We start from the raw sequence: 288,358 nt of genomic DNA, 5'->3' as shown, positions 1-288,358 counted from the left end.
TATTTCCAGGTCCAGCACTAGTGGATCTCGTGGGGGTGCCAGGCCACAGTCTATTTGATATTCAGGATGGTCTCGGAGGGTGAAAAACATGTCTGCATAGGAGACTTCATCCCACTTCCCTTCCCTCCTTAAAAACAGCATAAGTTGTAGCAGGGTGTTGTAATTCAAAGTCCTGTTTAGGGGCCATTTGTCCCCTTCATCCAATTTATATAGGGGCCACCACTGGTTGCAATATTTTATCAGGGTCTTTTTGTTCACGCTTCCACTTGGAGGTCCCCCTATCTTTTTCCATTGTGTTAGAATACAGTCTAGGAGACTCTTTTTAACTATTCCCCCACTCTGGCCACTTCCCATCTCATCTATCTTACCAAAGAAACACTTAAAATAATATCTCGCTCAGGCAAATGGTACAAAGGTACGCTCTTACCACAGTGTATGCACTCTAACTCCAAACAATGGACATAGAATTACTGCCTCCTCGTTAAAGGAGATACTGAGCAAACATACGAGCAAGCAGCACCGATGACACAGCGGGTGGGCACTAGGATGTGCTCTGTACTAAGGAATGTTAAGTTGTCCTGTCCATACAGTCTCAGACCTCCATTAAAGAATTCTTTTACTGATTTTTTACACTATCTAAATTTCCACAAATTACTTGTATGAGCTCTCCCAAGCGCTCTATTCTGTCCCAATCTGACCACTTCTTACAATTTTCACAATAAAAATCGTTCCCAAACCCAACCCAAATGTAATTGTCACAAGTAAAACACTCAATAACAAAGACTGGGTTACATGAAAAATCCCAACACCCATGTATAGGACAACAGTAGTTGACAATAGGTTCAGTTTACACCATTACAGAGTCTGCCCTGCGCTTCGTTCATCTCCGACTGCTTCACTCGCGGGATAACGGAACTGCGGGTCAGAACTCCGCACTCGCTTCGCAGCTGGGCTGCATCTCACACACGCAAAACAATCACACAATCACACGAAGAGGCCTCTTACACATATTACTCACACAACATAAAATAACGAATACTACAAGCATCAAAACACTAATTATAACAATTGCCAAGGTCGTGTTTCCCAGCATAAATCGTAAACCGTGAGCCGTTTGCCATTTATCATTCACCACAGATCCACACCTAATAGATATCGACTAAATTATTATAAACAGTACCACATTTTATATTTGATGGTAACACGGCAATGCCACACCACTCACACAACTCACACCACTCCCGTAACCCCGTACTGGGAGTACCCAAGTCGACCTTGGATACCAATGTGGTCAGAGTGTCGAAACCACCCTGCCACCCACGGGCCCGCCACCACTTGGGGACTCGAACCCCAACCCCAGGGGCAAGCACTAAGGCTCTTTACCTCATGTAGGACGTCTCCTCACGACTTACAGGTCCCCCCCTTTTTCAACATACCTGGTCTGCTGATGGATGGTCCTTGTCTGCCTCTGCCGAGATCGGGAGAGCGAGGGAGTTTCTCCGAGAAAGGAACCTCGGGGCATGCCTAGAACATCCCCCTCTCAACCGGTCTCACAGCCGGACAGAGAGGGTCCCATCTGGGTCGCCAAAATTGACGCACGGAAACAAACTCTACAACTCGGAGAGAGAGTTATAAAGCAGGTATGTTTACTCCGGCCGAGGTGCAAGGGGATTTCTCCACAAAGCTTGCACCCTGTCTCTGGCAAGTAGCGAAATATTTATTACACCAAAGCATACATATTCATTAGGAAAGGCCGGATTATTACCATTAGTTTGGGGGATAGGCGTGATTATTATAATTATTTCTTTGATGGTCAAGGGGAGAAGTACGTGGTCCTCCTCACGGTGTCCGCTCTTTCCAGGGCATGCGCTGTGAAGCAAAGTCCAGGTGTCTTCTTCCTAAATCGGCGAGATCATCCTCCCTAGATAGCATCTCTGAGTCCTTTTGTTCAAGTTTGCCTAAGTGCCCATTGAGGGCTTTGAGTCTGCTATCAGTGAGTTGTCTTTTTAATTCATACCCTGGTGCTACCTGCTACTTTTTATCATAGCCAATCCCCAAACTATCTGGGTAAGCTACACTGAATCCACAAAACAGTCTGGGCAAGCAGGATTCTTAGGCAACGTTCAGAAATCATCATATGTTGTCATAAGTAAATAATTTGCAAGGAAAGTGAACATTTCTCTGTATCAGTAGACAGAAAAATAAGACTACCGGGATAACATATGAGCAAATGTGTTTCTTGTTAGTTATTCACTGATTCGCGGAAAAAGACTCTACAACTCCAAATAGAGTTATAAAGCAGGTATGTTTACTCCGGCGCCGGGGTGCAAGGGGATTTCTCCACAAAGCTTGCACACCCACAGCACATTTTACCAAAAACTTATAGAGTGTGGATATACATATTCATTGGATTACATAACACAAACATACATATGCATGAGTAAGGCTGGGTTAGTTCTAGAGGCTGGTGTCAGCAGTTTATGTTCTCTTTGCACCTGCGCATTGCCTCCTGGGGGGCATCTTCGGGGGGCTTTGGGAGGAAGGTTCATAGTCTTTCTCACCTTGGTTTTTTCCCCGGACCATGCGCAGATTCTCTTGGCCAATTTCTTGAACAACAAAAATGTTTTTCAGCCGGTTTACTCATCCTATCTTATTTAAGGGAACCAATGAAACTTCTACAATCCGTATATGGCTATCTTTACTCATTACCGAGGCCCAACTAGTTAGAGCACACCTGTTCCTCAAGGACAAAACCATGATGTTTTGCTGAACACTGCAGTTCTTGGTAGATTTTCACAGTAAACTGCTTTGTTTTGATGGACACAGTAGTCCTTGGTAAAATTCCACAGAACAGTCTGGGCAAGTAGGATTCTTAGCAATATTAAAAAATACTCTAAGTAATACTATAACTTGTTAGAAGTAAGTAAATAAGTTGCTAAGCGGTTTTCTATAAGTAAATAAGTAAATAAGTCTTAAAACAATTAATCATTTCTCTGTATCATCACCAAAATATATAGCTCAGACCTGGAAGTCTCTTCTGCTAACTGAAAATCCTTAAAATTTAAGAACTAAGTTTCACAAACCAGAGTTGATGGAAATGCATCAGTGATTTGGCAAAGAATGCTCTGAAGCCAGCAAAGGGAAGACATGTAGCACTGATCAGTCATCCCCATCTCTTCTCCCATCGTCACGCCAAGGCCAGCATTGCAGCCAGGTCACATGAAGGCATAAGTCAGGAGATACGAGTGGTATTTTCATTTGAGCTCTAAGTGCCAGACCGTTTGCAAGAAAAGGTACAACATTTGGTCATGGAAGACACTTCTGCCACCCAAAGAGATGTTCTCAGTCTTCCCAATGGAAGCACAGTGAATTGTTGGGAAGCCTGTTGGAGGACACATCTGGTACATAAGTCGATATCTGGACCATACCAGTTTAAGCAATACAAACTAAATAACACATTCCCATTCCTGAAGCATTTTCCTGAGTACCACCAAAAAAGCTGAAAGTTGTCTATTTTGGGGCTTAATTCCCATCTTTGTAATTCAAAGAATGTACTGGTCTCCTGAGAAATTTCCCTGAATTAAGACCTCTTCTCTTGACAGACATCTCTTGGCTGGGCTTTACTGCACTTTACCACCAAAGAATTATCACATTTGAGCCTTAGCTAAGCTCCTGGGCACACACACAAATTCCTACATTGCCTTAAGTGATGAAATAAGCTGGAGCCATCAAGCACACCAAAGAAAACAACCTGGAGTTGGTAATATAATAGAGATGCAGCAGTTTGTGTCAGCAAAACTGGGCCACTGCAATCCAGTCATGACCCTCCCTCCAGGTATGCCCCATGCTCATTCTCACTCCAGTGAGATGGGAAAGCCCACCTAGCTCGGCTGGAGCAGTTTACATGCTCTAATTCAACCAAACTGCTGTAGTGAAAAATCAGGGCTTTGAAAAAGTAACTTGAAACAGATCGGGAGAGAAAAGGAGGAAAAAATAGTTTTATGCTTAGGAATCTGTTATCGCTACTTAAAAAGAAAAAGGTTTTGCTGACAGATCTATTCTTTACAGGTAGTGTCTATGGGCTAACAAGTCAGTCCTACTGACATCTCACTAGAGGTCTCCATAAAAAAAAAAAAAAAAAATCCAGATAGCATAAGAGACAAAGGAAATACTCATACCTTACAAAAACCAATAGTTTCTGAAGCAGTTTTGGAGATTGCATGGGTCAAATATGGCAGATGACATTTGTTAAATTAAGAATAATATGTCTGAAAGTCAAGATTTCTAGGATGGTGAGAAATGTTTCCCATTTCAGTTGAAAATGTTTTCACATTATGCCAAGAGCCACTCATTGATCACAGCTGGAAGGACCCCAAATACCACTTACTCAGAAAGTGCATGACTCCAGAAAATAAAGGCAGATGGAAGGAGTTTTAAGAGCAAAGAAAAAGCTAGGAAAAGCAAGAAAATCAGGAACAGTGGCAAATCAACTGCCAATGTAGAAAATGGATTTTAAACATGTGCATTCACATTGACACACCTTATTCTAGAAGATTAAACAAAAACATCTTCTCACAACTTTTCAGCAAAAAATTATTTCCTAAAAAGATCCTAAAAGAGAAACACTGATGAGTGGGAAGACATCTGTGTTCTCTGGATTGCTAGTGATAATTTTTCTATTAAAAAGAGTAATTCAAGATGGAACCACTTGAGATAAAGAGTAATTTAAATCCCTCTTCTCCAAAGTATTTTCTCAATTATGTAACTGTGATAATGCAGTCAGATACAGATGTTGCAAACAGACCAGTCTGTAAGAACAGCCAGTTTGACCTGCACAAGCCACTGAATTTAAAACCACAAAGTATATTACTTTGAGATAACACAGCATTTCCTACTTTTTTTTTTTTTTCCAAGATCATGAAAGGTCATATATAACAGGAGGAAAACTCAAGGAAACACTTTTTCTTACTGCATCTGCAGAAACTGAAGTTATCCCACTGCATTGTTGCATAGATATTGTTTTGATTTGACTCAAAAGGGAGTAGATGCTATGACTTACTCCTACTCTGGTAGGGGAAAAAAATTCTGAAATGCTTTTACAAGCACTTTTTATAGTACTTCCATGTTTCAACAGTACATCTCTTTGCTGTGCAGTAACTTTTTATCATGCATTCCATAGATTTTATTCCTGTAGCCATTTACAGAAATGTGGGTAAGATACTTTTATCTATCATTTTCAACTGCTATGAGGGAAAACATAAAAAAAAGCATATCCAAGTATAGGCTAATGTAGACAAACAGAGTTTGAGAGATCATTATGGATAAAAGGTAATCCTTCATTTCCGTCTAGTGTGCAACAATCTCTTATGATTTGTCTAACATGAAACTTTCCTTATAAAATAATGAAATTGAATTAATTATTGAATGGAAAAAGCATATCAGTGTATTCAGTGGTCAATAATCAGGACACAAGAAGAAGCATGATAAAAAGTTCACACTGTGTTGTAAAAGCAAGCTTCTTTCAAGGACATAACTATAATATATTTTCTATCTGTTTAGTGATGTGCGGAAACAGACTCTACAACTCGAATAGAGTTATACAGCAGGCATATTTACTCCGGCGCCGGGGTGCAAGGGGATTTCTCCACAAAGCTTGCACACCCACAGCACATTTTATCAAAAACTTATAGAGTGTGGATATACATATCCATTGGATTACATAACACAAACATACATATGCATGAGTAAGGCTGGGTTAGTTCTAGAGGCTGGTGTCAGCAGTTTATGTTCTCTTTGCACCCGCGCATTGCCTCCTGGGGGGCGTCTTCAGGGGTCTTTTGGAGGAAGGCTCACAGTCTTTCTCATCTTGTACTTTTCCTCGGACCATGCGCAGATTCTCTTGGCCAATTTCTTGAACAACAGGAGTGGTTTCAGCCAGTTTACCCATTCTATCTTATCTAAAAGCACCAGTATATCCATTTCTACCGTCCATATATGGCTATCTATCCATTACAAAGACTAAACTAGTTAGAACACATCTGCTTTCCAAGGACATGTTTCTTATTTTTGCTGAACACTGCAGTTCTTGGTAGGTTTCCACAGTAAACTGCTTTGTTTTGATGAACACAGTAGTCCTTGGTAAAATTCCACAGAACAGTCTGGGCAAGCAGGATTATTAATCAATATTAGCAATATTCAAAAATACTATAAATAATACTATAAGTTGCTATAAGTAAATAAGTTGCAAAGCAGTTTGCTATAAGTAAATAAGTCTCAAAGCAAGTAATCATTTCTCTGTATCATTAGCCAGAAGACAACTGGCATAATTTGTTATCTTATTTATCTACTTTGCTGTTTAGAACATCAGCAGCTTTCAGTATTTAGTACAGCTATGGAGAAAATAATGAGGAAGCTACAGGCCATTAGTGTGAAGAGATCAAGATTTTAGCTAGGAAAAAGCTGGAATGTTCATGAATCAAAACTATGTAATACACAGAACCAATCTGCCAGTAAATATTTCCTCTCATATGTTTTATACCTACCTTTAATACAAGCTTATGCAAAACAGATTATTAACTTTAGAATCCATCTGCTCACTTATTTACACTGCTTTAATAAAATTTCTCTTTTGATAAGCCCCTGTATTGGGTTTGCATGGCAAGTTTTTGTTAGCAGGGGTGGCTTCTGTGAGAAGATGCCAAAAGCTTCCCCCATGTCTGATATAGTCAATGCCAGACGGCTCCAAGATGGGCCCACTGCTGGCCAAATCTGAGCCAATCAGCAATGGTGGTAGCACCTCTGTGATAACATATTTAAGAAGGGGAAAAAACTGCTGCACAACAGCAGATGGGAGAGAGGAGTGAAAATATGAGAGAAATAACTCTGCAGATGCCAAGGTCAGTGAAGAAGGAGGGGAAGGAGGTGCTCCAGATATCGGAGCAGAGACTCCCCTGCAGCACATGTTGAGAGGGCAGGCTGTCCCCCTGCAGCCCATGGAGGTTAACAGTGGAGCAGATATCCACCTGCAGCCCATGGAGGACACCACACTGGGGCATGTGGATGTGCCCAAAGGAGGCTGTAACCCTGTGGAGACCCCACACTGGAGCAGGCTCCTGGCAGGACTTCTGACCCCGTGGGGGACCCATGCTGTAGAAGTCTGTTCTTGAAGGACTGCACCCCATGGAAAGGACACGTGGAAAAGACCCACGCTAGAGGAATTTGTGAAGAACTGTAGCCCGTGGGAAGGACCCACATTGGAGAAGTTTGTGGAAGACTGTCTCCTGTGGGAGGGACCCCACGCTGGAGCAGAGGAAGAGTGTGAGAAGGAAGAAGCGGCAGAGACTAAGTGTTATGAACTGACCACAACCCCCATTCCCCTTCTCCCTGATGTCCCAAAACGGGGGTTTGTCACCCAGTGTGTATGTTGTCTCAAAATGGGGGTTCATCACCTGGTGTGCAGACACTCAGTTCAACCACAGGATGGAGGTATTTTCCTTTATTACATGAATGTGCATGCACGGGTGTCTGTCCCAAGACAGCACACCATGGTCCCAAAAACTATGAATATTTATACACACAATTTTACATATTCAATACACTGATACATATGTATTAATATTCTACTAAGTGATTGGTCATAATTTCTATGCTTAGCATGTAAATTAGCATACATGCCTAATTTTCCCTTTCCGCCTTCTTCTTTTGAGTGTGGGGTGTAATTAGACTCGGTGGTCAACGGGTCGGTGGTTGCAGTCTCCCCCTGCCAGAATTACCTTTTACCTAGTCTCCTCCTAATTTGGCAGACCTAATAGCTACTCATTTGGTTCTACAGTGGTCATAACAAAGCTGATCTCTGACCTTTTAACATTCCTTTTAATAAGCCGACATCACTCCTGCACCGCTCGGGGGGAGGAGGTAGAGAAGTCAGGAGTGAAGTTGAGCCTGTGAAGAAGGGATGGGTGGGGGGAAGGTGTTTTTAAGATTTGGTTTTATTTCTCGTTATCATACTCTGACTTGATTGGCAATAAATTAAATTAATTTCCCCGAGTCAAGTCTATTTTGCCCGTGACAGTAATTGGTGAGTGATCTCTCCCTGTCCTTATCTCCACCCGTGAGCCTTTTATCGTGTTTTTCTCCCCCTGTCCAGTTGAGGAGGTGGAGTGATAGGGGGAGTTGGTGGGCACCTGGCATTCAGGCAAGGTCAACCCACCACAGTTCCACCCTCGTTGCTTAAAATAAAATGTACGTGAAGGAAAAGCCATACTTCTACTTGAAAAAATAATTTATCCAGAAAACCAAATAATAAAAAACAGGGAGGGAAATATTTATCTTCTTTGGGGTGGGGGATTGCTGAAAGTGGCGGGAGGTATTTGCCATTAAAAATCTTGACTTTGAGTATTCAAATAAAAAATACAAACACACTTCCCACAGCATAAATAAGTTCTTAGTTTCATGGATTGCTCATTTGCAAGGACTGTTGTTCAGACAGACTCAATTTTTTCTTTCTTGAGATTTGGATCTAATAAATCCTTCACTTGCAAAATTATAACATTTGGATTTTCAAAGGAGCCACCGTGAGTTTGTTTTCTAGTATGGGCTTTTCAAAATCATAAGTATCTCAAAACTCTGGACAGTTATGATCCTCAATTGATTGTATGGTTTGAGAAATTAACTTAATTTTAAAGGGAATCAGACATCAAACTCCTTTCGAGCCTTCTGAAAATCTTATCTGGAAAATTACTAAATTTTTAGAAATGTAAGAAATAGATGGACATAATAGAGGGAAACAAAATTAATCTAAGAATTATATTTTTCTTTCAAAGGTGAACTGAAAAAAACATACTTACAATTTTAAAATGCCCAACACAAAACAATTCTCATCATTACTATGGTCTAGCTTCAGGGCACACTGTACCTCTAGCCACTGACATAACCCAAGACACAAATACATAGTGGTGATCAGTTTACTGATCAGCAGGTACCTACACAATAGTTCAGCATTCTGCCGCCTAGATTATTATAAAGTCATTTTACTCAAAAGCACTAACATAAGATTTCAGATCAGATCCTGTAAAAAACTGCAATTATGTCACTTCCACATTAAAAGGACAGTGATTCACCAACCTTTTATTCTAAAGATTTTCTGTAGCAGAGTTTTAAAAACTATGCAGTAAAATGCAAATTAGCTGGTTAGTCCATTCACCCTAAATAACCCAGAGGACAGTTCCTGCTTAATATGTTATTTTTCAGCTATGGAGGAGGCGTTTTACTTAGAAACTATGGGCACAATTTGTAATGCAATACAAATATCAACTATAATATTATACCAATCAAGTAGCAGGTATTCTGCAGAGATCAGGACTGTATATTACAGACTTAGTGCATTTCTTATCTGAAGTGAAGAATAAGAGACATTCTCAAACAAAGCGGGGGCAAAGCAGACTGGAGGAGCAGAGAAGCACACAAGGAAGCAAAGGAAAACTATTCTCTCTTGGCTACCTCTGCAGTCAAAGTGGGATGATTTTCAGCAGGAGGTTAACATTAGGGGCTTTGAATCAATTCCTGGAGAAGCATTACCTCCCTTCTCCACTACAGAAGTAACCTTGGCCTACCCAGGAGAAATTTAAGCCTGTGATTATCCTTATGGTCACCTCTAGCCACACTCCAAGATGTTCTCTAATGATTTTCACTTAGACCTCCCCAAAATGCTAAATATTTTCTTCCCTAGAAACCTTCATGCTCTTTACGTGCCCTCTGTTACTGTACCCCCACCACAAGAAGGTGGTGTAGTACTGGACTGCAACACCAGTCATATTTCAAATGGCACAACTTAACAGTATCAGACTTTCCACACAATAATTTTGTTTCCTTGCCATTTTTGCTCTTTCCAGAACCACCTTTCAGACCCTCACCACATAAGCAGACATACCTCATTTGTGTACTTGCATTCAATTCTTGTTGAGAAATTTTGTTTCAGGTTAACTTCCCTACATAAAGCATTCATAGGACCCTCCTACTTATGAAAGCTTAGAAGACAGCAGTTAGACTAAGCTGCAAGAAACCAATACTGGTATTTATTATCTACCTTATGTGACTTTCTACAGTATAGGCTGCAGATCACACAGATACGCTGGCAGTGTTCAGATATATTTATACATCTAATGTTACAAATTCTGTAAGCGATGTGGGCCCTGCCCTGCAACCACCAGATTATCTAGGACAGGACACTGTGAGAAGTCCTGAAAATGTTCCAGATGTGATAAAACTTTCTCTTTGTTAAGCCTTGTTAAAGTCTCTCAGATGTGCATCTTATTGCTACGATGGCCAAAAAAGCCATGGAAATCACTAGATAAGATAACAGCTATGTCAAACAGTATTTTCTATTGCAACATCCACAATATTTCTTCACATTTTGCCCATGCAAAATAAGCTTCACCAGTCCTCCCAAATCATGTTAACAGTTAACTACTTCCTCTACCCATCTTTCTCTTTAAAATGTATTTTCAGCATCCTATTATGTATCCAGTTACATTTGATCAATCTAATTATATTAGTTACCACAGTCAGCTTGACCCTAAACCTAGTATCAACTGGTCAGCAGTTTTCCAAATCTGATGGAAAGAGATTTTCGAGGAAATAGTGATATATAACAGTACCACTATTTAACTTTCCTGGACTCTCAGCAAGAAAAAAACAAACCAAACTAAACAAACAGAACCTCTTATATTACTTTGATGAACTGAGCTGACTTAGCCCATCAGGGCTTAAAGGATGATTTGGGCAAGGGAAGCCAAACACTGTGGATAGCTTTAAAAAATTCATGTGAAGTCCCCAAGTCAAGAAAACTTGGGAATGTCACATAAGATACAAGTGCTCTCATTTATGTCCCTAGTATTTTTGCACAATATGAAAGATGACTACTTTTAGCTGAGTAGTCAGGGTAAAATCTTAAAAAAATCAGTCAAATCTAGTCAAGATAGTAATGCAGCAACAGAAGAAAATACTTCATCCCAAGATTGGAACAAATAGTGTTGGTTTATTATTAAATATCAACATCAATCAATATCCCTTTATCAAATGTAATTTCAGTAAGCAGGCCCCAAGCACCCCCATGTCTGTGTCTTGAACACAGCTGAGAGTTGAGGAACAACTCTCTGCTGCCATAATAAACTTTACTGTCACAACCCGGACTGGGAGCCCAGAGAGTTGCAACAGTTCTGTGATCCCCTCAGGTTAAATTAAGGTGAAATGACACCAAACAACTAGTTAGAATGTTTTACTTGCAGTAGAAACAACTTAAACTTGGAAAAGGATAATAAGCAATGTGGTCTCTTATAAATCTATAAGAAAAAAAAAGAAAGGAAAGAAAAGAAAAAGAAAGGGGAGAAAGACAGTCAAAGAAATACGGATCACCACCCAAGGATCCAGTGTTGTCTCAGGTCTGGTAATCATGGGTGGTGGGTATACACACAGAAAAGCTTTCTGTCGCCTTTTAAATTCATCTTATCAGCTGATTAGCATACTAGACAAAGAGAGGCAGGTATTCCACAAACTCATTTCCATGAGAGATGGGCAAAAGGTGGAGCATGGGTTCTGTGCATGTGTTGGGGGGGAATGGGGTACATTAACCCTTTTGTCCAATTGAGTCGGTGGTCACGATCTCCCCCTACCACCTTTACCTTTTCCTCAGTTTTTGTTTCTTGGGCAATTATCCAGTCATTAGCTTCATCTGGTGTTGTTTGTTTATCTTTCTTATCAGTCTTTTAGCTCTTCTTCCAGGCTATAGTCATAAATTAAAGTGCAGGCCTTAACCCAAACATATGGTTTTACTCAGTCTATGTCTCCTCCCTTCAAGACTTATCTAAGGAATGTGGCTATACAGCTGCAAGGGAGCAGAACCATGCACCCTTTCATACACCCCGTGCTTCCCTAGGCAGATAATTCATTCCTTAGACTAATCACAAAGGCCACAATTTGTCCTTGAGGTTTTCCATGTCGATGAATGTTTGAGGCATTAATTCCTCAGTTCCTTACATCAACTAACACTGCTCAGGCATATAATTATATATACACGTGTTGCTACATCCTTAAGGCAGAATGAGAAAATAGTGCACTACAATAAAAAATTATATTACAAAATTTCTCTTTGTAGCTAGGCAGATGGTACACTGCAACTACAGGTTATTGCAACAGTCATAATTGTCTCCATTACCTTGTGTTTCCCCATCTGTCTTTTGTGTCCACCTGTTTTCTCACCTTAAACTGTCAACTCTGGCCCAGCATATAGACAGTATGTTAAGTGCCTAGTGTGATGAAGTCCCAGCCTCTGCTTAGAGATTTTATAACCTACTACAACAAAATATAGATTTAATTTACTCAGGATATGTGAATTATTTAAAATGTACATTATTAACATTCACAAATCATGTGTTATATTTTTAGAATAGAACATTTTCAGTTGTAAGGGACCTACAATGATCATCTAGTCCAACTGCCTGACCACTTCAGGGCTGACCAAAAGTGAAAGCATGTTATTAAGGGCATTGTCCAAAGACCTCTTAAACACTGACAGGCATGGGGCATTGACCACCTCTTTAGGAAGTCTGTTCCAGTGTTTGACCACCCTCTCGGTAAAGAAATGCTTCCTAATGTCCAGTCTGAACCTCCCCTGATGCAGATTTGAGCCATTCCCATGCGTTCTGTCACTGGATCCCTGGGAGAAGAGATCAGCACCTCCCTCTCCACTTCCCCTCCTCAGGAAGCTGTAGAGAGCAATGAGATCACTCCTCAGCCTCCTTTTCTCCAAACTAGACAAATCCAGAGTCCTCAGCCGCTCCTCCTAGGACATGCCTTCCAGCCCCTTCCACCAGCTTTGTTGCCCTCCTCTGAATGCATTCAAGGGTGTTCACATCCTTCTTAAATTTTTGGTGTGGCCTCACCTTGAGTATTGCATGCACTTCTGGGCTGCACCAACACTAAATACAGTGGGATAATCACATCTTTTGACTGGCAAAGAACCACCACTCCCATCTGGGGTTCCTGGAGAAAGGTGTTCCAAGGTGCAAGGGGCACATTTAGGGTACACTGCCTCCATGAGGACAGTGAAGCCACATGATCCCCAAAATACTTTTAGTGGATGCAAGGGCTGGGTCCTGAGACATGGTAAGGAGTAAAGGACTGAACAGGAATGCCTGTAGATGCTGACTTTCAGGCAAGTTTTCCTCTGGACAAGCATCCACCTTGCTAGAAGCAAATGGCCAAGAGACACACCATGACAGTGGGGAAACAGCAGGATAAAGATAAACTCCTTGTATTTCACTGTGCCTTTCATTATTGTAGCAATGGAGATTTTTTGTGTCTTATGAGCAATGGGAATCTTCTGTCTGTGGATACTTTGGGCTGAGTCCAGTAGAATTCTAGTGAAGCATTTCAATTCCAAAATGCATCTAAGTTGCTGGTTCCTGAGTTTTGGCTGTAGACCAACACTAATCCTTGAGGTTTATGGAATGAGGCAAGATGAACACTAAGCGTTGGAGGAAGCTGTGAGGCAGGATAAAAAGGAGAATGTCTATCTTGAATTCTGTAGATTAGAAGTTCCTCTTCTACAATTTAATATAAAAATCTTGCATTTGAAGGCAGGGGAACACTAAAAATGTTTCCTTTGTGTTGGAGTCACCATTAGCCGGGGTCCTTATTTCTCCGTGCGGGAACAGAAACGACGCAACACCAATGTGATGATCAGGTCATCCATCTTTTTATTATATATTATTGTTCTCTTCTATTCCTTTTCTGGTTACATTTATACTCTACTAAGTTCCGTACACGCACTCATCTATCTTCTAATAGGCTACAGGTCATCTACACGCGCTGTTCACGTGCCTCTACAAGCATTTGCATTGGTTAATTGCAATTAGCACGTAAAGCCCAAAACTTGCCAAAACTCCCTTATCTCATACCTTGTTCTGATCAGACTTGTGTGCTTTTGCTGACCACAGGTGTTTCTCACTTATCTGCTGTCTTGTGTGTTTTTGCCAGCCTTATTTTGCTGGCCTTGTCTTCGTCCTTGCATTCTTCTGCCTGCACTAACTTTCTCCCAGCGCGGCCCAGACTCCTACACCTTTGCTAACTAATCAAGAGACCAGCTGGAGGACTGATCAGCTTCATTAGGAAAGAGGTTTTGCCAAAAGTGTGAAATTCTTAAGAATATATATCCAAGCAAAAATAAACTTGTAGGATTATAGAGTTTCTTGAATAAATAATCATTACAAGACAATATAATGGGAACCCTACAAGGAGCAGAAATAGGGATCCATGTGAAAAAGATAAATCATACAAGTCAGCTAATAGGACTGAAGTCAAATTGATTCCTAGGACTGTACATAAAGACAGAGTAAGATCAATACTAGTGGAGCTGTTATGCAATAAGAATAAAGGATTAAAGATTATCTGAATGTGCTTTCAGAACAATATGGTATAGTAACAAATGGAGCCTAAGGAAAGTAGAGCAACTATCATCAGATGACTCAGTGGGATGAAAGGATCTGGAACAACATTTGGTCGAAAAATAACAGAAGACATAAGAATATAATATAGGACAAGATTTAGCAGGGGTTGACCAAAGATGCCAGACTAAACCAGTATTCTACAGTTATCAAAGAAATGGTTTTAAGAAAAGAAATGCAGAAAGCCTGTTCTTCAATAAAGTTTTTGATACAGTGCCAAATTACTAGTGGAGTCAAAGAAGAGACACTGGTACAATTTAGCTACGAGTCATCTAGCTACACTGAAGATAGCACAAAGGTGTTACTGAAAGTTTAAGTGCAGGACTGCAGAGGAGGTTACAAGTCCCTTAAGCAACAGCCTAAATGGCCTGTGGGTGGCACAAGCAACAGATAGTGTAAGTAGCCTATGAATGAACCTCCCAAAATAACAGAGCAGCTGCCACTGTGTGATTTGAGACTCCCTAACCATAACAGGAGAGAAAGGAAAAAGCCAAAGAAATTGTCTGTGGAAAAGTAAATGAATATGCAACAGTTGGAGGAAGGAACTACTGAGATGATAAACTGAAGTCCTATCAGCTTGTTTGTATTAACAAAGAACAAAAAAAGTGGAAAAAATTTAAAAGGCGATGAGAGCAAAGGAACTGCAAACACACCTAAAGGAGCTGAATCTGACTAGCCTGTCATTGGCCATTTCCAGGCCCTCAACTGTTCTCTGGATTATCTGCCTCCAGCTCAGCAAGCTCCTGCAAACAGGCACTGTGCAGCACTGCTTCTGCTCGCACAGCTGAGTACCTCTCCTGCAGCTGCTCCATTAAGAGAAGTAACTGTCTGCATCCTGCTTGCTCACTGCTTAGATGATCACTACCCACATTTATCACTCTAGCAACAGAAAACAACAAACTTATTGAGAAAGATCACAGTAATATTGAGTAACTTGACAATAAAATGATGTACTGAATTACAGAAAATGCAAAATAACACAGAAAAATTGCTATACAGCACTATCTACACAGCTATGAGTTCTACATTAGCTATATCACCCACTGAAAGGTCTTAAAATCACTGTGCATAATTTTTCAAACATGAGCTAACCACCTAAGTGCAATCAAAAAGGCAAATAAATCAAGACCAAACCAGAAAATTAAACATTATTATATTCATGATACACCCTTCATACTGATAGCTACATCTGCTCTGATCATCTTGCCTCAAAGATATAGACCCTTTGCAAGAGATACAGAATAAAGCAGCATAGATAATCAGAGGTATGGATCAACTTCAGTACAGACCAACTACAAGTGAGTCCTATGTGTTAAATGGACCGTGGGGATGAGTGTGTGTAATATCATAAAGGTCTAGAAAACCCTCATTCACACAACAATACCAAATGATATGCCTCTAAAATATTGAGAGTAAATACAAAATTTAAGTTATTTAGATTTAAAAATAAAGCCTTCACAGGAAAATGTAGATATAAACTGAATCTAAAAAAAAAATTAATCTGTAAACCAGAAGACATTTTTAATCATTAGAGAAGTAAAGCTTCCCAAACGATAATTCAGGCAATAAGCCTAAGCCTGTCCTGAGATGGAACTGGGAGACAATAAGAGATGATGGTACTTCTACATGCATGTGGTGGTTTGACCTTGGCTAAATGCCAGGTACCCACCAAGTCGCTCTATCACTTCCCCCCCCCTTCCCCTTTTTTTTCTCAACAGGGCAAAGAGGAGAAAGAAAATAAGATAGGAAAAAAAACACAACCCTTGTGGGTAAAACAACAGCACTTTTAATATAAGCAAAGCGAAGCAAAGGTCCGCGTGCAGAAGCAAAAAAAAGAAAACAGATTTCTTCTCTACTTCCCATGAACAGGCGATGTCGGGCCTTCTCAGGAAGCAGGGCTCCAATACGCGTAGTGGTTGCCTCGGAGGACCAAGGGTGACCCCACCCCCTTCCTCCTTTCTCCCAGCTTTATACTGAGCAGACGTCATATGGTCTGGAATATCCCTTTGGTCAGTTCGGGTCAGCTGTCCTGGTTGTGTCCCCTCCCAAGATCTTGCCCACCCCGTCCCACTGTGGGGGGGAAATGTCAGAAAGAGCCTTGGTGCTGTGTAAGCACTACTCAGCAGTAGCCACACCACCAGTGTGCTATCAACACCCTGCCAGCTCCCAACATAAAACACAGCACCATGAGGGCTGCTACAGGGGAAAACCAATTCCGGCTCAGCCAGACCCGGTACAATGCAATTGTAGGAATCTGAACTCCAAAACCCAAGAGTCCATTCCAAGACTTTGTGTTCCTAAAAACAAATTTCCAAGATGATAAAACTGTCTTTTAAATTTCATCAGTTTGTGAAGAAAATGCTACAAAACCTTGAATTTCAACCAAATACAAGGAAGGAGTTAAAAGAAAAATTTAGACAAAGGAGAAAATTTTGAAGAAATGTATAGTGATAAATATCCTGGTGGCCTACAAGGTTCAGTGTAACCTTGAAGAGTAGAAATAATAATTACGGTCAGGAAGAGAAATAAGGATATGAAGACTTGACAAACCCACTATTCTTTCAGCATAGATCTGATACTAGAATCTTCTTGCCTTCTAGCTGTATACTAGAAATATACTTTTTTGTACAGTAAACTTCATCTGTAGAACTATTAAAATCAAACTATGCTATTTTATAAACTGCATCAGATAGCTAATAATGTTTAAAATTTTGTCTCTCTGTCCAGAACCAGAGGTTTAATTTCTCCCTTCCCTCCAGTGTCATACCTATACTTCAAGAAGAAATAGAGAAGTGACATCTTCTGCCTTATCTTTCCTGTAGAAACTGGCACATTTTAGTCTTAGAGAAGATCTTAAAGAGTTCTCCTAATTCTTAATAGTGCAATTACTTTGCAGTCTGGAGGCATTGGCTACAGAAACTTTCCCTGGTTAGTCCCTATCACCAGCACTGACTGACAAACAGTCCTGAGTAAAAGGCCAAACACTCGACCTAACTTGATAGCTTTACTTGATCTCAACAAACCCTCAAGCAAAATACAGCTTGCAAGTTCATCCAACCTGACTGAAAACCAACTGCTTAGCTCACAGAATCCCTTTACTGGCCCACCTTGCAGAAGATCCCCATTTGGCTGATACTGCCAGACAGCGTCAGCTCCACACTTGGAAAGCCACACGCGCATCTGGAGAAGTAGCAACGTTTCAAATTGGTGTGGAGGCTTAAATTCCATGAAATACACCAGTACAGATTGTTCAAGGTCAACTGGAAATTGTAACCCCCCCACTTTTGTTAACTGATTGGAGTTGGGCATGCTGTGAAACCATTTTTCTCTCCTGATCCCAGTCTTCTGTTTTAAGAGCTTACCATTTTTTATGTCACCAATGGAAGCACAGAATTTCAACTGAATATCTAATAGGAGCTTTGGGTATTCACATTTTACATCTGAAGCTTTCATAAGCAAATTAGAGCAAAAAATTATAAATCCTTGTCTCCTTTAAGTTAGAAGTTGCATTACAGTAACATCTCAAGATCAAAAATGAGGACTGCATTATGAACTGCATAAACATGCATTGAAAAAACACTGACCCTGTAAGAGAGAACAGTATGTTTAGAAGTCACTATGTCCTACCACTTGAAGTAATCCCATAAGGCAAGGACTAATGGGAGTAGTAAGTCATGAAAATGTCCCCCAAAGCCTGTCCAAGCATAGTGCACTCTTCTATTTGCAGGGAAAGGAAGACGACCTGGTCCTGGGGAATACAGTTACAACACCAAGCTGAAGAGGATAAGCATCACAGTTGGTTTCTGTGCAAGAAAGACATTAGCAAGAGTATGCTGTTAATCATTAATACTGGAACATCTCTCCATCCTGAATATCTGCCTTAATCACTACTGGGACTATACTGGGTCAGAGGAAACAGAGCATAACACCTATTGACATATAAACTGTCTACCAGAAGTATGCGCATGCACATTTGTGGCTACATGTACACAAGTTTTCATCTAATTTATACTCTTCTAAGAATGGAGGTAAAATTGATCTGGTAGATCACAGAGTTTTTGTGTTGAATAAACGCCAGTGAGAATCAGTAATATGTAAAAAGAAAATTACTCAACAAAAAAATACATACTAAAAAAGGCATAATTTAAACTAAGACACAAAATATACCATCAGTATTAGAGTGTGTGTTAAAGGATTTCACCAGACTGCAGGTACCTCTAGGCTTGCTTTATTAACAACTCAGAGTTGGGCCATCACCTCAGTGAGTGGCAACAGCTAACAAAAAGCACCCTCTATATATATATGATTCTACATAACATACAATACAAAGAGTCTTTGGTGATTTTCTAGGTACTTTCAGTTCTCAATTCATCATCAATTTCAAAAGTCCATTATATTCCACAGTTTTGACTAGTTCTTCTCGTTCCGTTCCAATTCCTCTTCTGATGCCACTGCTCACTGATGCAGTCTTCTGTCATCATGGTTACTTATCTTCTGAACAATCTTAAACTGTCAGTATTGTTCCTAGAGCACCTGTGCATACTGCACTGAACTGTCAGTACTGTTCCTAGAGCACCTGTGCTCTATTAATTAAACCTATAAAACAACATCTATTTATTAATTATTCCTGCTATTAATAATATCCTAAGAGAAAAGAGTTTTTCTAAAGCTTGTTCCTTTTACAGTGTGTCTACATTGATGATTCTATTTGCATGAAAGGATGCTTTTGAAATGATTCTCCTAATTATTCCTACCTACCATGTTTTAGTGGGCACACTAGAACAGTCTCAGAGAACATGAAATGGGTTCCTTTTGGATGAAATGAGACTGGCAGATGCACCCCAGGAGTGCACCTTACATGTTCTGACTGCTCATGGGCAGTCAGTCCACAGGAATAGACTAGATCAACTCCAAAGTAAAACCCTATGTGTGTAGCATAGATGTGGGGTTTGCTGTGCAGATCCACTCTTATGGCATTACACTGCTTGCCTCTGCAGCCACAGACTTAGATAATTCTGTACTTCCACTCTATCAGTAAGAACAGGAGCCAACAGATTTCACAGCTTTTAAGTGTCTTGCTGGTTCATACGTCCCCACTTCTTCCCTCACAGTGCCAGTTTGGTATACAGCGTTTTATACAAGACAGTCTGTCTATGTGCTGTCACATACGGAATAAAGTGTTAATATACTGGCATATATTTTGGTGGAAACAATCATTTAAGGGCTAGAGACCACTAACAGCATCAAGCAGTATTTGCTAGCTGAATTCATGTGCACACCAAAAAAGCCTTGCAACCTGCTTACAAAGATTCTTTTTTCAACTGCAATGTTAGTTTCCATGAAAGTAATCCATAATTACTTGGCTCATCACAAAATTCACCCTATGTACAAGAACTAGGCCTGCTGAAGTCACTAATAGTAGACACTAAGTAAAATAGTATCATGTGGGAGAGAGGCAAGTCGACATTGGCCTGTCAGCTCTGTGCAGCCCCTGAGAAGCAGCAAGGCTTTGATGAAAAAAAGGCCTTGGGAGAAAGATAAGAAACTGCTGAGTTGTGCCAAGGTGGCAGGGAAAAACAACGGACAGCTGCAACACTGAACTGTGGAAAAGTACTGAACTGTGAGAAGTTACCGCTGCGTGAACAGCGCGTGAACAAGGTGATTGGTCTGCACAGGGCGTGTTAGAGTGGTCTTATGCTGATAGGAGAAAAGGTAGATAGCTGTCTAATTGCTCATTTGCTAATTATGAAGTAAGAGCTTTAACCAGAGCATAAGTATGTACTATTGTAAGAAAAAAAGGCCCCTGCCCTGCAGAAAAAAAAAAAAAAGAGAACACTCTGACTCGTTATTTTGGCTGCTACAACTGATGACCCCGACGTGTGAATCTTGACACGATTTGGGACAGAGCGAGAACTGCGGAAGCCGAGCGGTGGTAGCGGAGCCCAGCTGAACTTTATGATCAGCGGAGGTTGAGCCGACTAGTCCAGACGGTAACTGAAGGCACCTGGATAGAAGGTGAGCAGCTGGGGACTAACATGGGGGCACAAATTTCTGCAGAGAAAACGTCTATTTTACATACTTTGATAAGAATTCTGGAGAAGATGGGAATCAAATATGAGGAAAAGGCGATACACACTTTGCTTATTTGGCGTAAAAGGAATAGGGTCCCTGCTGTGGATCCGATTCTCGGATGGATCCTACAGTTGTGGCTGAGACACCCCCAGAAAAGCTGCGAGCCCCTTCCACATGTCCACTACCTGCTGATGAAGACTCTGATGGGGAACCGGGCTGTCAGCCACATTGGGAAGGACTTCATTTTTCTGTTATTAAAGAACTACAGAAAAGCATTAATGAGGACAGACTTAAAAACTCACAACAGGTATACTGGAGGCAATCGCTCATGGCTGTACTCAGCATTTGCACTCCCCCACCTGCAAGTGTGGAGTTGGCAGCGGCAGCCCCAGGCCTCCCCGAGCCCCCCCTGCCACGGAGTGACTGCCTGCGGCCGAGTCTGGCACCGCGCCCCCAGTGTGCGTCTGTCCCGCCCCCCCCGAAACACCAAAAGCGGCAGTTTTTACAGAAGGTGCCGACACTGTGATGCGGCGTCCCTTGTTCATTCTAAAAGGAGTAACTTTAAACCTTTCTGATGGTCAGTACACTAAAGGCCTTGATTTAAAAACAAAGAAGGGGGAATTTTCTGGACACACCACATAATCAACTGGCAATGGCTTTATATACTCTTAATGGTGTTTTGATGTTTGTAGTATTTGTCATTTTACGCTGTGTGAGTAATAAGTGTAAGGGCCCCTTTGTGGGGGTGTGTAATAATTTAGTCGATATCTGTTATGGATTAATTGTAATTTAGTGGGAAATAACCACTTCTCAATTTTTAGTGATCAATAAAATTTTATTAGCAAGCGGCGAGTGAGCAAAACAGTGCTGGGTGTGCCGGGAGTCTCTGCTCTACCAGGACACACACCTTACAGGACAGAACTGAGTCCCTTTATAGTGTAGGCTTCATCCATATTCATGATGGGCGTACCCTGAGGGGTCTGCAAAGGTGTAAACAAGTTTCGCGGGCTTTTCTCCGGTTTTCGCGGGCTTTTCTCAGGTTTCCATCAGAGAAGGGGGGATGACTCAGCACAGGGGTTTTTGTAGTGGCTTGAAGATGGGGGCCATTTTAGCTCCCTTCTACCAACTGATTTTAACAATAGAAACTATACACATATATCTTATTTCTTATTTACATAAGAGAATTACAAAACTGTTCGGCCACAACATAGTTTAGTTACAACGCAATTTGGTATTAACAGAACGTGGTTACAAATATGAGCGGGTTAGAAGGGGGGGGCTCAGCACAGAGCCCCCTCGAGACAGTTTACTGCCACCTGTCTCTGAGCAGAAACCTAAACGCTAATTTGGCATTACGGAGCCTCACTATGTTACTGATTTGATATGTTATTGATCTAATATAGATTAGTATTAATTTGTTTAATTTTAATAGGAATATAGAAGATATTTAGTAAAAATCATATGCTGCATTTGCACTCTATACAGGAACCAAGGCTACTACGAACTCCCTTGTACAGCCCTGTACCAAGGCCGAAAGAATTGGTCAGAATCACCTAGTAGGAACATTTAGAACTAGATAACAGGCTTAAGATTCAAGATGATTTATATATATAACATTTACTTATAAGGTATTTAATAACCTGAAAGAATGCAGAGAGATGTCAGAATCCAAATTAATGGGAAAATGGGGAAATCGGCTGAAGCAACATATAAGTTTAAGCCAAGAAACAGTGTCCTCAAGCAATAGGTAATTCCGACAGGGGGAGATCGCGACCACCGACTCATTAACCACCGACTCACATTACACCCCAGACCCATTTCCAGGTGTTTCTGGACTCTACTGCGCAGAATCGGAAATAGGAGGAGAGTATGATAATGATTTCCAGGAATTGTTATGTTTATGCATGAATACTTAATGAATATGTATGAGTGAGTTCTATATAAGATGTATGATTTTGGTGCATGGTGTGCGTCGTTGGTGAAAGGATTCACCCGCGCACCCGGCCGTCAATAAAGAAGTGTCTGCTTATCTACAGCAAATTGGTGTTGATAAGTTTTATTCCGAGTTTTTCGGTAACAACTAGGGCCGCTCGGTGCCCCCTGCCCCAGCCCCAACCCCCCCGGGGCAGCTGGGTGCTCGGGACAGGCCCTCCCGGCTGGGGAGGGGGCAGCTCTGCCCCCCCTGCCCCACGCTGGGCCAGGCTCCGCGACACTGCTCCAGGGCTCGGCTTGGGCACGCTGCTCGGGTCGGGCCGGTGGCGCCCCGGGAACAAGCCCTGTCCCAGCTGGAGCCAGCAGCGGGAGGAGTTCAGCTGCCCCCACCCCGAAGGCAACGGGGCCCCGGGGGGGGGGAGCTCCCCAGCCCTGGGGAGTTGGGGGGGAGGTGGATGTCCTGACTACAACTTCTTTTTCCCCTTGAGATTTGAATAACAAATACCATATGTGTTTTATTACAATATCGATCAGGTGTTGATCTGTGGTAAATGGCAAATGGCTTATGGTATAGGATTTATGCTTTTGGCTTGGATTTATGACTTTTATGATTTAGCAATTGTTGTAATTTTCTTAAACAGAAATCATTTTGCTTTGATTAGTAAAATCTGTATTGTGTATTCAACTTTCTTTGTTTAGCAATATTAATAATTAAGAACTCAAGTGTTTAACCTTATTAGAAACTCCCTTGTGTTATAAGTAAATTCTCAAATTGATGTGAGACAGGGCCAATAAAAATTCTAATTGTTTATTTAGCAAGCGGCAACAAGCAAAACAGCGCTGGGCGGCCGGGGAGTTCAACTCCACCAAGGGCGCGTACTTTCGAAGTTTTTTCGTCTTGCTTATGTGTTACAAAGTGATGTATATTAATGAAACTCTCATACATATTCATAATCTATCCCCGCCTACCCCCGCTTCATATTTTAATGAGGTTTCCTCCTACTTGCGTCTGCACAGTAAACTTCAACAGTTCTGGGCGGTGGTCGCAGAGTCCTGAGTAGTGGTCGTAGAGATGAAGTATCTCCTCTTCCTCGCCGTTGAACTTTTCACCCCAAGGTTCTGCGCAGCCTCCGTAGTTCTCTGACATGTCTCTGCATGCCTCTTGTCTCTACATGTCTCTGTTAAAGCTCTGATAAGGACACACCACTATGTCTTCTACCTACCCCCTACACAGCCTTGATTTATTATGTTAGTTCAGCTAAGCACTTGCTGTTAGTCGGTTAGTTTTATACAATGTAGCAATATTAGCTTTACATAGCTCATGTGGTGATTTACTTCTCCATTGTTTTAACTGAATTTGATGAATAAATAGTTTACTATCTATCACACCTTGGTTTTCCCCCCTTGAGTGGTGGCCAGGCTCTGGGTGGAACCCAACAGGAGGATGAAATCAGATGTTTCCGCTCAAAGAAAATTGCCAGTTATTTTGGCCTGCTGAATTAGATAGATGAGGCTGGACCTGCTTGCAGCGATGTTGGATGCCTCACCTACGGATGGACGCATCGCGTAGGATTTCCGGTTTGCGAGGAAGGGCACTCTAAATTCTCGCTGCATCCAGGGTTCCCCAGCAATTGCGGATCTGAATGTTAGTACCCCATTAAGTAAGTGTACTATTCTGTATTTTCCTTATTGTTTGTTTTGTAGTATTTAGTCATATGCTTTAGCCTTTTGTAGAAGTATTTTATGTATACTGTGTTTTTTGAAGTTTGTCTAAACCTTAATTGATAAAGCTTTGAAACAAGTCTTGCAGGTGCAGCTGTAAAACAAAGAAGGGGGAGATGTGGGAGAGAGGCAAGTCGACATCGGCCTGTCAGCTCTGCGCAGCCCCTGAGAAGCAGCAAGGCTTTGATGAGAAACAGGACTTGGGAGAAAGATAAGAAACTGCCGAGTTGTGCCAAGGTGGCAGGGAAAAACAACGGACAGCTGCAACACTGAACTGTGGGAAAGTACTGAACTGTGAGAAGTTACCGCTGCGTGAACAGTGCGTGAACAAGAAGGTGATTGGTCTGCACAGGGCGTGTTAGCGTGGTCTTATGCTGATAGGAGAAAAGGTAGATAGCTGTCTAATTGCTCATTTGCTAATTATGAAGTAAGAGCTTTAACCAGAGCATAAGTATGTACTATTGTAAGAAAAAAAGGCCCCTGCCCTGCAGAAAAAAAAAAAAAGAGAACACTCTGACTCGTTATTTTGGCCGCTACAACTGTATCAGAGGATTTTTGGAGAAGCAAAGGCAATACACTAGGGATGGAATTTAATCGTACATGAATGAGACACATCTGTGTTACTAAGGTGCCCTTCCAGAAAGGTTCCTAATGATATATTTAGATATATAACATATATATATAATGATATATTTAGATATATTTAGAATTAAACAAACTAGTTATCAGATCTCAAATAACCAAGTTTCTAACATGGTAAATAATTCCCAAGGAAAATAAAGCACTACTGGAATAGGTAAAAAATAAGCATGAATGCTCCAAAATTTTCTAGGGATTGGGTGCTGTGTGAGCTGGCACAGGTAGGACACAGGAACAACCACAAAACCACGGATGAAATGCAAAGAGCAAATTTATTCTCATTACCTCACGACCCAGGGGATCTCTGCAGCAGCACCCTGGCAGAGGCATGCAAGGGGGGATGCAGGCACTGCAGAGCTCGGTCCTTGCTAGCCAGAAAGAGGCAAAGAAAGAAAAGATCTTGAACCTGCTGCTTTTGCCTGTATATATCAGGGATTTTCGCAGGCGTACTTTTCCACTGTGCTTTGATCTTCCCCACAACAGGGCAGGAATCTCAAGGATGTTTGATAAGGTGCCTCTGAGTCTCTCACAGGCCTATGTTATCTAAACACAGTCAAGCACACAAAGGTAAACAACAATTAGTGAGATATATGTGTTTTTCAGCACCCCAGCTGCAAGTCACTTGAGAGTGTTTACAATCCTCCTCACCGATCTTCCGTTAGTGTATTCCCACAGATGCTTAAAGGTATTACTTTTCCTAATGCAAAAAAGAGAAGAGCATTTCAGATTATTAAAACTCCTGGTGTGTTTTCTATGTGTGCAGTGTGTCTTTGTCAGACTCCTACTCTTCAATTTGCATTTTGTCTATATAAAACGTCATATAGTCAGTCAGAAAAATAATTCAAATTAAATATTTTAAAGATTAATCTGATGACAGCTTCCTGTAATGAGGGACAACAAGGTAAGCACTGACCTCTAGAATCTTCTTGTACAACCAATGACTCACTATCCTATACATTAAACATACTTCTGTTAAAGTTTATAAAATGCATGACAGAACTTTAACCTCTCAGCAGACTTCTTTCCTGGTGAACAAGGCAAGAACATATGCAACAACTGATGCTTCTTGCATAAGGGACACACAAGAGGCCACAGCACTTGGTGACGGCTGAGCCGGCTTCCCACCAGCTCCCACAGTTCTGTGGGGTCATGCCACACTCTCTCTCTCCCTATTCCCTACCACCTCATGGGACTTGCCTGTACACAGTTATAGGGTGACTTAAAAATCACACAGCGCACCCCTGCAGAAGGCATACAAACTTTATCTGCAGGGGGAAATATGAGGTGGAAATCAGCCAGGTAAGTTTCATTCCACGTGCAAAACATGGCAACTTTAACACTTCAATACTGAACCCAATGTTCATTCCTCTTTTTAAGGTGAGAGCACGATCGCTGAATGATTGGTGTAAGGATTCAGAATAATAACTGCAGGTTTTCTGCTGTTGTTGCTAAGAAAGCCAAACACAAAGTATTCAGCCAATCTGCAGAGTAAAATACTTGAGATATGCATCAGGTCTTGACCAACAAAAAGATCCCTTAGATTTTATAATGTATATGTCTACATCAGAACAAACAATTTCCTCTTGACATGAAAATAAATGGCAAGAAAAAGATAAATAATCTATTTTTCTTTTAAACACCTTAAAAACTCTAGGCTGAAGAGGGGAATCTAAGAACATATACCAGAAGGTCCACAGTTTTTCTTTAAGTTTAAAATCTTCTTAAATATCAAGCACTGCTATTCAAATCAATTTTCATTAAATCATCACTTTTTCATCAAATTAAGAAACCATCATAACTAGTTTTCAGTTTAGTTTTGTACAGTTAAACTTCCAACCATTTCATTTAATATCAGCTAAATAATCAATACTTATTAGTGGAAAAGGCCCCAAATTAAATATGTATTATACTACTCAGACAGCAACTTGCTTACAATAACATTGGTACCGGAGATGCAAACTCATATTAGCTTTAATTTACACAAAAGTTTATTATGCTGCTTCTTAAATATACAGATAAAGGCAATTGTAATAAATTGTCTCATCCATATCTCAAGGTTCATTACTGGGGAGGGGAAAGGGGTTAAAAACAAGACCAACAGTTCTTGGTCTGCAATGAAGATTAACTTTTTTTTTAAGAGGAAGGGGAATGTCTCTAAAGGACCCACTCTAGCGCTAACGTTTAAATTTAATTCTATGAAAATAAAGGCATCATTTAAAGGAATAGAGATTATACCGGGTGCTCTGGAAATACGATCAAACCTTTTTGATCTTATGTAGTAGCTCAAAATAACCCTCTAAAACAGTACTTGAAAAAACCCTCAAAACAAGTATAGCAGCACTTAAAAAGCAAAATTTGCCTTCAAAGTTAAGCACAGTTTAAGGCTCTTGACTTGGTTCTTAGATTGCTTACTCAACACAGGGACAGTTAAGTCAATGGCAAGTTGAAGTCTGACTATTCTGCTGAAGCAGCACACTACTGACCTGTAAATCAACACTGATTCACGCAAGTATTTTGTTCTAATTGTTATATGGAATAAAGGAAAGTGAGGCAGAGTAAATTATGCTGTTTAAGACCAACAAAGGGAAGGTTCACCACAGGTAGAATGAAAAATGTCTTCAGTCCCATATTTTAATGACAAACCTTTTTTTTCAAGTAAATGAGTCAGCAATGAGTTTTTCCAGAGGTTTTTCTACAGAGCCATATGTGACACTAGGAAGCTGTATGTGCTATACAGAACAAGCAAAACATTCTGGCTTGGTGCTGAAATCACAGAATCACAGAATCATTCAGGTTGGAAAAGACCCTTGGGATCATCGAGTCCAACCATCAGCCCTACTCTACAAAGTTCTCCCCTACACCATATCCCCCAACATCTCATCCAAACGACCTTTAAACACATCCAGGGATGGTGACTCCACCACCTCCCTGGGCAGCCTATTCCACTGTCTGACCACTCTTTCTGTGAAATTTTTTTTCCTAATGTCCAGTCTGAACCTCCCCTGTTGCAGTTTAAAGCCATTCCCTCTTGTTCTGTCACTAATCACCTGTGAGAAGAGACCAGCACCAACCTCTCTACAATGTCCTTTCAGGTAGTTGTAGAGAGTGATGAGGTCTCCCCTCAGCCTTCTCTTCCTCAAACTAAACAGTCCCAGCTCCTTCAATCGCTCCTTATAGGATTTGTTCTCCAGGCCCTTCACCAGCTTCGTTGCCCTCCTCTGCACTCGCTCCAGCACCTCGATATCTCAGGAAATCCAAAGAAATTCCCTTCTTTTTTTCCTTTTTTTTAACTCATTCTCAAAGGAATATATTCAAGAAGAATAAAGTACATACAGGGATAAAGACTCATTTTAAAAGTTATAAGTTACCTTAAAAAGATCCTTTTACTTAATCAGCTTCAAAACAATTTTGAAACTCAGCTATTCTTAACATTTTTGAAAGAGCAGAAATAAGTTCAGTTGGTGTTTTCATAATGAAAAGCACTAAATGAATGTTTTCAACTCTACTTTAGGGACTGTCCAGTAATTCTGAAGTTTTGGATTACTTTATTTTCCTTTTTTTTTTTTTTTTAATTTTTTTCCCCCCTAAATCTCCTGAAGCCAGCACAGTATCAGACCATATGGGAAAAATGACAGCCTGAAGAAGCAAAACTCTGGTCCTTAACTTTTAAATCTACAGCCTCAACTCCAGCATTTGCACCTGCATCTAAACCAGTATGTACAGTTGTCTGCACCAGTTTCAATTTCCACTTGAAACTGAACACAAAGTCAGGAAAAATAGAGCAACATAGGAATCCTAGAACTCATCCCAGAACACTTCTGAAATCAGAAGCAATATTAGCTTTTTGCCAGCCTCACTGCAATAGAGGAAATGAAAGATTAAGCAACTGTAGAGCAAGCCTGGGTGTCAGGATTGCTCACTTCTTTATATCAGACCCTTAATGACTGAGGACAGTGGTGGCTCAGCTTAGGACAATTTAAGGCTGACTCTGTTGCCTGCCATGATCATGCCACATTAATGTACAAAGCTGTTCAACCATCAGATCTGGAATTTTTGCAGAATGTTTTTGGCTTATCAAAGTGTGTAACTTCACCCTAAAATGGTAAACTAGAAAAGGCATGTTCAGGAGCTGATTGCTGAGTGTGTCAGGCATCCAGCAGCACTGCTAACTGGGCTGCAAGTTAAGGTCATTGTACTGAACAGCTGATGCTTGGGAGCCCTGACTATACTTTGGGACCTTCCTGATACTCTTTCTCAGTTTACATACCTGTTCACCATGTATATAACCAATACTATCACATACCACATTAAAATATTTATTTCATTTTTTAAAATGTTCTATCTTGACACTGTGCAGCTCTGAGAATTCCAGTAAGGATGAGAAGTGCTTAAAAGAATGACAGCCCATATCCTAATATCCCATACAGAAGCTTTTAATTTCATGAAGATGATATACTGAACTTTTTCAATGTGCCACTCCAAGAAATACCATAAATCACAAAAGCTTTTTTTCCCCACACAAATTTGAGTGGTCCAAATAAAGATTTGTTGTGAAACAGATTTAATCAAGCCAGTGCAAATAACATATGGCCAATTTCATTGTGATTCATTATGGTTTATTTTAGGCAGAAAAAATAAAAAGTATACTCTTGGGTTAAAATAGATACCCATGTGCAATTTATGCTGAGCTAACTAAATCTCTTTACATCTGCATTGAAATATTTGAAATTACCTTACTTTTCAAATGATAGTACTGGTATAACTTGTTTTTTCCATTCTCTCCAGACAATTTATGAGACTTGGCATTCATTCCTCACAGGAAAACTTGCACTTTCTGCATTTTCCTGACACTGCTGTGTAACAGCCACAAGCCAATCTAGCTTATCCTTTCACTAGAACACATTTGACTATCTAATTTCTAAATGGATCAGCTGTCAGCACTGAAAATGGCATCTGAAATTATTGCTTTTCCCTTGAGAATACCTCTTAATAAGCTTATGCAAATTATGTACCTTTTATTTACTACCATAAACAAATCTAAAGAGAACATGTTGTCAGTAACAGCTCCATTCTGCAGTCCCCAGTCCACTTATTAAGGTGGCTGAGTGGAGCACTTAGATTGCCATTCAATAAATAATGAAAGCATCTCTTGGGACACATCACTGAGACAAGTTTACTCATGGATGTGAGAGATGACTTGTAACTCCCCGAAACAAGGACTGAGAGAAACAGGCCTGAGAGAAACAAGAACTGAGAAAAACAGCCTGAGAAAGAGATAAGGGATGGGGGGGAGTGGAGGCCCTCTGAGCCAAGGAATGTCTCAAACACTCTCAGGTATCGAAACTATAGGCACGGGGTGGATAATGTGGAGGCTGGACCTGATAAGACTGCCTGGATAGCACAGGATGCAGCTGGAGGAGGGAGCCCTGCAAAGGCAGGATGGTTCTGCTCTGGTGCATCTTGTAAAGTTTCAAGGGCCATCTGTCTGGTGAATGACCTTTGCTTCATTATCCACAAAACGCATATTAAAGTTGACACCCCTGCATATGCTAATGAAGATTAAGAAGATCATGCTAATTACATCATCCCATGAAGCACCTTACTCCTTCCCATACATGGGATACGTAGATAGGTAGGTTGACCTAGGGGAGGGACCCAAGGAAAGTGGGTATAAATCAAGGGGGGGGGAAGAAAGGGGGGGCACCTGGAGAGTGCAGTGAAGCGAAGAAGACGGATGCCTCCTGGAACCCTCGCTGGCGGGATCAACACAGAAACCCAAACTGGTGATCTGTATTTCCCTATTCTCTTTAGCTCCCTCTTTTCCTTTTTCCATTAAGAAATGCAAGGCATATTGTATTGCTTGCCACAACTTGCTATATACTTAGCCAATTATCGTGTGTTCAATTAGTACATTGTGGGTAGTTTAATAAATGTTTGGACTTTGAGACTTGTCTCACCATTGTCCACTCTGTTGGGGATTTACGTATCTGAGTCACTTGTCTCCCTCATCTGAGTGGGACGTGACAGTGGCACAGAGGGGCAGGGAATGGCGTTATGGTCAGTCCCTCATACATTGTTAATACTGCTCTTTCCTCTTCAGGGGGAGGACTCCTTACACTCTTCCCCTGCTCCAGTGTGGTGTCCCTCTCACAGGAGACAGTCCTCCACGAACTTTCTCTGACATGAGTCCTTCCCACAGGCTGCAGCTCTTCACAAACTGCTCCAACGTGGGTTCCTCCCATGTGTTGCAAGCCTCCCAGCAATAAACTACAACAGCAGGGGCTTCCCTCAGAGTCCTGGCCTTCTTCAGGCGCAGCCACCTGCTCCAGCATGGGGTCCTCCACAGGCTGCAGGTGGGCATCTGTTCCACTGTGGACCTCCATGGGCTGCAGGGGGACAGCCTGCCCTCTCACCACAGGCTGCAGGGGAATCTCTACTCCAGCAAATCTCCCCCCCCTCCTTTGCAGTGTTTTGCAGTGGTGTCTCCCTCACAACTCCTCTTCACATCTTCACCTCCTCCTAGGTTCCCCTTCTTAAATATGTTATCGCAGAGGCTCAGCCACCATCACTAATTGGCTCGGCCTTGGCCAGAGGCGGGTCTGACTTGGAGCCGGGGGAGCTTCGAGAAGCTTCTCACAGAGGCCACCACTCTAGCCCCTCTCCACCACTACCAAAATCCCCACCACACACACAAACCCAACACAGCTTTTATGTAGAGAAGGGAAGGATTCCAAAGATTTGCATAGATATAGCTACTGTCAAAGTAAATGATCCATTTATAGTTTAAACTGCAGCTCCTCACTCTGTGTGTATGAGGTAACTTTTCTCATTTCTCACAGCTGTGAAGTTATTCAGGGTTTCATGTCACAGATTATGTTCAGTAATGACTTTGCCATGAAAAGTTACAAGCAGTAGTGTACCAAGTCACCTTTATCATGCACTACAACTGTTTTAACGACAAATCTGAGTGCATCCACTAACTACTGAGTTATACAGGTTTTTTGGCACTAAACCTGCTTGCTTTCAGAAGGGGTGTGTCCTGGTTTCGGCCAGGATAGAGTTAACTTTCCTTGGGCTGAGAGGGAGCACAGCTGAAGGGCTGGGTCCTGATCAATCATTGGAGCATTCCATGTCATGTGACGTCAAAGCTCAGCATATAGGCGGGCTCATGCTCTCTCATGGGTGGTGTTTGTTTTGTTTTCGGTTTCTGGATCGGCTGGGCAGGTTTCTCTGGTGCAGTCGAGATCGCTGCTGGGGATGGGCTCTGTACCAGTTGCCGCTTGGTGAGCCACTAGTGCATTTTACCTGTTTTGGACTACTATCATTACTGTTGGTTTTGCTAGTAAATTTTTGTTATTTAACCCACAAATTCTTTTTTTTTTTTTTTTTTTGCCCCTCCCTTATTTCACCAGGGGGAAGGGAAGTAAAGAACTGGACACGTGGCGATTTGCTACCAGCTGAATTCAAACCATAACAGATGAGAGGAACACAAAACATTTCTTTTAAAGCAGCATTTCAAGGGGATATATTAACCATCTTCAGTAGAATTGCAAAGAGTAAGACTAAATTCTAGTAACTCCACTTTCCAGTTCCCTGCTTGCTTCCTCACAACACAAAAACACCAAAGCTCCAGCTATGACTTCATTATCATTTTAATCTACAGCTGTGTAATGAGACTTTTGTATGAATGAAGTGACACCCTTCCACACTCTTGGTATCTCAAGGAGGCAGATGCATGAGACACATGAACAAGCTGCATGTGACCTCAGCTTCATTGCACAACTGCAGTTATTACAGCCTGGCTATATGTCACTTTATTTTTTTTATACTGCTTTCTCATTTAAAAAGAAAATATTACATCCACTCAGACGGTATAATAAGAATGTTTTTGTTGAATGTTGTGTCTACTCTATCTTCTCTGCCAAGAAACTACTCAAATTTAACATCCCACAGTAATACAGATGATGTGCAAGCATGTACCACATCATAATACAAAAAAACTCCAGCTAACACAGGATGTTGGTTCCAAATTCAGAGGACTGCCAGGAAAAATCCTTCCTTTTAAAAAGGAGAAAGCTGCTTAAAATGAAGTAGGGAATAAATGGTGAACATTCAGGGTTGGCAAAAAGATATAGCTCTAGCTAGCATGTAAGTATGGATTTATATAGGAAAGATGCTTCTGGTCTCCATCTAAAAGAAAAGCAAACAAAAATAACTTCTTGTGGTTCACTGGTGTCAAAAAAATTCACATTTATTTCTAGGGCATTTACTGCAAATAAATATGGTCATGTGAACAGTCACTGATGCAATGGAACTTTAATATTTATACTTTTGTTCTAATAAAAAACCTGGTCTTGCTTCATGGCTTTTTGATTCAAATAAATCACTTTCAAATTCTACTACTTATTCTCCTAAATTAAAATGTGAATCTGTGTGGTGGTTTAACCCCAGCCAGCAACTAAGCACCATGCAACTGCTTGCTCACTCCTTCTCCCTCCCGGTGGGATGGGGAAGAGAATTGAAAAAAAAAAAAAAAAAAGTAAAACTCATAGGTTGAGATAAGAACAGTTTAATAATGAAAATAAAGTAAAATATAATAATTAAAATATTATTATTATTATAATAAAGAGGGAGAAAGTAAACCTCAGAAAAGACAAGTGATGCACAATTGAATTGCTCACCACTCACTGACCGATGCCTGAACAGTGATCCACCCCCAGCCAACTCCCCTAGTTTATATACTAAGCATGACATTCTATGGTATGGAATATCCCTTTGGCTAGTTCAGGTCAGCTGTCCTGGCCATGCTCCCTCCCAGCTTCTTGTGCACCTCCCTGCTGGCAGAGCATGGGAAACTGAAAAATCCTTAACTTAGGATAAGCACTACTTAGCAACAATTAAAACATCAGTGTGTTATCAACATTATTCTCACACTAAATCCAAACCATGGCACTGTACCAGCTACCAGGAAGAAAATTAACTCTATCCCAGCCAAAACCAGGACAAGCTGAAAGTTATATCCTAAGGTTGTTTTAGGAAAGCTAAACAATCAGTTAACGATGAGTTGTTAACTAAAAGGAACTTAGAGAGCAGTTTCTTAAAAGAAAGAAAAGCTCATGTGTGCTTTTTTTTCCAAGAGCAAATTCAGACAGTAGTCCTTTCAGTATCAGACTGAAATACATATAGGTTTATTCAGTATAACAGTCCAGATTTTAAGCCTTGACACTTTTCTTCTGGGAAATTCTGTAGATAACATGTGCCAATTTCTTTCATATCTCCAACTGCATGGAAAAGTTCGTCTAGGGTTCTAGTAGATATCTCTAATATATTTTATTCTAGGCTTTGATTTACTAAAAGGTACGATATTACCTTTTGTGTTCTGAATAAAATAACACATGGATATATGCAGAATTATAAACTTAAGAAGGTCCAGAATATTTTAATGCAAACTCAGAGGAATATACCTTGTAAGAATATCCACTGATTTCTGAAGGTGGAGAATGTTGTTCTTGCACAGGAGAAGTATCATTACTTGAGACTTCAATATGTACTTACTGTCCATTTTGTGTTTACTTCTAGTACTTCATTTATAATCACAGTCCAATTATGCAAGTCAAGCATGTGTTTTTTTCCCACTTTCATTCGTTTGTTTGGATGCCTTTGACCATACAGTTTCAGCATGAGAATGGTGCGAAGGGCAATAGCTTTACCATTTATGCAGTACAGTCCTTTATCAGAATGCAAGAAGCATAAATGCTACCAGAACAAATGATTGCACTGTTGAAGGAAAACAATATATTTCTATCTCCATGCTACAAACTTCCCAGAACTCCATGCTTTAAAGCTAATACATTGTAACAACTTTATTTTGATTTCTTGACAAAGTTTTTTGGTCTCTATTGAGAAGCAATTACAGGAAGTTCAGAAAAGACAGACTGGAAGGGTGAAGAGCATTTAAAATAACTCTTATACACAGAGAAAATAAAAAAAATTGAGAATACTTTCTCCTAAAAAGAAAAAATATTTTAAAAATTTAACAATGCATATAATAAGTGAAGAGATGCACTGTTTCATAATACAAGAACAAGACATTATATGAAATCAAGAATTCACAGTTGAACTAGAAGACAGGAAATTCTTTTTCATATAATGCATAATTAGATTGTGAAACTCATGCACAGGAAGTAACAGATATCAAGAATATGGTTTGATCAAAAATGCATTACACTTAACAGAATTTCAGGGTATTTGGGTATAATATGTACAAAGGAAAGAACACTTTGATCAATAATCAAGATTTTAAAGTTTGAATATTTGATATAAACATTAATCTTCTGAATATGTACCTCTATAGATCTTCTATATGAATTTACATTTAATCTGTTTCCTTATAAAAATACTTTAATGTAGTCTTGAGCTTTCCTGTTGCAAAAATGAGAACTAATTTAGTTGGGAATATGTCTTTTAGAAGCACTGCTTTTCTCAGATGAATAACTTCAGGAAATAGCTAAAAATTCTATAGCTGTAAAAGCTTTATTTAGACACTGATACAGAGAAATTATTACTTGTTTTAAGACTTATTTACTTATAGAAAACCGCTTAGCAACTTATTTCCTTACTTATAGCAAGTTATAGTATTACTTATAGTATTTTTGAATATTGCTAAGAATCCTGCTTGCCCAGACTGTTCTGTGGAATTTTACCAAGGACTACTGTGTCCATCAAAACAAAGCAGTTTACTGTGAAAATCTACCAAGAACTGCAGTGTTCAACAAAACATCATGTTTTTGTCCTTGAGGAACAGGTGTGCTCTAACTAGTTGGGCCTCGGTAATGAGTAAAGATAGCCATATACGGATGGTAGAAGTTCCATTGGTTCCCTTAAATAAGATAGGATGAGTAAACCAGCTGAAAAACATTTTTGTTGTTCAAAAATTGGCCAAGAGAATCTGCACATGCTCCGGGGAAAAAAAAAACCAAGGTGAGAAAGACTACAAGCCTTCCTCCCAAAGACCCCCGAAGACGCCCCCCAGGAGGCAATGCGCAGGTGCAAAGAGAACATAAACTGCTGACACCAGCCTCTAGAACTAACCCAGCCTTACTCATGCATATGTATGTTTGTGTTATGTAATCCAATGAATGTGTATATCCACACTCGATAAGTTTAAGGTAAAATGTGCAGTGGGTGTGCAAGCTTTGTGGAGAAATCCCCTTGCACCCTGGCACCGGAATAAACATACCTGCTTTATAACTCTATTCGAGTTGTAGTCTGTTTTCCGCAAATCAACACAGTTATGCATGCATAAAGATTGCTTTTGCTATTTTTTGCAGATTTGACCTAGCTTCCCCCTTACATTCAGACTTGAGGGCTAGAAGCAACAGTACAACTACCTATTCCTCCAGTTTAAAAGCTAAACTCCTTGCCATTAATTCCCCTTTATCTAAGTGGGTGAATATCTTCAGATTTTCCATATAACCCACCAGGAACCATGCAACAAAGTCACTCCTTCAGGAGAAGGGGAATGGTGCAGTATTCTGTTCCTGAAAAAAATTTAAAAAGCAGACAGAGGTGAGACACAAGGAAGCATACATGTCTACAGAATGAAAACCCAGTGTAAGAGAAGCAATCAAGATGAATCACAAGTCTGAAAATTAATATTTATTTATCTGTATGTGTCCTGCTTTCGACCAGGATGGAGTTAATTTTCATTGGAGTATTTCATACCATGTGATGTCATGCCCAGGTGGGCGGGCTCTCTCTCTCTCTTGCATGCCATCTGCTCATCTGGTGGTATTGTTGCTGGGGGGGGGGGGGCGGTCATCGCGCTCAGTAAGCCACTGCTGCATTTTACCCGTTTTCTTTTTGAACTCACTATTGTTACTGTTGTTCTCTTGTTATATTTAGTAAATTCTTTCTTTTTACTCAACCCACGAATTCTCTTCTTTTGTTCCTCCCCTATCTTACCAGAGGGGGGAGGGGGAGGTAAACGGCCGGCCACGTGGTGTCTGGCTGCCATCTGAGTTCAAACCTCCAGTTTTTGGCGCCCAACCTGGGGCTCGAAGGCTTTTCTTTTTGTTTGAGATAACAACAAAACGGGTAAAATGTGGATTGCTTGGCTCCTTAAGATCTTATCACCTCATATGCAATACCTGTTTCCCATGCTGTTGGTCACCTTCTGTGAGAGGTGGGTTAAGGTTTTGTTTCTGTTGTACTATTGTTTTGCTGATTAGGGATATCAATTAAACTCAGACACCAGAGTGAAAAGAGCAGGCGTATTTTACTAGAAATAACTAAATAATATAACAGAATAATACAGAAAACATACAGTAAGAAAAGACAGAACAGTGCACTTAAACAAATAGGAAAATACAGGGTAATGCATCAAATCATTACTACCTGAGAGAGAGAATAGTGATTAAGAAAGATCCATCACCACTTGCATACGTTACCATCATCCAGATCCGCAGTGGCTGGGCAGCCCCGGTTACAGCGAGGATTTGGAGAGCCTGTCCCGGCAAGTGGGAAATCCTACGCGGTGCGTCCACCCGTAGGTGAGGCTTCCAAAGTCGCTGTGAACGGGTCCAGCCTTATATACCTAAAAATCAGTAAGCCAGAATAGCTGGCACCTTTGTTTTAAGCGGAAATATGTGGTTTAAATTTCATATTAGGTTCCCCCCATATCCTGGCCAGGGCTCAAGGAAGAAACTAAGGGAATTTCTCTGCTTATCTGATCGAATTATGCGCAAGGTCTCACATCAGGCCTTGAGGACAGGCACCTGTCTCCATGACTCTGTTAGTCTATTCATATACAAAGGAAGGGAAAGATACATTCATCACATCAGGTCTTGGAGACAGACACCTGCCTCCGTGACTCTGTTATTCTATTCACATCCAAAGGAAGGGAAAGATACATTCAAGATGGCTACATCCTCCATGCATATTTCATTAGTGAGTTAACAGTTTTGGTTCAGGGCCTGTTGCTCAGGCTTCAACACTTCCACCTTTTACATCAGACTAGGTGGCTTGTTATAACTTAGTATAATACCTGTTAGCACAATGGTTATCAGTTATAAAATATACAGGATTCATCTATAGGGCAACTCTAGCTTGGGCCTATTGTCCAAGCCTTAGCACTTCAACTATGTGATGCTAATCTATGATAGCGTGCAGTCATCGGTCCTGGGGCTATTTACAGCTGTGTTTGAGAAATTTGGGGGGTTCAAATATCTGTGGAATGTTGACGTAAACATGGTTACTGTGCTGTTAGGAGTTAGTGTTTTCCTGCATGTGGTTCAGGTTTTGTTTATGGTTAAGCTACTATTTAAGAGTAACCAAGCAACAGAGACTGCAGCCACTACAAGCCCGAGGATGGGCGCTGCAGCTGAACCAGAGAACCAACCCACGACAGTGTCAGTTGCTCCCATACAGAAGAAGAAATACACAAAAAAATCCCCTCGCAGTGTACAGGGTGATGATGAACCAGGCCCATCACGAGAACAGGAGGAGGCAGAGCCAGTGATAGTCACCCAATCCTTGTCCTTGAGTGAGTTGTGAGACATAAGAAAAGATTACAGCCTCCAGCCAGCTGAGCAACTCGTTACCTGGCTGCTGCGGTGCTGGGATAGAGGGCCAGTGGCATGGAACTAGAGGGCAGGGAGGCGAGGCAGCTGGGATCCCTGTCTAAGGAAGGGGGCATTGACAAAGCCATTGGAAAGGAGACACAAAATCTTAGTCTCTGGAAGCAACTTCTGTCAAGTGTGAGGGAGAGGGACCCCTTCAAGGATGACTTGACATGTCGACCAAGTAAGTGGACCACTGTGGAAAGAGGCATTCAATACTCGAGGGAGCTAGCTGTGCAGGAGGTAGTTTACTATGACCCAGATAATGCACAGCTACCCACAGATCCAGATGAAGTCCAATGCACCCGGCCCATGTGGAGGACTTCTGTACGGAACACACCTCATCATATGCCAGTGCATTAGCACTAATGGACTGGACAGACGAAGAGAGACCGACAGTGAATGAACTGGCTCACCGACTACGACAATATGAAGAAAGTGTCTCTTCCCCCATCATCGCGGCTTTGAAACAATTATCTCAAGATGTCCAGCAAATTAAGGAGAACATGTCCTACTCCCCACCTGCACGGACCAGAATCTCGCCTATTAGGAGCAGTCGTTTCTCTACTCGAGAGAACCAGTACACACCATGGGGGAAGCTGTGGCATTGCCTGCGTGACTATGGAGAAGACATGAAGAAACGGAATGGAAAACCTACCTACCTCCTAGAAAAGCGGGTATGTGAGCTGGAAGGAAGAACAAGTACAGAACGTGGTCCTTTCAGGAGAAATGCTGCTCCGGTTTCCAGTAATCAAGTGCCCAAACAGAGCAGAAAGGTCGACTCTGCTCATGATCCTATGAGAAGAACTTCTGACTTGTATTCACAAGAAGTGAGTGATCAAGATGAGGCTGAAACCTGTGCACACCACACTAACCCATTTGTCGTTAGCGAATATTATGATCAACATTAGAGGGGCCCTGCCTCCAGCCAGGCGGAGGACAGGGACAACCGAATTTCCTGGACTGTGTGGATTCGATGGCCTGGCACATCTGATCCCCAGCAGTATAAGGCTCTAGTGGACACTGGTGTGCAATGCACCCTAATGCCATCAAATTTTAAAGGAGCAGAACCTGTTTGTATTTCAGGAGTGACAGGGGGGTCTCAACAGCTGACTGTATTGGAGGCCGAGGTGAGTCTAAGTGGAAAAGAGTGGGAAAAACACCCCATTGTGACTGGCCCAGACGCTCCATGTATTCTTGGTATAGATTATCTCAGAAGAGGGTATTTTAAGGACCCAAAACGGTATCGGTGGGCTTTTGGTATAGGTGCTTTGGAAACAGAAGAAATTAAACAGCTGTCTGTGTTACCTGGTCTATCAGAGGATCCTTCTGTTGTGGGATTGCTGAGGGTTGAAGAACAACAGGTGCCAACTGCCACTACAACAGTGCACCAACGGCAATATCGCACCAATCGAGATGCTGTAATCCCTATCCATGAACTGATTCGTCAGCTAGAGAGCCAAGGAGTCATCAGCAAGACGCACTCCCCTTTTAACAGCCCCATATGGCCAGTGCGAAAGTCTAATGGAGAGTGGAGATTGACAGTGGACTATCGTGGCCTGAATGAAGTCACGCCACCACTGAGTGCTGCCGTGCCAGACATGCTGGAACTGCAATATGAATTAGAGTCGAAGGTGGCCAAGTGGTATGCCACGATTGATATTGCCAACACATTTTTCTCCATCCCTCTGGCAGCAGAATGCAGGCCACAGTTTGCTTTTACCTGGAGGGGTGTCCAACACACCTGGAATCGGCTGCCCCAGGGGTGGAAACACAGCCCCAGCCGTCCGGGAATATTGGAAGTGATCACAAATTGGCCAGAAGGCAAAGAATTTGGAATGGCGCCAGAGGAAGAGGTAGCACGTGCTGAAGAGGCCCCACCATATACTGAGCTACCAGATAATGAGAAGCAATATGCCCTGTTTACCGACGGGTCCTGTCGCATTGTGGGAAAACATCGAAGGTGAAAAGCAGCTGTATGGAGCCCCACACGACGGGTTACTGAAGCTGCTGAAGGAAAAGGTGAATTGAGTCAGTTCACAGAGGTGAAAGCCATCCAGTTGGCCTTGGATATCGCTGAGCGAGAAAAGTGGCTGGTGCTCTACCTCTGTACTGACTCATAGATGGTGGCAAATGCACTGTGGGGGTGGTTACAGCAGTGGAAACAGAGCAACTGGCAGCACAGAGGCAAACCCATCTGGGATGCTGAATTATGGCAAGATATTGCTGCCCGAGTAGAGAATCTGGTTGTGAAAGTACGCCATGTAGACGCTCATGTACCCAAGAGCCAGGCCACTGAAGAACATCAGAACAACCAACAGGCAGATCAGGCTGCCAAGATTAAGGTGTCTCAAGTAGATCTGGACTGGCAACATAAGGGTGAACAATTCATGGCTCGCTGGGCCCATGACTCCTCAGGACCTCAGGGAAGAGATGCAACATATAGATGGGCTCGTGACCGAGGGGTGGACTTAAGTATGGATGTTATTGCACAGGTAATCCATGAATGTGAGACGTGTGCTACGATCAAGCAAGCCAAACGGTTAAAGCCCATTTGGTATGGAGGACGATGGTCAAAGTATAAATATGGGGAGGCCTGTCAGATTGATTATATCACGCTCCCACAAACTCGGCAAGGCAAACACTATGTGCTTACAATGGTAGAAGCAGCCACCAGTTGGTTGGAAACTCATGCCGTGTCCCATGCCACTGCCCGGAACACCATTTTAGGTCTTGAGGAGAAAGTCTTATGGCAGCATGGCATGCCAGAAAGAATTGAGTCAGATAATGGGTCACATTTCCAAAACAACCTCATAGACGCCTGGGCCAAAGAACATGTCATTGAGTGGATATATCACATTCCCTACCATGCACCAGCCTCTGGGAAAATTGAGCGATACAATGGATTGCTGAAAACTACACTGAGAGCAATGGGTGGTGGAACTTTCAAACACTGGGATGTGCATTTAGCAAAAGCCACCTGGTTAGTCAATACCAGAGGATCTGTCAAGCAAGCTGTCCCTGTTCAATCAAACCTCCTACATACCGTGGATGGGGATAAAGCCCCCGTATGCGCATTAGGAATATGTTGGGGAAGGCCGTCTGGGTTACTCCTGCATTGGGTAAAGCTAAACCCATGCGTGGGATTGCTTTTGCCCGAGGACCTGGATGCACTTGGTGGGTAATGCAGGAGGATGGAGAGGTCCGATGTGTGCCTCAGGGAGATTTGATTTTAGGTGAGAATAGCCAATGAACCGGACTGTCAAATAATCCTGTTATTGCAATTAGTGCCTTGCAACATCCCCGTGCCATATCCAAAGCCTCCTGCTCCACCGACTGAGCCAACTCCGCCTCATTCCTCAGCCTTACAGACTGTCATGACAGATGGAACCCGAAGTTAAGGACTAAATGAACTCAGCAAACATTGTGGAAGGATGGCCCACAGACTAAGGGAATGATATCTGTGAGACCTGGGAAAAAGGGGTGGTGATTCCTTAAAATGTATTTGGAAACCTGAGCATGACGTCAATGGTATGGAATAAGGGGTGGAGACTCTCCTGGTTTCGACCAGGATGGAGTTAATTTTCATTGGAGTATTTCATACCATGTGATGTCATGCCCAGGTGGGCGGGCTCTCTCTTGCGCATGCCGTCTGCTCGTCTGGCGGTATTGTTGCTGGGGGGGGGGCGGTCACCGCGCTCGGTAAGCCACTGCTGCATTTTACCCGTTTTCTTTTTGAACTTACTATTGTTACTGTTGTTCTCTTGTTATATTTAGTAAATTCTTTCTTTTTATTCAACCCACGAATTCTCTTCTTTTGTTCCTCCCCTATCTGACCAGAGGGGGGAGGGAGAGGTGAACGGCTGGCCACGTGGCGTCTGGCTGCCGGCTGAGTTCAAACCTCCACAGTATGGTAACAGGCTTTTGCAGAAGATTGATGCGGGAGTTAAACGCATGCAAATCATCACACAGTGATTAAGCAATGCCTACTTTAATATGGTGGACAAGCCTTTTATCATGAAGGTGAGAATCACGAGATACAATCACATGGTACAATTCTTTCTGATTTGACAGGTAGCTTTGCACATGCTCCTTAGGCTCTCTTCTGGTTGGATGAGAACTGCCACATCGACATTGTACAAACTTCTTCTCGGCCCAGGCCATCACCCTGAAGCTGTTTACCTTCCTGGGTTCTTCCTCATTCTTCCAGGGTCAGTCCCTCGTCACATCCTCGCTCATACACAGGATTGCTCACATGTCCATTTTCTTGCAGGGACTTCTTCTGAGTCCCCACAGGCTTTCTTCTCAACATCACAGAAAATAATTCTAGAGGACTATGTTCTTACTGTGGTGCATATTAAATTATGTTTTCTTGATCCATTTTCTGTGCAAAGTCCACATTACAACTAGCTATCACTGATTCTTGGTATAGACTCCCCTGTCATCTCTAATTAGGGAGATTTACTCTTGTCTGTTCCTTCCTGCTTTTATAAGCATGTACATATTTAGGTCATAATATTTCAGTTTATGTGTTCATAAACTGAATATGTTATGTTTGGTGTTTATGTGTCTGAGAAGTGTAAGAAAATATCATTAATATGTAATATTATTGCATTATAAAACAAGCCAACTAGCTCAGACACAATATAGAATAATTTACCTCCATAGCCACAGTATTCAAACAGCGGGCTCTGTGAGAGTCCAGACTAACTCCAAGGAATCTGCAAGTATTATATAAGGCAACCCTCTGTCCATAGGTTACATTTATTACAGTGTTCCAAGGAGCCAGTAAGTACTCCACTGGAAAAGTTTCAGGTGTCCATAAATCAAGATATGGAGAAGCAGGGAGGGAATCACAACAATCTTAAAAACTCAGTAGTTTAATATTCTCTATCCTAAAGAAGAAAATTGAATAGCAGAAGACAAGTCTGATAGTATGCGATATGTCTGACAAGGTGGCTAAAATTAAAGTATAAACAAAACCAAGAAAAAACTACTGTAGGCTTAACCATAGTTCTTAAATAATGCTTGAAGTTTAAGAAGTATAGCCTTTGCATTTTAAAAATGCAACAATCAATTTCATAAAATTAGCATTAAAAACAAAGTAATCAGGGAATATTTATAGTCTTTGCAACATCAATACTGCTAATATTTTTAAATGCACTTTAAATAAATAATTTCCATAATGTTAACACAACAACTAGATAATACTGTGTATCTGCTAATGGTTCTATGCACATAGATGACCTTATTTTTGTATGTAAGAACATTATACTTCTAAATAAGTCCCATGTGTTATATCACCAGCTAAAAATCCTGACATATTTAAGTAAAATTCATAAATAGGACAGCTAGTGAGTACCTCTTAAAAAATGAGCTCAGAAACTCATAATAAAATTGTTATATCTGACAAGGTCTTTCACCTTATCCAAGGTTTCTTTTTTTTATATGAAAGTGCAGAGAGAGCAGATTTTTCTTTATATCTGTTGTCACAAAAACACAGACACAGAGTATGCATGTGGCAAAGGGCCACACTAAGGGAAAAAGAGTGTAATTGGGCTACAAGTCAAGCTATTAATGGAACTAACATTGGATATGTCTTACTTCACACCATGACCTAACTTTTGCTGTTAGGTTGGGTACCATGGACATTCAACAAACCAAAAGTAAGTCACACAAATCCCCTTCTACTCCATCATCAGTTTAAACAACTCCTGCTCCTTTTGCTCAGTTCCTTTTCCTTGTTACAAAGATGGATGAGTCCACCCCACCTATGATTGAAGGGTCAGTGCACCACACTACCACACAGGATACTCGGAGCCAGCGTAACACCTCCTCCTGCTCTTTTTTCCACTGTAGGTGGTAGGGAAGACAAGGATGAAGAAGCAATTGTGTCTCTAAGAACAGCTATTCAAAAATTGAAACTGAATGTAATGTTTCCATTTACAAAAACATACCGAAGCTCAATAATAGCAGTGGGACTGTTTTGCTGTCAACAAGAAGCATAATATAAGAATAGTGGCAAAATATATATTATAATATATATAATATAATAATGGCAAAAAGCATAAATGCAAACTGAATTCAACCTTTGTGAGCATACTCATAATCTCCCAATTAGATGATCACATACTAATGTTTCCACAGGACTCCTACCTTATATAGCACACAGAATAGATGTTAAGAAAAAAATATCTAGCAGAGAGTATACTCTCTGTTCATACTCCTAGACTCTCTGCAGCATTTGATACTATTAATTAATGCATTTCCTCATCCAAGAAATGTGGCAAAGATCCAGTATGCTGTAGTCAAACTGGTTCATGAGTCCTTCTTGGAAGGACACTCTGACATACAGCAACAGGAAAACTGCACTTGAACTGCTCAGTGCCTCACTTCTCACACCCTAGAGGAATCAGTTCTTTCTACTTCTCTACATATGAACTGATCTACGTTAATGCAATAATAATAACTTCAAAACTTTTACCCAGAAAATAAACAAATGGGAAAAAATATAAGAATTATCAATTTGTTTTTCACATCCATAAAATGTGGTGTGAGGTATATACATGAAATAACAAAGATGCACAATACCTGAATATTTCTATGTAATTTCTATCATGTGCATCTGTATACTAAAACATTAAAAGACAATATATGGCTAGTGATATAAACCTTTATTCTCTTATTCTTACTGAAAATAGAAACCTTAAATTTAAAGCATTCCACAGTCTATTAACAATTTTCAGAGTAACATAAGATAAAAACCACTACAGTACCATATGCATCAATCAAGACTAGTTTCCACAGTTGGGCATAGTATGCCCTACATTTCTGCTTTCTAAAAATTACATATTGCACTATCATAGGCATATCTGTAGGAGACTATTTAAATTATAATTAAATTCTTAAGATACAGATCCTGAAACTTTTTACTTTTTGTTCACAGCTGCTTAGAAGAATAACTAAATATTTCATTATTATGCCCTCACGTACAAGAAGCTTCAGGTGATACAAGGTCTTCCACACACTTGCACAACAAGTACAAAACACTAACCCTTACTGCAGTTTATCAACACTGAATCACAGAAAATAATTTCTGACACCTGAGTATAAGCTAACCTGTAAGTGTTTAATGCTGGAAAACTGTTAAAAGGTTACCCAGTGAGGTTCCAAATTACTCTTAAAATCACTGGTATTTTTCATAAAATTTCCTTCATTCATTGCTTTACATCGAAGTTTCCTGAACAGAACTTCCTAAATAATTTTCCAATGTACAAAAGTAACATGAAATTGTCTGTGTATTTCAACATGGAAAATTGTGGGAACGATATGAAAGCTGTGAGAAGAACATTCTTTAACTAAGGCAGAAATCTTTCACTCCAGTTTTTGTTTTTAAAACAGCAATTCCTTTTCTACATGAAACTGAAATTGAAATTTATTAATAATTATAAGCTACTGCCATGTCCACTCAACTCTGCCAAGTACTACTGCTAGCCAGGCACCAGCTGTGCAGGGGCAGGACAGCTCAGGTTTAGAACAGGAACAGAAAGGTAATTCCAGGATGATCCTCATCCATTTACCACACCCATACTCCTCCCAGTCTTCTGGGAAGTGATGGCAAACTGTGGCAGCCTACTCAGTTGAGCAGAGAGAGTGCAGGCGAGGGTTAGGTTACTGAGCAACTGCTCATCTTCAACAAAGTTAGCTGGTAAAACTAGTTTATACACTTTACTAAATACTAAAGGAAAGATGCTGCTAATAAATGCAGCTAGCAGGCTGATTAGCATAAAGTCATGACAAGTGCCCTGTGCTGTTAAATAACAGCACAGAAAAACAAAGATTTAAAATACCAATTGGAAAAATAAACATTTTGCTTAACAGGAGGCTCTCCTTGAATGCATATAAATTCAGAAAAAAATTTTGCTGAACCAGATGGCTATTTCACTTGAATCTCTTTACTACAGAGATATATTTGCTGTATAGGAAAGGACAAACAAAAAATTCACAACAAGCACTTACCAAATCTGCTTTCAAAAAATAGAATAAAAAAATAACCCCACAGGCTTACTATAACATTGTATTTAAAGATTAAATTAAAGCAACATTTCTCAAAATACCGAGCACAGAGAAATCCTGAGTTATAAAGTGTGGTGGGTTGACTTTGGCTGGACTTCAGGTGCTCACCAAGCTGCTCTATCACTCCCCCTCTTCAGCTGGACAGGGGAAAGAAAATATAGCAAAAGGCTTGTGGGTCGAGATAAGGACAGGGAGAGATCACTCACCAATTACTGTCACAGACAAACCAGACTCGACTCAGTGCAAATAATTTATTACCAATCAAAAGTCAGAGTAGGGTAATGAGAAATAAAACCAAAGCTTAAAACACCTTCCCCCATCCCTTCCCTTCTTCCCAGGCTCAACTTCACTCCAAATTTCTCTACCTCCTCCCCCCAAGAGGCACAGGGGGATGGAGAATGGGGGTTGCAGTCAGTTCATCACATGTTGTCTCTGCTGCTCCTTCCTCCTCACACTCTTCTCCTGCTCTAGTGTGGGGTTCCTCCCATGGCAGACACTCCTCCACAATCTTCTCCAATGTGAGTCTTTCCCATGGGCTACAGTTCTTCATGACCTGCTCCAGCATGGGTCCTTTCCCCATGTCCTTTCCATGGGGTGAGGTCCTTCAGGAATGCACTGCTACAGCATGGGTCCACCATGGGGTCACAAGTCCTGCCAGGAGCCTGCTCCAGTGCAGGCTTCCCATGGGGTCACAGCCGCCTTCAGGCACATCCACCTGCTCCGGTGTGGGGTCCTCTACAGGCTGCAGGTGGATATCTGCTCCACTGTGGACCTCCATGGGCTGCAAGGGGACAGCCTGCCTCACCATGGTCTTCACCACGGGCTGCAGGAGAATCTCTGCTCCAGCACTTGGAGCACCTCCTCCCCCTCCTTCTTCACTGACCTTGGCGTCTGCAGAATTGTCTCTCACATATTCTCACTCCTCTCTCCCAGCTGCTGTGTTACAGCTGTTTTTTTCCCTTCTTAAATATGTTATCACAGAGGTGCTATCACCATCACTGACTGGCTGAGCTTTGGCCAGTGGCAGGTCCAGCTGGCATTGGCTGTATCAGACATAGGGGAAGCTTCTGGAATCTTCCCACTGAAGCCACCCCTGCAGCCCCCCCAACTACCAAAGCCTTGCCACGCAAACCCAATACATCAAGCTATTCGCCAAGGAAATTAAAGATCTACATGAATACTTTTAATAAACTTTTATAACCATGCTTTAGAAGAAGTTCTCTCTCTCTCTCTTTCTCTCTGATACTAGCTCAATTCCCAATAGCAAAGGTCCTGTTGAAAGTAAAAATCATAGTTTGAAGGTTATGTTATTGTTAAGATCATTTGTTACGATTTGTATCAGGAAGTGGCTCATGATGTACAGCAATTTGGTTCCCAGTGACATAAACTGTGGTACACCATCAAAATTTTGAGTAAAAGTGGCAGCTATTTTAGGAAGGTACAAGCAAATTAGTTAATTATAAGAATTAAAACTGTCAAAATTACCCAGGTATTCAAGTCATAATTTATTAATAACAATTCATAAATTAAAGCAACTACAAGTGATACAGAGAAATGACCACTTCCCTTGCAAATTATTTACTTATAGCAACATATGATGATTTCTGTTGCTTAAGAATCCTGCTTGCCCAGACTGTTCTGTGGATTCAGTGTAGCCTAGCAGACAGTTAAGGGATTAGCTAGTATGATAAGAAGGTAACAGCTAACCTTGAGTTACAAAGCAAAGAGATAACACGGACATCTTGGAGACTCCGTTATCTTTGGGAGAGCAACTATCTGGTGGAGACTGGCACTGTGAGTTGGGGCCCTGCCAGCTCGGCATTCCATTCAAAAGGTGAAAATTACATGACGAGAAAGACTGTGAGCCTTCCTCCAGAAGACCCCCAAAGACGACCACCAGGAGGCAATGCGCAGGCACAAAGATAACATAAACTGCTGATACTAACTTTTTGAACTAACCCCACCCGACTTATGCATAGGCATGTTTGTATTGTTTAACCCTGTGAATATGTATGTTTTAGTGTAATAAATATCTGGCTACTTGCTGAGACGGTGTGCAAGCTTTGTGGAGAAATCCCCTTGCACCCTGGCCGGAGTAAACATACCTGCTTTATAACTCTCTCCAAGTTGGAGAGTTTGTTTCCGAGCATCAATTTGGCGACCCAGATGGGACTCTCTCTGTCCAGCTGCGAGTTCTAGGTGCGCCCCGAGGTTTCTTTCTCGGAGAACCTCCCTCGCTCTCCCGATCTTGGCAGGGGCAGACAAGGACCATCCATCAGCGGACCAGGTATGTTGGAGAAAGGGGGGAACCTGTAAGTCACGAGGAGACGTCCTACGCGAGGTAAAGAGCCTTGGTGCTCGCCCCTGAGGTTGGGGTTTCAGTCCTCAAGTGGTAGTGGGGCCCGTGGGTGGCAGGGTGGTTTCAACACACTGACCACATTGGAATCTTAGATCTCCTGGTACGGAAGTATGGGAGTGGTGTGGCATTGTCATTATTACCATCAAATGTGAAATCTGGTACCATTTATAATAATTAATCGATATCGATTAGGTGTGGATCTGTGGTGAATGATAAACGGCAAACGGCTCACGGTTTATGATTTATGCTGGGAAACATGAGCTTGGCAATTGTTATAATTGGTGTTTTGATGTTTGGATTATTCGTTATTTTATGTTGTGTGAATAATAAGTGTAAGGGGCCTCTTTGTGTGATTGTGTGATTGTTTTGCGTGTGTGAGATGCAGCCCAATCAGAGTTCTGATCCACAGTTCCGTTATCCCACGAGGGAAGCGGTCGGAGATGAACGAAGCGCAGGGCAGACTGTAACAGTGTTAACTGAACCTATTGTCAACTGATGGTGTCCTATACATGGGTGTTGGGATTTTTCATGTAACCCAGTGTTTGTTATTGAGTGCTTTACTTGTAAGAATTACGTTTAGGTTAGGTTTACGGATGATTTTTGGTGTGAAGATAGTAAGAATTGGTCAGTTTGGGACAGAATAGAGCGCTCGGGAGAGCTCATACAAGTAATTTGTGGAAATTTAGATAGTGTAAGGAATCAGTAAAAGAATTCTTTAATGGAGGTCTGAGACTGTATGGGCAGGACAAGTTAACATTCCTTAGTACAGAGCGCGTTCTAGTGCCCACCCGCTGTGTCATCGGTGCTGCTTGCTTGTTCATTTGCTCGGTATCTCCTTTAACGAGGAGGCAATAATTCTATGTTAATTGTTGTTTGGAGTTAGGGTGCATACATTGTGGTAAGAGTGCACCTTTGTACCATTTGCCAGAGCGAGATATTATATAATTTTTTTTTGGTAAGATAGACGAGATGGGAAGCGGTCAAAGTAGAGGAATTGTCAAAAAGAGTCCCCTAGGCTGTATTCTAACACAATGGAAAAAGATAGGGGGACCTCCAGGTGGGAGTGTGAACAAAAAGACCCTGATAAAATATTGCAACCAGTGGTGGCCCCTATATAAATAGGGACCCTTAATGGGACCTTGAATTATAACCCTGTTAGAACTGATGCTGTTTTTACGGAGGGAAGTGGGATGAAGTCTCCTATGCAGACAGGTTTTTCACCCTCCGATGTAGGAGTCTGGGCCGCGCTGGAGGGAAGTTAGTGCAGGCAGAAGAATGCAAGGACGAAGACAAGGCCAGCAAAATAAGGCTGGCAAAAACACACAAGATAGCAGATAAGTGAGAAACACCTGTGGTCAGCAAAAGCACACAAGTCTGAGCAAAACAGGGTATGAGATAAGGGAGTTTTTGGCAAGTTTTGGGCTTTACGTGCTAATTGCAATTAACCAATGCAAATGCTTGTAGAGGCGCATGAACAGCATGTGCAGATAACCTGTAGCATATTAGAAGATAGATGAGTGCGTGTACGGAACTTAGTAGAATATAAATGTAACCAGGATTGGGAAATAAAGGTGGACGATCTGATCATCATATTGGTGTTGTGTCGTTCCTGTTCCCGCACGGAGAATTAAGGACCACGACACTCCGAGACCATCCTGAATATCAGATAGACTGTTGCCTGGCACGCCCATGAGATCCACTAGTGCTGGCACTGGAAAAAGAAAATAAAAAGGAAGGAAGAAGGAAGTTGCAAAGATGTTGCTCATCACGCAGTATAGGACAGAGATGCACATAACAAAATGGCCACTTTATTGTTCTAACAAGCCTTTTTATAACTTTATTAAGAGTATGTGTCCATATATGATTGGTTTAATTAGAGACTAACAGTTCATGATTGGATGACCTCTTCTCTGTTGCAACCTCGATAACCTTCCTTTCCTTGCGGTCAGGCAGTTCCGGTCTGGTAGTTCCTTACTCTTGTTTACTCAGCTCTTCTCGGGACTTTCAAGCCTCTTAAGGGTACACGGTTATCTGCTCAAGGTCAATATCAAACTTACATTCTGATCCCTCGGACCAGCCGAGGTCTCCCATAATTCCCCCTTTTTGTATTTGTGCTACAAAAATGGCCCGTGCCATCTGCTGCAGGGCCCTTTGCAACAGAGACACAAGACATGGCAACATTAATAACACAACTACAATGACGAACAAAAGCAACAACCCAGTTTTTATCAAAGATAACAACCACCCTGATAGTCCCCATCCTTTAAACAAGTTATTCAATCAGTCCCATCCATCATTTGCCTGTAACTTCTTCACTCTTTCTTTCAGAAGTTGGATACTTTTATGTATTGATTCCAAGTGATCTGACAAATTCATACAACACATTCCCTCAAAGTCTTCACAACCATGTCCTTGGGCTAATAACAAAAAAACTCTTGCGGCTCTATTTTGTAATGTAGCATGCCTAACACTATCAACATCAGTCAACAAGCCATATCAGGCCGAATACAATGGGCAGGGTACCAACGTGGCCCATGTTCTGTGGAGACACAAGCATAACCCTGCCCCAAGTGATTAGGTTATAAGGCTGAGACCATTGCCCCGTCTGTAAATCCTTAACACGCACCAAGGCAGTTCCCTGTACCTCCTGAGTTGAAGAAAAAGAGGCAAAATGTCTCTCAATGGGAGGGACCAACCCTTGCTCGGGCATGGTAAAAAAGTTTAATACATAAATGACCTTTGCCAACCGGGCCTCTGGGGGCTCCCCTTCCATTCCCCCTTTTTGTTTTTGAAGCAGGCATTTTAGGGTACCATGGGCACGTTCAACAATTGCCTGTCCCGTAGGGGAATGTGGGATGCCAGTAATATGTTGAATCCCCCATCTATGTAGAAATTCCCAGACCGGTCTGGAGACATATGCAGGGCCATTGTCAGTTTTTACTGTTTCAGGGACACCCAAAACAGAAAACACCTTTTGCCAGTGTCGAATGGCATCTCTGGCTTTTTCCCCTGCATGTGCGGACGCAAAGATTGCATGTGAAAAAGTATCAATGGAAACATGTACATATTTCTGTGGGAGACATCAGCCTGTCAGCCTTGCACAGCCTCTGAATCAACAGCTAGGCTTTGATGAGAAACAGGCCTTGGGAGAAAGATAAGAAACTGCTCAGTTGTGCCAAGGTGGCAGGGGAAAACAATGGACAGCTGTGGGGACGAAATCCCGTGCAGGCCACAGGAGACAAGACCACAGACAATCAATATGATTGGAAGTCAAGCTCAAACTTTATTAGCAAGCAAGCCCTTATATACTGTTGTGCATTCTAAAAATAGAGCAAGCCCTTATATACTGTTGTGCATTCTAAAAGTAGCTCCCCTCGGTACTTTCCACAAACATTGCTACCCGTACACAGCCAGTAGATAAGTTCCTGCTTTTGCAATTCCAAAAGGTCCCTTCTTTATCAGTTTCTTCCTTAACGAGCACATTCTTTTCTTCTGGCCTTCTTGTAACTATTTCTTGTTTTCAGACATCATTAATCTTCTGCACGAGTGCTGGTTGTACTTTTCCATTGTCAGTGTGGGCAGAAAGTTCAGTAAGCCAGCATGCACACCAGCATCTCCCCCCTTTCTTTTTATTAAAGCCTCCATGCTGTTTTCCACACAAGACAGACAACATCTCATTAAAATAGGAAGACAACATATCAATAATCCCACTATTATTATTGGTCCTGCTAACATTCTCAAAAGCTCTGTAATCCACTTTGGCCACCCTAGACTTCCTAAAACTCATGCAAAGGAGAAGAAATTTGGTGAATCTTATGCATATTATCTTGCAGTTGCTGAAGCTGATTAGATATCAACTGAGAGTGATCAGAAAGGTTCATACAACACATGCCCTCAAATTCTTCACATGCTTGTCCTTGTGCCAGTAACAAAAATCTATAGCCGCTCTATTCTGCAAAACAGCATGCCTTACGCTATCTACATCCATCAACAAATTACTTATTATAGTAGATGTTAAATTAAATTGTTTTATACTCCAACAAGCCATTTTATTCAAGGTGGATAGGGCTTTTGCAACCCCTACTCCTGGGGCCAAGAGAGGGGCAGCAATAATCTCTCCAGGCCCCCATAATTCCACTTGGTCTCGGCAATCTGGGGTGAGTTCATGATGTGTTATGGCCCGTTTTGATCTTTGATGTTTTTTAAGATTTCTTATACTAGGGGCAAATAAAGTCAGCCTTCCCAGGTAGCACGGACCTCCAACTACATTGGCAGGAATCTCTCCCCACGCTCGATCCCCACGTATTAAAAAATTACCCAGGTGGTAACCTTTTAGCCGAACCATTATTCCATATTCCTCCTTCTTCAAGATGTAGGTCCATTTTAGAAGCGTGCTGACCACCACAAAACCAAGTTTCATTTATGGGTATCGTGACAGGAGTCACATTCTGCCAGCCTTCTCATTTCGATCGATTTTCCCAACCCCAGCGAGCCCACAGTGTATCCCTCCCCCCAAATTGTATACACCCCCAGGGCTGATTCTGCGTGTTATTTCCACTTACTGGGGGAAGAGAGCCTCTCAGCTCTAACTCTTGTAACGGAAGAGGGGCTGTCTGGTTGAGATAATTCACAATATGTCCCTGTAGCATAGGCAAGCCTGCTTGTGGGCAACTCTGTTGTTATACAATGCCCAACACATCCCGTTAACGTCCTCTGTTCCCTTATTTATTCTTGCCATATTTTTAACAAACCCTTTAAAGTCCTGAGTGCTAAAATATGGCATACCAATCAAACAGGTCCGAAATGGGTCGGTAGCAGTTGCTAAACCTAGGCAAAATGCCTCCTGTCCTGATTGATTTGCCCAGGTTACCCAGAAATTCTTCCACGGGTCAATTGAACTAATTCCCCATATTCCCTGGCCCATTCTGCCATACAGCGGCGGTAACTTCTCACAGCTTAGTACTTTTCTACAGTTCAGTGTTGCAGCTGTCCGCTGTTTTTCCCTGCCACCTTGGCACAACTCAGCAGTTTCTTATCTATCTTCCAAGGCCTGTTCTTCATCAAAGCCTAGCTATTGCTCAGAGGCTGTGTAAGGCTGACAGGCTGATGCCTCCCAATCCCCTTTCTTTGTTTTGCAGCTGCACCTGCAAGAATTGTTTCAAGGCTTTATCAATTAAGGGTTAGGCAAACTTCAAAAAACACAGCATACTCAAAATAGTTCCACAGAAGGCTAGAAACAATACAGCAGTTACAGTTACTAGTTAAAAAGAGTAGGCAAATTTCACTACCCATAATTAAGGGATATGACTAAATACTACAAAAATAAACAGTAAGGAAAATACAGAATAGCACACTTACTTAATGGGGTACTAACATTCAGATCCGCAATTGCTGGGGAACCCTGGATGCAGCGAGAATTTAGAGTGCCCTTCCTCGCAAACCGGAAATCCTACACGATGCGTCCATCCGTAGGTGAGGCATCCAACATCGCTGCAAGCAGGTCCAGCCTCATCTATCTAAATCAGCAGGCCAAAATAACTGGCAATTTTCTTTGAGCGGAAACATCTGATTTCATCCTCCTGTTGGGTTCCACCCAGAGCCTGGCCACCACTCAAGGGGGAAAACCAAGGGAGTTTCTAATAAGGTTAAACACTTGAGTTCTTAATTCTTAATATTGCTAAACAAAGGAAGTTGAATACACACATTCTTACAGCATTTCATCCTTATTAATAACTACATTTTGTCTAAGCTACATCTTTCACTAGTGACTAGTAAGCCTATATATTTCATCAAGGAGTTGCAATTACTGTTAGCATTTTCTCTTAAAAGAGTTGGCAACTGTAGTGTGATTAAGGACAGAGATAGTGTATTTTGTCCTATTGCAGTAGCAAGCATTACCCATACATTCTGCTTAAATGATCAGTCGAAGAGACCGCAAACTGTTGGCACAGGGGCACCCACAGCACCCACAGCCAGCTCCTGAGTGTCCACCAAAAGCTGCCTCTCACGCCTCAGGTATGGTTGCACACACCTTGCCGGTAACCACCGGGGATCGTGACCTGTGGAGACACAAGCATAACCTCTTCCCCAGGTTATTAAAGGATATGGTCCTTCCCAGTTAGCACTTTCCAGGTTTTTTGCTAACACTTGAGCCTTGCCCTGGACTTCTTGTTGATCTGGTATCTGCGACGAGAAGTGATGCAATATTGGTGGCACCTGTGAGACAGGGGAAATGTTTAAAAAGTTCATGGCATATAATGCCTTATTTAGCCTTTCGTTAGGTGTAGATAGATATCCTCCATCTCTCCCTTTTTGTTGTTGTAATAGATGCTTTAGCTTGCCATGTGTACAGACAGCTGCAACACTAAACTGTGGAAAAGTACTGAACTGTGAGAAGTTACCGCCGCGTGAATATCGCATGAGCAAGAAGTTGATTGGTCTGCACAGCGCGTGTTAGAGTGGTCTTATGCTGATAGGAGAAAGGGTTGATAGCTGTCTAATTGCTGATTTGCTAATTATGAAGTAAGAGCTTTGGCGAGAGCATAAGTATGTACTATCAGAAAAATAAACGGCTTTGCTGGATATAACTCTCATAGAGTTGTGCAGGTCCGATATCCTCCCGCAACAAATGGTGACCCCGATGTCCCAGGACGGAGCGCGGAAGATGCCGCAGGAGGAGCCCCGATTGGAGGTACTGTCCACAGCGGGGTGTGACAGGGAGGATGGAAAACAGTTGATGGACGGAAAATCACCTGGGAGAGGTGATCAATCAGGGGCAGCATGGGGCAGAACATGTCCGCAGAGGAGACGGCCATTGTCAGACTCCTGCTGCATATACTCTCTAAGAGAGGGATAACTTATAATGAAACTTCTGTACAAAGGTTACTTAAATGGTGCAAAAACCATGGCTATCCTGCCGATGCCGTCACAGCCTTTGAACCAGCAAAATGGGCTGAAATAGGTGAACAGTTGTGGGACGCTATTTCCAAGGGGGATCAGCATGCCAGTGAGCTAGTGACCACTTGGAAGCGGGTTTTGAACACTCTTAAAGTGCGGAGTTGGCGGCGGTGGCCCCGGGCATCCCCGAGCCCCGCCGCCGCTGCAGAGCGACTGCCTGCGGCCATCTGGCACCGCGCGATCATCCATCCCGCCTCCCCCGAACACCAAAGGCGGCAGTTTTTACAGAAGGTGCTGACACTGTGATGCGGAGTCCCTTGTCCATTCTAAAAGGAGTAACTTTAAACCTTTCTGATGGTCAGTACACTAAAGGCCTTGATTTAAAAACAAAGAAGGGGGAATTTTCTGGACACACCACATAATCAACTGGCAATGGCTTTATATATTCTTAATGGTGTTTTGATGTCTGTAGTATTTGTCATTTTATGTTGTGTGAGTAATAAGTGTAAGGGCCCCTTTGTGTGGGTGTGTGACTGTTCTGCGGGTGTGAGACGCAGCCCAGCTGCAGCTGCGGAGTGCGGAGTTCTCTGACCCGCAGTTCCGTTATCCCGCGAGGGAAGCGGCCGGAGAGGAACGAAGCGCAGGGCAGACTCTGTACCAGTGGGGGGGTAGTGCAGGACCAGTGAACATTCCTTAGTACAGAGCGCCCTAGTGCCCACCCACTGGGTCACTGGTGCTGCCTGTTTGTTCGGGCTCAGTGTTTGAAGTGTCATAGGTGAAATATCTCCTCTAGCGGGAGGCAGTAACTCTGTGTTAATTGTTGTCTTGAATTTAGGTGCGTACTCTGTGGGGAGAGTGCACCCTTGTACCATCTGCCTGAGGGGGATATTGTCAGCTTACTTGGGTAGCGTTTTAAGGTAAAGTAGACGAGATGGGAAGAGGCCAGAGTGGGGGAATAGTCAAAAAGAGTCCCCTGGGCTGTATTTTAAAACACTGGAAGAAGATAGGAGGACCACCAGGCGGAAGTGTAAATAAAAAGACACTAATCAAATATTGCAATCAGTGGTGGTTTATAATAATTTAGTCGATACCGATCAGGCGTGGACCTAGCAGCCTCCGAGTCAGTAACATTATTAGATACCACGGTATCCTTGGTACCAACAGGAGTATATGGACCGTTGGGAAATGGAAAAAGTGTGTTATTTCTGGGAAGATCATCTACAACCTTACAGGGGTTGTTCATTTTACCAGGGGTCATAGATGCCGATTATGAAGGGGAAATCAGAATTATGGCCTGGACCCCTGGACCCCCGTGTTCAGTAACAAAAGGGTCAAAAATTGCTCAGCTTGTTTATTTTACTGCGGCTCCCCCTAAAAGTATGCCGAGAAGCCGGGGTGACTCACGATTTGGATCAGCAGGTACTCCTCAAATATTTTGGGCTCAGACAGTGACACAAGGTCGACCTCTGGTAAAATGTGCCCTCACCAAAGCAGAAGAATCTGTTGAACTGACAGGCATTTTAGATACTGGTGCAGATGTGACTGTAATATCTGTGAGCAGATTGGCCGTTAGCTCGGGTAACTCGAGTGCTTTTCGGGGTTGGTGGTCATGCTGTAACGTTTCAAAGCAAAGATCTCATTCATGTAAGGGGCCCAGAAAACCGGGTAGCAAATATTCATCCATTTATATTGGAAACCCCTATTACATCATGGGGTCGTGACTGTATGGCTCGATGGGGAACTCAAATTGGATCAAATTTGTCTTAATTGCCACTGCAGCACAGCCCACCCTGAAACCCACCCTGAAACTAACCTGGAAAACAGAATCACCTGTGTGGGTGGGTCAGTGGCCCTTGCCAAGGGAAAAGTTGTGCCACCTTAATGATTTAGTTCAGGAACAATTAAGTGCAGGACATCTCGTACCTACCACCAGTCCTTGGAACTCCCCGGTGTTTGTTATTTTAAAGAAAAGTGGTAAATGGTGACTTTTACATGATCTCCAACACATTAATGATGCCATGGAGGATATGGGTACGTTACAGCCAGGAATGCCTTCCCCAACAATGATTCCACGAAACTGGCATCTTGTAATAATTGATCTAAAGGATTGATTTTTTAACATTCCCTTGCATCCAGATGATGCACCCAAATTTGCCTTTTCTGTTCCCAGTATTAATGTTAGTGAACCTGCAAGACGGTACCACTGGGTTTTACCATAAGGCATAAAAAATAGTCCCACGATGTGTCAGTGGTTTGTTGCAAAGGCTTTGAGCCCTGTTAGAATGCAGGTCCCCCAGGCTGTTATATATCATTATATGGATGACATCCTTAGAGCAGCAGAAACACAGGAGATCATGGAAAAGGCTCTTGCTTTAACCAAAGACTCAGTATCTCAAATGGGGTGACAAATAGCACCTGAAAAGGTACAGAGATCATCACCATGGCAGTACCTGGAGTGGAGAATTTGTGAACAGACCATTGTCCCACAACAGGTTAAACTTAAAACTGATGTTAAGACTTTAAATGATTTACAGAAACTGTTAGGAGCTATAAATTGGATACAGCTGTTGTTGGGCCTAACTAATGATGATCTGCATAGCTTGTTTGATATTTTGTGAGGAGATCCTTCACTGACATCACCCAGAGTACTTACAGAGAAAGTGAAACAAGATCTCCACCGTGTAGCTAACGCCATCTCAGAAACACAAGCATTGTGATGTGTGCCCGGCCATCCGTATCAACTGGTATTATTTAACCCTCCAGGGCAGCCCTATGTTCTGCTGTTCCAGTGGGATGAAACACTTAGTGACCCTCTTGTTATTAATGAATGGATTTTTTTTTTTTTTTGTCACACCAAATGCACAAGATGGTCAACTACTCGTCCAGAAATGTTTGCCAAACTGATCATGAAAGGTAGGCAGCGCCTACTATGACTTGCTGGTCAGGAACTGTGTGTATCATTGTTCCGGTTACTATGCACATGTTACAGTGGCCAATACAAATTCCTTTGAGCAAGCTCGGCTTTCACATGCATTTTTCCACCAAAACGCCAGGGCAATACAAAACCAGTTTTCTTTATCAAGGCGTCAGGCTAAAGACATCATTGCCACTTGCCCTGAATACCAGAAGGACTCCCTCTCTTCAACAGCTAGTGGTGTCAACCCTCGGGGACTCACCTCCTCAGAATTATGGCAACCTGACGTCACTCACTTCATTGCATTTGGAACGTTAAAATATGTACATGTGTCTGTTGATACCTTTTCTGGAGCAGTGTTTGCGTCCTGCCATACAGTGGGGAGTCAAGCATCTGACCGGCATTCCCCACTCACTGACCGGACAGGCCATTGTGGAGCGTACGCATGGCACGCTAAAGTGTCTATTGCAACAACAAAAAGGGGGAGATGGAGGGTATCAATCTACACCTCACAAAAGGCTAAATAAGGCATTATATGTCATGAACTTTTTAAACATTTCCCCTGCCTCACAGGTGCCACCAATATTGCATCACTTCTCGTCGCAGATACCAGATCAACAAGAAGTCCAGGGCAAGGCTCAAGTGTTAGCAAAAAACCTGGAAAGTGCTAACTGGGAAGGACCATATCCTTTAATAACCTGGGGAAGAGGTTATGCTTGTGTCTCCACAGGTCATGGTCCCCGGTGGTTACCGGCAAGGTGTGTGCGACCATACCTGAGGCGTGAGAGGCAGCTTTTGGTGGACACTCAGGCTTTGGGTGCTGTGGATGCCCCTGTGCCAACAGTTTGCGGTCTCTTCGACTGATCATTTAAGCAGAATGTATGGGTAATGCTTGCTGCTGCAATAGGACAAAATACACTATCTCTGTCCTTAATCACACTACAGTTGCCAACTCTTTTAAGAGAAAATGCTGACAGTAATTGCAACTCCTTAATGAAATATATAGGCTTGCTAGTCACTAGTGAAAGATGTAGCTTAGACAAAATGTAGTTATTAATAAGGATGAAATGCTGTAAGAATGTGTGTATTCAACTTTCTTTGTTTAGCAACATTAAGAATTAAGAACTCAAGTGTTTAACCTTATTAGAAACTCCCTTGGTTTTCCCCCTTGAGTGGTGGCCAGGCTCTGGGTGGAACCCAACAGGAGGATGAAATCAGATGTTTCCGCTCAAAGAAAATTGCCAGTTATTTTGGCCTGTTGATTTAGAGGCTGGACCTGCTTGCAGCGATGTTGGATGCCTCACCTACGGATGGACGCATCGCGTAGGATTTCTGGTTTGCGAGGAAGGGCACTCTAAATTCTCGCTGCATCCAGGGTTCCCCAGCAACTGCGGATCTGAATATTAGTACCCCATTAAGTAAGTGTGCTATTCTGTATCTTGCTTATTTTGTAACACTTAGTCATATGCTTTATGGCAGTGATGAGAGTGCTTGTGTGAAGAAGGCGTGTACTGAATCTGATTTTTGTGTGCATCAGTGGTCAGTGTGTGCCTAACAGATGGCAGTGTGATGGGGATCCGGACTGCAGGGATGGGTCTGACGAGAGTGCTGAACTGTGCCATATGAGAACATGCCGGGTAAATGAAATCAGCTGTGGTCCTCAGTCAACCCAGTGTATCCCAGTGTCCTGGAAATGTGATGGTGAAAAAGACTGTCCTACTCTTTTCAACTACTAACTGTAACTGCTGTATTATTTTTAGCCTTTTGTAGAATTATTTTAGGTATACTGTGGTTTTTTAAAGTTTTTCTAAACCTTAATTGATAAAGCTCTGAAACAAGTCTTGCAGGTGCAACTGTAAAACAAAGAAGGGGGAGATGTGGGAGACATCGGCCTGTCAGCCTTGCACAGCCTCTGAGAAGCAGCAAGGCTTTGATGAGAAACAGGCCTCGGGAGAAAGATAAGAAACTGTTGAGTTGTGCCAAGGTGGCAGAGGAAAACAACGGACAGCTGCAACACTGAACTGTGGAAAAGTACTGAACTGCGAGAAGTTACCGCTGCGTGAACAGCGCGTGAACAAGAAGGTGATTGATCTGCACAGCGCGTGTTAGAGTGGTCTTATGCTGATAGGAGAAAAGGTTGATAGCTGTCTAATTGCTGATTTGCTAATTATGAAGTAAGAGATTTGGCAAGAGCATAAGTATGTACTATTGTAAGAAAAAAAGGCTCCTGCCCTGCAGAAAAAAAAAAAGAGAACACTCTGACTCGTTATTTTGGCCGCTACAACTGGTTACCCCCGACGTGCGAATCTCGATGCGATTTGGGACAGAATGAGGACCACGGAAGCCGAGAGGTGGTAGCGGAGCCCAGCTGAACTTTATGATCAGCGGAGGTTGAGCCGACTAGTCCAGACGTTAACTGAAGGCACCTGGATAGAAGGGATTCTCACATTTTTGGATCAATTCCCACAAGAACCGTAACAAATTAAACAATTTTTCATTATCCACCTGTTTGATGATTGCTTTTTCTAACTGCTGAACCAATCCGGCAACATAAGCAAAATCTGTAACCAAATTAAAAGGTTCTGTAAATTTGTGGAAGGCCTCGGTTACCGCTCTAAGTTCTACAATCTGCAGCGACCCTTGGTGTTCTGTGACAATATTGTGCCACTCACCATTCACAAACCACTTACAGCTGTCTTTCCTGTTTTTCCTGATCCATCTGTAGACACAGTTAACCCCTCCACTGGCTTCCTGGAATGTAGCCGTTTGTTCCCAGTCGAAATTTCACGCACCAGTTTCAACATTGGGTGGCTGGGGAGGTGGTATTTTATTTGTCCTTGAAAGTCTGCCAATGCAGATTGCAGTACCATGTTATTTGCTAGGCACCACTCAAAATATTCAGCTTGAATTGTATTGGGGTCACCATTAGCCGGGGTCCTTATTTCTCCGTGCGGGAACAGAAACGACGCAACACCAATGTGATGATCAGGTCGTCCATCTTTTTTTTTTTTCCAATCCTGGTTACATTTATATTCTACTAAGTTCTGTACACGCACTCATCTATCTTCTAATAGGCTACAGGTCATCTACACGCGCTGTTCATGCGTCTCTACAAGCATTTGCATTGGTTAATTGCAATTAGCACGTAAAGCCCAAAACTTGCCAAAACTCCCTTATCTCATACCCTGTTTTGCTCAGACTTGTGTGCTTTTGCTGACCACAGGTGTTTCTCACTTATCTGCTATCTTGTGTGTTTTTGCCAGCCTTATTTTGCTGGCCTTGTCTTCGTCCTTGCATTCTTCTGTCTGCACTAACTTTCTCCCAGCGTGGCCCAGACTCCTACAGAATTGGAATAACAATGGTTGCTGGATCCCGTCCCAAAAGTTCAAGGCAACGGGTCTGTGTTTTAATTATCAAGTGAGCCACCAATTCAAAAATACCAGGTGCTGTCTTTTTGAATCGATAGGGTAAAAACGTCCATTCCAGCACATGTAAAGGATCCGCCCAGGTTTCATTCCATTGACAAAGTAATGCATACGGAATCGTGGGATCTGTTAAAACAAAAACTTGCACAACTTCTGTTAGTTCCAGGCGATAAACATATTTGTTCTGTATTGCTTTTTCTACCTCATCGAGTACCTGATGTGCTTCCTTGGTTAACCGTCTCGGGGCACAAATATCAGAATCCCCTTTCAATAATTCCATTAGGGGTCTCAATTGAGAAGATGTCAATCCTAAACAGGGCCTAACCCAATTAATTGCTCCCAATAGCTTTTGGATGTCATTGAGATTTTTTACTTCCCTATTCAGCGTTACTGGCTGTGGAGCTACAGTCTGATCCAATATTTTTGCACCTAGGTATAACCAAAGACTTGTACGTTGAACCTTTTCTGAAGGTATAACCAACCCATATTGTTTAAGATGACATAATGCTGATCGTTCCATGTCATCCAACTGGGTCGGGTCAGATACTGCAAGAAGAATATCATCCATATAGTGATAACAATAAGAATCAGGGTATTGTTCTTGCAGCCCTGAGAGTGCCTGAGCTACAAACCATTGACAAGTTGTGGGAGAATTTTTCATGCCTTGAGGTAACACTTTCCACTGATAGCGTTTCATGGGCTCTGTGTGGTTGATGACAGGAACCGAAAAAGCAAATTTGTTTTTATCTTGTTCTGCTAATGGAATGGTAAAAAAAAACAAACAGTCTTTCAGATCCACAATTAAGATATTTCACCTTGCTGGGATCATAGTAGGTGACGGCAGTCCTGGTTGCAATGTGCCCATACTAGCCATAACAGCATTGATTTGTCGTAAATCATGTAACAATCGCAATTTTCCTGATTTCTTTTTTATTACAAACACAGGTGTATTCCAGGGACTGTGAGAGGGTTCAATATGACCAGCCTGTAGTTGTTCTTTTACCAAGTCCTGCAGGGCGTCTAACTTCTCTGGGTTGAGGGGCCACTGATTTACCCAAATAGGTGTATCAGCCATGTTAAAGTCAGGGTAGGTTGTTGTACGCCCTCAAGCACGGTGGCCCCTGTTAAAAATCCGTTGTAATCCTCACACCCCGTGCTCCCAGGACATCTCTTCCCCATAAATTCAGAGGGGCAGCAGTAACATATGGCTGTACTGTGGCAACCTGTCCTTCAGGATTCCAAATTGTTACAGGTTTAGCCACCATTAAGCTTTGGGTCACGCCTCCCAGCCCCAATACCCCAGCGTCCATCATAACAATGGGCCAACTCTGAGGCCAATGGAGTTGGGAGACTATGGTAACATCAGCCCCTGTGTCTAATAGCCCAGATACCTTCACCTGTGAGGGGGTGGCACCATCCATTGCGAGGATGCAAGTCATTTGAGGCCGTTTGTCTGAGATGTTTTGTGTCCACATGACTTGAGGGACGCCAGTAGATCCAAATCCACCATCTCCACGCTCTGTTGGATGTGACCTGGGAACACAACTCTTAAAAGGGACAAGCTGAGCAATACGAGTATCTTTTGGAATTGTCAAGGGTGGCGTTGGAGTAGAAACCATAGCACTTATCTGTCCAGTATAATCAGCATCAATAACACCAACATGTATGTGGCAACTGAGGCACGGACTCCCGATGAAATCCAGAAAGAAAGAGAGAGTTTATTGTTACAACGGTACATACTTATGCTCTCAGATGCTGTCGGTAATGGTCTTACTTCATAGTTAACAAATCAGCAATTAGACAGCTATCTACCTTTTCTCCTATCAGCATAAGACCACTCTAACACGCGCTGTGCAGACCAATCACCCTCTCGTTCACGCGCTGTTCTCGTGGTAGCAACTTCTCTCAGTTCAGTACTTTTCCACAGTTCAGTGTTGCAGCTGTCCGTTGTTTTTCCCTGCCACCTTGGCATAACTCAACAGCCTCTTATCTTTCTTCCAAGGCCTGTTTTTCATCAAAGCCTAGCACTTTCTCACAGGCTGTGCAAGGCTGGCAGGCCAATGCCTCCCACACATGTACATTGATACCTTGTAAGGTCGCACTTGAACGTCCTATTAACAATGCACTCAGACCTCTGCCAATTGGTCCATGTGCCGCAAGGGGCACCTTTTGCACAGAATGCGATGATATAGTTACTTGCTCAGCGGTGGATACATCCATTCCTGCTGCCCCCATGGTTTGTCCTGCGAGTCGTTCGCAGAGGATAGGCTTGATGGAAATTGCAGGGCCATTGAAGGGAATACTTGTGTCGGCGCGCGTCCCTTCACACTCAACTTCCCGTTTCCCGACAATAGTTGTCCATTAATATGGTATTTAGATTTACACTGTTTCACAAAATGTCCCACTTTTCCGCATTGGTGACAAGGTATTACTACGGGACTAGGTGTTTTTATCCCTTTCTTCACAGGACAATTGGCTTTAAAATGTCCTGTGTGACCGCAGTGATAACATTTTTGTTCTTTTACTCAGACAGCTGCCATAGCACTGGCTAAGGCTGCCATCTTATATTCCACTGACCCAAACTTAGCACAAGCAGTAACCATGGCTTCCAGAGTTGGATCCCCTGGCAATGCCTCAATTATCTTTCTACAATCTTCATTAGCATTATCCCTAGCTGTGTTGTTAATGTCAATCTTAAATTGGCATCATAGACCTGTTTCTCTATGGCTGAAGTGCTAAGGCTTGGACAATAAGCCCAAGCCAGAGTTGACCTATAGATGAATCCCGTACATTTTATAACTGATAACCATTGTGCTAATAGGTATTATACTAAGTTATAGCAAACCAACTATTCTGATGTAAAAGGTGGGAGTACTGAAGCCTCAGCAACAGGCCCTGAACTGAAACTGCTAACTCTGTATGTAGTCATTAGTGAAATATGCATAGAAGATGTAGCTTAAACATCATAAAACATGTCTATCTTGAATGTATCCTTTTATTTCTTTATGTGTGCGCAAGATAACAAGGCCACAGAAACAGTTGTCTGGCCTTGTGACCTTGCTCATAAATTAACTAGATAAGCAGGGAAACTCCCTTAGCTTCTCCCTTAAGCCCTGGCCAGGCTCTGGGGGGAACCTAACGTGAGATGAAAACCAGATATTTCCACTTAAAACAAAGGTGCCAGCTATTCTGGCTTACTGATTTTTAGGTATATAAGGCTGGACCCGCTCACAGCGACTTTGGAAGCCTCACCTACGGGTGGACGTACCGCGTAGGATTTCCCACTTGCCGGGACAGGCTCTCCAAATCCTCGCTGTAACCGGGGCTCCCCAGCGACTGCAGATCTGGATGATGGTAACGTATGCAAGTGGTGATGGATCTTTCTTAATCACTATTCTCTCTCTCAGGTAGTAATGATTTGATGCATTACCCTGTATTTTCCTATTTGTTTAAGTGCACTGTTCTGTCTTTTCTTACTGTATGTTTTCTGTATTATTCTGTTATATTATTTAGTTATTTCTAGTAAAATACGCCTGCTCTTTTCACTCTGGTGTCTGAGTTTAACTGATATCCCTGATCAGCAAAACAATGGCTGCTTGTAATTTCTCCACAAATGGCAGAAATGGTTCTTTTGGCCCTTGTCTGGTTCCACTGCTAATAATTAAAGCATATGACTAAGTATTACAAAACAAGGAAGAAACAGAATAGCACACTTACTTAATGGGGTACTAACATTCAGATCCACAATTGCTGGGGAACCCTGGTTGCAGCGAGGATTTGGAGTACCTTTCCTTGCAAGGTGGAAACCCTATGTGATGCGTCCATCCATAGGTGAGGCATCCAACATCACTGCAAGCAGGTCCAGCCTCTAAATCAACAGGCCAAAATAACTGGCGGAAACATCTGATCTCATCCTCCTGTTGGGTTCCACCCAGAGCCTGGCCACCACTCAAGGGGGAAACCAAGGGAGTTTCTAATAAGGTTAAACACTTGGGTTCTTAATTCTTAATGTTGCTAAACAAAGAAAGTTGAATACACAATACAGATTTTACTAATCAAAGCAAAATGATTTCTGTTTAGGAAAATTACAACAATTGCTAAATCATAAAAGTCATAAATCCAAGCCAAAAGCATAAATCCTATACCATAAGCCATTTGCCATTTACCACAGATCCACACCTGATCGATATCGACTAAATTACAGAGAACTCCACACTCCACAGCTGCAGCTGGGCTGCGTCTCACACAGGCAAAACAATCATACAAAGGGGCCCCTTACACTTATTACTCACACAACATAAAATGACAAATACTACAAACATCAAAACACCATTACGAGTATATAAAGCCATTGCCAGTTGATTATGCAGTGTATCCAAAATCCCCCTTCTTTGTTTTAAAATCAGGGCTTTTAGTGCACTGACCATCAGAAAGATTTAAAGTGTCTTTTTAGAATGAACAAGGGACACCGCATCACAGTGTCAGCACCTTCTGTAAAAACTGCCGCTTTTGGTGTTCGGGGGGGGGGGACGGGATGGATGGACGCACGCCGGGGGCGCGGTGCTAGACTGGCCGCAGGCAGTCACTCCGCGGCAGGGGGGGCTCGGGGAGGCCTGGGGCTGCCGCCGCCAACCCCGCGCTTGCAGGTAGGGGGGTGTGAATGCTGAGTACAGCCATGAGCGATTGCCTCCAGTATACCTGTTGTGAGTTTTTAAGTCTGTCCTCATTAATGCTTTTCTGTAGTTCTTTAATAACAGAAAAATGAAGTCCTTATCAGCAGGTAGTGGACGTGTGGAAGGGGCTAGCACCTCTTCTGGAGGTGTTTCAGCCACAGCTGTAGGATCCGTCCGAGAATCGGATCCACTAGGTGAGGTGGCATCGGCTGCAGCTGCTGCGGCAGTCTGATCACTTTTTAACTGTTTCAGGGATTGATGTACCAGTTGCCATGTAGTTAAAGATGACGCAGCGATGGTATTCTTCCTTATGGCAGCCTCGAATAAGATGTTCCCTGTGGCATCGCTGGAGAACAACAGACATGTTGTGAGCGATCCAGACCAAGGGGCCTCACTGTAACAACAAGCTGCAGCTGTGTTCAAGGACACAAACAAGGCTGAGACGGCCTGAGAAACTACATTCCTGCCCAAGAGATAAAGATGTTGGAATGTCGAAAACAGGGGGTCTACCTGGGGGGAGAGCAGCGCGTGGACACCACACCGGGACCAATCATAGAGGGCAGAAGGGCGCGTGAACAAGTAGCTTTAGCCTATTAGCAATAAGATAGCGGCACGTGAAGCTTTGTGATAGAGTATAAATTGCTGTGTAACCTTTAATAAAGTGGCATCGACTTGATCACATTGGTCGTCTAAGTTGTGTCCGAGACTTCCGCATCCGCAACTGGCGTCCGAACAGGGAACCGAGGGAGCCTCATCGAAGATATGGGGGACTCAAGCCCTGGGGAATCGGGACCCTCCCGTCAGTGCCCTCCCGAGCAAGAGAAGACGGCCCAGAGGGGGCAGTATCAGCCGTAGCAGGCGCTGCCCCGGCGCCTGGGAAGACGCGCGCGCAATCGTGGGAATCTCGCCCTGATCAGGTGAGCGGCTGGGGAGGAGATGGGGTCCGCGCTGGGTAAAGAAGAAGCGGCAGTGGTTAAGCTCCTCCAACATATACTCTCTGAGAGAGGATTATCTTATCAGGGGAACCTGAGGAGGGTGCTGTTGTGGGCTCGGCAGCACGGACTAATCCCCTCAGTGAGCGCAGCCTTTGAAGCAGCTACTTGGGAAAAGATCGGCGCGGCACTGTGGAACAACATTAGTTCAGGTTCTAAAGACAGTGGGAAACTCTCCACCGTGTGGAGATTGGTCCTAGACACTCTGACAGAACTGAAAGCAGAACGGCAGACCCCCGCCTCCGCTTTCGCTGCCTGGTCAGCAGAGGCCGAACGCGCTGGCGCTCAGGATTCCGCCACTGCTGGGACGTTCGCGGGATCCCTGTTCCCCAAGGCGGCTCCTAAAAGGAGGGACGGGGACGCTGCACGCGCAGCACCCGTGCGGCAGGGAAGGCAAGAGCAAAAATCAACAGGTTTACTACAGCTCGACTCCCCCCCCTCAAGCCCAAAAGATCAATCACCGGAGCTCCCCGCCCCGCCCCGCTCCCGCCGCCCCCCGCCCGACCCCCCCGCCGCCGTCGCCGCTGCTTCCTCCTTAGAGGAATGCCCCGACCCAGCCCTGCCCCCGTCCTCGCCCCCGTCACCCCGGTCGGTGCAGGAACAATCTCGTTATGGTTTACAAGATCCACACTTGCGAGAACTAACGAGAAAATTAGAGCAACTTGAAATCCGAATGCAGCAAGCGGCTCAGCCCACCCCTACGGCACCGCCGCCTCCCCCTCTTCCTTTTAACCCCTTCCTCCGCGACACGGGGGGGGGTGGGGTGGTCAGAGGGAAACGGTGGCTCTCGGGTCGCTGCCATCGTCGGTTCAAATGGGAGGGGGGGCACTGGGAGGCGCGGGTGGTAATGGTAATCCCTCATACAATCCCCTCGCCCTCAACCGCTGTCTACGTTTAGGACGGGCTCCCCCCGCTAGGTCCATATCTTGACCTCTCGCTGCCGAGACCCGGACTGTGGACGCCCCTGGGTTATAAGGGGTTTCCCCTGAGCTTTCTTTCTCCACCTTAAAGTCTCTTTTAACAACCTCCAGGTTGTAAGGAGGTCGGTCGCAGTCTTATTACCCTGAGAAGCACTCTCAAGCAATTTCTGTCCCAATTCTTCCCATTTGCTCACACTAAATGCAGTGGCAGTGCTAGCTTCATATCCTTGCACTTTGCTCCACAGCAACATTTTTCGGAGCACTACGTCATCCACTTTGACTCCCCTCCGCTGAAGCAGCAACTTCCACATTGTCATAATCATACCCTCCTCCTTAGAGAGGCTAGCTCCCATCGCTTTGTTCCCAGCCGCTCACCTACATGGTGTCATATTTCACAAGGTTGTCCGGACTATGCAGCTCTCCCCGCCGCTACGCTTGACTGGGCTCCGTCTCCGCGGCTCTTCCCGCCGCAGTTATTTATTTCCTCGGTGTTGGGATCACGTCGGGGTCACCATTTGTCGCTGTTGAGATGGACACGACAAACACCGAATTGTGCAAAATGGCTACTTTATTGTTCTAACAAGCCTTTTTATAACTTTATTAAGAGTATGTGTCCATATATGATCGGTTTAATTAGAGACTAACAGTTCATGATTGGATGACCTCTTCTCTGTTGCAACCTCGATAACCTTCCTTTCCTTGCGGTCAGGCAGTTCCGGTCTGGTAGTTCCTTACTCTTGTTTACTCAGCTCTTCTCGGGACTTTCAAGCCTCTTAAGGGTACATGGTTATCTGCTCAAGGTCAATATCAAACTTACATTCTGATCCCTCGGACCAGCCGAGGTCTCCCATAGGGCACCAGTTGAAAGAAGTCAAATAAGCCACCTATTGCTCTTCTTATTTGCTGATCGCATTCTGAGATGGCCTCTTGTGGTCTGACATTCAATACTACAAACTTATTTTTAATTTTCTTCCCCTCTCAATCTAAAAAGTTTAATTAAAGTTAAATAATTTCTTTAAATCTATTAAGCAAGAACTCAGAGTAGTTCATATCATTAGTACAAGCATTTGCTGATACATGGGCTTAATCTGATCTCCCAGTAGTGCTGTAAAACAACAGAGGAATACCCATGTGATGATATCAATACAGTGTATTACAGAGACATACAGAGTATTTAAGATATCAAAAGAAAGAATAGACTGTCATTCACTTAGCCACAGCTTAAAAATTTTGACTCATGTATTAGTAGTTCTGTACATTATTCTTTGATACAAATCTATTAAAATATATTCCACTCAGACCCAGATGTTTGTCTTTCCTTTCCATGGCTACATCTCACCATCTAGTAGTAGTAAAAGCTGCAAATTCTTGTAACTAAGTAAAACTGTAAGTAAACAAACTGTAAGTAAACAAACCCCTCTTACAATATCTACAGTTTAAAAACTCTTTGCATGTTTGCTAGTTCTTTTATTTAAATACTGAGTTGTAAATGAAGCATGGGTTGTTTTGGTGTTTGGTGGGTTTTTTTTCAAAAGAAAAAGTTGCTGAAGATTTAGTGAGGGCAAAACAATTTCTAACTCTCTAAAATCTGATGCTGGAACATTTCTGATGCTGTTCTTTTTTAAAAACTGTGTCTCATCTCCCTGCTAGGAATAATCCAGAAAAGTAGAAGAAAAAAAGGAAAAGATAAAATATGTGTTCATAAGTTAATTGAATACTGCATTTTACAACAAACTTAACTTAGAGGAGTCTTGACTAGTGTTAAACCAATAAAAAACCCCATATCAGTAACCTCAAGCTTCTTTTCCCCTGTCATGGGGGAAATGTTATCAACACTTTTCAACACAAATCCAAAACATAGCCCCATACCATCTACTATGAAGGAAATTAACCCTATCCCAGCCAAAACCAGCACATCCCCCAATTTAAAAAGTTTCACATAAAAGCTATTCTCACAGCACATCTGTGCTGGGTTTGTGTGTGTGGCAGGGGTTTTGGTAGCAGAGGAGGGGGGCTACAGCGGTGGCCCCCTGTGAGAAGCTTCTCAAAAGCTCCTCAGCTCCAAGTCAGACCCGCCTCTGGCCAAGGCTGAGCCAATTAGCGATGGTGGCTGCGCCTCTGTGATAACATATTGAAGAAGGGGAACCTGAGAGGAGGGGTGGGGAGTTGTGAGGAGGAGTTGTGAGGAAAACACCTATGCAAGCACCAAGGTCAGTGGAAGAAAGGAGGAGGAAGGAAGGGAGGTGCGCTGGAGTAGAGACCCTACTCTGTATCCCGTGGTGAGACAGCAGGCTGCCCCCCTGCCACCATGGAGGTCTATGGTGGAGTAGATGCTGACCTGAAGTCTGTGGAGGACCCCACATAGGAGCAGACGGCTGCACCCGAAGAAGGATGGGACTCTATGGGAAGAAGAAGACCCTGCTGTTGTAGTTCAGTGCTGGGAGGACTGCAACACATGAGAGGGACCCACGCTGGAGCAGCATGGGAACAGCTTCACCCTGTGGGAAGGACTCACGCCAGAGAAAGTTCATGGAGGGCTGTCTCCCGTGAGAGGGACATCATGCTGGATCAGGGGAGAATGAGAGAAGTCCTCCCCCTGAGGAGGAAGGAGCGGTGGACTGACTGTAACCCCCATTCCCTGCTCCCTGCACCATTGCAGGGCAGTAGAGGTAGAGAAATCAGGAAAAAAACTGTGTGCAAGAAGAAGGGAGGGGTGGGGGGAGGGTGTTTTTAAGATGTGGTAATGCTTCTCACTGTCCTACTCTGTTAAGTGTTGTTGTTGTTAGTGTTTGAACTAAATTGATGTTCTTTTTCTTCCCCTAAGAAGTCTGTCTTTTGCCTGTGACCATAATGGGAGAATCATCCCTCCCTGTCCTTATCTCGATTCCCAAGCCTTTACTTTATTTTCTCCTTCCCATTCCTGAGGGGGAAGGGGTGGGCGAGCGGTTGCGTGGTGCTGTTTCCCTCTGGACTCAAACCACAACAATGTCTATGCAGCAAAAGCAAGCTACCCAAAATAATAGCAACAATACAGCATAAATACTGGTATATTTTAAGTATCAGAAAAGATCCTTTGACTTCTGCCATTTGTAACCTAATTTCTGACACATGCCAAAACTCCTACCACCAAGCTTACACCAGCAAACACTAGTAACAACACTAAATTAAGTTTGTAGGGTTATATTCAAGCACAGACTCATAGAATCATAGAATCATAGAATGGTTTGGGTTGGAAGGGACCTTAAAGATCATCTAGTTCCAACTCCCCTGCCATGGGCAGGGACACCTTCCACTAGAGCAACTTGCTCAAAGCCCTGTCCAACCTGGCCTTGAACACTTCCAGGGAAGGGGCAGCCATAACCTCTCTGGGCAACCTGTTCCACTGTCTCACCACCTTCACAGTAAAGAATTTCTTCCTTATATCTAATCTGAATCTACCCTCTTTCAGTTTAAAACTGTTATCCCTCATACTATTGCTATGCTCCCTGATAAAGAGCCCCTCACCATCTTTCCTGTAGCCCCCTTTAAGTACTGGAAGGCTGCTATAAGGTCTCTCAGGAGCCTTCTCTTCTCTAGGCTGAACAACCCCAACTCTCTCAGCCTGTCCTCATAAGGGAGGTGCTTCAGTCCCCTGATCATCTTCATGGCTCTCCTCTGGACCTGCTCAAGCAGGTCCATATCCTTCTTATGTTGGCGTCCCCAGAGCTGGACACAGTACTCCAGGTGGGGTCTCACAAGAGTGGAGTAGAGGGGGACAATCCCCTCCCTCGACCTGCTGGCTACACTTCTCTTGATGCAGCCCAGGACACAGTTGACTTTCTGGGCTGTGAGTGCACATTGCTGGCTCATAGTCAGTTTTCCATCCACTAATACCCCCAAGTCCTTCTCCACAGGGCTGCTCTCAATCCACTCTTCGCCCAGCCTACATTTGTGCTTGGGATTGCCTCGACCTGTGTGCAGGACCTTGCACTTGGCCTTGTTGAACTTCATGAGTTTTGCATAGGCCCACCTCTCAAGCCTGTCCAGGTCCCTCTGGATGGCATCCCTTCCCTCCAGTGTGTCGACTGCACCACACAGCAAATTTGCTGAAGGTGCACTCAATCCCACTGTCCATGTCGCTGACAAAGATGTTAAACAGATTGTACTGGTTTTGGCTGGGATGGACTTAATTTTCTTCATAGTAGCCAATATGGTGCTGTGTTTTGAATTTGTGGCTACAACAGTGTTGATAATACACTAGTATTTTGGCTATTGTTGAGCAATGTTTGCACAGCATCACGGTTTTCTCTTTTTCCCGCTTTACCCCCCTATCACACCTAAAGAGCCATAGTTGTCTCTGTGGTTCAGATAAGCCAGCTAGCCAAATGACCCTTGAGACAATTAGCTCCTTTAGCAGAAGGATGCCTGTTCAAAACTTTGCACATGGATAGTAGTTGACTGCATCAATCACTTAGACATTTCTATTCATATCCAGATTTCTAAAACCATTTAATAACTATATACAAGATGCTCTTGCAATTTTTTATGTTTAGTAATATGAACGTGCAACAAAATTACTCATGTTGTTCGTTGTCTTTACAAAAAGTAGTAGTTGTCATCCAAATGGAAAGAATGAAGTAGTCCAAACTTTTAGAGGTAGCTTTATTTTATTTAATTGCTAGCCTATAACTAACTTTTTAAAAAAATATCTTTTCTATTTAGGGCCTGCTTTCTCCAAGCACATGGTTTGTGTTAGGTTAGGGAGTTTGCCATGGTTGCAAAATTTAATAATTGAATGTAATATTATTTTAGCCAATGGAATTGAAAGCCCCAAATTATAATGTCAGTTGAAAATCTCCATTAGAAGAAAGCCTTATTTGCCACTGGGTTTAAATAAGCATGAGGGAGTTGAGAATTGACAGTATCCATGAATTTATATCTGTGTTGTAAAGATTTTTTTAAAAAAACACCACTACTGGAAAAGACTAAACTTTAAAGGCTTCAATTAGCTCAGATTTAGTGTCTCAGCCAATTGTACTTTTTAGGTCTTAGCTTATTATTAGGGAGCTTTCATTGCAGCTAGCAGTTGGCTGTTTACCAGTGAGCTCAGGGCTTGATGTTCAGTAATGAATGTTGATTTGCATTTCCCAAAGAGGCATCCTGATAGAGTTCTCACTTTGTTTCTCAACTGAGTCTTTTCTAAACTCTGTGTGGGGAAACTCCTTTGTTGATCACATTGATGTTCAATATTTGAACTTTTCCATCCAAATATCTAGTTATAATATAGATTATCTTTTAAGAAAAAAGGAGAAAGAAACTGCTTTGTATTTCTTAATAGTTCTTTTTAAATTCATAGGTTATATTGACACTGAAATGCAGCTTTCCCTAGCATCCTGTTTAATTAATTTAGCTTGAGAAACTCAACAATTACAAACAGCAACATTCTTTTCTAGATTATTTTTGTTAGATAAGCTACTATTGCTAGAATATTAGTAACACATTTAACCCCATCATAATTTGGAAGAGGTGAGAAAATTAGTACAGTTTTGCCTTGATACCACACCCACCACCACCACAGGAATTTTTTGTGGTATCTTGTAACTTCAAAAAACCTGTGTGTAGTGATCCTGACTGGAAAACCACTGTACATCAAAGAGTTAGTGATCCACATAACAGTTAACCCAAGGCCTGTGCTGCGCTGCACATACAGGAGGGCCTTCAGGCCTGTGTTGTGTTGCACAAATCCCTTGGCTGAAGGATAAACTCAGCCAGATCATTGTAACAGAGGAGCCTTTGGAAAGCTCCTGCTTGGTATTGGCGATTATGCCACCTTCGAGGCTTGCCTTTATCTAGTAGGGCAGCAACAAGTTCTCATGTGAACATCTTTTCTGTTTGACAGTGGAAATGATGAATAGAGTTTTCTTGTAAGAAAAACCTATAATAACTTGAATGACCAAAACTGGAGAATCTCTTCTATGAACAGGGTCTGCCCAGCATACTGCATGTGGATCAGAGTCCCATCCCATTCAATGCTACACCACCTGGTGTTCCCATCATCTAAAGGGACATAAGATCATCTATACTATTATCTCCTTACAGTTTTGTTGTAAAAGGATAAAAGAGCAAAATTTACCAAATGACAAAAAATAATGTTTCTCATACGATCTGCAGCTCAGAACCTAAGTTTTCTTCTGTAACCAGGATCACACTATGTAACCAAATAATTATCTGTTAGAACAATGGTAGAAACAGATTATTAACCTTGAAACAATCTGTTATCATGTATACCTGACAAAAGTAAAAGCCTAGGCAGGATTGATGGGAAATAGAGACAGCAAACTGCAATGAACTGCCTATGTCTGCCAAATTATGAGGAAACTAGGTAGAAGGTAATTCTGGCAGGGGGAGATCACGACCACCAATCCATGGACCACTGACTCTCAATTACACCACAGACTCAAAAGAAGTGTGTGGAGAGGACAAACTAGGCCATGCATGATAATTTACGTGCTAAGTGTAGAGATTATAACCAAAGACTTAGTAGATATGTATCAATGTATTGAATATGCATAAAGTGTGTGTATAAATAATTGTAGGTTTTGGGACCATGGTGTGCTGTCTTGGGACAGGCACCTGTGCATATACATTCACGTAATAAAGGAAAATACCTCCATCCTGTGTGTTAATTGGCTCTTTGCACACCAGGTAAAGAACCCCCATTTTTGGGACAACAGTTTTAGCTCTAATAAATAGCATTTTAAATGATACCTTACAGATTCTGAGTGCCTTTCTTGCTGGGATCATAACAGACAAGCACCTCCTGGTGCAAAACACTGTCTCCATTTTTGTGCTCCATTAAGGGATTCATGCCTACTTATTCTTACAAATTGCAGGTTTGAATCTGTGTACTTAACCACATTTTGCAGAAGCCAAAGAACTGGCACAGGATTAGAAATGATAGTTATGATGCTATATTGAAGTGAGAAACCTTAACAAAATAGATGCAGGCCTCTCAGCAGGATGGGCTCTTGAGATAAGGGAGGAGCTGCAACTACTGAGTCCCAAGATAAGGAAGGGGAATTCAAAGAATGCTAAATTGACATGCTGAAAAGACCTAATTGGGTGAAAAGTCACAAGAGGAAGAAGAGGAATCTTCAATCTTCATCCTGAAGACCCCCGCCCAAGACCATCAGGAGACATTGCGCAGGCGCAACGGGGAGGGACTTGGGGCGGGATTTATGATAATGATTTCTCAAAACTAATTGTAATATCTCTTCCTATTCTCGGGATTATCATGAATATGTAAACACTTACGCTATAGAAAGGAGCTGCTTTTCGCTCCAAGATGTGCACGTTTGTGGAGGAGCGATCCCCCGTGCACCCAGCGCTGAATAAACATACCTTCTTTATAACCTTACTGGTTGTAAAGTCGTGACTCCGCACGTCAATATAAAGACAAAATAGTGAGGATCTTGAGAGTCCTAATTCGAAATTTTGTGGTGCCTGTTGTACAACTACAGTGGTACCTAATGTAATAAAACATATATGGTATTTGTTATTCAAATCTCAAGGGGAAAAAAGTTGTAGTCAGGATGTTGTGGCCGAACAGTTTTGTAATTCTCTTATGTAAATAAGAAATAAGATATATGTATATAGTTTCTATTGTTAAAATCAGTTGTTAGAAGGGAGCTAAAATGGCCCCCATCTTCAAGCCACTACAAAAACCCCTGTGCTGAGTCATCCCCCCTTCTCTGACGGAAACCTGAGAAAAGCCCGCGAAAACCGGAGAAAAGCCCGCGAAACTTGTTTACAACTTTGCAGACCCCTCAGGGTACGCCCATCATGAATATGGATGAAGCCTACACTATAAAGGGACTCAGTTCTGTCCTGTAAGGTGTGTGTCCTGGTAGAGCAGAGACTCCCGGCACACCCAGCACTGTTTTGCTCACTCGCCGCTTGCTAATAAAATTTTATTCATCACTAAAAATTGAGAAGTGGTTATTTCCCACTAAATTACGATTAATCTATAACAAATTTGGTGCCGTGACTCGGATCCAGATCTTTTGGTGCGAAACCCCAGATAGGGGAGGCGCCCTATCTTCGGATAGCCCCAGTCTGAGGATCTCGTGGCCAAAACGCTGGATATCCGAACCCCTTTTAATTCGGACTCGGGAGTGAGCAAAAGAATCTGCAGAACCCCTTAAATTTTGTGCACGAAGACCGATCGAAGACTCCGGGGAGGAGTAAGTATTTGCGTTTGTGCGGTTATCCGTTCGGTTGGGGTTGGTAATCCCAGAGTGCGAATGAGTGAGAGGTCTCGAAGAGATCACCCGAGTGCGGACCCTTTAGTAGTGCAGTTCTCGTAGCCCGCGAGGGAGCGAGTCACGAATAAGGGGAGCGTGTGTGTGTGTGAAAGAAGGCACTCTGGAAGATGGGACAGAGGGAAAGCAAGCCCTCTGGATCCATGGGTGGGGGCAAGGAAGAATTGCTGGATATCCCACTAGATAGTCCTTTAGGAGTTATGTTAGAGAATTGGAAAAATTCCCCAAGAAGTCAGGACATCCACCTCCCCCCCCCCCCCCCCCCCGGGGCCCCGTTGCCTTCGGGGTGGGGGCAGCTGAACTCCTCCCGCTGCTGGCTCCAGCTGGGACAGGGCTTGTTCCCGCGGCGCCACCGGCCCGACCCGAGCAGCGTGCCCAAGCCGAGCCCTGGAGCAGTGTCGCGGAGCCTGGCCCAGCGTGGGGGAGGGGGGCGGGGGAGACCTGCCCCCTCCCCAGCCGGGAGGGCCCATCCCGAGCACCCAGCTGCCCCGGGGGGGTTGGGGCTGGGGCAGGGGGCACCGAGCGGCCCTAGTGAGGCTCCGTAATGCCAAATTAGCGTTTAGGTTTCTGCTCAGAGACAGGCGGCAGTAAACTGTCTCGAGGGGGCTCTGTGCTGAGCCCCCCCCCCCCTTTCTAACCCGCTCCTACTTGTAACCAATGATTCTGACCCCGAATCTCCCGGACCCCCTCAGCGGGTTACCCGAAGCAAAGTTAAGGAAGGGAGATTATACCCCCTTAGAGAAATGCTTGTGCCAGGAGTGGGGGCACAAGGGGAACCGGGAGCGGGGTATGTCGCTGTTCCCCTCAACACTGGAGATGTGAGAGATTTTAAAAAAGAAATGGGGAACCTATTAGAGGACCCGCTTGGCGTAGCCGAACGGGTGGACCAGTTTCTTGGCCCAAATTTATATACCTGGGATGAATTACAATCTATCCTAGGAATTCTATTTACTATGGAGGAACGAGATATGGTCAGGAGGGCAGGTATGAGACTTTGGGACCAGCAACATCAAGTGGGTCCCACAGCAGATCAGAAGTGGCCGTTGGTAAAACCCAACTGGAATAATCAAGACCCAGGCCACCAAACCCACATGGCAGATTTAAGAATGATCATAATTCAAGGAATTAGAGAGTCAGTTCCCCGAGGGCAGAATATTAATAAGGCTCTTAGTGAACAACAGAAGAAGGACGAGAAAAAGTTTACAGTTGTACTCGGGAATAGATCCTGCCACCCCTGTGGGGCAGGCATTATTAAAGACTCCGTTTGTGGCTAAGTCTTGGGCAGATATTAGGAAGAAGCTAGAAAAGATCGAAGATTGGCAAGGGAGAGGAATAGATGAATTGCTGAGAGAAGCTCAGAAAGTTTAGGTGGATTCCTACTTGAAGTGGTGGTATTGTTCTCGTTATCAATTTGGATACCCAGATAATGATCTATTTAAATGTCGTTTCGCTTCTTCCTAACTCGTTTATTATTCAGTATACCTTTGCCTGCTTGACTTGGTGATCAGAAGGTGACAGCTTAGAACTTTCTGTCCTCTTGGTATTTTGAGGACTGTAGACAAGGATCAAAAGATACTGTGATAGATACAAGCCCTTGGCTAGCTTCAGCAGCTTTCTTCTTAGCAGTGATGAATCAATTTAAATAAAGAAAATTGGAGTAAAACATTATCAGAGTGAAAGCAATAGTCCAAGAGGGAAAGAAGTGAGCAGATCTGCAGCTTAATCTGGCTGCCTGTTCTTCAAGCAGGCAGCTCTCTTACATCATTGGCAGGAGTTGAAGGAAAAAAAAAACAAAACAAAAAAACCAACAGAATCAGGGTTCTAGCATACAGGCAGGTATATGGGCTGGGGAGCCAAGTTCAAGCTAATTTGCCCCCAGACCACATTCTTTTGGAGCTGCTAATCTGGTTTGTACTTCTTAGCCAAAAGACGGGGAGCTGACATAATTGTAGCACAGTGACTAGGCAGCTCATAAATGTTGTGTCTTTTCCAAAGGAGGAGGATGCTGCTGTGCCCTTTGCAGACTTTCTCCTCAACAGGCCATGGCCTAGAGCTTGCCAGTTTTGTAATTTGTGATGTGCTATGTAAACACCGCGCACTGCGTGTGTGGTATAGCTGCCCAGATGCTTTATTTGATGGCATCTGGAAGTACATGTGCAACAGTCTCGGTAGATTTAAACTACCCTTGCTCTAAATGTCTAGACCCAGTAGGAGTTTCAGGTTGAGAGGAGGCAATGCAGAGTGTGTAACAGCTCAAACATGCAGCAAACTGCATTATTTTAGCCTGAAAACTGTTCTGTGCATTCCCCAGTGCCTGCATGTAATAAAGCTGTGCAGAACATGGATGTTTTATGTGATGATTACCTGGAGGCCATGGTTTCTTTGGGATCAGAGATTTTCATTCATTGAATGGTTCTGCCTGCTTTAATATGAAGGAAGTGGAATGTTTTTATTGCAAAAGGAAGGGGCATGTGAAGAAGGTTTGCCGGAGGAGAATCCAAGATGAGAAAATGTTTTCTGAAGATTAGTGGGGTCAGGGGCTCTATGTGCTGGGGACCCCAAAGAACAAAGATCCCTTGATAAAACTTAAAGTGGGTCCTCAGCGACAAGAGGTAGAGTTCCTTGTGGACTCAGGAGCCGAAAGATCTACCATTCAGGCTCTGCCTCCAGGCTGTAAAGTATCATCAGAAAAAATCAGTGTAATAGGGGCTAAAGGTGAACCGTTTGAGGCCCCGGTTCTTCATGATGTGATTGTTGAATCAAAATGCAAATATGTGATTAGAACATTTTTATTAATTACCAGAAGCAGATTATAACTTACTTGGACGGGATCTGATTATAGAATTGAGAATTAATCTGAAAGTAGAAGAAAAAGAACTCAAAGTCAGATTATGCCCCCTCACAGTGGCGGATGAAGAAAAGATTAACCCAGAAGTATGGTATACCCCAGAGACAGTGGGTAGATTGGATATCACCCCCTTCGAAGTCACCATTAGGAACCCAGAGATCCCGACTAGAATCAAACAGTATCCCTTGCCGTAAGAAGGCAGGAGAGGCTTAAAGCCTGAAATAGAGAGACTCCTTAATCAGGGGAATACTCCAATATTGCCCGTTAAGAAGGCAGATGGGAATTATAGATTAGTGCAAGAAATCAACAAAAGAACTGTAACCAGATTTCCTGTAGTAACAAACCCCCATACTACTCACTGGGGAGTACAAGCGTTGATAAAATACATGTGCATAGGGATTTATAATGTTGCTAAGGGAATAATAAAAAGCTGTTTAACGTGCCAGAAAACTAATAAACACCAATTAAGAGAAAAGATGCAAGGGGGACGGGATTTGGCATACAGACCATTTGGAAGAATTCAAATCGATTTTACAGAACTACCAAAAGTAGGACGGTACAAATACCTCCTAGTATTGGTAGATCATCTCACTCATTATGTGGAGGCCTTTCCCACCACTCGAGCTACAGCAAATACTGTGGTAAAAATACTCTTGGAAAACATCATCCCTAGGTATGGAAATATGGAAGTAATTGATTCGGACAGGGGTCCCCACTTTGTGTCTAAACTAATCAGAGAGACATTGACTTCCCTGGGGACCAAGTGGGAATTCCACACTCCCTGGCATCCACAAAGCTCAGGAAAAGTAGAAAGAATGAATGGAGAAATCAAGAAACAACTTAACCAAATTGATGTTAGAAACAAAGATGTCTTGGGTTAAGTGTTTACCCCTAGCACTTCTGAATATCCGGACCCAGCCCCGAACTGATACTGGAATATCCCCATTCGAAACGCTATATGGTATGCCCTATGATATGGAATTTCCCACTGATCACCCAGTATTGGAAAAAGACAATTTGCAACCATACTTAATAAACCTCATGAATAGGAGAAAAGAACTACGCAAAAAAGGGATGGTAGTACAGAGACCTCCATTAGAAATTTGTATGCACTCCATAAGACCTGGAGACAAGGTGTTAATAAAAACTTGGAAAGAATCCTCTCTTACCCCTCGTTGGGAGGGACCGTTTCTTGTTATACTCACAACAGAGACTGCTGTCCGGACTGCTGAAAAGGGATGGACTCATGCTACCAGAGTGAAAGGACCCTTAACGCCTGATCACTGGGAAGTAGCTGAAACATCAGGAGATCTGAAGCTAGTGTTGCGAAGGAAGAAGGACTAAATGAATTTTGTAAAACCCCTAACTGTGTTTGTTATCCTTCTGTGTGTTTTAAATGCACTATTTGTGAGGAAAGTTGGTGGGCGCACTGCGTCCACGGCTATTCCCCAAAGGAATACTGTGCCCAGTGCTATATAAGAGAAAGAAAATTAACCAGTCGAACCTTACGAGTGGGGGTATCAACAGGAAAAATTGTAAAGGAGTCCCATGAATGGTGGACTATATTTATAAAAGGGATAAATCCTGAAAAAGGGTATGTGCATACCAATGAACCTAAGCCCCATAACGTGAATATAGTACAAACTCTTTGCAAATTCCAAATACTCTAAGTGCCCTGTACGATCCCACAAGTGAAAGCCCGGAACTGGGAGGCGTTTAGGTGTCGACAACGAGACCCTAACCCCAAAGAATACGACTGCTGCCGAGAAGATGGAAAGCCCTGCTGCTCTAAGGAATGGAGTAGGCGGAGGAGGCAGAGACGTATGGAGAGGGGAAAATAAGAAAGGCCTCGAAGCAACCAGTTCAGGTGATTGTTGTGGCAAGGAGAACTGGAAAGTATGGGGAAGGAAAAGATCTGAGCATGCAAATCCTGTCGCAAGACAGAAAGGGGACACGTTTGTACAATTAGCTAGTAATTGGAAGATGAACCCACCAACTCTCCTCACTATAGTGGTCATTTGGGCTGTGGGAGGAATCGCAATTTTGATGTTAAGTCTCCATTTTATGAGGCCCCTAGTGTTATTATTAATTGGGTTAACTTTCAGACCATGTATATTTAACAAGTTTGTGATGTGTTAAGGAGATTTGAAAAACAAAATTAGTTAAAAGAAAAGGGGGGAATTGTAATAAAACATATATGGTATTTGTTATTCAAATCTCAAGGGGAAAAAAGTTGTAGTCAGGATGTTGTGGCCGAACAGTTTTGTAATTCTCTTATGTAAATAAGAAATAAGATATATGTATATAGTTTCTATTGTTAAAATCAGTTGTTAGAAGGGAGCTAAAATGGCCCCCATCTTCAAGCCACTACAAAAACACTTGTGCTGAGTCATCCCCCCTTCTCTGATGGAAACCTGAGAAAAGCCCGCGAAAACCGGAGAAAAGCCCGCGAAACTTGTTTACAACTTTGCAGACCCCTCAGGGTACGCCCATCATGAATATGGATGAAGCCTACACTATAAAGGGACTCGGTTCTGTCCTGTAAGGTGTGTGTCTTGGTAGAGCAGAGACTCCCGGCGCACCCAGCACTGTTTTGCTCACTCGCCGCTTGCTAATAAAATTTTATTCATCACTAAAAATTGAGAAGTGGTTATTTCCCACTAAATTACGATTAATCAATAACACCTAACAATACAAATTGTTCCATTAAGCTAGACACTGAGCTGATCCAGCATTAAATGACTGCTCCTAATCTAAAGAACACATTGGAAATGTACTGGGAGAAGACCAGAGCAGAGAAGTCATGGTACTGATGGGTGTCTATAGATATCATCCTGAACAAGGTACAATAGCCAGATGTCAACACACACAAAAGAAGCTTTTTCACTCCTGGCAGCTTTGTCCTTAAATGCATCACAATGCAAGAATCACTGTGAACGCAAAATTGGAGGGCTAACCCTTGTAACCCTTTTCTTCCACTCCTTCCAGCACTGTATCATTCAGTTCAGTATTCCTAGTGCTAACCAGAATGCCACACTCAGCCTCCAACTCAGATAGGCTTTGCAGCATGCCCAAAATGCTTTGGATTCAAATTATTTTGGCTGTGGTTGGACCAAATAAAAAAAAGGAGGGGGACAGAGGCGGGAAATGCCCTTCAGGTAATCTGGCATCCTCTTGTTATGACCAACTGGGGTGTAGCTTGAGTTATCTCCTTAGTTTACCTGTGTAGCAGCTTATTAAGGAGAAGTGGCCTGTAAGGAAGGTTGACACCAAACTATTTTGACTTAATTTTGATGAGTTAAGGAGCTATGATTTTTCTATATGGATACTGGAGCTGTGTAGAGGATAATAAAAAATGTTTCTATAAACTCATTAACAGCAAAAGGAGGATTAGGGAAAATCTCCCTCCTTTATTGGATGCAGAGGGAAACATGGTAACTAAGGATGAGGAAAAGGCTGAGGTGCTCAACGCCTACTTTGCCTCAGTCTTTAGCAGTGGAACTGGCTGTTCCCTGGACACCCAGCCTCATGAGCTGGGAGATGGGGAGGGGAATCAGACTGAGGTCAGCACAGTTGAAGAGGAAGTGGTCAGAGACCTGCTACACCACTTGGATGCACACAAGTCTGTGGGACCGGATGGGTTACACCCAAGGGTGCTGAAAGAGTTGGCAGATGTGCTCGCCAAGCCACTTTCCATGATTTACCTGAAGTCATGGCTAACTGGGGAGGTCCCATTGGACTGGAGGGTGGCAAATGGGACACCCATCTACAAGAGAGGCAGAAAGGAGCATCCAGGAAACTATAGACCTGTCAGTCTGACCTTGGTACCAGGGAAGGTCACGGAGCAGGTCATCTCGAGTGCCATTAGAAGTCATATAATGGACAACCAGGGGATCAGGCCTAGTCAGCATGGGTTTATGAAAGGCAGGTCCTGCCTGACAAACCTGATCTCCTTCTATGACAAAATGACCTGACTATTGGATGAGGGAAAAGCTGGGGATGTTATCTACCTGGATTTTCAAAAAGCATTCGACACAGTTCCCCATAGGATTCTCATAGAAAAACTGGCTGCCCATGGCCTGGATGAGCGAACGGTCTGCTGGGTCAAGCACTGGCTGGATGGACAGAGTGGTGGTCAATGGAGCTAAATCCAGCTGGAGGCCAGTCACAAGTGGTGTTCCTCAGGGCTCGGTGTTGGAACCATTTCTGTTCAACATCTTTATTGATGATCTTGATAAGGACATAGAGTGTATCATCAGTAAGTTTGCAGATGACACCAAGTTAAGCGGGAGTGTCGATCTGCATGAGGATAGGGAGGCTCTACAGAGAGACTTGGATAGATTGGATCAGTGGGCCAACGTTAACGGGATGGGCTTCAACATGGCCAAGTGCCAGGTCCTGCACTTGGGCCACAACAACCCCATGCATCGCTACAGGCTTGGGGAGGTGTGGCTGGAGCTGTCTGGAAGAGAAGGATCTGGGGGTTCTAATTGACAAGCAGCTGAACATGAGCCAGCAGTGTGCCCAGGTGGCCAAGAAAGCCAACGGCATCCTGGCTTGTATTAGAAATAGTGTGACCAGCAGAAGTAGGGAGGTGATAGTCCCCCTGTACTCTGCACTGGTGAGGCCACACCTTGAGTATTGTGTCCAGTTTTGGGCACAAAGAGAGATATCTCACAAGAGAGATATCGAGGTGCTGGAGCGAGTGCAGAGGAGGGCAACGAAGCTGGTGAAGGGCCTGGAGAATAAATCCTATGAGGAGAGATTGAGGGAGCTGGGACTGTTTAGTTTGAGGAAGAGGAGGCTGAGGGGAGACCTCATCACTCTCTACAGCTACCTGAAAGGACATTGTAGAGAGGTTGGTGCTGGTCTCTTCTCACAGGTGATTAGTGATAGAACAAGAGGGAATGGCTTTAAACTGCAACAGGGGAGGTTCAGACTGGACATTAGGAAAAAAAATTTCACAGAAAGAGTGGTCAGACAGTGGAATAGGCTGCCCAGGGAGGTGGTGGAGTCACCATCCCTGGATGTGTTTAAAGGTCGTTTGGATGAGATGTTGGGGGATATGGTGTAGGGGAGAACTTTGTAGAGTAGGGCTGATGGTTGGACTCGATGATCCCAAGGGTCTTTTCCAACCTGAATGATTCTGTGGTATGCACAACTAGATCACTATTGTCACATGTGCAAGATAGAAGAAGGAGCTCCCAAGGTACTTCACATACAGGATCCACCAGATAACCAATCTGATCAGGAAACCCCCCCTTCCCTTATAAAGCCAGCTCCTCCTTTTGAACCTCACCTGAGGAATGTGTGGTTTACTGACGCATCCTCAAAAAGAGAAAGGAAGGTATGGAAATACCGGGCAGTAGCCTTACATGTTGACTCAGGGGAGCGGCTTGTAACAGAAGGGGAGGAAAGCGCTCAGGTAGGGGAACTGATTGCAGTTTGGAGTGTGATAAAGAAAGAAGCTGAGAGCAAAGAGCCAGTGTTTATTTATACAGATTCTTACGCTGTATTTAAAGGGTGTACGGAGTGGCTCCCCTTCTGGGAACAAAATCAGTGGGAAGTCAACCGGGTGCCCGTGTGGCAAAAAGAAAAGTGGGAAAAAATCTTAAATGTTGCCAAACAGGGAACTTTCCTGGTGGGATGGGTAGCTGCAGGCCAAAAAGGGAAACACCCAGCCAACATTTGGAATAATCAAGTAGATTCATTAACCCGTTTAGCTACAATGGCAGCAGAAGCTGATGAAGAAAAGTGGGAACATCTGTTAGAGTGGTTACACGTGAAATGTGGTCACTCAGGGGCCAAAGATCTGTTTAGAGAAGCTGGTGGCAGGGGTTGGCCTGTTACTCAAAAACTGTGCAACACAATTATTTCTGCTTGTGGTCAATGTTGCACCCAATTAGAAAGACACCCCTTGCAAGAACCCCCTCTCCACTTGAGGGACGGAAGGGGTCTCTGGGACACTTGGCAAATTGATTATATAGGACCCTTTAAAAAATCAAATGGGAAGCAATACATTCTTGTAGGGGTGGAGGTAGTATCGGGGCTCACCCAGGCTGAGGCTGTTGCATGGGCAACTGGAGAAAATACAGTAAAAGGGTTGAAACTATGGTTTACTCACTTACCAAAACCTCAGTCAGTTCAATCAGACAATGGCAGCCACTTTACTGCTGGGGTGGTACAGGAGTGGGCAAAAGGAGAAGGAATACAATGGGTGTTTCATACTCCCTACTACCCACAAGCTAATGGGATACTAGAGAGGACAAACGGGCTACTGAAACGAGCTCTGAAACCTCATGATGCAGGATGGCCTACTCGGCTCCCTGATGCAGTTGCCAAAGTAAATAGTTGCTGGGGAACAAATGGGTGCCCCAGACTCACTGCATTTTGCCCCAGGCCTCTGTCTCTACTCCTTGGAGAAAAGGACCAGAAAGACTCTTCAAACCTGTTACATTATCCAGGACAACCAGTTTTAGTGGACCTTCCAACAGTGGGGGAGGTACCCCTAACCCCGAAGACACCGCTCAATTTATGTGCCTGGATAGCCACCGATGCCCATGGAAAAGAACACAGAATCAACACCAGGTGGTTTGTTCCATCCTTCTAACATGTTCTTTGATTTTATGTATTTTGCAGATCTGTTGCAGAAACTTCTTTGTCTCCTTATGTATATATTAATACCCTCGTTTTAACTTACATATGCTTTGTATTTGTGTATTGTAGAATTAGAGAAAAACAGAGAAGGACGGTGAGGGATCCATGTTAGCCCTGGCTACATCAATTGTTATTTGCGCTATCGGTCTATTGTTATTTGTAATTGTTGTCTGTTGTTACAGGGAAAGATGTTTTGAGAGCCTTCTCCCTTGTCTTCATCCTTTCCATTGGAGAACGGGGAAAGGATTCTCCAAATTTAGCCTGGAATTTGATTCAAGGTTTCATACACATCTGGGATAATACCAATCAAAGTGTTTGTATAGCATTACCAAAATCTGTTTAAGAATTTCAATTTGGCCTTATTAATCTGACTGGTAATATTTCATGTACACCAAATTGCTCCTGGAACAACACCCCTGGGGGATCTTTCACAGCTCTAAAAACTCCTTCTGATGTTTCAGAAATTTTTTCTCTTCCCTGAGGAGGAAACCTTGAATCTCGTGACTTATGGAAAAGTGAGTGTTGAAAATGGAAAAATGAGTGGAACCTGAGTAGTGCTTGTAATTTCAATGGGGAAAAATGGTCTGAAAATGGATCTTTAAAATATAACACTAGATTACAACTAATGTTGTTTTGTAAATGTGAAGGAAAATGAGATGAAGTACTGTATGTGGATGCTTTTATGACTTTAAAGAATTATTAGAAAAAATGTAACTTGTTCATGAAATGGAATGTATGTATGAGCAGAAAGTGTTAACTGTTGCAAAAATTGTGAAACTGGAAAAAATGTGAAAAGAAATGTGTTGAGGATGGCGAGGACATGGCTCGTAAACACTGGATTTACAATTTTGTCAATGTTTTTTGCTATTATGATAGGTATTGCTATAGTGAAATGTATGATCTCTCATATTGTTTCCTCTCTTTCTCCTTCTGTTCAATATGTACAGGTTACCACCCCTGATGACAATTACACCGAAGTTTCGCCAAATGTTTGAGTCATGGGGTGGTGTAAGGAACTGAAGGAAGTAATGCCTCAAACATTCATTGACACGGAAAACCTCAAGAACAAGCTGTAGCCTTTGTGATTAGTCTAAGGAATGTCACCCAAGCAAGCGGGAATGTACTGAAGGATGCACCCCCAACTCCCTTGAAGTTGTATTGAGAAACTCCTTAGATAAGCCTCAAAGGGGGGGGAACGTGGACTAAGTGAAACCAAAGGACCACTAATCATTGGCTCCATTGTGTAAGCCTGAAGAGGTGACAAGGCCTGATATGAGGTGATCATTTCTGCCCCAGAAGCCGGATGATTGCTCAAGAAGCATGAAGTCAGCAAAAATCTGTGGGAACAGAGGAAAAACCAAAGGTGGGCAGGGTGAGTACGACCACCGACTCAATTGGACAAGGGGTGGTGCACCTCATTTCCCCCTCAATGCATGTGCAGAACCCATGCTCCATCTTTTGCCCGTCTCTCATGGAAATGAGTTCATGGAATACCTGCCCCTCCTCGTCTAGTATGCTAATCAGCTGATAAGATGAACTTAAAAGGCGACAGAAAACTTTGCTGTGTGTGCACTCACCACCCAAGATTACCAGATCTGAGAGAATGCTGGATCCTTGGGTGGTGATCTGGATCCCTTCCCTTCCCTTCCCTTCCCTTCCCTTCCCTTCCCTTCCCTTCCCTTCCCTTCCCCCGCATTGCTTATCATCCTTTTCCAAGTTTAAATTGTTTTCTGCTGCAAGTAAAACATTTTAACTGGTCATTTGGTGTCATTTCACTTTAATTTAACCCGAGGGGATTACAGAACCGTTGCGACTCTCTGGGCTTCCAATCCAGGTCGTGACAGGGGGTTTGATAGCTTACCAGGAGTGTGTTCTACTATCGTCAAGTCTCAAAGGTGAGGCATCCACTTCACCTGAAAGAACTAATATGCCAAGCTTAACAGTCTTTTATTTTCTGCTAATAGGCTCTCTTACTATCTTATGCCTAAGAACAGAACATCAGATTTTGTAAAACAAATTAGTTTGGCTGCAAACTAACTTCACCATGAAAAGTCCCCACAAATAACTATATTATAGCAATTGAATCATGCCTTTTGTATGACAGCTTAATAATTCATAAATGTGGTCATACTATTCTGCATCATATTTAAGTAAGCAAATTTGGCGCTCAGCAAATTGTTGCCAACTCTATCAGCATTCTGCTTTTCTGGGCTTATTTGAAAACTTGCTTGAAGTCTGAAATCATAATTTCTACTAACTTGTATGAAGGCAGAAAGTTATGTCTTGCATAGTGGTGATGGATGGGATCAACAGCAATGGCAGAAATGGGAGAAATGCATTGTCTGAGGTTGATTGACTGTCAGTGATGATCTAGTTGACCATTTGGCAAAGTTGTTCAACATGCTGTGTGCCCCCAAACCAAACAGAATATTTTGGGTAAAGCTGGCGATCCCAGTACATGGGAAAAAGAGCTCCCCAAAAGTTGAAGTAGGTTTTCAATAGAAGTATTCAAAATTCCAACTGTGGCTAAACTTAGGTCAGCAGTGTATTTACTAGGCTGAATGTTTTTTCCTTCAGAAATCTTGATGCTGAGAGTGCAAGCAACATTGTGTTTCCACAGCTAGCTTAAGTCATCAGTGTCCCCAAAAGAGATGATTTCTGATCCCATGCCACTCACAAACATCAAGAAACTGATCCAGATGATTAAAAGTAAACAATTTAAACAAAAAAAACCCTTTACCATAGGTTAGTCCCCAATCCAGTCAAATCAAGGTCAGTGCTGGCACAAAGTGTGAGCATAAATAGATGAGACCAGCCTCATTTGATACTCCTCTGAAATATTTCTACTAATCATTAGCAGATTCAATATGTAATTTCTGATGAGCTTGAATGTCATGTTCACTCTCTATGGAGCTACAGTCATGACTATATTATGCTTGCACATTATAATTACAGATGCTAAATACAATTAAATATTCACCAAATTATTTATTGTATAGTGCACATCTTTAAATAATTTATTCAAGCATCTGTATAGCTGATTTAATAATGTAAGTGACCATGTAAACATGTAGCTGCTGAATGTTTTGCTTCATGCTGTGAATACACTGAAAATTTTTATTGTTCTGAAATATAAGAGCACATGCAATTCTTCCCCGTTACATAGATTTTTTTAAAAAATATATTCACCAGATACTGTTTTAGTATCTGCCAATATTGCATAAGGTAGAACATGGTCAAGAGTGAAAAGAATATTCCACCATGTTTTGTGTGGTCATGCATTTTGTTGGTTTTCAATCAATTTAACCATAGCTATACATTCATAGTAATGATTCAAGAAACACAACTTATACTTAACAGTGGAGTTTGCTCAAGTTTGTGATGATCGCTAGTTACATTGGTTTATTGTGTCTGTGCACAGAGATGTCTCCTTATTGCCTAATAGCAAATGTTGAAAGAACCATCTAAAATTCTCGTATTGTTACTTGAATGTACAGACTGCTATTGGTAAGAAAAAAAATAAAAATTTCATTAAGACTCATTCTGGGGAATCTTTCTCGCTACATGGCAATTCCATCAGTCAGTCATGCTCAGCATTTCTTAGCTTCTCAATGGCACATGTTGCATGTGGTATCAGTCTTGGTCAGGCAGGTGAACTCCAGAACTCCTTCAGAAATAAGGTATTGCTGTGATGATTTTAATTTTTACATCTTAAAGTTACTTAAGAGCATTCTTACCTTTAGTAAAATACTTTGATTGCTAAATTCTAGCCTGTGGCTGCAGCCATGTTTTAATAGACTTCATACAAAGCCTCAAACTCTCATGCTAAAATCTGAGTCTTTAGCCTTTTACTCTGAAAGTGTTTTGTGTTCTGATGTAACTGTCTGTGTTTAGGGAAATTGTATTAAACCACAAAATTGTAAATCTAGACCAGACTTCATCATGTTAAAAGCTGTTTTGGAGGAATAATAAAATGTTAAAGAATAAATTAATTGTGCATAGTCTTCTGCAGTAAGCCATGATGATAGAAAAAGGGATATGGAATTGTCACCGAAACTGGGAATAAAACTCCTTAACGCCAGGTTTCGCATTAACGAGCAGGAATTACTTTATTTCGCTGGGGACATGAGGGAATTGCTCCACCTAACATGTCCACTATCTGTTGACTCAGCCAAAGCTTATATCACTCTGTTACATACATACGCATTAAATTTCCTGGAACTAATTATCATATCTACATAGTCATTACACGTGCTGCTTGGGTCTCTGAGGGGCTTCCATGGGATCTTTGTCAGTCATTAGCAGTCTTTTAGAAAAGGAACTTTTTTGAGCTTTGTTTGAACTTTTTAATTCTTCTTCCTTATACAGTACGGCCTTGGTCATTAGTTCTGTTTGTTACAGTCCCTGATTACTCCTCTAGTTCTGACAAGATTTCTTAAGTACCTTCCAAGATATGGTTGTTTTGCTGAAATGGCGCAAACTGTCCTTGCTGATTAAATTAGTAACTATCTTTCAACAGAATGAGGAGTTGAAATTCTATCATTAAATTTCAAGAACTAGAACCCCACAATCCAGGGACATAATCATTTGTTTGAAATCCTCATGAAAAGCTTTTGATTTGTGGGAATGTATACTACCCAAGCCTTATTCCTTGTCCTACCTCTTCCATCAAATTGTTTTCACAAATATTAAAAACCTAATAAACTTTGGTAAACCTGTACTGCTTTCCACTAGTTTCAGACTGGGACATTGTACTTTAAGGTAGGCAAATATAGAAAATATTGCCAATTTATGACATCCTGTGAGTGGTATGTGTAATAGAGATCTGCACAGAAGATGGAGATCGGGAAAAAGGAGTAAGGCACTAACAGACATATCAAATCCTCATGAAGTTGAAAATTATTACTTTGTATTAGTTTTGTATATATTGTACTTGGTGCGCTTATGTAGACAGGGCAAGGTGTATAGATTTCCTTAACTACTAATTTTCTGAGTCTGGGGAGGGTTGGGTTTTTTTGTATATCATACGATGGCAGAGTACAGTGCTACTTAGGACCAAGACTATGTTCAGAGATTTGGCTGCTAATGCAGCATCTTCTCATATAAAAAAAAAAACAAATGGGATTAACTGGCTCATGCAACTGCTCTAGACAGCTGTTGTTGGGGAATTTTTATGGTACCTCTTGAGACAAATTAAACACATGTTTATGCTTAAATATAAAAGAAAAATTTAATGAACAGTGCATTGGGCAGTGTTACCACAATAAGTGGTTCTACATGAAGTCTGCAAAGATGTGTCACAAGCAGATTCCTTATATACACTTGCACCAGCACCAATCCTGAGAGCGGTTGCACGGGGCACCTCAGCCCTGCCCTGGGTCCATCCCCCAGCCCAGCCCTGCTGCCCAAAGGTGGCCCCTGAGCTTGGGCCCTGAGCATTCCAGGATGGTCTACAAGGCAATGCTGAGAATGTTTCTTATCTCATCACCCAGGGAAACTTCACTCCCTTGCAAGGAGTCTTCTGTCTCTGGCATTCCTACTTCCAGCCAGTTTAATCCCTTCTTGCAGTTAGGCCTTCTTGCCCTCCATGCCAGATCATTCCTCAGTCACAAATTACCACTGCGGAGCAGTTACAATTTGAATTTCCCTTTCACAGCTAAACAGGCTAGACTAAGTGTGAACAGCCTGACTCCCTTTAAGAGGTCAAGTAAAAAATTATTTTTATAGATGGTGTGGGAATACAACAGAAGATCGGTGAGGAGGATTGTAAACACGCTCAAGTGACTTGCAGCTGGGGTGTGGAAAAACACATATATCATACTACTTGTTGTTTACCTTTGTGTGATTGTCTGTGTTTATATAACATAGGCCTGTGAGAGACTCAGAGGCACTTTATGAACATCCTTGAGAATCCTGCCCTGCTGTGGGAAAGATCAAAGCACAGTGGAAAACTACGCCTGCAAAAATCCCTGATATATACATGTAGAAGCAGCAGGTTCAAGATCTTTTCTTTCTTCTCCTTTTTCTGACTAGCAAGGACCGAGCTCCACGGTGCCTGCGTCCCCACTTGTGTGCCTCTGCCTGGGTGCTGCTGCAGAGATCCCTGGGTTGTGAGGTAATGAGAATAAATTTGCTCTTTGCATTTCATCCGTGATTTTGTGGTTGCTCCTGCATCCCACCTGTGCTAGCTCACACAGATGGTTGTATTAAAACATATCCTTTTCAATACAAACCTTTTTACACAGTAAAAATCTTCTATAACCTTAACTATTAAAGGGTCTTCTAGTTGATCCTCATCTCATGGCTTTCTCTTGATCTTTCTTTCCTTTTAGAACTAGCAGATTGTCACATGGTGAATAATTCAGTACCATTCTTAAAAACAGTTTAGCATGAAGTTTTAAGTAATAAAATGGTTCTTAAAGAATTAAATTTGAGAGTGTCAAAATACAGGAGTAGATGATACTGTGTCTTGCACATATATTTAATGGAGTTGTACGTATTGCTATGATGATATATTTAATTGGTCTTCTACTGATCCCCACAGTAAAATAATCTGCATTGCAATCAAGAGTCAGCAAGGAAACACACATACTAGTTGCAGTCAAAAGTGAAGAAATCCTGTAGGAAGGTTTCTAATTTATTTCTTAGTAAGAAACCTCTCTGAGATCCTTGCAGAGGCCCCTGGTAAACATATTAAATCAGTGAAACAAAACTGCTAATAAAATGAAGGTTTAATCCCTTTGGCAACAAAAGGGTCAAGTGGCATGAAAAACTCAAGCCTGAAAATTACTTTCTTCTCACACTAACAGGTTATTCTTCAGAGAATTTTCATCACAAACTTGTCTGTAGGTTGCAAGTTTTATTCTAATGCAAATGTAACTAATGAAAAAGAAAAAGGGTAGGCCACCAACTGAAAGAAAAACATTTATTGAATCAAAGTCAGTACTTTCCTTTTAAAATCTACAAGCCAGCACTGAACTGAATTTATTAAAGAATGAACACAGTGTACAAAAATTATCTTATAAAAATATGTCAATTTTTTCTGGCTATTGATCTGAAGACATTTTGAGGAATACAAGATAGTTTTGGCAAGTAAATTTAAGCTGCAATTACTGATGACAAAGTTCAAATCATTTTGTAATCATAGTATATTTAAGACCCATTGATCAAGTGGCATCAGAAATGCTGACCCCTAAAAATGTCACTGCATTGCTGTGCATTTATGCACCCCAGACAACTGAACATCTGATCTTGTGTCATCAAGAATCAGTACCTTTATCAGTGAAGACTATCCAACCTAACTGGAACTATTCAACCAGATAATTGACACCTACCACTGGAATACAACTTAGGGAAGGCCAGCTACCTCCATGGCCCCTGTATTCTGCATGCTCTTTGTGAACTGAGAAGAGTAGTTAGGTTCATAAATGTTTAAATCAATTGGATAATTATTGCAATGTGAAATCAGGGAAAGCAGAGGAAGAGAATAAAGACTCATTTATGAAGCAATCTTTATTTATAAACAGATGTGTGTTCATGTATAAAAATGGAAACTATTAGGCTCATTTATGCCTTAGTTGTTAGGATAATTTTTTCCCACATAAAAATTTAACTCAGTCAGGTTTCAAATCGTCAACTTGTTTCAAACCACCAACAAGGAGAAAAGGGATAATTTACAGAGATAATTCGAAAACAGTGCAATATCGAAATACAATTTTCATGTGTGAAAGAGAAACATGCTTTGGAACCTGAGCAAAAGGTTTTTTGCTAACTTTGTAAAAAGTCACCCTGTATGTTGTTTTCACTGGCATCTGTTCTGCCAGATTTGTATGTTGCTCTTAGCAACTTCCATAGCCCCTAAATATTTAGTACACAGAAACTGCCAACTACTTAGAGAGGGCTACTAAAATTTTCAGCTAATATTGTAGGCAATCTGACATACTGCTACTGGAAATTACCATACTGCCTAAAATTAAGAAAACCTGTAAAAAGAAAGAAGCAGCCAAACATGATTCTTTTATTTTTAAAATAGTCTAAAGCACTTCCACAATACTTAGATACTACACCAGGTTACAGCTCTTTCAAAATAAATATACTGAACATTTATAACAAAAGCCTTATGAATGCATGTTTTCTCTTTATTATTTCAAGACCAGTTGGATAAAACTTAAAATAAAAAGACCTAAATCTGAATCAGAGAAGATACAAATCCTTTTTCAGAAACAGGCATGACACATGCCACAGTTAAATTTTTCACCAACAACAGTATCATCAGTCTGCAGTAAGCAATTTAATTTTTTTCTGGCACCAAACAGGCCACCATACAAATCAACTCCACAAAGCATGTGGTCATCTATTCTGCTGATTTTGTATGAAATAATAATTTGTGCTTGCAGGGCCCAGGCCCCATGGATATGAACAATGAGAGATTAAAAATATCAATGAAAACTTACTTGTTTCTAAATTACTTGATTAGAGAAAATATTTAAAGAATAAAGAGTAACGAAATGCTGTGCATTAGGTGTTGATGATGGAAGCTAAGGTTGGTGCTTTGATTTGCTTTAACAAACAGCTAAAAACTGATCCTAAACATCTCTACGTCCATGGTACTGGTAGGACACCAATATGTGCATGTCACTGAAAGGCACAGTAGGACCAATCTCATAAATGGCATAATCAGAGCAGAACAGCAACTTTTCACTGGAGTGTGAACAATGAGCCATTGCTTTTCTCATCATGAACACAAAGCAATCACCAAGGCAAAAGAAGAAAGAAGACACAGAAAACACACATTAAACTGAGTTTTGAACATTTTGATAGTGATGATTTTCCTACCATAACATATTTAACACCACACATATTTTGCTTAATTAAATGAAACTGTTGCAAAAATGGTATCCTAATTATATCACAAAATTCTTCTGAAATTTGGTATACAACTAATTTCACTTGCAAAGATTTGCCTACAATAATATCTTGGACATAAAACAGGCTTAAAGACAGATTTGCAGTCAGGACTGAATTATTAACGTCTTGTTCATTACATAATAAAAATCAACATGCTCACACAATGTTGAATGTTCTTCCTCACTCTACCAGTGCCTAAAAAGCAGACAGTAATACTTACTGGAAAGGTTTCCCCAAGGTTATCCTGCCTGAGTGTCTACAAGCTGCATCTGAACGTTTTCAGATATGCCACCTCCATAGCCTCCCTTGGACTGCATTTGGTTCTGAATTGAGCTCACCTGGAGAGAGAAGGGAAAGGGGGTCAGAGAAAACAAGGCAGGCAGGCAGAAGTGAACTATGGCATCTTCTTTCTTTTGGTTTTATTTTTTGTTTTGTTTTTCAAGTGCTCTCTCACTATTAAAGCTACATTACTTTTGCATGAGGACATACACGGAGTAGGCTTTCTGGAATTTTCATTTCTGCAGGCAGCTCATCAGGAGAGATGGAAGAATTGGTGCTGATGCAGAAGTTTTTCCTCTATCCCAAAGAAAACTGGCTGATTCAGGCTTTCATTGAGCTGCTTGATAAATCAAGAAAATTAATCAAATATTATCAGTATCCAACTCTATCTGACAAGCTGTAATTTAGCTTGTTATATGGAAAGCATTCTTTGCCAAGTATGATAAACCAGTGAAGTTAACACCATTACATTAAAAATGCAATAGTCAATTTATAAAATATCTGCATAGTAACTGAACTGTATGGCTAATTTCAGAACATTTAAAATAGGGCTTTCTAAACAAAAAAGGCGCCCTTTTGGTGTGTGGAAGATTTGTTTGGTTTTTGTTTAAGAGCATGAACTTACTTTTCCTTGATTGATACTATTCCTTTAATCAGCATGGCATTTATTTTTAAAACCATACTCAATCTATCAACTTCTCCGAAACTATTTTATTTGAAGGCATTTTTAAGTGATGCAAACAAATACATAAAAAACACCCTACACACACACACACACATGCCCCTCTATGGCTTTCATTGTCTTTATCAATAAAAAGGAAAAGACTCCATGGTTCTTTTGTGCTTGTGCTGCATGAGTCAAAATAATCATCTCTTATTGCCTGCAGGAAGACAGCTCCAATCTTAAAGGTTTGGCCTTTTTCTCTTTACAGCTCAGTGTACATAACAAGTACACAATGAACACAAAGTACTTAAAGCTACAGCTTCTGAAATTGCACTTGTAGTAAGAAGCCTATGTCTGCAGGGCACTAATTGCAATTATTTCATGTATGCTCTTTCATAGAGACCTCAAAACACCACTAGAAAGCTGCATTAAAACAGTGTTGGAGAAATATCTTGCATGATATTTTCCCTGTCTGCAAAGAAAAAAAAAAGTAGTGTCTTCTAAACAGCCATCCACAGCAAAGCAAAGCACACACAAACAATGAATCAGAAAAACTCCTGCACATTGTTTCTCAAACCAATGTGAAAGAAGCCTGTTTTAGGATCTTTGTCTTTGACGGCACAGTATATTGCAGTGCTGTGCGAGAGATCTCTGAGGTTTTTTATATCCTTAAACAGCACAGTATAAAACCATCTTCTACTTTGGTGATTTATTCAAATAAGCAATACAGCTGAAGTAAAGCAATGTTATGTTCAAATTTTTCTTCATGGATAAGTGTTCAGATGCAATGCTCTAGTGGGGTTGGCACCAGAGACTACAAACACAATAAGGAAATGTGGAGGGAGTGTACTACCCCATTCATGGGGTAGGGTTTAAAAACTTTCACATTTCACCAAGCTGATGATCACAGCATCTTCTTTTGGCCTTTGGAACAAAAGACGTTTGAATGTAATCAACATATTTCAGAAAATAATCTACAGGTAAATGCATTTAGAAGAATGACTTAATGACTCTTCTAATTTCATCTGAATGAACCCTACCTCTAATGAAACAGAGATAGAAAGACACATCTCCAGGGCATGTCACCTTGTAGATGACAACTTACCTACATTAGTTGAAAAAGGAACAATATATCAACACAAATTGCAAAGCTAAAGGGTAAATTTTCATGAATACTTCTAAAGTTTAAAAAAATCCTCTGGTACCTGAGTCTCACATATCATAGAATCATAGAATAGTTTGGGTTGGAAGGGACCTTTAAAGGTCATCTAGTCCAACCCACTGCAGTGAGCAGGAACATCTTCAACTAAATCAGGTTGCTCAGAGCCCTGTACAACCTGACTTCGAATGTTTCCAGGAACGGGGCATCTACCACCTCTCTGGGCAACCTGTGCCAGTGTTTCACCACCCTCACCGTAAAAAATTTCTTCTTTATATCTAGACTGAATCTACCATCTTTTAGTTTAAAACCATTACCCCTTGTCCTATCGCAACAGGCCCTACTTAAAAAGTTTGTCCCCATCTTTCTTATCAGCCCCTTTTAAGTATTGAAAGGCCACAATAAGGTCTCCCCAGAGCCTTCTCTTCTCCAGGCTCTCTTGGCCTTTCCTCATAGGAGAGGTGTTCCAGCCCTCTGATCATTTTTGTGGCCCTCCTCTGGACCCACTCCAACAGGTCCATGTCTTTCCTGTGCTGAGGGCTCCAGAGCTGGATGCAGTACTCCAGATGGGGTCTTACAAGAGCTGAATAGAGGAGCAGAATCACTTCCCTCGACCTGTTGGCCACACTTCTCTTGATGCAGCCCAGGATACAGTTGGCACATTACCGGCTCATGTTCACCTTTTCATCCACCAGTACCCCCGAGTCCTCTGCAGGGCTGCTCTCAGTCCCTTCATCCACAGCCTGTATTGATACCAGGGGTTGCCCCGACTCAGGTGCAAGACCCTTGCACTTGGCCTTGTTGAACCTCATGAGATTTGCACAGGCTCACTTCTTGAGCGTCTCAAGGTCCCTCTGGATGGCATCCCATCCCTCTCGTGTGTCAACTGCACCACTCAGCTTGGTGTCATCTGCAAACTTGCTGAGGGTGCACTCAATCCCACTATCTATGTCATTGATGAAGATATTAAACAGTACTGATCCCAATACAGACCCCTGAGGGACACCACTCATCACTGTTCTCTATCCAGAAATTGAGCTGTTGACCACTACCCTCTGGATGCAACCATCCAACCAATTCCTCATCCACTGAACAGTCTATCCATCAAATCCATATCTCTCCAATTTAAAGAGAAGGATGTTGTGGGGGACCATGTCAAAGGCTTTACAGAAGTCCAGATAGATGACATCCATATCTCTTCCCTTGTCCACTGATGTAGTCACTCCATCATAGAAGGCCACTAGGTTGGTCAGGGAAGACTTGCCCTTGGTGAATCCATGCTGGCTGTCTCGAATCCCCTCCCTGTCCTCCATGTGCCTTAGCATACCTTCTAGGAGGATCTGTTTCATGATCTTCCCAGGCACAGAGGTGAGGCTGACAGGTTGGTAGTTCCCAGAGTCCTCCTTTCTACCCTTTTTAAAAATGGGTGCAATGTTTCCCTTTTTCCAGTCACCAGGGACTTCACCTGACTGTCATGACTTGTTGCTGAGAAGAGGGGCTCCAAAGAGGAGGATAGAGGTGGGGGACCCTTCTGAAAGCATCAAAAAACCCACGGCAAAACCAAGGGATGAGAAGGTAGAGGCCCAGGGAAGAGGGAGAGCCTCAAGCCGCCTCCCCCCTGAGCAGGAAGAGTGAGCTTGGAACGAGGGCAGCGGGGACTCAGAGTGGGTAGAGCCTGGAGTGACAATGCCCAACGCCCCTCACGTACAAGAGCAGCCCCCAGGGAGAGCGAGCGACCAGGAGCACGGCGAACAGGATGGGCAAACAGGGCATGGCGCATCAGAAGAGTGTGGTGCGGCAGTTTGCGTGGCAGTTCATGCAGGCAGGGTAAGCAGACAGGGCACAGTCCCTCTCCTGGGTCTAGAGCTCATCTGAACTAGTTGTCATCCATTGTCACGCACCAACGCATTGGCAGTAATGGACTGGAAAGATGAAGAGGCACCAGTGGTGGATGAAACGGCTCGCCGACTCCAGCAATACAAAGAAAGTCTCTCTTCCTCCTTTTTCACGGCTGTGGAGAGATTGCCAGACATACTAGCCGAGAATCTATCCCGAGAGTTCCAGAAATTCAAAGAGGATACGTCCTACTCCCCACCTACACGGGCCCATACCTCGGCTATTAGGAGAAAGCGTGCCCTTGCTCAAGGGAGAGAAGATAGAAGGTACTCACCATGGGGGTAGCTGTGGTTTTGCCTGCATGACAATGGAGAAGACATGAGAAAATAGGATGGAAAACCTACCTCGTTCCTAGAAGAGTGGGCACGTGAGTTGCGAGGAAAAGCAATCACGAAAGGGGATTCTTCCTGGAAAAATGCTGATCAAGTTTTTCAATGGGCAATTCCCCAGAGAGAGTAGAAGGGCTGATCTCACTTCTGATCCTCTTGAAGGGACTTCTGAATCATGTTTACAAGAAGTGAGTAACAATTACTATGACCAGGATTAGAGGGGCACTGCCTCCAGCCAGGTGGAGGAAAGGGACCAACCGGGTTTGTTAGACCGTGTGGATTCGATGACCTGGCACATCTGACCCTCAGGAGTACAAGGCTGTAGTAGACACCAGTGCACAGTGTACCCTAATGCCATCAAGCTATAAAGGGGCAGAACCCACTTGCATTTCTGGAGTGACGGGGGGATCACAACAGCTGGCTGTATTGGAGGCTGAGGTGAGCCTAACTGGGAATGAGTGGCAAAAGCACCCCATTGTGACTGGCCTAAAAGCTCCATGCATCCTTGGCATAGACTACCTCAGGAGAGGGTATTTCAAGGACCCAAAAGGGTACTGGTGGGCCTTTGGTATAGCTGCCTTGGAGACGGAGGAGCGTGGCAAACAGGATGAGCAAACGGGGTGTGGTGCATCAGAAGGGTGCGGCGCGGCAGTTTGCGCGGCAGTTCACGCAAGCAGGGCGTGCAGGTAAGGCATGCAGACAGGGCACAGTCCCTCTCCTGGCTCTAGAGCTTATCTTAGCTAATAGTCATCTCATCATCCTCCACGAGTAGGCTGAGCTATGGTCTCTACTTGGGTCAAAAGAAAGAATGTGGCGACCCAGACAGAGCTGACATGAAAACATGCAGAGGTCCAGGTCCCAGGCTGCAGGGAGTGCCTGAGCCCGTCAATCCTGTCAGAGGGCAGCAGTGACAACACCTGCATGCGCTGCGATCAACTGGATGGCCTGGTGGTGGAACTCAAAGAAGAGGTTGAAAGATTAAGAAGTGTTAGGGAGTGTGAAAGGGAAATTGATTCGTGGAGTAGCACCTTAGCACCCCTGAAGCAAATGGAGGTTCCAAAAGAGGCAGGCGATCCCTCACCCTCTTGCTACCAGGCAGAAGGAGGGGACTGTAGCGGCTGAAATAATGAGTCAGAGTGTTCTCTTTTTTTTTCTCCAGGGCAGGGGCCGTTTATTCTTACAATAGTACATACTTATGCTCTCGTTAAAGCTCTTACGTCATCATTAGTAAATCAGCAATTAGACAGCTATCAACCTTTTCTCCTATCAGCATAAGGCCACTCTAACACGCGCTGTGCAGACCAATCAACTTCTTGTTCACGCGCTGTTCACGCGGCGGTAACTTCTCGCAGTTCAGTACTTTTCCACAGTTCAGTGTTGCAGCTGTCCGTTGTTTTTCCCTGCCACCTTGACACAACCCAGCAGTTTCTTATCTTTCATCCAAGGCCTGTATTTCATCAAAGGCCTGTTTCTCATCAAAGCCCTACTGCTTCTCAGGGGCTGCGCTGACAGGCCGATGTCTCTCCTACAGGGGACCTAAGAGATGAGGGAGGCTGGAAACAGGTCCCTGCTCAGGGAGGCAGGAAAATCCCCTCCCGACCTCCCTCACCTTCCATGGTGTCCCTTCACAACAGATACGGGGCCCTGGAACTTTTTAATGAAGTAGAGAAGGATGAAGAAAATGAGTCAAACAAGGAGGAAGATGAAGGTCCACCAAGGCCGGGTTGCTCTAGACCAGGTATTAAAACCAATTCTAAAAAGAACCCCAGAAGGGTCATTGTAGTGGGTGACTCCATTCTGAGGGGTGCCGAAGGCCCAATATGCAGACCAGACCCACTTCATAGGGAAGTCTGCTGCCTTCCTGGGGCCCGGGTAAAGGACCTCACGGCAAAACTCCCCACTCTAGTGAGACCTAAGGACTACTACCCTCTCTTGATTTTTCAGCTGGGTAGTGACGACATTACCAGGAGAAGTCCTAAATCAATGAAGAGAGATTTCAGGGCCTTGGGGTAACTGGTTAAGGGGTTGGGGGCAGAAATAGTGTTCTCCTCCATCCCTTCAGTTGTGGGGATGGATGAAGAAGATTACAGGAGAACTGAACAGATGAACTTGTGGCTCCAAGACTGGTGTTACCGGCAGGGCTTTGGATTTTTCAGTCACAGGTTAGTATACAGGACGCCAGACCTTTTGGCATCAGATGGGATGCACCTGTCCCAGAGGGGGAAAAGGATATTGGGGCAGGAGTTAGCTGGGCTCATTGAGAGAGCTTTAAACTAGATTTGAAGGGGGAAGGGGGCAAAACTGGAACTCCCAGTCATAAGCCCCAGGGAAGACTACCAGAGTTTGTGGGCTGCTGTGCCAGCAATGACCCTCACCCTGCCATCTCAGTGGAGGCAAGGGATGGAGACATGTAGCACAACAAAGATGCACGGGATATTGATGGATCAGTAACCATGGTAACACCTGTGAAAGGTCAGGCCGGACTTAGGACCTCTAAATGCAAAAAGGTGCTGGGGACATCAGCCCATCTGAAGTGCATGTATACCAATGCACACAGCATGGGTAACAAACAGGAGGAGCTTGAAGCCATGATGAAACAGGAAAATTACGATGTAGTGGCTATCACAGAAACATGGTGGGATGTCTCCCATGACTAGAGTGCGCCAATTGATGGCTACAAGCTCTTTAGAAGGGATAGACAAGGAAGGAGAGGTGGTGGGGTGGCGCTGTATGTTAGGGACTGTTATGATTGCTTTGAGTACAAGTATAGTGAAGACAGGGTGGAGTGTCTTTGCGTTAGAATCAGGGGCCAACAGGGCAGATGTTGTAGTAGGAGTCTACTATAGGCCACCCACCCAGGACAGAGAGGTGGATGAAATATTCTGTAGGCACTTAGGAGAAATCTCACGATCACTTGCCCTTGTTCTTGTGGGAGACTTCAACTTCCCAGACATCTGCTGGAAATACAACACAGCAGAGCGGGACCAGTCCCGGAGATTCCTGGAATGTGTGGGAGAGAACTTCCTAACACAGCTGCTGAGTGAACCGACCAGAGAAGGTGCCCTGCTGGACCTCCTCTTTGTGAACAGAGAAGGACTGGTGGATGATGTGGCGGTCGGAGGCCGACTAGGGCACAGCGATGATGAAATAATAGTTCTCCATTCTTAGAGAGGCCAGGAGAGGGGGCAGCAGAACTGCCATCCTGGACTTCCAAAGGGCTGACTTTGACTTGTTTAGGCACCTGCTTGACAGAATCCCTTGGGAGATGGTCCTGAAGGGTATAGGGGTCCAGGAAGGCTGGACACTCTTTAAGAAGGAAGTCTTAATGGCACAGGAGCAGGCTGTCCCCAGGTGCTGTAAGAGAAGCTGGCACCAGAGAAGACCACCCTGGCTAAACAGGGAGCTTTGGCTGCAACTCAGGGAGAAAAGGAGACTTTACGGCCTTTGGAAGAAGGGGCTAGCCACTCACAGTGATTACAAAGATGCTGTGAGGCTATGCAGGGTGGCAATCAGGAGGTCTAAAGCCCAGCTGGAAATTAATCTGGCTTCAGCAATCAAGGATAACAAGAAATGTTTCTATAAGTATGTCAGTAGCAAAAGAAAGACCAGGGAGAGTCTCCATCCCCTGCTAGATGCAGGAGAAAACATGGTAACGAGTGATGAGGAAAAGGCTGAGGTGCTTAATGCCTTCTTTGCCTCAGTCTTTAATAACAAGACTAGTTGTACTGAGGGAATCCAGCCTCCTCAGCCAGAAGACAGAGACTGGGAGAAGGACCCCCCGCAATCCAGGAGGAGATAGTCAGTGACCTGCTGCATCACATAGACACACAAGTCTATGGGACCGGAGGGGATACACCCGAGGGTGCTGAAGGAGCTGGCTGGGGTGCTTGCCAAGCTGCTTTCCATCATTTACCAGCAGTCCTGGCTGACCGGGGAGGTCCCGAGAGATTGGAAATTGGCCAATGTGATGCCCATATATAAGAAGGGTCGGCAGGCTGATCTGGGAAATTACAGGCCTGTCAGCTTGATGTCGGTGCCCGGGAAGCTGATGGAGCAGATCATCCTTAGTGCCATCACACAACACATGCGGGACAACCAGATGATCAGGCCAAGTCAGCATGGGTTCATGAAAGGCAGGTCCTGCTTGACAAACCTGATCTCCTTCTATGACAGGGCAACCTGCTTATTGGATGAGGGAAAGGCTGTGGATGTTGTCCACCTTGACTTTAGTAAGGCTTTTGACACCATTTCCCACAGCATTTTCCTGGAGAAACTGGCTGCTCGTGGCTTGGATGGGCACACGATTCGCTGGGTAAAAAACTGTCTGGATGGCCGGGCCCAAAGAGTGGTGGTGAATGGAATTAAATCCGGTTGGTGGCCGGTCACGAGTGGTGTCCCCCAGGGCTCGGGTTTGGGGCCACTCCTGTTTAACATCTTTATTGATGATCTAGACGAGGGGATTGAGTGAACCCTCAGTAAGTTTGCAGATGACACCAAGTTGGGTGGGAGTCTTGATCTGCTCGAGAGTAGGGAGGCTCTACAGAGCGATCTGGACAGGCTGGAGCGATGGGCTAAGGCCAACTGGAGGAGTTTCAATAAGGCCAAATGCCGGGTGCTGCACTTGGGCCACAACAACCCCCAGCAGCGCTACAGGCTTGGGGAGGAGTGGCTGGAGAGCTGCCAGTCAGAGAGGGACCTGGGGGTGTTGACTGATAGCCAGCTGAACATGAGCCAGCAGTGTCCCCAGGTGCCCAAGAAGGCCAATGGCATCCTTGCTTGTATCAGAAATAGCGTGGCCAGCAGGGACAGGGAAGTGATCTTACCCCTGTACTCAGCACTGCTGAGGGTGCACCTCGATTCCTGTGTTCAGTTTTGGGCCCCTCACTACAAAAAGGACATTGAATGACTCAAGCGTGTCCAGAGAAGGGCAACGAAGCTGGTGAAGGGTCTGGAGCACATGTCGTACGAGGAGCGGCTGAGGCAACTGGGGTTGTTTAGTCTGGAGAAGAGGAGGCTGAGGGGAGACCTCATCGCCCTCTACATCTACCTGAAAGGAGGTTGCAGAGAGCTGGGGATGAGTCTCTTTAACCAAGTAACAAGAGATAGGACAAGAGGGAATGGCCTCAGGTTGCACCAGGGAAGGTTTAGACTGGATATTAGGAAGTATTTCTTTACAGAAGGGGTTGTTAGGCATTGGAATGGGCTGCCCAGGGAGGTGGTGGAGTCCTGGAGGTGTTTAAGAGTCAGGTTGATATAGCGCTTCGGGATATGGTGTAGTTGGGAACTGTCATTTTTAGGTTAATGGTTGAACTAGATGATCTTCAAGGTCTTTTCCAACCTTGATGATTCTGTGATTCTGTGACTTTTCAAATATCATGGAGAGTGGCTTGGCAATTACATCAGTCAATTCCGTCAGGATCTGGAATGCATCTCATCAGGCCCCATAGACTTATGTATGTTCAGGTTCCTCAGGTGGTATCGAACCTGATTTCCCTTACAGTGGAAGGGACTTTGCTCCCCCAGTCCCCGTCTTGCAATCCATCGACTCAAGAGATGTGGGAAGAGAGATTGCCGGTGAAGACTGAGGCAAAAGGGTTGTTGAGTACCTCAGCCTTCTTCTCTTCTGTTGTTACCAGTTTGCCAGTCATGTTCATCGGGGGGGGTATGCTTTCTCTGACCTTCCTTTTCTGGCTGACATACCTATAGAAGCCCTCATTACTCTTTGCATCCCTTGCCAAGTTCAGCTCCAGCCGTGCCTTGGCCTTCCTGACCCCATCCCTACACCATCGGGCAACGTCCCTATACTTTTCCCAGGATACCTGTCCCTGCTTCCACTGCCTGTGCGTTTCCTTCTTACACTTTACTTTGACCAGCAGGTCTCGACTCATCAATGCTGGTCTCTTGCCTTCCTTTCCTGATTCCTTACACCTGGGGATCAAGAGCTCTTGCTCTCTGGAAAGCATCCTTAAAGATCTGCCAGCTCTGTTCTTCTCCCTTGTCCCTGAGGTCAGTTTCCCAGGGGATCCCATTGACTAACTTCTTGAACAGCTGGAAGTTTACTTTCCTAAAATTCAGGGTCCTGACTTTATTCTTTGTCTGTCCCATATCCCTCAGGACTGCAAACTCCACCAGTGAGTGATCACTGCATCCCAGGCTGCCGCTAATCCTGACGTCACCACTTGTGTTGGTGACCAACACGTTCAGTAATGCATCCCCTCTGGTAGGGCTATTACCTGGCCTAAGAAGTTATCCTCGATGCATTGCAGGAGTCTCCTGGATTGTCTACAGCTCTCTGTGCTACTTTTCCAGGAGATGTTGGGATGGTTGAAGTCCCCCAGCAGGACAAGAGCCTATGAGCTGGAGTAAGAAGGCTTTGTCAATAGGATCCCCTTGATCAGCCTGATATTATCCCCCTCCCCCTTCAAGTCTAGTTTAAAGCTCTGTCAATGAGCCCCACTAGCTCATGAGCAAGGACCCTCTTCCCCCTTTGAGAAAGGTGAATCCCATCTGACACCAGCAGGCCTGGTGCCATGTAGTCCATCCCATTATCGAAAAACCCGAAATTGTGGCGGTGACACAGAGACATGTATTAATAGACTGGTTCCATCTGTTTCTTCCGCAACTGGAAGGATAGAGGAAAAAATAATCTGTGCTCTGGGTTCCCTTATCAACCATCCCAAGGCCCTGAAGTCTCTTTTATTTGCCCTTGGACTACACATTGTGGCTTCATTGCCACCCACATGGAAAAGCAATAATGGGTAATAGTCCAAGGGCCGTACCAGGCTTGGAAGTTTCCTAGTGATGACCTTAACCTGGGCCCCAGGGAGGCAGCAGACTTCCCTAAGAGGAGGGTCTGTCCAGCATATTGGACCCTCTGTTCCCCTCAGAAGGGAGTCACCTGCAACTATAACCTGTCTTGTTTTCCTCATGGAGATGGTTGTGATACGGGGGGGGGTAGGCCTTGGCGTCATGTCTGGTGTAGATGGACCATGATCCACATCATCCATTGACTGGCCTTCCACATCCAGAGCCTCATATCTGTTGTACAGAGGCACCTGGGAAGGTGAGGTGGGCAAGGAGGGGGTTCACCTGCTGCCCCATATGCATGTTTGTGTTAGCAAGTAAAGAAGTATCAGTCTAAAATACGGAGGTTGTTGCACCTAAAATAAAGAAATTCCAGCAAATGTAAACTTGACTGCATTAGCAGTTCAGTGGCCATCTTCTATATGAAAATTTATGTAGTATACATACAGTGTCAAAAACACTGACCAAAAAGCAGGTCTAACAGAATTGTGGGCTGACAAGGTGGCACACTTTATGAAGCACCCTCCTTTTTAGGCAGTCTAAACTACAAGAACAAGCACAATGAAATGCTTTTTTGTTTTTTTCTTCAAAGATACCATTGCCTTCCCTATGATGATACATAATAAGAAAGGTTCTTTTCTGTTTTATGTCTAATTTAGATAGGATAAGGATTCAAGAATTTTGGAAGGGATCACATCAATTAAAAATCATACAAACTGTTGTGTTACATATCTAGCTAATTACTTTCTTCCCTTCCCTTTAAAATCAGGAAATAAGATGGTCCTTGAGAGAGTAAACAAGACAAAACTAAGTAAATAAGATAAAAACTTAAGAAAATAATGGAATACATGAAATCAAAGGATAAATTTAGGATTATGAAGCAGAAGAAGAAAAGTGAGAGACTTCACCATGGAATACAAAGATAAAACAGAAAGAAGGTGATGGGAATGAGAAGGGAACAGCGCTCAGAGGGTTCCTACTGTATAATTTTACCTTTGACAAAATAGCAAGATTCTCTACAGAGAAGGCAAACAAAACCAAAATATTTCAGTAGTCAGAAAACTACTGTACTCAGAAAACTACTGTACTCAGAAGCATGAGGATATATCATAAAGAACAATGCTGATGAAAAAGGTGCAGAGCAGATACCAAATTTATTCCCAAGCTAATGAAATTGCAGAAGGTCTTCCTAAGGTATTAAGAAGAGAGAAGGCAGAAGTAAGTTCACAAAGTAATATAACGTCCATACTATAAAGGAAGTTAAGCAGCAGAAAAACACATGAAGACTGTGATCTTGGAATTTACACTGTTAAGAATTAACAGAGACTGGATGAAATATTACCACAGTTTGTAACCAAGGAAGAGGCGGGAAAATAAGCAAATGTGAAAAAGTAGAGATTTGTGATTCTAAGAAGAGAGAGAAAAGGACAATTTTTTGCATACTGTCTCTTCTTATCTGGGATCAGAAAAAACACTCTAGCCACTGATGCAGCACATTATCCAACAGAAAAAAGAGTAAGAGATACAACCAGTTATGAGTGTTAAAATGAAAGAAAAAGTCCATGTAGAGAGACAATAATTATTATCTACCATCTGCAGATGAGTTGGGTATTATGCAAGGCAAAGGTGAGGGCAAGTAGGGGAAAAAGTCTGAGGTGAAAGAGTAAAGCTTCAGGCAACCAACACAAGCCTCCCATGAGACTGCTCAGCTGTGAGATGAGAAAGGTTCTCACAGGAAGGGCAGCAAACATCTAAAAAGCAAAAAGCCATGCATTTTTAACATTTTATTAAGAACTTCACTGACTCGTTTCATTATTTCAATTTACACATAGTTTTAAATATTAATGTAATATATTGCATTAAATAGATAATTAGCTTTAATTTAATTTTATCAAGCTGAAACTGTGCTTGTCTATTTAACTTCCTTACAGATATTTTAGTACAAATTACTTCCAATTCATAATGTTACTTCAGGGAAAACCTGGTATTTTGTTTGCCATGTCAGATTTCCCAGATTTGCCCTTCCCCAATGACTACTGAGTTATGAAAGATTTTTTCTGATCACAGTAAGATGTAAAAAATCAAACTAGCTTATAGAAAGCAACAAATGATCTCACTTGCCTACATTAAAAACTGACTTTTTTCTTTACAGCTCTGTTCTTTATTCTAATACCCCTGACAGAACTCTGTCTTCCCCTTTGTTAAAATTTGCCATGGAAAAACAATTTCTTTTCCTTTAAAGGGGGTTATTAAGGTCAAGAAGTATTTTTCAACGTTATCTATATGCCACCCTTTTCTTAGATCACATATTACTGACCTTAAAAATATATTGATATTTCACAGAAAATATGAAGTCATACAAAATAAATCTATTCTCATAAGGTCACTTTCAGTATCTATCTTAGTGTATTGCATATATGTGGCAAGCTTTTGGTAGCCAGGGGGGGCTGCAGGGGTGGCATCTGTGAGAAGAGGCCACCCCTGCAGGGTGGGAGTCTGCCTTGTGCCAGATAGAGCCAGTTCCAGCAGGCTCCACAAACAGCCCCACTGCAGGCCAAAAGTGAGCCCATGAGCAAAGTTGGTGATGCCTCTAAAAACATTTAAGAAAGGGCAAAACCGCTGGAGAAACAGGAGGAGGGAACAAAAAGAGTGAGAAACAACAGAGGGAACACCAAGGTCAGAGAAAGAGGAGGTGCTCCAGGCACCAGAGCAGATACTCCCTGTGGCCTGTGAAGGACCCACACCAAACAGAAGGATATTCCTGAAGGGCTGCAGCCTGTGGAGAACTCATGCCGGAACAGAGCTTTAAACTAGACTCAGCAGGGTAAGGGCATGGAGTTTTGAGCAACGGAGAAGACCCAGGGGCTGCTGATGCGTTAGGAAGCAACAGGGGAACACCTGAGAGATGCCTGCCGCAAAGGAACCGAGACTTGATCCTCCGAAAAGGTGACACGGTCGGCAGCCCAGCTGAAGCGCCTCTACGCCGACGCACGCAGCACGGGTAACAAACAGGAGGAGTTGGAAGCCACTGTGCAGAAGGAGCCGGCGGGAGCCGGCAGCTCTTTAAGGACGTTTTTCTTAGAGCACGAGAGCTCTCGATTCCCGTGCGTAAGAAATCGGGCAAGGAGGGCAGGAGACCAGCACGGCTGAGCAAGGACCTTCCGGTCGAGCTGAAGCGCAAGAAGGCAACGCATAGGCGGTGGAAGCAGGGACACGCATCCTGGGAAGAATACGGGGATGCTGCCCGGGTGTGTAGGGATGGGATCAGGAAAGCTAAGGCACAGCTGGAGCTGAATTTGGCAAGGGATGTGAAGAATCGGAAGAAGGGCTTCTACCGGTGCGTTGGTCAGAAAAGGAAGACTAAAGAAAAAGTACACCACCCCCACCCCCGTCCGATAAATAAGACAGGAGATCTAGTGACAACCAACATGGAGAAGGCTGAGGTACTCGACGATTTTTTTCCTCCCTTTTCACCAGCAATCATTGTTCCCACATCTCTCGAGTCCCTGAACCCCAAGGCAGGGACTGGGGGAACAAAGTCCCTCCCATCGTAGGAAACGATCCCGTTCGAGACCACCTGAGGAACCTGAACATACACAAGTCCATGGGACCCAGGGTCCTGAGGGAACTGACAGATGTAGTTGATAAGCTACTCCCCATAATATTTGAAAAGTCATGCCAGTCAATCAAAGTCCCCAGTGACTGGAGAAAAGGGAATATCACACTTGTTTTTAAAAAGGCAATCCTGGGAATGACCGACCAGTCAGCCTCACTTCCGTGCCTGGTAAGATCATGGAGCAGATCCTCCTAGAAGCTATGTTGAAGCATATGGAAGACAGCGAAGTGATTAGGGACAGCCAACATGGTTTCACCAAAGGCAAATCATGCCTGACTAATCTAGTGGCTTTCTACGATGGAGTGACTGCATCTGTGGACAAGGGAAGAGCAACTGATGCCCTCTACCTGGACTTCTGTAAGGTCTTTGACACAGTCCCCCACAAAATTCTTGCCTCTAAATTGGAGAGAGATGAATTTGATGGATGGAATATTAGATGCATAAGGAATTGGCTGGATGGCCACATGCAAAGAGTTACAGTCAATGGCTCACTGTCCAAATGGAAACCAGTAATGAGTGGTGTCCCTCAGGGGTCCGTATTGGAACTGGTACTGTTTAATACCTTCATTAATGACATAGTGTCCTCAGCAAGTTTGCGGACGACACCAAGCTGAGTGGTGCAGTTGATATGCTAGAGGAAAGGGATGCCATCCAGAGGGACTTTGACAGACTGGAGAAGTGGGCCTGTGCAAACCTCATGAAGTTCCACAAGGCCAAGTACAAGGTCCTGCATTTGGGTCAGGGCAATCCCCAATATCAGTACAGACTGGGGGATAAATGGATTGAGAGAAGCTCTGCAGAGAAGGTCTTCCCCTCTACTCTGCTCTTGTGAGACTCCACCTGGAGTACTATATCCAGCTCTGGGGTCCCCAGTACAAGAAGGACATGGACCTGTTAGAGCAGGTCCAGAGGAGGGCCACAAAAATGGTCAGAGGGCTGAAACACCTCTCCTCTGAAGAAAGGCTGAGAAAGCTGGGGTTGTTCAGCCTGGAGAAGAGAAGGCTCCTGGGAGACATTAATATGGCTTTTCAATATATAAAGGGGGCTTGTAAGAAAGATGAAGAGAGACTTATTACCAAAGCCTGTAGTGACAGGACAAGGGGCATTGGTTTTAAATTGAAAGAGAGTAGATTTAGATTAAACATAGGGAAAAAAAATTTACAATAAGGGTGGTGAGACACTGGAACAGGTTGCCCAGAGAAGTTGTGGATGCCCCATCATTGGAAGTGTTCAAGGTCAGGTTGGACCGGGTTTTGAGCAACCTGGTCTAGTGAAAGATGTCCCTGCCCATGGCAGGGGGATTGGTCTAGATGAACTCTGAAGGTTCCTTCCAACCCAAAACACTCTATGATTCTGTGAAAAGGAAGGAGCAGCAGAGACAAACCACTATGCACTGACCGTAACCCCCCTAACACACACACACAGAGCTTGCTGGGGCACGTCAAGGAGGAGTGAAATTGAGCCTGGGAAAGGGGGGAGAAAACTTGTTGGTTTAATGTTTGTCTTCTTTGTTTCTCACTATCTGAATCTATTTTAATTGGCAATAAATTAAATTAATTTTCACCAAGTTGAGTGTGTTTTACCCATGACAGTAATTGGTAAGTGATATCCCATCTTTATGTTGACCCACGAGCTTTCTTATCCTATTTTCTCCCCCTGTCCCACTGAGGAGGGGTAGTGAGTGAGTGGCTAGATGGGAGTTTGGCTTTTGGCAAAGGCTAACCAACCACTCTTAGCCTCTGGTTTTCACTTTCAAAGATATAAAAATACTTATAGTTCTTATCATCTACAGGAAGCCACAAAACCCCATTTGTGACATCAGTGTTGCTCGCTCCAGAAATAATTCACATCGCAAATAGTGAAAACCTCAATAAGTACACACAATAAGAATGTGAACCATAAACTAAGGAAAGTTACAGAGTTTTATATAGACAACATTTTAAAAAAAATAGGAAATCTAATTGGAATTATAAGATACTTTAAAATTATTTTTTCTGAAATACTCTAGTATATTTTAAAATATACCTCTATTTTAGTTCATACATGTTATCAGAATAAATTTAAGAAATAGTCTACATATTCCTTGTACATTTTATAAAAAATGTACTTTTATTGTCAATAAACATGGGAATTTTTAATATGATATTCCATAATCTTGAATGCAGCTGGTTAAGGCTTGGAATTAAGACACTAGCAGGTTGTTTTTCAGCTTTACAGAAACTCTTATAACTCAGTTGAGAAACACTCCTTCAACTAATTGCTTCAGCCACAATAGTCATGTTCCCATATTGCATCAAAGATGAAATATTCTTCATGCTTACCGAGTTCATTCCACTGAATAGGTCTCCTGATCCTACATGAGTTGTGTGAACAAAGTTTGTTGGCTCTCCAATCATGCTTCGGTCAATCTGCCGTCGTCTTTTCTGAAAGGCAGGTAAAGAAACCATCTGATTGAGATTAATTTAAAAAAACAACGTTTGACATACATGTAGAAGTTAACTGTCCATAGATTATTTCATACACCATACGATATTTTCATAGGAGTCAAAAGGCAGAGTCCAATGTTGTTTGTTTTTACTTGGAGGATCTATAGCAGATTGTTAGACCAGCACTGATATCACTCCAAACATTCATAAATAACCTTACTACATTTCACTGTAACAATATGTGGTGGTTTAGCCCCTGCCGGGGTCTGAGACCACGCGGCCACTACCCCTCCCCCACAAAGGGAGTGAAATACAAAGCCCCAAGACTGAAATAAGGAAAGGTTTAATACAACAGTGCGACAGCAACACAACAAACCACAACAATAACAATAACAGTAATAGTGATAGCAATGAACAGAGCAAAATAGCTACCAAATACAGCAGTGGGAAGCACGATGTACAAAACCACGAGTGCACCGCGCTCCCGCGCCAGGAAAAATGTGACCTGCCAGGATGTGACGTCCGCATGGTATCTGAATAACCCGGCTAGAGCTCCCCCCCTCTGCTGGGGAAACTTAACCCTATCCTGGTTAAACCAGGACACAATATCTGTAACATTCCACATGGTGACTTCTGTCTATACATGCATTTAAACATGATAGGTCAAATTTAAGGTTTAATCATTCAAAACAAGAATTAATGGTCAAAGAGCATTAGTAGAGTGTAATAAACAGCTAACTTACAGAGTTTGTGCTGCCTTGCCATAAGAACTTATACCCATTTTTCTAGTAACATACTTCACTGTGTTGTGCAGAATAATGCCTTGAATTTGATCAGGTTTAGTCACAGCCATATCCTTACTGGAGCCTGTATATTCAGATAACTTTCACTCTGCATGGTTTTAGTGTGAGAGCTGCAGAGATGTAGTATGATATTAAGACAGGATGCCAGATTAAATCCTAAGGATACCCTGATTAGTGTGCCATAAGACATAATGTAAGAATAGCTTAACTTCTGTCTCCCCTTTGTCAGAGTCATGGCTTCAGTTTTTACTCATGTAATAGCAGGCAAATGAGAAATTAGAGGCAGTAAGCACTTCCTCTAGTAAAAGTTGCTTTGGTGCTCTGCCTCCAGCTGAGCATTGCATCTAGAGGAATAAACTAAAAAGGGTGAGGCGTGTCAGTTTGCGCGGCAGTTCGCGCAGGCAGGGCGAGCGGACAGGGCGCAGTCCATCTCCGGGGTCTAGATCTTATCTGAGCTAGTTTCATGTTACCGTCCTCCACGAGTAGACGGAACCATGGTCTCCACTCGGGTCAAAACCACCACCAGAAAGAATGTGGTGACCCAGACGGAGCTGCCACACAGACATGCAGCGGTCCAGGTCCCAGGCTGCAGGGAGTGCCTGAGCTTGTCAGTCCCGTCGGAAGGCACCAGTGATAACACCTGTGTGCGCTGCAATCAACTGGATGACCTGCTCAGACTGGTAGCAGAACTCAATGAAGAGGTCAAGAGATTAAGAAGTATTAGGGAGTGTGAAAGGGAAATTGATTGGTGGAGTGACACCCTAGCACCCCTAAAGGAACAGGAACAAATGGAGGCTCCAAACGAGGTAGGTAATCCCTCACCCTCTTGCTACCAGGAAGAAGGAGGGGACCTAAGAGATGGGGGAGGCTGGAAACAGGTCCCCACTCAGGGAGGCAGGAAAATCCTCTCCCGACCTCCCTCACCCTCCATGGTGTCCCTTCACAATAGATTCGGGGCCCTGGAACTTTTGAGTGAAGAAGAGAAGGAGGAAGAAAATGAGACAAACAAGGAGGAAGACCAAGGTCCACCAAGGCCAGGTCATTCTAGAAGAGGTATTAAAACCAATTCTAAAAAGAACGCCAGAAGAGTCATTGTAGTGGGCGACTCCATTCTGAGGGGTGTTGAAGGCCCCATATGCAGACCGGACCCGCTTCAAAGGGAAGTCTGCTGCCTCCCTGGGGGCTGCGTCAAGGACCTCAAGGCAAAACTCCCTGCTCTAGTGAGACCCAAGGACTACTACCCTCTCCTGTTTTTTCAGGTAGGTAGTGAGGACATTACCAGGAGAAGTCCTAAAGCAATGAAGAGAGATTTAAGGTCCTTGGGGAAACTGATTAAGGGGTCGGGGGCACAAATTGTGTTCTCCTCCAGCCCTTCAGTTAGGGGGATGGATGAAGAAGAATACCGGAGAACTCAACAGATGAACTTGTGGCTCCAAGACTGGTGTTACCGTCAGGGCTTTGGATTTTTCAATAATGGGTTGGTATACAGGGCACCAGACCTTTTGGCATTAGATGGAATGCACCTGTCCCAGAGGGGGAAGAGGATCTTGGGGCAGGAGTTAGCTGAGCTCATTGACAGAGATTTAAACTAGATTTGAAGGGGGAAGGGGGCAAAACACCAGCCCATCTGAAGTGCATGTATACCAATGCACACAGCATGGGTAACAAACAGGAGGAGCTTGAAGCCATGATGAAACAGGAAAATTACGATGTAGTGGCTATCACAGAAACATGGTGGGATGTCTCCCATGACTAGAGTGCGCCAATTGATGGCTACAAGCTCTTTAGAAGGGATAGACAAGGAAGGAGAGGTGGTGGAGTGGCGCTGTATGTTAGGGACTGTTATGATTGCTTTGAGTACAAGTATAGTGAAGACAGGGTGGAGTGTCTTTGCGTTAGAATCAGGGGCCAACAGGGCAGATGTTGTAGTAGGAGTCTACTATAGGCCACCCACCCAGGACAGAGAGGTGGATGAAATATTCTGTAGGCACTTAGGAGAAATCTCACGATCACTTGCCCTTGTTCTTGTGGGAGACTTCAACTTCCCAGACATCTGCTGGAAATACAACACAGCAGAGCGGGACCAGTCCCGGAGATTCCTGGAATGTGTGGGAGAGAACTTCCTAACACAGCTGCTGAGTGAACCGACCAGAGAAGGTGCCCTGCTGGACCTCCTCTTTGTGAACAGAGAAGGACTGGTGGATGATGTGGCGGTCGGAGGCCGACTAGGGCACAGCGATGATGAAATAATAGTTCTCCATTCTTAGAGAGGCCAGGAGAGGGGGCAGCAGAACTGCCATCCTGGACTTCCAAAGGGCTGACTTTGACTTGTTTAGGCACCTGCTTGACAGAATCCCTTGGGAGATGGTCCTGAAGGGTATAGGGGTCCAGGAAGGCTGGACACTCTTTAAGAAGGAAGTCTTAATGGCACAGGAGCAGGCTGTCCCCAGGTGCTGTAAGAGAAGCTGGCACCAGAGAAGACCACCCTGGCTAAACAGGGAGCTTTGGCTGCAACTCAGGGAGAAAAGGAGACTTTACGGCCTTTGGAAGAAGGGGCTAGCCACTCACAGTGATTACAAAGATGCTGTGAGGCTATGCAGGGTGGCAATCAGGAGGTCTAAAGCCCAGCTGGAAATTAATCTGGCTTCAGCAATCAAGGATAACAAGAAATGTTTCTATAAGTATGTCAGTAGCAAAAGAAAGACCAGGGAGAGTCTCCATCCCCTGCTAGATGCAGGAGAAAACATGGTAACGAGTGATGAGGAAAAGGCTGAGGTGCTTAATGCCTTCTTTGCCTCAGTCTTTAATAACAAGACTAGTTGTACTGAGGGAATCCAGCCTCCTCAGCCAGAAGACAGAGACTGGGAGAAGGACCCCCCGCAATCCAGGAGGAGATAGTCAGTGACCTGCTGCATCACATAGACACACAAGTCTATGGGACCGGAGGGGATACACCCGAGGGTGCTGAAGGAGCTGGCTGGGGTGCTTGCCAAGCTGCTTTCCATCATTTACCAGCAGTCCTGGCTGACCGGGGAGGTCCCGAGAGATTGGAAATTGGCCAATGTGATGCCCATATATAAGAAGGGTCGGCAGGCTGGAGAAGAGGAGGCTGAGGGGAGGCTTCATTGCCCTCTACAACTACCTGAAAGGAGGTTGCAGAGAGCTGGGGATGAGTCTCTTTAACCAAGTAACAAGAGATAGGACAAGAGGTAATGGCCTCAGGTTGCACCAGGGAAGGTTTAGACTAGATATTAGGAAGTATTTCTTTACAGAATGGGTTGTTAGGCGTTGGAATGGGTTGCCCAGGGCAGTGGTGGAGTCCCCATCCCTGGAGGTGTTTAAGAGTCGGGTTGATATAGCGCTGAGGGATATGGTGTAGTTGAGAATGGTCAGTGTTAGGTTAATGTTTGGACTAGATGATCTTGAAGGTCTATCCAACCTAGATGATTCTGTGATTCTGAAACAGCTGTCTACCTTGCCCAGTCTGTCTTAGGACTGTTCTATTGTGGGGTTGCTGAGGGTCAGCAGAATCACTACTAAAATGGTGCACCGGCAGCAATATCAGACCAACCAAGACTCCGTAATTCCTAACCATAAGCTGATTCATCGACTAGAGTGCCAAGGGGTGATCAACAGGACTCACTCAACCTTTAACAGCCCCATATGGCCAGTGAGAAAGCATAATGGAGATGAAGACTGACAGTAGACTATCGTGGCCTGAATGAAGTCACGCTGTTGTGGTTTGAACTCAGCCAGTAGAAAATCGCCACATGGCCAGTTGTTTACACACCCCCCCCCGGTAAAATAGGGGAGGGACAAAAAAGAAGAAATTTGTAGGTTAAATAAAAAAAAAATTTCTAGCAAAAACAACAGTAATGATAGTAGTCCAAAATGGGTAAAATGAAGTAGTGGCTCACTGAATGGCGACTGGTACAGAGCCCGTTCCCAGCACCAGAGAAACTCCACCCAGCCGATCCAGAAACCGAAAACAAAACAAAACAAACAATATGCGTGAGAGAGCACGTGCCCGCCTATATACGGAGCTTTGACATCACATGACATGGAATGCTCCAATGATCAATCAGGACCCAGCCCTTCAGCTGTGCTCCCTCTCAGCCCAAGGAAAGTTAACTATATCCTGGCCAAAACCAGGACACACGCCACCGCTGAGTACTGCCGTGCCAGACATGCTACAACTTCAATACGAACAGGAGTCAAAGGCAGCCAACTGGTATGCGACAACTGATATCAATAACATGTTCCTCTTCATCCCTTCAGCAGCAGAGTGCAGGCCACAGTTTGCTTTCACCTGGAGGGGCATCCAGTACACCTGGAATCAGCTGCCCCAGGGGTGGAAACACAGCCCCATCATTTGCCATGGGCTGATCCAGACTGCACTGGAACAGGGTGAAGCTCCGGAACACCTGCTATACATTGATGATATCATTGTATAGGGCAACACAGCAGAAGAAATTTTGAGAAAGGGAAGAAAATAATTCCCATCCTTCTGAAGGCCAGGTTTGCCATAAAACAAAATAAGGTCAAGGGAGCTGCACAGGAGATCCATTTTTTAGGAATAAAATGGCAAGATGGACATCATCACATCCCAATGGATGTGATCAACAAAATAGCAGCTATGTCTCCACCGACTAGTACAAAAGAAACACAAGCTATCTTAGGCGTTGCATGTTTCTGAAGAATGCACATTCCAAATTACAGTCAGATTGTAAGCCCCCTCTATCAAGTGACCTGGAAAAAGAATGATTTTATATGGGGCCATGAGCAACATAAGCCTTTGAACAAACTAATCAGGAAATAGTTCATGCAGTAGCCCTTGGGCCAATTTGGGCATGAGCAACATATTAGAAATATGCTCTACACCATGGCCGGGGAGAATGGCTCTACCTGGGTCTCTAGCAGTGAGCACCAGGGGAGACCCGAGGCCAACCCCCGGGGTTTTGGAGTCGGGGATATCAAGGATCTGAAACCCGCTATAGTCCAACTGAAAAAGAGATATTGGCAGCATATGAAGGGGTTCGAGCTGCTTCGGAATTGATTGATACTGAAGCACAGCTCCTCCTGGCACACCGACTGCCAGTGATGGGCTGGATGTTCAAAGGGAGGGGCCCCTCTACACACCATGTAACTGATGCCACGTGGAGTAAATGGGTTACAGTGATCACACAATGGATTTGAATAGGGAGCCCCAGCTGTCCAGGAATACTGGAAGTGATTACAAATTGGCCACAAGGCAAAGATTTTGGAATGTCGACAGGAAGAGGTGACAGGTGCTGAAGACGCCCCACCATATAATAAACATATAATAAACAACCAGATAATGAGAAGCAATATGCCCTGTTTATCGACGGATCCTGTCGCATTGTGGGGAAACTTCGAAGGTAGAAGGCAGCTGTGTGGAGCCCCACATGACAAGTCGCAGAAGCTGCTGAAGGAGAAGGCGAATCAAGTCAGTTCACAGAGGTGAGAGGCATCCAACTGGCCTTAGATATCACTAAGCAAGTAAAGTGGCCAGCGTTATATCTCTACACCGACTCATGCATGGTACCAAATGCCCTGTGGGGGTGGTTACAGCAATGGCAGCACAGAGGCAATCCCATCTGAGCTGCTGAATTATGGCAAGATATTGCTGCTCGGGTAGAGAACTTGGTTGTTAAAGTACATCGGGCCACTTTAGGACATCAAAACAACCAACAGGTGAATCAAGCTGCTAAGATTAACATGGCTCAAGTGGATCTAGACTGGCAACATGAAAAATGGGTGAAAAATTTATGGCTTGCTGGGCCCATGATTCCTCAGGCCATCAAGGAAGGGCTGCAACATACAGATTGGCCTGTGATCAAGGGGTGGACTTAACCATGGACACTACGGCACTGGTTATCCATGAATGTGAAACATGCACTGCACTTAAGCAAGCCAAATGGTTAAAAACTCTTTGGTATGGAGGACAATGGTTAAAATATAGATATGGGGAGGTCTGGCAGATTGATTATATCTCGCTCCCACAAACCCAGTATGGCAAACACTATATGCTCACAATGGTGGAAGCACCCACCGGATGGCTGGAAACATATGCCGTGCCCCATACCACCACCTGGAACACTATCCTGGGCCTTGAAAAGCAAGTCTTATGGCAACATGTCACCCCAGAAAGAATTGAGTCAGATAATGGGACTCATTTCTGAAGTAATCTCATAGACACTTGTGTAAGCTAAAATGTCTTGCTAACATTTTTTTTACTGAGAATAGAGCAGGTCAATGTAACTTCTGGAACGTGCCGACACAGCTGAAGGTTGGAGCTTTCATAAAGAAGAAAGGGGTTTGAAGAGAAGACAGTAATAAATAAGACAGTCGGGGCCTATTCTTGAAGATAACAGGAACAAGGACGGGACAAATTAAAACAAACCAGCTCAAGACACAACACAGCTGCACAACACCTCCTAAACAGACCTTTGTGAGCACGCATGAGCGCTGAGGTCAACCAGCAGGCACGGTGAGGAAGACTGCCAACGACCACCAGGGACCCCTCGAGACCACCACCCAGCAAGAAAGCGCATGCGTAATTAGGATGCAGATATTGTAATTAGTTCCAGGAAATCTAATGCACATGTAACTCATTTCTCTGAAAAGTTATGAATATGCATAATCTCACTGTATATCAGCTGCCGCTTATAGATCTGGGGCGCACACACCTTTGCGAAGCTATTTGCGTGTGCACCCAGCGCTGCAATAAAGAATGCCTGCTTGCTAACACTCCAAAACGAGTCTTAGAGAGTTCCTCTGCCAGTTTTTACAGTAACACTGAGAAATCACATTGTGCATCACTCATTTGTATTTTCTATTATTACTATTATCATTATTACTTTAACAACTCTGTTTTAATTAATATATAGTTATTATAATTATACATTAATTTTATATTATATTATATATTGTATATTATAAATTATAGTTATAAAACTTAAAATAAAATAATTATTTTAACGAGGCTCTCTTCCTTCCTCTTCTTCCCTGCAGACACTGCAACAACTCCAACCCCCGCAACAGACACTGCAGCCACTCCAACCATCATGACAGGCAGTACAGCTGAACCAAAGGACCAACCGGCACCAGAATCAGTTGCTCCGATACAAAAGAAGAAATGGACACGAAAGTCATCACATTTAGAAAGGGATGAAGACACTCCTCCTAAGGAGGAGTAGGAGGAAGAAGATGAGACAGTAACCACCTCCACCCTATCTCTATCCCTGAGTGAGCTGTGGGATATAGGAAAAGATTTCAGCTGTTGTCCAGACAAGCAGCTGTGTGGTGTTTTGCTGCCTGCCCAGTTTAAACCAGGGGCACCTGGGGCAGAGGAATTTGAGGTAAGGATAGTAATTGGGAGAGATAACGAGAAAACATGGATTGGACCCTGTTAGCGGAATGATCATGGGAATTTCTGTTGTAATTATGGTGGAGGGATGAGGGGTGGATTGTGTTTTGGTATTGTGATGACATTTTTATTTTAATGTGGGGAAGTTTTTGATTTGTTTTTTGTTTTGTGTTGATGTGAGTGAAGTTTGTGAAGATTGTCTTGTGTAATGAATGTGGATTTTAATGACAATTCTTAAATATGTGATTTGCAGAGGCGAGGGGTGAAATGTGTTGGGTTTGTGTGTGTGGCAGGGATTTTTGGTAGCGGGGGAGGGGGCTACAGCGGTGGCCCCCTCTGAGAAGCTTCTCGAAGCTCCCCTGGCTCTAAGTCAGACCCACCTCTGGTCAAGGCTGAGCCAATTAGCGATGGTGGCTGTGCCTCTGTGATAACTTATTTAAGAAGGGAACCTGGGAGGAGGAGTGGGAGTTGTGAGGAGGGCACCTATGCAAACACTGAGGTCAGTGGAAGAAGGAGGGAGGGAGGTGCACCGGAGCAGAGACTCCCCTGCAGCCCATGGTGAGAGGGCAGGCTGTGCCCCTGCAGCCCATGGTGGTCCACGGTGGAGCAGATGCCCACTTGCAGCCCGTGGAGGACCCCATGCCAGAGCAGGTGGCTGTGCCTGAAGAAGGCCGGGACCCTGAGGGAAGCCTCCACTGTTGTAGTTCAGCATTGGGAGGACTGCAACACACAGGAGAGACCCACACTGGAGCAGCATGGGAACAGCTGCACCCTGTGGGAAGGACTCACATCAGAGAAAGTTCATGGAGGACTGTCTCCCATGAGAGGGACGCCATGCTGGAGCAGGGGAAGAATGTGAGAAGTCCTCCCCCTGAGGAGGAAGGAGCAGCAGACTGACCGTAACCCCCATTCCCTGCTCTGTGTTCTGCTGGTGGGGGTGGGGGGGAGGAGGTAGAAAAATCAGGAGCAAAGCTGAGCCTAGGAAGAAGGGAGGGGTGGGAGAAGGTGTTTTTAAGATGTGGTTATACTTCTCACTGTCCTACTCTGTCTGTTAAGTGGTGGTGGTGTTAGTGTTTGAATTAAATTGATGTTCTTTTTCTTCCCCTAACGAGTCTGTCTTTTGCCCGTGACCATAATGGGTGAGTCATCCCTCCCTGTCCTTATCACAATTCCAGAGCCTTTTGTTGTATTTGCTCCTTCCCATTCCTGAGGGGGAAGGGGTGAGCAAGCAGCTGTGTGGTGCTCAGTTTTCCTCTGGGCTTAAACCATGACAAATTGTTTTTATCTCAACGTATGAGTCTCCTTACCTTTACTTCTCCAATTCTTTTCCCCATTTCCTGGGGTGGGGGAGGGTGAGCAAGCGGCTGTGTGGTGTTTGGCTGCCAGTCAGGTTTAAATCATGACATCTTAATCTTCTTCTCTGTCTTTCTCCCTGTCTGTCTTTGAGTTTTCCTTCTCTCTCACTATCTTTTGTATCTTTGCTTGCTGTTTCCCTCTCTCACACTATCTCCCTAACACTCCCACTCTCTCGCTGTCTTTCCTCTTCTGTCTCCATCTATGAATTTTGTCTCACTCCCCATCTCCCTCTTTCTTTCTCTCCCTCTGTCTCCATCTGTCTCTCAGTCAGTCTTTTAGTTTCTCTCTAGTTCTTGCTCAATCTGTGGTGCTCTTTCCCTCCATATCAATCTTTATCTGGCTCACTCATGCCATCTCACTGTCTCTCTCATTCTCACTACCTTGCTCACTCACACTTGCTTGCTCTCCTGTCTCATGCTCACTCAGTGTGTCGCTTGCCATCTCATACCTGCTCCCATCATCTTGCACTTGTTCTCACGTGTGCTACTGACACATTGCACTCATTTTCTCACCTACTTGCACTTGCTCACAGTTGCCCTGTCTCACACTTGTGACTGTGTTGCTCTCTTGCTGCCTCGCTCTTGCTCCATCTAGCGATCACTACCTTTCTCTCCATCTCTCATGTTCACTCAAGCATGCACTCTCATCTCACTGCTTTGACCAGTCGCGCTCGGTCCAGCTCACTCCTGCAATCTCACACTTGCTCACTGTCTTTCACTTGTGCTTGCCTCCTCTTGCATGCTGTCTCATGCTTGCTCCCTGTCTCACCCTCTCTCGCTCAGTCTTGCACCTGCCATCTCACTCAATCTCACTCTCTTGCCCTCACTGACTCACACTCACTCACTTTCATGGTCTCACACTCATTCTGTCTCACAATTGCTGTTTCACTTGCTCTTGCTGCCTCACATTCCCTCTTTCTCTTTTGCTAGTGCTCTTTTCCTCCCTCTCTTGCCCGCCTCCTGGTCTCTCACTCTAGCTGCCTTGCTCTCGTTCTTGATAGTCTCTCCCCCTTCCCTCGCTCTCCAGTACATGCTCATCTGCTCCTTCTCTCCTTCCAGATCGTCTTCTCACATTCATCTCCTCTTTCTCTACCTCGTGTTTCACAGAATCACAGAATCATCTAGGTTGGAAAAGACCTTGAAGATCATCCAGTCCAACCATTAACCTAACATTGACAGTTCCCAACTACACCATATCCCTCAGCGCTATGTCAACCCAACTCTTAAACACCTCCAGGGATGGGGACTCAACCACCTCCCTGGGCAGCCCATTCCAATGCCTAACAACCCCTTCTGTAAAGAAATGCTTCCTAATATCTAGTCTAAACCTTCCCTGGCGCAACCTGAGGCCATTACCTCTTGTCCTATCACTTATTACTTGGTTAAAGAGGCTCATCCCCAGCTCTCTGCAACCTCCTTTCAGGTAGTTGTAGAGGGCGATGAGGTCTCCCCTCAGCCTCCTCTTCTCCAGACTAAACAACCCCAGTTCCCTCAGCCGCTCCTCGTACGACATGTGCTCCAGACCCTTCACCAGCTTCGTTGCCCTTCTCTGGACATGCTCGAGTCATTCAATGTCCTTTTTGTAGTGAGGGGCCCAAAACTGAACACAGTAATCGAGGTGCGGCCTCACCAGTGACAAGTACAGGGGCAAGATTCCTGCTGGCCATGCTATTTCTGATGCAAGCCAGGATGCCATTGGCCTTCTTGGCCACCTGGGCACACTGCTGGCTCATGTTTAGCCAGCTGTCAATCAACACCCCCAGTTTGTATCCCCGTGCTCTCCTTTGTGCTCATCTTGTTCCTCTCCCTCGTGTGTTTGTCTCCTCTCTCTCATTGCCTCCCTCTCTTGATTGTGCTTGTCCCCTCCCTGTTGCTAGTCTCCTCACACTCTTGCTCACACTCATATCCTTGTGTTCATCTCCTCAAGTCTCATGCTCACATTCATCTCCTGGTGCTCATCACCTAGCGCTTGCTGCCTCACGCTTGCTGGCCTGTGCTCACCTCCTCATGCTCACTTCCTCCCCCCAGTCCATCTCCTCCTTGTGCTCAACTCTGCCCCCTCACCCCTTGGTCTTGCTTGGCTCATCGCCCCCACTCAGCTTGCCCTCATTGCTCGCCTCCTCGCCCACCTCCTTGCCCCCTTGCTTGGCTCCTCACCTGCCTCCTTGCTCCCACTCACCTCCTCACACACTTGCCCCTGCTTAACCTCTCACCCCCTTGCTCACCTCCTCATCCCCTGCCCCCTCGTGCCACTCTGCCCCCTTGTGATTGCTCACCCCCTAATCCCCACTTCCCCCGCACCTCCTCGCCCCTCTCTCTCATTCTCCCTCTCAGTCTCGCCTGACCTCTCACCCTCCCTCTCCCTCACTCTCTTGCTTGCCTTCACCCTCCTGCTCATTCACGCCTTCTCACTCTCTCACCCACCCTCACCCTCCCACCCACCCTCCTGTCCTCCTTCTCCCTCACTCTCTTGCTCACCCTCCCTCACTCTTTCCTCCTCGCCTGCCCTCACCACCATGCTCACTCACTTGCTCGCCCACCTGCCCCACTCACTGTCGCTCTTGTGCCCCTGCTCTCTTGCCCTCTCGCTCCTGCCCTCCCTCTCTCACCCTTGCTTTTGATCTCTCACTCATGCTTGCTCCCTCCCTTACCCTTGATCTCACTCGACCACACCCTCTCCCGCTGCATGCTCGTTCTCCCACTCACTCTTGCTCTTACTCACTCTTGATCTCTCACCCATGCTCCCCTGCTTGCACACTTGCTCACTCTCCTGCCCACTCTCTCTCGAGCTCTCACTTTTGCTCACGCTCTAGCTCTCTTGTGCCCTTGTATGCTTGCCCTTGCATGCACCTGCGCTCTCTCCCATGCTCCTGCTCCCCCTTGTTTGCACTTGCCCTTGCTCGCTCCCTTGATCTCTCTCCCTCCCTCTCTTGCCCCCTTGCGCTCCCCTGCTCATGCTTGCCTGCACACTCTCGCTCCCACTCTCCCGTGCTCTTGCTCACCCTCTCTTGCTCCCTCCCACTCCTGCTCACTCACTCTCGCCTTCTCTCCCTGGCATGTGCTCCTTCCCTCTCACCCGCCTCCTTGCTCTCTCGCTCTCCCTCTCACCCACCCTCTCTCTGACTTCATTTAAATGAATGCTGAGAAAGGCAGAGAAGGAATGGATTTTACCCTATATTTCTTAACAGCAATATTTCTTAACAGCAACCTTCTTTCACCATTGTCCAGCCACACAGGAAAATAAGCTTTTGTCCTGGTTTCAGATGGAATAGAGTTAATTTTCTTCCTGGTATCTGGTACAGTGCTGTGGTTTGGATTTAGTGTGAGAATAATGTTGATAACACACTGATGTTTTAGTTGTCACTAAGTAGGACTTATCCTAAATTAAGTATTTTTCAGTTTCCCATGCTCTGCCAGCGAGTAGGTGCGCAAAAAGCTGGGAGGGAGCACGGCCAGGACAGCTGACCTGAACTAGCCAAAGGGATATTCCATACCATAGAACGTCACACTCAGTATATGGACTGGGGCAGTTGGCTGGGGGGGGATCGCTGCTCAGGCATTGGTCAGCGGGTGGTGAGCAATTCAATTGTGCATCACTTCTCTTTTCTTGGGTTTTATTTATCTTTTTAAAAATTATATTCCTTTTATTATTATTGATGTTATTATTATATTTTATTTTAGTTATTAAACTGTTCTTATCTCAACCCACGAGTTTTACTTTTTTCCGATTCTCCCCCCATCCCACTAGGAGGGGGGAGGAGAGAGCAAGCAGCTGTATGGTGCTTAGTTGCTGGCTGGGGTTAAACCACGACAGCCTTAAACAGTATCAGACATCATGACATTTCCAGATTTCCACCTGCTTTTTTGGCAGATGTTAGAACAACAGTTTAGGTCCTTCTCACTCTCACCCTCCCCTTCCCCTTCCTTTCTCCCTCTCTACAGCTCAAACATATAAAGGGTCTTTTCAAAGACTTCAGACAGATTTAAGATTAAGGATAGGAAAACATCTCTATGACAGTCTAGATCAGACTCTTTCACAGCTAAACCAAGATGGCAGTTAATTCCTTAATTCTCACTGGGCTTGGTCCAACAGCACTAATTTAAGAAGCTAAAATACAAAAAAAGAAAAATTGAACAATGTATTGAATTATACACAAAACAGTTCCAATACTCATACTTACAGGCTGAGGCTGTTCTGCAATACAGCAGTTGAAACACAACCAGAACTCACTCATTGTTTACAGTCTGAAGCACAAACACAGATGAAAAACAGGATTCAATCTCTGCAAAAGTGTCGCCAGGTAGCAAGTTCTTTAAATAGATTTATTCATAATGGTTCCAGTGTGAAAAGTTTCTCTGTTGAGCTTTTCTCCAAAGAAAAGTCAATCCCAGGATAAACAGGATGAAGGTAATTTACTTTGGAGTCTTCTTTCAGAAGACTGGTCCCAGCACCACACAAGTGTTACATATGCTTCTTTGATCCCTAGCGTTATGTGAACCTGAAAAGAAAGAAGTACATTAAATCAGAATGAAAGAAGACACAGAATCTCATACTCAGAGACACCCATGCCAGTGATTTCTTGATAATATCTTGAACTACAGAGTGGAGAGACACTAGCAAACAAGTCACATGCTTATTCCTTTTTAAGAACCATCTCTTAAGAGCGCAGGAGCAGGCAATTCCAAAGTGTCGGAAGTCAAGCAAGCAGGGCAGAAGGTCAGCTTGGCTGAGCAGGGATCATCTTCTAGAACTCAGATGAAAAAGGAAAGTGTATGGACATTGGAAGCAAGGACAGGCAACACGGGAGGACTACAGAGATGCTGGTCGCCACTGTAGGGAGAAAATTCGTGCGGCCAAAGCTCAATTAGAGTTCAAGCTAGCCAGCACTGTGAAGGACAACAAAAAGGGCTTTTAAAAAATATTTTAATAGCAAAATGAGGATCAGAGACAACATTGGTCTGCTACTTGATGAGGTCAGTCACCTCACAAATAGGGACACAGACAAAGCAGAGAAGTTTAATGCCTTCTTCACCTCTGTCTTTAACACCGATGATGGGCCCTGGGACCCCTGGAGCCCTGTGTTGGAACACCATGAATGGGGGGATGATAAATTCCCATCCGACTCTGAACTTGTTTGAGACTTGCTGCTCCAGCTGGATGCACATAAGTCTATGGGGCCTGATGGGATTCATCCCAGGGTATTGAAAGATCTGGCTGATGTTATCGTGGGACCCCTTTCCATTATTTTTCAATGGTCTTAGGAGACTGGAGAGGTCCCAGTTGACTGGAAGCTGTCAAATGTTGTCCCAGTTTTCAAGAAGGGTAAGAAGGAAGACCCTGGTAATTACAGGCCTGTCAGTCTCACTTCAGTACCTGGTAAAATTAGGGAGAAGGTTATTCTGGGAGTTACTGAAAACCACTTGAGAGACAACACAGTCACTGGTCATAGCCAGCATGAGTTCACGAGGGAAAAGTCCTGCTTAAGTAACTTAATTTCCTTTTATGACAAGGTCACCCATCTAGTTGACCAAGGGAAGCCAGTAGATGTGTATTTTTTTTTATTTTAGCAAAGCTTTTGATACTCTTTCACAGTATCCTTCCAGAAAAAATGTCCAACATACAGCTAGACAAGTCCATAATACGTTGCATGAACAATTGGCTGATGGGTCAGGCTCAAAGAGTTTTAATAAATGGGGTTACATCAGACTAGCAGCCAGTCACTAGTGGGGTTCCTTGGAACTCAATTTTAGGGCCAGTTCTCTTCAATGTTTTTATAAATGGTCTGGACACAGGAATCGAATGTACATTAAGTAAGTTTGCCAATGATACTAAACTAGGAGGAGCTGTGGACTCCCTCGAGGGTAGAGAGGCCTTACAGAAAGATCTGGATAGACTAGAGAGCTGGGCAATCACCAATCGTATGAAATTTAACAAGAGCAAGTGCTGGATTCTGCACCTGGGACAGGGCAATCCTGGTTATACATACAAATTGGGGGACAAGAGGCTTGGAGAGCAGCCATGCAGAAAGAGATCTGGGGGCTTGGGTTGATGGAAAGTTTAATATAAGTCAACAGTGTGCCATGGCAGCCAAAAGGGCCAACTGTGTCCTGGGGTGCACAAAGCACAGCATAGCCAGCCGGTTGAGGGAGATGATTGTCCCACTCTACACTGCACTGGTGCAGCCCCACCTCGAGCACTGTGTGCAGTTTTGGGTGCCTCAATATAAGAAGGACATCAAACTATTAGAGTGTGTCCACAGGAGGGCAACCACGATGGTGAAAGGTCTTGAGGGCAAGACTGAGCAGCTGAGGTCACTCAGCTTGTTCAGCTTGGAGAAGAGAAGGCTGAGAGGTGACCTCATTGCAGTCTACAACTTCCTCAAGGGGGGCAGCAGAGGGGAGGTGTTGATCTCCTCCCTCTGGTGACCAGCAATAGGACACAAGGAAATGGAATGAAGTTGTGTCAGGGGAAGTTCAGATTGGACATTAGGAAAAGGTTCTTCACTGAGAGGGTGGTCGGTCACCAGAACAGGCTCCTCAGGGAAGTGGTCACGGCACCAAGCCTGTCAGAGTTCAAGGAGCATCTGGACGATGCTCTTAGCCATATGGTTTAGTTTTAGGTAGTCCTGCAAGGAGCAGGGAGTTGGACTCAATGATCCTTATGGGTCCCTTCCAACTTGAGATATTCTATGATTCTATGGTGACTAGTGAAAATGGCATATACCAGAAATTCAAGTGAGGATGAAATTCTCTAACTTCTGTTAGGTGAACCAGCATCAAGAACTGGCATCCGATTTTCCAGCAGCCATCTATGTTTGTTCTATTCCTAACTTTCACTGTCTTAATGGAAAATTACAACTGACTATACACCCCTTTAACTTCTTAAGGAATTCTGCTTACTGACACTCCATATTTCTCAATGGAAAAATTGCTCGGTCCATTCACAGAGCAAGATTTAAATACTATTTGACCACAGTCCTGCAGCACAGCTGTCAAGCAAAGATATACTTTTCTAAATCTAGAGAAAAAAGCACTTCTGTATTCTGAAAACTTCACACCTTAACTAGAACTAGGGATTTTCCAGAAATCTTTGTTGGAAGTACCCTGATAGGTATTCTTTGAAATAATATTGACATTTTTGAAAAGTTGAAGGGAGGGGTTCAAACTAGTTAATGAAGCTGCTCTGAAAGCCATGTTTATCTCACCAGGCCAGATGCACTTGCAGAAGCCCTCTTCCTCCCTTCCCCCTAGCAGGGCAGGCACTTCTAGGAACTTTGGCAATGCTTTTAATGCACCAATTCTCTTTTGTACTCTCAGATCCCAAGAAACCTGATTTGCAAGTAACTCTGCCAGACAAAGCACAACATAGGTTGAATAAGGCTGAAAACCCTCCTTCATTTCCTCATAACTTTCCCATAGCTCCCCAAAATGCTCCATGTTTAGTTCCAAGTTAAGAATAAAAACATTGAAGAAACATCTTCAAAGTTTAAGTTACTTCTTTGTGCATTTTTAAACACTAAAAGGTCTTGATTCTGTACAGTGACCCATTTTATTCATGTCCTTTCCTTTATGACAAGGTTTTGAACATTATGACTGAAGTTACTTATAATTAGAGATTTTCTTTTAAGGGTTTTATTTTGTGATCATTGGTCATTTGGAGTAATTTTTTTTCCTCCCTACTTATATTGAAATAGTTTTCATTATTCTCTTAAGTAACTTGAGAATAGACTGTACTTCAAATTAAGCTCAAAACAAATACATAGCCATGAAGGACCATCATATTATGAGAATGTGTTGCTTCTGAATGAAGTTTCAAAGAATACTGTAAATGGTGCAGCAGGATATCCTTTTATACACAAGGAAGGAACAACAAGTTTACCAAATAAAAAATACACATCTCTCTACTATATTTTTAAAAATTATTTTAAAACAAATATTTTGAGGAAAAAAAGACTACTCTGTAACATATATAGAAAAATAGCTAAGCAAACATACAGTTAGGTTAAAATAAAAGGACATGGTACATAAAAGACAGATATCCAATGCCAAAATGCAACTTCAGTGGAGATACCAGTATTATTGACCTAGTTAAGATACAAACTGCTGTGAACATAGGCAGTTTCAAAATGTTCCAGAAACATTATTATAACAAAGTATGCATTTTCAACAGAACAGTTACTACTCTTCTGAAATCTGAATATACAGAAAGTTAAACTGTCTATTCAGAAATGACCTGCTCATCACAGCAAGAAACACCAAATTGTATTCCCTGTGTACCTATGAAAAGTTCAAGGCATTTATTGCTAAAAATGCCCATTTGGAAAATGCCCTATGGGACAGAACTCAATCTTGACTAAGTCATCTAGAGATTTACTGCCAATATCACAATTGTAAACCTGAAATGATTTGGCTTTCCTATGAAATGTCCCATGTATACAGTGGCATATGGCTTACCTACATTGATAGGTATCCAGTGAGGAGAAAAAGCCTAGAAGAGAGGCATCAATTTTAGATGCTGAGTTATTTTTCCAACTAGTTTTAAGACAAATTGTACATACCTGCAAATGCAAACCAGTCTCATTTCAGCTCCTCAAACTGAAAGCTGCTGACAAAACCATAAGCAATTTGCAGTGCTTATCTATTAAATATGAAAGAAGCTTTATACATCTCAATTCTTAGTGACTTGCTATAGGGAAGTACACAGGCCACATGACAATTGTACTCTGACCCCAAATAACCAGTATTTGAACCCAACAATGAACTTCTAGCTAATATTAACTACAGCTATTCAAAATTCTGTTTGCATACAACAGACAGAAAATATCTATATAGCATATAGTTGTGGCAGATGCAGCCACCCAATGAAAATAGGCTTCTTGGCTGCTGAAATGTAGTGGCTATTGATTTCCTTTTTTCCGTGCCCTGGTTCTCAGGGCTTTACGGTACTTGGGGCCCTTGGCCAATGGGAGCTGATATTGACCACAGATCAGATTTGGCTGGGGTATAAATGGAGTCCCCTGGGGGAGTCATTTTGAGCTAGTCCCCACCTGGAGCAGTGTGCTGTGGTTGAGGACTCTCCCCTTGGGTTGGGATGCCACCCAAGGAAACTCCTTGAGGTTCCTATGGGTCGAGACGCTGCCCTAAGAAGTTTCTCGAGGTTGAGAGCCCTCATTTTTTTCAGTGAGTGACAGAGCGGTTTGGGTTGTTGTTAAACCCTAGAATGTTTGTGGTGATAGTTTTGTTCTCCTCTCACGGACATTCAAATCTGCTGTTGTATGTTTGCAGAGTGCTAGTTAATTGTGTTGAAAATAAATTTTTATTTTTGGTTGTTATTTGCTTATTTGAGAGCTTCCACAACAGTAGTTAGAAATTATACTTCCACACATCCTCTTAAAAACGGTACATCACAGATAGGATATGATTTTCAAGATGCAAACTATGTCTTCCAACAATTTAAAGAACTTTCATTAATAAAATGTATAGGTAATCTTGTGTCACTATCTATTCAATATTATCCAAAAGTATGCTAACAAAATGTCTTTAAAAACATTTCACAATGTAAAGTTAATTGTGTTGGTCTTGTAATTTCTGAGAAATCATCTTTGCTTATAACACCATTTCTTAAAACTTAAAAAATGTTCCAGTGGAACGAACTGTGATAAATATTTCTCAAACTAAAGATCCTTCTGTCCTGAACAGGAAATATTTTTGACATATGCATACTATAATTATACTATATTAAATACATTTATATCATGTTTAACATTCTATTACATGTATATACATACACACACCACATACTGTAATACATTGAATAAATTTTAGAATAGAACAGAATAGACTATTTCAGTTGGAAGAGACCTACAACAATCATCTAGTCCAACTGCCTGACCACTTCAGGGCTGACCAAAAGCTAAAGCATGTTATTAAGGGCATTGTCCAAATGCCTCTTAAACATTGACAGGCTTGGGGCATCGACCACCTCTCTAGGAAGCCTGTTCTAATGTTTGATTACCCTCTTGGTAAAGAAATGTTTCCTAATGTCCAGTCTAAACCTCCCCTGGTGCAGCTTTGAGCCATTCCCACAAATCCTATCACTGGTGTGGTGGGTTGACCTTGGCTGGATGCCAGGTGCCCACCAAAGCTGCTCTATTACTCCCCTTCCTCAACTGGACAGGGGAGAGAGAATATAACAAAAGGCTCAGGGGTGGAGATAAGTACAGGGAGAGATCATTCACTAATTACTGTAATGGGCAAAACAGACTCAACTTGGGAAGAGTAACTTAATTTATTGCCAATCAAATCAGAGTAGGGTAATGAGAAATAAAACAAATCTTAAAACACTTTCCCCCCACCCACCCCTTCTTCCCAGGCTTAAGTTTACTCCTGATTTCTCTACCTCCTCCCCTGCAAGTGGTGCAGAGGGATGGGGAATGGGGGTTGTGGTCAGTTCATCACACGTTGTCTCTGCCGCTCCTTCCTCCTCAGGTGGAGGACTCCTCTCGCTCTTCCCCTGCTCCAGCAGGGGGTCTCTCCATGAGAGACAGTCTTTCACAAACTTCTCCAACATAAGTCCTTCCCACGGGCTACAGTTCTTCACAAACTGCTCCAGCATGGGTCCCCCACAGGGTCACAAGTCCTGCCAGCAAACCTGCTCCAGTATGGGCTCCTCTCTTCACGGGTCCATGGGTCCTGCCAGGAGCCTGCGCCAGTGTGGGCTTCCCACGGGGTCACAGCCTCCTTCGGACGTGTTCACCTGCTCTGGCATGGGGTCCTCCACAGGCTGCAGGTGGATATCTGCTCCACCATTAACCTCCATGGGCTGCAGCAGGACAACCTGTGTCACCATGGTCTTCACCACAGGCTGCAGGGGAATCTCTGCTTCAGCACCTGGAGCACCTCCTCCCCCTCCTTCTTCACTGACCTTGGTGTCTGCAGAGTTGTTTCTCTCACATATTCTCACTCCTCTCTCTGGCTGCAATTGCTCTCCCATTAATTTTTTTCCCCTTTTTAAAATATGTTATCACAGAGGTGCTGCCACCATCACTGATTGGCTCGGCCTTAACCAGTGGCAGGTCCATCTTGGAGCCGGCTGGCATTGGCTCTGTTGGACATAGGGGAAGCTTCTAGCAGCTTCTCACAGAAGCCACCTCTGCAGCCCCTGCCACTACCAAAACCTTTGCGTGCAAATCCAATACAACTGGATCCCAGGCAGAAGAGATGAGCACCTCCCTCTCCACTTCCCCTCCTCAGGAAGCTCTAGAGAGCAATGAGGTCACCCCTCAGCCTCCTTTTCTCCAAACTAGACAAGCCCAAAGTCCTCAGCCGCTCCTCATAGGCCATGCCTTCCATCCCTTTCACCAGCTTTGTTGCCCTTATCTGGATGCACTCAAGGACTTTCACATCCTTCTTAAATTGTGGGGCCCAGAACTACACACAGTATTCTAATTGAGGCCGCACCAACGCTGAATACAGAGGGATAATCACCTCTTTTGACTGGTTGGTTAAGCTGTGTTTGATGAGCCCCAGGATATGGTTTGCCCTCTTGGCTGCCAGGGCACTGCTGACTCACTGAACCTACTGTCAACCAGCCTCCCCAGATCCCTTTCTGCAGGGCTGCTCTCCAGCCACTCCTCTCCCAATTTATACTTGTGCCTGGTGTTACTCTGTCCTAGGTGCAGAATCCAGCATTTGTACTTTAATCATTGCCCAAGGCTCCAGTCTATCCAGATCCCTCTGCAAGTCCTCTTATCCTTCAAGAGAGTCACCAGCACCTCCAAGTTTGGTATCATCAGCAAACTTGCCAATGGTGCATTTAACTCCTGCAAATTGAAAATTAATCAGAACTGTATTTTTTCCTTCTAAAAACCATAAGCTTAGGGGGGAAAAAAGTACATCAAAAGGCACTAAGAGTCACATGAAAGGAAACTAACTTTCAAGCTCCAATCTCAATTCACCCAGTGCATCTAACAGCAAAGATGGTACAGACTGTCACTGACATTTCTCACCATGTTGCAGTGCTCAGTGCTACATCTGCTACACTGAGAATTACTTTGCTTAACATACAACTCTGCAGCATAAAAAATAAGCCATTCTAAAGAGAAGAGAGCACACAGTTATAAATCTGCTCTATGTTTTTATGTGGGGCAATAAAGAATATTTGAATAGCATGACATTTTTGTTCAATTTACCTTCACAGTCATTGGTCTAATTGTTAATCTTGCTGGTGGTAGAATTTTTTTCTTGTACTCTAAAACTTAACTCATAGCAAAGCTATCTGCTTCTCAATTTGAAGCAGTCTAAGAAACAATACCTTCTACCTCACTACCAGATGTTGCCAATGCATTATCAACCACAGGCCTTGTGCTATCTTGAGTCTGAACTAGGGTCTTATTTCATTAAACACAAAAATTAACAAGTTCTCTGGCTCTTCTTATCAGGCTTCTTTCACAGGACTGACTGGAGAGTTCAGTTTTTAATTAGATAGTAGCTTCAGAAGACTAAAGAAATGCCTACATCTGAAAGTTTCTGAAACTGTTAGCTCAAAGCCAGATAGCATTTGCTACTCATTTCCTATTAGTTTTTAGTTACAGCTATGTTCCTACACTATGATTTTTGCCTTTGAAAGACTCCCATCTGTGAATTATATTAAGAACAAACTATATTATTAAAGAAATCAGAAAACCTGTTCTGAAAAAAAACAGAAATGTTCTGGATATGAAACTGGATTAGCCCTTTATCACATATAACGTGTCTACACAAAGAGGTTGGTGCAGTGTCATCAGAGATATGATTTCACTGCATAATAGTGACTCTGCACTTAATCCGCCTCCCATGTGGACACTTTCTGAAGTTCTGAGGGTGTCCATGTGCAAGGGAGCTAACTTTCACAAGTAGTATAGGGTACCCAATCCAGAGATGATTTGAGCACAGTACAGAGAATTAGTGTGGACTAGTTATAGCATCTTCCATAGACATGACCCAGATTCACCTAACCTCAGAGCACAATCCTTCACCAGATGTCACCACCTGCCTCTCATGTGCTTTGTACCTCATCCCTCTGCATGGGCATCTTTGTGTAAAGGGGGTTTATGCACTATGACACCAAGAGTTGGAACTATTCTTGTGTCCTGGTTTCGGCTGGGATAGAGTTAATTTTTCTTCTTAGTAGCTAGAATAGTGCTGTGTTTTAGATTTGGTATGAGAAGAGTGTTGATAATACACTGATGTTTTCAGTTGTTGCTAAGAGATCAAGGACTTTTCAGCTCCCCATGTCCTGCCTGTGTGCAGGTGTACAAGAAGCTGGGAGAGAGCATAGACAGAGCAATGGATCCAAATTGGCCAAAGAAATATTCTATATCATATAACATCATGATCAGTATATAGAGGAGGGTCAACCAGGAAGAGGGGGTTCTCTCTTGCTTCCAGGATTGTGGTTTTGGGATCTTGGCTTTTCCAGGATCACTAGCCAGGAACAGGCTGTGTATCAGTCAACAGGTGGTGAGCAATCACATTGTGCATTACCCGTTTGTATTTTCTACTGTTGTTATTATTGGTTTATTTTATTTCAATTATTAAACTGCTTTTCTCTCAACCTACAAGTCTCCCTACCTTTACCCCTTCAATTCCCTTCCCCATCCCCCAGATGGGGGAGGTTGAGCCAGCGGCTGTGTGGTATTTGGCTGTTGGCTGGGTTTAAACCACAACATTAGTTTAAAAATAATAATATTAATAATTTTAAAAAAAACACAGAAAAACACACACACCCCCCAAAAAAATGACACCACAGATGAACAGTCACACCTTGGCAAAAAAATTAACAGATGAATAAGCAGTTGTTTTCCATCCCTGGTTTTCATGATTCCATGGGAAATAAATCAAATAGTCTTTACTGTACATTAAAAAAATATATTAACAAAAAATAAAACTGATTCAATAGCAATTTAAAGACATGGCCAAATTATTTATTGGAGAACCAGTATCAAACAGGGAAAAAGAATCACATCTTTGCTTTCTGATCTTAATGTATTCCTAGTACTAATACAGGCATAACTTTGTCTTGGGCCACAATGACTCACCGATGTTATCTGTGAAGTCAACTATGTGAATGTAATAAACTATGGTGTGAACATAATGCACAGTGGCATTCGATACCATATGATGTCATACCTCAGAAATAAAAGCTCAAGAAAAGGAGGAAGGGGAGACATTCATGGTTATGGCATATGTCTTCCCAAGGAACCGTTATGTGTCCTGAGGCCCTGCTTTCCTGGAAATGGCTAAACATCTGCCCCTTGATGGGAAATAATGAATAAAATCCTTATTTTGTTTTGCTTGCATGTGCAGCTTTTACTTCACTTATTAAACGGTCTTTATCTCGACCCACAAATTTTCTCACTTTTGCTCTTCCAAATTTCTTCCCCATCCCACTGGAGGGGGAGTGAGTGAGTGGCTATGTGGGTGCTTGGCTGCTAGCCAGGGTCAACCCACTGCACCTGGAGGAACAACACCATCCTATTTACTAATGTAAATGTTTTAAAGTATGTCACCATGTCACAAATCTGCATTTCCTTGCAAGATTGCTCTTTGTCAAGCACTGACAAGTTGAAAGTAGCTTATTATTTTTAATCAATCAAAATAATAAATAAAAATATATGCTAGTCATTAATCAATGACCTTACTGAAATGCTTCTACTGTTTCATATTTAGCCAAAATCAGCCTTTCTTTTTTTTTTTTAAACTTCAAGGAAAAAAAATTTGAATTTTGAAAGTTTGTTGTATGGACAAGTGCCAGCAGAATTAAACAAGAACTAGAACTTTTAGATGAAAAACAGCATTTATGATAAGTGGACTGATAGTTTTTCTACTCTGATGAGGCCTCTACAATGTTGTTGTCCAGTATTGTACACGAAAGACAAAGTAAAGTTATAGCAGAATGAAAATGAAGATAGTTAACCTCTAGTCTGATTGGAATCTTTTTCTAAACAGCCATCCAAATGTACCTTGAAGATACTGAATTATAGGGACTCCATTAGTTCCTCTAGAAAGTTGTTCTGTTGATTAATTAATCTCAGTGTTAAAAATATACACCTTTATTTCTGTAATAAATCAGAGCAGGGTTGTATATAAACTTTACCCCCCCAATTAACTTCCCCCCTCCAACAACTTTTTCACAGCTCCCTCACTTTTTCAAAGGCAAGATACAGCAGAAATAGTATCTTCTTTAATCCTTTCAATAGGAGAAAGCATCCAGAGGGGAAAGTCATACATCACCTGCCTTTTACTATTATTTTCATTACAGAATCACAGAATCATCTAGGTTGGAAAAGACCTTGAAGATCATCTAGTCCAACCGTTAACCTAGCACTGACAGTTCCCAACTACACCATGTCCCTAAGCGCTATGTCAACGTGACTCTTAAACACCTCCAGGGATGGGGACTCAACCACCTCCCTGGGCAGCCCATTCCAACACCTAACAACCCCTTCTGTAAAGAAATACTTTCTAATATCTAGTCTAAACCTTCCCTGGTGCAACTTGAGGCCATTACCTCTTGTCCTATCGCTTATTACTTGGTTAAAGAGACTCATCCCCAGCTCTCTGCAACCTCCTTTCAGGTAGTTGTACAGGGCAATGAGGTCTCCCTTCAGCCTCCTCTTCTCCAGACTGAACAACCCCAGTTCCCTCAGCCGCTCCCCATCAGACCTGTGCTCCAGACCCTTCACCAGCTTCGTTGCCCTTCTCTGGACACGCTCGAGTCATTCAATGTCCTTTTTGTAGTGAGGGGCCCAAAACTGAACACAGTCATCGAGGTGCGGCCTCACCAGTGACAAGTACAGGGGCAAGATCCCTGCTGGCCACGCTATTTCTGATGCAAGCCAGGATGCCATTGGCCTTCTTGGCCACCTGGGCACACTGCTGGCTCATGTTCAGCCAGCTGGCAATCAACACCCCCAGGTTCCTCTCTGACTGGCAGCTCTCCAGCCACTCCTCCCCAAGCCTGTAGCGCTGCTGGGGGTTGTTGTGACCCAAGTGCAGCACCTGGCATTTGGCCTTATTGAACCTCATACAGTTGGCCTTAGCCCATCACTCCAGCCTGTCCAGGTCTCTCTGCAGAGCCTCCCTACCCTCGAGCAGATCAACACTCCCACCCAACTTGGTGTCATCTGCAAACTTACTGAGGGTGCACTCGATCCCTTCGTCTAGATCATCAATAAAGATGTTAAACAGGAGTGGCCCCAAAACCGAGCCCTGGGGGACACCACTCGTGACCGGCCACCAACTGGATTTAACTCCATTCACCACAACTCTTTAGGCCCGGCCATCCAGCCAGTTTTTTACCCAGCAAAGCGTGTGCCCATCCAAGCCTCGAGCAGCCAGTTTTGCCAGGAGAATGCTGTGGGAAACGGTGTCAAAGACCTTACTGAAGTCAAGGTAAACTACATCCACAGCCTTTAATTATGTATGGTATTCCAAGATGACAATCAAAATATTCTGTTGTGGGGTTTTTTTTATAAATTAACCAAGGTTTGATAGAAACTTTTCCTACTTTACAGTCTACTTGGACGTTTTTGCCATCCACATATTCTTGTTTCAAATACTTGTTAACAAAAAACCCGTCTTGTCTATGTATCCAGCTTCTGTAGGATAATCTATCTGGTAGAGCTCAACACTTAAGAATGGAATAAATATACTGGGGGAATGGAGGAGTTCGTAATTTGGAAAAAGTGAAGCACAAACCAGTAAACATCTCCCTCCCATTAACTCAAGAAACTTGCGATATTTGCTGTTAAGGCTTAAGTTGATATTAGCTAGAGTTCTGTTCACTTTTCATCTTACTGCCAGTATTTAAAACAAAGAAAGCAATTGCCCTCAAGGTGTGTCAAGCTGACAGATACTCAAGCTCTTGTACTTCTCCTCTTTGTGCCACCTCTGCTCTCCCTGCAATATTGCACTGTGAAGCATGTATGTTGAACTATGGGAGCAATGCAGATAGGAGACAGTGCTTAAAAAAAATTTGAAAGAGGAGGTGACACTGGCAAATCAATTGATTCTGTTCTGCTGAATCCACCTCTTCCATACTGTGAAGGAGGCAAACTATCAGTCCTTTAAAGTGATTTGAACTAAGTGCTTGGCTACTAATATAGTTATTGACCAGCACTAATCTATTGGGTGTCTATGGCAAGGTTTTGATAGCGGGGGAGGTGCAAGGGTGACCTCTGTGAGAAGAAGTAAGGGGCTGTCCTGTGCTGAACACAGCCAGTTCCAGTCAGCTGTGCAACAGACCCACTGCCAAGCTATTGGCACCTCTGTGAAAACATAATTAAGAAAGGGCAAAACACCGCACAGGCAGTGAGGAGTGAGGAAAAAAAAAAAAAAGTATGTGTGAGAAAAAACAGATACCAACGTCAGAGAAGAAGGAGGAGGAGAAGGAGGTGCTCAAGGCATCAGAGCAGATATTCCCCTGCAGCCCGTGGAAGAGACAATGCTGAAGCAGGTGGATATTTCCTAAAGGAATTGTGGCCTGTGGAGAGCCTATGCTGGAGCAGCTTATCCTGAAGGACTGCAGCCTATGGAGAGGACATATGCTGGAGCAGGGGAAAAGTGTGAGGAGGAAGAAGCAGCAGAGAGAAACTGTTATGTACTGACCCATTCCCTCTCCACCCTCCCCAAAAGCCGCTCTCAGGCGGAGGGGGGAGTAGAGGAATGAAGGAGTAAAGTTGAGCCTGGGAAAAATGGGGGAGAGGGAAGGTGTTCTATTAAGTTGTCTTTGTTTCTTACTATCCAAATCTATTTTAAGTGGCAATAAAATAAACTAATAAATAACTTAAATTTTCCCTAAGTCGAGTATGGTTTTTCCTGTGACAGTAACTGGTAAGTGATCTCTCTGTCTTTATCACAATCCATGAGCTTTTCCATCTTATTTTCAACTCCCTGTCCTGTTGAGGAGGGGGAGTAAGAGAGCAGCTGGGTGGGTGTCTGGCAGCTGGCCAAGGTCAACCCACCACAACTAATAAGACAACAGCACAGTTCTTGCTAGAGAGCCCCTTTTCAATCCCATTCCTAGGCATTTTATTGAGAGGGGAGGCCATGCTTCCTGCTCTTGCCCCTGCATTGTCCAGGTCTCTATGCTAGCCTGGCGTACTCTTCAGACACTGCCCCTATCTACCTCTTGCTTTCTCATCCCTTCCTCAAGAATACCTATATTTCTCTCCTCCATGCACATATGGTGAGGAAGAAAGGACTGACTTAATATTGCATTCTCAAATGACTAATGTAGTATTTACTTACAGCAGATGTTAGCAGCGAGAAATAAAATCTTATCACTGTAAACTAACACAGTGTTGGAAGTGTGGGAAAAGCAAAACAGCGAAAAATCTGCAAAACACACATTTCCTTAACACATGGTGCCCAGAACAAACACAGGACGGGATGGAGATTTGTGATTTGTGTTGCATGGCACAAGGAGGAATGCGAAGCAAGGTGGAGGCTGCGCAGTCCCGTTCTTCCACTTTTCTCAAGGAACATTTGACATGACAATGCAGATTTATCTCCTGCTCTTCCCCTTCTCTCAAGGACTGTTTTGTACAACTCTGCAGACCTTATCTCTCATTCTTCCTCTTTTCCCACAAAACCAGCGCACACCTTGCACCAAGGAATGTGCTGTGTCGTTACTCAAGAAACAATGGCTTGACCACAGTCCCACGCACTCACACATACACACTTGGATAAATACACACTTGGGGACCTGGAGTTTTCCTAACTGCCACTCCAGGTGACCACAATTACTCAATAACTACTCGAGCTGCTTATTGGGCTGCAGCAGCAGCCCAGCCACCTAGAAAGCAAATTCACATACCTACATGGAGTGAATTCATTCGGGAATTAGTGAATTACGGGCGCCGCATGGGGTGGATCAGACTGACCTCTGGGAAACCATCTGAAATTCCCCAGTGAGCCCGTCAAATTCAGGCTGACACGCACAGGCCAGAATCTAAAAAAAGTATTTGATCCAGATCAAAATACCTTATGGCGACAAGCTCTAGCCTTAGGAGCATCACGCCACCTTTTGAATGGTGTGACTACAGCCGACCTCCGAGTTTTGGTTCAATTATTAGAACTACGCGTATTGGAGCCCTCCTTCCTGAGAAGGCCCGACATCGCCTGTTCATGGGAAGTAGAGAGTAAATCTGTTTTCTTTTTTTTGCTTCCACGCACAGACCTTTGCTTCGCTTTGCTTATATTAAAACTGCTTTTGTTTTACCCACAAGGGTTGGGTTGGTTTTTTTCTATCTTATTTTCTTTCCCCTCTTTGCCCTGTTGAGAAAAAAAAGGGGAAGGGACAGGAAGTGATAGAGCGACTTGGTGGGTACCTGGCATTTAGCCAAGGTCAAACCACCACAGAAGGTTACTTAAATGGTGCAAAAACCATGGCTATCCTGCCGATGCCGTCACAGCCTTTGAACCAGCAAAATGGGCTGAAATAGATGAACAGTTGTGGGATGCTATTTCCAAGGGGGATCAGCATGCCAGTGAGCTAGCGACCACTTGGAAGTGGGTTTTGGACACTCTTAAAGCGTGGAGTTGGCAGTGGCGGCCCCGGGCCTCCCCAAGCCCCCCCGCCACGGAGCGACTGCCTGCGGCCATCTGGCACCGCGTGATCGTCCATCCCGCCTCCCCCGAACACCAAAAGCAGCAGTTTTTACAGAAGGTGCTGACACTGTGATGCGGAGTCCCTTGTCCATTCTGAAAGGACTAACTTTAAACCTTTCTGATGGTCAGTACACTAAAGGCCTTGATTTAAAAACAAAGAAGGGGGAATTTTCTGGACGCACCACATAATCAACTGGCAATGGCTTTATATATTCTTAATGGTGTTTTGATGTTTGTAGTATTTGTCATTTTATGTTGTGTGAGTGATAAGTGTAAGGGCCCCTTTGTGTGGGTGTGTGACTGTTCTGCGGGTGTGAGACACAGCCCAGCTGCAGCTGCGGAGTGCGGAGTTCTCTGACCCGCAGTTCCATTATCCCACGAGGGAAGCGGCCGGAGAGGAACGAAGCGCAGGGCAGACTCTGTACCAGTGGGGGGGTAGTGCAGGACCAGTGAACATTCCTTAGTACAGAGCGCCCTAGTGCCCACCCACTGGGTCACTGGTGCTGCCTGTTTGTTCGGGCTCAGTGTTTGAAGTGTCATAGGTGAGATATCTCCTCTAGCGGGAGGCAGTAACTCTGTGTTAATTGTTGTCTTGAATTTAGGTGCATACTCTGTGGGGAGAGTGCACCCTTGTACCATCTGCCTGAGGGGGATATTGTCAGCTTACTTGGGTAGCGTTTTAAGGTAAAGTAGACGAGATGGGAAGCGGCCAGAGTGGGGGAATAGTCAAAAAGAGTCCCCTAGGCTGTATTTTAAAACGCTGGAAGAAGATAGGGGGACCTCCAGGCGCAAGTGTAAATAAAAAGACACTAATCAAATATTGCAATCAGTGGTGGTTTATAATAATTTAGTCGATACCGATCAGGCGTGGACCTAGCAGCCTCCGAGTCAGTAACATTATTAGATACCACGGTATCCTTGGTACCAACAGGAGTATATGGACCGTTGGGAAATGGAAAAAGTGTGTTATTACTGGGAAGATCATCTACAACCTTACAGGGGTTGTTCATTTTACCAGGGGTCATAGATGCCGATTATGAAGGGGAAATCAGAATTATGGCCTGGACCCCTGGACCCCCGTGTTCAGTAACAAAAGGGTCAAAAATTGCTCAGCTTGTTTATTTTACTGCGGCTCTCCCTCATAGTATGCCAAGAAGCCGGGGTCACTCAGGATTTGGATCAGCAGGTACTCCTCAAATATTTTGGGCTCAGACAGTGACACAAGGTCGACCTCTGGTAAAATGTGCCCTCACCAAAGCAGAAGAATCTGTTGAACTGACAGGCATTTTAGATACTGGCGCGGATGTGACCATAATATCTGCGAGCAGATTGGCCGTTAGCTCGGGTAACTCAAGCGCTTTTCGGGGTTGGTGGTCATGCTGTAACGTTTCAAAGCAAAGATCTCATTCATGTAAGGGGCCCAGAAAACTGGGTAGCAAATATTCGTCCATTTATATTAGAAACTCCTATTACATTATGGGGTCGTGACTGTATGGCTCGATGGGGAACTCAAATTGGATCAAATTTGTCTTAATTGCCACTGCAGCGCAACCCACCCTGAAACCCACCCTGAAACTAACCTGGAAAACAGAATCACCTGTGTGGGTGGGTCAGTGGCCCTTGCCAAGGGAAAAGTTGTTCCACCGTGATGATTTAATTCAGGAACAATTAAGTGCAGAACATCTTGTACCTACCACCAGTCCTTGGAACTCCCTGGTGTTTGTTATTTTAAAGAAAAGTGGCAAATGGTGACTTTTACATGATCTCCAACACATTAATGATGCCATGGAGGATATGGGTACGTTACAGCCAGGAATGCCCTCCCCAACAATGATTCCACGAAACTGGCATCTTGTAATAATTGATCTAAAGGATTGGGTTTTTTTACCATTCCCTTGCATCCGGATGATGCACCTAAATTTGCCTTTTCTGCTCCCAGTATTAATGTTAGTGAACCTGCAAGACGGTACCACTGGGTTGTTTTACCATAAGGCATAAAAAATAGTCCCACGATGTGTCAGTGGTTTGTTGCAAAGGCTTTGAGCCCTGTTAGAATGCAGGTCCCCCAGGCTGTTATATATCATTATATGGATGACATCCTTATAGCAGCAGAAACACAGGAGATCATGGAAAAGGCTCTTGCTTTAACCAAAGACTCAGTATCTCAAATGGGGTGACAAATAGCACTGAAAAGGTACTGAGATCATCACCGTGGCTGTACCTGGGGTGGAGAATTTGTGAACAGACCATTGTCCCACAACAGGTTAAACTTAAAACTGATGTTAAGACTTTAAATGATTTACAGAAACTGTTAGGAGCCATAAATTGGATACAGCTGTTGTTGGGCCTAACTAATGATGATCTGCATAGCTTGTTTGATATTTTGCGAGGAGATCCTTCACTGACATCACCCAGAGTACTTACAGAGAAAGCGAAACAAGATCTCCACCGGGTAGCTAACGCCATCTCAGAAACACAAGCATCGTGATGTGTGCCCGGCCATCCGTATCAACTGGTATTATTTAACTCTCTAGGGCAGCCCTATGTTCTGCTGTTCCAGTGGGATGAAACACTTAGTGACCCTCTTGTTATTATTGAATGGATTTATTTTTTTTTTGTCGCACCAAATGCACAAGACGGTCACTACTCGTCCAGAAATGTTTGCCAAACTGATCATGAAAGGTAGGCAGCGCCTACTATTACTTGCTGGTCAGGAACTGTGTGTATCATTGTTCCGGTTATTATGCACATGTTACAGTGGCTAATACAAATGTCTTTGAGCAAGCACGGCTTTCACATGCATTTTTCCACCAAAACGCCAGGGCAATACAAAAACAGTTTTCTTTATCAAGGCGTCAGGCTAAAGACATCATTGCCACTTGCCCTGAATACCAGAAGGACTCCCTCTCTTCAACAGCTAGTGGTGTCAACCCTCGGGGACTCACCTCCTCAGAATTATGGCAATCTGACGTCACTCACTTCATTGCATTTGGAACGTTAAAATATGTACATGTGTCTGTTGATACCTTTTCTGGAGCAGTGTTTGCGTCCTGCCATACAGTGGGGAGTCAAGCATCTGACCGGCATTCCCCACTCACCGACCGGACAGGCCATTGTGGAGCGTACGCATGGCACATTAAAGCGTCTATTACAACAACAAAAAGGGGGAGATGGAGGGTATCAATCTACACCTCACGAAAGGCTAAATAAGGCATTATATGTCATGAACTTTTTAAACATTTCCCCTGTCTCACAGGTGCCACCAATATTGCATCACTTCTCGTCGCAGATACCAGATCAACAAGAAGTCCAGGGCAAGGCTCAAGTGTTAGCAAAAATCCTGGAAAGTGCTAACTGGGAAGGACCATATCCTTTAATAACCTGGGGAAGAGGTTATGCTTGTGTCTCCACAGGTCACGGTCCCTGGTGGTTACCGGCAGAATGTGTGCGACCATACCTGAGGCGTGAGAGGCAGCTTTTGGTGGACACTCAGGAACCAGCTGTGGATGCTGTGGGTGCCCCTGTGCCAACAGTTTGCAGCCTCTTCGACTGATCATTTAAGCAGAATGTATGGGTAATGCTTGCTACTGCAATAGGACAAAATACACTATCTCTGTCCTTAATCACACTACGGTTGCCAACTCTTTTAAAGAAAATGCTGACAGTAATTCCAACTCCTTAATGAAATATATAGGCTTGATAGTCACTAATGAAAGATGTAGCTTAGACAAAATGTAGTTATTAATAAGGATGAAATGCTATAAGAATGTGTGTATTCAACTTTCTTTGTTTAGCAACATTAAGAATTAAGAACTCAAGTGTTTAACCTTATTAGAAACTCCCTTGGTTTTCCCCCTTGAGTGGTGGCCAGGCTCTGGGTGGAACCCAACAGGAGGATGAAATCAGATGTTTCCGCTCAAAGAAAATTGCCAGTTATTTTGGCCTGTTGATTTAGAGGCTGGACCTGCTTGCAGCAATGTTGGATGCCTCACCTACGGATGGACGCATCGCGTAGGATTTCTGGTTTGCGAGGAAGGGCACTCTAAATTCTCGCTGCATCCAGGGTTCCCCAGCAACTGCGGATCTGAATATTAGTACCCCATTAAGTAAGTGTGCTATTCTGTATCTTGCTTATTTTGTAACACTTAGTCATATGCTTTATGGCAGTGATGAGAGTGCTTGTGTGAAGAAGGCGTGTACTGAATCTGATTTTTGTGTGCATCAGTGGTCAGTGTGTGCCTAACAGATGGCAGTGTGATGGGGATCCGGACTGCAGGGATGGGTCTGACGAGAGTGCTGAACTGTGCCATATGAGAACATGCCGGGTAAATGAAATCAGCTGTGGTCCTCAGTCAACCCAGTGTATCCCAGTGTCCTGGAAATGTGATGGTGAAAAAGACTGTCCTACTCTTTTCAACTACTAACTGTAACTGCTGTATTATTTTTAGCCTTTTGTAGAATTATTTTAGGTATACTGTGGTTTTTTGAAGTTTTTCTAAACCTTAATTGATAAAGCTCTGAAACAAGTCTTGCAGGTGCAACTGTAAAACAAAGAAGGGGGAGATGTGGGAGACATCGGCCTGTCAGCCTTGCACAGCCTCTGAGAAGCAGCAAGGCTTTGATGAGAAACAGGCCTTGGGAGAAAGATAAGAAACTGCTGAGTTGTGCCAAGGTGGCAGGGAAAAACAACGGACAGCTGCAACACTGAACTGTGGAAAAGTACTGAACTGTGAGAAGTTACCGCTGCGTGAACAGCGCGTGAACAAGAAGTTGATTGGTCTGCACAGCGCGTGTTAGAGTGGTCTTATGCTGATAGGAGAAAAGGTTGATAGCTGTCTAATTGCTGATTTGCTAATTATGAAGTAAGAGATTTGGCAAGAGCATAAGTATGTACTATTAGAAAAATTAACGGCTTTGCTGGATATAACTCTCATAGAATTGTGCAAGTCTGATATTCTCCCGCAACAGACAAGGATGTCAATTGCAAGTTCCACGTTCATGTTTAGTTAGATAATGCTTGTAGTTAGGATTAGCAAACATGACATTTATAACCTGTATTGGGAAGATATGTTTTGGTATAATGTGTTTTTATGTATTACGGAAATGGATGACACCCCACTGGAATCAAGAAAGTGCTCGGAATGAGAATAGGCGAACTTTACCTGTCCAAACCACCCATGGTTTAGATGATAACCTAGTCTTAACCTTGATTTGCAATTGTCCTCAATGAATCTAGTATTACTGCTTGCTTGCCCCTACCCAAATCTGTAGAAGACCCCCTTCCCGTGGGTATTCTTCCCACAGATGTAGCAGGAAGTCTGCTAAGACTGTGGAATACAAGTGGTAACCTCCACATAATAAATGCTTATTCCTCAGATAGAAAGCAAGTTGCTGTGCGACTTGATCAACCATTCAATTTTTCTACCATTGACAAAACAAGTTGTACGTATTACGCAAATGAAAATATAACTCTCCCATGTAATTGGATCATATGGGGTACCACAGATTTGCAACCTTGGGGACGAGCAACCAACATATTACAATATAATGAACCTATAAAAACTTCCTGGTGCATACAGTGGAGTAAAGGGCGAAATTGCTCCAAAAGCAATGGCCGTAGCCATGATTGCTCTTAGTTTGGGTCTGATAACGGCCTCCAAAGTTATATACCATTTGATCAGAAATTCCCTTTTGTCTCAGTATCAAATGATTCATGCTGGTCTCGCCAGCATGTAATAAATTGTTTTAATTGGAAATAACATGATTGGGTTAAATACTATTGGCCAGTTTACATCACCCTAAAAATGGGCTGTCTGTGCCAAAATCGTAGCATAGCTTACAAAGCGGTCAGTGCAGATTTTGCACCTCGTAATGATTGCCGCGTTGCCTCTGGTGACGCTCCAGCTGGTTTGATCTGGGCCTGTAACGATGGCAATATGTACACCTCTTTATGGGGTGGGTTGCCTGAACTCCAATGCACCGTAGGAATCCCGACTTTGTGTCCTACGTGGAAAAAGACTCCTGTCCAACCCCACTGGGTGGCTCGCATGAAGTGGGCAAGAAGGAGATGTAGAGGGATGGCAAGACCCAGGAGCAGCCACTCGCCTAGCCTGGGGACTGGAAGGATTTGGGGCATTTGGATTTGCCACTATGCGAACGCGATTATGACTGTGATAGACAGTAAACTGTTTGTTCATCAAATTCCATTGAAGATACTGGGAACTCATGACATGTTATTCCATAAACTATGTAGACCTAAGCTTAATCTTAACTATTACACTGTGTAACGACTAACTGACCGTAAGTGCTTATCTAAGTTGAAATGCTGAAGCAAGGACTCCTACTAGGCAAAAGACTGAAAAGAGGGAGAAAGGGAAGAAGGACAAAGGGGAGAAAAACAAAGGGGAGAAGAAGAAGAAAAAAAAGGGGGTAGTGTCTATATTCTGTAAGATATAAACAAAGACTTTGTGAGCCACTCTCAGGAAAGTAGGAAATACGAAAAGCTGGTGACGTGAGGAAGACCCGGATGGAGCGACCCCCTAGCTGCAAAGTGCGCAGACGCAGGATACACCTCTTAGAGAGACCCGATACCGGAAGGCGGAGGATATAAAAAAGACGGACCCTCGGGAAGTGAGTGCGCGCCCTTGGTGGAGCAGGGACTCCCCGGCCGCCCAGCGCTGTTTTGCTTATTGCCGCTTGCTAAAATAAATAATTAAAATTTAATTTGTCCTAACTTGCATCATTTTGACAAGATAGTCTATAACAAAATTGGTGCCGTGACTCGGATAGAAGCAATCTGGTGGAAAGCCCCATACGGGGAGGTGCGCCCCGATGAGTTCAGCGACCCCGGCTGAGTGCTATCACATCATGCCCTCTACCGACAAACTCCAAAACTCGGCAACAAGCAAAAAAATACCGGTAACCCCGTAATCTTTGTACACGAAGCCTCGGACGAAGACGCAGGGTTGCGTGAGTATAGGCCGGTTACCGTTCGGTTGGGGTTGGGTTTCCCGGAGCGTGGTGTGTGAGACGCCCAGCAGGGCGAAACGAGTGCGGACCCCTCGGTAATACAGTTCCCATATCCCGCGAGGGACTGGATCACGAAAAGGGGGAAACGAATTGTATAAGTGTGTGAAGGCGCTCCAGAAGATGGGACAGAAGAAGAGCAAACTCTCTGATCCCATGGGTAATTTGGGACCCGAGGTGAGGTACCCCCAAATACCACCAAATAGCCCTTTAGGCTTGATATTAAACCATTGGGAAGATTACCCCTCTAGGCGGGGTAAGGACAAAGCAAAAATAATTTATTATTGTATGGAAGTTTGGGAAGGGAAACAAATCAGAGGCGACCATCTCTATTGACCTGTTTTTGAGTCCTTTAAAGAATGGGTCTGCCAAGCCCTAAACATTTATGTCAACTCAAGGGAACCCTTTAATTTAGAGGAGAGTGAATATGCACAGGTATGGATAGCATCAGATACCCGAATAAATCTATATCCTCTAAAAGAAAAAGTTAAAAAAAAGGTACGTGATGAGGACGAACCTCCCACCTCTCCTCCTCCTTACATACCTCCACCCCCACCTCCGACGCCTTCACCTCCTCCGACTGCGCCGGAGGACCCAGAGAATTCAGACTCCCCACCTGAATCCCCGAAAGAACCGAGACGAATAACCCGTAGTCAAACTAGAATGGGGTGGGGTGATAGTGACTTGTACCCCCTAAGGGAGGTTGCGATGGGAGGACCCCAACCTGGCATGGAATATGTGACTGTCCCTCTTAATTCAGGGGACGTCAGAGAATTTAAAAAAGAGATGGGAAATCTATTGGAGGATCCCTTAGGTGTGACGGAGCGGGTGGATCAGTTTTTAGGACCAAACATCTATACCTGGGATAAAATACAAACCATAATGGCTATACTATTCACTGTTGAAGAAAGGGATATGATCAGGAGAGCAGGAATGAGAATTTGGAATCAACAACATCAGCAAGGTCCAGCAGCAAATGTAAAATGACCTCTAAATCGACCTAATTGGAATAATCAAAATGAAATCGATAGAGGTCATATGCAAGACCTGAGGACGATTGTAATCCAGGGTGTAAGAGAATCAGTCCCTAGAGGACAAAATATAAACAAAGCCTTTAGTGAACATCAGAAAAAGGATGAAACTCCTACCGAGTGGTTAGAGAGACTGAAAAAAAATCTTCAGCTTTACTCAGGACTGGACCCTAATACCCCAGTGGGACAGACATTGTTAAAGACACAATTTGTGACAAAAACATGGATAAATATTAGAAAAAAGCTAGAAAAAATAGAAGATTAGCAGGATTGGGGGTTAGATAAATTACTGAGGGAAACACAGAAAGTCTATGTCCGAAGGAAGAACGAGACTCAAAAAAAACATACCAGAATGATGGTAGCTGCGATAAGGAAAGGACAGAGAGTGAACAGTGCTGGAAGAAAACAAGAAGGTCAAAGAACAGGCTACAGATCAAAGAAACCGGAGAGAGAGAGAAAAAAAGGGAGTATTGTCTACTTTTATTGCAGAAGAAAAAGTCACACAAAGAAGAACTGCAGAAGGAAAATGATGGATGAGAGAATGTTTAAAGAAGATTAGGGGTGTCAGGGACTCTATTTGCTGAGGACCCGAGAACAAACTAAACCCTTGATAAAGTTAAAAATAGGTCCTCGGCAACAGGAGGTAGAATTTTTAGTAGATTCAGGAGCGGAAAGATCTACTGTTCAATCATTACCCCAAGGATGTAAGATTTCATCAGAAAAAATACAAGTAGTTGGGGCAAAAGGAGAACCATTCGGAGTACCGGTAATTAAAGATGTACTCCTTGAAACAGATTCTAAAGTGGAGGTAGGATCCTTATTGTTAATACCTGAGGCAGATTATAACCTACTGGGGAGAGATCTAATGATTGAATTAGAAATTAGTTTGAAAATAACAAAACACAAACTTGAAATCAAACTATACCCCCTACGGGTTGAAGATGAAACTAAAATCAACCCTAAAGCATGATACACTCCAGATACAGTGGGAAAATTGAATGTTGAACTTTTTATGGTAACCATCCGGGATCCTGAAGTACCGGTGAGGATTAAGCAATATCCCATACCTCTGGAGGGAAGACAAGGATTAAAACCAAAAATTCAGAGATTACTAAAGCAGGGATTATTGAAACCCTGCATGTCCCCTTTTAATACTCCCATTTTACCTGTCAAGAAGGCAGATGGGAGGTATAGATTAGTCCATAACCTAAGGGAAATTAACAAAAGGACTGTAACTAGATTCCCTGTAGTAGCTAACCCACACACTCTCTTAAGTCAATTAGACCCAAACGACCGGTGGTACAGTGTAATAAACTTGAAGGACACTTTCTGAACATGTCCCTTAAAAAAGGAATGCAGAAACTATTTTGCTTTTAAGTGAGAGGACCCAGACACCCACAGGAAAACTCAACTCCGGTGGACAGTCCTACCCCAAGGTTTCACTGAATCCCCAAACCTGTTTGGACAAGCTTTAGAACAAATTTTACAGGATTACCAGATAGGAGATACCCTTACCCTAGTCCAGTATGTAGATGATCTTTTAATAACAGGGGAGGATGAAGAAAGGGTTCGAGAAGAAAACATCAAATTGTTAAATTTCCTGAACTTAAAGGGACTGAAGGTGTCAAAATCCAAATTGCAATTTGTTGAAAAGGAAGTTAAATACCTAGGACATCAATTAAGTCAAGAAACTAAGAAATTGGATCCAGAAAGAGTAAAAGGGATACTTTCCCTACCAAGTCCAAAAACTAAAAAACAAGTCCAACAACTATTAAGACTATTTGGATATTATAAACAGTGGATCGAAGGATATAGTGGAAAGGTAAAGTTTTTATACACCAAAATAACTAAAAATGGATTATTAAAATGGACTCAGGAAGATGATCAACAGTTAAAAGAACTAAAAACTGAATTAGTAAATGCTCCTGTTCTGAGCTTGCCCGACCTAAAAAGACCATTTTTCTTATTTGTCAACACAGAGGAAAGAACTACATTTGAAGTATTAGCCCAGGAATGGACAGAAAAAAAGAAACCAGTAACATATATCTCAAAATTACTGGACCCCGTAAGTCGGGGATGACCTACATACTTACAAGTTGTGGTGACAACTACTTTATTAGTTGAAAAAATGCATAAAATAACTTTTGGTAGTGAATTAAGGGTACTATCACCCCATAATATTAGAGGTGTGTTACAACAAAAAACAGAAAAATGGATAACCGATACTAGACTGATAAAATATGAGGCAATCCTCATTACGTCCCCCTACCTAACCCTTAAAACAACATCGTTACAAAATCCAACCCAATTTTTGTATGGAGAACCTAGTCAATATCTTTTTCATTATTACCTCTGTAACATTGAGAAGCAGACTAAAATAAGACCAGATTTGGAAGAAAAGGAATTAGGGAAAGGAAAAAAATTATTTGTAGATGGATCCTCTCGAGTGGTAAAAGGAAAAAAAAAATCAGGGTATACCATAATTAATGGAAAAACTTCTAAGGTGATAGAATCAGGACCCTTGAATCCCAACTGGTCAACACAGGCATGTGAATTATATACAATATTAAAAGCTTTACAATTACTAAATGGAAAAGTGGGAACTATATACACCGATTCTAAATATGCCTTCGGAGTAGTACATACCTTTGGGAAAATATGGGAAGAAAGAGGTTTAATCAATTCTCGAGGGAAAGACCTAATACATCAGGAATTAATATCACAAATTTTACAAACTATACGAGGACCCAGCGAAATTACGATAATACACGTAAAAGGACACCAGAGGAGACTAAATCCTTTAATACGAAGGAATAACCTTACTGATCAAGAAGCAAAAAGAGCAGCGCTATCAGCACTACACTTGAATGATCCGATAGAGAACAGAAAGCGGTGTATTAATTGTGGAAATAATTACCTCCCCTGTTATGGTTGCTGAAAAAAATATGGAGTAGACGGCATAAAATGTGTATGTGAAAGACCAGGGTTTAAGTGGTACTTTTTTCATGGAAAATCCTATGGACTTTTAAGTTTTACTGTTCAAGAACAAACAAAATTAAATCAAATGGAGATTAAATAAAAAACTAATGGAAAATGGGAACTCCCGGACGGCCGAGAAATTCTCCCAAAACCCATAGCTACCAAGATAATGCAACAATTCCATAAAAACACTCATTAGGGAACTCAAACATTAATAAATCAATTTACAACTAAATACATGTACATTGGGATATATGATATAACCAAACGAGTAATAGGAGAATGTCTCATTTGTCAAAAAATAAATAAACATCAAATAAGAAAACAAATATATGGGGGGCGAGAATTGACTCATAGACCTTTTGCAAGAATACAAATAGACTTTACTAAATTACCAAAGGTGGGGAGGTATAAATACTTATTAGTAATTATAGATCATTTAACTCAATTCGTAGAAACCTTTCCCACAACCCGAACCACAACTCACACAGTAACAAGAATATTACTTGAAGAAATTATACCTCGGTATGGAGCAATAGAAGCAATAGACTCAGATAGGGGTCCACACTTTGTATCCAGAGTAGCCAAAGAGACTTTGGCTGCGCTGGATACACAGTGGCAATACCACACTCCGTGACACCCGCAAAACTCAGGGAAAGTTGAACGTATGAACGGAGAAATAAAAAAACAACTTACCAAACTAATGTTAAAAACTAAAATATCATGGGTAAAGTATCTCCCTTTAACCTTGTTAAATATCAAAACTCAACCCCAAACTGATGTAGACATTTCTCCCTTTGAAATACTATATGGGATACCTTATGATTTAGAAATACCACCAAATCACCCCCAACTTGAAGAATTAAAGATAAAATCCTACCTGATACAACTAATGGCAAGGAGAAAACAACTACAGGCTCGGGGGATGGTAGTATAAAGACCTCCATTGGATGTGACCATGCATCAAATCCAACCAAGAGATAAAATACTAATCAAATCATGAAAAGAATCTTCTCTGACCCCCCGTTGGGAAGGACCCTATGTTACTCTTATCACTACAGAAACTGCTGTTCGGACTGCTGAGAAGGGGTGGACACACACAAGCCGAGTAAAGGGACCTATACAGGATCCGACCTGGAAAGTGACCAACCCTCCTGGGGATCTACGAGTCACCCTTCGGAAAACCTGAAAGAACTCTCTACACATTGTGAGATAAGAACCTACGAAGGACTCGATGAGTAAGACCCTGATATTTTGTCCAATTAAAACTTGTATTTGTTTTCCTTTTATATACATAAAGTATAATGTATGTAAAGAAGGCTGGGGGATTCATAATACACATGGAATAAATCTCCGGTCTAGTTGTAATCAATGTTATTAACGAGAACGGAGATTAGCTAATCAGACCTTAAAAACTGGAGTAAAAACGGAAAAATAATTGAAGATTCTAAAACTTGATGAAAAATATTTACTAAAGGGATAAATCCTGAAAGAGAGTACACTCACTCTAATTGACCTACTGAATAGCACCCTCAGATCCTAAGGGTGATCTGTAAAAAACACATCCCCTGGGTCCCCTGTCGTGAACCCGAGGTCAAAGATAAAAACTGGGAAACCTATGTGTCCCGGAGTAGAGGCAAACGTACCCCTGAAGAATACGGCTGCTGCCGAAAAGATGGAACACCCTACTGCTCTAAACAACAGAATAGACAGAGGAGACAGAGACGTATCAAAGTGGGAAAAACTTTACTACCCTACTCTGAAGAAAAAAAGACCTTTGAGGAAGAAAGACCAGACGAAAGTGTCAGACACCCCGATACAAAAGAGACTAAGAAAAAATATGCAAATCTATAGAATCCCATCAACCTTCTATTGGAACTATTGGATAATCTGACTAGGTGTATTAGCTACAATGAATACACTACCAGAATGAACTAGAACGACTAACTAATCCCACCAACCTTTTGAACATACCCTAACTAATCAAATTATATAACCTTGGACAGATGCTTATTATGGACATACAGAAAATATGGATACAGATTTATATGAGACAAAGTTAACAACTACCATACTAAACAATAACCTAACACTCCAAACATATAAATGAAAGAATTCATCCCATACCTGGACAGCTAAAAAAGAAAATGAGATACAGATAGGCTACAAAATATTCAATGTAAATGTGATAATAAGTCGACACCCTTTAATTCAAACCGTCCGTCAGCCCCCTTTTACTCAAATCGTTATCAAAGACAAAACGGAATCTAAAATAACTCAAACCCATTGTAAGTCAAAGACCTGTTAGTATGCATTTACTGCAACCCAACCAGTGTCCATAGTTTGTTTGGGAGAGACCAGGTCAGGAGATCAAACTATATCTTTCCGATTTCCATTGAATATACAGGAGGAAACTACAACAACCACAACCCACGCTCCCAAAGAGACTACTCAGACTACTCATACTGTTCCAACACAACCAACAGTCGTACTTAACCCAAGAATTTTTGAAATTGGACCATATACAATTAGAAATACAGGTCAACAACAAATGCTGTTTAACCCAACGTGGTCTCTCAAACAAGTTAAATTGTTAATACAAAATAATGTTTCAAATATTCAACCAACCTGTTCACCTTTCCTAAAGACTTCTTACGAGGGATGGACAACCTGGCTGCAAAAACAAACTCCTCACACAAAAAGAACACAGAGAGACTTAACCGGTGCTTTGGGAACAGGATTAGGAGTTTTAAATAGTATTGATTCGGAGGTGATAATGAACAAATTGGCTACCTCAATTAGTGATTTAACTAATATACAAAGACCTTTACGATCTTCCTTATTGACTTTGGGGACTAACCAGTGACTGTTGTCGAATATATTACCAAAAGGGGAAAAAGTAAATATAAAGAATCATGAATTGATTACAGATGCACTCAGTATGCTCCAAAATAACCTCTCTTTAACTCTCAGCTGCATCCAGACTCAAATATGGATGCAGTCGATAACTACCTCAATTATAAGAGAAAGTGAAGAAGGTATTCTTCCTACTGAAATTTGGAGAATAATTTGAGACAGTGCTACTAATTTTAAAAAGAAACTCCAATCCTGGTGGAACCTGGTAAACTTTACCTATGACCCCATCACAAACACAGCTACTACCTTTATACTCACTATTTACAATACCACCATATACCAAATTTATCCTATCATTGCATTAGGGCTGAATCACAACGGGACCATACTCTATCCTTCTGAGCATAGAGTATGGACCCGAAAGATAAACAAAAAATGACAAACTGTCAATCTAGAATCTTACATTGTACAGAAACAACAAGAATTCATTTGTGAAGACAATACAATTGAGACACAAGATATTTGTTTAAATACCGAACAAAATATTTGTCACTTTGAGGTCCATCCCAATGAAAATCCTAAAACAATACTTATATATATTGACAAAGATTATGTATGTTTGAGGACGATTTGTAAATTCTTAACTGTAGACAAAATCATAGTAGAGACAAAAAATTATTCAAATCTCTGTGTTTACAATTTCACAAAGATAATCGGATGTAACTTTTCCTATTTAACCCCAGTCACGTCTTACCAACTCCTGCAATCCAATTATACATTAATACATAATCTACAACCTACACCCATTGGAATGAATCTCACTTTAGTTAGGCAGTTACTTCAACACAAAAACTTAATTAGAATTTTAGAGAAAGTTAGAGAAAACGGACAGAAAACTCTAATAACTGTTCATCACAATGTGAAAGAAATACACGGAGTCTTGGAAAAAACAAAAAAGAATACAAAACATAATTGGTGGGACACCCTTTTTGGATGGTCACCTACTGCTACAGGCATCTTGAACAAGTTGTGTCACCCCATTGTGGTTCTCTTGATATTAATCTTAATCAGTTTAACTTTGTCAATAATATTATATGTCATAACTTGAAGAATGATGCAACGGGTAACATATCTGATATCTGTCACCCGTCCAATACTCATTAAAACCAAAAACAACCAATTAGATGATAACTTTAAATTGAAAAAAACTCTCCTATTAAATCAACAAAAATTACAACGATTTGATGAACAAAATGATAAAAAGAAAAAGGGGGGATTGTGATAGACAGTAAACTGTTTGTTCATCAAATTCCATTGAAGATACTGGGAACTCATGACATGTTATTCCATAAACTATGTAGACCTAAGCTTAATCTTAACTATTACACTGTGTAACGACTAACTGACCGTAAGTGCTTATCTAAGTTGAAATACTGAAACAAGAACTCCTACTAGGCAAAAGACTGAAAAGAGGGAGAAAGGGAAGAAGGACAAAGGGGAGAAAAACAAAGGGGAGAAGAAGAAGAAAAAAAAAGGGGGTAGTGTCTATATTCTATAAGATATAAACAAAGGCTTTGTGAACCACTCTCAGGAAAGTAGAAAATACGAAAAACTGGTGACGTGAGGAAGACCCGGATGGAGCGACCCCCTAGCTGCAAAGTGCGCAGACGCAGGATACACCTCTCAGAGAGACCCGATACCGGAAGGCGGAGGATATAAAAAAGACGGACCCTCAGGAAGTGAGAGCGCGCCGTTGGTGGAGCAGGGACTCCCCGACCACCCAACACTGTTTTGCTTATTACCGCTTACTAAAATAAATAATTAAAATTTAATTTGTCCTAACTTACATCATTTTGACAAGATAGTCTATAACACAAAGTGGTCAGTGCAGATTTTGCACCTCATAATGATTGCCGCGTTGCCTCTGGTGACGCTCCAGCTGGTTTGATCTGGGCCTGTAACGATGGCAATATGTACACCTCTTTATGGGGTGGGTTGCCTGAACTCCAATGCACCGTAGGAATCCCGACTTTGTGTCCTACGTGGAAAAAGACTCCTGTCCAACCCCACTGGGTGGCTCGCATGAAGTGGGCAAGAAGGAGATGTAGAGGGATGGCAAGATCCAGGAGCAGCCACTCGCCTAGCCTGGGGACTGGAAGGATTTGGGGCATTTGGATTTGCCACTATGCGAACGCGATTATGGTTAAGCAAATTAGCTTATCAAGTAGAGAAATTAGCTAATGCTACCGACACTAGTCTGCATCTGCTCAACAGTCAATTACAAGCTACCTCAAAATTAGCTCTGCAGAACCGCATGGCACTAGACTTAATGCTGATACATCAAAATAGACTTTGTGGCTATCTAAACCTCTCCAGTACTGACTGCTGCATTTACATCCCTAATGTTACGCAGGGCCTCAACATCCAGCTAGAGAAGATACAGCAAGTAGCAAAAGACCTGCGAGCTACGAGAGTCAATGAATAACAGCTGGCTTTCAAAAGTGTTTAGTTGGTTTGGACTTGGTATTACCAGTTGGATCCAAAATTTGATACAATATGTGTTAATGTTCATTGTGCTTATAATTGTCATAGGTATAGCAATAAGTTGTATGAAATCAACTATAATGAAAACTGTTAGCATAAGAATGATTCAATGAACTAACTATATCCCTTTAGAGGAGGAGAACCCAATCAACGTCCCTGGTCCTGAAGACCTTAATTAGAGACCACATTCAAGTGCGTGTGTGTGACTGAAGTCACGGGGTGGAAGTGTTGGAAGTGTGGGAAAAGCAAAACAGCGAAAAATCTGCAAAACACACATTTCCTTAACACATGGTGCCCAGAACAAACACAGGACGGGATGGAGATTTGTGATTTGTGTTGCCATGGCACAAGGAGGAATGCGAAGCAAGGTGGAGGCTGCGCAGTCCCGTTCTTCCACTTTTCTCAAGGAATATTTGACATGACAATGCAGATTTATCTCCTGCTCTTCCCCTTCTCTCAAGGACTGTTTTGCACAACTCTGCAGACCTTATCTCTCATTCTTCCTCTTTTCCCACAAAACCAGCGCACACCTTGCACCAAGGAATGTGCTGTGTCGTTACTCAAGAAACAATGGCTTGACCACAGTCCCATGCACTCACACATACACACTTGGATAAATACTACCCCGAGTTTGTATCTAACTCAGAGGGACAATAATCCGATACCAAATCGGAGGGACAGATCGACGAGTTTGTGCTCCTCGGCACCCCCTCCCCCCCCAGAAGGGACACCTTTTGGTAAGATTTGGGCCCTCGGCTACGCTGAGTGATTACCCAGGAATTAAGCGTGTGTGATTGCAATCGTTCTTTTTGTGTGCAGTGCTATATAGCCAACCTGCAGTTTGTGCATTTATCGTAGGCAATCTCAAAGAACCTGTAGATGTTGCATAAGAACAAACCGTACTATTCGTGAACCTGACTGCTTCTCTTGAATGCAACCGGACCTACAGCACATGGGCTGTTCGTGCATCTGGTGTCAGGCCTATAGTCGCGGCCATAATTGGCATAGCTATTAAGAGATAAGTCCAGCCGCCCCTAGCCCCTCTAATCTCTGAGGACCGGCTAGAACACAAGGGCATTCATCTCTTACCAAATTAATTCATTACCTTAAATGCAACACACAGTAATAAAGTTACATATGTTTTCACACTGTTAGCATTTCAATTTTGCTGTCATGTTGCCCTATAATATTTGCTTATCCACACTGAATGAATAGTGCAAAAACCTAGTTCAGGAGAATTAGTTGGGAAAGGAGGGAAGAGGAGGGGAGGAAATTAGATTACTTACAAGAAAATGTGACCAATCGGCACATCCCCATAGTGGGTAACCTGTGTTTAGATAAAAGGCTGTACCATATATATGGTCATCAGGTTGCATAATCAACCTTCCCTGAGATAACTAGTAAAGACTAATGTCTTCCTGAGCCAGACAGACTAGCATGAGGGGGAAGCATATACATGGCTCAGTTTCAACATAAAGTATAAACACTGAGCAAACAACAAAATGAGCTCTGAAGAGAGCAATAGGCTTGAGCTGGCTTCAACCCATGTATTCCTCCCCAGCAGCTGAGGATGCCCAGTATCATGACAGTGAGCACGGAGACTGGTAATGGGAATCATGTTTGTATTGTGATTAAACTGTATATTGCAACTGGTATATTATGCTTGTGTTGTGATTTCAGTATATTGTTGCATTACTCTACTAAATCAAAATCCCATGTAACACCAAATATATCAAATAAGTAAATTTGATATTAAACATTAAACCCTGCTCATGTGGAATAACTAAAAGAACCTGGTCAGAGAGTATTGGACTCTGACACTAACTGGTGTCACAGACAGGAGGATGAATGTTATTTACTAACAATTCAGCAATAACAGGATTTCTGATTTAGCATTACAGCCATGAATAAGAGCCTAAGAGAGGCAACACATACTGTGAGTAAGGAAGGGTAGTGATAAGACTGGCTGCAGATGGGACTGCTACCATTTAGAGGGTATAATCATTATGAGTGCTAACAAAGGCTGGAAAAAGCTAGGCAATAGATTTGAAACAGAAAGATGGAGAAATACTATCTGAGATTTTCATGGATAGAACAACATTGCACTGATCCTAGAGATATTTAGAATGAATTTGAAAAATTGAAAGATTCTAAAAATTTGAAGAAAGGGGAAAGCAGGCTTGTGCTGGTTGTTAGGAAGTTGCTTGAGAGCAGTAGTGAAGTTAGAGGAGACATGTAAGTATAACATTCTAGAGAGAGAGAAAGAAACAATTATAAAAGATAATACGCTGTATAAAACACGATATACATAAAAAATCAGAATAGGTTCTTAGAATCAAAATTGCAGCCTCAGATCATAGCCAATGCTCACATGTGTAGGGTTCACTTACTACAGTCTACTCAAATAGACCCTGTTAAAACAATGGCTGTTATATATACCAAGGACAGTGAATGGTCAGGAGATATCTGGCTTGATCCTGACCCTCCTGACTCTCCTCACAATGATAATTCAGATGATCCGGGGGAAGAAAATAATGTGAAAGTGGTTGCTCCTGTGATAAAAGTAGAGCAAACACCAGGTGCACCCCATCAAACAACTGTGAGAAGTTTTACCTTCATAGAGTTAACTGATCTTCAAACAACATTTTCCTCTAAGCCTGGAGAAACACCCCTAGAATGGATGGCCCATATATGGGGGAAAGGAGCAAATTAGGTTGCCCTCACCATGGATGAGGCTCAAGGTTTACTACTAGGACTGGGGATTCTCCTAAAGTGAGCAGCTGCAGCACTGAAACCACTCACCCTTTCTACAATGACAGGAATAAATGCAGCTACTCGATGGGAGACAGTTCTGCAGCAGATGCTGTCTGCTTTACCCTTATATGAAACATCAGGCTCTAAAGTAAAGGTTAGGAACGTACAGGCAGTTAAGCCCAGCTACAATGCCCCCCACCCTCAATGTCCCCCACCCTCAATTCCAGTCAAACAAAAGTAAAGGCAAAAACCCTCCAGGACATTGCATCAAAGGAACATAGTTCTGTTTGGCAAAAATGTTTAGCTAAAGGGTTAATGAGGCAGCAACTGCAAGGTATGCTGACTGCAGTGCTGAAACAATTAGTAGGAGAAGCCCAAGAGCAGATCTCAGGACCCACACCAGCTCCTCACCCACCCCCGAAGTTAGGGAGTATCACTCAACACTTGGAGCAAGGTGATTTAAATGTTAGGGGAGCTGGCTCTGCTCCAGTTTGGGCCACAGCCGCCAAGGCAGATGCATGAAACTAGGGTCTGGAAATGTTGGTTACTGTAAATGGTAAGTATAACACAAGATTTTTGACTGATATAGGAGCACAAGTTTCAAGTTATCTATGAAGGTAAAGCTCCTTTAAAGAAAGAAGTAGTTTCAGTAGTAGGTGTTAATGGTGCAATTAATACTTATCCAGTTGTAGTGGATAAATTAATATTTCAAAAGGGATGTACCCTATGGCCCTTCTTATTGGGAAAAAATAATATTTTGAGAATAGATATTCTGAAAGGAAAATCTTGGATAGACAACTAGGATAAATGGAAGTTGTGGTGGGTCGACTTTGGCTGGATGCCAGGTGTCCACCAAGATGCTTTATCACTCCCCCTCCTCAACAGGACAGGGGGAGAAAAATATGATGAAAGGCTCGTGGGTTGAGATAAGGACAGGGAAATCACTCACCAATTACCATCATGAGCAAAACAGACTCAACTTGGGGAAGATTGATTTAATTTATCGCCAGTTAACAACAGAGTAGGATAGTGAGAAGTAAAAACAAAACTAAAAACACTTTCCTGCCACCCCTCCCTTCTTCCCAGGCTCAACTTCACTCCTAATTCCTCTACCTCCTCTCCTCCCCGAGCAGCACAAGGGGAAATGGTGAATGGGGATTGCAGTCAGTTCATCACACTTTGTCTCTGCTGCTGCTTCCTCCTCATGCTCTTCTGCTCCAGCGTGGGGTCCCTCCCATGAGATACAGTCTTCCACAACCTTCTCCAATGTGGGTCCTTCCCATGGGCTGCAGTTCTTCACAAACTGCTCAAGTGTGGCTTCTTTCCACGGGGTGCGGTCCTTCAGGAACAGACTGCTCCAGTGTGGGTCCCCCATGGGCCACAAGTACTGCCAGAAAACCTGCTCCTGCGTGGGCTCTTCTCCATGGACTGCAGTTCCTGCCAGGAGCCTGCTCCAGCATGGGCTCTCCATGGGGTCACAGCTTCATTCAGGGCACAACCACCTGCTCTGGAGTGGGATCTTCCACGGGCTGCAGGTGGGCATCTGCTCCACTGTGGACCTCCATGGACTGCAGGGGGACAATCTGCATCACCATGCTCTTTACCACGGGCTGCAGGGGAATCTCTGCTCTGGCACCTGGAGCACCTCCTCCCCCTCCTTCTTTACTGACCTTGGTGTCTGCACAGTTGTTTCTCTCACATAATCTCATTCCTCTCTCTCACAGCTTCTGCACAGCATTTTTTACACTTCCTTAAATACGTTATCAAAGAGGCTCCACCAGCTTTGCTGACTGGCTCAGCTTTGGGCAGTGTCAGGCCTGGCCCACTTCTACCGAGTGCTATTAAAGACTGTTCAGCACCTTCAAGAGGAAGAGAAGGGTTCTGCACCTGGTAACCAAGTAACAGAAACTGCAGCCACTACAAGCCTGAGGACAGGCGCTGCAGCTGAACCAGAGAACCAACCCATGATGGTGTCAGTTGCTCCCATACCCATAAGAAGAAATACACAAGAAAATCCCCTCACAGTGTACAGGGTGATGATGAACCAGGCCTATCACGAGAACAGGAGGAGGAGGCAGAGCCAGTGATAGTCACCCAATCCTTATCCCTGAATGAGTTGCAAGACATGCGAAAAGATTTCAGCCACCATCCAGGTGAGCAACTCATTACCTGGCTGCTCCAGTGCTGGGATAGAGGGCCAGTGGCAGGGAACTAGAGGGCAGGGAGGCGAGGCAGCTGGGATCCCTGACTAGGGAAGGGGACATAGACAAAGCCATTGGAAAGGAGACACAAAATCTCAGTCTCTGGAGGCAACTCCTGTCAAGTGTGAGGGAGAGGTATCCCTTCAACGAAGATTTTGTATGTCATCCAAGTAAGTGGACCACTATGGAAAGAGGTATTCAATACTTGAGGGACCTAGCCGTGCGGGAGGCAGTTTACTATGACCCAGATAATGCACAGCTACCCACAGATCCAGATGAAGTCCAATGCACCTGGCCCATGTGGCGGAAGTTTGTACGGAGCACACCCTCAACATATATCAATGCATTAGCAGTGATGGACTGGAGAGACGAAGAGAGACCAACAGTGGATGAATTGGCTCGCCGACTACAACAATATGAAGAAAGTGTCTCTTCCCCCATCATCGTGGCTCTGGGGAAATTATCACAAGATTCCCATCAATTTAAAGAGGACATGTCCTACTCCCCACCTGCACGGACCAGAATCTCGGCTATCAGGAGCAGTCGTTTCTCTACTCGAGAGAACCAGTACACACCATGGGGGAAGCTGTGGCATTGCCTGCGTGACTATGGAGAAGACATGAAGAAATGGGATGGAAAACCTACCTACCTCCTAGAAGAGCGGGTATGTGAGCTGGAAGGAAGAACAAGTACAAAACGTCGTCCTTTCAGGAGAAATGCTGCTCCGGTTTCCAGTAATCAAGTGCCCAAACAGAGCAGAAAGGTCGACTTTGCTCATGATCCTATGAGAAGAACTCCTGACTTGTATTCACAAGAAGTAAGTGATCAAGATGAGGCTGAAACCTGTGCACACCACACTAAACCATTTGCTGTTAGCGGGTATTATGACCAACATTAGGGGGGCCCTGCCTCCAGCCAGGCGAAGGACAGGGACAACCAAGTTTACTGCACCATGTGGATTCGATGGCCTGGCACGTCTGACCCCTAGCAGTATAAGGCTCTAGTGGACACTGGTGTACAATGCACCCTAATGCCATCAAATTTTAAAGGAGCAGAACCCATTTGTATTTCAGGAGTGACAGGGGGGCATGGAGGTTTGAACTCAGCCAGCAGCCAGAAGGCAAGTGGCCGGCCGTTCACCTCCCCCTCCCCCCTCTGGTCAGATAGGGCAGGAACAAAAGAAGAGAATTCGTGGGTTGAGTAAAAAGAAATAATTTACTAAATATAACAAGAGAACAACAGTAACAATAGTGAGTTCAAAAAGAAAACGGGTAAAATGCAACAGTGGCTTACCGGACGTGGCAACCGCCCCCCACAGCAACAATACCGCCAGACGAGCAGATAGCGAGTGTGAGAGAGAGAGAGAGAAACCCCCAGCGCGAGCCCGGCCCCCTGGGCATGACATCACATGGTATGAAATACTCCAATGAAAATTAACTCCATCGTGGTCGAATCCAGGACAGTCTCCACCCCTTATTCCATACCACTGATGTTATGCTCAGCTTTCCAAATACATCTTAAGGAAATCACCACCCCCTTTTTTTTTTTTCTTCCAGGTCTCACAGATATCATTCTTCCATCCTTCCACAATGTTTACTGAGTTCATTTGGTCCATAACTTCGGGTTCCATCTGTTATGACAGTCTGTAAGACTGAGGAATGAGGCGGAGTTGGCTCAGTCGGTGGAGCAGGAGGCTTTGGATGTGGCAGGAGGATGTTGAAAGGCACCAATTGCAATAACAGGATTATTTGACAGTCCGGTTCATTGGCTATTCCCACCTAAAATCTAATCTCCCTGAGGCACACATCGGACCTCTCCATCCTTCTGCATCACCCACCAAGTGCACCCAGGTCCTCGGGCAAAAGCAATCCCACGCATGGGTTTAGCTTTACCCAATGCAGGAGTAACCCAGACAGCCTTCCCCAACATATTCCTAATGCGCATACGGGGGCTTTATCCCCATCCACGGTATGTAGGAGGTTTGATTGAACAGGGACAGCTTGCTTGGCAGATCCTCTGGTATTGACTAACCAGGTGGCTTTTGCTAAATGCACATCCCAGTGTTTGAAAGTTCCACCACCCATTGCTCTCAGGGTAGTTTTCAGCAATCCATTGTATCGCTCAATTTTCCCAGAGGCTGGTGCATGGTAAGGAATGTGATATATCCACTCAATGCCATGTTCTTTGGCCCAGGCGTCTATGAGGTTGTTTCGGAAATGTGACCCATTATCTGACTCAATTCTTTCTGGCGTGCCATGCCACCATAAGACTTTCTCCTCAAGACCTAAAATGGTGTTCCGGGCAGTGGCATGGGACACGGCATGAGTTTCCAACCAACTGGTGGCTGCTTCTACCATTGTAAGCACATAGTGTTTGCCTTGCCGAGTTTGTGGGAGCGTGATATAATCAATCTGACAGGCCTCCCCATATTTATACTTTGACCATCGTCCTCCATACCAAATGGGTTTTAACCGCTGGGCTTGCTTGATCATAGCACATGTCTCACATTCATGGATTACCTGTGCAATAACATCCATGGTTAAGTCCACTCCTCGGTCACGAGCCCATCTATATGTTGCATCTCTTCCCTGAGGTCCTGAGGAGTCATGGGCCCAGAGAGCCAGAAATTGTTCACCCTCATGTTGCCAGTCCAGATCTGCTTGAGCCACCTTGATCTTAGCAGCCTGATCCGCCTGTTGGTTGTTCTGATGTTCTTCAGTGACCCGGCTCTTGGGTACATGAGCATCTACATGGCGTACTTTCACAACCAGATTCTCTACTCGAGCAGCAATATCTTGCCATAATTCAGCAGCCCAGATGGGTTTGCCTCTGCGCTGCCAGTTGCTCTGTTTCCACTGCTGTAACCACCCCCACAGCGCATTTGCCACCATCCATGAGTCAGTATAGCGGTAGAGCACCAGCCATTTTTCTCGCTCAGCAATATCCAAGGCCAACTGGACGGCTTTCACCTCTGCGAACTGACTCGATTCAACTTCTCCTTCAGCACCTTCAGTAACCCGTCGTGTGGGGGCTCCATACAGCTGCTTTCCACCTTCGATGTTTTCCTGTAGGAGTCTGGGCCACGCTGGAGGGAAGTTATTGCAGGCAGAAGAATGCAAGGACGAAGACAAGGCCAGCAAAATAAGGCTGGCAAAAACACACAAGATGGCAGATAAGCGAGAAACACCTGTGGTCAGCAAAAGCACACAAGTCTGAGCAAAACAGGGTATGAGATAAGGGAGTTTTTGGCAAGTTTTGGGCTTTACGTACTAATTGCAATTAACCAATGCAAATGCTTGTAGAGGCGCATGAACAGCGCATGCAGATAACCTGTAGCCTATTAGAAGATACATGAGTGCGTGTACAGAACTTAGTAGAATATAAATGCAACCAGGATTGGGAAATAAAGGTGGACGATCTGATCATCATATTGGTATTGTGTCGTTCCTGTTCCCGCACGGAGAAGTAAGGACCCCGGCTAATGGTGACCCCGACAAATGGTGACCCCGACGTGCCAACGTGCCGACGTGCCAACGTGCCGACATGCCGACGTGACCTGCTATCAACATGAGTGATCTGCTACCGACGTGATCGGGTGAACTGTCCGTTTGGAGCCGATGTGATTTGCTATCGACGTGATTTACGACATGATAGAATCGTCGCTGATTCTGATAGAATCGTCTGAACAGAAGCCGGAGGAAGGCGGGGGCTGTCGGCCGGCGTTACTGGAGGTAAGCCGGGCTGCCCAAGAGAGGCAGGAGCGGATCCGCGCTAAGCCGGGAAAGTAGGGGCTTAGATACCGACAGCATGGGGCTCGCTGCATCAGCGACAGAAAAGGCTGCAGTTCGAAGTTTGATGCAGCTCGCAGAGGAGACAGAGGTGGATCTCAAGGAAGGGGATTTAGTCACGCTGCTTCTCTGGTGTAGACGTAGGACATTAATCACTAATACTGATCAGTTGTATGATGAAGAAGTTTGGAAATCTATTGGGACTGATTTGTGGGAATCGATTCAAGCAGGGAAAAAGGAAGCGAGAAAATTAGCACCTACTTATCGAAGTGTGCGAGTGATATTGGAAGCAATGAAAGGTCGGGCTTGTGTTGCTGCTGCTGCTGCTCGCGCGATTGCTGCCGCTGGGTGGAAAGAGAGTGACAAGGAGGAGAAAGAGAAGGAGGAAAAGAACTTGTTATTTGATGGTGTGCCTGCGTCCTCTAAAGTTGTGTGTCCCATGTCAGAAAGGGAATTTTGGGCAGGTCCTAGGATTGAGATCGAACCCTGGGTGCCGCCAACAATGCCCTCTGCCCCACCTTTGCCTGGTTCATCTCCTCCTGATACTTTGTCGAATTCCATAGACCCAGTTAAAGTGCCGCTCCCTATGGATGTGGATGTGGATGATGAGTCGTCTCGAGCAGTCTATCCTAAACCTCATTCTGAACAGCTTGCTAGTCTGTTAAAAGAACAAGAGAAAGCAATGTCTGACCTTTTGGATGAAATCCAACAGCTAGATCGTGGGTCAGCCAAACAGGCTATTCGTGAGGCGTATAAAAAGGCTCATCAAGCCATAAGGGATGGTTTGAAAGCAGTCGAAGAGAGCGTCTGTGGGCCAGAAGCTAGGGGTGCGCCCGGTGGGCAAAATAATTCTGAGAGACCCCCACAAGAGACTCAGATTACTGAGGAGGAATTGAGAGAGAAGGAAAAAAGAGCCAGAGCTTGGGTAATGCAGCTGTCAGAGGATGGAGAGATGACTCCAGAAGAGGCGGATAGTTATCTGAGAGGTAAATTTGGAAATGGGCTTACATCAAAGGAATGGAGGGCATACGCAAAATACAAAGAGTTAGAGAAGGGAGGAGGGGAAGTTAGTTCAACGACTCCATTAAAATGGGTTGCTGGATGGCTGCAGGGTAAAGACGAAAGAAAAGGAGATGAAAACAATGCCGCTTCTTCGGCATCCAGTCCTCCTGTGCCTGATCCGCGCCCCCCCCCCCCCGCAGGACCCTAATTATACTGTCGGGCAGAGATGGAAGGGGGTGATTGAACATGCAGTTATAGAAGGGCAGATGCTGCCACCTAGTGTCATGGCAATGCCAGTTGTCGTGCAAGGGAACCAGCGGGTGTGGCATCCATTTGACTGGAAGACTGTGAATCAGTTACAAAGAACAGTCATGGACTTTGGGTATGACAATAAACAAGTTATGACTGTGATACAATCTTTTTTTCGCAATCAAGATTTAGTGCCGACTGATATCAGAGCACTTTTGGAGATTATTCTTCCCCCTACTGCTTTTATGATGTTTAAAGATAGATGGCAGGAAAAATGTGAGATTGCAATGGTAAACAACCTCCATCAGTTGGATGGACATGATCCTTTAAGATTTGCTACACTTGATCAACTTATGGGGACAGGACAGTATTGTAATGGAGCAGCACAGGCAGCCTTGCACCCTCGTATAACACAACACTCTCATGCACTGGCCTTAGAGGCGCTTCAAGAGCTGCCTCAAATTGGAAAACCGAGACTGCCTTATCATCAAGTGAAGCAAAAGCCAGATGAGCCATATATGCAATTTATTGATCAACTGAAAGAGGCACTGGATACTGCACCTAATCTTACACCTGATGCTAAAACAGCAGTGGGGAAAGATTTGGCATATCAAAATGCAAATCAAAGATGCCAACAAGTGATTGCCAGTCTCCCACGAGGTGCTACCCTGACACAGATGGTTGAGGCATGTTCACGATTGCCACCATTATTGGAGGAGCAAGAAAAGGCTACTATCCACGCAAGAGCTCTTGCTGCAGCTTTAAGACCTGTTACAAGTCAGGGAAAAGGAGATCCTAGACTTAAAAATGCTAGGAAAAAGGAAGGATGTTTCTCATGTGGTAAACCTGATCATTTTAAGCGACAATGTCCTCAGGCAAAGAAAGCTACCATAACAGTGCCATTTGCCGGTACCTGTAACCGATGTGATAAATTTGGGCATAAGGCCAGCGAGTGTCGATCAAAATTCAAGAAAGACGGGAGCCCCTTGCCGGGAAACTCCTCGCAGAGCGCCTTTCCGGGGGGCGCCAAGACACTCAAATTCCCCCAAGTGGCGGCTGCCTTGACGAGCTCTCAGCAGCCACCCGAGGAAGTGCAGGCCTCGATTTGGCCGTGGGAGTCGACATCACAATAGTAGATGATTCAGTGCATGTAGTTCCTTCCGCAGTTACAGGACCGTTAGGACATGGACTTAGTGCATTATTGATAGGACGATCCTCGGCATCGAAGCAAGGAATTATGATTATTCCTGGATTAATTGATTCTGATTATACTGGACAAATTGGGATAATGGTGAGAATTCTAAACCCTCCAGCCACATTGCATAAAGGTGATCGTATTGCTCAATTAATTCCGTTTCGAGCACATGTTATTAAGAGTCAAGATCATGAAAGAGGTGATCAAGGATTTGGGTCTACTGGACCAGTGACTGTTGCCTTTTCACAACTGATCACCAACAATAAGCCTATGAGAATAGTCACAATACTTGGGAATGGTGGAGTTAAGATCCACTCTGAACAAGTCATGCTTGACACTGGAGCTGATGTCACCATTATACCATATGCTGCGTGGCCATCTTCTTGGCCTTTGATTATGGCATCCAACACGGTTGTAGGAATTGGAGGAGCATCCCCTACACAGCAAAGTGCACATTTTGTTACCATTATAGATGACAAAGAAGGTCTCAGAGCACAAGTGAAACCATATGTCCTGCATACGACACTCTGGTTATTAGGGCGAGATGTCTTGTCTCAGTGGGGATGTGTATTACAAACGCCTTTTTAGGGGCGGCCATTGTAGCGAGCGACCCCCATCCTGTTTTAAAACTGAACTGGTTAACTAATACTCCTGTATGGGTGGAGCAATGGCCGCTACCAACTGAGAAGCTCGCTCATTTAAGGGATCCCCTGCAAGAACAATTGAATGCTGGACACCTTGTCCCTTCTACCAGTCCGTGGAATACACCTGTGTTTACCATCAAAAAGAAGTCTGGAAAATGGAGACTGTTACAAGATCTGCGAGCAGTTAATGCAGTTCTGCAGGACATGGGAGCACTTCAGCCAGGATTACCCAATCCATCCATGCTCCCTCAGGGCTGGGACATTGTAGTTATTGATTTGAAAGATTGGTTTTTTACAATACCTTTACATCCGGAGGATTATGAAAAATTTGCCTTCTCTGTCCCTTCTACAAATAGAGCAAAACCTTCTGAGAGATATCATTGGGTAGTGTTACCACAGGGCATGAAAAATTCTCCCACAATATGTCAATGGTATGTGGATTTAGCTCTACGACCCTTTCGAGAACATCATATCGACTGTATTTTGTATCACTATATGGATGATTTGTTGCTTTGCCAAAAAACACCCATCTCTGAAGAATCGATTCAAGAACTGATAGAAGCTCTAAATATAATGGGACTCGTTGTGGCCCCTGAAAAGGTACAACGGACTGAGCCATGGAAATACCTAGGGATGACTTTAACTGAATCTACTGTTAGGCCACAGAAGCTATCAATAGTACAGAAAGTGGAAACATTAAATGATCTACAGAAATTGGTGGGAGATATTCAGTGGATCCGCAGTATTTGTGGCATTACTAACACAGATTTACAGCCTTTATTTAAGTTGTTGCAAGGAAATTGTAATCCTCAAGAACCTAGGTCTCTAACAGCGTCAGCTAAACACGCCCTGGATAATATTTCCCTGAAATTGAGTGTTAATTCTGCAGCTCGTATTGACCCTGTTCAAGCATTACAATTGTTTGTATATAATACAGAGTCAGAAGTATCAGCTTTTTTAGGACAATGGTGTGAACAACAATCTAATCCCCTCAGAATTATTGAATGGTTATTTTTATCGGCCAGAGGACATAAAACAATAACATCACGTGTGGATGCGATAGCAAGTATTATTCGAAAAGGTGTTCAGCGAGCAATATCTATTGCTGGAAAGGAACCGGATCGAGTAGTTGTGCCGTATGCACTGGACCTAATTCAGGCTATGTGTGAATCATCTATGTCTTTCTCGCTGGCTGCGATGAACAAAACCTATCAAATTGACAACCATTATCCAAAGCATCCACTATTTAAAACTGCTTTAACAATGACTGCTGTTCCGGTCATTAGTCGACAACCTTTACAGGCTTTAACAGTATTTACAGATGCCAGCAGCAAGACCAAAACGGCAGGATTTGTTTGGAAGGAGAATGGAATATGGCAATCAGAACGCTTTGTTTGCGATACATCTGTACAGATTTTGGAGCTTAAAGCGGTGATTGCTGTGCTTAACTGCTGGAACATTCAAGATTTAAACATTGTGACTGATTCTTTATATGTGGCAGGTGTAGTACAACGAATCGAAAGGGCCTTGTTAGGACATGTAAACAATCCCACCCTTTTTCAGGCCTTTGTCAACTTACGAAATACTGTTAATCATCGCACGCATCAGGTTTTTATCATGCATATAAAGAGCCATACTAGGCTCCCTGGAGGTCTTGTAGAAGGCAACGCTCGAGCTGATCAGTTGGTTGCCGCTTTAGCAGACACGCATAACATTGTTCCAGAAGCCTATAAATCTCATGCCTTTTTTCACCAGTCTGCAACTGCATTACGTAAGCAATTTAACATCCCTAAGACCCAAGCACGGGCGATAGTGGCTGCTTGTCCAGACTGTGCCACTCTCACACCGCTACAGGACGGTGGTGCGAATCCTCGTGGCTTACAGCCACGGGAAGTTTGGCAAACTGATATCACTGTATTTCCGCCTTTTGGGCGTCTTCGCTACTTACATGTGTCAGTGGATACCTGTTCCTCATTTATATGGGCCTCTGCTCATGCTTCCGCCTCGGCAGTAGCAGCTCGTCAACACTGGACGCAAGCAATTGCGGTTATGGGGTGTCCAAAGAAAATTAAAACTGATAATGGTCCCGCATATCGGGCAGCCTCCACCACTGCCTTTTTACAACATTGGGGAATTCAGCTTCTCCATGGAGTACCACACAACTCTACTGGGCAAGCAATCGTTGAGCGCGCCCATCGTATATTGAAACATCACCTTGTTATTTTGAAAAAACAGGGGGAGACAGGGGGTTCCCCTCATGAGATATTGGCAAAAACATTATTTGTTTTAAATTGGCTTAATGTATGTGGAGGGCAAGATGAACCGCCTGCGCGAATACATATGCAAACAAACAAGCATGATTATTCTTTTCAAAAAATTCAAGTGCAATTGTATTCCCCTCAATCTGGGCAATGGGAGGGACCTATGCAGTTGTTAACTTGGGGAAGGGGTTATGCTTGTGTTTCTACAGGTAGTGATTCACCCAAGTGGGTCCCCACAAAGCGGGTGAAACCATGGATGGCAAAGAATGACGACACCAACCCTGTGTCCTGAGGCACTCCAGAGACACCAACATCGATTGAACTTGGTCCTGACGCCGTTGTTAACGGCACTACATCCAGCGAACAGTTAAGTTCTGTGTCTTTTACCGAATCTGTAGTCATTTTATGCGGCTATTCGAACACAGCTGCTCACCATAAAACAGCTTGAAGAACATGACACAGCTTGTACGGAACATGGTCTAAACTGTCGACCTTGGGTTTTTATACATTGTGTATGGTGTGACAGGGGAACTTGGAGACTCACGCGTGCGCATGATCGGGAAAGTGTGCGTACATGTCACTTGTGTGCTGACCAGATTATCTTTTACACCGAAGCAGATTGGTTGTCTGATTTTATAGGTAGGTCAGTATATCAGCGATTAGCTGTTGGTACAGAAGGACAGATTAGAGTTTTTAGAGAACAACAGCAGTCTTCTAGGGCTTTAAGCCTAATTGAAGATCTTGGGCAAAGAGTTTTAGCAGAAATTAGTTTTAAGCTTTGTAAACGCTTAGCTTTGCAATGTATTAGGCAAAATAATAAGGTAGTAGATAGGAGCTGTGGTGTTGGAATAAATGTTCCTCAAAGTTGGCAGGTGCACAAGGATAACTGGAAAAGAAAGGTAAAACGATGGCGATGTGTCAAACGTGGGCGATGTTTCTTTTGATTTGTTTTATAGCAGGTAGTGAAGGGATTTTCGACATTACACCCAGAACAAATATTTGGGTAACGTGGACAAATACAGCTGAGATGTCAGATTTTTGTTTGAGTTTGCAACAAGTGGATAATCCTTTTCGAACCTGTTTGATTGGCATTCCATTGCAGGAAAATGAAACTGACTTTGATGGGTACTGGAAACAACAGAGAGTGGACCTGACTAGTAGCGAAAGTGAAACTTGTTTAAGTCCAAATGGCATCTATGTTTGGCCCACTATGCGTAGTGCGGCCTGGCAGAAGACAGTCATCGAAAATTTAAATCAATCAGCTCATTTACCTTTGCAGGAGCTGGACTTGCTAGATAGCGTTGTGCCTGTCGAGTATGTTGATGTTACTGCAACTAATATGCAGGACTGTAATGATACAGTTCCTCAACTCCAGCCAGTGAATAGCACAGGAGTGGTTTGGTTCGATGGCCCATGGTATGTTTGGTTGGCATGGAGTGGACAACAAGGCTTGTTTATAGGTTGTCAAAATGTAACAGGGTATTCTCCTTGGAATGATTTGAAAACAGGAGGGTTTACTGTAAACACCAAAGGAGGTTTTAAACTTCCACCCGGAGTGTTTCTGATTTGTGGAGACAGAGCATGGCCTGGTATTCCTGTACGACCTGCTGGTGGTCCATGCTACCTTGGGCGGCTAACATTGTTTACTCCGCACATGAGAGAGTTATTGAATGCCAGTAAGAGACATGAGTCAAGATCACGCAGATCTGTTCGAACCTTTGACGACACCTGCAACGACAACGTACAGCTACCTTCATTAGCCACTGTTATAGCTACTTCTTTCTTCTTTCCGCAAGGAATGGCTGCCATAAACGCAAAAATATATACGTAGATTAGCATGTTGGAGTGAAAAGCAATTTAATCTAACTTCGCAAATGCTGAGTGCGCTGCTTACTGATGTTGATAGTGTTAGGCATGCTACTTTGCAAAATCGTGCTGCTGTAGATTTTTATTATTGGCACATGGGCATAGATGTGAAGATTTTGAAGGAATGTGTTGCTCTAATTTGTCTGACCATTCGCAGAGCATACACCAACGATTAGCGAAAATGCAAGATAACATGAAGCAGCGACATGGTCCTTTTTCAGATTGGCTCGTTGGTCTTGGACTGAGAGGTTGGTTACAAACATTGGTCAAAGGAACATTGATGGTATCGATAGTATTGCTGCTTTTGATGTTGATTCTTCCTTGCTTGTTCCAATGTTTGCAGCGGATGCTGCAAAGTTTGGTTGAGCAAATAAAAAAAAAAAAAGGGGGGGAGATGTAGCAGTCTGGGCCGCGCTGGAGGGAAGTTAGTGCAGGCAGAAGAATGCAAGGACGAAGACAAGGCCAGCAAAATAAGGCTGGCAAAAACACACAAGATAGCAGATAAGTGAGAAACACTTGTGGTCAGCAAAAGCACACAAGTCTGAGCAAAACAGGGTATGAGATAAGGGAGTTTTTGGCAAGTTTTGGGCTTTACGTACTGATTGCAATTAACCAATGCAAATGCTTGTAGAGGCGCATGAACAGCACGTGCAGATAACCTGTAGCCTATTAGAAGATAGATGAGTGCGTGTACGGAACTGTGGTGGTTTGACCTTGGCTAAATGCCAGGTACCCACCAAGTCGCTCTATCACTTCCCCCACTTCCCCTTTTTTTCTCAACAGGGCAAAGAGGGGAAAGAAAATAAGATAGGAAAAAAACCAACCCTTGTGGGTAAAACAAAAGCAGTTTTAATATAAGCAAAGCGAAGCAAAGGTCCACGCACGGAAGCAAAAAAAATAAAAAACAGATTTATTCTCTACTTCCCATGAACAGGCGATGTCGGGCCTTCTCAGGAAGCAGGGCTCCCATACACGTAGTGGTTGCCTCGGAGGACCAAGGGTGACCCCACCCCCTTCCTCCTTTCTCCCAGCTTTATACTGAGCAGACGTCATATGGTCTGGAATATCCCTTTGGTCAGTTCGGGTCAGCTGTCCTGGTTGTGTCCCCTCCCAAGATCTTGCCCACCCTGTCCCACTGTGGGAGGGAAATGTCGGAAAGAGCCTTGGTGCTGTGCAAGCACTACTCAGCAGTAGCCACAACACCAGTGTGCTATCAACACCCTGCCAGCTCCCAACATAAAACACAGCACCATGAGGGCTGCTACAGGGGAAAACCAATCCCGGCTCAGCCAGACCCAGTACAGTCTCCACCCCTTATTCCATACCATTTACGTCATGCCCAGGTCCCACATAACACTCATTTATCCATTCCATAAGCTTTCTTCACTCCTCCAGATGTTCAGTGACTTGGCTCCCATCTGTCAAGATGGATGTTCAGGACAGGAGCAGTATGTTTGACTGTTGGACTCCAGCACCGGCTAGGTTTGGGTCATCATCGCACGTATCTGGTTCACTCTTCGTCGTTCCTACTTCCTCCATCACTTCCTGCAACATACAACTCAGTCCACAGATTATTTTCCCCCCAAGGTTAAATCTCCTTGAGGCACACACTGAGTAGCCCCATTATCCCGCATTACCCACCAAGTACATCCAGGTCCCTGAGCAAAAACAATCCCACGAGTGGGCTTGCCTTTTCCCAAGGGAGGAGCAATCCACACTGCCTTCCCCAGCCATTTCCCTGTGTGTACTACAGGGACCTTATCTCCTCCCACAGTATGAAGAGGTTTTGTTTGGGCAGGACCAGGACAGTTAACAGGTCCTCTGGTGTTAATTAGCCAAGTGGCTTCTGCTAAATTTATATCCCAGTGCTTCCATCCCCCATTGTCCAATGCTCTCAACATAGTCTTCAACAGTCCATTGTATCTTTCAATCTTTCCAGACGCTTGTGGGTAATAAGGGATGTGATACACCCACTCAATGCCGTGTTTCTTTGCCCAGGAGTTTATGAGATTATTTCGAAAATGGGTCCCATTGTCTGATTCGATTCGTTCAGGAGTACCATGTCGCCATAAAATTTGCCTTTCAAGACCTAAGATGGTATTTCGGGCAGTGGCATGATTTACAGGGTACGTCTCAAGCCAACCAGTAGTTGCTTCCACCATGGTGAGTATTGTAGCGCTTGCCTTGGCGTGTTCGTGGCAATGCTCCAATATAGTCCATTTGCCAGGCCTCACCATATCGAAAACTCAGCCATTGCCCTCTGTTCCAGGGAGACTTTACTCGTGTGGCTCGCTTGATTGCAGCACATGTTTCGCATTCATGAGTGACCTGTGAGATGGCCTCCATGGTCAGGTCCACCCCTCGATCACGAGCCCATCTGTACGTTGCATCTCTCCCGAGATGCCCGGATGTTTCATGGGCCCATTGAGCTACAAATAGCTCACCCTTGCGCTCCCAGTCCAGGTCCAGCCAAGCTACTTCAATTTTGGCAGCCTTGTCTACTTGCTCATTGTTTCGATGTTCTTTGGTGGCACGGCTTTTGGGCACGTGAGCATCTACATGACGTACCTTTAGAGCCACGTTTTCCACTCGGGCAGCGATGTCCTGCCACAATGCAGCAGCCCAGATGGGTTTACTTCTGCGCTGCCAATTGGTCTTCTTCCACTCCTGTAGCCACCCCCACAGGGCGTTAGCCACCATCCAGGAATCAGTGTAGAGATACAGTACTGGCCACTTTTCTCGTTCAGCAATCTTTAGGGCTAGTTGGATCGCTTTTACTTCTGCAAACTGACTTGACTCGCCCTCTCCTTCAGTGGCCTCAATGACTTGTCTTGTGGGACTCCACACAGCAGCTTTCCACTTCCGATGGTTTCCTACCACACGACAGGATCCATCAGTAAACAGAGCATAACGCCTTCCATCTTCTGGTAACTCGTTATATGGCAGTGCCTCTTGGGCACGAGCCACCTCCTCAGGCAGTGCTCCAAAATCTCTACCTTCTGGCCAGTCCATGATCTCTTCCAGGATCCCTGGACGGTTGGGTTTTCCCAGTCGAGCTCGTTGTGTGATTAACGCTACCCATTTACTCCAGGTAGCACTGGTTGCATGGTGCGTAGAAGGGATGTTTCCTTTGAACATCCAATGTAATACAGGCAATCGTGGTGCCAAGAGGAGCTGTGCTTCTGTACCAACAACTTCTGAAGCGTCTCGAATCCCCTCATATGCTGCCAGTATCTCCTTTTCAGTTGGAGTGTAGTGGGCTTCTGATCCTCGATATCCCCGGCTCCAAAATCCTAATGGTCGACCCCGAGTTTCACCTGGTATCTTCTGCCAGAGGCTCCATGTGAGGCCATGCTCCCCAGTTGATCTGTAAAGTACATTTTGCACAGCTGGTCCGGTCCGGACAGGCCCAAGAGCTACCGCCCGAGATATCTCCTGTTTGATGTGCTCAAAGGCTTGTTGTTGCTCAAGACCCCACTCAAAATTGTTCTTCTTTCGGGTTACTTGATAGACAGGGCTCACCAGCTGACTGTAACCTGGAATATGCATCCTCCAAAATCCCACAAGTCCTAAGAAAGCTTGTGTTTCCTTCTTGTTGGTCGGTGGAGACATAGTTGCTCTCTTGTTGACAACATACATAGGCACATGACGGCGTCCATCTTGCCATTTTATTCCCAAGAACTGAATCTCCTGTGCTGGTCCCTTGACCTTGCTTTTCTTTATGGCAAACCCAGCTCTCAGAAGAATCTCAATTACTTTTTGTACTTTCTTGAACACTTCTTCTGCCTTGTTGCCCCACACAATGATGTCATCGATGTACTGTAGATGTTCAGGGGCATCACCCTTTTCCAGTGCAGTTTGAACTAGTCCATGACAAATAGTGGGGCTGTGCTTCCACCCCTGGGGCAGTCGATTCCAGGTATATTGGACACCCCTCCACGTGAAAGCAAACTGTGGCCTGCACTCTTCTGCCAAAGGAATTGAAAAGAATGCATTGGCAATGTGGATTGTGGCGTACCACTTGGCTGCCTTTGACTCCAGTTCATATTGGAGCTCTAACATATCTGGTACAGCAGCACTCAGTGGTGGCGTCACTTCGTTCAGGCCACGATAGTCTACTGTTAACTTCCACCCTCCGTCAGACTTTCGCACTGGCCATATTGGGCTATTAAAAGGCGAATGTGTCTTACTGATGACACCTTGGCTCTCCAGTTGACGGATTAGTTCTTGGATGGGAGCCAGAGAGTCTCGGTTTGTGCGATACTGCCGTCAGTGCACGGTCCTCGTAGCAATTGGCACCTGTTGTTCTTCAACTCGCAACAGTCCCACAACAAAAGGATCTTCCGAGAGGCCAGGCAGATTAGACAACTGTTTGACCTTCTCTGTGTTCACACTGGCCACACCAAAAGCCCATCGGAATCCTTTTGGGTCTTTGAAATACCCCCTCTTGAGGTAGTCAATGCCCAAGATACAAGGGGCTTCTGGGCCAGTTACAATGGGATGTTTTTCCCACTTGTCCCCGGTCAAGCTAACCTCGGCCTCCAGTACTGACAGTTCTTGACATCCCCCTGTCACTCCTGAGATCCAGATAGGTTCTGCCGCTCTATAACTTGATGGCATTAATGTACACTGTGCCCCGGTGTCGATTAAAGCCTGGTACTTCTGTGGATTTGATGTGCCAGGCCATCGAATCCACATTGTCCAATACACCCGATCATCCCTTTCCTCCTCCTGGCTGGAGGCAGGGGCCCTCTATTCCTGTTCTTGGTCAGAGTATTCACTGTCTGACCCTTGCCATGCCAGGCCGGAGACTCCTTCATCAGGGCCAAGGGAGGTGATCTCAGTCTTCCTGTATCTGGGAGATCGCTGATTACTTTCTTGTGGTTTCACACCAGCTACATTAACAACCTTCTTGGATGTCTTCTTCTTGGCAGGGGTCTTTCCTCGCAATTCATGTACACGAGCTTCCAACTTGAAGGTGGGTTGACCATCCCACTTCCTCATGTCCTCCCCCTGGTCACGCAGGAAGAACCAAAGTTCGCCACGTGTCACGCGCCTGGGTTTCCCTTTCCCTCTGACTGGGGTGGAAGAGAACTGATTTCTTGAGGTGCTCCTGACATCTAAGGCACTCGCCCGTAGAGATGAGGAGGTACCAAGACTCTCTTCAAAGTTCTGAAGCCAGGAAGAGACTGCCTCCACAGTTGGTGTACATCTTAGTCCTTCTCCCACATCCATTTCTGGATAGTACATCGCAGCCAAGCTGGCAGAATACGAGGATGGCGCACCTTTAATCACCTTCCTCCACATGGCCTGTGTGCACAGGACATCCTCTGGATTTTTAGGGGCTTCATCATTATCTGGATCACTATAGATGACTTCCAGCACTGCTAATTCTCTCAGGTACTGGACACCTTCATCTGCAGTAGTCCACTTCCCTGGGGAGCTGTCCGTAAGATCTTCCTTGAAAGGATATCTTGCTTTAACACTTGAAAGGAGCCGTCTCCACAGACTGCAAATTCCTGTTTCTTTTCCAATTCCCCTTTCAATTCCTCGATCTCTAGCAAGGGAACCCAGCTGTTGGGCTTCCTTACCTTCCAGCTGCTGAGCATCAGCCCCATTATCCCAGCATCGAAGCAGCCAGGCAGCAATCCGCTCACCCGGCTGGCGGCTATAGTCTTTCCGCAGGTCTCGCAGTTCTGATGACGTCAGGGACCGGGTAGTTTCCGCCTCCTGTTTGAGTTCTGTTATTCCCTCTTCTGACCCCTTTGCTGAAGGACCCGCTTCTTCCTCTTCTTTCTCCTCCCTTATTAATCGAGGGTATGGACCTGTTGTTCTCCTTGTCCACTGTTTCTTTTTTACTAGTGGGACAATCTCTGCTGTTGTTGTTATTGTTTGAGTCCCCATCTCCACCACAGTCCTTTGAGAGCACTGAACTGCAGCTCGATAAGCACAGGCCAGGCCCCAGTACAGTGCTAGGAGTTGCTGATTTTCACTGGGATAGGCAAGGCACCCTTCTATCAGGTGTTGTGTCAATTTTGCGGGGTTGCTTGCCTGTTCAGGGGTAAGATCCCAGGCTACAGGAGGTGATAACCGTCCTAGGAATCTGCCCAAATCCTTCCACTCCCCCTGCCACCCAGGGACAGGCCACCTCAGGGCACATTTTGGTATTGGCTCACCCAAAATTTGCCTTCTCTTACACCAAAAACCTACCGAGCTCCACACAGCCCACAATAGGCGAATAGCATTAATGAACAGTATCAAAGAGCTAACATAAGGATGAATAAGTACTTCGGGAGCCTGCAGAATAAAACCACTCATGATGTTCCCAATTTCTTCCAGCATGTTCCCGAGCTTAGCAAAATAAAGATAAGCAGAGCAATCAACAAACCCGTGACCAGCACAAGAGCTTGTCGCTTAATAACTGCTATAGCTATAGCACAATTAATATAAAACTGCTGTTGTCTAGCCCCACGTTGGGCGCCAAAAAAGACTGTGGTGGTTTGACCTTGGCTAAATGCCAGGTACCCACCAAGTCGCTCTATCATTTTCCCCCCTTTCCCCTTTTTTTCTCAACAGGGCAAAGAGGAGAAAGAAAATAAGATAGGAAAAAAAACCAACCCTTGTGGGTAAAACAAAAGCAGTTTTAATATAAGCGAAGCAAAGGTCCGCGCGCAGAAGCAAAAAAAATAAAAAACAGATTTATTCTCTACTTCCCATGAACAGGCGATGTCGGGCCTTCTCAGGAAGCAGGGCTGCGATACGCATAGTGGTTGCCTCGGAGGACCAAGGGTGACCCCACCCCCTTCCTCCTTTCTCCCAGCTTTATACTGAGCAGACGTCATATGGTCTGGAATATCCCTTTGGTCAGTTCGGGTCAGCTGTCCTGGTTGTGTCCCCTCCCAAGATCTTGCCCACCCTGTCCCACTGTGGGAGGGAAATGTCGGAAAGAGCCTTGGTGCTGTGTAAGCACTACTCAGCAGTAGCCACAACACCAGTGTGCTATCAACACCCTGCCAGCTCCCAACATAAAACACAGCACCATGAGGGCTGCTACAGGGGAAAACCAATTCTGGCTCAGCCAGACCCAGTACAGGAACTGAGTAGAATATAAATGTAACCAGGATTGGGAAATAAAGGTGGACGATCTGATCATCATATTGGTGTTGTGTCGTTCCTGTTCCCGCACGGAGAAGTAAGGACCCCGGCAAATGGTGACCCCGACAAAAGGGGAGCACGTCTTGCTGATGACTCCTTGGCTCTCTAGCTGACGAATCAGTTTATGGATAGGGATTACAGCATCTCAATTGGTGCGGTATTGCCGTCAGTGCACGGTCGTGGTGGCAGTTGGCACCCGTTTTTCTTCAACGGTCAGCAATCCCACAACAGAAGGATCCTCTGATAGACCAGACAACAGAGACAGCTGTTTAATTTCTTCTGTTTCCAAGGCAGCTATACCAAAAGCCCACCAATACCTTTTTGGGTCCTTAAAATACCCTCTTCTGAGATAATCTATGCCAAGAATACATGGAGCGTCTGGGCCAGTCACAATGGGGTGTTTTTCCCACTCTTTTCCACTTAGGCTCACCTCGGCCTCCAATACAGTCAGCTGTTGAGACCCCCCTGTCACTCCTGAAATACAAATGGGTTCTGCTCCTTTAAAATTTGATGGCATTAGGGTGCATTGCACACCAGTGTCCACTAGAGCCTTATACTGCTGGGGTTCAGATGTGCCAGGCCATGAAATCCACACAGTCCAGTAAACTCGGTTGTCCCTGTCCTCCACCTGGCTGGAGGCAGGGCCCCTCTAATGTTGATCATAATACTCGCTAACGACAAATGGGTTAGTGTGATGTGCACAGGTTTCAGCCTCATCTTGATTACTGGAAACCGGAGCAGCATTTCTCCTGAAAGGACCACGTTCTGTACTTGTTCTTCCTTCCAGCTCACATACCCGCTCTTCTAGGAGGTAGGTAGGTTTTCCATCCCATTTCTTCATGCCTTCTCCATAGTCACGCAGGCAATGCCACAGCTTCCCCCATGGTGTGTACTGGTTCTCTCGAGTAGAGAAACGACTGCTCCTAATAGGCGAGATTCTGGTCCGTGCAGGTGGGGAGTAGGACATGTTCTCCTTAATTTGCTGGACATCTTGAGATAATTGTTTCACAGCTGCGATGATGGAGGAAGAGACACTTTCTTCATATTGTTGTAGTCGGCAAACCAGTTCATTCACTGTCGGTCTCTCTTCGTCTGTCCAGTCCATTAGTGCTAATGCACTGGCATATGATGAGGTGTGTTCCGTACAGAAGTCCTCCACATGGGCCGGGTGCATCGGACTTCATCTGGATCTGTGGGTAGCTGTGCATTATCTGGGTCATAGTAAAATACCTCCCGCACAGCTAGCTCCCTCAAGTATTGAATGCCTCTTTCCATAGTGGTCCACTTACTTGGTTGACACGTCAAGTCGTCCTTGAAGAGTTACCTCTCCCTCACACTTGACAGAAGTCGCTTCCAGAGACTAAGATTTTGTATCTCATTTCCAATGGCTTTGTCAATGCCCCCTTTCCTTAGACAGGGATCCCAGCTGCCTCGCCTCCCTGCCCTCTAGTTCCATGCCACTGGCCCTCTATCCCAGCACCAGCCAGGTAACGAGTTGCTCATCTGGCTGGCGGCCATAATCTTTTCTTATGTCTCGCAACTCACTCAAGGACAAGGATTGGGTGACTATCACTGGCTCTGCCTCCTGTTCTCGTGATGGGCCTGGTTCATCATCACCCTGTACACTGCGAGGGGATTTTTTTTGTGTATTTCTTCTTCTGTATGGGAGCAACTGACACTGTCATGTGCTGGTTCTTTGGTTCAGCTGCAGCGCCCATCCCCGGGCTTGTAGTGGCTGCAGTCTCTGTTGCTTGGTTACTCTTAAATAGTAGCTTAACCATAAAAAAAACCTGAACCACATTCAGGAACACACTAGCTCCTAACAGCATGGTAACCATGTTTAGGTCAACATTCCACAGATATCTGAACACCCCAAATTTCTCAAACACAGCTATAAATAGCCCCAGGACCGATGACTGCACGCTATCATAGATTAGCATCACATAGTACAACAGAAACAAAACCTTAACCCACCTCTCACTGAAGGTGAGCAACAGCATGGGAAACACGTATTGCATATGAGGTGATAAGATCTTAAGGAGCCAAGCAATCCACATTTTACCCGTTTTGTTGTTATCTCAAACAAAAAGAAAAGCCTCCGTGCCCCACATTGGGCGCCAAAAACTGTGGAGGTTTGAACTCAGCCGGCAGCCAGATGCCACGTGGCTGGCTGTTCACCTCCCCCTCCCCCCTCTGGTAAGATAGGGGAGGAACAAAAGAAGAGAATTTGTGGGTTGAGTAAAAAGAAAGAATTTACTAAATATAACAAGAGAACAACAGTAACAATAGTGAGTTCAAAAAGAAAACGGGAAAGAAACATGCATTTAGATCAGTGTCACAGTTGATCTTTAACATGTTTTTTCATCAAGGTTGTTCTTTCTCAATTAAAAGAAAGTGCTTGTAAGGGGGGGTCAAGCTCTTTAAATTCATAACTTTGCTTTCACTAGCAACTTTTTCAAAGAGTGCAAGATACAGTTATTAAATCTAATATTTAATTTCAGATTCAAATTTCAACCCAGCCCAAAAGAGTTTGATTATTTTTCCTACCCCTCACAAAAATACTACCTGACAATTACGTAATTTGAAACTCAAGGTGTCAGACTTCCCCTTTGTACTTTAATACCAAGTCAATAAATATACTGTCCTGGTTTCAGCTGGGATAGAGTTAATTTTTCTCCTTAGTAGCTAGAATAGTGCTGTGTTTTGGATTCAGTATGGGATTTGGTATGAGAAGAATATCGATAATACACCTATGTTTTTAGTTGTTGCTAAGAAATCAAGGACTTTTCAACTCCCCATGTCCTACCTGTGCGCAGGTGTACAAGAAGCTGAGAGAGAGCACACACAGAACACCGCACCCAAATTGGCCAATGAAATATTCCATATCATGTAACATCATACTCAGTATATAGATAAGGGTTGGGGGGGAAGCTGGCTCTCCTCTTCCAGGATTGCAGGTTTAGGATTTTGCTCTTCTCTAGGATCACTAGCCCGGAACAGGCTGGGCATCAGTCAGTGGGTGATAAACAATCACACTGTGCATCACTCATTTGTATATTCTATTATTACTATCATTATCATTATTATTTTAATTTTATTTCATTTCAATTATTAAATTGTTTTTATCTCAACCTACAAGTCTCCCTACCTTTACATCTCCAATTTACTCCCCCATCCCCCAGGGCAGGGGAGAGTGAGTGGCTGCATGGTGCTTGGCTGCCAGCCAGGTTTAAACTACAACAGTCCTTTTTGTTGCCCATTGTGGGTCACAAAGGGTTGAGATAATGACAGATCTGACCAGAGCATGTTACAACAAATTTGTTATAAGCATTCATTATATTGCTTTATCAGTCGCTGGTCACAACGTCGATTTATTGGCTCTTAGAGTCGTCTCATTTGTTCTTAAGAGTTGTGCTATGTATCACCTCACTTGTCATATATAGTCCCCATGATGCTACTTATCAACCATGTGAGGTGTATTAAGATTTTCACTTTGCAGTACTATGTAACACTCGTTTATGGCACCATGAAGTTGTCAGTCCCGGGACTAGTCTGATATCTCTACTCAGCACTGTCGTCACCTCTGCACTTCAGGAGCCATCTAGAGGAACGGGTTAACAATTACACCCTTTACCTTTTCTCCTCAGAGAGCCAATACATGTGGGAGACACCTCCCTTTACCTTTCCCTTCTCCTCCAGGCTAATTACAATAGAGTTTGAGAATTTCGGAAATTTTTAATATCCTTGGAATGCTGAAACTAACATGGTCTTCCTATTGCTGGGAGCCAGTGTGTCCCTGCATGTGGCTCAGGTTTTGTTCAGGGTTAAGCAACTATTTGAGACTATGACCCAGAGATCTACCCCAAGGCTGGAGAGTTATGAGTGGCAGGGAATGTGGGATAGCACAGGCAAATGCCTAGGATGATAGGTACCTCCAGTGTTTTGGAATTTTACCCTTGAACAAGTGCAAAATCCTGAAAAACTAGTAGAACATTTGGAACAAGTATGCTGTCACCCCAACAATTCCAGGAAGACACAAACCACTGCAACGTGCTGGGGTCTGGCCCAGGCCTACCAAGCCCTGTTCAACACTATTCAGTACCCTCAAGGGGAAGAGAGGGTCTCTGGATCTGACAGTAAAGTGACAGGCACTGCAGCCAATCCAACCCCGGCAACAGGCACTGCAGCTGAACCAAAGAACCAACCCATGTCAGTATCAGTCACCCCTTTACGGAAGAAGAAATGGATGCGAAGGTCATCACGTTTAGAAAGGGATGAAGACACTCTTAAGGAGGAAGAGAAGAAGGAGGAAGGAGGAAGGAGAAGACAAGACAGTAAACACCTCCACCCAATATCTATCCCTGAGTGAGCTGCAGGATACACAAAAAAATTTCAGCCATGATCAAGGTGAGCACATTGTCACTTGGCTGCTCAGATGCTGGGATAACAGGACCAGTAGCTTGGATTTAGAAGGTAAAGAATCCAAGGAGCTGGGGTCCCTTGCTAGGGAAGGGGGCATTGATAAAGAAATTGGAAAGGGGCACAAACCCACGGCCTCTGGAGATGGGTCTTGTCAGGTGTGAGGGAAAAGTATCCCTACAAGGAAGAGTGGGCCAATATATAGAGAGGTATCCAGTACCTGAGGGAACTAGCTGTGGGGGAGGTGATTTATTACGACCCCACCAACGTGCAGCTACCTGAAGACCCAGAAGACATCCTATGTAGACGTCATGTGGTGGAATGTTATACGGAGCACACCATCATCATATGCCAACTCATTGGCAGTATTAGATTTAGGAGGAGACAATGAGGCACAAGTCGTGAATAAAGTGGCTACCTGACTCTGGCAATTCAAAGAGAGTCTCTTTTCCTCCCTTATGGCCTGCGTCTCAACAGTGGAGATACAGTGCCAGACATCATGGAGAAACATGGAGAAGCTGTCCCGAGAGTTCCAGCGATCCAAGGATAAGTTCTGCACCCCACCTGTACAGACAAATATCTCAGCTATTAGGAGCAAGCATTCCTCTACTCAAGAGAGATGGCATACACCACGGGGGAAACTGTGGTTTTGCCTGTGTGACCATGGAGAAGACATGAAGAAATGGGATGGAAAACCTACCTACCTCCTAGAAGAGCAAGTGTGGGTGCGCATGCTGGTTTACTGAACTTTCTGCCCACACTGACAATGGAAAAGTACAACCAGCACTCGGGTCAGAAGATTAATGACGTCTGAAAACAAGAAATAGTTACAAGAAGGCCAGAAGAAAAGAATGAGCTCGTTAAGGAAGAAACTGATAAAGAAGGGCCCTTTTGGAATTGCAAAAGCAGGAACTTATCTACTGGCTGTGTGCGGGTAGCAATGTTTGTGGAAAGTACCGAGGGGAGCTATTTTTAGAATGCACAACAGATATAAGGGCTTGCTCTATTTTTAGAAGGCACAACAGTATATAAGGGCTTGCTTGCTAATAAAGCTTTGAGCTTGACTTCCAATCACATTGATTGTCTGTGGTCTTGTCTGCTATGGCCTGCACGGGATTCCGTCCCCACAAGTGGTGACCCCGACATGATCTGGTATCAACGTGATCGAAGTGATATACTACCGACTCAGTGAACAGTGGGGATAACGTCCTTCTTAAAGAAGGTAAACACAAGGCAGGGAAGAAATGGCTGCGGGGTGAAGAAACAAAGAAAAAGAGACGAAAGTGCGCACAAGGTGAGCAGCCGGGGGAAGCGTGGTATCTGCGGAAGAAAAGTCGGTCACGGGGTTTTTAATGAGATTAGCGGACCGGCAGGGTTTATCAATAAACCCAGAAGCGCTGTCCAGATTATTAAAATGGGGACAGCGGACAGGACTTTTTGTCAGACCACGAAATACGTTTGACCTAGGACTTTGGGACTCTTTGGGGGTAGAACTATGACAAGTGATCACTATAAGAAATTCTCAAACACCAAAGGCAAATCAGACTTGGGGAATAGTTAAAAAGATGTTGGAAACTATGAACATGGACACTGCTACTGATGCTGCTGTAGCTCAAATTTTTCATGCGGCTGCCGAAATGAAGGATTTGGGGAACAGAGAGTTAGGTACTACTCAGACAGAATCGCCCCCACCCATTGCTTTACCAGTTGGGGCCACTGAATATGCTGAGTCTGTAGACTGTGATAATCTTTTAGACCCTGACACCATAAATCCTAAAAGAGAACCTGGCCTGTGTCCTCCCTTAGCTGGGGATGATCCGTGGGTAATGACGAGAAAGACTGTTGCTCCTGTAATCTATGAGCCAGGACGTCAGCCACGTTGGGAAGGACTGCATTTTTCTGTTATTAAAGAACTACAGAAAAGCGTTAATGAGGACGGGCTTCAAAACTCATTTACAACAGGTATACTGGAGGCAATCACTCACGGATATCAATTGGTCCCATGGGATTGGCTGGCACTTTTAAAAACGGTACTAACGCCGGCACAGTACTCTATCTGGACACCGAGTGTGTGGATCTCTGTACTCAGCATTCGCGCCCCCCCACTTGCAAGTGCGGAGTTGGTGGCACTGGCCCCGGGCCTCCCCAAGCCCCCCCCGCCGTGGGGTGACCTCCTGCAGCTGAGCCCGGCACCGCGCTCTCGGCCCACGCCCCCCAACGCCACAAGCGGTAGTTTTTACAGAAGCTGCTGACACTGGGATGTGGCGTCCCTTGTCTGCCAACATCACATAATCAATAAGCAATGGCTTTATATATTCTTAATGGTGTTTTGATGTTTGTAGTATTTGTCATTTTATGTTGTGTGAGTGATAAGTGTAAGGGCCCCTTTGTGTGGGTGTGTGACTGTTCTGCGGGTGTGAGGCGCAGCCCAGCTGCAGCTGCGGAGTGCGGAGTTCTCTGACCCGCAGTTCCGTTATCCCACGAGGGAAGCGGCCGGAGAGGAACGAAGCGCAGGGCAGACTCTGTACCAGTGGGGGGGTAGTGCAGGACCAGTGAACATTCCTTAGTACAGAGCGCCCTAGTGCCCACCCACTGGGTCACCGGTGCTGCCTGTTTGTTCGGGCTCAGTGTTTGAAGTGTCATAGGTGAGATATCTCCTCTAGCGGGAGGCAGTAATTCTGTGTTAATTGTTGTCTTGAATTTAGGTGCATACTCTGTGAGGAGAGTGCACCCTTGTACCATCTGCCTGAGGGGGATATTGTCAGCTTACTTGGGTAGCGTTTTAAGGTAAAGTAGACGAGATGGGAAGCGGCCAGAGTGGGGGAATAGTCAAAAAGAGTCCCCTAGGCTGTATTTTAAAACGCTGGAAGAAGATAGGAGGACCACCAGGCGGAAGTGTAAATAAAAAGACACTAATCAAATATTGCAATCAGTGGTGGTTTATAATAATTTAGTCGATACCGATCAGGCGTGGACCTAGCAGCCTCCGAGTCAGTAACATTATTAGATACCACGGTATCCTTGGTACCAACAGGAGTATATGGACCGTTGGGAAATGGAAAAAGTGTGTTATTACTGGGAAGATCATCTACAACCTTACAGGGGTTGTTCATTTTACCAGGGGTCATAGATGCCGATTATGAAGGGGAAATCAGAATTATGGCCTGGACCCCTGGACCCCCGTGTTCAGTAACAAAAGGGTCAAAAATTGCTCAGCTTGTTTATTTTACTGCGGCTCTCCCTCATAGTATGCCAAGAAGCCGGGGTCACTCAGGATTTGGATCAGCAGGTACTCCTCAAATATTTTGGGCTCAGACAGTGACACAAGGTCGACCTCTGGTAAAATGTGCCCTCACCAAAGCAGAAGAATCTGTTGAACTGACAGGCATTTTAGATACTGGCGCGGATGTGACCATAATATCTGCGAGCAGATTGGCCGTTAGCTCGGGTAACTCAAGCGCTTTTCGGGGTTGGTGGTCATGCTGTAACGTTTCAAAGCAAAGATCTCATTCATGTAAGGGGCCCAGAAAACTGGGTAGCAAATATTCGTCCATTTATATTAGAAACTCCTATTACATTATGGGGTCGTGACTGTATGGCTCGATGGGGAACTCAAATTGGATCAAATTTGTCTTAATTGCCACTGCAGCGCAACCCACCCTGAAACCCACCCTGAAACTAACCTGGAAAACAGAATCACCTGTGTGGGTGGGTCAGTGGCCCTTGCCAAGGGAAAAGTTGTTCCACCGTGATGATTTAATTCAGGAACAATTAAGTGCAGGACATCTTGTACCTACCACCAGTCCTTGGAACTCCCTGGTGTTTGTTATTTTAAAGAAAAGTGGCAAATGGTGACTTTTACATGATCTCCAACACATTAATGATGCCATGGAGGATATGGGTACGTTACAGCCAGGAATGCCCTCCCCAACAATGATTCCACGAAACTGGCATCTTGTAATAATTGATCTAAAGGATTGGGTTTTTTTACCATTCCCTTGCATCCGGATGATGCACCTAAATTTGCCTTTTCTGCTCCCAGTATTAATGTTAGTGAACCTGCAAGACGGTACCACTGGGTTGTTTTACCATAAGGCATAAAAAATAGTCCCACGATGTGTCAGTGGTTTGTTGCAAAGGCTTTGAGCCCTGTTAGAATGCAGGTCCCCCAGGATGTTATATATCATTATATGGATGACATCCTTAGAGCAGCAGAAACACAGGAGATCATGGAAAAGGCTCTTGCTTTAACCAAAGACTCAGTATCTCAAATGGGGTGACAAATAGCACTGAAAAGGTACAGAGATCATCACCGTGGCTGTACCTGGGGTGGAGAATTTGTGAACAGACCATTGTCCCACAACAGGTTAAACTTAAAACTGATGTTAAGACTTTAAATGATTTACAGAAACTGTTAGGAGCCATAAATTGGATACAGCTGTTGTTGGGCCTAACTAATGATGATCTGCATAGCTTGTTTGATATTTTGCGAGGAGATCCTTCACTGACATCACCCAGAGTACTTACAGAGAAAGCGAAACAAGATCTCCACCGGGTAGCTAACGCCATCTCAGAAACACAAGCATCGTGATGTGTGCCCGGCCATCCGTATCAACTGGTATTATTTAACTCTCTAGGGCAGCCCTATGTTCTGCTGTTCCAGTGGGATGAAACACTTAGTGACCCTCTTGTTATTATTGAATGGATTTATTTTTTTTTTGTCGCACCAAATGCACAAGACGGTCACTACTCGTCCAGAAATGTTTGCCAAACTGATCATGAAAGGTAGGCACGCCTACTATTACTTGCTGGTCAGGAACTGTGTGTATCATTGTTCCGGTTACTATGCACATGTTACAGTGGCTAATACAAATGTCTTTGAGCAAGCTCGGCTTTCACATGCATTTTTCCACCAAAACGCCAGGGCAATACAAAAACAGTTTTCTTTATCAAGGCGTCAGGCTAAAGACATCATTGCCACTTGCCCTGAATACCAGAAGGACTCCCTCTCTTCAACAGCTAGTGGTGTCAACCCTCGGGGACTCACCTCCTCAGAATTATGGCAACCTGACGTCACTCACTTTGCTGCATTTGGAACGTTAAAATATGTACATGTGTCTGTTGATACCTTTTCTGGAGCAGTGTTTGCGTCCTGCCATACAGTGGGGAGTCAAGCATCTGACCGGCATTCCCCACTCACCGACCGGACAGGCCATTGTGGAGCGTACGCATGGCACGCTAAAGCGTCTATTGCAACAACAAAAAGGGGGAGATGGAGGGTATCAATCTACACCTCACAAAAGGCTAAATAAGGCATTATATGTCATGAACTTTTTAAACATTTCCCCTGCCTCACAGGTGCCACCAATATTGCATCACTTCTCGTCGCAGATACCAGATCAACAAGAAGTCCAGGGCAAGGCTCAAGTGTTAGCAAAAAACCTGGAAAGTGCTAACTGGGAAGGACCATATCCTTTAATAACCTGGGGAAGAGGTTATGCTTGTGTCTCCACAGGTCACGGTCCCTGGTGGTTACCGGCAGAATGTGTGCGACCATACCTGAGGCGTGAGAGGCAGCTTTTGGTGGACACTCAGGAACCAGCTGTGGGTGCTGTGGGTGCCCCTGTGCCAACAGTTTGCGGCCTCTTCGACTGATCATTTAAGCAGAATGTATGGGTAATGCTTGCTACTGCAATAGGACAAAATACACTATCTCTGTCCTTAATCACACTACGGTTGCCAACTCTTTTAAAGAAAATGCTGACAGTAATTCCAACTCCTTAATGAAATATATAGGCTTGATAGTCACTAATGAAAGATGTAGCTTAGACAAAATGTAGTTATTAATAAGGATGAAATGCTATAAGAATGTGTGTATTCAACTTTCTTTGTTTAGCAACATTAAGAATTAAGAACTCAAGTGTTTAACCTTATTAGAAACTCCCTTGGTTTTCCCCCTTGAGTGGTGGCCAGGCTCTGGGTGGAACCCAACAGGAGGATGAAATCAGATGTTTCCGCTCAAAGAAAATTGCCAGTTATTTTGGCCTGTTGATTTAGATGTATGAGGCTGGACCTGCTTGCAGCAATGTTGGATGCCTCACCTACGGATGGATGCATCGCGTAGGGTTTCCGGTTTGCGAGGAAGGGCACTCTAAATTCTCGCTGCATCCAGGGTTCCCCAGTAATTGCGGATCTGAATGTTAGTACCCCATTAAGTAAGTGTGCTATTCCATATTTTCCTTACTGTTTATTTTTGTAGTATTTAGTCATATCCCTTAATTATGGGTAGTGAAATTTGCCTACTCTTTTTTAACTAGTAACTGTAACTGCTGTATTGTTTCTAGCCTTCTGTGGAACTATTTTGAGTATGCTGTGTTTTTTGAAGTTTGCCTAACCCTTAATTGATAAAGCCTTGAAACAATTCTTGCAGGTGCAGCTGCAAAACAAAGAAAGGGGATTGGGAGGCATCAGCCTGTCAGCCTTACACAGCCTCTGAGAAGCAGCAAGGCTTTGATGAAGAACAGGCCTTGGAAGATAGATAAGAAACTGCTGAGTTGTGCCAAGGTGGCAGGGAAAAACAGCGGACAGCTGCAACACTGAACTGTGGAAAAGTACTAAGCTGTGAGAAGTTACCGCCGCTGTATGGCGGAATGGGCCAGGGAATATGGGGAATTAGTTCAATTGACCCATGGAAGAATTTCTGGGTAACCTGGGCAAATCAATCAGGACAGGAGGCATTTTGCCTAGGTTTAGCAACTGCTACCGACCCATTTCGGACCTGTTTGATTGGTATGCCATATTTTAGCACTCAGGACTTTAAAGGGTTTGTTAAAAATATGGCAAGAATAAATAAGGGAACAGAGGACGTTAACGGGATGTGTTGGGCATTGTATAACAACAGAGTTGCCCACAAGCAGGCTTGCCTATGCTACAGGGACATATTGTGAATTATCACAACCAGACAGCCCCTCTTCCGTTACAAGAGTTAGAGCTGAGAGGCTCTCTTCCCCCAGTAAGTGGAAATAACACGCAGAATCAGCCCTGGGGGTGTATACGATTTGGGGGGAGGGATACACTGTGGGCTCGCTGGGGTTGGGAAAATCGATCGAAATGAGAAGGCTGGCAGAATGTGACTCCTGTCACGATACCCATAAATGAAACTTGGTTTTGTGGTGGTCAGCACGCTTCTAAAATGGACCTACATCTTGAAGAAGGAGGAATATGGAATAATGGTTCAGCTAAAAGGTTACCACCTGGGTAATTTTTTAATACGTGGGGATTGAGCGTGGGGAGAGATTCCTGCCAATGTAGTTGGAGGTCCGTGCTACCTGGGAAGGCTGACTTTATTTGCCCCTAGTATAAGAAATCTTAAAAAACATCAAAGATCAAAACGGGCCATAACACATCATGAACTCACCCCAGATTGCCGAGACCAAGTGGAATTATGGGGGCCTGGAGAGATTATTGCTGCCCCTCTCTTGGCCCCAGGAGTAGGGGTTGCAAAAGCCCTATCCACCTTGAATAAAATGGCTTGTTGGAGTATAAAACAATTTAATTTAACATCTACTATAATAAGTAATTTGTTGATGGATGTAGATAGCGTAAGGCATGCTGTTTTGCAGAATAGAGCGGCTATAGATTTTTGTTACTGGCACAAGGACAAGCATGTGAAGAATTTGAGGGCATGTGTTGTATGAACCTTTCTGATCACTCTCAGTTGATATCTAATCAGCTTCAGCAACTGCAAGATAATATGCATAAGATTCACCAAATTTCTTCTCCTTTGGATGAGTTTTTAGGAAGTCTAGGGTGGCCAAAGTGGATTACAGAGCTTTTGAGAATGTTAGCAGGACCAATAATAATAGTGGGATTATTGATATGTTGTCTTCCTATTTTAATGAGATGTTGTCTGTCTTGTGTGGAAAACAGCATGGAGGCTTTAATAAAAAGAAAGGGGGGAGATGCTGGTGTGCATGCTGGCTTACTGAACTTTCTGCCCACACTGACAATGGAAAAGTACAACCAGCACTCGGGCAGAAGATTAATGATGTCTGAAAACAAGAAATAGTTACAAGAAGGCCAGAAGAAAAGAATGTGCTCGTTAAGGAAGAAACTGATAAAGAAGGGACCTTTTGGAATTGCAAAAGCAGGAACTTATCTACTGGCTGTGTACGGGTAGCAATGTTTGTGGAAAGTACCGAGGGGAGCTACTTTTAGAATGCACAACAGTATATAAGGGCTTGCTCTATTTTTAGAAGGCACAAGAGTATATAAGGGCTTGCTTGCTAATAAAGCTTTGAGCTTGACTTCCAATCATATTGATTGTCTGTGGTCTTATCTGCTATGGCCTGCACGGGATTTCGTCCCCACAAGCAAGTATGTGAGCTGCAAGGAAAAACAACTACAAATAGGGGTTCTTTCAGGAGAAATGCTGCTCCAGTTTCCAGTAATCAGTTGCCCAAACAGAGTAAAAGGGATGACTTTACTCCCGATCCTATGAGAAGAACTCTTGATTCATATTCACAAGAAGTGAGTAACCAAGATAAGACTGAGACCCGCACATACCACACTAACCCATTCGTCGATAATGAATACTATGACCAACATTAGAGGGGCCCTGCCTCCAGCCAGGCGGAGGACAAGGAAACCGAGTTTACTGGACTGTGTAGATTCGATGACCTGGCACATCTGACCCTCAGGAGTTTTAGTGGACACTGGTGTCCAATGCACCCTAATGCCATTCAAATTTTAAAGGGCCAGAACCCATTTGCATTACAGGAGTGACAGGGGGGTCTCAACAGCTGACTGTGTTGGAGGCTGAGGTGAGCCTAACTGGGAATGAGAGGCAAAAGCACCCCATTGTGACTGGCCCAGAAGCTCCATGCATTATTGGTATAGATTATCTCAGGAGAGGGTATTTTATGGGCCCAAAATGGTACCAGTGGGCTTTCGGTATAGCTGCCTTGGAAACAGAGGAAATCAAACAGCTGTCTCTGTTGCCCAGTCTGTCTGAGGACTGTCCTGTTGTGGGATTGCTGAGGGTTGAAGAACAACGGGTGCCAATTGCTACCTACAACAGTGCACCAACAGCAATATTGCACCAACCGAGGCCCCATAATTCCTATCCATAAACTGATTTCTCGACTGGAGAGCCAAGGAGTGATCAGCAAGACTCATTCACCCTTTAACAGCCCCATAGAGCTAGTGAGAAAGCCTAATGTAGAGTGGAGAATGGAGATTTGACAGTAGACTATTGTGGCCTGAATGAAGTCACGCCACCACTGAGTACTGCCGTGCCAGACATGCTACAACTTCAATATGAACAGGAGTCAAAGGCAGCCAACTGGTATGCGACAACTGATATCAATAACATGTTCCTCTTCATCCCTTCAGCAGCAGAGTGCAGGCCACAGTTTGCTTTCACCTGGAGGGGCATCCAGTACACCTGGAATCAGCTGCCCCAGGGGTGGAAACACAGCCCCATCATTTGCCATGGACTGATCCAGACTGCACTGGAACAGGGTGAAGCTCCGGAACACCTGCTATACATTGATGATATCATTGTATAGGGCAACACAGCAGAAGAAATTTTGAGAAAGGGAAGAAAATAATTCCCATCCTTCTGAAGGCCAGGTTTGCCATAAAACAAAATAAGGTCAAGGGAGCTGCACAGGAGATCCATTTTTTAGGAATAAAATGGCAAGATGGACATCATCACATCCCAATGGATGTGATCAACAAAATAGCAGCTATGTCTCCACCGACTAGTACAAAAGAAACACAAGCTATCTTAGGCGTTGCATGTTTCTGAAGAATGCACATTCCAAATTACAGTCAGATTGTAAGCCCCCTCTATCAAGTGACCTGGAAAAAGAATGATTTTATATGGGGCCATGAGCAACAACAAGCCTTTGAACAAACTAATCAGGAAATAGTTCATGCAGTAGCCCTTGGGCCAATTTGGGCATGAGCAACATATTAGAAATATGCTCTACACCATGGCCGGGGAGAATGGCTCTACCTGGGTCTCTAGCAGTGAGCACCAGGGGAGACCCGAGGCCAACCCCCGGGGTTTTGGAGTCGGGGATATCAAGGATCTGAAACCCGCTATAGTCCAACTGAAAAAGAGATATTGGCAGCATATGAAGGGGTTCGAGCTGCTTCGGAATTGATTGATACTGAAGCACAGCTCCTCCTGGCACACCGACTGCCAGTGATGGGCTGGATGTTCAAAGGGAGGGGCCCCTCTACACACCATGTAACTGATGCCACGTGGAGTAAATGGGTTACAGTGATCACACAATGGATTTGAATAGGGAGCCCCAGCTGTCCAGGAATACTGGAAGTGATTACAAATTGGCCACAAGGCAAAGATTTTGGAATGTCGACAGGAAGAGGTGACAGGTGCTGAAGACGCCCCACCATATAATAAACATATAATAAACAACCAGATAATGAGAAGCAATATGCCCTGTTTATCGACGGATCCTGTCGCATTGTGGGGAAACTTCGAAGGTAGAAGGCAGCTGTGTGGAGCCCCACATGACAAGTCGCAGAAGCTGCTGAAGGAGAAGGCGAATCAAGTCAGTTCACAGAGGTGAGAGGCATCCAACTGGCCTTAGATATCACTAAGCAAGTAAAGTGGCCAGCGTTATATCTCTACACCGACTCATGCATGGTACCAAATGCCCTGTGGGGGTGGTTACAGCAATGGCAGCACAGAGGCAATCCCATCTGAGCTGCTGAATTATGGCAAGATATTGCTGCTCGGGTAGAGAACTTGGTTGTTAAAGTACATCGGGCCACTTTAGGACATCAAAACAACCAACAGGTGAATCAAGCTGCTAAGATTAACATGGCTCAAGTGGATCTAGACTGGCAACATGAAAAATGGGTGAAAAATTTATGGCTTGCTGGGCCCATGATTCCTCAGGCCATCAAGGAAGGGCTGCAACATACAGATTGGCCTGTGATCAAGGGGTGGACTTAACCATGGACACTACGGCACTGGTTATCCATGAATGTGAAACATGCACTGCACTTAAGCAAGCCAAATGGTTAAAAACTCTTTGGTATGGAGGACAATGGTTAAAATATAGATATGGGGAGGTCTGGCAGATTGATTATATCTCGCTCCCACAAACCCAGTATGGCAAACACTATATGCTCACAATGGTGGAAGCACCCACCGGATGGCTGGAAACATATGCCGTGCCCCATACCACCACCTGGAACACTATCCTGGGCCTTGAAAAGCAAGTCTTATGGCAACATGTCACCCCAGAAAGAATTGAGTCAGATAATGGGACTCATTTCCAAAGTAATCTCATAGACACTTGGGCCAGAGAACATGGTATTGAGTGGGTATATCGCATCCCCTATCACACGCCAGCCTACGAGGAAATTGAGCGGCACAACAGGTTGCTAAAAACTACACTGAGGGCAATGGGTGGTGGGACTTTCAAACACTAGGCTACACATTTTGCAAAAGCCACCTGGCTAGTCAGTGCTAGGGGATCTGCCAATGAAGCTGGCCCTGCCCAATCAAACCTTCTACATACTGTAGATGGGGATAAAGTCCCTGTAGCGCACGTTAAAAATATGCTGGGGAAGACAGTCTGGGTTATACCTGCCTTGGGTAAAGGTAAACCCATGCGTGGGATTACTTTTGCCCAGGGACCTGGGTGCACTTGGTGGGTAATGCAGAAGGATAGGGAAGTCCAATGTGTGCCTCAAGGGGATTTGATTTTGGATGAAAACAGCCAATGAATTGAATTGTATGATGGTAATTGCTAAATAACCCAGCCATTGCATATCATCGTCACTGTGATTGATATACATTATGCTAATGGCATCATATTAAGGATCACCCAGGTTAATGAAAAAGGAACTTTGATGAAGTCAGGACTAGTTTCAGCAACTGGTGACCAGCAACTTCCTCGAGATCAACATCTTCAACCTGCAGACCATGAGCATAGATTGCACCAGATACACCAGCTATGAGCTTCAAATGTAGCAGAGAGTACATGCCATCCTACTGCTGTGTCCAAGGTCACCCACTCCACCGACTGAGCCAACTCCACATCACCCCTCCTGCCTTGAAAGACTGTCATGACAGATAGAACCCAAAGTTATGGACTAAATTAACTCACTACACATTTTGGAGTGATGGCCCATAGACTAAGAGAATGATATCTGCATGTATACATCAAGAAATGGGAAAAAGTGATGGTGATTAATTAGAATGTATTGGAAAACATCAAACCTGAGAATAACATAAATGGTATGGAATGCTGGACCTTGTTCTCACCAAAACAAGGGGCTAGAGTGGAATGTGAAACTCAAGGGCAGCCTTGGCTGCAGTGACCATGAAGTGGTGGAGTTCAAGATCCTTAAGGCAGTGAGGAGGGCACACAGCAAGCTCGCTACCCTGGACTTCAGGAGAGCAGACTTTGGCCTCCTCAGGAATCTGCTTGGCAGAGTTGCATGGGATGAAGCCCTGGAAGGAAGAGGGGCCCAAGAAAGCTGGTTACTATTCAAGGATCACCAAGCTCAGGAGCGATGCATCCCAACAAAGAGGAAGTCAGGTAAGAACTCCAGGAGGCCTGCATGGATGAACAAGGAGCTCCTGGACAAGCTCAAACACAAAAAGGAAGCCTACAGAGGGTGAAAGCAAGGACAGGTAGCCTGGGAGGAACATAGAGGAACTGTCAGAGCAGCCAGGGAGATCAGGTTAGGAAAGCCAAAGCCCTGATAGAATTAAATCTGTCCAGGGATGTCAAGGGCAACAAGAAAAGCTTCTACAGGTACATCGGTGATAAAAGGAAGACTAGGGAAAATGTGGGTCTTCTCCGGAAGGAAAAGGGATACTTGGTCACCTGGGATATGGAGAAGGCTGAGGTATTCAACAACTTTTTTGCCTCAGTTTTCACCGTCAAGGGCTCCAGCCACACCACCCAAGACGCAGAAGGTAAAGGCGGGGACTGGGAGAAGGAAGAATCGCCCACTGTAGGAGAAGATCAGGTTCAAGACCATCTAAGGAACCTGAAGGTGCACAGGACCTGATGAGATGCATCCACAAGTCCTGAAGGAACTGGCGGATGAAGTGGCTAAGCCACTATGCATCATATTTGAGAAGTTGTTACAGTCTGGTGAAGCTCCCACTGACTGGAAAAGGAAAACATAACCCCCATTTTTAAAAAGGGAAAAAGGAAGACCCAGGGAACTACAGGCCAGTCAGTCTCACCTCTGTGCCCAGCAAGATCATGAAGCAGACCCTCCTGGAAACTATGCTAGGGCACATGGAAAATAAGGAGGTGATTGGTGACAGCCAACAGGGCTTCACAAAGGGCAAATCATGCCTGACAAATTTGGTGGCCTTCTACGACAGGGTTACAGCATTGGTGGATGAGGGAAGAGCAACTGACATCATCTACCTGGACTTGTGCAAAGCATTTGACACTGTCCCACATGACATCCTCATCTCTAAATTGGAGAGACATGGATTTGACAGATGGACCACTTGGTGGATAAGGAATCAGCTTGATAGTTTCACTCAAAGAATTGTGATCAACAGCTCAGTGTCCAAGTGGAGACCCTCTTTCAGTTTAAAACTGTTACTCCTCATCCTATCACTACACTCCCTGATAAAGTCCCTCCCCATATTTCCTATAGGCCAGATTTAATTCCATCAGGGCTTCATTCAGCCTTCCTAACCTGATTCCTGGCTACCCAGACAATTTCTCTGTATTCCTCCCAGGCTGCCTGTCCTTGCTTCTACTCTCTGTAGACCTACTTTTTATCTGTTAGCTTGTCTAGGAGCTCCTTGTTCATCCTTGCTTATCAGGAAGCACAGTGATAGGACAAGGGGTAGTGGCTTTACACTGAAAAAGGGTAGATTTAGAAATAAGGAAGAAGTTCTTCATGGTGAGGGTGGTGAGATACTGCAACAGGTTGCCCATGGAAGTCATGGATGCCCCCTCCCTGGCAGTGTTCAAGGCCAAGTTGGACAGGGCTTTGAGCAACCTGGTCTCATGAAAGGTGTCCCTGCCCATGGCAGGGGTTGGAACTAGATGATCTTTAAGGTCCCTTCCAACCCAAACCATTCTGTGAGTAACAGGTGGACACTGTCCTGGTTTCAGCTGGGATAAAGCCAACTTTTCTTCATAAGAGCTAGAATAGTGCTGTGTTTTAGATTCAGTATGGGATTTGGTATGAGAAGAATGTTGATAATGCACCGATATTTTCCATTGTCCTGCTAGTGTGCAGGTGCATAAGCAGCTGGGAGGAAGTATAGCCAGAGCAACAGACCTAAATCAGCAAAAGGAATATTCCATATCATATAATGTCATGCTCAGTATATAGATGAGGGGTGGCGTGGAAGCTCGCTCTCCTCTTCTGGGACTGCAGTTTTGGGATTTTGCTCTTTTCTAGGATCGCTAGGTGGGAACAGGCTGGGCATCAGTCAGCAGGTGGTGAGCAAGTGCATTGTTCCTCACTTGTTCATATATTCTATTAATACTATCATTATTTTAATTTTATTTTATTTCAATTATTAAATTGTTTTTATCTCAACCTACAAGTCTCCTTACCTTTACCCCTCCAATTTACTCCCCCATCCCCCCAGGCAGGGGATAGTGAGCAAGCAGCAGCATGGCATTTGGCTGCTGGCTGGGTTTAAACCACACTACCTTGTGAGGGAACATGTTCTTCTCAACCTCCACCTTAATTCTGTTCAGTGAAAGAGGGCTGAATACAGAGCAAGCTGAGGAGGAGGTGACAAGAAAAAAAAAAAAAACAACACACACACACACCCCCCACAGTAAATTCGTAACTCATCCCATCTACAGTCAAGCTCCAAGTTGTGGTTTGAGCTCAGAGGGAAATGGAGTACCACACAGCCTCTCACTCTCCCCTTCCCCTCCAGCGCTGAGAAGTGGAAAATAAAACAAGAGGCCCAGGAAATCAAAATAAAGACAGGGAGGGATGGCCTCTTCCATTACAGCACAGGGAAGACAGACTCATTAGGGGAAGAAAAAAACCCATAAAATTTCAATACAGACACTAACGACAACAACAACATGTAACAGACAAAGTAGGACCATGAGAAGCATTACCACATCCTGAAAACACCTTCCCCCATCCCTTTCTTCTTCCTGGGCTGTTTTGCTCCCGATATCTCTACCTCTTCCCCTCCAGCGGTGCAGGGGGCAGGGAATGGGAGGTGCAGTCAGTCCTGTCGCTTCTTCCACCTCGGGGTGGGAGCAGAACTTCTGGCATTCTTCCCCTGTTGCAGCACAGTCCCCCTCTCACAGGAGACAGTCCTCCACAAACTAACTCTAACATGAGTCACTCCCACAGGTGTGTGGGTCACCCCCACACATTGCAATCCTCCCAGCACCGAGCTACAAGAGCAGGGCCTTCTTCCCACAGGGTCCCAGCCTTCTTTGGGCACAGTCACCTGGTTCAGCGTGGGACCCCCCCCACAGGCTGCAAATCAGCATCTACTCCACCGTAGATGTCCATGGGTGGCAGGGGTGGCAAGCCTGCCATCTCACCATGGGATACAGGGGAGTCTCTGCTCTGGCACACCTCCCCCTCTTCTCCTCCTTTTTTCCACTGACCTCAGTATTTGCACAGATGTTCTCGCAACTCCTCCCAGGTTCCCTTCTTAAATACATTATCACAGAGGCACAGCTAATTGGCTCAGCCTTGGTGCAAAGGCGGGTCTGACTTGGAGCCGGGGGAGCTTCAAGCAGCTTCTCACAGGGGCCACTGCTGTAGCCCCCTCCCCTGCTACCAAAAAACCCCTGCCACTCACTCAAACCAGGACACTCCAGTAAATCTTGCTCAAACAATTTAAGTTTTTGCTGTTCCAGCTTTCCACTCTGCTCCTCTGCAGGACATCATTGCATCTGTAAGCAGAGCCTGCAGAAGGGAATGTGCTCATGACTTTCTTGCCCCAGGTCAGCATATTAGTCAAATCAAAGAACATCCAGGAATCATAAGATCTGCTGCTATGGGCTCTGACTTACCATCAGCTTGTAGCATAGGTGTTAGAGACCGCATGTAAGAGGTAAGAGAACAGAAGAAAAACCAAGAAATCTGTAAATATCTTGCCAAAAAACAGGTATTCCATTTGTCAAAATGCTGGACAACAGAACTGAAATAACTAATCTTTTCATGTCACCTTTCTTCAGTTCAGTAGCTAAACATGATACAGTAATAGTACCTTCACTTGCAAGGTATACTTGCTTCCTATATGGATTTGATTCCCCATTTCTCCTAAGAAAGCAGGAGTGATGGCTCATGTCAGGTTCAGGGTGAAGGCCAGATATCACTGCTGCCCTTTCACACACAATAAGCAGTTACTTCCTCAAAGCCCTCTTTGTCTGCTACTCAGTCACAGATCATTTTGTGCAAGGTACTCATTTTTTGGTCTCTCTCAAACACCCCTTCTCTTCCAAACATGCAGTGAGAACTGTAGTTGATTAATCACTTTCCACAGCAGTCAGTCACATCAGTAGTTACCCCCAACTCATTCAGTACTTCCAATGCAAATAGATCAGATGGCCACACCTTACTAATGAAACATTTATGGTTAATTTCTCTAGAAAACATGTTACAATAAGTATAACCCCTTCATAAGCACTAGTCTTTCAAATAGTCCTGTGAATTTTTACAATAAATTTATTTCTCAAATCACTGTTTCTGAAAGGCACTGAAATGCACATCCATACCACAAAAAACAGTTCCAACTGAATTCCTTCATATTATTTAACTGGTGACAATGAATTACGTACTGCATCAAACAGCACTATGAGAGTGTATTTGCTGAAGCATTCAAGTGAAGACTCTAAAGTTGCAAAAAAAAGATTTTTACTGTTTTTTAATGAGAACATACTTACAGTGTTATGTTCAATACCAGAAATTAGGATACAGTTAAATGTAACAACAATAAAGACCCTGCCAAGTCTTAAGTCATTGATTTACCTGTTTATTTAAAAAAATATTTCAAAAGTGGGGATTTCAGTTCAAGTGTTACAATTCCAAAAATAAACCTAGGAACAAAACCAGATACATAGGTTCTTCTATAGTTCCTTTAATTTCTAAATACCATGCTACCAGTTTCATTTGCTTAACTCCAAATGTGGAAATTCCCTCTTCTGGAAAGCTGTCCTAATTTTTTTATTCAAGGCCATGTTGCTAGGGTTACAGCTGCATGGTCAACTACTGTTGAAACACAAGTGGTTGGAGAGGGGCATAAATGGTTTCATTATCTTTTTCTCAGAGCACACATAGTGAGAATAGAGCATTCCCACACACACACACCAGAAAGTACTTGAACAATCCCAGTCACTCAGTCATGACTATTTACAGATGAACAGTTGCACAAGGAATCCTATGGCCTTACAAAATTGCATGCAATTACCATAGATCATTCCAAGTCAAAGAAGGTGTCCATCTATGATCCAGTCTCTTGGGGCATTTGGAGTTAGGAGCCTTATGACAGAAGCTTCTCAAAACGTGTCAAGTACCCAACTTTCCTCAAAGCCTGCCAGATTTCTGAGAAGCAGGCTATGCAATGTATGTGGAAGGAGAGTGTCTGCTCCTTTAATGGTATCTAGTCAAGAACCTTTTCAATGCAAAAAGGGATAATAAGAAAAGGGGGAAGCCATAAACAAGAATATACAGACACAAACATGACCGACAAATGGTAAGGGGAGGCAGTGCCAAGAACCAAGCCTGGCCAGTCACACTAATTGATAAGGGAATGTTTATTTCAGTAAATTATCTAATCATGAACCTTGTCAAATGGGATACTAAGGAAAACAGGAAATCCAGAAACAAGATACACAGAATACACAAACCTAACAGGCAAACCTAACAGAGACAAAAGCAAGAAACAAACCTCATAGGCTATCAAGCAACTGCATGCAAGCCAAGACTTTGTAACTGATAAGGATGCAAATCTGAGGGTCCGGGATGGGGAAATTAATTAAACTATGCAAACTGATGAAAGAATGTGCAGGGGAAGAGGGATTGGAGAGGAACAAAGGAAGAATAGAAAGGGATATAAAAGGGACTGGTCACAGGTAAAAATAAGGCCAGTCAGTATGCTTGCCTAGCTGAGTCTTGCACCTGATCACCACAGCCTGTTCCATCTTCTTATTAAATCCTTTCTTTACTATCTCTCTGCATAATCTCACCCTCTATCCCATGTGTGTGTACACTGCAAGGACTAAATGTTAGCTACTGGGGGGACCGGCACAAGTGGATATGGGGCCAGCAACTGGAGTCAGACCAGGGGCATAGGAGCCCCAGGCCTGTGGTGCCAGCTACTGGAGCAAGTGAGACTCCTAGCATCAGTAGTTGGATGCAAGCACTGAACACCGAGGACTATTAACACTCCCCCCCTCCCCCCAGCCTCTCCCAGGAAATTAGATGTCAGCATTGAAGCAGTCTCTGGACATTCTTCAGCATTCTAATTGCAGATAGCACTTTATCCCAAGCATTACATACCACATGGGCTTGGGGCATTTTTTGTGGACATGTGATTATTTGTGGTAGTAGAAGCCAGAATTACTCTTAGGCTTCCCAAATTTTTGTGGCTTGATTACAAAATGGCAGACATCTGATTTTTATGAAGGAAAAAGGTAAGAAAAAATGATTGCAAATAACACTGTGGGAAAGAGAGCAGGAAACGTGTCCATTTTTTTTTCAGGATGTCATGTTTCATACTGTACATAAGCTTAACCAATTTAAGAGAAAGATTGTGGCATATGACCCCACATCCAGAAAGAAAAAAACATTATAGGATAGAACTTTCCCATGTTAGAGATACTTATATCATCATTACAAAGTATATTCTACAGCTACTTAGAAGTCTAAATATAAAACCTCAAAAATGGAAGATCTCTCAAGAGTGTATATTCAATATTTCAGCCTACATTAACTGAACATGATGCAGATGTATTTTAATTACACTTCCTAGCATCACTTCCTTGTAAGCCTTGTTTTCATTTGCTTTCCCATTACACACAACAGGAGAACAAACCAGTTAAAGTGTCTAATTTAGACAATCAACCAATTTCCCTCAAGCACTCTCCTATCCTACTTTTTGGATAATACACTCTTTATATAGACAGACAGGTATAAAGAAAGTTGGTTTCCATTATTGTAGTTTTCTTATTGACCAACTTTGTTTTCTAGCTTTCTTCTACTTTATGGCTTCCACCAGCACAAAGGTTCAGTGACTTTGTTTCTCTTGTTGCACTTTACTGTGAAAAAATGACAGTAAATATGACCCTGTGGCATTGATATTGTTCAGTCTGGATCAGCCATGTTCTACTTCAAAATGCAAACAAAATATTCAAGCTGAACAAGTTAGTCATACAACCCAGCTGCACCCCAGTGATTTGTTTGACCCAGGTTTAACAATGAAAGAAGTGGAAGACAGCCTGATATAAACATACTGGGTACAAGAGACAGCAGTAATGAAAAATGAATAAGTATTTGTACAAATGGGCATCTGAAACGGAATAACAGAAGAGCACAGTTTTGCATTTGTGTTACTTCAAAGAGCTATTCTACAAGATTATTGTAATAAACAGAACTCAAGAGTTGCAGGTAGAAAAAGTTACATAAGCTTAACTAAAAAACCCACACACCATAAGTCCTTCATTAGAGATGTTAACAACCAACATCTTTTTTTTTCCCCTTTACCCTTAAATTGTGCAGAGTACATATCATTTCAATTAAATAAGTGAGCTAACTACTCTTTTGCCCTTACTCCAACTTCCTGAATTATTACATTGAAAATTAATTAGTCATACAAAAGTTACACAAATACTGTGTATGAAATCTAAACACTTACTTCCTTACACACTTTCAGGAAGATAAAACCATGTAAATCTTGCACAGAAAAGACAGTCCATGAAATAAATATGAAAGCCATGCAATACAAAACCAAGGTAATAGAAAAGACACTTCAGATTTTAAAGATACACTGGCTTTTCTATGGTGGTATCCAGAAACTAACACAACCATGAATGCAGTCTGCTAACATCCTAGGCTAGCACTTCTGGCAGCAAGACTGTATTGCAGAAGTGTGTGAGAAGCTTTCAGTGCCAGAAATGAATGGAATAAGGGTTTCCTCAATAAACTTGTTTGTTAGTATAAGAGCATTTTTCTCACAAAATTCACCACCATTTTTACACTATCTCCAGAAGAGAGAGAAGAAAGTTTTTTTTTCCATACACTCCCCCCCGACCTTTACTGAATGAAGTGATATGCAGTGATACTAGAATGGAAAAGTATACTAGTTTTGGCTGGGATAGACTTAATTTTCTTCATAGTAGCATATGATGATATGTTTTGGATTTGTGACCAAAACCAGTGGGTTTGGGGGTACACAAGAAGTTGGGAGGGGACACAGCTGGGACAGCTGACTCCAACTGACCAAAGGGATATTCCATACCATATGACATCATGCTCAGCAATAAAAAGCTGGGGGAAAGGAGGAGGAAGGGGTAAGTTCAGTTATGGCATTTGTCTTCCCAAGTAACTGCTATGCCTGATGAAGCCCTGCTTTCGTGGAAATGGCTAACTATCTGACTGTTGATGGGAAGTAGTGAATTAATTCCTTTAATCTGCTTTGTCTGTGCACGCAGCTTTTGCTTTACCATTAAACTTTATCTCAACCCATGAGTTTTCACACTTTTACCCTTCCCATTCTCTTTCCCATCCCACTGCGGGCAGAGCAAGCAAGCAGCTGTGTGGCATTTAGCTGCCTACTGGGGTTAACCTACAACAAAAAGTTAGGAAAAAATGCATTTTTATCTTTTTTTCAGATTGTTCCAAGCTTACTGTCAGCAGTTGGGAAGAACACGTTTCAATATTTCATAAGACTAGATAATTAATATAGTAACTGTGATGAAGAACCACAAGCCTTAATACCTTCTTCTTCACATGACTAAGAACATCTACCCACCATGCGGTCAAAGTCATATGACAATGTAAGAAACTATGGATTGTAAGAAACTATGGATTGTAAGAAACTATGGATTGTAAGAAACTATGGATTGTAAGAAACTATGGATTAGGGTATTGTTTATTGGAATTTATGTTAAGCTCAATGTAAAGGTTAGGCAACAAAAGATATGGAACCACAATTTACAACTACCAGACACCGCTTGGGTAAAAAGAGATAACTGCAATTGCTTAAACAAACCAGATACCAGCAGAACAAATGCCACTCAAAAGATAACCGCAAGAGCGGGCAGAAGTAAGAAGAACAAAGGAGGCAGGAAACGACCCCCTAACAACAACTGAGGCATGCGCAAAGTACCTCTACTACTCCATGAACAGGCAGTAAAGATGTATAAGAAGGGAACTGTTTAAACTGTTAAGCGCGGCAGTTGGCGGAGCGCAGACTCCCCTGCTGTCCAGCGCTGTCTTTGCTCATATTCTATTTGCTATAATTAATAAAATTCTAACCGGATTATGATCCATTGTGGTCTTAATTTATAACAATTGCTTGGTGCCGTGACTCGGATAAGGAACGGTGAGCTTTGGTCCTCCGGGGAGGCGCCCCCGCGACAATCCGCGGCCCCGTGACCGACAGCCTACCTCAACCTTACCGACGAACCTAAAATTCTAGAATAATGAGCAAAGGAAAAACCGGTAAAATCCCATAAAATTTCTGTGCACGGGAGTCCGGACGAAGACGCAGGACGCGTAAGTATATTGCGAAATTGCTCGCGAGTTTGCCGTTCGGGCGGGATTGGGTTTCCTGGATTATAACGAATGAGAGGTTCGATATACTGAACCAAGCGAGTGTGGACCCTTAAGTACTGCGTTTCCCATCTCCCGCGAGGGACTGGGCCAGGAACAAGGGGAGCGAGTGAGTGTGTATTTGTGGATAATCCAGAAGATGGGGACGAAGGGCAGCAAACCTTCGACTCCCATGGGAAGGGTACCCAGGGTGCCTAAGAATACCCCTCTAGCCTTTATCTTAGACAATTGGAGATATTTCCCCGGAACCTTAGGGAAAGATAAGAAGAAAATGATAGAATATTGTACTAAGAAATGGGGAGGGAAGAAAATTTCAATAACAAATGTCATTTGGCCGATCTATGGGTCAGAAGAAGATTGGGTGAAACAGCAATTAAATTTCTGGGTTAATAGTAAAAAACCCCTTAACCCGGAGGAAAGTCAATATGCGGAAATATGGCTTGAGAGACCGGGATGGGAGATAGCCAAGCTTTATCCGCTAAATGAAATAAAGACTGAACAAAAGAAAAAGAAGGACGAATTGGATGAAGACCTTCTAATTCCCCCTCCTTATATTCATCCCCCTGCTCCCACAGCCCCTCCAGAGGTCCCCAGAGCGCCCACTCCCCCACCAGAGTCGGAACAAGGGTCTCCCCCTCCTTCTAGATGCGTAACTAGAAGTCAAAAAGGGGCAGCTCAGATGTACCCCTTAAGGGAAGTACCCATGGGGGGACCTCAACCTGTGATCGGATATATTTCCGTACCCCTAAACTCGGCTGACCTACGGGATTTTAAAAGAACCGAGATGGGAAACTTAATTGAGGACCCACTCGGAGTGGCAGAAAGATTAAATCAATTTTTGGGACCAAACCTTTATACTTGGGATGAGATGCAATCTATCCTTGGTCAATTATTTACTACCGAGGAAAGAGATATGATTAGACGAGCAGGAATGAGACTGTGGGACGCTCAACATGTCCAGGGACCTCAAGCAGATATTAAATGGCCACTCCAAAGACCTGATTGGGATAATCAGGATCCGGTGCATAGAACTCATATGCAGGACCTGAGAACCATAGTAATCCAGGGGATTAGAGAAGCAGTACCCCGTGGCCAGAATATCAATAAAGCATTTAATGAAATGCAAAAGAAAGATGAAAGCCCTACTGAGTGGCTGGAGCGACTGAGGAAAGCCCTTCAGCTGTACTCCGGGGTAAATCCAGACGACCCTTTAGGACAAGCACTCCTCAAAACTCAGTTTGTAGCAAAATCATGGGGAGATATCAGAAAGAAGATTGAAAAGTTAGAAGACTGGCAGGATAGAGGATTGGATGAATTATTAAGGGAAGCTCAGAAAGTCTATGTAAGGCGGGAAGAAGAGAGTAGTAAGCGACAAGTGAAAATGATGGTAGCGGCGGTCAGAGAGGATCGCAACGGGCGGACTGGTGAACACAGATCTGCTGAAACGAAACAAGGGAACATAGTAGTACAGAAGGAACAGAGATGTTGTTTTTACTGTGGAAAGAAGGGACATATAAAGAAGAAATGCAGAGAAAGGATCAGGGATGAAGAAACATTAAAAACGGAATAGGAAAGTCAGGGGCTCTACATTTTAGGGGACCGGAGTCATCATGAGCCCTTGATAAAATTAAAATTAGGTCCCCATAAACAAGAGTTCACCTTTTTAGTAGACACTGGGGCTGAGAAATCAACTATCAGGCAAATACCTGAGGGATGTAAAATTTCCCCTGAAAAAGTACAAGTAATTGGGGCAAAAGGAGAACCCTTTAAAGTAAACAAAATCAAAAATGTGGTATTCGAAACTGAAAATAAATTTGGAATGGGTGAACTCTTGCTCGTCCCCGAAGCAGAATTTAATCTGTTAGGACGAGATTTAATTGTTGAATTGCAATTAGAAGTCAAAGTAAAAAATCAGGAGCTAACAGTGTCAGCTTATCCTTTGACCGTGGATGATCAAAAACAAATTAACCCCGATGTCTGGTACTCTCCGGACACAATTAGTAGATTGGAAATTCCACCGATCAAAATCCAAATTTCTGAACCCCACATACCTGTGAGGGTAAAACAATATCCCATATCCCTAGAAGGACGGAGGGGATTAAAACCAGAAATTGATCGATTGCTAGCACAAGGAATCTTAGAGCCTTGTATGTCACCCTTTAACACCCCTATTCTGCCTGTAAAGAAATCAAATGGGAAATATCGGCTTGTACATGATTTAAGAGAAATAAACAAAAGAACTATCACCCGGTTCCCTGTAGTAGCAAATCCATACACATTGTTAAGTAAGCTAGGACCCCGTAACTCCTGGTATAGTGTGGTTGATTTGAAGGATGCCTTTTGGGCCTGTCCGCTGGCAGAAGAATGCCGTGATTATTTTGCCTTTGAATGGGAAGACATAGAGACAGGTTGTAGACAGCAATTGAGATGGACCGTGCTTCCCCAAGGTTTCACTGAGTCCCCTAATCTGTTTGGACAGGCCCTGGAAGAGCTCTTAAAAGAATACCAAGTACAAACGGGAAACATACTGTTACAGTATGTAGATGACCTGCTCATAGCAGGGAATAATAAGGATGATGTAAGAAAAGAAAGCATTCGACTCCTAAACTTTCTTGCACAAAAGGGACTACGGGTATCACAAGAAAAGTTACAATTTGTGGAGGAGAAAGTGAAATATTTGGGGCATTATTTGTTTAATGGCAAAAAAATATTGGACCCAGAGCGCATTAAAGGTATTCTGGAATTACCTATGCCTGTCACTAAGAGGCAAATTCGACAGGCATTAGGGCTATTTGGGTATTGTAGGCAATGGATAGAGAACTACAATGTGGAGAAGTATTGTTTATAGATGGGTCATCACGAATAGTGGAAGGTAAACGATTGTCCGGATTTGCTATCGTTAAGCTGGAAAAAGGAGAGTTTAAGACAATAGAATCAGGCCCCCTGAGTGCCAGTTGGTCGGCTCAAGCCTGTGAGCTATACGCATTATGGAAAGCATTAGTGTTACTGAAGGGAAGGGATGGAACTATATATACAGACTCACGCTATGCGTTCAGAGTAGTGCACACTTTTGGGAAAATATGGGAGGAAAGAGGATTTGTTAACTCACAGGGAAAAGAACTGATACACCCGGAATTAATTCAGCGAGTTCTGGGGGCATTGAAAATGCCAAATAAAATAGCAGTTGTACATATAAAGGGACACCAACAAGGTACAAGTTATCAAGTCAGGGGAAATAATGCAGCTGATACCGAAGCAAAACGAGTGGCAGGCAATTATAACATGATTTTGACTTTGCAACAAGTACCTGTTAGTAAGAATTTGAGTTTTGAATCTGCAGAAAAGGAAAAACTAGAACAGATGGGAGCTAAGGAACAAGATGGCAAGTACATATTGCCAGATGGGAGAGAAGCCTTGCCAAAGGGCATAGCACTCGAAATATTTTCAAAAATACACAGTAAAACACACCGGGGAACCCAGGCGTTAGTTGATCATTTTAATCAACAGTTTGCCTGTATAGGCGTATATAACGTAGCAAAGGCAGTCACGGCAGCCTGCGAGACATGTCAAAAGGTTAATCGAAATAACATGAGACAAAAACCTCTTGGAGGACGTTCCCCAGCATACAGACCTTTCTCACACATACAAGTGGATTTTACTGAACTACCTAGGGTAGGGCGTTACAAATATTTATTAGTAATGGTGGATCATTTAACACATTATGTTGAAGCTTTTCCTACCTCCAGGGCAACTGCTAACCAAGTTACTAAAGTGTTACTTGAACATATTATACCTCGATATGGAGTACCTGAAGTAATCGATTCGGACAGAGGAACACACTTTGTGTCAAAAATTGTTAGAGACCTAACCGAAAGCTTGGGTATTAAGTGGGAACACCATACACCATGGCATCCACAAAGTTCGGGAAAAGTTGAAAGGATGAATGGAGAAATCAAAACTATTTTAACCAAATTAATGATAGAAACCAAATTATCATGGATTAAGTGCCTACCCATGGCACTATTAATTCTCAGAACCAGACCCCGAGCAGATGTAGGAATATCAGCGTTTGAAATGGTGTATGGAATGTCCTATAGAATTGAAAGTCCACAAACAAATGTTTTAATTCGAGACCGTGTGATTAGTGAATATGTTTCACAATTAGCAGAGCATCGCAACAAGCTTTGGGAACATGGGCTGATTGTGCAACGACCCCCGTTGGACTTAAAAATTCACAATGTTAAACCTGGGGATTGGATATTGGTTAAAGTGTGGAAGGAAGAAACCCTAAAACCCAATTGGGAGGGACCTTATCTTGTTTTGCTTACAACAGAGACAGCTGTCCGGACTGCTGAGCGTGGATGGACTCATGCCAGTCGCGTTAAAGGCCCAGTGACAAGACCCCACTGGAAAGTAATCAGTACGCCAGGTGACACCAAGATAACCCTGAGAAGATAACGTAATGATAGAGACTTTATTTGATTACTTAGCCGCATTACCTTTTGGTATAAAGTGTGTATTGCTGTTTATTTTAGCTATAATTATTTCCTTTTTTATCTATTATATATGGAAGCATACAAAGTGTATTAAAGGAAATTACTAAGCTTATGCAACCACACAATATTGAATATAGAAAACATGCTGATGTAAATAATATATACACTCTAGATATACGAATTAGGTATAATAACTTGAACTACAATTGCTATCCATTTGCTTGTTTTAGGTGTAAGGTATGCCAGGATAAATGGTGGACACACTGTGAATGTGGATACCCTCCAATAGGAGTTTGCACACAGTGTTGGAAAAATCCAACGAACTCTCACTGAGTGGAAATTAAAACAACTAGAGCCAAAACAAGAAATTATTCAGGAATCCCATGAGTGGTGGGAAATCTTTTGCCAAAGGAATAAACCCTCAATATTATTGTTACCACTCCAACGAACCAGTCCCCTTTGTAGCTGAAATTTTGGTTATAAAGTGCAGAAGGGAAGTACTAACCGTGTCTTGCTTTACCCCATTAGTTAAAGCTGCAAAGTGGAAAGCCTATGTAAACAGGCAAAAAGCCCGAAGCAGCTGTTCTCCTGAAGAATTCCCTTGCTGCCGAGAAGATGGTACACCCCGTGGCTCGAAGCAACCGAGTCGACGGGCGAGGCAGAGGAGGAACAAACTGTGGAGAAAAGGACCAGAACAATGGGACGCAAAAGCAGCAATGGCCGAACTTCCCCAGGACTGGTAAAAACATACTTAAATTAGCAAAATTGACAGACACCCTTTTTCCTGGTATACCGTTAGTTTTGTTATTGATAATAACCCAAGCAAATGGAAATCCTCATGAACCTATGGTCTGGAAATTATATAATTTACTAGAGTCAAAATTAATTCAAACTCAGACCGGTCCAGGGAAGTGGAATTTCTCCGTGCATCTATATTCCCTGATACCTATAGAACAGGACTCCCCTGTTTTTACCTCAGATCTAGCAAAGCTTCAGGCCCAATGCAAGGCATTTTATATATGTCCAGCAAGTAACCCTGGCAGAAGTTATTGTAATTATCCAGGTCATTTTTACTGTGGCTATTGGGGTTGTGAAACTATTGCTTCAAATTGGAAAACGCGGGGAGATAAATATATAGATGTAACTTGGGGACCCCCGGGCTGCACTCCCCCAAAGCATGATTTTGATGGACACCCTACAAGACCCTGTGGCAGCGTGTCCTGTATCAGAATTGAAATCATTGTAAAAGAACCCCAAGATTACACATGGTTAGTTGGCCGCATCTGGGGAATTAGATATTGGGAATCAGGAGCGGATAGGGGAAGTATGTTTAAAATAATAAAAGAAAGACTTCCTCATGATCCCTTACCAGTAGGACCAAACCTAGCCCTGAATCCACCCACTTTTTCTGAAGAAAAGGTTACCCCCGTAATTGTCATAACCCCTTCTCCAAACTCCCTTTCGGAAACAACAAAAAACACTGTGACTGAATTCTCCTTATTCAGGGATCTGGAGTTGCCAGAATCCAAGGACCCCTTATGGAATCTAATGCAGGCCTCTTACCGTGCCCTTAATGAGAGTAAACCAAATTTAACTGAGGAATGCTGGTTATGTTATAATGTTAAACCTCCATATTTTGAAGCAATTGGAAAACCAGGTAGAATTCAATGGTCCAACGGTTCAAACCCACGAGAATGTCCATGGGATGACCTAAAGAACCAGACGCAAGGAATTACTATTCAATTAGTAATAGGTCAAGGAAAATGTATAGGTACAGTGCCCGAAAAGTATCAGCCTTTGTGCAACCGAACAGTCACTAACACCAATATAGAGAAACACAAGAATCAAAATGACAAATGGGCTATCCCGACACCAGGAGCTAAATGGGTTTGTTCAGACATCGGCGTAACCCCCTGCCTATCCCTAAACGTGTTTAATCAATCTCAGTTTTGTATACAGGTGATTATCATTCCTCGTCTGATCTATCATACCTCCGAGGAAGTGTTACGCCACTTTGAAGGAGATCTGAATAGACAAAAACGAGAACCAATTACAGTAGTAACCCTAGCTACACTGTTGATAGCAGGCGGAGTTGGAGCAGGTACGGGCATAGCCTCCCTAGTAAAAGGTCAGGAATTACAAAATTTGCAAATGGCTGTAGATGAGGATTTGGCAAAAATAGAACAATCTATCCAAAATTTAGCCACTTCAGTAAAATCTTTATCAGAAGTAGTGCTGCAAAATAGAAGAGGATTAGATCTATTATTCTTAAAAGAAGGAGGGTTATGTGTAGCTCTAAATGAAGAATGTTGTTCTTTTGCTGACCATACGGGAGTAGTCCAAGACACTATGTCTGAACTCCGGAAAAGGTTAGATCAACGTAAGAAAGATCGTGAGGCGAGCAGATCATTGTATGAAAACTGGTTTAATGTTTCACCTTGGCTAACCACTTTGTTGTCTGCTTTAGCAGGACCGCTTGTTATGTTGATTCCGGGACTTATATTTGGACCTTGTATATTACGCTATATTTTACACTTCATTAAAGAACGGTTTGACATAGCTAAACTGCTTATTTTAACTACAAGGTCTGGGGCAAAATATAAGAGTGTATCTATTAATGAGGATGAAGACTGTTGTGAATGTGTTATTCCACGTGAGAACTATACCTATTGTAATTGTGAAACATTACCTTGTAAGTGCTATGATAAATGTTGGGAGTGTGGAAAAAGGTTTGCTTGCAGTACTGAAAATGAAAGTAGCGTCCAATAAACAATAATAGGATAAAAAGAAAACGGGGGAATTGTAAGAAACGGGGGAATTGTAAGAAACGGGGGAATTGTAAGAAACGGGGGAATTGTAAGAAACGGGGGAATTGTAAGAAACGGGGGAATTGTAAGAAACGGGGGAATTGTAAGAAACGGGGGAATTGTAAGAAACGGGGGAATTGTAAGAAACGGGGGAATTGTAAGAAACGGGGGAATTGTAAGAAACGGGGGAATTGTAAGAAACGGGGGAATTGTAAGAAACGGGGGAATTGTAAGAAACGGGGGAATTGTAAGAAACGGGGGAATTGTAAGAAACGGGGGAATTGTAAGAAACGGGGGAATTGTAAGAAACGGGGGAATTGTAAGAAACGGGGGAATTGTAAGAAACGGGGGAATTGTAAGAAACGGGGGAATTGTAAGAAACGGGGGAATTGTAAGAAACGGGGGAATTGTAAGAAACGGGGGAATTGTAAGAAACGGGGGAATTGTAAGAAACGGGGGAATTGTAAGAAACGGGGGAATTGTAAGAAACGGGGGAATTGTAAGAAACGGGGGAATTGTAAGAAACGGGGGAATTGTAAGAAACGGGGGAATTGTAAGAAACGGGGGAATTGTAAGAAACGGGGGAATTGTAAGAAACGGGGGAATTGTAAGAAACGGGGGAATTGTAAGAAACGGGGGAATTGTAAGAAACGGGGGAATTGTAAGAAACGGGGGAATTGTAAGAAACGGGGGAATTGTAAGAAACGGGGGAATTGTAAGAAACGGGGGAATTGTAAGAAACGGGGGAATTGTAAGAAACGGGGGAATTGTAAGAAACGGGGGAATTGTAAGAAACGGGGGAATTGTAAGAAACGGGGGAATTGTAAGAAACGGGGGAATTGTAAGAAACGGGGGAATTGTAAGAAACGGGGGAATTGTAAGAAACGGGGGAATTGTAAGAAACGGGGGAATTGTAAGAAACGGGGGAATTGTAAGAAACGGGGGAATTGTAAGAAACGGGGGAATTGTAAGAAACGGGGGAATTGTAAGAAACGGGGGAATTGTAAGAAACGGGGGAATTGTAAGAAACGGGGGAATTGTAAGAAACGGGGGAATTGTAAGAAACGGGGGAATTGTAAGAAACGGGGGAATTGTAAGAAACGGGGGAATTGTAAGAAACGGGGGAATTGTAAGAAACGGGGGAATTGTAAGAAACGGGGGAATTGTAAGAAACGGGGGAATTGTAAGAAACGGGGGAATTGTAAGAAACGGGGGAATTGTAAGAAACGGGGGAATTGTAAGAAACGGGGGAATTGTAAGAAACGGGGGAATTGTAAGAAACGGGGGAATTGTAAGAAACGGGGGAATTGTAAGAAACGGGGGAATTGTAAGAAACGGGGGAATTGTAAGAAACGGGGGAATTGTAAGAAACGGGGGAATTGTAAGAAACGGGGGAATTGTAAGAAACGGGGGAATTGTAAGAAACGGGGGAATTGTAAGAAACGGGGGAATTGTAAGAAACGGGGGAATTGTAAGAAACGGGGGAATTGTAAGAAACGGGGGAATTGTAAGAAACGGGGGAATTGTAAGAAACGGGGGAATTGTAAGAAACGGGGGAATTGTAAGAAACGGGGGAATTGTAAGAAACGGGGGAATTGTAAGAAACGGGGGAATTGTAAGAAACGGGGGAATTGTAAGAAACGGGGGAATTGTAAGAAACGGGGGAATTGTAAGAAACGGGGGAATTGTAAGAAACGGGGGAATTGTAAGAAACGGGGGAATTGTAAGAAACGGGGGAATTGTAAGAAACGGGGGAATTGTAAGAAACGGGGGAATTGTAAGAAACGGGGGAATTGTAAGAAACGGGGGAATTGTAAGAAACGGGGGAATTGTAAGAAACGGGGGAATTGTAAGAAACGGGGGAATTGTAAGAAACGGGGGAATTGTAAGAAACGGGGGAATTGTAAGAAACGGGGGAATTGTAAGAAACGGGGGAATTGTAAGAAACGGGGGAATTGTAAGAAACGGGGGAATTGTAAGAAACGGGGGAATTGTAAGAAACGGGGGAATTGTAAGAAACGGGGGAATTGTAAGAAACGGGGGAATTGTAAGAAACGGGGGAATTGTAAGAAACGGGGGAATTGTAAGAAACGGGGGAATTGTAAGAAACGGGGGAATTGTAAGAAACGGGGGAATTGTAAGAAACGGGGGAATTGTAAGAAACGGGGGAATTGTAAGAAACGGGGGAATTGTAAGAAACGGGGGAATTGTAAGAAACGGGGGAATTGTAAGAAACGGGGGAATTGTAAGAAACGGGGGAATTGTAAGAAACGGGGGAATTGTAAGAAACGGGGGAATTGTAAGAAACGGGGGAATTGTAAGAAACGGGGGAATTGTAAGAAACGGGGGAATTGTAAGAAACGGGGGAATTGTAAGAAACGGGGGAATTGTAAGAAACGGGGGAATTGTAAGAAACGGGGGAATTGTAAGAAACGGGGGAATTGTAAGAAACGGGGGAATTGTAAGAAACGGGGGAATTGTAAGAAACGGGGGAATTGTAAGAAACGGGGGAATTGTAAGAAACGGGGGAATTGTAAGAAACGGGGGAATTGTAAGAAACGGGGGAATTGTAAGAAACGGGGGAATTGTAAGAAACGGGGGAATTGTAAGAAACGGGGGAATTGTAAGAAACGGGGGAATTGTAAGAAACGGGGGAATTGTAAGAAACGGGGGAATTGTAAGAAACGGGGGAATTGTAAGAAACGGGGGAATTGTAAGAAACGGGGGAATTGTAAGAAACGGGGGAATTGTAAGAAACGGGGGAATTGTAAGAAACGGGGGAATTGTAAGAAACGGGGGAATTGTAAGAAACGGGGGAATTGTAAGAAACGGGGGAATTGTAAGAAACGGGGGAATTGTAAGAAACGGGGGAATTGTAAGAAACGGGGGAATTGTAAGAAACGGGGGAATTGTAAGAAACGGGGGAATTGTAAGAAACGGGGGAATTGTAAGAAACGGGGGAATTGTAAGAAACGGGGGAATTGTAAGAAACGGGGGAATTGTAAGAAACGGGGGAATTGTAAGAAACGGGGGAATTGTAAGAAACGGGGGAATTGTAAGAAACGGGGGAATTGTAAGAAACGGGGGAATTGTAAGAAACGGGGGAATTGTAAGAAACGGGGGAATTGTAAGAAACGGGGGAATTGTAAGAAACGGGGGAATTGTAAGAAACGGGGGAATTGTAAGAAACGGGGGAATTGTAAGAAACGGGGGAATTGTAAGAAACGGGGGAATTGTAAGAAACGGGGGAATTGTAAGAAACGGGGGAATTGTAAGAAACGGGGGAATTGTAAGAAACGGGGGAATTGTAAGAAACGGGGGAATTGTAAGAAACGGGGGAATTGTAAGAAACGGGGGAATTGTAAGAAACGGGGGAATTGTAAGAAACGGGGGAATTGTAAGAAACGGGGGAATTGTAAGAAACGGGGGAATTGTAAGAAACGGGGGAATTGTAAGAAACGGGGGAATTGTAAGAAACGGGGGAATTGTAAGAAACGGGGGAATTGTAAGAAACGGGGGAATTGTAAGAAACGGGGGAATTGTAAGAAACGGGGGAATTGTAAGAAACGGGGGAATTGTAAGAAACGGGGGAATTGTAAGAAACGGGGGAATTGTAAGAAACGGGGGAATTGTAAGAAACGGGGGAATTGTAAGAAACGGGGGAATTGTAAGAAACGGGGGAATTGTAAGAAACGGGGGAATTGTAAGAAACGGGGGAATTGTAAGAAACGGGGGAATTGTAAGAAACGGGGGAATTGTAAGAAACGGGGGAATTGTAAGAAACGGGGGAATTGTAAGAAACGGGGGAATTGTAAGAAACGGGGGAATTGTAAGAAACGGGGGAATTGTAAGAAACGGGGGAATTGTAAGAAACGGGGGAATTGTAAGAAACGGGGGAATTGTAAGAAACGGGGGAATTGTAAGAAACGGGGGAATTGTAAGAAACTATGAATTAGGGTATTGTTTATTGGAATTTATGTTAAGCTCAATGTAAAGGTTAGGCAACAAAAGATATGGAACCACAATTTACAACTACCAGACACCGCTTGGGTAAAAAGAGATAACTGCAATTGCTTAAACCAGATACCAGCAGAACAAATGCCACTCAAAAGATAACCGCAAGAGCGGGCAGAAGTAAGAAGAACAAAGGAGGCAGGAAACGACCCCCTAACAACAACTGAGGCATGCGCAAAGTACCTCTACTACTCCATGAACACGGCAGTAAAGATGTATAAGAAGGGAACTGTTTAAACTGTTAAGTGCGGCAGTTGGCAGAGCGCAGACTCCCCTGCTGTCCAGCGCTGTCTTTGCTCATATTCTATTTGCTATAATTAATAAAATTCTAACCGGATTATGATCCATTGTGGTCTTAATTTATAACAACAAGAAACAGCTGTACTTTGGCTACCTGAAGAGGGAAGTCCAGCCACACAATTGCAAGGGGGCAGGGGAGGAAAAAGTTGCAGGGTTCTCAGTGAAGAGGCAGCAGGGAATGGCCCAGATGCATTGTCCTGCACCACTGTCTCAGACTGTCAGTTTCAACCTCCAAATATTTAAGATAAGTGAAGAAAAATACCAGGACCTCCCTTTTATTTTAGCTTTAAAAAAAATGAAAAACAAAAAGCCTACATCATACAGTAAGAAGATTGAAAAGCTGAAAGAGTTGGGGTTGTTCAGCCTGGAGAGGAGAAGGCTCCAGGGAGACCTTATTGTGGCCTTTCAATATATAAAGGGGGCTTATAAGAAAGATGAGGACAGGCTTTTTACCAGGGCCTGTAGTGACAAGACAAGAGGTAACAGTTTTAAACTGAAAGAGGGTCGATTTAGATTGGAAATAAGGAAGAAGTTACTTACAAGAGTGGTGAGACACTGGAACAGGTTGCCCAGAGAGTCTGTGGATGCCCCATTGCTGGAAGTGTTCAAGGTCAGATTGAACAGGGTTTTGAATCATTCTACAGTTCTATGACAGCAACCCCTATTCCCCCTGCTGGGGGGGGCGGGGGGGGGGGGGGGGGCGGGAGGGCAGGCAGGAAGTGAAGTCAAGCCTAGGGAAGGGCAGGGGGGGGGAGAAAAAAGTGTTATTTTCTTTTTGTGTCTGCAGGGCTGTTTCTCTCACTCCTCTCTCCCACAAGCTGCTGTGTGGATTTTTTTTACCCTTTCTTAAATATGTTATCACAGAAGCACAACCTAAGTTGCTGATGGGCTCAGCTTTGGCCATTGGGGGGTCCGTTTTGGAGCCAGATTAAACTGTCTCTGACATGGGGGCAGCTCCTGATGTCTTCTCACAGAAGCCACCCCTGCAGCCCCACCCCCCACCACCCCCCACTACCAAAACCTTGCCATGTAAACCCAATACAACATACTAGAACTTATACACAGTAAAGGACCTAATTGCTTATTTGAATTGCTACTTAATTCGTTAATAGTCATAAGCATTTGCAAGATCACTTTCTGTAATTTCATCTTCAATATTCCCTTTCTCCTCCCAAAATATACTAATCATTACAACAGAAATTCACTACTTATATTTTTCAAAATTGTATCTGTTTTGACAGTGAAAAATGCAACTTTCAGAAACAGATCCACACCTCCACTGAGCTATATTAATCAGATGACCTAAGTAAATGTCAGTAATTAAACATGCCTTGAGTGCAAGAACACATTCTAACCCAATTACTTCTTTCAACTGTAACACTAATATTATATTTACAAGAGTTCCTTATACACTGATTCAAGTTTTTAAAAGAAAAAAAACAAACACAAACCACAACTCAGTCCTTGAGCATTAGATAAGATCCTTCACACACACAAAAAAGAAATAGAACTAAAGCAATCCCCCCAACTTTGCAAACATATTTACTTTTAGATTTTATTTTTTAAGCAGTTATCACAGTACAGGAAGGATGTTTGGAATGGGCATGAGAAGGGCCTGTTTAGGGTTTTGTTCAAATTGCTTCTAAAGAGTTTCTCATTTTGAAAAAAAAAAAAGGTAAAAAAATTACTCCATCCAAGTTCAAAAACAAGATCAGAAGATTTATGATCTATTTCACATCTGACTTCAGAGTTAGAAGTCCCAAAAACTGATAGGCCTATGAAAGATTTATAATTCTGATAAGAGCATGAAGTTACATAATAGACTAAAAATTAAATGCTTAATCCAAAAGACAAGCCCCACATTTCAAACCATCATGTTAAAATGAAGAGTTTAGCTCTCTAGATACAAAATTAGTTTATCACTGTTACATCCCCCATGGCCTTTAGACACTTGGTTTAATTGGTAGCTTCAGAGTGACATTCTGCATTTCACACCGTTGTACAACAAGCTATACCATTATTTTAAAGGGGAGGGTGGGATGGTGGTGTGTCACGGTAACAGACACTCGAGCCTCTTGCTTGGGAGGGAGGCACCGCAGCATTCCCAGCAGGCCACCACACCCTGTGCTCATCATAGGGCCGAGCTCAGAGCCCCCGCACAGCCTCGACCTCCCGCAGGTCTGCCACCAAGCAACCTGTTCAAAGCACCATTTGCCCTCCCTCACATCTACCTCCCCCCGGAAAAAAAAAAAAAAAACACAACCCCAAAAAAACCCAAACAAACAAAACAAAAAAGCCACCAACCCACCCACTAACACCCTAATTTTTATAACCTACCAGAAACGCTGTTTCTTGGCTTTTTTTTTTTTTGTATGTGTGTGTCAAAACAAAACGTTTTTTAAAACGCCTCAGGAGCATCGCTCACCACGCTGCTAGCAAAGACCCTACCTGTTCTGAGGGTAGGTACCCCTACAAGGGGGCTGTTCTCCTCACAGCGCCTCATCCGGGTCTCGGTGGCCCTGCCGCCGTTCGCGGGGAGCTCGCCCAGCCCAGCCGCAGGGCTGAGGGCTTGTAGCACGGAAGATACCGGTGGGTTCCTCGGAGCCGACGCCAGCAGGCTGGGGACTCCACAGAGAGAGGTTGCTGGGGCTGCCCCCTTGCTCCGCTCCAGTCCGCGGGCGGGGAACCGGCAGAAACCCAAGCTCCCGCCTGGGGGAAAGGGAGCGACCGGTTCTAGTGCCTAAGGCGCAGCCCGACTTGCCGCCGACTGCAGGTACGTGCTCCACAAGCCCCCTGCCCAATCCGGCCCCAGCGGCACCCTTGATGGCTGGCAGCCCGGTGAGGCCGATTCTCGGACTCACGGGGGAAAGAGGAAGTGGTAAAACCGCCCAGTGGGTTGGCGGGGGAATCCAAATCCCTGTCCCGGTCACTTACCGCTGTCCACAGTGGCAGTCTCTCCTTGTTCACCTCTCCTCAGCACCTTCTTCCCCTCCTTTCGGGAGTCCCGTGCTCCCTCCCCACAGCGCTGGGGAGGGGTGGAGGAGGCTGGTGATGGCCGGGCGGTCACACACAACGGGCAGGAGCGACGCTAGCCTCTCTTCACCCTCCCGGCTGACTCCCCTGCGGCAGCTGAACACCGAACACTGCCTGCAGCTGCCGGCGAAGCGCCTTCCCTCCACGGCGTAGCGAGCCCGGCCGAGAGTCTGGGGTGGGGAGGAGGTGAAAATGGCGACCTCAGTGGCGCTAGTGCGGCGATGGAAACCGGATCCACCAGGCTGGCTCGCTCCACACTATCGACTGGGGTCAGCACGACAAGGAAGGTAGGGGATAAAGGAAACCAAGCAGCAAGTAGACCAGTTGCTCTCTCCTGTCAGCCCTTATATACAACCCGCCCTTCCGCTGCCGAACATAGCTGCAGGGCCAGGACCTGGTGAGGTAGCAGGCACCGCTGGGGGCGCTGCAGGAGCAGGCCGCTACAGGGTCTGTGGGCCACATGGCCCGGCGCGGCCTTTCTGCGGCCCCTCGCTGCCAGCCCGGGGCGGCGGGGTGAGTCAGTGGGCGGTGGTGGGGCAGCCAGTGGGAGCAGGCCTAGCAAGTTCTCCCTAGCTGTGGTCAGTTACGTGGAGTATGTTGCTCCTACACAGCTCTTATCACCACAGGCTCTGGTCAGCAAGGCACTCCTAGTGATATAGTGTAAGGGAAAGAATGTTGTTTTCGCATAATAAGCCTGATGGGAAGGGCAGGAGCGATTCACCAAAGCAATCAACAAGAGCAATTCACAACCATTGGAATCCCTGGCCTAGGGCTAGAAGGCAAGTGGTCTTTTTGTCAACTGTGATGACCCAGTACTTGGAACTGGCTTTAGATGGATGCAGATACCGAAAGACTTGGGGCGAACTTTTCCATCTTAGTAGCTTGCATGATGAGCTCATGCATATTAACTTCTCCGCCCTGGAGAAAGGCAAGGTTCATTTCCATGAACATGTGACGTATGAACACATACATGAAGGGGCGTATCAGTAGGCGGTTCGGGAAGTCTGTACACCCTGTAGTACTCAGCCAATGAGGAATCAGGGGAGGGAACTGGCGGTTGGGAGAAAGGGATATAAACCATTGCATGATGGCTGGTAGGCGCGTCCACTTGATGGGGGCGCCTGGTCTTGCAAGAATGTAATAAAGAGTGCTTCACACCGCATCCTGTCTGAGCTATGGATAATTGGCAACTGAGCGTTTCTCACAATTTGGGGGCTCATCCGGGAGCGAAGTCGTCGCCTGGGAGTCTCCGCCGTTGAGGGTGAGGAGGCGCGCCCTGTTGATTTCAACGGTCTCGCGAATCATCGACGGTGACTCCACGGGGACCGACTGAGATCCTGAGACTGATAATATAGACAGGCCTTGTGAACCACTGGGGGCAAGAGGATGAAAAAAAAAAAAAGAGGAACTTTGGAAAGCGCTGTTAGACCAGGCAACTCTTGTGCACGAACCAAGGTAAGAAAATTGGACTGTTAAGTACTGCCTTGGTGGTCTGGGAGATTCTGGTGGGTGGGAGCGAGTGAGCCGTACGTCAGTACGGGCTGAGGGCGGAGTCCGCAGTGGCGGCTCTGCTGTGCCGCGAGGAAAACGACCAGAAGTCTCGGGAAAAAAAAAATGGGGAACAAAAGACTAAGCTTAGCGGGAATTCAGGGAAGGTCCCTGAAAACATTCCCCCGTACAGTCCATTGGGGAGAATGTTGATACGATGGAGGAACGTTCCAAATACAAAGGGGAAGGACAAAAAGAAAATGACACATTATTGTGTTTTTGTGTGGACAAAGGAGCCCATTTTGGGACATAAGGCTTTTTGGCCAAAATATGGGTCAACTAAGAACTGGTTATGTCAAGACTTAAACTTCTATGTGAGTTCAAAGACCCCTTTTTCACAAGAGGAGTCTGACTACGCCTCCTGCTGGGTCCAACAAAGGACTGAACACCTTTTTACCTTAAAGGTGGAACAGGAGGAATGGGAAGAAACTGGGGATGAAAAGCCTCCAGAAGCTATCATTGTGGGAGACTGGGGCATTTTGAGAGAGAATGCTCAGAGTTAAAGTAATTCCAGTCATGAACTTTGAAGACATAGAATAGAGGAGTCAGGGGCTCTTTAGCTATAGATCCCACCAAGAGCCCTTGATAAATTTGAGGGTGGGACCCCGGGAGGAGGAAGTGATATTCTTAGTTGATACCGGGGCAAGCAGGACTTCTTTAAATTATATTCCCTTGGGGTTGCAGCTATCGGACCAATGGGCGTCGGTGGCCGGCATAAATGGGGAAGGGTTTACGGTTTCTGTATTTAAATGTACCAGTTCGAGATTTAAAAATAGGACAGTTGTGGGACAACTGTTATATGTCCCAAAGGCAGGCAGTAATCTGCTGGGCCGGAATTTGGTGATACGACTAGGATTACAAATCCACACTTATAAGGAATGTGTATGACTATTACTATGAATACTCTGACAGAGAAAGATGAGGTAGATATAAACCCCATCGTGTGAGTCAAAGAGGGTAATAGGGGAGGACTAAAAATCCCCCCCTTAAAAATTACCTTATTGGATGGACATGACGTAGTACGACAGAAACAATATCCGATTTCAGCAGAGGGGCGGAAAGGTCTTCAACCAATAATTGAGGGGTTGGTTAAGGATGGACTGCTGGAACCCTGTATGTCCCCTTTCGACACCCCATTTTGCCAGTTCGAGAAACGGATGGTTCTTATCAATTAGTACAAGACTTAAGAAAAGTAAATGAAATAGTCAAAAAGAGGTATCCTGTGGTACCAAACCCGTATACTCTGATGAGTAAAATACCACATGGACACAGATGGTTCAGTGTTATAGACTTAAAGGATGCTTTTTGGGCTTACCCATTGTGTTATTGATTAATTGTAATTTAGTGGGAAATAACCACTTCTCAATTTTTAGTGGTCAATAAAATTTTATTAGCAAGCGGCGAGTAAGCAAAACAGCGCTGGGTGTGCCGGGAGTCTCTGCTCTACCAGGACACACACCTTACAGGACAGAACCGAGTCCCTTTATAGTGTAGGCTTCATCCATATTCATGATGGGCGTACCCTGAGGGGTCTGCAAAGGTGTAAACAAGTTTCGAGGGCTTTTCTCCTGTTTTCCCGGGCTTTTCTCAGGTTTCCATCAGAGAAGGGGGGATGACTCAGCACAGGGGTTTTTGTAGTGGCTTGAAGATGGGGGCCATTTTAGCTCCCTTCTACCAACTGATTTTAACAATAGAAACTATACACATATATCTTATTTCTTATTTACATAAGAGAATTACAAAACTGTTCAGCCACAACATCCTGACTACAACTTCTTTTTCCCCTTGAGATTTGAATAACAAATACCATATATGTTTTATTACACATTGGATCCAGAAAGTAGGGATTTATTTACCTTTGAATGGGAAGACCCCCAGACAGGGTGCAAACAACAGTTGAGGTGGACTGTTCTACCTCAAGGATTTACAGAATCCCCTAATTTATTTGGGCAGATATTAGAACAAATTCTGGAACAATTTAAGCCACCGGAAGGGGTCATGTTACTACAGTATGTGGATGACATTTTACTCTCAGGGGAGGAGCGGTCTGAGGTGAAAGTAGCCACTGATGGACTCCTTAATTTTCTGGGAAAACAAGGGTTAAGGGTCTCAAAGGCCAAATCCAATATATAGAAAATGAGGTTAAGTATTTGGACCATTTAATTACAGAAGGAAGGTGAAAAATAAATCCCGAAAGGATTCAAGGGATAATTAATCTACCGCTCCCTGGAACTAAGAAAGAATTAAGAAAGTTTTTGGGATTGACTGTGTATTGTCGCCTATGGATTGAGGCCTATGCACAGAAAACAAAGGGGTTGTATCTTAAACTCCTGGATGAGGAACCAAAACCTAGCGCTCCTTCCCCTCCACCAGCAGCCGAACCCGTAATCGAGAAAAGCAGAAACAATTAGAAAATAGTGGGGCAGAGGTTTGGGAAGGCGTTGGCGGCGGCGGGCGGCCCCTAGGACCGCGGCACGACCCCACGCCAGGACGCGGCCCCCCCGCGGTGCCGCAGGGAGGGGGCCTGGCCGCGGCTGCACCCCCGCGGGGGCTGCGCCGAGCGCTGCGGTCTGAGCGCGCTGCTGGAGGAGCCCGGCCGGGGAATAAAGCGGCCAGCGAGGAGGAAAAAAAAAAAAAATAAATTTTTTTTTACAAATGTATTCGGGAGTAGACCCTGCATCCCCGGTGGGGGGAGGCTTTATTAAAACTCAATTCGTGACCAAATTATGGGGAGATATTAGAAAGAAGTTAGAAAAATTCGATGATTGGCAAGAGCGGGGTCTACAGGAATTGTTAAGAGAAGCGCAGGAGGTGCGTGTTAGAAGAGATGAAAATAGGTTTCAGAAACTAAAAGAAACACTGGCTGAGCCTCCAGTGTTAAGTTTGTCAGATGTTAAAAAGCCTTTTCAATTATTTATAACTACCTCAAATCAAACTGCTTATGGGGTTCTGCCCCAAGATTAGGCTGGAAGTAAGAGACCAATTGGATATTTTTCAAAATTATTAGATCCCTTAAGCAGGGGCTGGCCAACATACTTACAGTCTTTAGTGGCAGCAGCCTTACTGATTGAAGAAGCACTAAAGGTAACTTTTGGAGCGATTATCACAGTGTTTTCCCCTCATGATGTGCGTGGGGTACTGCAGCAAAAGGCTGAGAAATGGCTCACTGATAGTCGGCTATTGAAATATGAGACTATCTTAATGGAAGCACCAGAATTAGAACTGAGAGTAACCGGTGCTCAAAATCCTACTCAATTTTTATATGGAGATCCTAGGGGTGAATTAAGTCACAATTCCATTGAAGTAATAGAATTACAAAGAAAGATAAGACCTGATCTAGAACAAACTGAATTATCTGAAGACAAAAGGTTGTTTATATGTAATGGAACAAGAAGTAGATTATGGGAAAAAGATATATAACCCTCAGGAGTTAACCGAGATTCAAAAATTGGGGACCACTGTGGTGAATGGGAAGTGGATCTTCTAGACAATAGGAATACAAGGAGAATTGCAGAGGACTCTGCAAACCAGACCAGAATTGAAACGAAACTTTTGGGTGATGGGTACAGTGTAAAAGAGATTAATGAAAACCAGTTAAGTATTCGAGCCACAAACAATAAGAAAGATCTTGATGGCTGTTCAGTGCATACCATTAATGGCACATCATGGATAAAAGCAGGCACTCTGATCTTTTACCTGGTGACACAAATGTTAATGAATGTGACCCTAAAATCAATATGTTTGAGAAAACTGAATGTATGTCATGTATTTCTACCAGCAAAACAATTTCTGTAATGAATGAAAGGATCCAAATAGATTTCACAGAACTACCGAAAGTTAGGAGATGCAAATATTTACTGGTAATAGTAGATCAATTAACTCACTGGGTAGAAGCTTTTCCTACCACCAGAGCGACTGCCCAGTCAGTAGCTAAAATATTATTGGAACAAATTATACCACAATTTGGAATTGTGAAAGTGTCTGATTTGGATCAGGGTACTTCATTTTACATCTAAAATTATAAAGTTAAATACAGAAGCTCTGGGCATCACTTGGGAATATCACACTCCATGGCATCCACAAAGTTATAGACGGGTAGAGCAAATGAATCAGACCTTGAAACAACAGTTACCTAAATTAATGATAGAAATGTTATATGGGATGCCATATTCCCTAGGTATGCCTTTAGGGCATCCATTAATAGAAGACATGACAATTCAACAATATATTAAAACTATTGAGAAAAACCTAAAAGAATTAAGAATAAAAAGAATGTTAGCCCAGACAACTCCTTTAGGATTTGCAGTACACAAAATACAACCTGGTGATAAAGTAATGATCAAAACTTGGAAGGAGGAAAGCTTATCTCCTAGATGGGAAGGACCATTCCTGGTATTATTGACTACGGAGACAGCTGTAAGAACTGCTGAAAGAGGATGGACTCATATTTCCAGGGTAAAAGGACCAGTTACAGGTGAACCCAATTAGAAGATCGAGTCAGCACCTGGAGATCTGAAGCTTCAAATACGATGGAGCTAAAATAAGACTGGACTTATTAAAACAGACCGAGTGACACTGATAGTAGTGAGATCCTGAATCATCTACATGAACCCTGTGTGTATGTACATATGTTAAACAGTTGTAATATCTATGATTTTTGGTTTTAGACTGTTTTGCATAAAAACATAAATCAGTTGAACAAAGGAATTGGGAAAAAAAAAAAAGTAAAAGGGAGTGAGGGAAAAGCTGAGGATAAGTCCAAGTGAGGGCAAGACCGGATTGGCCTCCATTTTTGCTGTTAAGAAGACACGAACCCGACCGTTGGCAGCAACCCAATGGGTCCAGGGGTAAACAGAAAAATGTGCCATACCGGACCTCACTATGGTAGCTGGCTTTTTCTCCTCACTGTGTATGTTAGCCTCATAATGGCTAAAAGGAGTCAAAATACTACCAACTCATATGACCCCTTTGAAAATAATGAGTTTGTTTTATTAACAAAGACTATAAGTAAAACCTTCAATTTAAGTCACTGCTGGGTTTGTGGGGGACCTTTGGGATTATCAAGCTGGCCGTGGGTCTCTATACTGCCTCCCCATCACAGATAGCAAACGTGGAATGGCTGGAATGGCAATCTATGGTCCTGGTTACCTGGAACACCGTGGGTAAAACAGCTTTTATTTTATCTGTTGTGTACATTTGCTGCCCTAATGTTTATACCATGTATGATTCCATGTTTTATTAAATTGATTCATTCAGTCATTCAAGGGATGCAAATCTCTACCATACCAATGGATCCTGAATTGGCCAGAGGAGAAAAGGTACACCCACTAATGATGGTTAAAATAAAGAAAACAGAACACCCAAATCCCATACAACAAACCCTAGCACGTTTTGAAACCCAAACACGAATCAATTTAATAAAATAAAAGGCAAGGGATTGTGAAGAATATGGTGGAGATTTGTGTTAAAAATATAGTGACTTTAATGTGAGGAGCAGGTATGCTGCTGGTATTTTGCCATGTACATAAGTTAAAGGAGATTTACTGTGGTTTTGTTGTTAAAATGGTTCGGAGTTCTTTTTCTGTAAACACAGAATCCTATGGACTGCTATTGCACAATGGAAAAGTACTGGAGGGACCCCTGTCAGAAGCTCCCAGCAACACCAGAAAGCCCGGGAAAGTTCGAGAGACTCTACTGCGCGTGTGCGGACTGGGGAAGAACAAGGATGTCAAGATACCACCTACTTTCTCCACTGTCTCCGCAGTAGGATGCTGCATAATCCCTTGCGTCCGAGGATTGGTCCAGCGTCTCATTGAAACCGCCTTGTCAAAACAGATGCCTCTGGAACCACCCCCCTATCTTGACAAGATGCTGTTACTAGAGGAAGAGGGAGATGAAGATGCAAGAGATGACTTATCATCAGAGAAAAGATGTGAAATCATGTTGTCAACGCTCGAAAAATGTTCATAGAACAATACTCTGAGAATATGCGAAAAGCAACAAGAGTATAAATAAAAACAGGGGGGAATTGTAAGGGAAAGAATGTTGTTTTCGCATAATAAGCCTGATGGGAAGGGCAGGAGCGATTCACCAAAGCAATCAACAAGAGCAATTCACAACCATTGAAATCCCTGGCCTAGGGCTAGAAGGCAAGTGGTCTTTTTGTCAACTGTGATGACCCAGTGTAGGAGTCTGGGCCCCGCTGGGAGAAAGTTAGTGCAGACAGAAGAATGCAAGGAGGAAGACAAGGCCAGCAAAATAAGGCTGGCAAAAACACACAAGATAGCAGATAAGTGAGAAACACCTGTGGTCAGCAAAAGCACACAAGTCTGAGCAAAACAGGGTATGAGATAAGGGAGTTTTGGCAAGTTTTGGGCTTTACGTGCTAATTGCAATTAACCAATGCAAATGCTTGTAGAGGCGCGTGAACAGCGCGTGTAGATGACCTGTAGCCTATTAGAAGATAGATGAGTGTGTGTACGGAACTTAGTAGAATATAAATGTAACCAGAAAAGGAATAAAAAAAAAAAAAAGATGGACGACCTGATCATCACATTGGTGTTGCGTCGTTTCTGTTCCCGCATGGAGAAATAAGGACCCCGGCTAATGGTGACCCCGACAGACCCAGTACTTGGAACTGGCTTTAGATGGATGCAGATACCGAAAGACTTGGGGAACCTGAATTTCGAACATTTCCGTCTTAGTACGCTTGCGTGATGAGCTCATGCATATTAACTTCTCCGCCCTGGAGAAAGCCAAGGTTCATTTCCATGAACATGCGACGTATGAACACATACATGAAGGGGCGTATCGGTAGGCGGTTCGGGAAGTCTGTACACCCTGTAGTACTCAGCCAATGAGGAATCAGGGGAGGGAACTGGCGGTTGGGAGAAAGGGATATAAACCATTGCATGATGGCTGGTAGGTGCGTCCACTTGATGGGGGCGCCCGGTCTTGCAAGAACGTAAGAGTGCTTCACACCACATCCCATCTGAGCTGTTGATAATTGGCAACTGAGCGTTTCTCACATATAGTATACTTCATATTTACTAATAGCCATGGTTAATGATTATGCTAGTAGCTATAGTTACTGTACACCTGGGGATAATCATAATATTGGTCAGGTGAGACATTGACATTTATGAAGAATAGGCTTTGTTCTCCATACCTTAGAAAATAACTAGAATGTCCTGGACCATAAAGACAATGTATAGAATTGTGTTGAGAATGAGATATTTGACAACCTGACAAAGTGATTAATCGATCAGTTAACTTGGCAATGAAACTAACTTTTGAATGTCCTGAAAGTGAATTATAATTAAATACTTATTAATATCATTATAATACTAAAAACCACACCCACAGGTCAAAAAGACCCCTGCCCAGGTTAAGTTCCTTCCCCTGAGCATGTATAGTAGTAGAAGCATTAGGTAAGCTGTATTATAATTGTATGTTAATTAATAACCAATCAATATCTAATAGGTGTGTTATGGAAAAGTACTAACCTCTGATTTTTGTGTATAAAAGGAGCATGAAAACCTGCTGTCGGTGTGCTTGATTTGTGGAAAAATCCACCGAGCACCCAGGCCTGAATAAATACAATATCTCTCCTGAGCGTGCTAAGATTGGTTTATTGCACACTGGGCACAAATCCACTTTTCAGGTAACACTAGAGCTTCCTCACATCTGCCCCATCCTGTTATAAAAGTGTTTTCTGAAATCATCTTAACAGGGCATTTGAACCACCTGGGAAATCAGACTTCAGCTGGTGCCATGCACGGTTCTGAGGACAAACTCTCCCTGTCCACCAGAGAGCTTTCCATTTCCAGCCAGGAGGAGAATCCTTCTCCCTGAGTAGGATTCCTCCTGAAGTCAACTGAGAGAGAAGAATCTGGAAGGAGTCATCTCACCTGCTCAGATGCTCACCTTTGCTTTGTCAGGAAATAGCACATCCCAGGATAGTTAGCATAAAAAGTAGTTAATTCTGTTCTGGCATTTGTAAGGCCTTGAGAGATGTGTGAAATACGTTCATGAGAACTGATATGATCCAGGTCAGACCTTCAAGAAAAAAAAATGTAAAACCATGACCAAATGCTCTGACTTGTGACCTCAGGCTATTTACAGCAACAAACCCTCTCTGTAAATTGATGAACTTTCCCATTTTACTTATTTCCCTTGTAGGATTAGGACTTCAGTTTATGGCAGCAATATAAACCTTACTTTGCAGAATGATTAGGGCTCCTGTTGAATGCTCCACACCCATAGCTCTTACTGATTCAAAACAGGTATTGCACCAGTGTGACTCTTGAACAGACCTCACTTCATTAGATTGGACCATATATTGCCCTTAAAAAAGAAGAAAAAAGGTTTCACTTTGCCACTAAAAGTGGCAAGCATGACTCAAACATGAAACTTGACCAATGCGCAAGATCAGATCTTCCCCACTGAGTAGCAAGGAACTGGTGGCAGCTATACCCAGAGATACCTTGCTTCTGTTGTGTTCCAGTTCTCTAAATTAAGAGAAGCTGCCATCCTTCTCTATCTCACCTGTGTGCTTGTTGTCCTTATTTTACAGATCATGTGTGGTTCAGCTGCATGGGTAAAAATGGAAAATGTTACAGTGTTAAAAAGTTTCCACTAAGCTGAACTTGGACAGTATCACAGAGAAAGAGACAAAGACCAATTATAGAGTGGAAAGTTTCCTTGTCTATACCTGTACTGGGTCTGGCTGAGCCAGAATTGGTTTTCCCCTGTAGCAGCCCTCATGGTGCTGTGTTTTATGTTGGGAGCTGGCAGGGTGTTGATAGCACACTGGTGGTGTGGCTACTGCTGAGTAGTGCTTACACAGCACCAAGGCTCTTTCTGACATTTCCCCCCCACAGTGGGACGGGGTGGGCAAGATCTTGGGAGGGGACACAACCAGGACAGCTGACCCGAACTGACCAAAGGGATATTCCAGACCATATGACGTCTGCTCAGTATAAAGCTGGGAGAAAGGAGGAAGGGGGTGGGGTCACCCTTGGTCCTCCGAGGCAACCACTACGCGTATCGCAGCCCTGCTTCCTGAGAAGGCCCGACATCGCCTGTTCATGGGAAGTAGAGAATAAATCTGTTTTCTTTTTTTTTGCTTCCGCGCGTGGACCTTTGCTTCGCTTTGCTTATATTAAAGCTGCTTTTGTTTTACCCACAAGCGTTAGTTTTTTTTTCTATCTTATTTTCTTTCCCCTCTTTGCCCTGTTGAGAAAAAAAGGGGAAGTGGGGGAAGTGATAGAGCGACTTGGTGGGTACCTGGCATTTAGCCAAGGTCAAACCACCACAGTCTTTTTTGGTGCCCAACGTAGGGCAAGACAACGGCAGTTTTATATTAATTGTGCTATAGCTATAGCAGTTATTAAGCAACAAGCTCTTGTGCTGGTCACGGGTTTGTTGATTGCTCTGCTTATCTTTATTTTGCTAAGCTCGGGAACATGCTGGAAGAAATTGGGAACATCATGAGTGGTTTTATTCTGCAGGCTCCTGAAGTACTTATTCATCCTTCTGTTAGCTCTTTGATACTGTTCATTAATGCTATTCGCCTATTGTGGGCTGTGTGGAGCTCAGTAGGTTTTTGGTGTAAGAGAAGGCAAATTTTGGGTGAGAGAATACCAAAATGTGCCCTGAGGCGGCCTGTCCCTGGGTGGCAGGGGGAGTGGAAGGATTTCGGCAGATTCCTAGGACGGTTATCACCTCCTGTAGCCTGGGATCTTACCCCTGAACAGGCAAGCAACCCCGCAAAACTGACACAACACCTGATAGAAGGGTGCCTTGTCTATCCCGATGAAAATCAGCAACTCCTAGCGCTGTACTGGGGCCTGGCCTGTGCTTATCGAGCTGCAGTTCAGTGCTCTCAAAGGACTGTGGTGGAGATGGGGACTCAAACAATAACAACAACAGCAGAGATTGCCCCAGTAGTAAGAAAGAAACAGTGGACAAGGAGAACAACAGGTCCATACCCTCGATTAATAAGGGAGGAGAAAGAAGAGGAAGAAGCGGGTCCTTCAGCAAAGGGGTCAGAAGAGGGAATAACAGAACTCAAACAGGAGGCGGAAACTACCCGGTCCCTGACGTCATCAGAACTGCGAGATCTGCGGAAAGACTATAGCCGCCAGCCGGCTGAGCGGATTGCTGCCTGGCTGCTTCCATGCTGGGATAATGGGGCTGATGCTCAGCAGCTGGAAGGTAAGGAAGCCCAACAGCTGGGTTCCCTTGCTAGAAATCAAGGAATTGAAAGGGGAATTGGAAAAGAGACAGCAATTTGCAGTCTGTGGAGACGGCTCCTTTCAAGTGTTAAAGCAAGATATCCTTTCAAGGAAGATCTTACGGACAACTCCCCAGGGAAGTGGACTACTGCAGATGAAGGTGTCCAGTACCTGAGAGAATTAGCAGTGCTGGAAGTCATCTATGGTGATCCAGATAATGATGAAGCCCCTAAAAATCCAGAGGATGTCCTGTGCACACGGGCCATGTGGAGGAAGGTGATTAAAGGTGCGCCATCCTCGTATTCTGCCGGCTTGGCTGCGATGTACTATCCAGAAATGGATGTGGGAGAAGTACCAAGATGTACACCAACTGTGGAGGCAGTCTCTTCCTGGCTTCAGAACTTTGAAGAGAGTCTTGGTACCTCCTCATCTCTACGGGCGAGTGCCTTAGATGTCAGGAGCACCTCAAGAAATCAGTTCTCTTCCACCCCAGTCAGAGGGAAAGGGAAACCCAGGCGCGTGACACGTGGCGAACTTTGGTTCTTCCTGCGTGACCAGGGGGAGGACATGAGGAAGTGGGATGGTCAACCCACCTTCAAGTTGGAAGCTCGTGTACATGAATTGCGAGGAAAGACCCCTGCCAAGAAGAAGACATCCAAGAAGGTTGTTAATGTAGCTGGTGTGAAACCACAAGAAAGTAATCAGCGATCTCCCAGATACAGGAAGACTGAGATCACCTCCCTTGGCCCTGATGAAGGAGTCTCCGGCCTGGCATGGCAAGGGTCAGACAGTGAATACTCTGACCAAGAACAGGAATAGAGGGCCCCTGCCTCCAGCCAGGAGGAGGAAAGGGATGATCGGGTGTATTGGACTGCCGCTGTCAATGGGGCTGTATTGGCATTTAAACGCCGATAATCGACTGTTAAACGCCACCTCCCGTCTGGTTTACGGACTGGCCAGACAGGAGAATTGTATGGGGAGTGAGTTCAGGAAATAATCTGTCGTTTTTCTAAGTCCGCAATTGCTTCAGAAAATCCAGTTCGTGCTGTAGCAGAAATTGAATACCGTGGGACATTAGTAATTTTTGATTCGGGAAGTGCTGGAGCTGCACGCAGTACACGCACTGTGGCAGTTTGTTGATTTTTATTAGGGTTAGGGTTGGCAATTGAACCAAAAGACCACAGACTGCCGTCTGGCAAACGCCAGGTCCAGCCGTTCAATGCGTTAACACTCAGGATATTTTCATGATGCTCCTTGATCGCAAAGCGAAGAGATGTTACATGTTTTTCACCAGGGAGCCATAAATTAACTTTTGCTGTCTGGCACACAGCGCTAGTTCCTGTAACTCCGGTAATTTTAACCTTTCGCCGGCCAGGTCGTATGCCTAGCTTAGCAGCACCTCGTTGTGTAATTACTGAAATTTGTGCACCAGTATCAATTAAAAATTTTATTAATTGTTGTTGAGGACCAACTGGAATTAAAATGTAAGGGCCGTTGTCATTTATCCACTGATAAGCTTTTACTTTGCCGTTCGGACCTTATCAGTTTTTTGATCTTGTGTTTTGCAACTGATCCTCTTGAGGGAGGAAAGGGTTATCTTCTTTTTTTCTGGGAGCTGGCGACGGGGGCGGGGGCGGGGGGGGGAGCATTTGAAGAGATACCTTTTCGAAATGCCATGCAGCTGCTGCCCCTCCCCCACAAAGGGAGTGAAATACAAAGCCCCAAGACTGAAATAAGGAAAGGTTTAATACAACAATGCAATAGCAACACAACCAACAACAACAATAACAATAACAGTAATAGTGATAGCAATGAACAGAGCAAAATAGCTACCAAATACAGCAGTGGGAAGCACGATGTACAAAACCACGAGTGCATCGCGCTCCCGCGCCAGGAAAAATGTGACCTGCCAGGATGTGACGTCCGCATGGTATCTGAATAACCCGGCTAGAGCTCCCCCCCACTGCTGGGGAAACTTAACCCTATCCTGGTTAAACCAGGACATAATCCACCCCTTTAGTCTATACCATGTGCGTCACATCCAGCTGCCATTTAGCAATTAGCATTGACAAAGAAAAATTAACAAAAGCACAGTATAACTCACGGTGTGTTTTCACCCACAATCAAGTCCCCTTGTGGCACGCATCGGACCTCTCCATCCTTCTGCATCACCCACCAGGTGCACCCAGGTCCTTGAGCAAAAACAATCCCGTGGATGGGTTTGCCTTTGCCCGGCGCAGGACTAACCCAGACCATTTTTCCCAGCAGGTCCCTCATGCGCACCACAGGGACTCTATCCCCGTCCACAACACGTGGAAGTTTTGACTGAGCCGGGCCAGCTCGATTGGCAGATCCTCTTGTGTTCATTAACCAAGTGGCCTTTGTCAGATGTGTGTCCCAGTGTTTGAAGGTTCCACCCCCCATTGCTCTCAATGTAGTTTTTAACAGTCCATTGTAGCGCTCGACCTTCCCGGAGGCTGGTGCGTGGTAGGGGATGTGGTAGACCCACTCGATGCCATGTTCTTCTGCCCAGGCATCTATGAGGTTATTTCGGAAGTGAGTCCCATTGTCCGACTCAATCCTCTCTGGGGTGCCGTGTCGCCACAGGACTCGGTCTTCAAGGCCCAGGATGGTATTTCGGGCGGTGGCGTGGGACACTGGATAAGTTTCGAGCCATCCAGTGGTTGCTTCCACCATTGTGAGCACGTGGCGCTTGCCTCGGCGGGTCTGTGGCAGTGTGATGTAGTCGATCTGCCAGGCCTCTCCATATTTATATTTCATCCATCGATCTTCATTCCGCTGGGGCTTCACCCGTTTGGCTTGTTTGATTGCAGCACACGTCTCACATCTGTGGATGATCTCTGCGATGGTGTCAATGGTGAGGTCCACCCCTCGATCTCGAGCCCACCTGTATGTTGCATCTCTGCCTTGGTGGCCCGAGGTCTCATGGGCCCACCGGGCTATGAACAGTTCACCTTTACGCTGCCAGTCCAAGTCCACCTGAGCCACCTCGATCTTAGCAGCTTGGTCCGCCTGCTGGTTATGCTGATGTTCATCAGTGGCTCGACTCTTGGGTATATGGGCGTCCACATGGCGCACCTTCACAACGAGGTTCTCCACCCGGGCTGCAATATCCTGCCATACTTCAGCGGCCCAGACGGGTCTGCCCTTGAGTTGCCAGTTGTTCTGTTTCCATTGCTGCAACCACATCCACAGGGCACTTGCCATCACCCACGAGTCAGTGTAGAGATAGAGCCTCGGCCACTTTTCTCGCTCAGCAATCTCCAAAGCCAATTGGATGGCTTTCACCTCTGCAAACTGGCTCAATTCACCTTGTCCCTCAACAGCTTCAGTGGTTTCTCGTGTGGGATGCCACACTGCAGCCTTCCATTGTCGATGTTTTCCCACAATGCGACAAGACCCATCAGTGAAGAGGGCATATCGCTTCTCCTCCTCTGGAAGCTCGTTATATGGTGGGGCCTCCTCAGCACATTTCACCTCTTGTTCTGGTGACATCCCAGAATCTTTGCTGTCTGGCCAGTTCATGATCATTTCCACTAATCCTGGGGGGTCAAGGTTCCCTATCCGAGCCCGTTGTGTTATCAACGCAACCCATTTACTCCACGTGGCATCTGTTGCATGATGTGTGGAGGGAGCCTTTCCTTTGAACATCCATCCCAGCACCGGCAGTCGAGGTGCCAGGAGGAGCTGTGTCTCAGTGCCGACCACTTCTGAGGCAGCTCGAATTCCTTCATACGCTGCCAGTATCTCCTTCTCAGTCAGGGTATAGTTAGCTTCAGAGCCTTTGTATCCCCGGCTCCAAAAGCCTAGAGGTCGGCCTCGGGATTCCCCATCTGCTCTCTGCCAAAGGCTCCAGGAAGGGCCATTCTCCCCGGCTGCGGTGTAGAGCACGTTCTTAATCTCCTGCCCTGCCTGGACTGGCCCGAGGGCCACTGCCTGGGTAATCTCCTGCTTAATTTGTTCAAAGGCTTGTTGTTGCTCTGGGCCCCATTTAAAATCGTTCTTCTTGCGGGTTACGTGGTAGAGAGGGCTCACAATCAGGCTGTAGTTTGGGATGTGCATCCTCCAGAACCCCACAGCGCCCAGGAAAGATTGAGTCTCTTTTTTGGTGGTTGGTGGGGCCATGGCTGTTATCTTGTTTATCACCTCCATTGGGATGTGGCGACGCCCATCTTGCCATTTTATTCCTAGGAACTGAATCTCCCTTCCAGGCCCCTTAACTTTCTGTCGCTTGATGGCAAAACCAGCCTTCAGAAGGATTTCAATTACCTTCTTTCCTTTCTCAAAGACTTCCTCAGCTGTGTCCCCCCATACAATGATATCATCAATGAACTGCAGGTGTTCTGGAGCCCCACCTTTCTCCAGTGCAGTATGGACCAGTCTATGGCAAATGGTGGAGCTGTGTTTCCACCCCTGGGGCAATCGATTCCAGGTGTACTGGATACCCCTCCAAGTGAATGCAAACTGTGGCCTGCACTCTGGTGCTATTGGGATGGAGAAGAACGCGTTAGCGATGTCAATCGTGGCGTACCACTTGGCTGCCTTTGACTCCAGCTCATACTGGAGCTCTAGCATGTCCGGCACTGCAGCACTCATCGCTGGCGTAACTTCATTCAGGCCACAGTAGTCCACGGTCAGTCTCCATTCGCCATTAGGTTTTCTCACTGGCCATATAGGGCTGTTGAAAGGTGAATGAGTCTTGCTGATCACCTTCTGGCTTTCTACTCGACGGATCAGCTGATGGATGGGGACCAGGGAATCTCGGTTAATACGGTACTGCCGCCGGTGCACCGTCTTGGTGGCAATTGGCACTCGCTGCTCTTCAACCTTAAGCAACCCCACCACCGAGGGGTCCTCTGAGAGGCCGGGTAAAGTGGACAATTGCTCAACCTCCTCCAGGGCAGCTATACCAAAGGCCCACCGGTACCCTTTTGGGTCTTTAAAGTACCCTCTCCTGAGGTAATCTATACCTAGGATGCACGGGGCATCTGGGCCAGTCACAATGGGGTGCTTATGCCAGTCCTTCCCAGTTAAGCTTACTTCAGCTTCTAATAGGGTCAGCTGTTGGGACCCCCCTGTCACTCCGGAGATGCAGATGGATTCGACCCCACTGTGGCTCGATGGCATCAGGGTGCACTGTGCGCCAGTGTCTACCAAGGCCTTATATTCTTGTGGGTCTGATGTGCCAGGCCATCGGATCCACACCTTCCAGTAAATCCGATTATCCCTTTCCTCCACCTGGCTGGAGGCAGGGCCCCTCTAATCCTGCTCACCATCACTCACTTGATCTAAGAGTGACTCCTGCAGGAATGATTTCCTGGTCCCCTCAAGAGGGTCAAGCATACTGTCGGCCATTCTATTCGGTCTGGGGGATTTCTAACTAGACACTGGAGCTGCATCTCTCTTGGAAGACTCCCCTTTCATGGTGGTCTTCCCTTTCAGCTGCTGTACTCGTGCAGCTAGGGCGGAAGTGGGCTGTCCATGCCACCTTCTCATGTTCTCCCCATTGTCGCGGAGGAAGAACCACAGGGTGCCCCGTGGTGTGTGTCTTCCACTGCCCTTCTCTTGGGTGGGGAAACGCCTGCTTCTAATAGCTGAGACGTCGGCTCGTGCAGGCGGAACATAGGACATGTCCTGTTCCATTTTCTGGAGCCTCTGAGACAGTTCCTCTACGGCTGAAACCAAAGCATGTTGGGAGGAAGGGAGACTTCCCTCATAGTGCCGGAGCTGGACAATCACTTCGTCCACTGTCTGATTGTCTCGCCACCAGGATGCTGCTGCTAATGCTTTGGAATGTCCCTCTGGTCCACTTTGCAGGAACTTCCGCCACATCAGCTGTGTACAAGGGACCTGATCTGGATCCATTGGTGACTGCTCATCATTCACATCACCATAGATCATATCAAACACAGCCATTTCCCTGAGGTTTTGAATGCCTTTCTCCATGTCGGTCCACTTGCCTAACCGACATAGAGCATCATCCTTGTAGGGGTACCTCTCCCTCACAGCAAGCAGGAGTCGCCTCCAAAGGCTGAGGGTTTGAGCCTGTTTCCCTATTGCCTTGTCAATACCAGCCTGCTTGGCTAAAGGTCCCACCTGCTTGGCCTCTCTCCCCTCCAATTCCAAACCAGCAGCTCCACTATCCCAGCATCGGAGCAGCCAGGTGCAAATTTGCTCGCCTGGAATGCGGCTGAAATCCTTCCGCATATCTCGAAACTCACTGAGGGATAGAGATCGGATGGTTACCTCCGGCTCTTCCTCCTGCTCTCGTGATGGGCCTGGTTCATTATCACCCTGTGCACTGCGAGGGGATTTTTTGGTATATTTGGTTTTCCGTATCGGGGCAACTGATAGTGGTACTGCTTGTCCCTCTGGCCCAGCTGCTGTGCTGGTGGAGGCGACCGGTACTGGTGCTGCCTGTCCCCCTGGCCCAGCTGCTGTACCAGCAGGCTCACTTTCAGACCCTGCAGCTCCTTCTCCCCCTTGAGGGCAGTGAACAGTGTTAAAGATGACACGGTAAGCATGGGCAAGCCCCCAGCACATCGCAAGGATTTGTGTCTCCCGGGGTTTGTCAGATTGGCAGCACACCTTTTCCAAACACTCCACCAGTTTATCAGGACTCTGCACTTGTTTGGCAGTGAGATCCCAAAGCATTGGGGGTGACCACTGACTCAGGCACTTGCCCATCTTTTCCCACACACCTTGCCATTTATAACTATCTGCCCCCGGGGCAGGTTTCCGGGTGGTGCTATTGTTGGAGAAGTACCGCATGGCCCAAAACAAGATCAGGCAGACATTTAGAAAGCATTGTGCCGCGAACACAGTGGCCAGGAGGCTCCAGGGATAGCTGAAACTCTCAAAAACCGAGAGAATCTCCTCCCCTGGCTCACCCATAGAGGGGGTGAGACCCCAAACAAAAGACCAGGCAGCAAACAGGTACCAGTTCACCCCCACAAGCAGCGAAACGAGCCCATTATAAGCAGACAGTAACCAGTAGAGCAAAATACAGCCCTTGACACATTTTCCACCGACAATAAATGCCAGTACTAGGAGCACAGAGTGGATATGAGGATTAATCCAGCCCCACCACGCAAGCAAATTGCCCAGCATTGCAAACATTTCTTATCAAACAATACAAGTAAAACAGAAAAATTACACCTAACAGATTGCTCTAACACACTTCTCCTTTTGTCCTTATCTCAGTCTTCTCCAGTCTCACGTTGGAGCGGCAAAGTTGTGGCGGTTTAGCCCCTGCCGGGGTCTGAGACCACGCGGCCGCTGCCCCTCCCCCACAAAGGGAGTGAAATGCAAAACCCCAGGGCTGAGATAAGGAAAGGTTTAATACAACAATGCAATAGCAACACAACAAATAACAACAATAACAATAATAATAACAGTAATAACAATGAACAGACCAATACAGCAGTGAGAGGACCGGCTGCGCTCACCAATTCTTCCCGCGCTAAAGCACCCGGACATGACGTGATGTCAGCATGGTATCTGAATAACCCGGCTAGAGCTTCCCCCCCACTGCTGGGGAAACTTAACCCTATCCTAGCTAAACCAGGACAAAGACCCCCACTCTATTTTTACTACGCATGCTCAGACTATGTAAATGAATTCTGAGAACCCATTAGCATAAGACTGCCTTTTCTAACAAATCTGATGCTTATGTATGCTCTTTGTGTATATTAGCCAGAGTGTTTTGTTAGTAAGTGCGGCACTTGTGGTGGAGCGATCCCCAGTGCTGCCCAGTGCTGCAATAAAGAATACCTGCTGAACAGTTATACTCAGTTCTGACTGTTGAGTGAAGCTCTTTGTTTCAGACCTGCTCACAGCGACTTTGGAAGCCTCACCTACGGGTGGACGCACCGCGTAGGATTTCCCACTTGCCGGGACAGGCTCTCCAAATCCTCGCTGTAACCGGGGCTGCCCAGCGACTGCAGATCTGGATGATGGTAACGTATGCAAGTGGTGATGTATCTTTCCTAATCACTATTTTCTCTCTCTTGTAGTAATGATTTGATGCATTACCCTGTATTTTCTTATTTGTTTAAGTGCACTGTTCTGTCTTTTCTTACTGTATGTTTTCTGTATTACTCTGCTACATTATTTAGTTATGCCTAGTAAAATACACCTACTCTTTTCACTCTGGTGTCCAAGTTTAATTCGTATCCATAATCAGCAAAACACCTACTTACTGAGGGGGCAGAGTGAGAAACAGGGAAGGTCTTGACACTGTGTAAGCACTGTTCAGCAATAGCTAAAACATTGGTGTGCTATCAAGACTGTTTTGGTCACAAATCTAAAACACAGCACCATACAGGCTGCTATGAAGAAAATTAACTCCATCCCAGGCAGACACAGTACAGATGGCATTCAAGTTTAATTTTTGAGGCAACTTCATATATCAATTCCCAATAGCAATTCAGACTGGGGGATGAATGGATTGAGGGCAACCTTGCAGAGAAGGACTTGGGGATACTGATGGATGTAAAATTGAACATGAGCTGGCAATGTGTGCTTGCAGCCCAGAAAGCCCGTTGCATTCTGGGCTGCATAAAAAGAAGCATGGCCAGCAGGTTGAAGGCGGTGATTCTGCTCCTCTACTCAACTCTCATGAGATTCCACCTGGAGTACTGCGTCCAGTTCTGGGGTCCCCAGTACAAGGAAGACATGGACCTGTTAGAACAGGACCAGAGGAGGGCCACAAAAATAGTCAGAGGGATGGAACACCTCTCCTATAAGGAAAATCTGAAAGAGTTGGGGTTGTTCAGCCTGGAGAAGAGAAGGCTCAGAGGAGACTTTATTGGGGCCTTTCAATACTTAAAAGGGTCTTATAAGAAAGAAGGGGAGAGACTTTTTACCAGAGCCTGTAGTGACAGGACATGGGGTAACAGCTTTAAACTGAAAGAGGGTAGATTTAGATAGGAAGTAAGGAAGAAATTATTTACGATGAGGGTGGTGAGACACTGGAACAGGTTGCCCAGAGAAGTTGTGGATGTGCCATCGCTGGAAGTGTTTGAGGTCAGGTTGGACCAGGCTTTGAGCAACCTGATCTAGTGAAAGATGTCCATGCTCATGGCAGGGGGGTTGAAACTAAATGATCTTTAAAGGTCCCTTCCAATCCAAATCGTTCTATGATTCTATTCTATATATCCTTCCTTTGGCTTGACCTGAAGGTTTTCTGAAATTCTCCTACAACTCTATTAGCAGTAGCGGGATTCTTATTCTAGGAAAAGCTTGGCATGTTTTTCCTACCACATCATGTAGTTCTATTGTGAGCCCCACCTCTTTTGACCAGTCCTATAGACACAGAATAAACATCAGCACTTAATGTTAATACTGTTTGAAGTTCCAGTTGCAAGTTCAAAAAGCATATGCTTCAGGACACACGGTCACTGTTCATATGCTGAGGGTGTTTTTTTTCTCATGAATATGAATGTCCTGTTCAAAGCAAATGTCATCAGACTTTGGTGGCTTGGGACTGAAAGTTATTCCGAATTAGTCTAGCAGGTTGGCTGAAATATATGAGCACTATGAATGCAATAATGCCTTGATGGGCTTCGAAGTCCCAACAGTTTTCTATTATTGCCCATGTTAAGTATCATTCAGTCTCTAAGGCTATATTATATAATAATTCTTACAGCTTAGTATATGACCAGTAATATAAACCCAAATTCAAAATCCCAGAACAAACAAAGCTACAATTTCTAAAAACAATCAACAGGTTCAGGTGGCAACAACAGGGTTGTCAAAATCTATTTGCAGGGTTATAGACTGTTCTGCTGTTGATGTTTGGTCAAAGGAAGTTCATCCAGATCATTCAGCTCTACTGTGATAGTCAATACACTCTGCGTTGTGTCTGAAGATGGTGTGACCCTTTTACACTGGGAAGCCTGGATCCAGTTGAGCAGGCTCTTACACTGTACTCCAGTATTAGTAATTACCAGCACAGCTGAAGTGTGTGAATACCTTAATGTAGTCTCCTGGATTCATGGAGTGACAGACTTCAGTGGCGGGTTCAGGTGAGGTTTCTTTCAGTTGGGTATGGAAGAGCCTTACACATTTCATTAATGCCTGACAATATTTTAGAAGACTGTTATCTGTCAATTGTAAGTTTGCCTGTACAGGAGTTAAGGGTGCTGTATAAGACAGTCACATGGGTCTTCCCATTAAAATCTCATGAGGTGACAGCCCATGTTTTCTATTCACAATGCTTATCGGATGCATCAATGAGAGAGGTAATACATCTGGTCATTTCAGGCCAGTCTCTGTGTAAATTTTTGCCAGATTGGTTTTAAAAACTGAGTTTTTCCTCTCTACAGTCTCACTGCATTGGAGGTGATACACACAATGAAACTTTTGTTCTATTTTTAAAACACAAATTTTAGAGCACAAATTTTCTGCATTACTTGTCCAGTACAATGGGTCCCCTTATTGCTATCTAGTGTTAGGGGAATACATAATCGAGGAATTAATTCTTTCAGAAACTTCTATTTGCAACAGTTGTTGCATCTGTATGTTTACAAGGATAGACGTCTACCCATCCTGAGAACATATTTAAAATGGCAAGGACATATTCAAAATTACAGCACTTAGGCGTTTATATAAAGTCAATTTGCAGCTTTACAAATGGTCCCCACGGTTTAGGGGGTGCAGCTATACTTGTCTTCTCCTGCTGTCCTATATTGTTGAAAAGGTGTCCTAACACTATGAAGATTCAAGAATTAGAATAGTACTTTACTAGCAAGCTTAAATCCTTTACACCTTAATTTCTGACAAAATGTAAGCCCCTTCCTGGTCATTCAAGTGATAGAATTATTTGATTAAATAAGAATGCATATAAATTATATAAACCCTAAATTTATGTGGATTATTAAATAAAAGGAAAAATGGATTTTGAAGTTCTTCAACTTGTCTTTTTCAATATTAGCTGTATCATTAGATATACCAACATTTTAATGATCTAGTTATTAGCTTGCTCACTTCACTAAGGGATTTAATTGTTATCACTGGAAGGCATGTCCTATGAGAAGTGGCTGAGGATTCTGGGTTTGTCTAGTTTGGAGAAAAGGAGGCTGAGGGGTGACCTCATTGCTCTTTACAGCTTCCTGAGGAGGGGAAGTGGAGAGGGAGGTGCTGATCTCTTCTCCCTGGGATCCAGTGACAGGATGCATGGGAATGGTTCAAAGTTGTGTCAGGAGAGGTTCAGACTTGACATTAGGAAGCATTTCTTTACTGAGAGGGTGGTCAAACACTGGAACAAGATTCCTAGGGAGGTGGTCGATGACCCCTGCCTGTCAGTGTTTAAGAGGCCTTTGGACAATGCCATTAATAATATGCTTTCACTTTTGGTGAGCCCTGAATTGGTTGGGCAGTTGGACAGGATGATCGTTGTAGGTTCCTTCCAACTGAACTATCTTCTATTCTATTCTATTCTATTCTATTCTATTCTATTCTATTCTATTCTATTCTATTCTATTCTATTCTATTCCGTTTCAAAATTATATTGAGAATAGACAAATGAATGAAAAATATGTGCACAAGGAAAATTTGGAGCAAACCAGTCCTTTCATATAGCTGCAGTCATCCCCCCATTTTGCTGGTGTGGGTCACTGAATGGACAACACAAAGGTGGGTGTATCTGTTACTCTTCTTGCTATACTTCTAAAGCCACACACACACAGACACATGCACACAGAACACACAGAGGACACTGGCATGGCTGGTCACACAGACAAGCCACTGATACAAGGAAATGATCACCTGCTTTGCGACTTATTTACTTATAACAACTTACAATGATTTCTGAATATTGCTTAATAATCCTGCTTGCCCTGACTGTTCTGTGGAAACTTACCAAGGGCTACTGTGTTCATCAAAACAAAGCAGTTTTCTGTGGAAACTTACCAAGAATTACTATGTTCGGCAAAAATAAGAAACATGTCCTTGGAAAGCAGATGTGTTCTAGCAAGTTTACTCTTTGTAGTGGATAGATAGCCATATATGGGCAGTAGAAACTAATATCCTGGTGCTTTTAGATAAGATAGAGGTGGTAAACCAGCTGGAACCACTCTTGTTGTTCAAGAAATTGGCTAAGAGAATTTGTGCATGCTCCAAGGAAAAGTACAAGGTGAGAAAGACTGTGAGCCTTCCTCCCAAAGACCCCCGAAGACGCCCACCAGGAGGCAATGTGCAGGTGCAAAGAGAACATAAACTGCTGACACCAGCCTCTAGAACTAACCCAGCCGTACTCATGCATATGTATGTTTGTGTTATGTAATCCAATGAATATGTATATCCACACTCGATAAGTTTTTGGTAAAAAGTGCTGTTGGTGTTCAAGATTTGTGGAGAAATGAGAAATCCCCTTGCACCCCGACGCCAGAGTAAACATACCTGCTTTATAACTATCTCCAAGTTGTAGAGTCTGTTTCTGCGAATCAATTTGGCGACCCAGATGGGACCCTCTCTGTCTGGCTGCAGGACTGGCTGAGAGGGGGACGTTCTAGGTGCGCCCCGAGGTTTCTTTCTCGGAGAACCTCCCTCGCTCTTCCGATCTCGGCAGGGGCAGACAAGGACCATCTATCGGTGGATCAGGTATGTTGGAGAAAGGGGAGACCTGTAAGTCGTGAGGAGACGTCCTACGCGAGATAAAGAGCCTTGGTGCTCACCCCTGGGGTTGGGGTTCGAGTCCCCAAAAGGTAGTGGGGCCCGTGGGTGGCAGGGTGGTTTCGACACTCTGACCAAATTAGAACACTAAGTCGACCTGGGTCCTCCTAGTACGGGGGTACGGGAATGGTGTGAGTTGTGGAGTGGGGTGGCATTGCCATTGCTACCATCAAATGTAAAATCTGGTACCATTTATAATAATTTAGTCGATATCGATCAGGTGTGGATCTGTGGTAAATGATAAACGGCAAACAGCTCATGGTATATGATTTATGCTTTTTGCTTTGATTTATGACTTTTATGATTTAGCAATTGTTGTAATTAGTGTTTTGATGTTTGTAGTATTTGTCATTTTATGTTGTGTGAGTAATAAGTGTAAGGGGCCTCTTTGTGTGGTTGTGTGATTGTTCTGCGGGTGTGAGACGCAGCCCAGCTGCAGCTGTGGAGTGCGGAGTTCTCTGACCTGCAGTTCTGTTATCCCGCGAGGGAAGCGGCCGGAGAGGAACAAAGCACAGGGCAGACTCTGTACCAGTGGGGGGGTAGTGCAGGACCAGTGAACATTCCTTAGGACAGAGCACCCTAGTGCCCTCCCGCTGGGTCACTGGTGCTGCCTGTTTGTTTGGGCTCAGTGTTTGAAGTGTCATAGGTGAAATATCTCCTCTAGCGGGAGGCAGTAATTTTATGTTAATTGTTGTCTTCAATTTAGGTGCATGCGCTGTGGTGAGAGTGCACCTTTGTACCATCTGCCTGAGGGGGATATTGTCAGCTTAATCGGGTAGCGTTTTAAGGTAAAGTAGACGAGATGGGAAGCGGCCAGAGTGGGGGAATAGTCAAAAAGAGTCCCCTAGGCTGTATTTTAACACACTGAAAGAAGTTAGGGGGACCTCTAGGCGCAAATGTGAATAAAAAGTCAGAGAGGGACCTGGGGTTGTTGATTGACAGCTGGCTGAACATGAGCCAGCAGTGTGCCCAGGTGGCCAAGAAGGCCAATGGCATCCTGGCTTGTATCAGAAATAGCGTGGCCAGCAGGGACAGGGAAGGGATCTTGCCCCTGTACTCAGCACTGGTGAGGCCGCACCTTGATTACTGTGTTCAGTTTTGGGCCCCTCACTACAAAAAGGACATTGAATTACTCGAGCGTGTCCAGAGAAGGGCAATGAAGCTGGTGAAGGGTCTGGAGCACATGTCGTACGAGGAGCGGCTGAGAGAACTGGGGTTGTTTAGTCTAGAGAAGAGGAGGGTGAGGGGAGACCTCATTGCCCTCTACAACTACCTGAAAGGAGGTTGCAGAGAACAGGGGATGAGTCTCTTTAACCAAGTAATAAGCGATAGGACAAGAAGTAATGGCCTCGAGCTGTGCCAGGGAAGGTTTAGACTAGATATTAGGAAGTATTTCTTTACAGAACAGGTTGTTAGGCATTGGAATGGGCTGCCCAGGGAGATGATGGAGTCCCCATCCCTGGAGGTGTTTAAGAGTAGGGTTGACATAGCACTTAGGGATATGGTGTAGTTGGGAACTGTCAGTGCTAGGTTAACGGTTGGACTAGATGATCTTCAAGGTCCTTTCCAACCTAGATGATTCTGTGATTCTGTGAAAAAGACACTAATAAATATTTTAATCAGTGGTGGCCTCTATATAAATTGGATGAGAGGGAAAATGGCCCTTAAGGGGTCCATGAATTATAACACCCTGCTACAACTGATGCTATTTTTAAGGAGGGAAGGGAAGTGGGATGAAGTCTCCTATGCAGACATGTTTTTCACCCTCCGAGACCATCCTGAATATCAAATAGACTGTGGCCTGGCACCCCCACGAGATCCACTAGTGCTGGACCTGGAAATAGAAAAAAAGAAGGAAGGGAAAGGGAAGTTGAAAAGATGTTGTTCATCATGCAGTATAGGACAGAGATGCACAAAACTGGGGAAAGAGAAAGGGTTTGAAATAAAGGATTTACCAGAGTACTATAAAGTACTGGTAAAAAGCAGGAGGAGAGTGAGAGTTCGGAGGAGCCAGGCTCCCCGCCTCACAGCCCCGTATCCTCTCACACTCGGAGACGGAGACGGGAGAAACCAGCAGTGGTGCTGGCTCCTTTGAGAGAGGCTGTAGGGCCGGATGGGGGCCCTGTCAGAATAAAAGTCCCGTTCACTTCCTTCGATCTCGAAACTTGGAAAAGTGTAGCAAAGGGGTATCAAAGCGACTCTGTTGGGGTGACCAAGCATTTCCAGTTTCTAATAAAACAACATGATCCAGATTAGAGTGATATACAATTATTATTGGATTACATGACAGAAACGGAAAAACAATTAATATTAAAACCAGTCCAGGATCTGGCTACTGATCACCTCAAAAGTACAGGAAGAGATATAAAAGATCACTTCCCCTTACAGGACCCACGTTGGGACCCCAACAGAGGAGCCCATATTGAATTGCTAAATACATATAGAGATTGGATTGTAAGGGGCATGGAACAGGCTATACCGAAAGCAATTGACTGTTCGGCCCTATATACCGTTCAATAGGGACCTAAAGATACTCCATCAGAATACCTGGATAAGCTGTGGGATACCATGAGGCGACACACACCATTAGAGCCAGGATCAGAGGTGGGAATACAACAGTTAGTGTCATTATTTATAGGGCAATCAGCACATGACATTTGAAAGAAGTTGCAGAAGCTGAAACTTCCAAAGAGTAGGAATTTGGAGACCTTGTTGGATGTAGCATGGAGAGTATATAGGGAGGAGAGTATATAGGAGGAGATCTGCACCCTGTTGTAGCGAACCCATATACACTATTGGTCAGATGAGTACCTGAATTGGCTTGGTTTACTGTGCTGGACATAAAAGACGCCTTCTTTTGCTTGCCTTTGAGCTCCGAAAGTCAGTTATTGTTTGCATTTGAATGGGAAAACCCGGAATCCAGAAGGAAGACGCAATTAACATGGACTGTGCTACCCCAGGGATTTAAAAATAGCCCCACTCTTTTTGGAAACCAACTAGCTAAAGACCTGAAGCAATGGGAGAGTCCACAACGAATTGGGGAAGTTCTGCAGTATGTAGATGATATATTAATTTTTTGGGGACTTAATGGTTATCGAGTCTCTCCACAGAAAGCTCAAGTAGCTCAGCAGCAAGTAACTTACCTTGGATACGAGGTCATGGCTGGTCAACAGACCCTAGGGACTGCAAGGAAGGAGGCCATCTGTCAGACCCCTCGGCCACAGACAGCTAAAGAGCTCCGCACGTTCCTAGGAATGACCGGATAGTGTCGCCTGTGGATATATAACTATGGACTCATGGTAAAACCCCTTTATGAACTTTTAAAACCAAATCCAAAAACCCTCACTTGGAATGGAGAGGTGGACAGAGCATTCCGTCAGCTGAAAAGGAAGCTGATGGATCCCCTGCTTTGGGTTTACCAGACATCACGAAGCCTTTCTGGTTATTCTCCCACGAGAAACAGGGAATAGCCCTAGGGGTCCTGGCCCAAAATTTGGGACCAGATAGAAGACCAGTAGCATACTTCTCTAAACAACTTGATGAAGTAAGCAAAGGATGGCCTAGTTGCAACAGTAGTTTTAAATATCCAGGAAGCACGGAAATTCACACTAGGCCAGAAAATCACAGTACTAGTATCCCACACAGTGTCTGCAGTACTCAACATGAAAGGAGGACACTGGATTTCACCCCAAAGGTACCTGAAATACCAAGCCCTCCTAGTGGAACAGGATGATATAAAAATAGAAGTTACTAATATTGTCAACCCAGCTTCTTTTCTCAGTGGAACCACAGGAGAACCTGTGACACACGACTGCCTGGAAATGATTGAAGCAGTCTATTCCAGACAGACCTCAAAGAGGAGCCATTAGAGGAAGCTGATGAATCCTGGTATACAGATGGAAGCAATTTTGTCCGACAAGGTATCTGCAAGGCAGGATACGTGGTAACCACCGAATATCAGGTAATAGAGTCTAAAGACCTTCCTCCAAATACCTCATCACAAAAGGCAGAAAAAATAGCTTTAACTCGGGCACTGGAAATGGCCAAGGGTATGAAAATTAATATATGGACGGACTCTAAATACGGTTTCAGAGTGGTCCATGCTCATGGGGCACTGTGGAAAGAAAGAAGACTCTTGTCTGCACAGGGAAAACATATAAAGCATGCCGAAGAAATCCTCAAACTCCTGGAAGCAGTGCAACTACCTGAAAAGGTGGCTGTAATGCATTGTAAGGCTCACCAAAAAGGAAACTCCATCCATGAACTTGACAACGCTATGGCAGATCGTGAGGCCAAAAGAGTGGCTGAGGAAGGTGAAGTAGAAGTGCAGTCTTTGGTTCCAGACGGTAAAATACAAATTGATTGTAAGGCTCAATATTCTAGGGAGGATCAAAGACTTATTGAAGATCCAGGGGGAAGCAGAGAAGATGACAAGTGGGCAAAGACTCCTCAAGGTAAAATAACAGTACCATCTGCATTATTATGGGCTATAGTAATGACAGAACACAGAAAATCCCATTGGGGTGTAGGGGCATTATATAAGTATCTAAATCAAGGTATAGTTGCCCAAAATCTATATACCACCATCAAGCAGGTGACACAGCAACGTGAAATTTGTTTACAAAATAATACTAAAACAGGACTGAAGACTCAACCCGGGGTGGATAGGGAAAGGAAATTACCCAGGGCAACAATGGCAGACCCAAGGACTACTACACTTTCTTGTTTTTTCAGGTAGGTAGTGACAACATTACCAGAAGTCCTAAATCAATGAAGAGAGATTTCAGGGCCTTGGGGTAACTGGTTAAGGGGTCAGGGGCACAAACTGTGTTCTCCTCCATCCCTTCAGTTGTGGGGATGGATGAAGAAGAATACAGGAGAACTCAACAGATGAACTTGTGGCTCCAAGACTGGTGTTACTGTCAGGGATTCAGATTTATCAGTCATGAGTTGGTATACAGGACACCAGACCTTTTGGCATTAGATGGGATGCACCTGTCCCAGAGGGGGAAGAGGATCTTGGGGCAGGAGTTAGCTGAGCTCATTGACAGAGATTTAAACTAGATTTGAAGGGGGAAGGGGGCAAAACATCAGCCCATCTGAAGTGCATGTATACCAATGCACACAGCATGTGTAACAAACAGGAGGAGCTTGAAGCCATGATGAAACAGGAAAATTATGATGTCGTGGCTATTACAGAAACATTGTGGGATGTCTCCCATGACTGGAGTGTGCCAATTGATGGCTACAAGCTCTTTAGGAGGGATAGACAAGGAAGGAGAGGCGGTGGGGTGGCACTGTATTATGTTAGGTGTCGCTGTTGAGACGGACACGACAAACACCAAATTGTGCAAAATGGCTACTGTATTCTTCTAACAAGCCTTTTTATAACTTTATTAAGAGTATGTGTCCATATATGATTGGTTTAATTAGAGACTAACAGTTCATGATTGGATGACCTCTTCTCTGTTGCAACCTCGATAACCTTCCTTTCCTTGCGGTCAGGCAGTTCCAGTCTGGTAGTTCCTTACTCTTGTTTACTCAGCTCTTCTCGGGACTTTCAAGCCTCTTAAGGGTACACGGTTATCTGCTCAAGGTCAATATCAAACTTACATTCTAATCCCTCGGAACAGCCGAGGTCTCCCATAATTCCCCCTTTTTGTATTTCTGCTACAAAAATGGCCTGTGCCGTCCGCTGCAGGGCCCTTTGCAACAGAGACACAAGACATGGCAACATTAATAACACAACTACAATGACAAACAAAAGCAACAACCCAGTTTTTATCAAAGATAACAACCACCCTGATAGTCCCCATCCTTTAAACAAGTTATTCAATCAGTCCCATCCATCATTTGCCTGTAACTTCTTCACTCCTTCTTTCAGAAGTTGGATAATTTTATGTATTGATTCCGAGTGATCTGACAAATTCATACAACACATTCCCTCAAAGTCTTCACAACCATGTCCTTGGGCAATTAACAAAAAATCTATTGTGGCTCTATCTTGTAATGTAGCATGCCTAACACTATCAACATCAGTCAACAAGCCATAACAGGCCGAATACAATGGGCAGGGTACCAACGTGGCCCATGTTCTGTGGAGACACAAGCATAACCCTGCCCCAAGTGATTAGGTTATAAGGCTGAGACCATTGCCCCGTCTGTAAATCCTTAACACGCACCAAGGCAGTTCCTCGTACCTCCTGAGTTGAAGAAAAAGAGGCAAAATGTCTCTCAATGGGAGGGACCAACCCTTGCTCGGGCATGGTTAAAAAGTTTAATACATAAATGGCCTTTGCCAACCGGGCCTCTGGGGGCTCCCCTTCCATTCCCCCTTTTTGTTTTTGAAGCAGGCGTTTTAGGGTACCATGGGAACATTCAACAATTGCCTGTCCTGTAGGGGAATGTGGGATGCCAGTAATATGTTGAATCCCCCATCCATGTAGAAACTGTGTTCTGTGACAATATTGTGCCACTCACCATTCACAAACCATTTACAGCTGCCTTTCCTGTTTTTCCTGATCCATCTGTAGACACAGTTAACCCCTCCACTGGCTTCCTGGAATGTAGCCGTTTGTTCCCAATCGAAATTTTGCGCACCAGTTTCAACACTGGGTGGCTGCGGAGGTGATATTTTATTTGTCCTTGAAAATCTGCCAATGCGGATTGCAGTACCATGTTATTTGCTAGGCACCACTCAAAATATTCAGCTTGAATTGGAATAACAATGGTTGCTGGATCCCGTCCCACAAGTTCAAGGCAACGGGTCCGTGTTTTAATTATCAAGTGAGCCACCAATTCAAAAATACCAGGTGCTGTCTTTTTGAATTGATAGGGTAAAAACGTCCATTCCAGCACATGTAAAGGATCCGCCCAGGTTTCATTCCATTGACAAAGTAATGCATACGGAATCGTGGGATCTGTTAAAACAAAAACTTGCACAACTTCTGTTAGTTCCAGGCGATAAACATATTTGTTCTGTATTGCTTTTTCTACCTCATCGAGTACCTGATGTGCTTCCTTGGTTAACCGTCTCGGGGCACAAATATCAGAATCCCCTTTCAATAATTCCATTAGGGGGCTCAATTGAGAAGATGTCAATCCTAAACAGGGCCTAACCCAATTAATTGCTCCCAACAGCTTTTGGATGTCATTGAGAATTTTTACTTCCCTATTCAGCGTTACTGGCTGTGGAGCTACAGTCTGATCCAATATTTTTGCACCTGGGTATAACCAAGGACTTTTACGTTGAACCTTTTCTGGAGCCATAACCAACCCATATTGTTTAAGATGACATAATGCTGATCGTTCCATGTCATCCAACTGGGTCGGGTCAGATACTGCAAGAAGAATATCATCCATATAGTGATAACAATAAGAATCAGGGTATTGTTCTCGCAGCCCTGAGAGTGCCTGAGCTACAAACCATTGACAAGTTGTGGGAGAATTTTTCATGCCTTGAGGTAACACTTTCCACTGATAGCGTTTCATGGGCTCTGTGTGGTTGATGACAGGAACCGAAAAAGCAAATTTGTTTTTATCTTGTTCTGCTAATGGAATGGTAAAAAAAAAAACCCACAGTCTTTCAGATCCACAATTAAGATATTTCACCTTGCTGGGATCATAGTAGGTGATGGCAGTCCTGGTTGCAATGTGCCCATTTGTCGTAAATCATGTAACAATCGCCATTTTCCTGATTTCTTTTTTATTACAAACACAGGTGTATTCCAGGGACTGTGAGAGGGTTCAATATGACCAGCCTGTAGTTGTTCTTTTACCAAGTCCTGCAGGGCGTCTAACTTCTCTGGGTTGAGGGGCCACTGATTTACCCAAATAGGTGTATCAGTCAGCCATGTTAAAGTCAGGGTAGGTTGTTGTACGCCCTCAAGCACGGTGGCCCCTGTTAAAAATCCGTTGTAATCCTCACACCCCGTGCTCCCAGGACATCTCTTCCCCATAAATTCAGAGGGGCAGCAGTAACATATGGTTGTACTGTGGCAACCTGTCCTTCAGGATTCCAAATTGTTACAGGTTTAGCCACCATTAAGCTTTGGGTCACGCCTCCCAGCCCCAATACCCCAGTGTCCATCATAACAATGGGCCAACTCTGAGGCCAATGGAGTTGGGAGACTATGGTAACATCAGCCCCTGTGTCTAATAGCCCAGATACCTTCACCTGTGAGGGGGTGGCGCCATCCATTGCGAGGATGCAAGTCATTTGAGGCCGTTTGTCTGAGATGTTTTGTGTCCACATGACTTGAGGGACGCCAGTAGATCCAAATCCACCATCTCCACGCTCTGTTGGATGTGACCTGGGAACACAACTCTTAAAAGGGACAAGCTGAGCAATACGAGTATCTTTTGGAATTGTCAAGGGTGGCGTTGGAGTAGAAACCATAGCACTTATCTGTCCAGTATAATCAGCATCAATAACACCAACATGTACATTGATACCTTGTAAGGTCGCACTTGAACGTCCTATTAACAATGCACTCAGACCTCTGCCAATTGGTCCATGCGCCGCAAGGGGCACCTTTTGCACAGAATGCGATGATATAGTTACTTGCTCAGCGGTGGATACATCCATTCCTGCTGCCCCCATGGTTTGTCCTGCGAGTCGTTCGCAGAGGATAGGCTTGATGGAAATTGCAGGGCCATTGAAGGGAATACTTGTGTCGGCGCGCGTCCCTTCGTGCTCGACTTCCCGTTTCCCGACAATAGTTGTCCATTAATATGGTATCTAGATTTACACTGTTTCACAAAATGTCCTATTTTTCTGCATCGGTGACAAGGCGTTACTATGGGACCAGATGTTTTTATCCCTTTCTTCTCAGGACAATTGGCTTTTAAATGTCCTGTGTGACCGCAGTGATAACATTTTTGATCTTTTACTCGGAAAGCTGCCATAGCACTGGCTAAGGCTGCCATCTTATGTTCCACTGACCCAAACTTAGCACAAGCAGTAACCATGGCTTCCAGGGTTGGATCCCCTGGCAATGCCTCAATTATCTTTCTACAATCTTCATTAGCATTATCCCTAGCTGTGTTGTTAAAGTCAATCTTAAATTGGCATCATAGACCTGTTTCTCTATGGCTGCTTGTAATTTCTCCACAAATGGCAGAAATGGTTCTTTTGGCCCTTGTCTGGTTCCACTGCTAATAATTAAAGCATATGACTAAGTATTACAAAACAAGGAAGATACAGAATAGCACACTTACTTAATGGGGTACTAACATTCAGATCCGCAATTGCTGGGGAACCCTGGTTGCAGCGAGGATTTGGAGTACCTTTCCTTGCAAGGTGGAAATCCTACGCGATGCATCCATCCGTAGGTGAGGCATCCAAAGTCACTGCAAGCAGGTCCAGCCTCTAAATCAACAGGCCAAAATAACTGGCAATTTTCTTTGAGCAGAAACATCTGATTTCATCCTCCTGTTGGGTTCCACCCAGAGCCTGGCCACCACTCAAGGGGGAAAACCAAGGGAGTTTCTAATAAGGTTAAACACTTGGGTTCTTAATTCTTAATGTTGCTAAACAAAGAAAGTTGAATACACAATACAGATTTTACTAATCAAAGCAAAATGATTTCTGTTTAGGAAAATTACAACAATTGCTAAATCATAAAAGTCATAAATCCAAGCCAAAAGCATAAATCCTATACCATAAGCCATTTGCCATTTACCACAGATCCACACCTGATCGATATCGACTAAATTACAGAGAACTCCACACTCCACAGCTGCAGCTGGGCTGCGTCTCACACAGGCAAAACAATCATACAAAGGGGCCCCTTACACTTATTACTCACACAACATAAAATGACAAATACTACAAACATCAAAACACTATTACGAGTATATAAAGCCATTGCCAGTTGATTATGCAGTGTATCCAAAATCCCCCTTCTTTGTTTTAAAATCAGGGCTTCTAGTGCACTGACCATCAGAAAGATTTAAAGTGTCTTTTTAGAATGAACAAGGGACACCGCATCACAGTGTCAGCACCTTCTGTAAAAACTGCCGCTTTTGGTGTTCGGGGGGGGGGGGACGGGATGGATGGACGCACGCCGGGGGCGCGGTGCTAGACTGGCCGCAGGCAGTTGCTCCGCGGCGGGGGAAGGGGGGGGCGTGCGCCTCGGCGAGGCCCGGGGCCACCGCTGCCAACTCTGTGCTTGCAGGTGGGGGGGTGCGAATGCTGAGTACAGCCATGAGCGATTGCCTCCAGTATACCTGTTGTGAGTTTTTAAGTCCGTCCTCATTAATGCTTTTCTGTAGTTCTTTAATAGCAGAAAAATGAAGTCCTTCCCAATGTGACTGATGTCTCCAGTCTCTTCAATGGTGTGGGATACAAAAAGGGGTTGGTAGACACCACAAGGGTTTTTTTCATTTTCTTCATCAGAGGGAGGTGGTGCGTTCTGAGGGAAGGGTGGAGCAGAGGGCTCCACGACGGGAGGCAAAGGGGGGGCTGCCTGAGGGGCTTTCTGCTCATTTGGTCTTCCTGGAGGAAACAAGTCATCTTGTGCTTCCTCATCAGAGTCCTCATACAATCCCCTCGCCCTCAACCGCGGTCTACGTTTAGGACGGGCTCCCCTCACTAGGTTCATATCTTGACCTTTCGCTGCTGAGACCTGGACCGTGGATGCCCCTGGATTATGAGGGGTTTCCCTTGAGCTTTCTTTCTCTGCCTTAAAGTCCTTTAAAGTCTCTTTTAACAACCTCCAGGGTGTAAGGAGGTCGGTCGCAGTCTTATTACCCTGAGAAGCACTCTCAAGCAATTTCTGTCCCAATTCTTCCCATTTGCTCACACTAAATGCAGTGGCAGTGCTAGCTTCATATCCTTGCTTTTTGCTCCACAGTGTCACGGTCCACTCGGTGGACTTGTGATGGTTCATTTGCTACTATCTTGAAAGTGCAAAATTAAGGTGACCAACACCAAAGGGGATAGCAGTAATCAAACAGTGAAACTTTATTGTGTTGCCTGTGAAGCGGCACACGATAGTTAGAGATGGATGAAAGAAAGGAGAAAAGTAAAGTTAAGTTTAGTAACACACCTTGCTCCACCTCTGCATCAGGGGTCTCCGCCCTTCTCATAATTCAATTATCATATCTCCGCCCTTCTCGAGCAAGGCCATTGCGCATGCGCAGGGGAGAGTGTCCGAGGTGTGGTCAGTCTTGGAGGCGGGTAACCTTCAAGCAGGAGGTGTGTTTTGGTATTATAATGCAGCAAAGTTCGTCTAAGGTTCATGATTTCTTCATCGATGTTATGGCAACAGTTGCGATCCATCTTTTTTGACAGTGGCTATGCAATTATCTCTAACAGCTCCGGCTAGGCCCAGGTACCGAACAATAGCACAGCACTCTTTGTACTACATGGCTCAGGCACCGAAGAACAGCACTGCACGGCCTGCACCACACGGGTCAGTACTCAGGAGAACAGCACAGCACTGGCTGTGCCACACACTTCTGCATTCAGGAGCCTTTGCACCACATTCCACTCCAGGGATCGGCAACTGCGCTCCAAACAGGCCGTTGTCGGGTACTTCACTGTCCATGTCCCTGATGACAATGTTGAGACAATGCTGATCTTCTGACCGACTCTTACACACAGCAACATTTTTCGGAGCACTACGTCATCCACTTTGACTCCCCTGCGCTAAAGCAGCAACTTCCCCATTGACATAATCATACCCTCCTCCTTAGAGAGGCTAGCTCCCATCGCTTTGTTCCCAGCTGCTCACCTGCACAGTGTCATATTTCACAAGGTTGTCCGGACTATGCAGCTCTCCCCGCCGCTACGCTTGACTGGGCTCCGTCTCCGCGGCTCTTCCCGCCGCAGTTATTTATTTCCTCGGTGTTGGGATCACGTCGGGGTCACCATTTGTCGCTGTTGAGATGGACACGACAAACACCGAATTGTGCAAAATGGCTACTTTATTGTTCTAACAAGCCTTTTTATAACTTTATTAAGAGTATGTGTCCATATATGATTGGTTTAATTAGAGACTAACAGTTCATGATTGGATGACCTCTTCTCTGTTGCAACCTCGATAACCTTCCTTTCCTTGCGGTCAGGCAGTTCCGGTCTGGTAGTTCCTTAATCTTGTTTACTCAGCTCTTCTCGGGACTTTCAAGCCTCTTAAGGGTACACGGTTATCTGCTCAAGGTCAATATCAAACTTACATTCTGATCCCTCGGACCAGCCAAGGTCTCCCATAGTTAGGGACTGTTATGATTGCTTTGAGTACAAGTGTAGTGAAGATAGGGTGGAGTGTCTTTGCGTTAGAATCAGGGGGAAGGCCAACAGGGCAGATGTTATAATAGGAGTCTACTATAGGACACCCACCCAGGACAGAGAGGTGGATGAAATATTCTGTAGGCACTTAGGAGAAATCTCACGATCGCTTGCCCTTGTTCTTGTGGGAGACTTTAACTTCCCAGACATCTGCTGGAAATACAACACAGCAGAGCGGGACCAGTCCCGGAGATTTCTGGAATGTGTGGGAGAGAACTTCCTGACACAGCTGCTGAGTGAACCGACCAGAGAAGGTGCCCTGCTGGACCTCCTCTTTGTGAACAGAGAAGGACTGGTGGATGATGTGCTGGTTGGAGGCTGACTAGGCCACAGTGATCATGAAATAATAGAGTTCTCCATTCTTAGAGAGGCCAGGAGAGGGGGCAGCAGAACTGCCATCCTGGACTTCCAAAGGGCTGACTTTGACTTGTTTAGGCACCTGCTTGACAGAATCCCTTGGGAGACAGTCCTGAAGGGTATAGGGGTCCAGGAAGGCTGGACACTCTTTAAGAGGGAAGTGTTAATGGCACAGGAGCAGGCTGTCCCCAGGTGCTGTAAGAGAAGCCAGCGACAGAGAAGACAACCCTGGCTAAACAGGGAGCTTTGGCTGCAACTCAGGGAGAAAAGGAGACTTTACGGCCTTTGGAAGAAGGGGCTAGCCACTCACAATGATTACAAAGATGCTCTGAGGCTATGCAGGGTGGAAATCAGGAGGTCTAAAGCCCAGCTAGAAATTAATCTGGCTTCAGCAATCAAGGACAACAAGAAATGTTTCTATAAGTACATCAACAGCAAAAGAAAGACCAGGGAGAGCCTCCATCCCCTGCTAGACGTAGAGGGAAACATGGTAACAAGTGACGAGGAAAAGGCTGAGGTGCTTAATGCCTTCTTTGCCTCAGTCTTAATAACAAGACTAGTTGTACTGAGGGAATCCAGCCTCCTCAGCCAGAAGATAGAGACTGGGAGAAGGACCCCTCTGCATTCCAGGAGGAGATAGTCAGTGACCTACTGCATCACATAGACACACACAAGTCTACGGGACCGGAGGGGATACACCCGAGGGTGCTGAAGGAGCTGGCTGGGGTGCTCGCCAAGCCGCTTTCCATCATTTCCCAGCAGTCTTGGCTGACCGGGGAGGTCCCGAGAGATTGGAAATTGGCCAATGTGACACCCATATATAAGAAGGGTCGGCAGGCTGATCTGGGAAATTACAAGCCCGTCAGCTTGACGTCGGTGCCCAGGAAGCTGATGGAGCAGATCATCCTTAGTGCCATCACAGAACACATGCGGGACAAGCAGATGATCAGGCCAAGTCAGCATGGGTTTATGAAAGGCAGGTCCTGCTTGACAAACCTGATCACCTTCTGTGACAGGGCGACCTGCTTATTGGATAAGGGAAAGGCTGTGGATGTTGTTGTGGTGGTTTGACCTTGGCTAAATGCCAGGTACCCACCAAGTCGCTCTATCACTTCCCCCCCTTCCCCTTTTTTTCTCAACAGGGCAAAGAGGGGAAAGAAAATAAGATAGAAAAAAAAACAACCCTTGTGGGTAAAACAAAAGCAGTTTTAATATAAGCAAAGCGAAGCAAAGGTCCACGCGCGGAAGCAAAAAAAAAGAAAACAGATTTATTCTCTACTTCCCATTAACAGGCGATGTCGGGCCTTCTCAGGAAGCAGGGCTCCGATACGCGTAGTGGTTGCCTTGGAGGACCAAGGGTGACCCCACCCCCTTCCTCCTTTCTCCCAGCTTTATACTGAGCAGACGTCATATGGTCTGGAATATCCCTTTGGTCAGTTCGGGTCAGCTGTCCTGGTTGTGTCCCCTCCCAAGATCTTGCCCACCCCGTCCCACTGTGGGGGGGAAAATGTCGGAAAGAGCCTTGGTGCTGTGTAAGCACTACTCAGCAGTAGCCACAACAGCAGTGTGCTATCAACACCCTGCCAGCTCCCAACACAAAACACAGCACCATGAGGGCTGCTATAGGGGAAAACCAATTCCAGCTCAGCCAGACCCAGTACAGTTGTTTACCTTAACTTCAGTAAGGCCTTTGACACGGTTTCCCACAGCATTCTCCTGGCGAAACTGGCTGCTCGTGGCTTGGATGGGCAGACGTTTCGCTAGGTAAAAAACTGGCTGGATGGCTGGGCCCAAAGAGTTGTGGTGAACGGAGTTAAATCCAGTTGGTGGCCGGTCACGAATGGTGTCCCCCAGGGCTTTGTTTTGGGGCCACTCCTGTTTAACATCTTTATTGATGATCTAGACGAGGGGATCGAGTGCACCCTCAGTAAGTTTGCGGACGACACCAAGTTGGGTGGGAGTGTTGATATGCTCGAGGGTAGGGAGGCTCTGCAGAGAGATCTGGACAGGCTGGAGCGATGGGCTAAGGCCAACTGGAGGAGTTTTAATAAGTCCAAATGCCAGGTGCTGCACTTCGGCCACAACAACCCCCTAGCAGCGCTACAGGCTTGGGGAGGAGTGGCTGGAGAGCTGCCAGTCAGAGAGGGACCTGGGGGTGTTGACTGATACCCGGCTGAACATGAGCCAGCAGTGTCCCCAGGTGGCCAAGAAGGCCAATGGTATCCTGGCTTGTATCAGAAATAGCGTGGCCAGCAGGGACAGGGAAGGGATCTTACCCCTGTACTCAGCACTGGTGAGGCCGCACCTCGATGACTGTGTTCAGTTTTGGGCCCCTCACTACAAAAAGGACATTGAATTACTCGAGCGTGTCCAGAGAAGGGCAGTGAAGCTGGTGAAGGGTCTGGAGCACATGTCATACGAGGAGCGGCTGAGGCAACTGGGGTTGTTTAGTCTGGAGAAGAGGAGGCTGAGGGGAGACCTCATCGCCCTCTACAACTACCTGAAAGGAGGTTGCAGAGAACAGGGGATGAGTCTCTTGAACCAAGTAACAAGCGATAGGACAAGAGGTAATGGCCTCAAGTTGTGCCAGGTAAGGTATAGACTAGATATTAGGAAGTATTTCTTTACAGAACAGGTTGTTAGGCGTTGGAATGGGCTGCCCAGGGCAGTGGTGGAGTCCCCATCCCTGGAGGTGTTTAAGAGTAGGGTTGACATAGCACTTAGGGATATGGTGTAGTTGGGAACTGTCAGTGCTAGGTTAACGGTTGGACTAGATGATCTTCAAGGTCCTTTCCAACCTAGATGATTCTGTGATTCTGTGATTTTTCTGAACTCCCAAGAAAAGGGGGGTTTAGGTACCTTTTGGTCTTGACAGATACCTTTTCTGGGTGTCCAGAAGCATTCCCTTGCCGAACTAAGAAAGCCAGAGAAGTAACTAAGGTATTGTTACGAGAAATAATACCAGGGTTTGGGGTTCCAGCAACAATGTCATCAGATCGGGGATCACATTTTGTGGCAAAAATTGTCCAGCAGTAAACTTTTAGGAACAGATTGGCAATTACATACCCCATATAATACACAAGCAAGTGGTCAAGTAGAAAAATAAATCATTTAATTAAATCACAAATAGTAAAACTAGGCCAGGAAGCTGTATTGTCCTGGCCCCAAGCCGTGCCCTTAGCCCTTCTAAGGATCAGAACCAAACCCAGAACTAAGGAGGGATTAAGTCCTTTTGAAATAGTATATGGGAGACCATATATGATACAGGCAAGAACATCAACCCAGGTTGGAGATGAAATACTAACAGATTATAAGTCTACAAAAGCAGCTGTGAGAAATAGAGAAATTGGTCCTAAGGACCAGAGCTCGAGGTCTGGACGGGCCTGTACACAACATTAAATCTGGTAATTATGTATATATAAGATCCTTTTCAGATTCACCTCTGGAACCAAAATGGGAAGGTCCGTTTCAGGTGCTACTAACTTCACATGCAGCCATCAAGATTAAAGAACGATCATCATGGATACATCACACTCAAGTTAAAGGAGCCCCGAAACAGCAATGGGAATCAAAATCGACTGGACCCCTGAGGCTCTGAATCCAACAAAAGGATGGACATTATTTATCAACATGATCAAACTATGGGGAGGGATCATAAGTACATGGGACTCTAGCACACATTATACATTAACACAGAATATCTCCCTAATTCTAGGTAAGATCAATTGTTAGATATGTACTCAAATACCTGCTTTGATATAGCAAAAGAATTTGCTTAGGAAAAAGAAAAGGGGGGAATTGATACAAGGAAATGATCACCTGCTTTGCAGCTTATTTACTTATAGCAACTTATAATGATTTCTGAATATTGCTTAATAGTCCTGCTTGCCCTGACTGTTCTGTGGAAGCTTACCAAGGACTATTGTGTTCATCAAAACAAAGCATTTTTCTGTGGAAACTTACCAAGAATTACTATGTTCGGCAAAAATAAGAGACATATCCTTGAAAGCAGATGTGTTCTAACAAGATTAGTCTTTGTAGTGGATAGATAGCCATATATGGACGGTAGAAACTAATATCCTGGTGCTTTTAGATAAGATAGAGGTGGTAAACCAGTGGGAACCACTCTTGTTATTCAAGAAATTGACTAAGAGAATCTGCGCATGCTCCGAGGAAAAGTACAAGGTGAGAAAGACTGTGAGCCTTCCTCCCAAAGACCCCTGAAGACGACCACCAGGAGGCAATGCGCAGGTGCAAAGAGAACATAAACTGCTGACACCAGGCATATAAAAAATAATATTTGTATTATGTAATCCAATGAATATGTATATTGATTTGCGGAAAACAGACTCTACAACTCAGAGAGTTACAAAGCAGGTATGTTTACTCCGGCACCGGGGTGGAAGCTGATTTCTCCACAAAGCTTGCACCCCAACAGCACTTTTTACCAAAAACTTAGAGTGTGGATATACATATTCATTGGATTACATAATACAAACATACATATGCATGAGTAAGGCTGGGTTAGTTCAAAAGGCTGGTGTCAGCAGTGAATGTTGCCTAAGAATCCTGCTTGCTCAGACTGTTTTGTGGATTCAGTGTAGCTTGCCAGATAGTTTGGGGATTGGCTATGATAAGAAAGTAGCAGGTAGCCCTGGGGTATGAATGAAAAGGATAACTCACTGATAGCAGACTCAAAGCCCTCAATGGGCACTCACTCAAAGCCCTCAAAGGGCACTTAGGAAAACTTAAACTTAAACTTGAACAAAAGGACTCAGAGATGCTATGTAGGGAGGATGATCTCGCTGATTTCCGAAGAAGACACCTGGACTTTGCTTCACAGCGCATGCCCTGGAAAGAGCGGACACTGCGAAGAAGACCACATACTTCTGCCCTTGACCACCAAAGACCCTCACCCTATTTCTACTACGCATGCTCAGACTATGCAAATGGGTCCCGAGAAATAATTATAACAATCATGCCTATTCCCCAAACTAATTGTAATAACCCGGCCTTTCCTAATGAATCTGTATGCTTTGGTGTAATAAATACTTGGCTACTTGCCAGAGGTGGTGTGCAAGATTTGTGGAGAAATCCCCTTGCACCCCGGCCGGAATAAACATACCTGCTTTATAACTCTATCCGAGTTGTAGAGTTTGTTTCCGTGCGTCAATTTGGCACCCCAGATGGGACCCTCTCTGTCCGGCTGCGAGACCAGTTGAGAGGGGGACGTTCTAGGCGCGCCCCGAGGTTTCTTTTTCGGACAACCTCCCTCACTCTCCCGATCTTAGCAGAGTCAGACAAGGACCATCCATCAGCGGACCAGTTATGTTGGAAAAAGTGGGGAACCTGTAAGTCGTGAGGAGACGTCCTACGTGAGGTAAAGAGCCTTGGTGCTCGCCCCTGGGGTTGGGGTTCAAGTCCCCAAGTGGTGGTGGGCCCGTGGGTGGCAGGGTGGTTTCGACACGCTGACCACATTGGAATCTTAGATCTCCTTGTACGGAAGTACTGGAGTTGTATGGCATTGTCATTATTACCATCAAATGTGAAATCTGGTACCATTTATAATAATTAATCGATATCGATTTGATATAGAAATATTGAGAAATTAAGCACATGACTAATAAGATGACTAACTGTGGTGGTTTAGGTCCTGCCGGGGTCTGAGACCACGCGGCCGCTGCCCCTCCCCCACAAAGGGAGTGAAATACAGGGAGGAGGGTGGTGGCTGATGAGGATGTATTGGATAGTGTAGGACCTGAGCATGATGCAAATGATTTGGAATTGTGGTGGAGATTGTACTAGGTGTACTAGGTGTACTAGGTCTGGCTGGGATGGAGTTAACTTTCCCCATAGCAGCCCATATGTTGTTGTGCTTTGCATTCGTGGCTAAAACAGTGTGTTTGTAGACTAAAACAGTAGTCTTTGTAGACTATGTATGGATAGTAGAAACTAATATCCTGGTGCTTTTAGATAAGATAGAGGTGGTAAACCAGCTGGAACAACTCTTGGTGTTCAAGAAATTGGCATTCAGTGAAGAGAGTACAAACCTTTAATGAAAAGTGGAGATTAAAAATTCAAAAAGAAAAAGACGATTAATTTAAAGCACAAAAACAAAGGGGCAATGTCAACTTTCGAAATGCAGACTGGATGTTGGGAAGGATGATCACAAATGGTTCAGAGACCTAATAAGTCACTTATCCAAAGTTCCTCTTGATTTCAGAGGATTTTTACCAGAATTCCAGCTTCCTAAGAAAATACTTGAACATAGCTAGCACTACTAATGAGATAAGACTGTAAAACTCTCCATGCCATTAATAAGGCTCCTAGGAATATTATAGAATCATAGAATCATTTAGGTTGGAAAAGACCTTTAAGATCATCGAGTCCAACTGTAAACCTAACACTGCCAAGTCCACTGTGGTGGTTTAGCCCCTGCCGGGGTCTGAGACCACGCGGCCGCTGCCCCTCCCCCACAAAGGGAGTGAAATACAAAGCCCCAAGACTGAAATAAGGAAAGGTTTAATACAACAGTGTAATAGCAACACAACCAACAACAACAATAACAATAACAGTAATAGTGATAGCAATGAACAGAGCAAAATAGCTACCAAATACAGCAGTGGGAAGCACGATGTACAAAACCACGAGTGCACCGCGCTCAGCGCCAGGAAAAATGTGACCTGCCAGGATGTGACATCGGCATGGTATCTGAATAACCCAGCTAGAGCTCCCCCCCCACTGCTGGGGAAACTTAACCCTATCCTGGTTAAACCAGGACATCCACCACTAAGCCATGTCCCTAATCAACACATCTACACATCTTTGAAATACCATCAGGGATGGTGACTCCACCACTGCCCTAGACAGCCTGTTGCGATGTTTGACAAACCTTTCAGTGAAGAAATTTTTCCTAATAGCCAATCTAAACCTCCCCTGGCACAACTTGAGGCTGTTTCCTCTCATCCTATCACTTGTTACTTGGGAGAAGAGACCAACACCCACCTCGCTACAACCTCCTTTCAGGTAGTTGTAGAGAGCAATAAGGTCTCCCCTCGGCCTCCTTTTCTCCAGGCTAAACAACCCCAGTGCCCTCAGCTGCTCCTCATAGGACTTATTCTCTAGACCCTTCACCAGCTTCGTTGCTTTTCTTTGGACACGCTCCAGCACCTCAATGTCTTTCTTGTAGTGAGGGGCCCAAAACTGAACACAGTAATCGAGGTGTGACCTCATCAGTGCTGAGGACAGTGGGACAATCACTTCCTTAGTCCTGCTGGCCAAACTTATACAAGCCAGGATGCTATTGGCCTTCTTGGCCACTTGGGCACACTGCCGGCTCATATTCAGGTGGCTGTCAACCAACACCCCCAGGTCCTTTTCCCGCCAGGCAGCTTTCCAGCCACTCTTCCCCAAGCCTGTATCATTGCATGGGGTTGTTGTGACCCAAGTGCAGGACCTGGCACTGAGCCTTGAATCTCATGAAAGTGGCCTCAGCCCATCAATCCGGCCTATCCAGATCCCTCTGTAGAGCCTTTCTGCTCTTAGGCAGATCAACACTCCTGCCCAACTTGGTGTCATCTGCAACCTTACTGAGGGTGCGCTTAATCCCCTCATCTAGATCATTGATGAAGATATTAAACAAAATTGGCCCCAATACTGAGCCCTGGGGAACACCACTTGTGATAGGCCACCAACTGGATTTAATTCCATTCACTACCACTCTTTGGGCCCAGCCATCCAGCCAGTTTTTTACCCAGGTGTATTGGGTTTGTGTGTGGTGGGGGTTTTGGTAGCAGGGGAGGGCCTACAGGGGTGGCTCCTGTGAGAAGTTGCTTGAAGCTTCCCTGGCTCCAAATTGGACCCACCTCTGGCCAAGGCCAAGACAATTAGCAACAGTGGTAGTGCCTCTGTGATAACATATTTAAGAAGGGGAACCTGCAGCAGAGGGAGGGAAACACCCATGCAGTAAACAGGCAGAACCTGAAGGTCAGTAGAATGTAGAAGTAAGAACAAACCTGTGTAAACAAGTGGTAATAAATTGGGAGCTTGCATACAGTGTGGCAGAATTTGCTCTTGGCAATGCTCCCCCTTCAACAAACCTGAGTGAGTTTGTCATGATTCAGCGTGTCGCCCTGATCCTGGCTGGTCCGAGACCAGCAAGATAGGCTGAACTTCTACCTAGTTAAGTAGAAAAAGGCCCCAGAGATGGTTTGAGCTGGAAGATAAGGAAGCAAGGAAGGCCACTACAATTGTCAGCTGATGCAGTAACCTCAGAGATAAGAGAAGAAACGGCCTGCCTAGAGACAATGAAGGGACCCAATGAAGAACAGGAGACCCCAGAGCCTAATATTACTATTGGTCCAAACTGTTGCGTGAGAGGTGGGGAACTTAGATTATAAGGGTATAACTGCCCAGGGATTTCTTTGTTCAGGGTCCCTCTTAGAGGCACCCAGCTTGAGATGCTCTCCATGTCAGATAAATAAGCCACTTATTTACTCAGTGGATTGGCAACTCATCTTCGAGCAGGAACCTAGGGCCGAGCCCTGTTGATGGCATAATTCCTGCAGGTGGCATAATTTCCTCAACACTGCACAAAGATCCTTTTCCCCCTTTGAGACAGGTGTACCCCATCTGTCACCAGCAGGCCTGGTGTCATGTAGACTGACCCATGATCAAAATCCCAAAATTCTGCCGGTGACTGTTGGGGAAGGCAGCTGGTCTGCCAACAACCTGATTGAAGAGGAGTTTGACCTTGACAAGATTCTGGTGTACCCTTGAGATAGGGAAGCTTTGCTTCAAGCAAATAACTTTCAAGGAGCTGCAGACTACACAGCAGGATGAAGTAAGCAGGGAGAAAACTGATAAAGGTTATCCAATAAGAATGTTAAAAACAACATTTTGACCAATTATATTGTGACACTCTGGCACCTGAAATATATAAAAATGCATGCTTTTAGTAATAAAAAAAACTAGCTGCTTATTCACCCATGTGAGAGTGTGTGTGTGTGTGTGTGTGTGTGTGTGTCGCTTTGTCCGTCTCTACAGTGACAGGTGACACCAGGCTTGGAGCCAGGTATTGATCTGCTGGGTCTTCCTGTTTCTTCCCTCATCATTCCCTGCAACTGGAAAGACAGACGAGAACACTACCTGTGCTCGTGATCCCTTAACTAGTCATCCCAAGGCCCCAAAGTCTCTCTTGATTGCCCTCGGACTTATTGCAACTTCATCACTGCCTACCTGAAAAAGCAGTAATGGAGAATAATCTGAGGGCCATACCAGGATAGGAAAATTTCTCTTCACATCTTTAACCTGGGCCCCAGGGAGGCAGCAGACTTCCCTAATAAGTGGGTCTGGTCTGCATATTGGATGTTCTGTTGCCCTCAGGAGAGAGTCTCCTATGACAGTGACCCATCTTTTTTTCTTTATGGAAGCAGTTTTGACACAGGGCATAGGCCAACTTAACCTTGGCGACACCTCCAACCTAGATGAACCATTGTCCTCATCATTGTTCAGTTCCACTTGCAGAGCCTCCTACCTATTATGCAAGGACACCTGGGAAAGTGGGGTAGTCACAGAGGAGATGCATCTGCTGTGCTGGGCAGGAATTTGTCACCATTACCTCCTATCCCTTAAGTCACTGTCTTCAGCCAAGTGGAGAGAGGATAGGGAATCTTCAGTGTCATGTGTTCTGTCTGATAGGTCTGTCCCAGTGAAGGTAGGGTGCAGTTCCAGTAGTCTATCTCTCTCTCAGACTCCCTGATTGTCCTCAACCTACTCACCTCCTCCCAGAGCTCTGTCACTAAGCAGAGGGGCTCCTCTCCCTGGGTATACCTCCCACAGGTGTATTAACTACTGCATCCAGTACTGGCATAAGAGTAGGGCCCACCCTGCACCCTGACACCTGAGTGGCAACATGTTCCCATCTGAGCTCTGTCTGGGAAGCTGCATCAGTCATGGTGGGTGCAGAGTTTAGAGAGGCCATGGCTTTCTGCCTGGTGGATACCATTGCTTCCTTGGTTGAACTGGCAGAGCTACAGCACCTTTCCTGCACACCCTTCCATGCAAACTGACACACCACACCCTGGTCGCTAAGGCTCCCCAGGGGCTTCTTTTATACGGGGTGAGGAGCTTGGCTACTGTTGCTCCTGGTCCCGCCCAGGTCTCTTCAGCTGCTGTGGCACGAGCTGCAGGCTCCTGGCAGCTCTCTCAGCTCCCCCTGAGGTTTCCCCGGTTCAGGAAATCCCCCTGTGCGCCGCGCTAGTGCGCTCTCCTGCGGATCGTGCCAGCACCAGAGCTGCTCGCCTCGGCATTGCCATTAATAGCAATGGTGAGAAAAATTAGATGTCAGTCAAAGAGGATTCTAGGCGGGGCGGGAGGAGGGGCTTCCTCCCATTCTATGACCATCCCATCTGGTTTCATAGTAGCATATTGCAGCAAAGCCTGCTTTTTGTAGTGCCTAATGGAATGGTCCCTGATCTCTGGTAAGACCATTAAACCAATATTTTCATAAACAGAAAAACAAAGCTAAACCCTACAGCTTCTGAAATAATAATAAAAATAATAGTGTAGCATTATTTATTTCTATCACAATACCAAGTAGAGAAGACAAAGAAATTGGAAGTTGCTCAATACCAAGCAATGTGCAAACATGTAATAGAAACATGCAACCTAAACAGACCGGATAGTCAGAGGGTGAGAGAGGAAACAGAGACACTAGGTAGTAACTAACTGCGACTTTTCAAGGCCACATCTCCAAGGCATACAATGAAAATTAAGGGAAGTTATAGAAAATATGTTAGAAACCTAATTATTGACCCTGGTTCTTGCAAGCCAAAGGAATTTTTGCATGTATACTTGGTGTAAAAAAATGCTACTGTTTTTGGGGTAGAAAAAAAGGATAATGAATGAAGGTCTCATACAGAGATTTCATTGCAGGCTCATAATGAAGCAACTATATCATATTCCTTAGCAAAGTTCCTTTCTGATAGAAATATTCCTATTATATGAGAAATTCCCTTTAGATCTGCACTTGGCGACCTTTTTTCCTTCTCTCACAGAAATACCTGGAGTACAACTTAGATCAGATCAGAACAGAAGCAGTTTATTACTATAGCTATAGGAAAGAACACAGAGCAGCAGAGTGACAGCCTCTGCTGATATGAACTCTGCCCAAATGGGGCAGTTACAGAGTTTATATAACTTTAAGTTATATAACTTGTTCTTCACCAAACCTTGTCAGATATGCAGGACTATAGTAAATTGCAACAAAGAGCAAGTAACATGTGAATGACTTCATATAGGGAGGTTCCAGACCATCAGATAAGTGTCCCAGTTTAAATCTGGCCTGCAGCCAAACACCACGCAGCTGCTCATTCACCCCCTCACACCCTGGGGAATGGGGAAGAGAATTGAAGGGGTAAGGGTAAGGAGACTTACCCTTAAGGAGATAAAAAAATATAATAATTGAAATAAGATTAAAATAATAATTATAATAATAGCAATAATAGAAAATACAAATGAGTAATGCACACTGTGAATGCTCACCATCCGCTGACCGATGCCCAGCCCATTCCCAGCTAGCGATCCCAGAGAAGAAAGAATCCTGAAACCACGATCCCGTAAGTCAGAGCTTCCTGATCAACCCTCATCTATGATACAGAGAAATGATTACTTGTTTTAAGACTTATTTACTTATTTACTTATAGAAAACCACTTAGCAACTTATTTACTTACTTATAGCAAGTTATAGTATTACTTATAGTATTTTTTAATATTGCTAAGAATCCTGCTTGCCCAGACTGTTCTGTGGAATTTTACCAAGGACTACTGTGTCCATCAAAACAAAGCAGTTTACTGTGAAAATCTACCAAGAACTGCAGTGTTCAGCAAAATATCATGTTTTTGTCCTTGAGGAACAGGTGTGCTCTAACTAGTTGGGCCTCGGTAATGAGTAAAGATAGCCATATACGGATGGTAGGATGAGTAAACCGGCTGAAAAATATTTTTGTTGTTCAAGAAATTGGCTAAGAGAATCTACGCATGCTCCGAGGGAAAAACAAGGTGAGAAAGACTACGAGTCTTCCTCCCGAAAACGACCACCAGGAGGCAATGCGCGGGTGCAAAGAGAACATAAACTGCTGACACCAGCCTCTAGAACTAACCCAGCCTTACTCATGCATATGTATGTTTGTGTTATGTAATCCAATGAATGTGCATATCCACACTCTATAAGTTTTTGGTAAAAAGTGCTGTTGGTGTGCAAGCTTTGTGGAGAAATCCCCTTGCACCCCGGTCGGAGTAAAACATACCTGCTTTATAACTCTATTTCGAGTTGTAGAGTCTTTTTTCCGCGAATCATCTATATACTGAGCATGATGTTGTATGATATGGAATATTCCATTGGCCAATTTGGGTCTGTTGCTCTGGCTGTGCTCCCTCCCGGCTTCTTGTGCACCTACACAAGGTCAGGACATGGGGAGTTGAAAAGTCCTTGATTTCTTAGCAACAACTAAAAACATCAGTGTATTATCAACATTTTTCTCATATCAAATCCCATACTGAATCCAAAACACAGCACTATTCTAGCTACTAAGAAGAAAAATTAGCTCTATCCCAGCCTAAACCAGGACAATAAGGAAGCTCTAGACAGTACCTCTTTTTTAATGCCCCAAACAATTCACTCCTTTGTTAATTAAATCAAATCGTGCTGACTCGGAGAGGCTGTTAGGTCATGCTGACTATTTCTTAACTAGTGAGGCCTGCAAAGGCCATGAAGTGTTAACTATTTTACTTCTACACTTCATAGATCTTCTTTTTATTATGCAGAAAAGGTCTGAGCTAGTTTGCCAAGTTCAGGCCTTTACATGTTGAATGACAAGTGATTGAGTCAAGAGGACACGTGTTCTTTTCCATTCTCCTCTCGCTTCCTTGGAGACTGGTAAATCTGCCTTATGCTAATTTAGTGAAAGACCACTTTAGCTTGTGCTCCAAGTCTCTGTCCTATGGATCTAATTCAGAAAGAGACATACACTATCTATAGAGCCATAAGGCAATAGGTATGGTGTGTCAGCCTCCACATGGACAGTCATCAGGCTGCCATGTAGAGGGGCTTGTATCCAAACTGCAGATTTAGAAGGATTGTTACCCTGAACAAGAGGCCTTGTTCAGAGTTGCTTAAATTTTATGTGCTTGATACCCAATGGAACGAATGTATTGTTTACCAGGAATCGTAGGCCGCAAAACTGTTTCTCATTGCATATTGCAAGCCCCACAAATGCTTCTCATCTCACCCAAGGACACGTAGTACATATTATTGTCCATACAAATGTATGATGTCCATACAAATGGGATGATGCCCTGAAGGGAAGAGGGGCCCGAGAATGCTGGTCCATATTCAAGGACCACCTCCTCCAAGCCCAGGAACAATGCATTCCAAAAAAGAGGAAGGCAGGTAAGAATGCTAGGAGACCTGCGTGGATGGACAAGAAGCTCCTGGACAAGCTTAGAGATAAAAAGAAAATTTACAGAAAGTGGAAGGATGGACAGGCAGATTGGGAAGAATATAAAGAAGTTGTCCAAGTAGCTAGGGATCAGGTTAGGAAAGCAAAAGCCCAGATAGAATTAAATCTAGCCCGGGACATCAAGGGGAATAAGAAAAACTTTTTTAGGCATGTAAATGATAAAAGAAAGTCTAGGGAAGATGTGGGTCCTCTCCGGAAGGGAACAGGAGAACTGGTCACGGAGGATATGGAGAAGGCTGAGGTTCTCAATGATTTCTTTGCCTCAGTCTTTACCGGCAAGGGCTTCAGCCACACTGCCCAAGATGTAGAAGTTGAAGGTGGGGAGGACTGGGAGAAGGATAATCCGTCCACTGTCAGTGAAGATCAGGTTCGAGAACATCTAAAGAACCTGAAGGTGTACAAGTCTATGGGGCCTGATGAGATCCATCCATGGATCCTGAAGGAACTGGCAGATGAAGTTGCTAAGCCACTCTCCATCATATTTGAGAGGTCATGGCAGTCTGGTGAAGTGCCCACTGACTGGAAAAGGGGAAACATCACAGCCATTTTTAAAAGGGGAAAAAAGGAAGATTCGGGCAACTACAGGCCAGTCAGTCTTACCTCTGTGCCTGGCAAGATCATGGAGCAGATCCTCCTGAAGGCTCTGCTAGGGCACATGGATAATGTGGAGGTGATTGGTGGCAACCAACATGGCTTCACCAAGGGAAAATCCTGCCTGACAAATTTGGTGGCCTTTTATGATGGAGAGACAGCATCAATAGATAAGGGAAGAGCAACTGATGTCATTTACCTGGACTTGTGCAAGGCCTTTGACACTGTCCCGCATGACATCCTGGTCTCCAAGTTGGAAAGACATGGATTTGATGGATGGACCACTCGGTGGATAAGGAATTGGTTGGAAGGCCGCACTCAAAGGGTTGCGGTCAATGGTTCAATGTCCAAGTGGAGACTGGTGACAAGTGGTGTCCCTCAAAGATTGGTACTGGGACCGGTACTGTTTAATATCTTTGTTGGTGATATGGATAGTGGGATGGAATGCACCCTCAGCAAGTTTGCTGATGACACTAAGGTGTGTGGTGTGGTTGACACACTGGAGGGAAGGGATGCCATCCAGAGGGACCTGGACAGACTGGAGAGGTGGGCCCAGGACAACCTCATGAAGTTTAACAAGGCCAAGTGTAGGGTCCTGCACCTGGGCCAGGGCAATCCCAAGCACAGATACAGGCTGGGTAATGAGTGGATTGAGAACAGTCCTGGGGAGAAGGACTTGGGCATGTTGGTGGATGATAAGATCAACATGAGCCATCAGTGTGCATTTGCAGCCCAAAAAGCCAACCAGATTCTGAGCTGCATCAAAAGAAGTGTGGTCAGTAGGTCGAGGGACGTGATTCTGCCCCTCTACTCTGCCCTCGTGAGACCCCACCTGGAATACTGTGTCTAGCTCCGGAGCCCCCAACACAAGAAGGATATAGAACTGTTAGAACAAGTCCAGAGGAGGGCTACCAAGATGATCAGAGGGCTGGAACACCTCTCCTATGAGGACAGGCTGAGAGAGTTGGGCTTGTTCAGCCTGGAAAAGAGAAGGCTTCGGGGAGACCTCATAGTGGCCTTCCAGTACCTGAAGGGCACCTACAAGAAGGCTGGAGAGGGACTTTTTACAAGGGACTGTAATGATAGGACAAGGGGTAATGGGTGGAAGCTGAGGGAGGGGAGGTTTAGACTAAATATAAGGAAGAAGTTTTTTACTGTGAGGGTGGTGAGGCACTGGAACAGGTTGCCCAAGGAGGTTGTGGATGCTCCATCCTTGGAAGTGTTCAGAGCCAGGTTGGATGGAGCCTTGAGCAACCTGATCTAGTGGGAGGTGTCCCTGCCATAGCAGGGGGGTTGGAACTAGACGATCTTTGAGGTCCCTTCCAACCCAAACCATTCTATAATTCTATGATAATTCTCATCAAATACAAGGACAAATTGGATGCACCAGATAGGTCAATCTGTTCTTCAAACCGTCAACAATAATTAGTAAGGAACTTCTAATCAGGAGCTACCGTCCTTGAAGAAGAGAAACATCCTGGAACATGGAAGCTTGTTAAAATTGTTTTACGTAAATCAGTGTAAGACCCCTGCCCAAATAAAGACCCTCACCTTTTGAGCTTGCGCAGAAAACTAAAAACCCACTGTAAACTTAAAATGGAGCGAGCATGTTACTAACCAATGAGGGATAGAAGAGATAAGTAATTAATCAATAATCATTATAGTAAATATGTAATCACGTAGTTTGGAGTGTATAAATACTTTGAAGTTCTTTGGTGTGGTGTGCTTGATTTGTGGATGTTTTCCACCTAGCACCCTGCGCAGAATAAAGCAATATCTCCTCTCTGAACTAATCTTGGTTTCGAGAGTCTTTATTTCTGGTAGCAGGATTACTAGGACTTCTGGATCAAACTACTGCCTCTTCTGGAAAGAGCATATTTTTCCCTTACCCTGATTTGTTCATAGGGAATAATCATTTAGAGAAAACACTGGAAGGTAAATATCCCCAGTAGCTTTCTCTTTCAGAGATGGTAATTCTTTAGGTAGTGGCATGTGGATGAGAAGACAATAAGAAGCCAGACGTGCTTCCTCCCCTTGTGCTGAGCTCCTCTGAAAGCTGACAGCTATGACAGACACTTGCAAGTGATTGAATGAGCAGAAATTAATATGTTTCCTCTTGTTATCTGAATCACATTAACTGTCTGTACTCCCTAGTTCCTTTCCTTGGGCAACTGCAAAATAAAACACATTTGTTTAGACTGCCTTCATGAAGGTACACAGTTGCCATGGGTAAGGAATGCACAGATGATCAGTTAATGCAGCTCAGTGAAAAGGTAACTTAACCACTTGTGATTGCTGGTCCACATCTTCACTGAGTTGTATATGGCTACACCAGAAATAGAGGAATCCCATGGTGTTTATGGGTGTTATGCCTACACATTGCTATTTAGCCACAGATAACATGCTCATTTTATTGTTCATTTAAAAAAACAAAACACATTGTATCATTAAATTTGGAATTATAAAGCACCTTTTTAGTTAAAAAAAGTATTTCTTTCACATACACCATCAAAGCCAGAAAATTATGGATTTCTATTTGATCTGTTCAGTATGCTAACTAAGAAGCACTCTGGCACACAGGGTGGGAAGAATGTAATTTATCATCAAAGGTTCATATAAATATTGAGTTAATTCTGCTTGGCCATTTTTCATGCTTAGGTAAGGCCCTGAGGACAGCAGTAAAAGAAGTTTTTGAAAGATGAAGTTGTTGCCTATTACTAACTTTGGATATGGAAGAAGTATTTAGTAAAAGCAGTCAGTAATGTGGGTGTCACTGGGAAAAGAAATTATGAGAATGGTCATTATTTAGTCAGAAGGACACTAAATACTTGGAAAGTGGTAAAGGCAACATGACTCTGCTCATGAGGAACTAGCTGTAATAAAGCAGAGTACAAACCGTTGGTCAGAGCACTTTTGTCCAACTCAGTGCAATCTATTGACGGTTTCATTGATTTTATTACAAGCTCTATACACAGTTTGCTCTCACACACAACATGATTAGTACTTTGTTAGCAACCATGGCAGCTAAATATGCACCATCCCTGCCAAAAGCATCCTGGCACATGACTGTCTTTTGACAACTATTTGGCACATTCTTTTGCAATGTAGATGAATCTTCTGACTGTGCTGCTGGACCTGGTTTGGAGAGGTTGGCTTCTTATGGGTTTATGCTACTGGGGCTACTCAACGTGCTTTTTGGCACTCTAGTGTGTTGGGAAATTTTTATTGTACCCCTGAGGTGAATTAGACACACATTTGTGCTTAAGTATAAAGACATTTAATGAACAATGCATTGGACAGAGCCCTATCACCATAAGTGGTTCCACAGGGAGTCTGCAGAGGTACGCATGAGATGATTCCTTATATACACTTGTGCCACCACCAAGCATATCATTGGGAGTCTGTGACATTGCTTATTTTATCATATCAGCAAGGGAATTTATGCTCCCTTATATGGAATTGTTCTGCCTCTGGCATTCCTGCTTCTAGTCAATTTAACTGGTTCTGCAAGTTAGGCCATCTTGCCTGCCAGGCCAGATCATTCCTGGGTCAGGAATTACCGAATTACCATTGCTGAGCGGTTACATTTTGAATTTCCCCTTCAAGTGTCTGCTGAGATACAAGGCAAGGGAGATGTCCAAAACTATGAAGTTGCACCAGAACCACCTAACACAGATAGCTGTGTATGTACACACTTGACACATCCTTGTTCCGTGAGAGGAAATGTTGTGGGGAGCAGCTCAAACCATGTACCATGACAGGGTATGATAAAAATGCCACAACTCTTCAAGAAAATACAGTGGTACTCCTAATGCGGTGTGGTGGGTTAACCTTGGCTGGATGCCAGGTGCCCACCAAGACGCTTTATTGCTTCCCCTCCTCAACTGGACAGGGGAGACATAATGAAAGGCTCACGGGTCGAGATAAGGACAGGGAGGTCACTCAGCAATTACTGTCACAGGCAAAACAGACTCAACTAGGGGAAATTAATTTGCCAATCAAATCAGAGTAGGATAATGAGAAATAAAAGCAAATCTTAAATCACATTCCCTCCACCCCTCCCTCCCAGGCTCAACTTCACTCCTGGTTTCTCTACCTCCTCCCCCTGAACAGCGCAGGGGGATGGGGAATAGGGGTTGTGGTCAGTTCATAATGCTTTGTCTCTGCTGCTCCTTCCTCCTCACACTCTTCCCCTGCTCCAGCATGGGGTCCCTCTATGGTGTTTTAAACCCAGCCAGCAGCCAAACACCATGCAGCCGCTCACTCACCTTCCCTCACCCTGAAGAATGGGGAAGAGAGTTGGAGGGGTAGGGGTAAGGAGACTTACCCTTAAGGAGATTTAAAAAATTAATAACTGAAATAAAATAAAATTAAAATAATAATGATAATAATAATAGCAATAATAGAAAATACAAACCAGTAATGCACACTGTGATTGCTCACCACCCACCGACTGATGCCCAGCCTGTTCCCAGCTAGTGATCCCAGAGAAGAGAGAATCCTGAAACCACCATCCTGAAAACCTGAGTGGAGCTTCCCGATCAACCCTTATCTAAATACTGAGCATGACATTAAATGATATGGAATATTTCATTGGCCAATTTGGGTCTGTTGTTTTGGCTATGCTCCCGCTGTGCAATAGCACCTGCGCACAGGTAGGACATGGGGAGTTGAAAAGTCCTTGATTTCTTAGCAACAACTAAAAACATCAGTGTATTATCAACATTCTTCTCATACCAAATCCCATAATGAATCCAAAACACAGCACTATTCTAGCTACCAAAACAGAAGGGGAAAAAAAACCCCAATTAGCTCTATCCCAGCCAAAACCAGGACACCCTCCCACAGGAGACCCTCCTCCATGAACTTCTCCATTGTGGGTCCTTCCCATGGGCTGCAGTTGTTCAAGAACTGTTCCAGCGGGGGTCCTTTTCACTGGGTGCAGTCCTTCAGGAACAGACTGCTCCAGCTTGGGTCCCCCGCGGGGTCACAGGTCCTGCCTGGAGTCTGCCCCAGAGTGGACTTTCCACGGGGTCACAGCCTCCTTCAGGTGCATCCACCTGCTCCGGCGTGGGGACCTCCATGGGCTGCAGGTGAATATCTGCTCCACCATTAACCTCCATGGGCTGCAGCGGGACAACCTGCCCCACCATGGTCTTCACCACGGGCTGCAGGGGAATCTCTGCTCCAGCACCTGGAGCACCTCGTCCTCCTCTTTCTTCACTGACCTTGGTGTCTGAAGAGTTGTTTCTCTCACATATTCTCATTCCTCTCTTCGTCTGCTGTTGTGCAGCAGTTTTTTCCCCTTCTTAAATATGTTATCACAGAGGTGCTACCACCACTGCTGACTGGCTTGGCCTTAGAGGTGGGTCTGTCTTGGAGCCAGCTGGTACTAGCTGTATCAGACATGAGGGAAGCTTCTGGTGTCTTTTCACAGAAACCACCCCTGTAGCCCCCCCGCTACCAAAACCTTTGCATGCAAACCTAACAGATGTGGACAGTGGTTTATGGGAATCATTAATGCGTCAGCAGGTTTGGCCTAAGATTCCTGCAATGTTCCTATGATTCACATGCTCCTGCATGAAATTTGGACAATAAGAGCTGGAAGTTCTTACTTATGTCACATGTCTTAGATGCACAATATTGAAGTGACATATTGCATGCTTGTCCCCCTTCTTGGTCCATACACTTAACAAAACAGGATTATGTTTATGCAGAAAGTTTCCTCTTCCTTCTGACCCTTCTTATATATGGGCATCACATTGGCCGATTTCCAATCTGTCGGGACCTCCCTGGTCAGCCAAGACTGCTGGGAAATGATGGAAAGCGGCTTGGCGAGCACCCCAGCCAGCTCCTTCAGCACCCTCGGGTGTATCCCCTCCGGTCCCGTAGACTTGTGTGTGTCTATGTGATGCAGTAGGTCACTGACTATCTCCTCCTGGAATGCAGGGGGGTCCTTCTCCCAGTCTCTGTCTTCTGGCTGAGGAGGCTGGATTCCCTCAGTACAACTAGTCTTGTTATTAAAGACTGAGGCAAAGAAGGCATTAAGCACCTCAGCCTTTTCCTCATCACTCGTTGCCATGTTTCCCTGTGCGTCTAGCAGGGGATGGAGGCTCTCCCTGGTCTTTCTTTTGCTGTTGATGTACTTATAGAAACATTTCTTGTTGTCCTTGATTGCTGAAGATTAATTTCTAGCTGGGCTTTAGACCTCCTGATTTCCACCCTGCATAGCCTCAGAGCATCTTTGTAATCATTGTGAGTGGCTAGCCCCTTCTTCCAAAGGCCGTAAAGTCTCCTTTTCTCCCTGAGTTGCAGCCAAAGCTCCCTGTTTAGCCAGGGTTGTCTTCTCTGTCGCTGGCTTCTCTTACAGCACCTGGGGACAGCCTGCTCCTGTGCCATTAACACTTCCCTCTTAAAGAGTGTCCAGCCTTCCTGGACCCCTATACCCTTCAGGACTGTCTCCCAAGGGATTCTGTCAAGCAGTTGCCTGAACAAGTCAAAGTCAGCCCTTTGGAAGTCCAGGATGGCAGTTCTGCTGCCCCCTCTCCTGGCCTCTCTAAGAATGAAGAACTCTATTATTTTGTGATCGCTGTGCCCTAGTCGTCCTCCGACCACCACATCATCCACCAGTCCTTCTCTGTTCACAAAGAAGAGGTCCAGCAGGGCACCTTCTCTGGTCGGTTCACTCAGCAGCTGTGTTAGGAAGTTCTCTCCCACACATTCCAGAAATCTCCGGGACTGGTCCCGCTCTGCTATGTTGTATTTCCAGCAGATGTCTGGGAAGTTAAAGTCTCCCACAAGAACAAGGGCAAGCGATCGTGAGATTTCTCCTAAGTGCCTACAGAATATTTCATCCACCTCTCAGTCCTGGTTGGGCGGCCTATAATAGACTCCCACTATGACATCTGCCCTGTTGGCCTTCCCCCTGATTCTAACGCAAAGACACTCCACCCTGTCTTCACTATACTTGTACTCGAAGCAATCATAACAGTCCGGCCTGACCTTTCACGGGTGTTACCATGGTTACTGATCCATCAATATCCCATGCATCTTTGTTGTGCTGCATGTCTCCATCCCTTGCCTCCACTGAGACGGCAGGGTGAGGGTCATTGCTGGCACAGCAGCCCACAAACTCTGGTAGTCTTCCCTGGGGCTTATGACTGGGAGTTCCAGTTTTGTCCCCTTCCCCCTTCAAATCTAGTTTAAAGCTCTGTCAATGAGCCCAGCTAACTCCTGCCCCGAGATCCTTTTCCCCCTCTGGGACAGGTGCATCCCATCTGATGCCAAAAGGTCTGATGTCCTGTATACTAACCCATGACTGAAAAATCCAAAGCCCTACCAGTAGCACCAGTCTCAGAGCCACGAGTTCATCTGTTGAGTTCTCCTGTAATCTTCCTCATCCACCCCTGCAACTGAAGGGATTTTTCTCCCCAAGCCGAGTCTGTTTTGCCCGTGACAGTAACTGGTAAGCAATCTCCCTGTCTTATCTCAACCCATGACCTTTTTCATCCTATTTTCTCCCCCTTTCCTGTTGAAGAGAGGGAGTGAGCATCTGGGTGGGTGTCTGGCTGCTGGCCAAGGCTAACCCACCACAATAATGAGTGTTAAAACATCAGTAAAAACATCAGTTAAAACATCAGTCAGGGAAAGTGAGATTTTTGGTTAGCAAGTGGACAACTCAACGGTATTTTGTGGTTTGATGTGGAATTTCACCACACCTTAAGTGAAACAAATCTTCATGAACAGAAGGCAAAGATTTCTATAACTTCTTGTGACTGAAATGTATGAACTTAGCTTCTTTCTTATGGTAATATGAAATCTTTCATCTGTGAGCCATATTCACTGATGTACTTCTGTATACTTAGATTTATTACTCCTAGGTAATTAATTACTAAACGGGTAAGTTTGGCTTAGGACTTCAGTAAGCACAGAACTCAACTGAGACAAAATATATTTCTCAGAAACCTCTTAATGAGCCTCAAGCCATCCTTTTACAGCAGTGTGGCTGAAACTGGAGGCCATAAGTTGTTGCTTAGTTAAAGTTGATTGCAAACTGCTTGTATTCACTGACAAATAGAATAGTGTGTTGGGTTTGTGTGTGTGTGGCAGGGGTTTTGGAAGCAGGGGAAGGGGCTACAGAGGTATCCCCTGTGAGACCCACCTCTGGCCAAGGCCAAGCCAATTAGCAATGGTGGCTGCACCTCTGTGATACCATATTTAAGAAGAGGAACCTGGGACAAGGTGGGGGATTTGTGAGGGAGACAACTATGCAAACACCGAGGTCAGTGGAAGAAAGGAGGAGGACGAGGAGGGGGGGAGGTGTGCCAGAGCAGCCTGCAGCCCATGGAGGTCCACGGCGGAGCAGATACCCACCTGCAGCCCATGGAGGACCCCACACCAGAGCAGGTGGACTCTATGGGAAGCCCCCGCTGTTGTAGTTCAGCATTGGGAGGACTGCAACATGCAGGAGGGACCCATGCTAGAGCAGCATGGGAAGAGCTGCAGCCCATGGGAAGGACTCATGTCGGAGAAAGTTCGTGGAGGACTGTCTCCCGTGAGAGGGGACCCCATGCTGGAGCAAGGGAAGAGTGTGAGGAGTCCTCCCCCTGAGGAGGAAGGAGCAATAGAAATGTGTGAGGGACTGACCGCAACCCCCATTCCCTGCCCCCCTGCACTGCTCCAAGGGAAGAGGGAGCAAAGCTGAGCCTGGGAAGAAGGGAGGGGTGGGGAGAAGGTGTTTTTAAGATGTGATAATACTTCTCACTGTCCTACTCCATTAAGTGGTGGTGGTGTTTGAATTAAATTGATGTTCTTTTTCTTCCCCTAACGAGTCTGTCTTTTGCCCGTGACCATAATGGGTGAATCATCCCTTCCTGTCCTTATCTCAATTCCTGAGCCTTTTGTTGTATTTTTCTCCTTCCCATCCCTGAGGGGGAAGGGGTGAGCTAGCAACTGGTGCTCAGTTGTCCTCTGGGCTCAAACCATGACAAATAGTTAAAAACAAAAAGCCAGTAAGTTGCAAAAGGAAACTTTAAAGTTGAATGCAAACCTGGGGGAGACTTGATAGATGAGGGCACATTAGCTAAAGCTTTTGAAAAAGTGTAGTACATCTAGTCTCAGATTTTGTTTATGTATGAGAAAGCATACCTTGAATTGCCATCTTTACAGAGGAAATGTGGCATATGATTGCTGAGGAACAGTCCCTACAGGAGATAATTAAGACTAATGCCACAGAATTGCTAGGGCTAGAAATATTCTGTCGGTGGGAATATAGTTATCCTAGGTGGGGATTTTACCCAAAGTAGACAAGTGCTCATAATTCCAGAAGTGTTATGACAAATATGCTACAAAGAATACCTGAGGCTCATTAAGAGGTTGATCCTTTCTTAGGTTTTTCTCTAAGAGATGTCTCATACTTGCCTAAAAGTAAGTGATGTTGGGAGTAAATATTACAAATTGTCACAAAATGCAGGTCAAGTTTAGTGACAGAAATGTTCTTCTTTGTAGAGGGAAGAAAAAAGTCCTAGAAACAAATTAGGCATAAGTTTACCTGTTGGTAACAGGAACAAAAGCATACTTTTTTCCCTAATGCACCGGTTCCCAATTTCTGGGCAACAGTGAAGTACAGAACCTCAATAATTTCTGAGCACCTGTGGAAGAGGGGTGACAATGACAGCCCAAGGTGTCGTATGGACAAGGTATGGCAAGATTTTGGGTAGCAATAGCTAAGGAGACAGTGGCAGAGCCTGGGTTGGTAGGTTGATGTTACAAAGGCCACCTGGAACCACTGCTTTAGATTCTGTTTTGCTGATGTAGTCTTGCTATAACAAAAGAGAAGTTAAAATATCTCAAATTAACTTTTCACTAGACCTTAAATAATGCCTTAAAATAGTCCACAGATCTGGAAATTATCAGTTAAACTTCTATTCCACAGTATTTCCAAGTCTAATAGCTTGATGTAAAAGAGTGTCAACACAGTGAATTGCCTACTGAAGTGAGGCCGCCTTTAGCGTTATTAAATTACAAAAAAAATATTTTTTTAACTTTCTGCTGAACATAATAAAGACTAGTTGTTTGGTTTAGTAGGATAAGTTAAAGCAGTACTAGTCAAATTTTGGGTCATGGCTATAACCATTCTCTATGTCCTTTTGGTAATACCACTACCCTGTGGACTGTGCAGTTTCATATGGTTTCATTGAACTGCTTTCATTGGGAGTGAAAATCCCACATAACCACACTAAGTTGTACAAGTAAATTCCTGTGAAAAATCACATGAACTCACTCCTGAATTTCCCCCATAAATAGAGGCATTTAGATGCTGCTGATTGGCACACCCACGTCCTGAAATTTTAGTAGAGTTCAGTGGATCTGCAGTAATTGCAAAGAAAAGTCATGCACCAAATGATAAAACTGGGTGGACAAACTTAAAAACAGTCTAAGCTTTAAATGGATACTAAATGTGATTTAGTTTCTACCAATCTCAGACCAGCCGGGATCAGGGCGACGTGCTGAATCATGACAAACTCACTCAAGTTTGTTGAAGGGGGAGCATTGCCAAGAGCAAATGCCTCCACACTGTCTGCAAGCTCCCAATTTATTACCACTTGTTTACATAGGTTCATTTCTACTTCTACATCCTACTGACCTTCAGGTTTTGTCTGTTTACTGCTCACACGCTCACCACACGCTCTGCAGGTGGTGTTCTGGCCTGCTGTTTCTCACGCTCGCAAGACGGTGTTCCGTAATGTTGCCTCATTTATCCACAATCATTCTTCTAACCTCAAGGTCAGTTTACATTTTGCTAACCACCAATTCTTAATTCCCACATCTCCCCCTTCTTTGTTTTGTAGCTTCGTTTCCATGGCGATCATTGCAATCCGTCGCGGTTCGGCCTTCCACACTGTGGACAGGAGGCGTCATAAGCATCGCAGGATGGCAAACCCTGTAAAACAAATCAAACATCCCAGGCCTGCTAAAACCCACATCTGTAGGTTCAGACCTGCAATCCAAATGCCTAGGGTTGAGTCAGGATAAACTTTCGCCTAACTCTCTCATGATGTCATCGTGCGTTAATTTCTGAATCTCAATTAATTCATGCTGTAATGAATTATGTAGTTTGGAAACTTGTTGTTGCAGATTGCCAGAAAAGGCTCCTTGTAGATGCATCTTAACCAGCTCCCATGCTGTATCCTTCGGTAACATTATTCATAACCTGTGCCACCATATGGGCTGTTTGAACAGAATGTACAAGGGCCGTAGAGGCTACCACGGCTGTGGCCGCAATTATAATAGCTGAGATAATAAAGGCTATCAGCAATCCAATGAATCACTTCTGTCGTTTTGCCGCAACTTGTTGTCTCAACAGCTTGTTTAGTTGAGACAGTCCAGAGCCACCCTCCCAAGGGCAAGTAAGATTGACTGGTAGCCATAATTCAGATCTACGTCTTAAAGGAAAAATTACTGTAAGATTATAGGTAGATACATTGGCCATAGATAGACAACTAAAATAGTGAGGATTTGTAATGGTGATCTGATATTGGCCACTACTATTGCTTATTTGTGCCTCTTTTCCAGCCAACAAAATATACGGATGAGTTGTACAGATGGTCTAAAATACAGGTGCTGTTGTGGCTGCACCGGTACACATGCACCCCCTCCTTCTGTGGACATACACACAGGGGGGGCATCCACATACAATGTTATATTGGCAACATTCAAACGATATGACTGATTCTCTGTGTCTCGAGGAGGAAGCCAAGCCCCTCCAGTCCACTGTGTGTCGTTATTGGCTACCGGTACATCGGGATCCCACCAGCTTACCGGGGCAAAAAATGGTGGGTCAATGACGTGTGCCCAATATATGTGACCAGCTGCTCCCGGCAAAAATAACAAACCTATACTTACCGCCGAGTTGGTTGAAATTATGGCCAAATAAGCAAGAAAGATATTTTCCGGCGTTGGCATCGCTCCTACCTGTGCTATCATGTATTCTGCTTTCTGTTGTAGTGGTTTTAGACTTCCCCAAGTGATAGCTGCAGTTGCCGAGTTCCTAGGGGAACGTAGCCTGCACGTCGATTCCTGCATCATCAGTTGAGAGATTTGGGGTATCGGGTTGAAGGGTTGCTCCTTCCAGCACATGATATGGCTTCACTTTTCTTGCCAGTATCCACCGAGGACCTGTGGGTGACAAAACACAAGCATACCCCCTCCCCCACACCAGCAGATCTACTGGCCCTCTCCAGGTTGGGTCTCCTTCGGGATCCTTATACAAGACCCGCAGTTTAACTATAGAGTCCGTTGTGGTGCTAAAATGACGTTCCGTTGCTGTCAGGGCAAAACGATTTCTGTTTAAAAAATTAAGAGTATATAAAGCCATTGCCAGCTGATTATGTGGTGTGTCCTGAGAATTCCCCCTTCTTTGTTTTAAAATCAGGGCTTTTAGTGTAGCATGTGCACGTTCGACTATTGCCTGTCCCGTGGGGTTATGCGGAATACCCGTCTTATGCCAAATCTGTGTGGAACCCTCTTGATAACGTGCACAAGTCTGCCACCTTCTGTCTCTAAAATCCACCGTCATTGTCCAGGATCCATCACTTTTCTTGACAGGCCATGTCGGATTGTTCCAAGCTGTGGTGGTTGGCTTTAAAACTCCTACATCTAATAAATCTTTGTCTGTGATATCTCTTCATGTCCTCCTGGAATTCTATATTGCTTCATCATGACTAACTTAGTTGCAGCTGGGATCTGCACGGGAGGCGTTTTTACTCTACCAACCGTAACAGGTCTGGCACTAATACAGGGTTTAACTCCAAATTGATACTGACCATCAGAAAGATTTAAAGTTAATCCTTTTAGAAGGTCTATACCTATTACATATTCAGGAACGGGGACAATCATGACCGAATACAATCGTCTTGGGAGGTTTCCTATTTTCATTTCTATTTGTACAGCTTCAATTTGTTTTCCTTCCAAACCTGTGATAATTGCAGGTTGTCCTTTAAATTTCCCAGGATTCCCATATATTAAGGAGGCCTCCGCTCCAGCATCAATCAGGGCATTCACAGTTTGTGGAGACCATAATATTGATTTTCCTCCCTTGACTCCTGCAAAGGGTACAAGTCAGAAAACGGTGCCCAAACCTCTTTTACCCCCAGAACCGTTGATCCACTCACAGGGGCCCTCTGTGAGCAGATTAAGGGTCCCATTGAAGTTCGAGAAGGGGCACCGTAGGCTGAGTTGTCCCTGGATCTTTAGTTTTAGAACTCTGCACTCTCTTGCTAGGTTTATTCAGCCCTCTCTGTGTATATATTCGCCACAGCTCTTCAGTTGGAACACCGTCAATTTTTTTCACGAGACATGCCATCTTTCAACAAAGCTGTAAACATTTATTTCCTTATGAGAAATCCTCTTTTCACTGGCTTTAGGGCTGTCTCGAGTATCTCGATTCCCTGCACTCCCTCGGTGGCCCCACTCTCCAAGGTCACCCAGCTGCTGTATTTTTTCTGTCACATCACAAAGGGGATTTTCTGTCTTATTAATCAAGAGAGTCATGATTACATTTTTATATGCTGGTAGGGCAGCCTTAATCAGTTTATTTCTCATGGTGACAGACAAAGGATGCCGCAGCATCTTCTATAAAAACTGCCGCTTTCATCCCTTTTTTCGATATTACAAAAATAGGTGTATTCCATGGGCTATTAGAGGGTTCAATGTGTCCTGCTTCTAGCTGTTCTTTGGTACAAAGCAGATGTATGATATGTGGATCAAGCCCTGTCAATGCTTGACATCGCTCTCGTCCCTTCTTTACCAGGGTAGCCCACTGACCCACAATAGGTATATCCTGCATGGGGTGCAGTCATGGCAGGTCTTTTTGTGGACTGTACTTGAGAAAGCCAACCTTCTAGTTATGCAATGAGCTGGGGTCCTGAGGCTGTGTCCCAGCTGCAGGAGTGGTTGGCTCCCGGCAGAGCCCCCGGTTGGACATCTTGGTGCTGGAGCCACCTCTGGTGTTCGGGGGAGGCAGGGCAGGCGGGCGGGCAGGTGCGGAGGTGGCGGGTGGGGCGTCGCGGGGGGGAGGGGGCAGCCCGGAGGGGAGGGCGCGGATGCTGAGTAGAGAGATCTACATATTCGGTTTTCCAGATGGAAAACTGTGCCGGCATTAATACCATTTTTATAAGTGCCAGCCAATCCCATGGGACCAATTGATACTCATGAGCGATTGCCTCCAGTATACCTGTTGTAAATGAGCTTTGAAGCCCGTTCTCATCGATGCTTTTCCGTAGTTCTTTCAAAACCTGGTATGGCAGGGACTCATGCTGCGGCTGCTGGTTGGGTCTAAAGATTGCCAGAAACGTTACAGGGTCCCCATTATTTAGTGCCTCCTTAAAACATGTTTCTAGCCTAGACCCTTTCCCCTGAATCTCTACCGGGAATGCCTCTGGTGGGGGAGGTGGAAAATCCAGAGGTACAGATTCTAGTTCCTCATCTTTACCCTTTTCACCCCCACTTGTTTCTGCCGGGGGAGCACTGGGAGTTACTTCTTTCTCCTGTCAGGATGGGGTACTGACAGGTTCTGATATTTCTCCTATCAGCGGTTGTAAAGCCATGTAAATCAATCGCCATGTAAGCAAGACAGAGGTCGGAACTACAATCCCCAGCTCTTTTTTTAGTTTTAAACTCCTGTCCGACCTTCCACCATAATGCTAAATCAAAAGTTCCGTCTGCCAGGAACCATGTACAATGCTTAAAGATACAGCGCAGTAACTCATGCAGTTGATCGTCTGTTACTGAACGTTGGGCAGCCTTCAATAGCTGCTTTAAAACTTGTATATACAGCTTCTGTTCCTTAGAAAACCCTGACCCCATGATTTAAGA

General features: G+C 44.2%; 2 protein-coding genes and 2 long non-coding RNA genes across 7 annotated transcripts; all 4 read right to left on the bottom strand.

The window, feature by feature from the left end:
* Nucleotides 1-62,093: 62,093 nt before the first annotated feature.
* LOC141917783 (uncharacterized) lies at nt 62,094-63,314 on the bottom strand. Its single transcript, XR_012621451.1, has 2 exons — nt 62,789-63,314; nt 62,094-62,702 (listed from the first exon to the last, which is right to left on the bottom strand). It is a non-coding gene; the product is annotated as an uncharacterized LOC141917783 (long non-coding RNA).
* A 2,870-nt stretch (nt 63,315-66,184) lies between these two features.
* On the bottom strand, nt 66,185-69,282 carry LOC141917782 (uncharacterized). Its single transcript, XR_012621450.1, has 2 exons — nt 69,117-69,282; nt 66,185-67,777 (listed from the first exon to the last, which is right to left on the bottom strand). It is a non-coding gene; the product is annotated as an uncharacterized LOC141917782 (long non-coding RNA).
* Nucleotides 69,283-88,434: 19,152 nt separating this feature from the next.
* On the bottom strand, nt 88,435-222,961 carry LOC141917778 (CDC42 small effector protein 2-like). 4 transcript variants are annotated; one of them, XM_074811286.1, is made up of 5 exons: nt 222,144-222,961; nt 126,356-126,673; nt 112,522-112,623; nt 95,674-95,791; nt 88,435-88,468 (listed from the first exon to the last, which is right to left on the bottom strand). In XM_074811286.1, the coding sequence occupies exons 2-4, from the start codon at nt 126,407-126,409 to the stop codon at nt 95,693-95,695; spliced, it is 255 nt and encodes an 84-aa protein (XP_074667387.1). In that variant the 5' UTR covers nt 126,410-126,673; nt 222,144-222,961; the 3' UTR covers nt 88,435-88,468; nt 95,674-95,692. The 4 variants fall into 4 exon arrangements, with proteins under 4 accessions (XP_074667387.1, XP_074667386.1, XP_074667384.1 ...); XM_074811285.1 differs by lacking the exon at nt 88,435-88,468 and adding an exon at nt 94,542-95,271; XM_074811283.1 differs by lacking the exon at nt 88,435-88,468 and having other exon boundaries at nt 94,542-95,791.
* A 29,241-nt stretch (nt 222,962-252,202) lies between these two features.
* Nucleotides 252,203-255,536, bottom strand: LOC141917777 (uncharacterized). The gene is made up of 3 exons (XM_074811281.1): nt 254,901-255,536; nt 253,205-253,644; nt 252,203-252,429 (listed from the first exon to the last, which is right to left on the bottom strand). Exons 1-2 carry the CDS (start codon nt 255,324-255,326, stop codon nt 253,507-253,509), a joined length of 564 nt encoding a protein of 187 aa, XP_074667382.1. The 5' UTR covers nt 255,327-255,536; the 3' UTR covers nt 252,203-252,429; nt 253,205-253,506.
* Between the last annotated feature and the right edge of the window lie 32,822 nt (nt 255,537-288,358).

The sequence above is a fragment of the Strix aluco genome, chromosome W, assembly GCF_031877795.1.
Source record: "Strix aluco isolate bStrAlu1 chromosome W, bStrAlu1.hap1, whole genome shotgun sequence".
Lineage (NCBI taxonomy): Eukaryota > Metazoa > Chordata > Aves > Strigiformes > Strigidae > Strix > Strix aluco.
Note: the sequence above shows the minus strand (reverse complement) of the source record. Positions and strands in the feature narration are given on the sequence as shown.

Excerpts from the sequence above, each read along its gene's own strand:
- LOC141917778 (XM_074811286.1), bottom strand. The coding sequence starts at position 126,409 with ATGAGTGAGTTCTGGTTGTGTTTCAACTGCTGTATTGCAGAACAGCCT. Across the intron at positions 112,624-126,355 it reads TTGCAGAACAGCCTCAGCCT|AAAAGACGACGGCAGATTGA; the intron begins GTAAGTATGAGT and ends CCTGCCTTTCAG. Across the intron at positions 95,792-112,521 it reads TATTCAGTGGAATGAACTCG|GTGAGCTCAATTCAGAACCA; the intron begins GTAAGCATGAAG and ends TTCTCTCTCCAG.
- LOC141917777 (XM_074811281.1), bottom strand. The coding sequence starts at position 255,326 with ATGGGGGCAGCAGGAATGGATGTATCCACCGCTGAGCAAGTAACTATA. Across the intron at positions 253,645-254,900 it reads ATGGCGCCACCCCCTCACAG|ATCCCACGATTCCGTATGCA; the intron begins GTGAAGGTATCT and ends TTGTTTTAACAG.